At 42.0% G+C, this 288,358-nt stretch overlaps 2 protein-coding genes across 2 annotated transcripts; both read left to right on the top strand.

Annotated features, from left to right (window-relative positions):
• Positions 1-228,716: 228,716 nt before the first annotated feature.
• Positions 228,717-231,868, top strand: LOC148014968 (protochlorophyllide-dependent translocon component 52, chloroplastic-like). Its single transcript, XM_087665586.1, has 7 exons — positions 228,717-229,345; positions 229,720-229,907; positions 230,074-230,140; positions 230,218-230,361; positions 230,452-230,652; positions 230,728-230,915; positions 231,374-231,868. The coding sequence occupies exons 1-7, from the start codon at positions 228,917-228,919 to the stop codon at positions 231,636-231,638; spliced, it is 1,482 nt and encodes a 493-aa protein (XP_087521712.1). The 5' UTR covers positions 228,717-228,916; the 3' UTR covers positions 231,639-231,868.
• Positions 231,869-240,479: 8,611 nt separating this feature from the next.
• Positions 240,480-244,666, top strand: LOC148014967 (protein STRICTOSIDINE SYNTHASE-LIKE 13-like). The gene is made up of 5 exons (XM_087665592.1): positions 240,480-241,128; positions 242,181-242,459; positions 242,831-242,998; positions 243,305-243,475; positions 244,213-244,666. Exons 1-5 carry the CDS (start codon positions 240,695-240,697, stop codon positions 244,442-244,444), a joined length of 1,284 nt encoding a protein of 427 aa, XP_087521718.1. The 5' UTR covers positions 240,480-240,694; the 3' UTR covers positions 244,445-244,666.
• The last annotated feature ends 43,692 nt before the right edge of the window (positions 244,667-288,358 follow it).

Raw genomic sequence — 288,358 nt, 5'->3', positions numbered from 1 at the left:
TTAAAAGCTTAGAAAAAGAATTGTGGGCATGATCCTTGAATGTAAGACCTAGTAGGTTCAATGGAAGCTATGCCGCAATTTAACATGTGTTTTGGTCTTAACAAGAAAAGTTATGGTTATTGCGAATCTAGTCATACGTAGAAGCAATGAATCGCATGCTTATGTGAATTGTGACATGTTGCAACTAGTTTTCTCCTTTAGATCAAGTTAACATCTCTAGGAATGGTTCATCCTTGTCGCAAGACAAGTAGATCAAATTATCTAAATCACCTAACCCGCAAGGGATTCACATAGGAGGGTTCAAACGAGACGATAAATACCCCAAGTGCTAACTAGGGTCTAGCACGTTAAGGACTCGGCCTAGTTTCACACTTGTTGCCAAGGCGAAACCCTTGAACCAAAGGTCCTACCCACATTCGCGGAGTGTTGGTCAATTGGACGCTCATGCTAATAACGATCTAGGGTTTCCACCCTAAGGATCATTCGACCTGATGTTAAAACTCAGTTTGAGTTGGAGTCCCTAGGATCGAACGATGTCGGCCTAGTGCAATTAGGAGTGGGTTTGATAAGAAGGCACCCTAAACCCTGCTTCTTGTCTAATCATAAATCCGTGACCGAAAAATGATGTTCAATGGGTGTGAAATCGATGGGACACTTGTGCAACAAGTTGCAACGTCGCATGATCTTGTGGTTTGATCACAAGAGAGTTACCATTCCTTGGAATGAGGTTGGCAAGTTATTGCGCAAGTTTAACTTGCAAGAGGATGAGTAGTCATCTTGCTACATCACCTTTCTTGGGGAAAAATTGCCAAGATAAGGGAAATTAGGTATTCGCTTGGAAGCAAAGGATCAATCGATAAATTGGAGCGACATGGTCGCGAGGATTTACTGTTAATGAAACCTAAGGTATTGGTTAAGTTGGCTTAATAGGGTATGGCCCTAATCCAAGGACAACAAGGTGAGCAAAAAAACCCTTGGGGATCTTGCTAAGTCGCAATTGATCTCGAATCGAATGTTGGATGCATTCGGAGAGAAGGATTCACTCCTTAGCGATTGACCAAATAAACGACCATTGGAATTGATTGTGCTTGTAACACTTTAGGAGCACTGCTTGCATTGTTTGCTCAAGGAACTAAAGTATGGAAAGATATTTAATGTTTCAGGTTGAAGGCTTGAAGGGAGAGACAGCCTCAGTTACCCCCGACTGTCTGCTTGACCCTAACCAAGGGGGTTGTTAGCTGCACCGAGAACGTGGATCGAACTTGCTGCATGAGGTCTCTCCATTGAGCGCTACTTGGAGCAGGAGAACGCTTCGGTACCAGGGGGCTCTGGCCGTAAATCCCTTGCCTTCTGAGCCATGCACAAGAGGCCAACGTGACGCAGGATTGGATCTCGAGGTCCACATATTAGTCTATGGACGGAATCTTGGATTAGTAATCCTTGTGGATTGCTAGATAGCATTCGAGTGGATTATGGATTGCCTTCGGGTGGATTATGGATTAGCCTGCTGGCTGGATTTTATGGATGTATTCCAAAGATAAATAAGATAACCTGTTGAAAAGGAACTTGTTTGAGATTTTTTTTTCTATGTCAAGTGCTAAGATTACATGAAGGAACCAGTGCTTAACTGGCTAATCAAGGAAGTTGTTTTATGCACGTCCAACTAAATGTGGTAGGTAATTAGACAACTAAAGCAACCTTGAGGAAAGTGCGGTGGATGTGGCCATGGGTCAAACCTACGGATGGGTGGTCTCAGTTGGCCGGGAACTTTTCTCAATCGAAATGGATGGCAAGGAACTCTTCTCAAAGAAAATGAACAGCAAGGGTGCTGACCTACGTTTAGGTTATTAGAATCCTGATTTATGCTATTTTAGGGGAACGGAATGGGACTATGCCTTTTGGGCAGAGAGGTCGAGCCTTGCATCCCTCTCGTTTTCCATTCTCCTTGAGCAAAGTGCAGCATGAATCTGCTTCGTCCCTGGTGTTTCTGTGTAAAATAGTTTGCTTGGGGTTCGACACTAGCTGCCGTTTAGGAAAGTGACCATTAGGGGACTCTCATTCAGGTCGGTCCTAAGTAGGAATGGCCAAAATACTTCCGCTACGTGGTAGACTTTGGAAGTTCTAGATTGCAAAACCCGTGATATTCCATGGGAGTGCCGGCGGAGCCTTCTAGACTCTCTTTCCGATGGACTGCTTAGACGTGTCCTGAAAGGGAACAGGTGGACACGTTACAGTTGGTATCACAACGAACCAATGATGGATCTGTCTTTATAATAAATCTGAATAAGAAGAAGTAAAGCAAATCTTACTGTTAAGAACATTTCCTTACTTTCGATGCTGTCTTGCAGAATTATGAAGCATAGAACAGATTCTTAGTGTTCCAAGTCATGTTTATGGCTGTGATGCATTTCTCAAATTATCGATGAAGGATCGATGTGATGACCATCCTAGACCGTATTTATAATCCATTGCCTTTGTACGTTGAACGGAGATGGACGGGTGACTCAGGAATCTACTATATAGCTACCTACCGGTCTGCGTACCTTCGAACCAACCTAAAGAGGATCAAGTGGTTGGAGGACCGGAAGATCGTGAAGCTATTCATTTTTTTTGAGGCTCACGTAAACAAAACTTTACATGTCGAAGGTCGGAGGGTTGAGCTGAACTCATGTGTATACGAGGAAGTGACCCGCATAATCCCCGCCGACAGGATCAAGGTGTTGGGATGCTACAAGAAGAATGGGTACCAAAGGAAAGGATACCCTAATCTTCCGATAACTTATCGATTCTTGAAGATCCAAGATCCAAAAACATACTATTATCCAGTTTCCGTGGCTAAATGTAACACATCATTATTCTCCCCAAACTAATGTACCAGTTGCTCTATCATCCCAAGAAGTATTGTACTCCGAAAGGGCTATGCCCATATAAATGAAAAAAGACTTTTTTTATCAATGTTTGTATTGTCTATGAGAATTGATAAAAAGTTAAGTGGCTAGGTTCTTGGCTGAAAGCTGAATTGGATATGAAATATAATCATAATGATTAGCGAGTTATTAACGTTAAGAATCCTCTACCCAGACACAACCCCAGGTACAGATTCCCAGTCCATCCCCTACATCAAGTACGGCCGTGATCCAGGAGAAGAAGTTTCTTCTCAAGCAGATCAAGCCACCAAAATTTGACGGAAGAGGAAGGACGGTCCAAGCTGATGCTGAGATTTGGATAGAGTCCATGGAAGATTACTTGGAAGCAGTTGATACTGCACTCGCCAACAAGGCTATGCTCGCCAAGCTGAAGCTCACCGGCGAAGCTAGGCTTTGGTGGAAGCAATGGTGCAGAGATCAAGGGATCTCCGAAGGATCCGTTACCTGGGAAAAACTGAAGAAAGTTGTGCAAGGAAGATACTTACCACCTGCATATCGCACGCAGAAAATGAATGAGTCTACGAGCTGAAACAATTGGATCTGACTCTTGACGCATACTACTCAAAGTTTGTCTCACTTCTAAAGTATGCATCACAAATGGATATGACACAGTAGGTGTCGAAGTTTTGTGCCGGTTTAAACCCACCAATAAATACCCGCCTCGAATCTATGTGCCAAACAGATCTACAGGACGCACTCATTCGAGTTGCGCCCATAATTCAGGAGGTGCAGGCTAGGCCAAGAAGTAACAAGACTTGGTCTTGCAATGACCAGAATAGAGAAGCATATAGGCCCCAAGCAAAGAGAGTTCAAGGTCAAAACCGGGGACAAAGAAAGAAAGCAAGAACCAAAAATGTCAATAACTTTGTCCCTACCCAAAGTAATGGCCGCAATCTCCATTGTTTCCATTGCAACGAGCTTGGTCATTTCAATAGGCAATGTCCCAAGCTTGGCGGAGGACAACGTCAAGCTCCTTTCTAAGGAACTTCCCGTGGCCAAGGAGCCGCCACCTGAGGCAGAGGAAGAACCACCTGTGGGAGCTTTCGCTCAACTGCCAAGACCCATAGACCACTTATTGTTTCAAGCATTCCAAGGGAGCTCTAATGGCTATCTCTCACCTAGTCGAGACGCTGCCGCGATCCTACGAGTGTAGTGAGATTACCTTAGTGCCGATATGAGTTGCCTCCTCTCTCGCACCTCTTAAGATGATCTTGGGCTTCCTTCACCCATTCCTTCACCTTTTCTATGGCCTCTAACTTGCTTCAGATATGGGTATTCCCCTACCTTAGCGCTTCCCTTTTCGACTGTCTTAGGGGTTGACATCTCTGCCTCTGCGTGTCAGAGACCCTCTTTCTAGCAGACAGAGTTGTAGCACTCAGTTTTTAGTGTGATTTTAGCTTTCGACCTCTTCCTCCTCTGTCTACGGCTCTTTTTTCCTATCGAGGCTACATCGAGATTGCTAGGTCATGGCAGAGAGATGCCGGCTTGCTTCGTTTGGGCACGGGTCATGACCCGCAATGAGATAGGCGTAGCCTCCCCATTGTGGTTTTCGACACCAAACAGCCCCAATGGAACAGATGGCTCGTTGGCTGAGCTAGACGCTTTCACCTTGGGCAATCGACGAAGAGATGGGTGATTCCGCACTCAGCACACCTTCATCAGCCTTGTCTTTGTTTTGTTGCTCCCTTTCAGGACAGTGTGATGAGACATGACCTGGGTGACCACAAGTCCAACACGTGATTGGATCCTGCATCTACCATCCTAGGCCTTTACCTCGTCCTCTTCCTAATGCCATCACCGGTACGGGGCGATAATCCATGAGGACAGCGTTGCCCTCATCGTCATGTGAGACATAAGGGCATATGTAATCTTCTTCCTCGTTTGGTTCTTCCACATAGTGGACAGGATCCTCACTTGGTGGATGGGTTACGTAAGGACCAGGCGGTTTAGGAATGCCTGTAGGATTTATTTCCATCCTAGGAACAGTCAGCTTAATGTTATTAGGCGCAGGGAGGGTCAATGGGTCTCCCCTTTCGAAAAATGGCTATGGCCTGTTTGCTAGGTAAGGCTGGCCATATGGTTGTGAGTATGGAAGTCTTCTTGGCAATCTATAATGCACGACGTCATGAGCGAACCTATCACAGTTAGCGCAAGGTCTTGACCTAGGGTCTTTATACTCGGCTGGCAAGTTGTTTCCACCACAGTACATGCATTGGATGTCAAGATTGTGGGAGAGAAGGAAGGAGTCTCACTTGTAGCTTTCTTGCTTGCACAATGGGGGAATACACACACAAGTGGAGGCTGAAAGCAGTTTTCCTCTTCTTAGTTGTGTAAGCCAAAACGAACTCAAGTACAAAGAAATAGAAGAACCCTATATATGGGTCTCAAACCAAACTCAACTAACTAAGGTGGCATACTAACTAAGCCACGAACTAGAGTAGATAAGGATAGTTGTCATGTAGCTATTATTCATGGGTTGTGTACCAACCGCATCTGCAACTGACAAGTCGGTGACATAAATGCACAACGGTCACCCTGGCATATCAGGAGTGGAGCTCGATATCTCAACACTCCCCCTCGAGCTCAATCCCAATTCCTGCACACCAAGCAGGTCTCTGAACTTGCGCAGCTTCTCTGTGCCCAATGCCTTCGTGAATATGTCAGCTACCTGATCCTCTGTGTTGACATAAACTAGATTAATAAGACCTAGTAAAACCCTCTCCCGCACATAGTGATAATGCACCTCAATGTGCTTTGTTCTAGCATGATAGACTGGGTTATTTGCCAAGTGTATACTACTCATGTTGTCACAATAAATGACAACTGGCCCATCTGTAGGCTGATGCATATTATAAAGTAGCTTATGCAACCAAGCTACCTCACATGCAGCCATTGCTACACCCCTGTACTCAGCCTCTGTGCTCGACAAGGCAACTGTAGGTTGTTTCTTGCTGCTCCAAGTGACTGCAGCACTCCCGAAAGAGAACACATATCCACTGGTAGATCGTCTATCAGAAATGCTACCAGCCCAATTAGCATCAGTGTATCCATGCAACTGTATCTGAACCCCAGTCACATAAAATAGTCCGTACTGCAATGTGTACTTCACATACCTGAGTATGCGTCTAGCCGCATCCAAATGCGGTTTTCGTGGAGCCTGCATTAACTGACTTACCAATCCAACAGTATAGCTCAAATCTGGCCTGGTGATAGTCATATAAATCAAGCTTCCTACTATGTGTCTGTACATAGTAGGATCTTCCAGAAGCTCACCTGCATCTGCGCTTAGCTTCACATTCTGCTCCAAAGGAACTGAAATAGGCTTACAGCCTGTCATCCCATATTTGGACAGCATGTCCAATCCATACTACCTCTGCAAGAGTTGTATCCCACTTGGTGATCTAATCACCTCAATGCCCAAGAAATAACGCAGCTCTCCCAAATCCTTCATCTCAAACTTTTGCTTCAATAGCATTTTCACATGAAGGATATCTTCATCACTGTCACCTGTCATAATCAAATCATCAACATAAATGGCAAGTAGCATAATACCTTTCTCTGTTTTTCTCACATAAAGTGAGAAATCTGCCTTGGAAATCTGAAAGCCAATAGTGACAAGATGCTGTCCTATCTTGTCAGACCATGCTCTAGGTGCTTGCTTCAAGCCATACAAGGCTTTCTTCAACCTGCAAACAAACTCAGGATGAACAGCATGCACATAACCTGGTGGCTACTCCATATAGACCTCTTCTTGTAAATCACCATGCAAGAAGGCATTCTTTACATCCATCTGATGTAAAGACCATCCCTTTGATGCAGCCATAGCAATGACTGCTCTTACCATTGCCATCCTTGCAACCGGACTGAATGTTTGTTCATAGTCAATGCCATATGTTTGTGCATACCCCTTGACTACTAATCTTGCCTTGTATCTGTTCACAGAACCATCTACATTGTGCTTCACCTTATAAACCCACTTACAGCCAATTGCATTCTTACCTTTAGGCAAAGGTACCAACTCCCATGTAGCATTTGCTTCCAAGGCATCCATTTCTTCATCCATGGCTTTCTCCCATTTTTCTTTTTCCATGGCTTGCTCAAAAGAAGTGGGTTCTGGTTCCTGTATCACTTTGACCATATATGCATAGTGAATGGCTGTAAATCCATCATATTTCAGCCTATCCACAGGATACCTAGCTTTGGTAGACCTGCGCAAAGTAGGTTCACTCCCAGGTGCTCTCAAAACATCCCTGGTCTTCCTTACTCTAGGTGTAACAATAGAAGGAATACCCAACTCATCATCAATGCTCTGTTCTGAGCCACTAGATTCACCATCCACATAAGAGTGACCTGCATTCACATCAAACATGGACTGATCTACCTTCTCTTTTCCTTTTCGTGATACCTGCATACCACTATCTACATTGCTTTGAGAAGATTCTCCTGATCTCAATCTGCATGTCCATGGCGAAGAATGTGAACCACTGCTAGAGGACGCTCCAGGTCCACTAATATCTTGTGACTGCTGCTGTGAATTCTGTGCAGCATTACCATTTTGTGCATCTACATTATCAATCACATTTAGTGGTTTATACTAGCTACTCATCTCATCAAAAACAACATCTCTGCTCACTATAAACTTACGAGTAGAGGGGTTATAGCATCTATACCCTTTCTGCTCTACTGCAGAGAGTAACCAATAAAGATGCACTTCTCAGCTTTTGGATCCAACTTGGATCTCGACTCATCTGGCACATGAACATAGGCAATGCAACCAAAAATCTTCAAATGAGAAATATCTGGTTTCCTACCAGTATACCTCTCCTCTGGAGTCATCCCATGTATTGCTGCAGTGGGAGTCCTGTTCATTATGTAGACTGCTGTAGCAACTGCTTCAGCCCAGTAAAAATCTGGCAAGTCTTTTTCGTTGAGCATGGCACGAGATACCTCTCCAATATGCCTGTTTTTCCTTTTTGCAATTCCATTTTGTTGTGGGGTATGACTGCATGAATATTGTTGCTTTATGCCATGCTCATGCAGGAACCTTGCAAACTCATTTGAGAGGTACTCTCCCCCTCCATCTGACCTTAGGCATTTTATTTGCAAGCCTGTTTCTTTTTCAACCATAGCTTTAAGAGTTTTGAAATGCCCAAAAACTTTACTTTTCTTTTTCATAAAATACACCCAAATTTTTCTACTATAGTCATCAATAAAAGTGACAAAATAATGACAGCCTCCAAGAGATGCAGCTTTAGTAGTCCACACATCAGAGTTGATTAATTCCAATGGCTTCTTACTCTCTTGAATATGTCTAGGAAATGGTTTCCTTGCCTGTTTTCCAAATTGGCAGGCTTCACATATCTTATGCATTTCTGCAACCTTGAATATAGGCAATCCTGCAACAATATTTTGGGCCTGCATTGACTTCAGTCGTTGTACATTAACATGACCAATGCGTTTATGCCAGATATCAATATCTGCAACTACACCGGTCCCATGTGCTAACATTGCTGCACTCAATTTAGACATGTCTGCATCCAACGTAAACATTCTGCCCTTCTTCTTTCCTTTTGCTATCAAGCGACCTTTATTTTTCATATCCTCAACAAAGCATCCATAAGGATTAAATCTGACCTGCAAGCCCTGCTCAACCATTTGACCAACAGAAACCAGATTCTTGGTGATATTCGGGACATGAAATACATCGGACAGGTATTTCTTTTTCCCATCCTACATAGACAAAGGAATTTTTCCAATCTGCACAATAGGATATGCAGTATCATCACCAGTCTCCACAAATCCTAGTTTTTCCATTTTCCTTGCATCCTCCATCCATTCTGCATGACCTGTCATGTGGTTTGATGCACCTGAGTCAACATACCATACATCATTGCTTTCTTCTGCACTTGTCACAGAATTGTTCATGTGCTGCACCATAAACAAATGCTCATTTCTGTCATCACCCTGTCTACTAGAAGATACATAATTCCCTTGTTGCAATTTTCCATTCATGATGTCATTCTACTTTTTATAGTAGTCTTTAGCCATATGACCCATTTTACCACAGTAGTAGCATTTAACATTGCTGTTTGCATTTTGGCCTCTTTGCCATCCACCACGACCTCTTTGGCTCCCCCTGCCTCTAGAGTTACCATGTCCTCCTCCATAGGACTGGTTTTCTTGAGTTTGCTGCATATTTTGATTTCTACCACGGCCTCCAGATCGGCCTCCTCTACCTCTGCCTCTACCTCTTCCAGCATTTGAGTAGAAGACAGCTTCCTTTGAAGTTCCTCCTGAAGACGATGCACCACCATTTCTCTGCTCCTCAGAAATTAGAAGAGCAATCAACTCCTCAAAATCAGGAAATCTTTCACGGATGGAAATGGATGTTCGGAACTGTGCATAATCCTTTCCTAGACCATTCAAGGTCACAGAAACTAAATCAACATCTTCCACTGGCGACCCAATGGAAGCAAGTGCATCTGCAATCTTCTTCACCTTCATGTGGTAGTCATTGATGCTCATATTTTCTCTTTGCACATTATGCAACTCTTGCTTGAGCTGCATTTTCCTAGCTTGCGTATTTGTGCTATACATTTTTGACAAAGTATCCCATGCCTCCTTTGGCGTACTTGCATCCTGAATATGCACAATCATAGAGTCTGAAATGCTGATAGACAGCCAATACATAACTTTCCTGGCTCTCTCATGCCATGCTTTAAATGCCTGCATTTGCTGTTGATTGGGAACATCAGGAAGAACTGGTTCTTCTTCATTTCCTGCAACAAATTCCCAATATCCTTTTCCCATAAGGAAATTCGTCATTCTAAACTTCCATGCTTGGAAGTTGTTCTTGTCAAGCTTTTCAGTTACAATCTGTGGAAGAGAGTCAGACGCCATTACAGAACACTGCAAAAAATTCTGTCACTGCAAAGAACACAGCTTCAGCCTCACAAGGGCAAATCTGCAAAATTGACGAAAGTGGTATTTGACCACACAATCACTTCCTAGTGACGATTTTGCATCAACAGGCAACAAGGATGATTCTGTAACTCCCAATGTCTCTGCGCACAGGCATGCGATGTAATTTCTACAGTAATTTCTCACCGAACTGTAGAACAGTGGTCGCACAGCATAAAACAGGGCTTTTTCCTGAGTGCGTGCAGAAAACTTCCGCCTCCAAAACAGGCCCCGAAATGGCCTCAAATAAAAAAAACAGGGTCACCGAGAGCTAAAGCCTATTCCCGCAGTATATACTACCCTCTTACCTCACTGTGAATGGCGTCTCAACCTGAGACAATGCACTCTTGCAATTTCTGGATGTGCTACCTGCAGAGATCTGCTCCCAAAACAGAAAATGAAAGCAACACTGCTCCTCTTACTAGAACACCGCGAGCTTGGCTTGCTTTCTTGAGTTCCTTACCACGAAAAAGGCTCTAATACCATGTCAAAATTGTGGGAGAGAAGGAAGGAGTCTCACTTGTAGCTTTCTTGCTTGCACAATGGGGAATACACATATAGGTGGAGGCTGAAAATAGTTTTCCTCTTCTTAGTTGTGTAAGCCAAAAAGAACTCAAGTATAAAGAAATAGAAGAACCCTATATATGGGTCTCAAACCAAACTCAACTAACTAAGGTGGCATACTAACTAAGCCACGAACTAGAGTAGATAAGGATAGCTGTCATGTAGCTATTATTCATTCGGTGTACCAACCGCATCTGCAAGTGACAAGTCGGTGACATAAATGCACAACGGTCACCCAGGCATATCAGGAGTGGAGCTCGATATCTCAACATTGGATGTGTGGGCGCGTTGGTTGTCTCAACATGTCTTGTAACTTAGCTAGTTCCATCTTAATGTCAGCCAAGTCGTGGTTTGTCTCGGTGGTTTTCCCCTTATCCTGGGATGATGGGGCTGATTGCTCACTCGAGGCTGACGCTCTCTCTAAATTTCACAAGTTGGTTTGCTCAGAGTTCGAGCTCCTAGAGGTTCGTTCCTTCAGCTGATCGTCAACTCAGATGGCTTCCTCAAATACTCTAGCTAGCGCATCTCACTACAAGCTCGAGTTGCCTGCCAAAGCCTTATATAGTTCCTCGTTCTGAATCCCGCTGATGAATACAGTTGATACTGCTCTTTTAGTCCGCCGCTCTTGAGAGTAGAATTTTGGTGCCGAGAAGTGCTTAAAAATAGCTAAAATTTATGAATATCAAGGGAAAAATATTCAACGTCAAAGGCGGCAGCTCGATCTAGGACGATTTCAAGCACCAAAGTGCTTTAAAGGCGCCCGACCGACACTCGTTGATTTTTCATAATTTTTCAGAAAATCGTGCAGGTTGACACAAGTTACCGATCAATGCGAGATGCCAAGCCGGACGCCCAGGACTTTTCAAAGCTCAATTCCGAGTCCGGACGGGGAAAAGGCCAAGAAATGGTCAAGATTTGAAAGGGTGGCCACAACATGGACCAAAGGGGGAGTGCCCTTTGGGGGAATTTTAACCCCCCAACCAAAAGGCATGCAACTTGGAAGAAAGAAATCGTGGGGTGAGGAAGAAGAGGGTGCCATCAACAGCGCCGAAAATCACGCCATGGGAGGATGAGAGGCAACATGCCTGCTACACACAACCACTATAATTGATCATTGGCCTTGTCTTCCTTCTCCCTGCTGATCATATCGCCACCTCTCACCCGAGAAATGGTGGTCTCTAAGAATAATTCTAATTTCAGTATTTCTCTCTCCTCCCTCTCTCTCTCCTAAAGGCAAATTCATGTGGTGAAGAGGAGGAAGAAGAATGGATGATGGATGCTTGTCCAATGAAGACCGGATTGCTCCGTGGTGCAAGAGGAAGGAAGATTGCTGATTGTGGACTATCATGAGCATTAATGGTGGCTGGAAATCAGTCCCAAGATATGGCAAATAAAAACCCGCAACCCGCAAAGAACGGTAATCTCATTTTTACAAAGGAAATTGATGTTTTATGCAATTTGCTTCATGAATACTTGTTCCCATGAGATGATTATGCATTATGATGCTTTTTGCAATGTCTTTCAACTGTTTATGCTTAGAAAATCTGAAAATCATAAGTGTTGTGGATGAAATTAAGAGTGTAAAACCCGTAAAACACGTAAAATATGGGGAAATTGGGTGTTTTTGAGATATAAATGGAAAATACAATAAGACACACCAACTAAACTTGTGTTTTTGCTACAAATGAACCTAAAGGCCACAGCCCACAACTCATTTTGAATTTTTAGTCATTGAATATTGCAAAAAATACAAGAAAAATAGGAAAAATAAGGGAAAAATAGGGAAAAATGGATTTTGAGTGCCGAAAATTAAGGAAAAATAAGATTCATGTTTGTGGATGTATGGGGGGTCTGAGGTATGAGGTTTAGCCTCAGTTCAGCCCTACCTTTATGTTTTAGTGGGTTTTTATGGATTTTATACAATAAAAATATGAAAATGAACCCTAAACCGATCAACGATGCACAACCTAAACGGGTGAGGGGGTAGAGTATATGAAAGGTGTTTAAATGCTGAATGAAACGATGAAAAGCTTGCTGGTTTTTTATGCATGCCATTTAGGTTGGTTGATAATTAAAAATTAAGAACCTAGTAGCACAAGGGTTTCTCGGTGCTAGGTTCATGCAACGCGGCATACGAGCAATAGTCAAATTCATTGAAAGAATGCTTTTGCACTACGCACAAACCTTGATTTTTTTCTTTGCTTGAGCACATGGACATTCATAATTTGCATGAAGCATGAATGATAAAAGGTATCAGACAATACCTCCTGGATGCATAGCACCTGTATTCTCTAGATCGTGACCAACGTTGAGTGAGTAAGGTTGTCCCAAGCTCTAGGCTAGGCATTGGGCCTAAGGGGAAAGAAAGTGAGGTATGGTACATTCCTGGATATGATCAATTGGTACCTTGAGTGGAAATCTGTGTGATATTGTGTTATATATGTTTAGCGACGCATCGAGGGGCCAATCCCCAAGGTGTAGGAGAGTTGTAGTGAGGTAGTGGCAGTCAGCCGTGGGAGGACCTCCTATGTTTGTACTTCATGCTATTTGGCAATGTGCTAGGGGCTCCCTCTGAGGAGTGTTAATTGGGTTAGAGTTGGACTACGAGACGTGATGCAAACGCAAGATGTTTAGAAAGATGATGTATGTGTTATCCACGCTCCTAGCCATGAGGCCGTGGGGTTGTTGAGCGCATGATAGAGGTCCCGCTAGTGCATGAGCCAGTGCTGGCCCGTTTTAGGTCCCATCAATGGTGCATCTGTTGGGAGCTGCTTAGAAGTGGTAGTCCTCGAATCCTAGTTGTCTAGGGACCAGTTAGTAGTTTATGCCAAAGGATACTTAGATTGACCCGTTATTCATCGATAAGCATCGTCTAGCCGAAATCCAAAAGCAAGAGAGAGACGAAAGAGCTAGGCGACGTGCTGAAATTCTTAGGAGGTATTCCCCTAAGCGTAGCGGTGCTAAACCCTTACGAGGGAGTAGAGCTAGTGGTCTTGGTGCCACAAGCAGTAAGTTAGGAGAAGGTGGAAGCTCTAGTGCTCCCCTTTCTTCCATAAGCCAGTCTACATCAAGTGCGGGAGGTGTAACCCCACCGTCCCCTATTTCTAGTGCAAATCCAATTTCCGTCATGGCGCAGCCTATTGCAATTCCTGCAGGAACGACGGATTTTCTGGCTCTAGGTTACCCGCTACCCATTTTTAATGGGCTAGTTGAGGAAGATGCAGAACTCCACATCAGGGAGTTTCAAAAGCTGATGCTTAACTGTCGCATCCAAGAAGAAGGGCATTTAATGATGTTCTTCAACATGACTCTCAAAGGAAGAGCTGCCATATGGTATCATGGCTTAGAAGCCGGAACCATATTGAATATTGATTCATTTTATGGAGCTTTTCGAAGGGAGTTTGCCCCTGAAAGGGGTGGGCAATATTGGTTGCGTGTACTTAACGTGACCCGCCAAGAACCACACGAGGATATTCGTGCTTATGCGAAGAAACTAAAAGAGGTTTTCCGTAAGTTGGACACCTCTATTCCTATCCCCGCAACTGCCCAATTACAATATTTTCTGCATGGTTTGGACTTTAATATCCAGTTGCAGTTGAGTAGTGTCCCTTTGGGGGATATAAATACTGCCATTACACAAGCACAAGAAGTGGAATCCTGACTACAAGCAGCCTATGCCTCTCGAGGCAATTCGAATAAGGGTCTAGCATTGGGAAATAATATGGCGATAGCCAATGGCAATGGTAGCCAAGGGATAGCGATGGCTAATCCTAATGGGAGAGGGAACATGATGCAGAATGTGCCTTTATTACCAGCTCCCCCTAGCATGTCGATGCCTACGGGCAGTCAAATGGCTCCAAATGGTGGAGGCCAGGCAGTTAATCCTAATACCATGCTTGTGGTTCAACAACCAATCCCTAATCGAATTGTTAGGCCGATGGAACGACAGGGTAATGATCAAGGCTACAAGTCGAGCGCTTCCAATGTTCTTGGCGAGGTTAAGGACACGATGAAGCATTATACCGACATGATTACAGAGCAGTATCGACAAATAGCCGTTGATGTCAACTTTCTTAAAAAACAACAAAATTTGATAGGAAGTAGATACCCTGATGAGGGTGCACCTTCGAGGTTTAGCTCCAAATGGTGTGGTGGGAAACATTATCCACGAAATTGCCCAAATGTCAAGTGTGACATCTATGGAAAATCCGGCCATTTAGCAGCCACTTACTGGAGTAAGATTAGTGCCCTCCAGCGAGGTAGTCGGCAAACCAGGGCCTGTTAATCATCGTGCACAAGGAAATGATTCCCAGCGAGAAGACAGGCCTAAACAAATACTCCAACGACCAAAGACTATAGTAGAGGAGCTACCTAGTGGTAGTGGGGTTAGTTTGATTGAGGCTGTGGGCATTAATGATGCTGAAACCTCTAATCTGTGAGCTGTCCTTACAAGAGGTCAAAAGGATAGAGAGGCCGACAAGGATAAGCATGTCGACGGAAACCCTAAATAGGGCGACAAAGGAACACAAGTTCTCGATCCTGCCATGGAAGGGGGACCTCTGAAGCCCGTGGAGAGTAAAACCGATGCTAAGAAGGATAAGGAACCACCAAGAAAGAAGGTGAAAGTTAAAAAAGAGGCAATAAGGCCAGTCCAGTGACCTAAAGAGCGGATGGTTTGGCGTGAAAAGTGAACTCTGCCGAACTATCATGAATTCTATTTGGCGAGCTCTCTTTGCGAAGTCAAGCCAGATGTGAATCTTTTACAGCTTATTAAGCTTTCTACAGGAGTACCCAAGGAATTCAGAATGATCCTGCATACCGAGTATATCGTAGAACCTTTGGGTATTGAGCGGGTTGGTGATGACTAGTTCAAGCATGCTGAGAAGCATTGCCCAAGGGTTGCAGCCTATGTCGATGGGATATTAGTAGATTGTGCCATTGTCAACATGGGATCATCGGTTAACATTATGAGTTCTGAGCTGATGGAAAGGTTGGGTCTTGCGATCCAGAAGGATACCTCCACAATTCTCAGAATGGCGGATGATAGTTTGAGACAGCTGGAAGATTGCATTACTAAGGTCCATGTCACTGTTGCAAATGTAGAATGCCTGTTGGACTTTAGGGTGATTCGTTTTGCAGGGCGTCCAAGTTACCAAGTATTACTTGGACGACCTTGGATCTTGCAAGCGGACTATCAAGTGGATATACCCGCCGGTCGGCTGATATTCGACAGAGGTGCTCAACGCGTGGTGATTGATGCCTATCCTGAGTCCCCGCAGAGTGAGAGAGCTCCTCTATCTTCTATAGAATTGGAGACATTAGAGGATTTATCCGCCAGTGAGACATCATCGAGTGATGAGTCCAAAGAGGGATCCACCACGGAAGACATCTATCAAATCACTTTGAACGAGCCGATAGAGGCCCAAGATCGTATAAGAGATGCAGATGTTATCGAGCTAGACCTTGATACGCCGAATGATTCGCGGCCAATCAAATTAGGTTCTATACTCAGCTCAGCAGAAAGGGAGGACTATGTGTCCTTGATTCAAGAGTTCCGCGATATCTTTGCCTAGAGTTATGATGAGCTGAGAGGCATTCCTCCCAGCCTGGCTGTTCATACTATTCCTATAAAAGAGGGCAGTCATCCTATGCGTCAGAAAGTAAGGCGTATGCCTTTCGAACTGAGGGATGGGCTGTTTGAAGAGTTACAGAAGCTTTGGAGAGCGGGTTTGATTTTTCCTATGCAACACATGAAATGGTGTTTACCAGTTGTTATCAGGAAGAAGAAAAATAATCAAATCCGATTATGTGTAGATTTTAGAGAGCTGAATAAGCAGACGGTTAAAGATTACTACCCGTTGCCGTTTATTGACCAGATTTTGGATCAATAAGCAGGTAGGGAGATATATTTGTTTATGGATTGCTTTGCAGGATATAACCCAGATGGCAATTGCAGAAGAGGACAAGTTGAAAACAACTTTTATTACTGTCTTTGGTACTTTTGTGTACCATGTGATGGCCTTTGGTTTATGCAATGCACCTGGTTCGTGGCAACGAACAGTAGATAAGACATTCGATGACATATCCACTGAAGAGTTGAAGGTGTTTATTGATGACTTAGGGGCCGCCACCGTGAGGGAAAGGCAGTTGATCATTTTAAGAAAATGTTTTGAGCGGTATACTAAACCCACGGAAGTGTGTTTTTGGTGTACCTTATGGGCTCTTGCTGGGCCATGTGGTCAGTTCGGTAGGAATTGCGACAGATCCTGAGAAGGTCAAAGTCATAGTTGCCATGGGTCCACCATGCACTCCGAAAGAGGTTCATAGCTTTTTGTCTTCAGTTGGTTATTACCGTAGATTCATAAACACCTTGGCAAAAAGAACATTGCCGCTTACGAATCTATTGTCCTTTAGCTATTTGTTTGTATGGGGTGACCCCTGTAAGGTAGCTTTCGAGGATGTGAAGCAAGAGCTAGTAAAAGCTCCTATTTTAAAAGCACCTAAAAGAGGTGAGGTGTTCTATATATTTTCAGTAGAAGCCACCATGCATAGTATCAGCTGCTGTTTAGCCCAAATTTGGGAAGAGAAGTGGTATCATCCGATAGCCTTTGCTAGTCCGAAATTGGGCATTTCGGAGATCAATTATACCTACATGGAGAAGTTGTGTCTGGCGATGGTCTTTGGGACCAAGAAATTCAGGCATTATATTCTCTATGAGAAAGTTGTGCTTTATACGAAGGCGGAGGGGCTTTGATTATTGATGAATAAGCTGCACCCGCCTGATCGTCTAGCGAAGTGGTTAATCACTTTGCAGGAGTTTGATTATGAGATCAGGAGTAAGCCACCAAGGCTACAGGGTATTGTGGAATGTCTTGTGGACTTTGGGGAGCCGAAAGAATCTGTGGCTGAAGGTAGTGACATGGAGTTGTTATTTAAGATAGATACGGCATCTATTCCCTCCTGGTACGCTACAATAACGCATTATTTATCGACAGGAGAGGCTTGATCCGAACTATCTAAAGCTGAGAGAAGGAAAAATAAGCAGCAGGCGTTAAAGTTTGCCTTGATCGCAAGTACATTATATCGGCAAGGGGTTGATGACATCTATCGTCGATGTGTGATGCCTGACGAGGTGCCATTCATTTTGGAAGAGTGCCATGATTCGCTTGCGGAGGTCATTTTGCTGGACGACTTACAGCACAAAAGGCTTTAAGAGCAGGTTACTGGTGGCCTGCCATTTTCCAGGATGCGTTCGCGTATGTTAAGAGATGTGATATTTTCCAATGACATGATAGTCGAGATAATAGGAAAAGACCACTCACTCCTATTATGGCAATACTTCCATTTGAGAAGTGGAGAATAGACTTTGTGGGTCCTATTACTTTGTTGTCGACTGCGCAAAAGAGGTATATTATTGTAGCAATGGACTACTTCACAAAGTGGTTAGAAGCACGTGCAACAAGGAAAGATGATGCTAAAGAAACTGCTAGTTTCCTTTTAGAGCAGATAATATGCTGTTTTGGTCCACCTAAAGAATTAGTGTCGGACCATGGAACCCATTTCCTGAATAAGGTGATCAAAAGCTTGACAGAGGCTTGGCAAATCAAGCACAACAAAACGACTCCTTATAATCCGCAGGAAAATGGGCACGTTGAAAGTACCAACAAGCAGCTTGTGGGTATCCTATCGAAAGTCGTATCTGAAAAGAAATGCGACTGGGATAAGAAGCTATATGTGGCAGTATGGGCATATAATACCACGTTCAAGCGAGCCACTGGCCACACGTCATTCAAAACTAGTTTATGGTGAAGAGTGTACTTTACCCTTAGAAATTGAGTTACCGACCATTAAATTCGCAATAAACCATTCTTTGGGTAATGAGGACACCCTATTAGAGCAATTTACAACTTTAGCATACCTAGATGAAATTAAGTTACAAAGTCTATTACATCAAGAGGTGGCTAAACATCGCATGAAACAGTTGCATGACCTGAAAATGAAGAAATATAGCTTTAAAAAAGGCCAATTAGTCCTCTATTATGATGCGTGTAGGGAGCTTTTCCCAGGAAAATTGGAGCCTAAATGGGACAGGCCCTACAAGATTGTTAGGTTAGGGAAGAATAGGTCTACAGCCCTATTAGCTGATTTACAGGGAGTAGAGTTTAAGAATAAGGTTAATCTTAATAAGATTAAATCTTATTACTTCTAAGTATGCTAATACAAGGAAAATGCATTGTAGGTCCATGCTAGGAATGCTTTGAGACCTGCGGAAAAGAGCTTAAAAGACGGTTGATGGGTCGGTTAATCCCTTTTTTGGAGCACCCATATCTGGAGCAAAGATACCATCAGGGGAGACTCATCTGGTGGAGCAAAGGATATAAAGTGATTGAGCAAGAGGACGAAACCTTTGTATGGGAAATTAAAGTCTTCTGCCATCTCTGTTTACAAATGTTGATGAGTATCCCTGTTGAGTTCAATGAAGAAGGTGGGATGGAGCCGTCAGTTCATCCTCTCAACATGCTAAACTTTGATCACCATAATTACGAATAGAGGAGTTCGCGATGGCTGGCTGTGTAAACCCATTGTGGACGTATACACTATATTTTGACAGAGCGTCCACGGGCCCTAATAAAAAAGGAAGTGTTGGAGTAGTAATCCGAGACCCCCGACGTAGAATTACGATGAATTTAGCTGCTTATCTCGGGGTAGGATTCACTAACAATATGGCGGAGTATAAAGCCTTGATTATGGGACTGCATATTGCCAAACAAGGTCGTATTCGTCGATTGTTAGTAAAAGGGGATTCCCAGTTGATCCTGAATAAGCTAGATGGGACATACACAGTGCAGAATCCCATTCTTTGTATGTATCATCGGACTGCAATGACCCTACTTGAGGAGTTTGAGAGAGTGTCTTTTAAGCTGATTCCATGTTACTGGAATCGGTTTGCGGATTCATTAGCAAATCTTGCTTATGAAGAAGACCTTTTCTTTAATTGTGGTCCTAGTTTGGATCTTGTGATCAATGATGAAACAGGACCCGGTCCCTTGTGGGGTATGTTATTAGAACATGCAATATATGGCAGACAATGGTTGATATGGGTGATGTAAAGAGTGGCCGAGACCAATCTACTGTTATTATCTGGGACCCATAGGTTGATTAGACAACATATTATGCATACACCTCTTTCTATTTATGCAAGAGGGATGGGTCATAACCTCATGCATTTAGTTTAGGGCTACAAGCCTATTAATCCTCCTTGAGAGGGAGCCTATTATTGTATATCTGGATTCTTCCAGGGAAGGACGTGTAGGTGTTATTTTGTTTGATTTCGTTAAGCCAAGAGGGCCAGTGTTGCGAGGTTTTGAATGCTTTATTTCGTTAGGCCAAGAGGGCCGATTCAGTTTTGTAGTGAAGTGTTTTATTTCATTAGGCCAAGAGGGCCAGTTGTCTGTTTAGTGCAGGTGCAGTTAATGGTTTCTTGTTTGAGTCCTGTGCTTGACAGATTCCTGGAGCTGGAGGGAGCCTTTGTCGCGGCATCGACGTTTCTTGTGACTCTATCCAGGTGATATTTTTCCTTTATGAGTACTGTGGTTGTTATGTTATATGTGTTTGTGTACATGTTAAAGGGGGTTTTTTTTCCGTTGGGGACCGACGTCCAAAGCATGAAGTCCAGAGGTTTCAGTTTAGTATGTTTGAGGGAGGTCAGAGTAGTTGTTGCCTCCTGCGAAGACATTGTCAGGCATTGGAAGACCTGTTTTAGAAGGGAGTCCTAGTGACCCTATGCTGCTAGCCTGCTAGGCAGCCGTTCTCGGTGCTCTTGTTAGTTGTGAGGCCATTAGAGAAGCCTGTCAGAAGAAAAATGATAATGATAAAGAGAAAAGAAACCTTGAATATCTTAAAGGAAATCCATATATACGAAGCTGTGTAAAAAGGGGTTCTAACCCCTGCCAAAGAAGAAAAGAAATAAAAATCTTAGAAGCAATTGATCATTGCCTTGCGAAGGCATGGTAGGTTCTTGGGGACGAGTCAGACTCGGGGCCGATGCCTTGTCTTCCTAGGGGTGGTCTCATGCTGGAAAAAGGGAAAAAAAAAAAGGAAGGTTGGAGAGAAAATAAAAGTGAGCGTTAGAAAAGGATTAAGTGTCGCCTTGCGAGGCCTTGGTAGGTTCTTGGGTACCGAGACAGGACCTGAGGCCGATGCCTTGTTCTCCTTGGGTCACTATGCTCAGCTCCCTTCTTTTTACATACCCAAGTATGAACCATAAAAATCTTAAAAGAAGAAATGTGCCGAAAGAAAATACTTCTTGATCAGGCTATAGGAGTCCTCGCCTAGTAGGAACTCCTAGTTGTGTTGTCCTTCGTTAGGTAGGTAGTTCAGACCATCACTTAGGGCAACCTCTTTGACATTTCTTTTTAGTTTGGCTGAGTTGGAGCAGTTGGTTAGTGACTAGCTTCGGATTTTCTATCAGATTATGCTAGGTCTACTCCTTGTGTGGATGTCATGCCTTGGTTCTGTCAGGGGGTAGGAAAAGCATTGTCCTGTGTTGAAGATGTATCTATTTTGTATCAGCTTGATGCTTCCTTTTGCTGTTTTGTGCAGATCTATTGTGGGATTCGACGAGCTCAGTCGCCCTATCCCGTGGTTGCCAATAAGAGCAGAATTTTGGTGCCGATAAGTGCTTAAAAATAGCTAAAAATTATGAATATCAAGGGAAAAATATTCAACGTCGAAGGCGGCGGCTCGATCTAGGACGATTTTAAGCGCCAAAGTGCTTTAAAGGCACCGGAGTGACACTTGTTGATTTTTATAATTTTTCAGACATCGTGCGGGTTGACACGAGTTACCAGTCAATGTGGGATGCCAAGCCAGACGCCCAGGATTTTTCAGAGCTCAATTCCGAGTCCAGATGGGGAAAAGGCCAGGAAATGGTCAAGATTTGAAAGGGTGGCCACAACATGGACCAAAGGGGGGGTGCCCTTTGGGGGAATTTTAAGCCCCAAACCAAAAGGCATGCAACTTGGAAGAAAGAAATCGTTGGATGAGGAAGAAGAGGGCGCCATCAACAGCGCCGAAAATCACGCCATGGGAGGATGAGAGGCAACATGCCTACCACTATAACTGATCATTGGCCTTGTCTTCCTTCTCCCTGCTGATCATATTGCCGCCTCTCGCCCGAGAAATGGTGGTCTCTATGAAGAATTCTGATTTCAGTCTTTCTTTCTCCTCCCTCTCTCTCCCCTAAAGGCAGATTCATGTGGTGAAGAGGAGGAAGAAGAATGGATGATGGATGCTTGTCCAATGAAGACCGGATTGCTCCGTGGTGTAAGAGGAAGGAAGATTGCTGATTGTGGACTGCCATGAGCATTAATGGTGGCTGGAAATCAGTCCCAAGATATGGCAAATAAAAACCCGCAACCCGCAAAGAACGGTAATCTCATTTTTACAAAGGAAATTGATGTTTTATGCAATTTGCTTCATGAATACTTGTTCCCATGAGATGATTATGCATTATGATGCTTTTTGCAATGTCTTTCAACTGTTTATACTCAGAAAATCAGAAAATCATAAGTGTTGTGGATGATATTAAGAGTGTAAAACCTGTAAAACACGTAAAATATGGGAAAATTGGGTGTTTTTGAGATATAAATGGAAAATACAATAAGACACACCAACTAAACTTGTGTTTTTGCTACAAATGAACCTAAGGGCCATAGCCCACAACTCATTTTGAATTTTTAATCATTGAATATTGTGAAAAATATAAGAAAACTAAGGAAAATAAGATAAAAATAGGGGAAAAATGGATTTTGAGTGCCGAAAATTAAGAAAAATTAAGATTCATGTTTGTGGATGTATGGGGGGTCTGAAGTATGAGGTTTAGCCTCAGTTAAGCCCTACCTTTATGTTTTAGTGGGTTTTTATGGTTTTTTATACAATAAAAACATGAAAATGAACCCTAAACCAATCAACGATGCACAACCTAAACGGGTGAGGGGGTAGAGTGTATGAAAGGTGTTTAAATGCTGAACAAAATAATGAAAAGCTTGCTGGTCTTTTATGCATACCATTTAGGTTGGTTGATAATTTAAAAATAAGAACCTAGTAGCACGAGGGTTTCTCGGTGCTAGGTTCATGCAACGCGGCATACGAGCAATAGTCAAATTCATTGAAAGAATGCTTTTGCACTAAGCACAAATGCTGATTTTTTTTCTTTGCTTGAGCACATTGACATTCACAATTTGCATGAAGCATGAATGATAAAAGATATCAGACAATACCTCCTGGATGCATAGCACCTATATTCTCTAGATCATGACCAACGTTGAGTGAGTAAGGTTGTCCCAAGCTGTAGGCTAGCCGTTGGGCCTAAGGGGAAAGAAAGTGAGGTATGGTACATTCCTGGATACGATCAATTGGTACCTTGAGTGGAAATGTGTGCGATATTGTGTTATATATGTTTAGCGATGCATTGAGGGGCCAATCCCCAAGGTGTAGGAGAGTCGCAGTGAGGTAGCGGCAGTCAGCCGTGGGAGGACCTCCTATGTTTGTACTTTGTGCTATTTGGCAATGTGCTAGGGACCCCCTTTGAGGAGTGTTAATTGGGTTAGAGTTGGACTACGAGATGTGATGCAAATGCAAGATGTTTAGGAAGATGATGTATGTGTCATCCACGCTCTTGGCCGCGAGGCCGTGGGGTTGTTGAGCGCATGATAGAGGTCCGGCTAGTGCATGAGCCAGTGCCGGCCCGTTTTAGGTTCCATCACCTCTCCAGTAGGGATTATCTTGAAGAGACTCCGCACATGGGTCACCTAATCGCGAATGTCCTCCTTCTCTTTCTACTTGACGTTCATCAAGATTACTAGTAGATTATTGGAGTATCCGGGCTCGGAAAATCTCTTAATGAAGAGATCCTTGAGGCCATCGAGGTTGGCTCGCTCTGCATTATCTAAGCTCGTATACCACATCCTACCCTTGTCGCCCAAGCAAAGCCTGAACGCTTGAGAGCATTGAGTCAGGTCATTGAGGCCGTTGGCTTCGTAGACTTGCTCGAACTGCTCAACAAAGCTGTATGGATCACCATGGGGTTGGTACTTATTGAGTTGCTTGGCAACAATAGGGATTTTAGATTGGCTCTTTGAGCCCTGGTTTGCTCCTAATCCTGCGAGCAGCGATGTCACTAGAGCTGTGGCACTTTGCTTTGCAGCCGTGTTATCGAGCAGCCGCTTTATGAGAAGCTTACTCAGCATTAAGTCTCCTTCTAGTGCTCTCTCATGGTCCGTTCGATTTCTGCCAGCCACGTTCAGCACCCACTGCACCTCTCGCAACTCCATGCTTTGCCTTTGGGTCCTAGCCTGCTGATCCCTATTGTATTCAGCCATGCTTTGCAGGCTAACTTTCTCTCCTCTTCTAGATCTGCGATGATGGCGTCTGCTATCCTGCCGCGGTGCTCATACCGGGCATGAGTGTCGTAAGTGTTGACCAGTCTGCTGAATAGCATCTGGAAAGACTCCTAAGTCGAATTCCTCGTTAGATCTGTGGTCTGAACTTTCTTCTGCCATTGTCGAGTTATCATGCTCCACCAAGCTATCGATCAGGTTCAGTAGACTTGTCAAATCCACTTCGTCAGCGCCCCTTGCTTGGTCCTACCTTTGCACGTTAATGGTTTGTCCATGTCTTGTGTCCTCTCCTACTAGTGGGTTCCTTGAGTGGTTTATCTGGGTGAGTTTCTTCAGTTATTGAATACAGTCCTCAATTTATGGCCACTCAATGTATGTGTCTTTCCCTATGCACTTGTGCTCAATCAAGCTTTCAGTGTCCTTAAGTGTACTTCAAGTGCGGAAAATTCAGGGTGAGTACATCAACCAATTTCTAGGCGTCTTACGCCCTCTCGCATTGTTTCGAGCCTAATAGGCTTGTTGGTCAATTTTCTGGCCATCATGGTAGAGTTTAGGATTTCTATAATATGTTGCCTTATTCGTTTTTTCTCCAATCAGGCTTTACAACTCAGCGGTTTTTATCTAGGTCTGTGGGTCTAGCAACTGCCTACTTCTAGCTGCTGGATGTGCACTATGATTTTGCCTATTACGTGTGCCAAAATCAAGTTCTGAGCATCCCAAGATCTTTCGATAGTTTGCACTACTTAGTTCTAGCCGGGTCAGGTCAAATTTCTAAAAATTTGGTAAAAATCTACACTTGGCCCAATTGGTCCGAATTGCAGGGTCCGAGTGGGTCACTCGGATGGGCCGAGGCACATGGGCTGAGGGCCAAAATTGGGACTTGGATAGGGTGGACTCGGACGGGCCGAGGAGGGGACTCGGATGAAGTCACTCAGACAAATTGGCTTGGATGGGCTGAGTGGTCAATTCGAACGAGGTCGCTCGGACGGGCCGAGGCAACTAGGCCGAGGGAAGTGGGCCGAGGGTCGAGGTTGACACGTGGCAGAGGGCCGAATTGGTCCACGGTCCGAATGGTTAACTTGGACAGCCGATTAGGGTTTGGACTGAGTGGGTTGATTAGGGTTTGGGCCGAGTGGGCCGAATGGGCCGAATGGTAAGGGGCCGAGGGCCGATTCTGGGACTCGGCCCAAAAGTGACTGTTTGAATGGGCCGAGCATGGCGCACCTCAATAGCACGAGTTTGATTTCGATCATTCCTCATGATTTACTCAATCGTATCAGGCACAGATCTCCAGATCCTACCTAAGGGGTAAGGGAAGGGATTCATATACCTGGATAGAGTGGTGGGCTCGTCGTTGGTGCGATCGAATCGAATCGGGTAATAGCTCTCTCTCTCTCTCTCTTTCTCTCACACTGAAATGGTTGCAAATGAGCTCTCCCTTGGCCTCTTAGCCCTTATACCCCTTCCCGGGTATGGTGTTGGTGCCCCCAATCACTCACTTGCCGATCTTAGGCATCACAAGCGAGCTTTTTGCCATTTTTGCACGATTTTTGCCCTGTTTTGCCCTGTTTTGTAACATTAAATCCTACCCTTCTCCGATGCGATTTCCTAATCCTAACCTACTCTAAGTGTAACAAGAATCGAAAACAAAACACTGAAATGATTTCTGCATACTTCCTAATCATCAAACAAACAAAATAACCCAAAATACTTACTTGTTTTGAAGATAAAAAACACCCAAACTTCCTACCTATCTCAAGCCCCATTTCGGGGATATATCCCTTACTTCGATGCTTGATATGAGGCGCGCAAGTGCTCAAGCATGAATCTGTTGGTCCCGGCAACGGAACCAAAATGTGGGAGCTTTCGCTTAATCGCCAAGACCCACGGATTGCTTATTGTTTCAAGCATTCCAAGCAAGCTCTAATGGCTATATCTCACCTAGCCGAGGCACCGCCGGATCCTACAAGTGTAGTGAGCTTACCTTAGTGCCGATATGAGTTGCCTCCTCTCTCTTGCACTCCGGTAGCTCCACGATCCTAGATGCAAGCTCAAGCATCCTCAAGCCTCCTCCACCTCCAAGCTCCATCCTCCATAGCCGTGCGCACGAGAAGAGAGAAGAGAAGAGAGGAAGAGAAGAGGAGATGGTGAAGAGCTTCACCCTCTTGATCCCTCACTCTCACACACTCACTCCCTCACTCTCTCACACTGCCTCTCTCAAGAGTACACACAAGCAAGAAGATGAGAAGGAGAGAAGAAGAAGAAGACTCTTGTTGCCACACACCAAAGAATGATCTCTTATTCACTTTTTGAACTTTATATATCCAAACCCTAAAATCCCATGGACACCCATCCCTTTTTTACATGACCAGCCATTGTGGCAAGGTCCTTTTTCCATTTCCCTCTTCTAGCCTTATGCCTCTAGCCTACACCCATCTAATATTTTACAATTGGCAGAGGAGGGAGCCTGGCACTCTTTTACAAGAGTTTTTCGAGTTTTTTGAGGCGCCTTTTCATTTAAGGTTGCGCTTTTTGCCCCGGTTCATCTTTAGAGGCCGCCTGCGTGTCTTTGCTCTTTTTCCATCTTCCTTTTGATTTTTCCTCCATTTTTTGCCATCTCGACTTAGGGTTAACACCACCTATGTTGCCAACAGGGAATTGTGCGAAGATGAAGACCAGACCATGGAAGCAGACTTTGAAAGGGCAATAGTCCATGCCGCCCTTCACAAGAAAGGGCCGAATCGCCAATTTTCGGTGATTCGGACACCATTGGACTATCGAGGTAAAGGTTTCAAAACCTTGATTGATTGTGTCAGTACGCATTCCTTTATCTCACCAGCTTGTGCAAGAAGATTAGGAATAGCCACAGTAGAAGCACCTACCTTTCTTGTGGAACTAGCAAATGTTCGTGAGGTCACTTGTACCAGGTAAACTGCTAAGGCGGAATTCTTTCTGGGGGGAAGTGGACTTCGGTCAGATTCAGGGTCATGAACCTAGGTATCCATGAGTGTTTTCTCAAAATGGATTGGCTTAAACCTAATGACGCCCACATTCATTGTGAAAAGGGCCAAGTTTCCTTTTGAAACTCTGAAGGGGAATTTGTCACAACTCAAGGAGAGGTTGGAAAGCCGAAAATTCAATTGGCCAAAGCATCTCAGATTATAAAGGGAGTTAGAAAGGGACTAAATGTCTACTTGATTAATCTCAATAAGCTAGATCAGAAGTAGGAGTCTAGTGAAGAACCTTCATGGCTAAAGGAGTATGCAGACATATTTCCTAAAGAACTGATAGAACTTCCGCCTCAAAGGGAAGTGGATCATGAGATCAAGCTAGTGGCGGGGGCTGCGCCAATTGCAAAGAGGCCTTATAGAATGTCCATCCCAAAAGCAATTGAGCTGAAGGAACAAGTCAAGCAACTGTTAGATCAAGGTTACATCCGTCCTAGCAGTTCACCATAGGGAGCTCTAGTGTTGTTCCAGAGGAGAAAGATGAAACGATTTGACTGTGTATTGATTACAGAGGGTTGAATCAATCAACTATTAAAAACAAGTACCCTATTCCTAGAATAAATGAGCTTCTTGACCGTCTTCAGGGTGCAAAGATCTTCTCCAAGATTGATCTCACGTCTGGTTACTATCAGATAAGGATCAAGAAAGAAGATATTCCAAATACAGCCTTCAACACAAGATATGGACACTTTGAGTTCCTAGTCATGTCATTCGGGCTTACGAATACACCTGCCACCTTCAACAGGTTAATGCAGGATATCTTTAGGCCATATCCTGATGACTTCGTACTTGTCTTCTTCGACGACACCTTAGTCTATTCCAAACAGGAAGAAGATCATGAACCCCAGCTTTGCATTGTCCTTGAGACAATGAGGGCACACAAGCTTTATGCTAAGATGAAGAAGTGTGCATTCTTCAAACATCAGATTGAATATCTGGGATTCATCGTATCAGTGGAAGGAATCTCAATGGATCCGACCAGAGATGTTCTAGAATGGAAAATACCAACAACTGTCAAAGAAATACGCAATTTTCTTGGATTGACAAGATGGTATAGGGTCTTCATAAAATATTATGCTTTGATTGCAGCACCTCTGATGGATTTACTGAAGAAGCAAACATTGATTTCATGGTCAACTGTCGAACAATCTAGCTTTGATAGATTAAAGCAAAGTTTGGTATCAGCACCTATCCTGAAACTTCCAGACCTCAGTAAGGAGTTTGAAGTAGTAACTGATGCTAGCACGCTTGCCTTAGGATGTGTGCTTATACAAGAAGATCATCCTGTAGCATACTTTTCAAGAAAACTGAAGAGCCATGACCGACGGTCAAACGGAGCGAGTCAACCAAGTCATCGAGGATATGCTAAGGGCACACTGCTACCGTGAACCAAAAAGGTGGATTCAATACTTGCATTTTGTTGAGTTTGCCTACAATGCTTCTTACCAACAAAGAATTTAGATGACCCCTTTCCAAGCATTGTATGGGCATGATTGTCGAAGTCCTTTAAACTTCGCAGGTCCAACCTTGAGGATTGAAGCGTCAAGGCAAATGTTGGAAGAGATGGATAACCAAATGAAGTCAATAAGATAGGACATCCAAGCTGCCAAGGATAGACAGAAGGCCAAAGTAGATTTGAAACGTCAAGATAGAACCTTCGAGGAAGGTGACATGGACTTCATTTGCGTACGCCCAAACAAGAGTTCCCTATCCTTAGGAGATTGCAAGAAGCTAAGTCCAAGATATTGTGGACCATACAAGATCCTCAAGTGCCCAGGACCCAATGCTTATAGACTACAACTCCCTGAGAACCTAAAGGTTCATAATGTATTCCACATCAGCTTATTGAAGAAGTATGTACCCAATCCTAGCCATGTACTTGATGACCAACAAGTTGTAATGCCTAGCCAAGGAGTCCTTGAGCTACTGCCTGATAGGATCTTCGATATTAGGGAGAGACAACTGAGATCCAGAACCTTGAGAGAATGCCTCATCCAGTGGAAAGATTATCCCCAGGAGGATGCCACTTAGATGGAAGAAAGTACTCTCAAACAACAATACCCCCAGTTCTTCTCGAGATGAGGGCATCTCGATTCCTCCAAGGGGGAGAGAATGTAATATTTCCACTTAAAAATATTACTAAACCTGACTTCCGACACACCATGTAAAACTCGAGAAAAGGTTATCTTCCGTATTGAAATTGCCGACAGTTTAATCTGTAACCCGCACGCGAGAAATGAAGACCTCCACATTGGCAAAGTAAGCCCGGGGATTCAAATCCGCAAACCGCGGGTAAACACCCTCTTGGGAGGGGAAAAATGGATATTATTAAAGTTTTTTTTTTTTTAATCCCTTTCCCCCAGCCGATGCACGGGTGGAGGAGAGGGAGTGTGGGGGGATGGGCTTAGTGGAGATGTGGACTGCATGAGGAGGGGGGGGGGATGCCATGCAGTGGCCACGTGGAGGAGCCCTCTCCTCCGCTTTGACTATATAAACCCCCCCTTAGCCTTGTGGGGGGGTAAGAAGGAGAAAGCAGAGAGTTGTCGTGTTGCGTGGAGTGAGGAAGGAAGCTGTAGTCGTCGCCATGGGAGAAGGAGGCCACCGCGTCGTGGAAGGCCGCCACTGGGATTGCTGCCAGGCCACCGCCTATCGCCGCCACTCCTCTTCAAAGTTGCACCAACCGATCAGTCACACTCCTCCCCTTTCATCATATACATCACGTTATGTGACATCAAAAGCTTCTTCTAAGAAGCTTCTAAGGGGGGCTTCTATAAGGCCCTTTCACACAAGCCACCTATAAAGTGCATTCCCACTAGCCAACCCGGGGTTTTGAGGGAACCCATTTTGGTGGAAGATTTCCTATGCAGGGGGAGGGAAAAGTCCCAGCGTCTTTAAGTCTTGTTTCCGGTGGTCACCCAGTTTTAAAAGAGGCACGTAAAACACCATTTCTGCGAGCCTTCTTGTGAAGCTCCATTTCTGCAAGCTTCCTTGTAAAAGTCCCATTTCCCAAAGCAAAGCTCCAAATCCCATACACCCAAATTCCATAAGCCCAAGTCTCACAAGCCCGGCCTTTTAAAGATCTAAAGCTCCGTGAAGATATCTCCTGCGTACGAGAGAGAAGGGCAAGATCTTCAGGCTACGTATCAATGCGAGAAAATTCACCGATCGCGTAAGGGAAAAGGCAACCCGGAAGTCCGTAATTATGCCCGCGATGTCCTCCAAGAAGTCACAAGTCACGCCTACGAGAGGTTCTTCTCCTAATATCCATGTGGATATCTCCCCGAGTCCACAAGTCCAGGTTTTTACTAATTTTGATTCCACGCAAAAGTATTGCATTAATCACGATAACTTCATGGATTAGGAAGCACCTATGCATGCTCAAATTCACCTAGTCAAGTTAAATGCAACTGGAAATAAATCGACTATTTGATCAATGATTAGAATTAGTTCATGACATGAAATTGGGTCATTGGTATTTTCCATATAAAGGAATTGTCTATCCATTTAACGTCCTTAACAGTATGCTGCCTTGTTGTGCATGTCAAAGTGATGGCCTAGAACACCTATTGTCTATCATTATAAGGTTGAAATTATTAAAGTGCACCTTTGACGAGGCATGAAAAGATTAATTACATGTCGCATTTCTAGACAAATCTTCATTGTAATGATTCATTAGGGAAAGTCATTAACCTCATAGGAAATAGAAGAGCGCGGAAATGATTCTATGAATTTGCGTGTGGCATGTGATTCTAAATTGAAATAGGTTAACTCTAGCCTTAATTGGCATGAATTTCATTTAACTACGTGGTATTTAGGAAAAGATTGCATATTGCACATTCATCATACGAAAAATTTCATTCATCAAGAGTTGTATTTAGGGAAAGGCTGCATGGTTCATTAAAGCATGAAATCTTAAAAGCTTAGAAAAAGAAAATTGGGCATGATCCTTGAATGTAAGACCTACTAGGTTCAATGGAAGTTATGCCACAATTTAACATGCGTTTTGGTCTTAACAAGAAAAGTTAGGGTTATTGTGAATCTAGTCGTACGTAGAAGCAATGAATCATGTGCTTACGTGAATTGTGACATGTTGCAACTAGTTTTCTCCTTTAGATCAAGTTAACATCTCTAGGAATGGTTCGTCCTTGTCGCAAGACAAGTATATCAAATTATCTAAATCACCTAACCTGCAAGGGATTCACATAGGATGGTTCAAACGAGATGATAAATACCCCAAATGCTAACTAGGGTTTAGTACGTTAAGGACTCAGCCTAGTTTTGCACTTGTTGCCAAGATGAAACCCTTGAACCAAAGGTCGTATCCACATTCGCGGAGTGTTGGTCAATTGGATGCTCATGCTAATAATGATCTAGGGTTTCCACCCTAAGGATCATTCGACCTGATGTTAAAACTCAGTTTGAGTTGGAATCCCTAGGATTGAATGCTGTCGGCCTAGTGCAATTAGGAGTGGGTTGGGTAAGAAGACACCCTAAACCCAGCTTCTTGTCTAATCATAATTCTGTGCCTGGAAAACGCCGTTCAATGGGTGAAATGATCCCATGAAATAGATGTGACACTAGTGCAACAAGTTGCAACGTCACATCGTCTTGTGGTTTGATCACAAGAGAGTTGCCATTCCTTGGAATGAGGATGGCAGGTTATTGCGCAAGTTTAACTTGCAATAGGATGAGTAGTCATCCTGCTACATCACCTTTCTTGGGGAAAAATTGCCAAGATAAGGGAAATTAGGTATTTGCTTGGAAGCAAAGGATCAATCAATAAATTGGAGTGACATGGTTGCAAGGATTTACTGTTAATAAAACCTAAGGTATTGGTTAAGTTGGGTTAATAGGGTATGGCCCTAATCCAAGGAAAAAAGGGTGAACAAACAAACCCTTGGGAATCTTGCCAAGTCGCAATTGATCCCGGATCGAATGTTGGACGCATTCCGAGAGAAGGGTTCACTCCTTAGCTATTGGCCAAATAAACGACCACTAGAATTGATTGTGTTTGTAACAATTTAGGAGCACTGTTTGCATTGTTTGCTCAAGGAACTAAAGGATGGAAATATATTTAATGCTTTAGGTTGAAGGCCTAAAGGGAGAGGCAGCTTCAGTTACCCCCGATTGTGTGCCTGATGCTAACCAAGAAGGTTGTTAGTCGCGCCAGGAACGTGGACTGAACCCGCCGTGTGAGGTCTCTCCATTGAGCACTACTTGGAGAAGGAGGATGCTTGGTGCCAGGGGGGGCTTTGGCCGTAAATCCCTTGCCTTCCGGGCCCTGTACAACAGGCCAACGTGACTCGGGATTGGGTCTCAAGGCCCGCATACTAGTCTAGGAGCGGAATCTTGGATTAGTAATCCCTGTGGATTGCTAGGTAGCCTTCGGGTGGATTATGGATTGGCCTACTGGCTGGAATTTATGGATGTATTCCAAAGATAAATAAGATAACCTCTTGAAAAGGAACTTGTTTGTGATTGTTTTTTTCTATATTAAGTGCTAAGATTACTTGAAGGAACCAGTGCTTAACTCTGGCTAATCAAGGAAAGTGTTTTATGCATGTCCAACTAAATGTGGTAGATAATTAGACAACTAAAGCAACCTTGAGGAAAGTGCGGTGGATGTGGCCATGGGTCCGTCCTACGGATGGGTAGTCCTGGTTGGCTGGGAACTTTTCCTCCGACCCCAAATATGTAAAGTTGAACTTACGTGAGCTTCCACAAAAACGAACAGCTTCACGACTTTTAGGTCTTCCAAGCACTTGATCCTCTTTAGGTTCGTCTGTAGAGATAAGGAAACCGGTGGGCGGCTATATAGTAGATTCCTGAAGCACCTATCCACCTTCGTTCCAAGTACAAAGGTGATGGATTATAGATCTGCTCCAGGATGTTCATCATCCCAATCCTTTGTCTATAAAGCGGAGAATGCATTGCAGTCATAAACATGACTCGAAATACCAAGAACTTGTTCCACGCTTTGTAATTCTGCAAGACAGCATTGAAGGTAAGGAAATGTTTGGATAGCAACATTTTCTTTACTTCATCTTATTATAATTTCATAAAAACAATTCTGTTGTTGGTCGGCTCTGATACCAATTGTAACGTGTCCACTAGTATCATCCAGGACACGTCTTAGCAGTCCATCAGAAAGGAAGTCTAGAAAGCTCCGCCCGGCACTCCCATGGAATGTTACGAGATTTGCAATCTAGGTCTTTCCACGTCTGCCATGTAGCAGAAGTATTCCGGCCATTCCCACTTAGGATCGACCTGAATTAGGGCTTTCCTGATTGGTCATTTCCTAACCGCAACTAGCGTTGGACCCAAGCAAACTACTTTACGTAGAAATGCCAGGCCCGAAGCGGATTCACGCTGCAGTTGGTTCAAGGAGAATGGGAAACGAGAGGGATGCAAAGCTCAACCTCTCTGCCATAAGGTATACTCCCATTTCGTTCCCCTAAAACAGCGTAAATCGGGTTAATACATAACTCTAGGTCAACGCTTTTGTTGTTCGTGTCCTTTGACGATCATCCTGCTATTCTTCGTGATTTGAGAAAAGTTCCCGGCCAACCGGGACCACCCAACCATAGGACGGACCCATGGCCCATCCTCCGCACTTTCCTCAGGTTGTTTTAGTTATGTAATTATCTAACACATTAGTTGGACATGTAACAACCAGCTTCTTTAATTAACCCGTTAAGCACTAGTTCCTTCACATAATCTTATCACTTGACATAGAAAAACAATATCAGACAAGTTCTTTATTAAGAGGTCATCATACTTAACTTTGAAATACAAGAGTTCTGTCCGTAGGCTTATCCACAATCCGCCCAAAGGCTATCCAGCAATCCACAGGGATCACTATTCCAAGATTTTGCCTGTAGACTAGTATGCGGTCCTCGAGATCCAATCCCGAGTCACGTTAGCCTCCTGTGTAGGACCCGGAAGGCGAGGGATTTACGGCCAGAGCCCCCCTGGCACCCAAGCGTCCTCCTGCTCTCCAAGTAGTACTCAACAGAGAGACCTCTCGCGGCGGGTTCGGTCCACGTTCCTGGCTGCACCTGTTTCTCTCCAATCTTTACCATCGTCTCTGTAGTTGCCCTAGCCCAATGGCTCCGCGAAAAGTGACTACGCGGTATCAAAACAGGCTCATCAATTTCAGCATAATGCATAGGCTGAACCCTCTTCTCTAGCTGCGGAAAAACAGAAGCATTATCAACCATAACCTCATCATCATCCTCATCCAAATCCCCAATGAAAACTCCCTGTGTATTAGTGGTAGACAATGCATGTCTTTTCCTCTTCAAGACCTCCTGAAACTGATCCTGAAACTCTCTTTTTGAGATGCCCAAAATCTCAGAAATAGTGAAAGTCACCTCACTGCCAAGTATCTTATCATTAAAGATTTTCTTCATGTCTGTAGATGTCTCAATATCGGACATCAATCTGAATCCTGGCTGCTTTCTCTCTCTAGGCTCTTGCCTCTTTTCTCTCTTTTGAGCATCCTCCATCTATCGATCTGGCCCTGGTCTTGAAGACGGTCCTGCAGTAGGTGGAGTAACAAACTCACCCCCTCTAGTCTTCTTAGCTGCACTTGGATTTTCTTCATCCCTCTTATGCTTCTCCTCAACAAATACATCTGCACCATGAGATTTAGCCAAATAAGCATAAATAGAGTACCTGTCAACAGGTGAGTCCCAACCTGTCTCTGATCTGATGCTAGAGCCTGCACTAGTCAAAACAGTTTGCTGAATTTTCCCCTTGTTTGTAGTCTCCATAGCATAAGTCCATAACGCTGACTGAGTCTCTGATCCCTTCTCAATCTGTACTCCATATGCAGAAGCATCACCTCTAGCTGTCACATAAGAAGTACGCGCAGCCATGTCCTCCATTAACTTCTTCATTCCACCTTTACCAAAGTTGGTAGCAAGTGGAGCTCTTGTCTCAGTCAACCAAATCTTACCATCTTGCCCCGAATATACCAAATTCTGCCTCCTTGCATCTTGGAAAGAGTCACAATCCCTCCAATGCTGATGCTCCGTACTATCACACCAAATACATCTCCGATCTCTTCTAGGTGCACTAGGAACACTCCTAGGTGCAGTAGGAGCACTAGAAGAAGTAGTAGGCACAGTTGAAGTAAATTGCTCCTTTAACTTTCCCACTAGCTCCGCTTTGACTGACTCAAGTGTCAAATCTGTGATGCCTTTGATTATGTCATCAAGAGAGGTAGGCACCAATGGAGCGGATGGTTTTGGAGCAGAAGGTGTAGGCATCGGTCGTGGAACAGGAGGAATAGGTGGAGTAGAAACAGTAGGCACTGGTATAGGCCAAGAAACTGGCTGAGGAGGAGAAGAAATAACAGGGATAGAAGTAGGCATAGGAGCAGATGATGGTGTAGGTGTCATGGAACCATTCTGCAGGCGAGTCTTCCATATCCTCCTCTTGGTCAAAGTCGAGACTGCATCTTGAGCATCTTGCCAATCAGTTTTAAGACCCATAGGCTTCGTGCGATCTTCAAGAAGCTCACCCAATTCTTCTTGAAGAGCAGGATCTCCAGCTTGCAAGAAAAACTCAACTTTTTCAACATCCAATGCTCTTTGTTCAATGGCATCAAGCTGAATATACCTCTCTTCGAATTCTCGAATCAACTCCGAAGCAGCGAGACCTTTGTTTGGCATGTAGACCCACTCTCGGAATGACCGTCGAGTAGCCATACCAAAGTCCTCAAGGAAGTATTCTTCTTTCAAGGCCTTCTTAAAATCTTGCCAATGTGTATTTTGAATAAAAAGATCAGTCACTTTTGTCCTCAATGCAGGTGTGACAAGACGAAGGAAGTACTTACTCATAAGTCTAGCAGGAACTCCAAAAAACCCCATCTTGATCTCATATGTCTTCAAATATGCTGAAACATTACGCTCGTCAAATAGCTTCTTCTCACTCTCAACTGCTTCAATAGCCTTAGTCGCGCTGTTTGCATTCTCCTGCTCCGAATAGAGTTGCCTTTGCTGAGACAACTGCTGTTGATGCAATTGTTGTTGCTGCTGCATATACAATTGTGTTTGCTGATTTTGGAGCTGCATATACATGGACATATTCTGCAAAATCTGTTTTAGATCCTCCGTTGAAGTACTTGACGCAGCAGTCATTGATGGAGCTGAAGTAGATGCAGCTGGAGTTGTAGAGGAAGCTAAAATAGAGGCTGAAGTATCTCCCATCCTGAAATTTCTGCGACGCTTTCACGTCGGGTTCACCAAAGATGTGGAAGGGTTTCGAAAGCAATGTCGCAACTTCAGAAGTCTTTGTTAAATTTCAGGATAGAAGATCAATCAAGTGTGACATTTACAACCTTAATCAACATCCAATGCTTCAGTTTCACAAAGGAATCAATTCTGATTTAATAACGAACTGGTTATTCAAAAATTGAAGTTCTTCACATCCCTTCTTGTCATTTTGAAAAGAAATCTACTGGTTGATACTGTATAAGAAACACCAAGATAACTTGTATGCAGAAGACTGGACTCTTGATATTTTAGAGAGAAATAACATTCGTAATCAGATAGGGTAGCATGCCAAGTCTGTAAACAAATTGTCTTCAAGTTTTCTATATGAACTCCAGAATGTTACAAAAGATTCATGGTTCATATTTCAGCATCAATCCAGACAGGTATTGAGTTATCGATCTTTAGTCGATGGAGAAGTTTACAAAGAAGAGTTCAATGGATTTCTGAAAGCACAACTTTCTCTGTTTAATTTGAAAGCTCATATTTTTAATTGTGCACAGTCTGAATTCTGTACACCAAGGTCTCTGTTCAATCCTTTGTCATCATCAGCAAACACATATCCAAAGTTGACCTGAACTCTAAAGCCTCGGTTAATATGTGGCTCTCCTTTGTCATCAACCCAGGGTACTCTCTTGAACAGTTCATGGAATCCCTTCACATAACTCTTTCAACAACTAATTCTGCACTTTTGGATAAAAGTGCTGTTCAAAACCTAGACACTTCACCACGCCCAGCTGGATTATCCAAAAGAAGAATTCGGTCTTGTATCCTAGATTCCAGTATAGCCAGGAAAAAGCTTCAATGTGTCAGACCATCAATGCAGTATTCAATAAGCTCCACGACATTCTCATGCTTTATCCATGAGACCCTGACTTGCCATTTGTTGCAGGATGATTTGGTAAAATTGAAGGCTTTTCCTCCACTAACATCAATGATCTGTCTACTGGAGGATGTCGCGGATCTCAGTACCAAACGAGTGAGCCTTTTCGATGATGATCAGCTAGCTGGCTCTTTCAGAATTTCCCCAATCGGCGTCTCACTCTGTCTTCCTCCAGAGTATCATATGTTTTCTCCTCTTATTCCCCATTTCCTCCAGCGTAATACTCCCCTATCCAGTCGCAGAGTACCATCTCCCCCCCCTTCTGTAGAGCTCGCCAAGTTTCGTTTCTTCAGAGAGGTGGTCCTGTCAATACTTCATCGTTGCAGCCTCACGTTACTCGTCAGATTTATGTAGGAAAATTGAAAGCAGAGATGTTGACATCATCACTCCCTTCTGTTTTACTCTGACCCCTCATCCGTCGACAGGGCTTCTTCTTCTATGTATCCTGTTCATCTCGTGGAGGTGGCAGAAATTGGGTAGCTGTGATCAAGGAGTTAGCAGGGCATGGCGCTGGTGGGGAAGCCGTGGAGATGGCGGCTTGATGCTGCAGGCTCTGGTGGTGATGGTCAATAGGCGGGCCGCCTGTGGAAAAGGTAGGCTTAGCTCCATGTAGGTTCAATTCTCTATCTCTCTCACTCCCTCTGCTGGTCTCTCCCTCCGCCTCGTAGATTCCCCTCGAATCCTCTGTTTTCCAGTAATTCCCTCCTCCTCAATAATGTCATAAACAATCATTCCCCAATTTCGTATGCTTTTGCCATCTTTCTGATGATCAACGAGCCGGTTCTTACCAAATCCCCCCCCCCAAATCGGCGTCTCTCCTTGTCCTCCTCCCGTCGATCCTCAATGCTCTGTTCCTCCTTCATCTTCATTAATTCATATTCTCATAGTCTGCGTCGACTTGCTGTATAGCTTCGGCTTCTCCTTCGCCTCCTTTGTTCTCCGTCCCTGTCCTCCAGCAGAGTACCTTCGATCTTTTTCCCCCTTCCTCCTGTTCGTCCCGCACTCTCCTGTTTCCTTCTCGTTTTCTATATTTTCCAGTAATTCCCTCCTTTTTTAGCTTTTGAAAAATCCCTTATTAGTCTCCTCCTTCCATGTTTTCTGCACCTCCCTTTCCCCCAATTCCTCTCCAAAAGCGGCCCTTTCTTTTCTCCCCTTTCAAATCTGCCTTTTCCCCCCCTTACTCGTACAAACTGGAAGCTGCAGCTTAGCAAGATCTGTTTTCACAGCAAGCACACGGGCACCAGTAGACATAGAACCGATATTTAATATCAACACTTCTCCTTTAGCTAGCTTTGAAACCTTTCCTTGCAAAGCCTACACGTGTTTTTCCATAACCGAAAACAGTGTGATAAGCCCCATGAAAACATCTCCAAGAATCCATAGAGGCCTTGAAGAAACATCCAAACCCATAAACCCACTAACACATTACATTTAATTACACTCCACAAAATGTTTTTGTGAGCATGGAAGAAACTTGATCACACTCCACAACACTCTCTCCATTCAGATTCGGAAGACATTCGCACATCTTTCTAGGATACGCTTTGATAAGCTCTCTAGACTCATCATGATCAATTGGTTCTGTGCCCATACTACTGCCATTCACACATAGAACATCCAGTTGTAGATGTTAGAAACATCCTCATGAAACCCATAATCAACATATCTTGAAATAAGTATAGCCATGCGATTGCATCTCAAGCCCAAAACTCCTTGTTCTTCTTCGTCTTCAGCATAAAATAAAAGAGCAAACATAACATCTAAATATGTACAAAGTATCAAATCACACACACAACTTTTGGGTGGTTTTCACACCTCGAATGCGCAGCAATACGACAGCAGTGCAGGCGTCGTTGGGGCGGCGCAGAGGGCGACGTCAGAGGTGCTGGGCGCCTAGGTGGCAGGTGGCCCACGAGACGGGAGGCAGCAGGGAGGACGGGAGAGGAGGGAGGGAGGAGAAGAGGAGAAGCAGAGCAGGCAGGAGAAGGGAAAGGAGAGGAGGATGAGAGGGAGAAGAAGGAGGGGAGGAGGAGGGCAAGCGGGAAAAGGAGGGGAGAAGAGAATGAAGATGGAGGGGGGAGGATATGGAGGGGGGGAACACGCAGGGAACGGGAAGAGAGAGAGAGGGAGGCAGTTGGGGTGGGGAGGGGTCGGGGAGAGAGAAGGGTGGGGGGGATAGGGAAGGGTGTGGGGGGGTGGAAAGGGTGGGAGGGTATGGGCAGGGGCCCATGGGATGGGGTGCCCATGGGCTGGGTGGCTAGAGGGGAATGGTAGGGGGGGCCCATAAGGGTGCCCAAGGGAGGAAATCGGCGGGGGGCCCATGAGAGAAAGGCGTACCCTCGTCCCGCGCGCATGCGCGGGGTGAGGTGATAAACTTTGCTGTGACGAGATGGAAATAGAGTCGGAACGTCGGGACGAGGCACGCGGACACGACCGAGACGCATGGAGACACGTGAAATTGAAAACGGGCGTGTTCACGCGCGGGACGAGTCACACAAAAACACGTAAAAATAAAGAAAAACTAATATCTCCCAATCCGGACGTCAAAACGAAATGTCGTAAAAACAAAAAGTGGGCAGGACGACAGGGGGAAGACAGGGAAAATGTGCAACGGGAGTTCTAGGGGGGTAAAGGGCATTCATGTGCAAAAAATATAAAAAACGGATCCAAAAACGCAAATGAAAATTAATATCGAAAGATCCGAGCATCGGAACGAGGTGTAGGAAAAAGGAAAAATGTGCAGAAAGACGTGCCCGACAATCCTATCACATCAAAACACATGTAAAAATTAATAATAAAAAATCCAGAAGTCGAAATAGGGTGGAGGAAAAAGGAAAAAGGTGGGGGAAGGCACGTGGACACGGCTGTCAAATCAAACTGGAAGTCCGATGCAAACAGGGCAGGTTCACATGGAAAAATGTCAAAAAGACGTACGAGAAAGTCGTGAAAAACCGTAAAATTAATATTGGACAAACCGTGCATCAGAATGACACGGAGTAAAAAGAAAAAATGTCAGCGAGAAAGTGAATGGCAGGGCTATGATGTCAGATCATGGTTCCGAAGCAAGCAAAGTGCATTCACATGGAAAACCGACTAATTTATGCAAAATGCTTCAAAAATTAATAACTCGAAAACCGTGCACCAAAACAGGGGTAGGTAAAAAGGAAAAATGGTCACTTCAAAGGGAGGAACAGGGCGATAAGGTTAGATGTGGATTTTGGGAAACGTAGGATACGTTCACATGGCAGGACAACAAAATCAGGGAATGAAGGAAAACCGCAAGGAAACAGCCCCAAGGGTGGATGGAACATAAACGGGTGGGTGGGAAGGGACCCCATTAGAGGTACCAAGGCATCTTCACAGCACTCATCCTTCATGGCAGGGACCACGCGACAGCACCCAGGGAGGTAGCTGGTTGAAGGAATCGCATCGAGTCGATGTCGAAGGATATTACACTCAACTCACAGTCACTCATATGGAATGAAAGAACTGTCACTCACCCCATGACTAATATCACTCGAGGAAGAATGATTGAAACCCATATCTCATACCCGGTTTAGAAATCGACAAGGGGAATGATGCAGAGGGAGTATGCGAGGGTGCACAATTGATGGTGCATTAGTGCGTCGAACCCGTCTGGCATAAGTGCAAGGAGGAAGGCAAGGGAGCCTTAAAATGCAGTGTACAGAATAGGGTGGCGTGTCCTGTGTTGACGGTAAAGACCCATCCCATGGGTGCATAGGGAAACGGGAACATACCTGACTCCAAGTGTCAGAACGTCCCTCAATCTCACCTCTCGGTAATTGATTGAAGAAACTCCAGTCACACTCAGCCCACCCTCTGTCTCACGCTCTACTGATAGATACAGGAGGGCAGCCCTTTCCTGAAACCCATTGATGTAATCCTCACGGTTACTTGTGCAAAGGTTGTATACCTTGTGCGCATTTGATGGTGCAACCGTGCATCCCGCCCTATGCCGGCATACGGTGCGAGAAGGAAGGCCAGGGAGCCTTATGGTACAGTGCACAGAAACAAATTGTGCTTTGTGCATTGAGAGGCCCGTCCCGTGCGTGCAACACTTCATTCACACTTCTCACCTCTCATTTGATTTGAAGGGAAAAGACTGGTCACTCTCCCCATCCTCTGTCTCACTCTCTGATAGATAGTTACAGAGGGCAACCATACTCACTTCCCCATCCGGTTAGGATGAAAGCTCACATCACTCGATTGTTTGTCGATGAAGATCGCGTCGTCAGTTGTTGAAGAGGCGTACCCAAGGAGTTAGCCATCAAATCGAACGTTGTGTATGATAGGACATGTCGTCTGCTAGAGGACAGTTAGACGCTCTGTAGAAAGACACAGGACACAGTGTACCAAGGGAGGCAGCTTCGGAACTAGATCCTGGAAATTTCAATTGATGAATCCACTTTCTGAACAGCTGGGTGTTGCCACCTTTTCCAGCTAGCTTCTCGCCCAAGGGTGTCTGCCACCTTTTCTTGGAGCGAGGCCTGCTATGACAGGGAATTTCTTCCTTTTCTCTCATAACAGTTTTTTTTTTCTCTTTTCTTTTTCTCCTACTCCCGAGGGTGTTTCCACCTTTTCTCGAAGAATAGGTCGGCATGACAGGGACCTAAGTCCTTTTCTCCCATGACCGATATGTATATTTTTTCTCTTTTTGTTTTCGTTTTTTTTTTTTGTCGATTTAAGCAAGGGAATGGTGGAAATACCATTTGTCAGAACCAACCTCGCCACCGTCGCTGGTAGAAAATAGAGGATAAGAGATCAAGGCTGGAAGGTGGGGTTGAGGGGACAGAGGGTTGCGTCCACCTCATCAAAAGTGGGTGAAGAACGGCTATCAGAAGTAGCATCATAAGAGTGACAATGCCACGCCAACGGGGGTAAGGATTGTCAAGATCCCCAAGGAGGGAAGTACTTCTTCAGGCGATATCCATTGATCAGGAAGGGATCATCAGAGGCATCAACGGTCTGCACTTGGACAGAGCCATTAGGGTTGACAGCAAGTACCTTATATGGGCCCATCCACCGTTGTTGGAGCTTGCCAGGAAACTTGCCAAATCGTGAGTCGTAGGCTAGGACCAAATCACCTTCTTTGAACTCCTTGTGCTTGATGAAGCTATCATGGTAAGCCTTACGTCGAGCTTGCGTGGCTTCCATGCACTATAGAGCCATCCTACGAGTTTCGTCCAAACATTCCAGGTGCAGGAGATGGTGTTGCAGTGAATCATCGTCTCCCAAATGCTCTTTGATAGCCACTCGCAAAGAGGGTAATTCCAACTCAACAGGGAAAACATCTTCTCTACCATACACCAACTGGAAGGGTGTTTGTCCTGTTGCTGCTTTACGGGAGGTTATGTACGTCCAGAGGGCCTCTGTAAGTCGATCATCCCAATCACGACAATGTGCGGCAATCGTTCTTGTCAGAATCGAGCAGAGGATGCGATTGGTGACTTTGACTTGGCCGTTGGCTCTAGGGTAATAAGGAGTGGACTTGTGATGGCGGATCTTATATAGATCTGTCAATTCTTCCATGACTTTATTAATGAAATGAGTGCCTCTGTCGCTTACTAGCTCTAGGGGACTACCAAAACGGGCGATGATATTCTCGTACATGAACAGGGCCACGTTGTTACCATCGTCCCGCTTTAGGGCTTTAGCTTCACACCACTTTTTGACATAATCCGTACATACAAGGATGTATCGGTTCTGCTTCCTTCTGGTGGGAGGATCAATCGGGCCTACGAAGTCGATGCCCCACTTCTCAAACGGCTACAAGGGAATGATAGGTTGCAGTGGCATGGCACTTGTTTTCGTGGGTTCCCCCATTCTCTGACAAGCATCACATCTTTTACAGTAATCATAGGCATCCTTGTGGATGGTAGGCCACCGGTATCCTGCTCTAGCAGAGCCTTCCTGGCTGTGGCTTCTCCTGCAAAGTGGCCTCCACATGGCTCATCATGGCAAGCCTTCAGAACAATCCCAATCTCATCTCCTGCAACACATCTTCTGAGCACTTCATCTTTGCCTTTCTTGTACAGTGCACCGCCTAACAGGGTGTAGGGGGTTGATTCTAACATAAGCTTCTTCCTTTCCCGACTAGAAATACCAGAAGGGTACTGTTGGGTTGCTAGTAGATTGGCAATGTCTGCATACCAGGGAGTTACAGTTTCTACCAAGAATAGGGAAGCATCAGGAAGGTCTGGATCATCCTGCTCCTCGTCTGCAATTTGTGGGATACGCGACAGATGATCAGCCAGAACATGGGAAGGAGAATGGTCCCACAACTTCTAGATGTGTGCTAAGAGGAGGACCCTAGGGGATCAGCCTACCAAACCCAAACTTTTCTCCCTGCGCTTGATTACCATTGCTTGTGTGTGTTGGTATTATCTATATACAGTTATCAAATTCATTGTTTATTTATGTATATATTTATGGACCCATGTCACTTCATGAGGATATGAACCAATTGTAGAGCTCGAGATTGTACTAGAGTGTGGCACACTCATCCAGTACTCATGGAAGCTTACTCAATAACAACATATATTTTGCAACATTGAGTAGCATGGTACCATGTCTGAGTCTACTCGCAACATGTAGCTCCTTCTCAGTGAGTCTGAGTCTACTCACAACATGGTACCTTGTCTGAGTCTACTCCCAACATGTAGCTCCTCCTCAGTGAGAATCTTATCAACCAGAGAGTTTTCTTGGCTAGTTCTCGGCTAAGTTTATACCTTGAATGCAGTCCCTACTCGAAGGGAAGTTGGCGACACATAGGTTGGGTCTCTTTGAGACTGCCATTTGGCCAATCGCTCTTCTGAGAGTGTCATAATCTAGGCTCCTAGTTCGGCCATTGTAATGCGGTTTTCAAACCAATGTTTTTCAAATCGACTTCCACCCTCTCATTGTTGCTTTAGTTGCTCTATCTCTAAGAGATTTGGTTGGCACAATGCTTTGTTGAATGTTATAGTTAGGCATAGTTCATCAGGCTCCTTATTAGAGATGAGTTGCATGTGCTTATGTAGGAGTGTGTTGTAGTGGTCCTTAAGATATTCTTTCTCTTCCCGGGATAGGGGACATGGAAAGTATTCCTCAAGCTGCTCCTTAGGAAATGTGCCCATGTCTGGGATGGAGACACATACGAATAATTTGAGTTTAGTATCCAACTCAGTTAAGCACTCTATGACACTTCTATGTTTTATGAAGCTTGCTTGGTTGCCATCTCATGCAAGGTTCTAGGAGTTTCACTAGGCTTTAGCATTACTAGGGGGTCGGGCCTAGATGAGAAAGATTGTTCAATGCTAGGATTGCCTACATCCTTGGGGTTTTCATGTTTCTCCTGAGGCCTTGTTGCTTTTGTGTCATGGTTCTACTTGGATATGACTGGTATAGTTTTTTCACCCTATTGTGATAGTGTTGCATCCACTCTTGATTGGTCAATGCAAGTTCTGTTGTTGGTGGATTGAGTATTGTAAGCAACCACTGATGGTAATGGTTGCTTTAATTTTTCAAAACAGACAGATGTGTGTCTGAGGTTTCACCACTATTGGGAGAGATGGCAATGGATTCATTGGTGGATGGACTCAATGCTTTATTCCTCAGCTCTTCAGCGATCTTGGTCTCAATCTTCTTGGTGTCCAAAGCCACTGGCAACTGCTGTTGTTTTTTTTGTTTTCTCTTCTTTTTCTTGGCCAATTGCAGTGTATCCTTCAAGGATTCAAGACCCTGAACTAGCTAGGTCAAATGTTGATGTGCTTAATTGGGCCTCAACATTCTCTTCCTCTAGTGTGTCCTCATGGGACATAGCCATGGCTTGTTGTTGAATAGCCTTGTGGGGTTGTGAGGATACAACTGCCTCTCTTTTTGGAGAGTCTAGCTCTTTGTTGGTCAACTCTTCTTTTTTTATCTCCTCATCTGATTTTTGATTGGAAAAAATAGGCGCTAGTTCATTGGACTGGATATTGTTGGTAGATTGCAATGTCAAGTCCTTAAGTAGATTAGAAGTGGTCGTGTCTTTTTTTTCCCTTTGTGCATTCACTTGTGTAGATCAAGCATCAGTTGAGCTAGTCACAATGGATTGCATAGGCATATCCTTAGGCTGAGAGCTTGGGGTGATGCCATGTCCCACCTCTTGGACATTTGGAAGCTTAGATGGAGATGGAGATTTAGATTCAGAAGCTGCACTTGACAACTATTGTTGTGCTTCCTATCTGCATTTAGGAAAAGAGGGTGTAGGAGATTTGGGACTCCTAGGTGGGCTTGGCACTGGCTCTGAAAGTTTTGCTTATGGCTATTGGATGATTTTTCCATTTTCTATGTTGAGCAATCAACCCTACCATGAGAAATGTTGCGCCTATGATGCTCATTTTCCTCTTGGGAAATGAAAGGCTCCTTGAAAACACTAGTGGCTTTTGTGCACACTTGATGGTTACATCCGCTATCTACTTGTTAAGCACATTAGGCTAAGGATCTAACTTTCGAGCTGTCATGTTTGGTTTCTTTATTTCAATCATGACGGGCTCAATCACTCCAATGTTGTTGACTCAAGGCTTGGATTTTTGTTTAGATTTCCTTCTGCGCTTCTTTGCTTTTGATGCGATGTGTGTTGAGATATTGAGCTCCACTGGTGATATGCTAGGGTGACTGTTGTGCATTTATGTCACCAACTTGTTAGTTGCAAATGCGGTTGGTACACCGCCCATGAATAATAGCTAGATGACAGCTATCCTTATCTACTTAGTTTGTGGTTCAGTTAGTATGCCACCTTAGCTAGTTGAGTTTGGTTTGAGACCCATATATAGGGTTCTTCTATTTCTTTGTACGGGTGTTGTTTTTGGCTTACACAACTAAGAAGAGGAAAAGTGTTTCAGCCTCCACCTTTGTGTGTATTCCCCCATTGTGCAAGCAAGAAAGCTACAAGTGAGACTCCTTCCTTCTCTCCCACAATCTTGATATAGTATCAGAGCCTTGTTCGTGGTAAGGAGCTCAAGAAAGCAAATCAAGTTCGCGGTGTTCTGGTAAGAGGACCAGTGTTGCTTTCATTTTTCTGTTTTGGGAGCAAGTCTCTGCACAGGTAGCACAGCCGGAAAGTGCAAGAGTGCATTGTCTCAGATTGAGACGCCCTTCGCAGTGTAGCAAGAGGGCAGTATATGCTACCGGAAAGAGATTTAGCCCTGCGTTGCTCTATTTTTTTGATTTGAGGCCATTTCGGGGCCTGTTTTGGAGGCGGAATTTTTCTGCACGCACTCAGAAAAAGGCCCTATTCTATGCTGTGCGACCACTGTTGTATAGGTCCGTGAAAAGTTACTGTAGAAATTGCATCGTATGCTTGTGCGCAGAGACATTGGGAGTTACAGAATCATCCTTGTTGCCTGTTGATGCAAAATCGTCACTAGGAAGTGACTGTGTGGTCAAATACCACATTCATCAGTTTTGCAGATTTGCCCTTGTGAGGCTGAAGCTGTGTTTTTTGCAGTGATAGAATTCTTTACAGTGTTCTATAATGGCATCTGATTCTCTTTCACAAATTGTCACTGAAAAGCTTGACAAGAACAACTTCCAAGCATGGAAGTTTAGAATGATGAATTTCCTTATGGGAAAAGGATATTGGGAATTCGTTGCAGGAAATGAAGAAGAACTAGTTCTTCCTGATGTTCCCAATCAACAGCAAATGCAGGCATTTAAAGGATGGTATGAGAGAGCCAGAACAGTTATGTACTGGTTGTCTATCAGTATTTCAGACTCTATGATTGTGCATATTCAGGATGCAAGTACGCCAAAGGAGGCATGGGATGCTTTGTCAAAAATGTATAGCACAAATACACAAGCCAGGAAAATGCAGCTCAAGCAAGAGTTGCACAATGTGCAAAGAGAAAGTATGAGCATCAATGACTACCACATGAAGGTGAAGAAGATTGCAGATGCACTTGCTTCCATTGGGTCGCCAGTGGAAGATGATGATTTAGTTTCTGTGACCTTGAATGGTCTAGGAAAGGATTATGCACAGTTTCGAACATCCATTTCCATCCGTGAAAGATTTCCTAATTTTGAGGATTTGATTGCTCTTCTAATTTCTGAGGAGCAGAGAAATGGTGGTGCATCTTCTTTAGGAAGAACTTCAAAAGAAACTGTCTTCTACTCAAATGCTAGAAGAGGCAGAGGCAGAGGTAGAGGAGGCTGATCTGGAGGCCGTGGTAGAAATCAGAATATGCAGCAAACTCAAGAAAACCAGTCCTATGGAGGAGGACGTGGTAACTCTAGAGGCAGGGGGAGCCAAAGAGGTCGTGGTGGATGGCAAAGAGGCCAAAATGCAAACAGCAATGTTGAATGCTACTACTGTGGTAAAATGGGTCATATGGCTAAAGATTGCTATAAAAAGCAAAATGACATCATGAATGGAAAATTGCAACAAGGGAATGATGCATCTTCTAGTAGGCAGGGTGATGACAGAAATGAGCATTTGTTTATGGTGCAACACATGAACAATTCTGTGACAAGTGCAGAAGAAAGCAACGAAGTGTGGTATGTTGACTCGGTGCGTCAAACCACATGACAGGTCATGCAGAATGGATGCAGGATGCAAGGAAAATGGAAAAACCAAGATTTGTGGAGACTACTGATGATACTGCACATCCTATTATGCAGATTGGAAAAATTCCTTTGTCTATGCAGGATGGGAAAAAGAAATACCTGTCGGATGTAATTCATGTCCCGAATATCACCAAGAACATGGTTTCTATTGGTCAAATGGTTGAGCAGGGCTTGCAGGTCAGATTTAATCCTCATGGATACTTTGTTGAGGATATGAAAAATAAAGGTCACTTGATAGAAAAAGGAAAGAAGAAGGGCAGAATGTTTACATTGGATGCAGACATACCTGAATTGAGTGCAACAATGTTTGCACATGGGGCTGGTGTAGTTGCAGATATTGATATATGGCATAAACGCATTGGTCATGTTAATGTACATCGACTTAAATCAATGCAAGCCCAAAATATTGTTGCAGGATTGCCTAAATTCAAGGTTGCAGAAATGCATAAGGTATGTGAAGCCTGTCAGTTTGGAAAACATGCAAGGAAACCATTTCCTAGACATGTTCAAGAGAGTAAGAAGCTATTGGAATTAATCCACTCTGATGTGTGGACTACTAAAGCTGCATCTCTTAGAGGCTGTCATTATTTTGTCACTTTTATTGATGACTATAGCAAAAAAGTTTGGGTGTATTTTATGAAAAAGAAAAGTGAAGTTTCTGGGCATTTCAAAACTCTTAAAGCTATGGTTGAAAAAGAAACAGGCTTGCAAATAAAATGCCTAAGGTCAGATGGAGAGGGAGAGTACCTTTCAAATGAGTTTGCAAGGTTCCTGCAGGAGCATGGCATAAAGCACCAATATTCATGTAGTTATACCCCACAAAAAAATGGAATTGCAGAAAGGAAAAACAGGCAAACCAAACTCAACTAGCTAAGGTGGCATACTAACTGAACCACGAACTAGAGTAGATAAGGATAGCTGTCATCTAGCTATTATTCATGGGCGGTGTACCAACCGCATCTGCAACTAACAAGTCGGTGACATAAATGCACAACGGTCACCCTGGCATATCATGAGTGGAGCTCAATATCTCAACACTCTCCCTCAAGCTCAATCCCAATTCCTGCACACCAAGCAGGTCCTTGAACTTGCGCAGCTTCTCTACGCCCAATGCCTTTATGAATACCTTTATGAATATGTCAGATACCTGATCCTCTGTGCTGACATAAACTAGATCAATAAGACCTAGTAAAACCCTCTCCCGCAAATAGTGATAATGCACCTCAATGTGCTTTGTTCTAGCATGATATACTGTTATTTACCAACTGTGTACTACTCATGTTGTCACAATAAATAACAACTGGCCCATCTGTAGGCTGATGCATATCATAAAGTAGCTTATGCAACCAAGCTACCTCACATGCAGCCATTGCTGCACCCCTGTACTCAGTCTTTGTGCTAGACAAGGCAACTGTAGGTTGTTTCTTGTTGCTCCAAGTGACTGCAGCACTCCCAAAAGAGAACACATATCCACTGGTAGATCGTCTATCAGAAATACTACCAGCCCAATCAGCATCAGTGTATCCATGCAACTGTATCTGAACCCCAGTCTCATAAAATAGTCCATACTGCAATGTGGACTTCACATACCTGAGTATGCGTCTATCCGCATCCAAATGTGGTTTCCTTGGAGCCTACATAAACTGACTTACCAATCCAACAACATAGCTCAAATCTGGCCTAGTAATAGTCATATAAATCAAACTTCCTACTATGCATCTGTACATAGTAGGGTCTTCGAGAAGCTCACCTGCATCTGCACTCAACTTCACATTCTGCTCCAAAGGAACTGAAATAGGCTTACAGCCTGTCATCCCATATTTGGACAGCATGTCCAATCCATACTACCTTTGCAAGAGCCATATCCCACTTGGTGATCTAATCACCTCAATGCCCAAGAAATAATGCAGCTCTCTCAAATCCTTCATCTCAAACTTCTGCTTCAATAGCATTTTCACATGAAGGATATCTTCATCACTATCACTTGTGATAATCAAATCATCAACATAAATGACAAGTAGCATAATACCTTTCTCTGTTTTTCTCACATAAAGTGAGAAATCTACCTTGAAAATCTGAAAGCCAATAGTGACAAGATATTGTCCTATCTTGTCTGACCATTCTCTAGGTGCTTGCTTCAAGCCATACACGGCTTTCTTCAACCTACAAACAAACTCAGGATGAACAGCATGCACATAACCTGGTGGCTGCTCCATATAGACCTCTTCTTGCAAAATCACCATGCAAGAAGGCATTCTTTACATCCATTTGATGTAAAGACCATCCCTTTGATGCAGCCATAGCAATGACTGCTCTTACGGTTGCCATCCTTGCAACCGGACTGAATGTTTCTTCATAATCAATGCCATATGTTTGTGCATACCCCTTGATTACTAATCTTGCCTTGTATTTGTTCACAGAACCATCTGCATTGTGCTTCACCTTATAAACCCACTTACAACCAATTGCATTCTTATCTTTAGGCAAAGGTACCAATTCCCATGTAGCATTTTCTTCCAAAGCATCAATTTCTTCATCCATGGCTTTCTCCCATTTTTCTTTTCCCATGGCTTGCTCAAAAGAAGTGGGTTCTGGTTCCTGTATCACTTTGACTATATAGGCATAGTGAATGGCTATAAATCCATCATATTTCAGCCTATCCACAGGATACCTAGCTCTGGTAGACCTGCGCAAAGTAGGCTCACTTCCAGATGCTCTCAAAACATCCCTGGTCTTCCTTACTCTAGGTGTAACAACAGAAGGAATACCCAACTCATCATCAATGCTCTGTTCTGAGCCACTGGATTCACCATCCACATAAGAGTGACCTGCATTCACATCAAACATGGGCTGATCTAGCTTCTCTTTTCCTTTTCGTGATACCTACATACCACTATCTGCATTTCTTTGAGAAGATTCTCCTAATCTCAATCTACCTATCCATGGCGAAGAATGTGAACCACTGCTAGAGGACACTCCAGGTCCACTAATATCTTGTGACTGCTGCTGTGAATTCTGTGTAGCGTTACCATTTTGTGCATCTACATTATCAATCACATTTACTGGTTTATACCTGCTACTCATGTCATCAAAAAATAACATCTCTGCTCACTGTAAACTTACGAATAGAAGGGTTATAGCATCTATACTCTTTCTGCTACAGAGAGTAACCAATAAAGATGCACTTCTGAGCTTTTGGATCCAAATTGGATCTTAACTCATCTGGCACATGAACATAGGCAATGCAACCAAAAATTTTCAAATGAGAAATATCTGGTTTCCTACCAGTATACCTCTCCTCTGGAGTCATGCCATGTATTGCTACAATGGGAGTCCTGTTCATTATGTAGACTGTTGTAGCAACTGCTTCAGCCCAATAAAAATCTAGCAGGTCTTTTTCGTTGAGCATGGCGCGAGACACCTCTCCAATATATAGGGTTCTTCTATTTCTTTGTACAAATATTCTTTTTGGCTTACACGACTAAGAAGAGGAAAACTGTTTTCAACCTCCACCTTTGTGTGTATTCCCCCATTGTGCAAGCAAGAAAGCTACAAGTGAGACTCCTTCCTTCTCTCCCACAATCTTGACAATGTGGCATTCAACCTTGATAGAGGTGGTTTAGCAGGGGCCTTTGGTATCCAAATTCATCAGTTACCTGCGTAATACCCTTGAGCAACATGGAGCAACACTTTGGATATCCATTGCGGTGTTATGCTGGCTCTCCATTGATACCTTCATCTATAAGGCTTGGGATTCTTTTGTCGTCTTCTATGATATTTTTAAGTCCAAATCCTGTTCTTGGCATTGTCTCCTAACCTTCTTATTTCAAGCATGGCCTCACTCATTGGTTCTCTCTGTTCAACATGCGCTTGTACTAACTCTTTCAACAAGTCCTTGCTCTCATCACTAGGCTTGCCTGGCATGTCAAAATGTTCCTTGTCTTTCCCTCAAGGTTTAACGAGGTCACCTTAATAAAGGTTGTGATTATCCTCACACCCGATAGTGTCAAGTGTATCCTATGTGCTAAATAGTCAGTCTCACACTTTGCCTCCCTTTTGAAAGGTATTTCTAGGAGGGTCTCATTTCCATAATTAACACTATTTGGTGTAACATGGTATAGGATAGGCAAGCTTGTAGTTTCAATAGTTACAAGGATTTTGCACTTCCCTATAACTGCTTGGGGTGCTCCCCCTAAGGATTAAGAGTTGCATTAGTTGGTGTGAGCTCCTAGTCAAGTCCATGCTTCATAGGTCAAGATATTGAAATCTACTTCTTCATCAATGAGAGCATCAATACTATGCTCTATTTTTGCATTGAGTTTGACCCTAAGATAAGCATGCAATACTATGTCTTCATCTTTCGAGTCTTGGTTTATAAACTCAAGCCTTTGATATATGCATTTGAGTCCCCAACTGCACGACCAGATGTCAATTCTCCACTGATGTCTTGGTTCATCAATGCATCTATCATCAAGGTTGTCATGTCTATCATTTGCACAATTGTAGCTTGATTTTTTTTCATTTCGCTTTTACTTGATGCAAATGCAACACATACGTGCTTTTGGGGTGTGGCCTTTTTGCCCTTGTTGGCTAGATTGGCCCTTTGAGGTTCTAGGGTCTCTGTTTGTCTTTGTTCCAATATGGGCTTTTGGTTGTTATTTTGCAAGTGAGACTCCATGCTTGTGTAGAGCCATTACTACACTAGGGTCTAATTTGGAGGACTTGTCATGGCGTGCGTTTTCTCTCCAACCTACTTGGGGGAGGTGCGGAAGGGGTAGAGCCCCCTCCTCTGCGGGTTTGCAGGGGAACACTCCCCCCGGGCCCGCAAGGTCGTTACGCTAAATACCATGCGGGATTTGAAGGACCATTCAAAGCCAAGTTTTGAACTATTTGCTCTACATTTCAATCTAGTGATAAAAATTTTATGTGCTTTTAGCTCTATATGGTATTTGGGTTACTTTCAAGGTCTACAAGTTTAAATTTTGAAGAAATCCAAATTTGGCACCATAGATCCGAATTGCAAGGGTAGAATGTCCAATTCGGCCCATTCGAGTGGCCATGGGCCAAATGCAACTAGTCTAAATGTCGAATTTGGCTTGTCTAAATGTGCTTGTCTGAGGGCCAAATGGCCGAACACTAGTGGGCCAAGTTGATCGGGTCGAGGGCCGAGTTAGGTGAGCTGAATGCCAAGTTGGTCTGAATGGTGAATTCGACCAGGAGGAATGTCAGATTGTCTAAGCGAGGTTGGGCCACAAGTCAACCGAGGGCCAAATATCAAGTTTTTCTGAATGATCAATTCGAACGGGCTAAGTGGTAGTGGGTCAAATCCATCGAGACGAATGGAAAAATACAAGACAGTCGAGGTTTGATTCTAGGACTCGGCCCAAAATCGTCATCACTCGGATGAGAACGTGATGCGACTTTGGCTAACTCAACAATAAATCGCTTGAATCACAGGATTTAGATCACAATGTATCACATACACCTCCAGATCAAGGGTATGCATAAAGGAGAAGAGTTGTATATACCTGGAATAGCAAATAAACTCCAAAATGCAAATCGGAAAACAAATCAAACGCTCTTGCCCTGTTATGATAGTAGAAACCCTAATGCTTGTTTTTCTTCATTTTTCTTTCTTTTTACCTATCCTAATGCATCCAAATCACAAAGCAAACACCTACACTACTCTATCTTACCTTTCCAAATCCAAAAACCAAAAACCTACTTGCTAAGGGAGATCAAATATCTCCTCAAACTCCCTTGCTTCCTACTTATCTACCTCAAGTACTGGTTTAGGAAAAACCCTATTTTCATGCTCGATTCGAAGTGCACAAGCACTCGAGGCTTAAATTCGTTGGTCCCGGCAATGGAACCAAAATATAGAGATGATCAACTGCCAAGACCCATGGACCGCTTAATGCTTCAAGCATTCCATGCCGAGCACTAATGACCCTCACATAACCGACATGCTATCCATCTCTACAGGTGTAGTGAGATTACCTCCATGCCTGATCAAGTTACCTCCTCTCCTGAGCACTCTAGTACCTCCACGATCCAAGTGCAAGCTTCAGGCAAGCTCCATCCTCAAGCTCCACTCTCCAAGCTCCATTTTCGGAGCAAGACAAGACAAGACAAGACAAGACAAGACAAGACAAGACAAGAGAAGAAGAGAGGAGACCATGACGAGCTTCTCCTCCACGGTCCCTCACTCTCACACACTCACTCCCTCACACTCTCACACTCTCTCTCAAGAACAAGCTTAAGCAAGCAAGAACAAGAAGAAGACGAAGAAGAAGAGAGCTACTTTTGGCCATACACAAGAATGAGCTTCTCATTAACTTTTCAACTTTATATACAAAACCCTAAATCAATTTTGGGCGGTCATCTCCTTATTCCATTTTTTACATGGCCGACCGTATCCTAGGCCATTTTCCCATTGTCCTCCTATCTTCCTAGCTTCCTTTCTATTGCCCATCTACCTTTACAAATTGCATGGGTGAGAGCCTGCCCGACGCTCTTAAATTAAATCATGATGCACCTTACACTCTTTTACAAAAGTATTGGCTTGCACTTTTTCTTGTGCGCCTTTTTCCTTTATTCAGAAATTTTCTATACTTCTTGTGTTTCCATATTTTTCCTGGCATGCCTTAATCTTCCATTCCACTTTTACCTTGGCCTTGTCCTTCACTTTAGATTTTCTAGATTTTCTAGCTTGTTCATCTTGAGGGTTAACAATGGGGAAAGAGAAACAATAGGGGCAACCAACACATATCTCTATTGCAACATAGAATAAAAGGACAATGATGATGGGCACAATATTCAAGATCATGAGGTGTATCTTGATCAACCTGTCTTCTACTATTGCACTCATTGTAAGCACTAGAAATTCAGGTATGCTCAGGATACAAACTCACCTCCTAGTATATTTCATGGATGAAGTGGAGATTACACAATGTTCTTCTTCGAGCACTTAATAAAACCATGAAGGGCCTTGTGCGAAAATGAGCTCGTCTAGAGGGTAGCATAGCTAAAGACTAGATAGTTTGAAGGCATAGATACATATTTTAGAATGGCTAATGATGATGGATTTAGATAAGAGTATACTATGGATGCCAAAGAATGATCATGGATTGACAAGAGAGGTGGTTGGAAATGGGATAGAAAAGAGGATGGATGGTGCCATGGAGGAGGAAGTGAATAATTTTCATATATTACACCATGCATCCATGGAGAAGTAGCTTTCTAGATACGAGTAAGTCAGAAGAGAACAAGAGGGATCAAGATTATAATTTTGATGTAGCACACACTATCAATCAATTCAATATGACAAGGGCATGGAGGAGATACTGAAGCTCATGCCTATGAGGTGGTTGCATGATGCCTTGACCACAAATTTATACAAAAGGGATAGAAGTCTCTAGGGAGAAGTGAAAATTCTCGAGGGGATGTAGGGCAAATGTGACTACATGCTTTCTTTATTGTTGTATCTAGATTTCTTAATGTGACAACCAACCTAGCCAATTCGATGTATAGTATAAAATTTACACCATGTCCTAGTCACACGGGCCCCATTTTCCTCGAGTTGAACGCATTGATAAAAGGTGCTCCATGAGGGACTATGGTGTCATGGCAAAGTTGGAGCAAGAGAGTCAATGGTGGGCCACGGATCCAAATACTATAGTAGATGAGATATAGTATTTTAGCAACTTGCAAAGTGTTATCTAAGTGGATTACTACAACTTCTCTACAATTAGGGGAAGAACCTCACTATTTGCCCACAGATCCCTATTGATGATGGTGACTCTCCTTGCATGCACATCTACATAGACTGAGTCTCCGAACAAGTCGATGAGGTAAGCTTCAGCAGCTTCCTGTAGTGCAAGGAGGGCTGGAGCAGTCCAACTAGTGATCTAGTTGTTGCAATTGTGATCTATCTAGGAACTGCCTCCTAGTATTCTTAATCAGTATGTCATCCATAATCTCCTACACTAGCTTTTGAAACGGAGTCGTTGCTATCAGGAGGTGCATGCTCTTCTGGTAATGACGGATCTCACAAAGAGCCAATGTGCATGGCCTCCAGTGATGCTTGTGATGCTAGCATAATGGTGGTGGAGCTAGGGGAGGTGGATTGTACATGGGATTTCTAGGGGCTGTCTCCCAGGCTGCTTGCTTGATGTGTATCGTGTCTTTTAGGAGAGAAAACTCAAAACTCAAAAGTGAAATGTGTAAAATGAGGTGAAACTTTAAACTTATAGCCAAAATTTTAAAAAAATCTTAAACTTGAATTAGTGTATCAAGGCTTTGAAAAATATGATCACTGATCTAATTGACATGAAATTTTACTTGCGAACTTCTCTAAGACATATCAACTATCCAAAAAAAGATTGCCCTATCAGAAGCCTTTGGGAAACCTGTCCAGAGGCTCATGTCTAGGGCCCTCAACTTGGGGGCTCATGTCTTGGGTCCTAAATCCCGTGATTCAAGGCCCCAAACGTGAGCCTCCAAACAAGTATCCTAGAGGCTTTTGATGGGGCCAATTTTTTAATATCCATGAGTTTTTATGATGCTTGATATGTGGGTGAAGTTTTTACCAGATTTTCATTTATAAAATTGACGGTTCAATAGTTTTTTGAAAATACATTAACTAGATTATACTTCACTAATAACATAAAAACTCACCCATCGAGTGTGCACAACTACATATTAAATGTGTTGTCAATCAAACTATTTAAAACTTAAAAATTCACAAAAAGTAAGTCATGGGTCAAATGGAATATCGCATATTGGATATAGTGTTTCCAAATCGCTAAATAAAGTTAAGATATAGTGTATCGGTCCATGTACAACTGATATTTGATATGTACGCGATTGCGCATTCAATTTATCCCCAACTAAACTAATTTCAAAATTGGAAGCTTGAAAATACGCATAATGCAAATCATGGTCAAAATAGAATATCACATATCATATTTGGCATTACAAAACCATGAAATTCACGGTAGATAGTCATCGCACCAAGTACAACTAGAGCTAGGAAAAATTTAGCTCCATTTTGGAGGCCACTACTATCAAATACAAGGTCTACTCAAAAGATAATCCGAAACTAAGATCCTTACAATCTACAACCAAACCTGAGCTAAAAACATAGATCCAATTATAAGATAGCTTCTCAAAGTATATTATTGACATTAAGATTAAATGCATCCTTGTTGTTGCAGGTCCTACGAATAACAAGAACCATATCTATGAGCTTAATAGTGATACTTTGGGCATGCATAGCTAAATTTTAACAATCACTTATTAGATCAATCAAGTAACTTTCAGTTGCTTCTTGGAGAGCAAGCAAGGCTTGGCTTGTGACCATCTCCCCATATTTCTTGCCTAGTTCCTTGAAAAAAACTTGTGATGATGCTCTAACTGCAGATCTTGTAGTATTTCTTGAACCAACCTAGAGAATGGTGCCTAAGGAATAATCAAGTTGGAACTCTTCTGGAATTTTGTTATCTCACGTAGCGTAGCTAGTCTCCATCTTTGCGTTTAGATGAGTAGTGGGAGATGCGGAGCAATCGGAGCATGTGGATTACCATTTTTGGACAATGGCGAACCATCATTATTGACCACACTAGGTCAACCATTATTGGCCATAGTAGCACCACCATTATTAGCTGCAATAGGGCCACTGTTGTTGGCATGGAAAAAGTTGCAACTTGCTATTCCGAATTGGAGCAATGGGAGATAAACAAGGATTGCAGAGATAGAAGTGTGGATACACCTAGATAGATTAGCAACTCTCTTACAAAAGTTGAGGTTTAGGAATGGTGATGCCAATATAGACAATTGCTAAATTTCATAAGTCCATGGTGGAGGCATGGACTACAAACAACATAGCACACTACATGGTTAGTATTACCATCTCTCCTAACAATAGTGAAACCTTAGGCACATCCGTGTGTTCTGATAAGTCAAAGCAACCATTACCATCAACAGTTGCTTGTAATACTCAATCCACCAACAATAGAACTTGCATTGACCAATCAATAGTGAATACAACATTGTCACAATAGGTTGACAAAAGTATACCAGTCAAATCTGAGGAGATCTGAGGAGAATCATGACACGATAGTTGCAAAGCCTCAAGAGAAACATGAAAACCTCAAGGACATAAGCAATCCTAGCATGGACCAATCTTGCTCATCTAGGTTTGAGCCCCCAGCTATGTTAAAGCCTAGGGAAACTTTGAGAACCTTGCATGAGATAGCTACCAATAGAGCCTTCATAGAACATAGAAGTGTCAAAGAGTGCTTGACCGAGTTGGAGGCTAAACTCAAATTATTCGCATGTGTCTACATCCTTGCAGACATGGGCATAGTCCCTAGGGAGCAACTTGAGGAATACTTGCCATATCCGCTATCCTGGGAAGAGCAAGAATATCTTAACGACCACTATGACAAGCTCCTACACGAATGCATGCAATTCATCTCTGACGAGGAGGCCGACAAATTACGCTTAACTGTGACATTCAACGATGCACTTTGCCAACCAAATCTCTTAGAGATAGAGCAACTAAAGAGACAATCATAGCGCCAAAGTCAAGTTGAAAATGTTGGTTTGAAAACTTTGCTACAATGGCCAAACTTGGAGCCCAGATTGTGACAGTCTCAAAGGAGCGATTGGCCAAATGGTGGTCTCAAAGAGACCCAACCTGTGTGGTGCCAACTTCCTTTCGAGGTATTGACTATCATTCAGGGTACGGACTTAGCCGAAACTAGCCAAGAGAACTCATTGGTTGATAAAATTCTCACTAAGGAGGAGCTACATGTTTCCAATAGAATTGGCCAAGGTACCATGCTACTCAATGTTGTAAAATATCTGTTGTTATTGAATATGCTACCACAAGTACTAGATATGCGTGCCACACTCCAGTACAATCCTGAGTTCTACAATTGGTTTTATCCTCATGAAGTGATATGGATTTATAAAACTATATATAAATAAACAACGAGTTTTGTGACTGTGTATAGATAATATCAAAAAGTAAAGCCAGCACACACACAAGCAATGATAATCAAGTGCAGGTGATATGCATCGAAGTCAACACTATCGGATTCAAGTAAGTGATGTATTTTTGAGTTGCACCTTCTCATTATGATTGAAGCATATGACTTGATGTACTCTCATGAGTTCTCAAGTGGATGCAAGATGACACAGGTCTTTATACAAAAGCGTTCAATTTCCAAGTCACCACAAGACCACCAACCCCACAAAGAGCCATTATAGAAAAAGCAATAGAAATACCAAGAACAAAGAGCCATGACGGAAGCCCCGTTTTTGAAAGAGAAAATCACTCTTGTGGATAAAGCACACATTGCATTTGAGCATGGCCCAAATCATAGTCATCGGCTACTCTCTCTTTCTTGGCCAAACTCTACATCTAGTTCATTGCACTTGCTACCTCAATTGTACCGATGTCTCACATGTTACAAAGAGGTTTGCAAAATCTCAAGTGTATCTCTCCATATCATCAACTGTTTCTCTAGCATCGAGGGGCTAGTCACACAATCATCCTTGTAATATTCATTTTTCACAGCCCTTGGATCTTGACATTTCTCAATCCAAACGAAAGGCTGATAGCCTCAATGTATTGCATTGGTTGTATTCATTTTAGCAAAAAAAACAAAAAAAGGGAGAATAAAAAAAGGAAGAGAGGAAAAAAAGAGAAGGAAAGGAAAAGGGGGAGAAAAAACAAAGAGAAAATTAAAAAAATATAAGTAAAAAAAAAACACACTTACGATCACAGCACAACACATAGGCGTCCTCAAATTAGGTACGTCCAGTGACCTTGGTCAATTGGCTCCATCTCCAGTCCCCTAGCCCTTTACCCATCCCCCACAATTGTTTAGGGCACATCAAGGGCAGGACATACCTAGGGGGCCTGTGCTGCCTATGGTTAGACTTGTCACCCTGAACCATTCGCACAATTCTTTTTCGCACCATTGCAATCAATAGTGGTAAGCAAGGCATGAAAGACCATGAAAGTTCTGTGTACTCTTCAAACAATACAAGTAGCCACTAGCTACCAAAAACTAAGGCATTAATGAGCTCAATTATCCTACATCGTTTTGACAAAACCACCAATGATGTCTCCAGAAGCCTTCAAGTGTACTTCTCCTCAACATTTATAAAATTTTCCACCCCATTGAAACGTTGCTTCATCCACACATTGCTACAAGGAACCAGACCGGCACTCTTCTAACTAGGTAATATCTAAGTATGCACGTGTACACTCACATAATATTTCCACCAGAATCTATACATAGTTTGGGTCCTCAAGTGCATGACATTACTCTTGGCTTGACCTGTCTCCCAAACTAATCAAACTATGTCTTGTGCATGATAAGAAGACTAGCACTACCCCTCGGAGAGACCACATATGAGAGGTTTTTAATTGTAGATATTGAAGAATCCAACAAAGCATCGTTAGCTCTTCAGCAACACTCAAATCTAAATTCTTATCCTTTATCATCAAGCAAGCCCTCCAAAGAATCGTCATGGGCAGAATCTCTAGAACACCAACACATGTGCCAAAAAAGAGTGCAACTCCTAACAAAGAATGCTGTATGCTAAGATGAAGAAATGTGCATTCTTTAAACGTCAGATTGAATATCTGGGATTCATCGTATTAGTGGAAGGAATCTCAGTGGACTCAACCAAGGTCAGAGATGTGCTAGAACGGCCAATACCAACAACTGTCAAAGAAATACACAGTTTTGTTGGATTGACAGGATGGTATAGGGTCTTCATAAAAAACTATGCTTTGATTGCAGCACCTCTAACGGACTTACTAAAGAAGAAAACTTCCATTGCACGGTCAGCTCCCGAACAAAGTAGATTTGATAGATTGAAGCAAAGTTTGGTATCAGCACCTATCCTAAAAATTCCAGACCTCAGTAAGGAGTTCGAGGTAGTAACCGATGCTAGCACACTTGCCTTAGGATGTGTGCTCATGCAGGAAGGTCATCCTGTAGCATACTCTTCAAGGAAACTGAAGAGTCATGAGAAGAATTATGCTACCCATGATATAGAATTGTTAGCTGTCAACCATGCTCTAAAGCTTTGGAGACACTACCTGTTGGGTAACAAGTTACTCTAGTGACTAATTATAAGAGTCTCAAGTGTATCTTTACCCAGAACGAGCTCAACATGAGGCAGCATCAGTGGATTGAAGTGCTGGAGGAGTATGACTTTGAAATCAAGTACCAACCTGGAAAGGAGAATGTAATTGCTGATGCACTCAGTCGCAAGGCATTCCCTAACTCATTAATCCTGCAAAATCCATCAACAACTAAATCCCTAGCCACAAAGGTGTCCATGCCAAACAACCCAATACTTGAGCTAGCTAAAGAGGAAGCATGCCATGATTCAGTCTATCAAAATATGCTAAGGGAAATCTCTATCAAGGACCAGGACCAAAAGCTACAGGCTAAGTATCATGAACTCTCTATCAATAGTGGACTTGTCTACTATAGAACGAGGCTATGTATACCGGTAATCTAGTCACTTAAGTAGAAGATATTGTGGGAAGCTCATGATTCTCCTTTCTCAGGACATCCTGGCTATGCCAAGACTCTCAATGCAGTTAGAAAGAGCTACTATTGGGAGAGGCTTAAAGGTGACGTTCTCAAATATGTCACTGAGTATTTGTCTTGTCAGCGTATGAAAGCGGAACATGTCAAAATGCCAAGAAAGTTACAACCGCTCGACATTCCCCAAATGAAATGGGAATTCATCAGTATGGACTTTGTTGTTGGCCTACCCCAAGTTCAGAGAGGATACAACTCCATCATGGTTGTGGTTGACATGCTAACCAAGGTTGCACACCTTATTCTGGTAAAGACAAACTATAAAGCCTCAGACATTGCAAGGTTGTTTATCAAGGAGATATTCAAGCTACATGGATTACCCAGAAGAATCATTAGTGATCGTGATTCTCTCTTCACATCACACTTCTGGAGAGCTATCATTGAAGCTATTGGGACTCAACTCTGTTTTAGCACAGCTTATCATCCCCAAACTGATGGTCAAACAGAGCGAGTCAATGAAGTTATCAAGGATATGCTTAGGGCACACTGCTGTCATGAGCCAAAAAGGTGGATTCAATACTTGCCTTTGGTTGAATTTTCCTACAATGCTTCTTACCAACAAAGCATTCAGATGACTCCTTTTCAAGCATTATATGGTCATGACTGTCAAAGTCCCCTAAACTTCTCAGATCCAACCTTGAGGGTTGAAGCTTCAAGGCAGATGTTGGAAGAGATGGATGACCAAATAAAGTCAATAAGACAGGACATCCAAGCTGCCAAGGATAGACAGAAGGCATACGCGGATTTGAAGCATCAAGATAGAATCTTCGAGGAAGGAGACATGGTCTTCATTCGCGTACGTCCAAAGAAGAGTTCTCTATCCTTAGGAGATTGCAAGAAGCTAAGTCCAAGGTATTGTGGACCATACAAGATCCTCAAGCACCTAGGACCTAATGCTTATAGACTGCAACTCCCGGAGAACCTAAAGGTTCATAATGTATTCCATATCAGCCTATTGAAGAAGTATGTACCTAATTCTAACCATGTACTTGATGATCAACAAGTTGTAATGCCTAGTCAAGGAGTCCTTGAACTAAGGCCTGATAGGATCTTAGATGTTAGGGAGAGACAACTGAGATCCAGAAACTTGAGAGAATGCCTCGTCCAATGGAAAGATTATCCCGAGGAGGATGCCACTTGGATAGATGAAAGCACTCTCAACCATCAATTTTCCTAGTTTATCTCGAGATGAGGATATCTCGATTCCTCCAAGGGGGAGAGAATGTAACATTCCCAATTTCTAAAACACACATTCTTCATATGAACCTCCTCTTAGGAGGCGAAAAGGATAATTTATGGGGGAATAATGGCAAATTTTTTTAATTATCCCTCTCTTCTCCAGCCGACTGTCGTGCTAGAGGAGAGGGGAATAGCAAGGCTGATTAAGCCCCTTGCTAGAGCTTGCAGGGGCGTGAAGGCCATGCAGGAAGCCGCATGGGGGAGGGAAGTTTCCCTCCCCTCACCTATAAAACCTTTGTGGGGGGGAGTGAAGGGAAAGAAAGGCCATCACGCCGCTGAGTGGAGCTGACTGTACCGCTGCGTAAAGGAGAGTGGGTGGAGATCTGCTGTGCCGTGAGAGAGGAGCCACGCTGTTCTACTACACCGTGAGGAAGGAGCACCGCCATCATCTTGGCCCTGCCTGCTAGCAAGCCGCTACCAAAACACCCTCCTTCTCCTCCACATGTTTTAAGCTGCTTACAGAAGCTTCTTGGAAGCTTCTAAGGGGAGGAGCTAAGCCCCCCCTTCTTGAGGCTTTATTAAGCCTTCTTCTTGAAGGTTTTTATAACCTCTTTACCACCTCCCTGGGATTTAATCCCCTCACAGGAGATTCTTACACTTTTTTCCCCCCTTTTGTCCACTGTGTGCATTTTAAAACCTTCCCCTCCTCGGGATTTAAAACCCTTCTCGTGGTTTTTTTTCCCCCACAAAATGCTTTAGGGTCCTTTAAGCCCCCTTTTATATTGCAAGTCCCTCAAAGGTTCATCTTAACCTCGGGGTCCCTTAGAACCCCTTTCTATTGGCCTTCACAAACAACCTTTTTCCTCCTTTTTCATTTCAACCAAGGCTCTTTAAAAACTCATCTAACCCCGGAGTTAAGCCCTTCTTCCCCCCTTGGGTTCCCCACAAAGCTTCGCCTAGTCCGAGCTCTAAAACTCTTCCCGTGGCACTTCCCTATTGCCCTCTCAAACGGATTCTTGATATTCCAGGATCTTTTAAAATCTCCTTTTAATTGCCTTCCCAAAGCAATCTTCTACATCCCTTTTTCCTTGAAGTTTAAGGAGGAATTCGATAAAGCCTTCTAAAGTCGGTTCCAAAAGACGGAGCAATTAATCAAGCAAGCCGAATCACAAAGGGAGTTTCGCGTTCGAAGAAGATCGGCCAAGATCATAAATCTGCATCCAAGACGAAAAGATCGAATTCGCGATGGCTCCTAAGAAGGCACAAGGTGCAACCGCAAGAGGATCATCTCCTAGCATCCATGTGGATATTTCACCACAAGTCCAGCTTTTCTTCCTAGTTTTGATTCATGATGTAAAAATTCAATTGTGCATGATTCATTTGTGAAATTTAGAATGCACTTTTTTTAAAATTGAAATACTTTGGATAAATTAAAAGGAAATAGCTTATGCTCAAGGAATTGGTCATTTGTATTTTTCCAATGGAACAAATGAAAGGACAGATGACGTCTATGCATCCTTAGAAATTTCTACAGTAACGAATTTAGATTAATTAAATATCATCTTTATAAAGTCGAAATTATTATCATGCACTTCAATTAGGCATGGGAGTATAAATCGCATGTCGCATTATTAGACATCTCTTCTTCGCAATGATTCGTTATAGAAAGTTGCTAATAATCCATAGGAAATTGCAAGGCATGAAATGGTTCTTGAGCTACATAACTCTAGTCAATTGGTATAAATATAGTTTCAATTGCATAATTGTTAGAAAAGGTTGCATGGTTCAAACATAAAACCCTAAAGCTTAGTAGCATGAAACTTGATTGCATGTTATAGAAGTATCACTAGGAATTATGCCATAACTTAACTTACGCTTTGATCTTAGTCGGAAAAGTTAGGGATTGTAAGACGTGGGTGACAAGGACGCCTGTGGTTGCCATGGAGGAGTGTTGGTGGTGATGTGGAGGAAGGTTGTTGGGGGCACGTTGGTGGTAGGGTTGTTCTTTGTTGGGGATTTCACTGATGGCCAGCACAAGTGTTAGTTTGTTGGGAATTCTACACATGGCGATTCTTGGCGAGCTTGGAGGATGATAAAGGATAAGAATTCAGAGGTGAGTGTCGATGAAAAGTAAACTACACATTCGTTGGAGTCTTCAATACCTGCAATTGAAAACCTCTCATATGTGGTCTCTCCCTAGGGGTAGTGATAGTCTTCTTTATCGCACACAAGACGTAGTTAAATTAGTTTGGGAGACATGTCGAACTCTGAGTAAGCTAAGAGTATTGTCCTGCAATTGAGGACCCAAACTATGTATATATTTTGGTGCAGATATTATGTGAGTGCTCGTGCATACTTAGATATTACGTAGTTAGAAGACTGTGGGCTGGTTTCTTGTAACAACGTGTGGGTGAAGCAAAGTTGTCCATGTTGATGAGAAGAAGTACACGTGAAGGTGTATGAGACATTCTTTGTATTGTGACTGCACAACGTAGCATAATTGAACATAGGGACACTGCACTTTCTGTAGCTCATAGCTATTGGACCTGCATGATGAGAATAGTGTACTTTTCATGGCCATTCATGCAGTACTTACCACGATTGATTGCAATGATATTAAGGCAAAGTGCAAGTGGGAATCGTGCGAATGGGTCAGGGTGACAGGTCTAACCATAGGCGAGACAAGCTCTCTAGGTATATCTTGCCCTTGATGTGCCCTGAACAATTGTGGGTGATGTTAAAGGGCTAGGGATTAGGGATGGAGCCAGCCGACCAAGGTCACTGGACATACTTAATTTGAGGACCCCTAGGTGTTGTGCTGTATCATGGGTGCCTCTTATTTTTTTGTTCTTTTCTTTTCTTTTTTCTTTTTTTTTCTTTCTTTCTTTCTTTCTTTCTTTCCTCTTTTTTATTTTTTTGCCTTGCCTGAGTACAACCATTGCAATATGTTGAGGCTATTAGCATTTTAATGGGTTATAAAATGTCAAGCTTCGAAGGCTCAGGAAATGGATATTACAACGATGATTGTGTCTTAGCCTCATTGTTGAAGAAGCAGTTGTTGAGATTGGGAGATACAAGAGAGATTTTGCAACCCTCTTTGGAACGTGCGATGTTGGTACAATTGAGGTAAGAGTTGCCGTGAGTGCCTAGTGTAGAGTATAACCCAAAAAGAGAAAGTGATTATGATCATGCTTTGGGCCATGCGATGTGGCTGATCGGCTAGGGTGATTTTCACTTTTGGCAGCGTGGTTTTGTTGTAGCTCTTCATGGGGTTGGCAGTCTTGTGGTGTCTTGGTGGGTATTGAACACTTTTGCACAAAGACATGTGTCATCCTGCATCCACTTGTCACTTCATGAGAGTACATGCAGAGCACATGCCGCAACTATAATAAACCAGTACAACACAAGGAGACATCACTTATCTGAATTCCATGGTGTTGACTTAGATACTTATCACCTGCACTTGATTATCTTTTTCTTTTGCTAAAGACGTGAAATATAGTAAACATAGATATGAAAATTTTATACAATTGGGGAACATGTCAACACATAACCATTTAGAGACAAAAAGTCATGGCCAAGTAGCATTTGATAAGCCTTTTACACAATGTGGGGCTACTCTATTTGTACGAGGCGGGGCGAGTCCGAGTGGTCAGGCGACTGAGGCTCTGCTATTGAGGGGCTCCTTGTGAGGTTAGGTAGGGAAGATGTCGGCTGGGTCCCAAATGGTGTAGTCCCTGGTCGCAACTATTTCCAAAATGCTTTTAAACAATGCATCAAATTCTTGCTTGTCTCGAGCTACTCTCTCCACTTTCGAGCACCTAGTGCTCGAGTGTCTGGTGGGAGCTTGCATGACTGGTGTTGCCACACCCCATGTGCTCCCTTGAGTCCTTGTACTCTTGGCTTGGAGGGTTTTTGGCCTGCACCCTAGGCGATGTCGTTTGGGACCTCTTTTCGACGCGTACCTCTTTAGAGTAGGCACCTAGAGTTCTAATGGGGGTGCTAGTGCCTTATGCTCTTTCCAACGATGGAGAGCTTCCTTGCATGCCAGCTGCACTATGTGGTCCATGGCTGAAAGCATTAGTACAAGCGCATGTTGAACAGAGAGAACTAGTGAGCGAGGCCATGCTTGAAATAAGAAGGTCATGAGACAATGCCAAGGACAAGCTTTGGACTTACAAATATCATAGAAGACTACAAAAGAAGCCCAAGCCTTATAGACGAAGGTATCAATGGAGAGCCAGCGCAACACCACAATGGATATCCAAAGTGTTGCTTTGTGCTCAAGGGTATTACGCAGGTAACTGATGAATTTGGATACCAAAGGCCCTTGCTAAACCACCTCTATCGAGGCTGAAGGCCACATCGCATCAAAAGCAAAGAAGCATAGGAGGAAATCTAAACAAAAATCCAAGCCTTGAGTCAACAACATTGGAGTGACTGATCCCGTCATGATTGAGATCAAGAAACCAAATATGACTACTCAAAAGGTAGATCCTTAGCCTAGTGTGCTTAGCAAGCAGATAGCAGATGTAACCATCAAGTGTGCACAAAATCCACTAGTGTTTTCAAGGAGCCTTTCATTTCCTAAGAGGATAAAGAGCATCATAGGTGCAACATTTCGCATGGTAGGGTTGATTTCTCAAACAGAGAAAATGGAAAAATCATCCAATAGCCATAAGTAAATCTTTTAGAGCCACTACCAAGCCCACCTAGGAGTCCCAAATCTCCTACACCCTCTTTCCCTAAATGTAGACAAGAAGCACAACAATAGTCCTCAAGTGCAGCTACTCAACCTAAATCTCCATCTCCATCTAAGCTTCCAAATGTCCAAGAGGTGGGACATGGAATCACCCTGAGCTCTCAGCCTAAGGATATTCTTGTGCAATCCATTGTGACTAGCTCAATTGATGCTCTATCTGCACAAGTGAATGCGCAAAGGGCAACAAAAGACATGACCACTTCTAATCTGCTTAAGGACTTAACATTGCAATCTACCAACAATAGCCAGTCCAATGAAGTAGTGCCTATTGTTTCCAATGAGAAAACGGATGAGAAGATAAACAAAGGAGAGTTGACCAACACAGAGATGGACTCTCCAAAAAGAGAGGCAGTTGTATCCTCACAACCGCACAAGGCTGTTCAACAACAAGTTGTGGCTATATCCCATGAGGACACACTAGAGAAAGAGAATGCTGAGGACCAATTAAGAACATCAACATCTGACCTAGTTCAAGGTCTTAAATCCTTAAAGGATACACTGTAATTGGCCAAGAAAAAGAAGAGAAAACAACAAAAACAATAGCAGTTTCTAGTGGCTCTGGACACCAAGAAGATTGAGACCAAGATCACTGCAGAGCTGAGGAATAAAGCATCGAGTCCATCCACTAATGAATCCATTGCCATCTCTCCTAATAGCGGTGAAACCTCAGACACACATCCATCTGTTTTGAAAATTTAAAGCAACCATTACCATCAATGGTTGTTTACAACACTCAATCCATCAACAACAGAACTTGCATTGACCAATCAAGAGTGAAGGCAACACTATCACAATAGGGTGACAAAACTATACCAGTCACATCCAAGTAGAACCATGACACAAAAGCAGTAAGGCCTCAGGAGAAATATGAAAACCCCAAGGATGTAGGCAATTCTAGCATTGACCAATCTTTCTCATCTAGGCCCGACCCCTAGCTATGCTAAAGCCTAGAGAAACTCCTAGAACCTTGCATGAGATGGCAACCAAGGAAGCCTTCATAAAACATAGAAGTGTCACAGAGTGCTTAACTGAGTTGGATACTAAACTCAAATTATTTGTATGTGTCTATGTCCTTGCAAACATGGGCACATTTCCTAAGGAGCAGCTTGAGGAATACTTTCCATGTCCCATATCCTGGGAAGAGCAAGAATATTTTAATTGTTAGAAATGCGGGATCTAGAGCATGACATAACCGGAAGCTATGGAGGATGGAAGGAGAAGTGTAGACTCATGATGGAATGGACACTGTTTGTTACACAAGTGAATTAGGTTCCAAGATTGAGACTTGGACTCATAAACACAATCTTGTGTATGTGGACAATGACATTGACACTTTACTGAAATGAAAAGAGTACTATCATTGCATTAAGAAAGGAAGCAAGTACAATGCTTTATAGGAAAGTAGGAAACTGCAGTAAGCACCATTGTGCATATGGGATAAGTTAGCCTGCATGTCCTTGACCCTGAGACTCCATACAAAGAGGCTGTTTGAGTGTGATTGCTGATTCTCAACACCCCTCCTTAATCACAACTAGTAAAGGCACAAAGTGTGTAGAGGCTGTAATGAGAACCACCTGCAAAGTGTGGGCATACCACAGACATGGCAAAACACCAGAGGCTGTTGCAGAAAAAACTAAGTGTGGGTACCATAAACATGGTGGACATCCAGAGGCTGTAACAGGGGCCTCACAAAGTGTACAGGGACTGTAATGCCAAGTTACATAAGGAGTTTACAAAGCTTATGGCAGGAAGCATTAGGGCAAGGAAAATACAAGGCTATTAAAACAGTCTATCAGAATTATGAGAGTACAAGGACTGATGAGTCTTGTCCTTCCGATCCTGGTGGTCTTCATCTTCTTCTTCTTCTTCCTTTGCTCCATTTTCTTCTTCTTCTTTGACTGCGACTAGATAGGCCTTTTGGGATCTCTTTCTTGCGTGGCAGAACTTCTCGGTGTGTCCGGTCCTTTTGCAGAAGTCACAAAAGAGCTGATCTTTCTTGCCTTTGTACCTGTTGCCAACATATAATGCATGCTCATCTCTAGAGGTACTTGGTTCTTCTTTAGTTTTTAGCTTCTTTTCTTCTTCTAACAGTGATGCCTGGATATCAACAAGTTCAGGATTTGGCATGTTGATTAAAGTTGTTGATACGTTATTATATTCAGGAGGCAAGCTCTTAAGTAGAACACCGATGCAAACATCTTCATCCATTTTAATGTTGATTCCTGCAAGTTGGGTTAGGAGTCCTTCCATGTAATTAAGATGTGTGGCAAGCGATGTACTGGACTTCATTTCAAGCCTCAAGAATTCAATTAGGAGACCATACTTTGATGATTTAGATTGTGCACCGAACAGGGTGTCAAGTCTTTTCCATGTATCCTGTGAGGTCTCACAGTTATCCACGTGATGGATATAACTGTCATCTAGCTCCAATTTGATAATGGCCTGGGCTCTGTCATCATTCTTTTGCCAAGTAGTTGCAAGGTCCGCGTCCCGCGGTTTCTTCTCTTTGCCATTTGTGATGGCCCAGAGACCCTTCTTCATCAGGATGAGCTTGATGCGGGTTTGCCAAGTGTGGAATCCGACTCCTTTGAATCGAGCATTTGGCGAGTCTTTGCCCATGTTAGATTTACGGGAACAGTAGCAAATCAACTTCAGACTTTATTAGATTTGAGCAACAGAAGAATTGATTGAGAGACACAAGTGCTAAAAAGCACTAACTGAGTGTCAATGAATACCAAATCTGCAAAAGTCTTTTACTCCAAGTGATCTTCCCCTTCTTGATTTGATGCTGATGCCTTCAGATCTGAGTGACAGTACTTAAATGAACTTCAGAGAGTGTTGCTCAGTGATTAAAATCACTGTTGATAACTTCAGTGAGAGAAGCAGTGAAAAATGTCAGATTTTGAAGCTTTTGGCTATGGTGGAATTAGGGTTTCTGAGACACGGGCCTGGTTTTTTGCTGATTGCAGGAGCTACAGTGGATCATTTTCAAAACTTTTTACATGTCTAGGAAGCTTATGTCATGGGCTATCAAAGCCCCATGGAGATTGTCAACATCGTGGTCAATATGCAGTGCGCAGGTGCCGCGAACAGAATCGGCGCAGATCTGGACAGCGAGGTCGAATTTGAGCAATGCTAGAGCTGTAGATTACCAATGTTGGTGTTTAAAGTGACAGGAAGCTGCGCCCTGAGCCAAGGAACATTTCTCTAGAAGAAATCGTGTTGAAATTCTGCCTAGTTGAAGAGTTATGGAAGCTCCAAGCAAGGTAGGTCCTGTCTGGCTATGGCAGACACAGAACAGAGATTGGGGATTTTCACAATGCTAAGCTCCAGATGGTCCAATGTCCTGGATTGATGTGATACAGGGAAGCTTTATGAGTTGGAGAATACTTTTCCAGAAGGAAGCTCCAAGAGATTTGACCTGTGGAGTGAGATATAAGCAGTTCAATCTGACAGGGTGCTGCTGGCTATGGCTGCCATGGAAGCTTCAGTGAGAGTAGAGTTGAGAAACGAAGTCATACACTGACACTGAGCTGGATGGAGGTTCAGAAGAATCAAGAGAGGCTGGAGAAGCAATGCCATGCCCAAGTGGGCTCTGATACCATGTTAGAAATGCGGGATCTAGAGCATGACATAACCGGAAGCTATGGAGGATGGAAGGAGAAGTGTAGACTCATGATGGAATGGACACTGTTTGTTACACAAGTGAATTAGGTTCCAAGATTGAGACTTGGACTCATAAACACAATCTTGTGTATGTGGACAATGACATTGACACTTTACTGAAATGAAAAGAGTACTATCATTGCATTAAGAAAGGAAGCAAGTACAATGCTTTATAGGAAAGTAGGAAACTGCAGTAAGCACCATTGTGCATATGGGATAAGTTAGCCTACATGTCCTTGACCCTGAGACTCCATACAAAGAGGCTGTTTGAGTGTGATTGCTGATTCTCAACATTAATGACCACTACAACACACTCCTACATAACCGCATGCAACTCATCTCTAACGAGCTATGCCTAACTATGACATTCAACAAAGCTCTGTGCCAACCAAATCTCTTGGAGATAGAGCAACTAAAGCAACAATCAGAGGGTGGAAGTCAATTTGAAAAACATTGGTTTGAAAATTGCATTACAATGGCCGAACTAGGAGCCTAGATTATGATAGTCTTAGAGGAGCGATTGGCCAAATGGCAGTTTCAAAGAGACCCAACCTATGTGTCACCCAACTTCCCTTCAAGTAGTGACTACATTCATAGTATAGACTTAGCCAAGAACTAGCCAAGAAAACTATTTGGTCTATAAGATTCTCACTGAGGAGGAGCTACATGTTGCGAGTAGACTCAGACAAGGTACCATGCTACTCGATATTGCAAAATATCTGTTGTTATTGAGTAAGTAGCCACGACTATTGGATGAGTGTGCCAAACTCTAGTACAATCCCGAGTTCTACAATTGGTTCATATCCTCACGAAGTGACATGGGTCCATAAATATGTACATAAATAAACAATGAACTTGGTAACTGTGTAGAGATAATACCAACACACACAAGCAATGGTAATCAAGCACAAGGAGAGAAGTTTGGGTTTGATAGGTTGATCCCCTAGGGTCCTCCTCTTACCACACATCTAGAAGTTGTGGGACCATTCTCGCCTCCAGGTAGAGGGCATCTAGTCCTCATGGCCATCTTGCCATAAATTTTTGTCCTTTAAAGGTTGAAGGGGTATGCCCCCCGACTGTATAAATTTTCTTTACCTTCCCACTAATACATGTCACATGTTTAATAAGCACCGATGATGTTCATCGCAGTCAATACCATAGGATTTAGATATACTAATATCTTTTTGTGTTGCATCTGTTCATTAAAGTTGACGCATGTGACTTACATATACTCTCAGGAAGTGTTAAATGGATGCAGGACGACACAGGTCTTTGTACGAAAGTATTCAATGTCCAAGTTACCTCCAGACCACCAACCTCACAAAGAGCCATGACAGAAGTCTCATTTCCAAAAGAGAAAATCACCCTTGTAGAATGCCCATATTGCATTTGAGCACGGCCCAAAGCATAGTCATTGGCCACTCATCTCTTTCTGGGTTAGACTCTACATTTGGCTCACTGCAGTTGCTACATCAATTGTACCAACATCGCATGTCACAAAGAGGTTTTGCAAAATCTCAAGTGTATCTCCCCATTCTCACAACTGTTCCCCCAGCAATGAGACTAGTAACACAATCATCATTGTAATATACATTTTCATAGCCTTTGACTCTCTACATTTTCCAGTCCAAATGAAAGTCTGATGGCCTCAATGTATTGCAATGGTTTATCTCCAAAAAAAAACAGAGAGAAGAAAAAGCGAAAATAAAATGAAAGGACAATAAAAGAAAAGAAAGGAAGAACCAATGAAAGAAAAAGGAAAAATCACTCACAATCATACCACAACACCTAGGGGTCCTCAAATTAGGTGCGTCCAACAGTGACCTTGGTTGGCTGGCTCCATCCCTAGTCCCCTAGTCTTTTTCATGTTCCCCCAAAATTGTTCAAGGCACATCAAGGGTAGGACACACCTAGGAATCCTGTCTCACCTATGGTTAGACCTGTCACCCTAACCCACTTGTACGATTCCTTTTTTGCACTCCACTTCAGTATCATTGCAATCGATCGTGGTAAGTAATGCACAAACAACCATGGGAAGTGCACCATACTTGTCGAGCAAGACAAGTAGCTACCAACTACGAGAAATCAAGATGTCAATGAGTTCAATTATGTTGCATTGTGTTGTCACGACGCGAAGGATGTATGGTGCACCTTCATGTGTATTTCTCCTCACAATTGATAACTTTGCTTCATCGACATGTTGCTACGCGGCACTAAACCAACAGTCTTCTACCTACGTAATATCTAAGTATCCACATGCACTCAAATAATATCTACACCACAATACAGGATAATTCTCTTAGCTTTCTTAGAGTTCAACCTGTCTCCCAAACTAATCAAACTATGTCTTGTGCATGATAAGAAGACTAGGACTACCCCAGGGAGAGATTACATGTGAGAGGTTTTCAATTGTTCATCAACAATCAACTCGGAATTCTTATCCTTCATTCTCTGCAAGCTCAGCAAGGAATGGTTGCCCACAAAATCCCCAACACATCCACACCTGTGCTAACCCATGAGTGCAACTCGCAACAACAACCAACCCTATCAACTACTTCAACAACACTATCACCGACCAATCAGGCCTACAAAGTGCCACCAACCACCTTCATCCGCACCACCACTAAAACTCCTGCAAGGCCAACCACATTAGTCCCTTCCACCCACTTCTTCTGTGCATGTGAAAGCCTGCTACCTACGACAGTGACTACCATGGGACCAGCAATCCTCTAGGAGGGGTTAATGTTAACCCTCAGACGAACAAGATGAACAAGCTAGAAAATCCACAAAATCTAAAGTGGAGGACAAGGCCAAGAAAAAAGTGGAATGGAAGACGAAGGCACGGTAAGAAAAATATGGAAACACAAGAACTGCAGAAAAGTCCTAGATAAACAAAAAAGGCACAATAAAAAAGTGCAAGCCAATACTTTTGTAAAAGAGGGCAAGGCGCGTCATGATTTAATTTAAGAGTGTTGAGATCTCACTCGTGCAATTTGAAAAGGTAGATAGGTGGTAGGAAGGAAGCTACGAAGATAGGAGGACAATGGGAAAAAGGGCCTAGTTACGGTCGGCCATGTAAAAAATGGGATAAGGGGATGACCGCCCAAAAGGGATTTAGGGTTTTGTATATAAGTTGAAAAGTGAATGAGAAGCTCATTCTTTTGTGTGGCTAAACGTAGCTCTATTCTTCTTCTTATTCTTCTTCTTCTTGCTTGCTTGATCTTGTGCTTGAGAGAGTGTGTGTGAGGGAGTGAGTGTGTGAGGGTGAGGGACCGTAGAGGAGAAGCTATCCATCTTCTCCTCTCTTCTTCTCTTCTCTTCTCTTCTCTTCTCTTGCTCTCCACAATGGAGCTTGGAGCATGGAGCCTCAGGATGGAGCTTGCTTGAAGCTTGCACTTGAATCATGGAGCTACCGAAGTGCTTGGGAGAGGAGCTAACTCGATCAGGTATGGAGGTAAGCTCACTACACTCGTACAAATGGATAGTGTGTCGGCTATGTGAGGGTCATTAGTGCTCGGCTTTGAACACTTGAAGCAATAAGCGGTCCATCGGTCTTAGGGGTTGATCGCCTCTACATTTTGGTTCCATTGTCTAGACCAACGGATTTGAGTCTTGAGCACTTGTGCGCTTCGAATCGAGCATTGAAGTAGGGTTTTCCTCCAACTGGTGCTTGAGGTAGACAGATAGGAAGTGGGGGAGTTTGAAGAGATATTTGATCTCCTTAGCAAGTAGGTTTTTGGTTTTTGGATTTGAAAAGGTAAGTTGGAGTAGTGTAGGTGTTTTCTTTGTGTTTTGAATGCATTAGGATAGGAAAAAAGAAAGAAAAAACAAAAAAACAAACATGAAGATTTCTACTATCATAACATAGCAAGAGGGTTTGATTTGTTTGTTCATTTGCATTTTGAAGTTTATTTGCTATTCCATGTATATACAAATCTTCTCCTTTATCCATTGCCTTGATTTGGAGGTGTGTGCAATACGTCGTGACCTCGATCATGTGATCCGAGCAATTTATCATTGTGTGGCCAAAATCGCATTGTGTTTCACTTGTTTGAGTGACAACGATTCTGGGCCTAGTCCCAAAATTGGCCCTCAGCCCTCCTATATTCTGCTATTCAACCCAGTCTCGATACGGCGCACTACCACGTGGACACCCACCGCTCAGCCTGTTCGAATCAATCATTTGGACCATCTTGATATTCGGCCCTCGGTCCTACGGACTCAGCCCAACACCACTTCCCGACAACGCCGCCTGACCAAATTCACCATTCAGACCAACTTGGCATTTGGCCTACCTGACTCGGCCCTGGGCGGGCTCGGTCAATTCGACTCACTACCATTCGGCCATTCAGCCCTCGGAAAACCACATTCAGACAGGTCGAATTTGAGATTCGGACTAGTTGCATTCGGCCCTCGATCACTTGAATGGGCTGAATCAGACATTCGGCCCTTGCAATTCAAACTTATGGGACCGAATTTGGATTTCTTAAAAATTTAAACTTGTAGACCCTAAAACCACAGAGACCATATAGAGCCAAAAGCACATCATAGATCCATAACTAGATTGAAATCTAGAGCAAGTAGTTCAAAACTTGGCTAAGAACGGTCCTTCAAATCCTGCATGGTGTTTACCGTAACGGCCCTGCAAGAGGCTGAGGGGAGATGTTCCCCCCTGGACCCCCGTAGAGGGGGCTCTTCCCCCTCCGCACCTCCCCCAGGTAAGTTGGAGAGAAAACGTGCGCAATGAGAAGTCCTCCAAATTATCCACTAGTGTAGTAATGGCTCTACACAAGCATGGAGTCTTACTTGCAAAATAGCAACCAAAATCCCATATCCGATCAAAGACAAAGAGAGACCCTAGAACCTCAAAGGGCCAATCTAGCCAACAAGGGCAAAAAGGCCACACTGCAAAAGCATGTATGTTTTGCATTCAAACCACATCTAGTCAAAGTGGAATGTAACAATATCAAGCTACAACTGCGCGAATAACTAGATGTGACAGCCTTGAGGATCGATGCACCTTGAACATCACTACCCCGGTGACCCAAGACATAAGTGGAGAATCCACATCTAGTCATGCAGTTGGGCAGTCAAATACATGTATCAAAAGGCTGGAATTTATAAGCCAAGACCTAAAAGATGAAGACATAATACCGCTTGCTTATCTTAGGGTCAAACTCACTGCAAAAACAGAGCATAGTATCAATGCTCTCATCGATGGAGGAGATTTCAATATCTTGACCTATGAACCATGGTCTCAACTACGCCAACGAGAGCTCACACCAACTATAGCAACTCTTAATCCTTATGGGGGGCACCCCCAAGCACTTATAGGGAAGTGCAAAATCCTTGTAACTATTGAAACACAAAGCTTTCCTATCCTATTCCATGTTTTGCCAAAATAGTGTTGACTATTGAAAGAAAACCCTCCTAGGAAGACCTTTCAAAAGGGCGACAAAGTGTGAGGCAGACTATGTAGCATGGAGGATACACTTGACACTACAGGGTGTGAGGATAATCACAACCTTTAGTAAGGGTGACCTCATTAAACCTCAAGGGAAAGACAACGAACATTCTGACATGCCAGGCAAGCCTAGTGATAAGAGCAAGGACTTGTTGAAAGAGTTAATACAAGTGCATGTTGACATGCCAGGCAAGCCAAGGACATGTTTTGGACTTAAAAATATCGTAGAAGACCACAAAAGAAGCCCAAGACTTATAGAAGAAGGTATCAATGGAGAGCCAGCACAACGCTGTAATGGATATCCAAAGTGTTGCTCCGTGCTCAAGGATATTACGCGTGTAATCGATGAATTTGGATACTGAAGGCCCTTACTAAACCACCTTTATCAGCTAAAGGCCAGATTGCATCAAAAGCACAAAAGCACAAGAGATAATCTAAATGAAAATCCATGCCTCGAGTTAACAACATTGGATTGACTGAGCCCCTCACAGTTGAAATCAAGAAACCAAGCATGACTGCTTGAAAGGTAGATCCTCAGTCTAGCGTGCTTAACAAGTGGATAGCCAATGTAACCTTGAGTGTGCACAAAAGCCACTATTTCCCAAAGAGCCTTTCATTTCCCAAAAGAATAACTAGCATCATAGGCACAAAATTTCTCATGGTAGGGTTTATTGCACAATAGAGAAAATGGCAGAATCATCCAACAGCCGTAAGTAAATCTTCCACCCAGTGCTAAGTCCACCTAAGAGTCCCAAATCTCCTACACCCTCTTTCCCTAAAGGGACACAGGAAGAAACACAACAATAGTCGTCAAGTGTAGTGGCTCAATCCAAATATCCATCTCCATCTCCATCTAAGCTTTCAAATGTCCAACAGCTGGGACGTGACACCACCACCTTGAGCTTTCAGCCTAAGGATATGCATGTGCAATTCATCATGACTAGCACAACCGATGCTTGATCTTCATAAGGGAATGTGCAAAGGGTAAAAAAAGACACATGCACTTCTAATATGCTTAAGGACTTAACAGTGCAATCTACCAACATTAGCTAGTCCACTAAACTAGCAGCTATTGTTCCTAATCAGGAATCGAATGAGGAGCTAAACAAAGGGAGGTTGACCAAAGAGCTAGACTCTCCAAAAAGAGAGGCAATTGTACCCTCACAACCCCACAAGGTTGTTCAACAAGCCGCGGCTATGTCCCATGAGGACACACTAGAGGAAGAGAATGTTGAGGCCCAATTAAGCACATCAATATCTTAGCTAGTTCAGGGTCCTGAATCCTTAAAGGATATACCGCAATTGGCCAATAAAAAAAGAGAAAACAATGAAAACAACAATAGTTGCCAGTGCCTTTGGACAATAAGAAGATTGAGACCAAGAGTGCTGAAGAGCCGAGGAATAAAGCATCTGTTGAGAATAGCAAATGATGTATGCCCATAGAGGCTGAATGTGTGCCCAAAAGAGGCTTGTCCATAAGTGGCTTTGTATGAGAGATATGACAAAGATGTATGCTCTAGAAGCTCTAAGAAGAGATGTCCGAAATCCCATATGCATAGTGAGGTACAGTGGTACTATCCAAAAAGCTATAAAGGCATGTACTTGACACTCATTTCAATGCAATGACACTATCAGTTTGAGTCACTCAAAACTGTCTTTATGAGTCCAAGCTAATCTATCTTGGAACCTAATTCATTTGAGTTACAATCTCTCATATTGGATCCACAGTGGTCTCCCACTAGGAAGAGCAAAAATCTACTTCAGAGGAGTTTCTAGTGGCATAACCTTCGCCATCACACCCATCTTTGCAAGTCGAGGAAAAGAAGAAGTCGAATGCCTGCACATTAGAGGGTACAAATAATATCTATTCCTTCTCTGGCAGCCCATGCAACTGTGGCGAAAAGCCTCAGAGCTGAGTCTGTCAAGCACAAAAATATCCTAAGCAGCTTGCGCTTAGTGTAAGCATCTCTAGCTTACAGCGAAAAGATCACAGTTTTGGCCTGGGTCACGAGTTCCCTGCTCACACGAGAATCTGACAGACAATCAACGCCATCAAGTGCACAATCATAGGTGCAAGTTGAGAGGTATAGATAAGGATATTTAAATTAATGCCTTATAATCCTACTACTAAGGCTTAAAGAAGAATTTATATTCAACCCTTGTTCACACTATCCTTTGCCTTGAACTGATTTATGTAATCACCTTAAGAAGATGTGTGGTTTTGAAAGAAGATCCAATGTCAATGTAATGACAACCTATAAGCCAAAAATCAATCCTATGTATCCCAAGACCAATGTAATGAATCATCAAGTCATGTATGTCAGAGAGAATATGTTAAGTCAAAACAATGTATTCATGTGTATCCATCTCAAGTTCATTAAGCAAAAAAAATGTGCCAAGAAGATTGAAGCAAAAAGGAACAGTATCATGTACCACACATCGACAAAAGGGATAAGGAGCATGAAGATAAAGAAGTCCAAAAAGATGAAGAAGATCAAAGGTTGCCAAAGAAGCAACAAAACAAAAAGAATGAAGAAAAGATTTTCTACTGCTACAAACAAACAAAATGCTTTACAAAAATTTTCCATAGAGGATCTCGAATTCCCTGAGTGGATCTGCTTCCCATAGTGGATGTAAAAACCCAACCAAGATGTAAAGTTTCAAGCCTTAACTTGACTAGGCTGCCAAAGAGCTAGTCTCCTGGTCCATGTCTACATGTAGGGGGGGCAAAAGCCAGCAAGGGTAGAGACTCATCATTTGAGGGGGGTGTTGAGAATAGCAAATGATGTATGCCCATAGAGGCTGAATGTGTGCCCAAAAGAGGCTTGTCCATAAGTGGCTTTGTATGAGAGATATGACAAAGATGTATGCTCTAGAAGCTCTAAGAAGAGATGTCCAAAATCCCATATGCACAGTGAGGTACAGTGGTACTATCCAAAAAGCTATAAAGGCATGTACTTGACACTCATTTCAATGCAATGACACTATCAGTTTGAGTCACTCAAAACTGTCTTTATGAGTCCAAGCTAATCTATCTTGGAACCTAATTCATTTGAGTTACAATCTCTCATATTGATAATGTATCGTGTGTTTGACCTGCGTCCACCATAGCCAACTAGCTCTAGATCCGTGTTTCTCAACTGCATCGAGTCCATCCACCAATGAATCTATTCCCATCTCTCCTAATAGCAGTGAAACCTTAGACACATGTGTGTGCTCTGAAAAATTAAAGTAAGCATTACCCAAACATATGTAAGTACTTAAAATAAAATGCCATGAAAGGTCATCAATAGCCTAAACATGCACATGTATCTTGTAATCCCTAAAAAATGACTTTCTTATTATTTTTGGAATAATACTTTCTACATTCTCCTTTTCTCACACAAAGATGACTGATTCTATTCTTTTCACTTTAGTCTTTTAAAAAAAGAGGCTAACAACACATATTGTAATACCTTCTACTAAGAATTCTCTATCATTATAAGCTCTATTTTTTGTTTTCATCTTTATTTGTATTGTTTGCTAATAGCATATAGTGCTAAATGACATGCACTATCGAAATTCACTTGGGAAGAATTGTAACAAAGGGTTTCTTATATTTGTTAGCAAAATGGAATACTCCCTAAGTAGAGGTTCCAAGAGAGAAAATAGAGTTACCAATTATGTTCACATTGTTTTATTTATATAGGTTTCAAATTATGATTAAAAACTTATAATGTATTTGCTATTCACTTAGGTATACAAGAGGATGACACATAAACCTGTTTAAAGTATTCTTAAGCTCATGATTATCTAAGCATGAAACTTTTTGCAAGCCTTCTTTATTGTATTGTCTATTTTAAAACTGTTCTTAATGGATACTTTGACCCACACCATATGCTAAGGTCCTTAAAGAACTTGTATTCTAGCTATTCAATGTCACATTCCAAGTGCTATCAAATGACTCTCATTCTTTGCAAAATATCATTTCTAAGATTTTTTGTATTGTCAACAAGTCAATCTTTAACTTATATTCAACTTAATTTAGTCAAGTAACATGTTTAATTGGATACATAGCAAAATAGATTAACTTCATATAAACTTGAGTGAACTATTTGATCATACCAAGGACCAAAGTTGATTAGATATATTTAATGTTTCAATTTATGTATGTTTGAGAGGTGCACAAATCTTTAACACATACTTGGCTTTTTTATTCTAGTAGTCTTTTCTTAGTGTATTCAAATTTCTTACAATTGTTTTATTTGTGTTTTCCTTAGGTCCAATAGTCTTGTTCATTGTATTTGGATTTCCCTCATGCCATATAAACAATCTTTAAAGGCCCTTCGCACAATAGAGTGCAAATACTATGGGACACACTGCAATGTATTTGGCCTTCTCTTTGATTTTTCTTTCTTGCTCATAAAGCGTGACTTTCACTAAGTTTAGAGCCCGTTGTCAGAGGGGTTTTAGTCAAAAGATCGTATCCACCAGGGATTAGAGATAGAAGGAAGTGGAAGATAGCAGATGGAAGAGAAAAAAACGAATAGACAAGAAGTAAACACAATAAAACACAAAGCACAATGAATAAAATCACTATGTATTGACAGAACCTGCAGATCCTTGTTTGGCACTACTCAAAAACAATCTCCAAGCATTAGATCTCCTGGATTTCCCTCGTAGATCAAAAACGTGTATCAAACAATAGCTTCCTCTCTGCTACTCGGAACCCAAATCTGATGGCTCCATTGTCTTAGAAAGGGGAGGTAAAACACTAGGATACCTAATCAAGAATCTCCCAGTTCACTCCTTCTTCTTCTTCCTATTCAAAGTATTGTTTTCTACCTATCAACTACGATCACAAAGGGGGCGATTTTGCCCCTCTTTCTTTGTCATGAAAAATCCAAAAACTAAGTGAAAAAGCAACTTACTTTTTGCATATAAACCCAATCTAGAAGTTTTAATGGCTGTTTAGAATGTTTACAATAAAAAATATCTAAAATATAGAAAATATGCTAAAATTGTTCAAAAATCTAGTATTTTTAAACCATCCATATTATGGATACTAGCACTGATGACTATGATGACATTGATCCGCTAGATCAATAAGAAAGTCGGATGAGGATGCACTCCATTTTTTTTCACACTATGTCCGCGTAGTGGCACGACATCTATACCCTCTGAATCTACACACCCTCTGACATATGCCAAAATCCTATTTGTCACCAAATTTTGATTCCTCCTCATCCTCTACAACCATATCCTTTGCTTCTTCATCTTCCATATCTTCCTGGCTAGCCCCTATATCATGGCCATCATTTTCTTCCAATTCTGGAAACTCTAGGTAGTAAATTCCCGCCTCTTGAATCATTTGATTCTTTTCCTTACTACCAGAAGTTTTATAGCTATCCCATCTAGCTCATTTCATGTAACGTGTCCACCTGTTATCTTCAGGACACGTCTTAGCAGTCCATCGAAAAGTATATCTAGAAGGCTCTGCCCGGCACTCCCATGGAATGTTATGGGGTTTGCGATCTAGGACTCTCCGCGTCTGCCACGTAGTGGAAGTATTCTGGCCATTCCCACTTAGGACCAACAAGAATTAGGCTTTTCCCTATTGGTCATTTCCTAACGGCAACTAACGTCGAACTCGAGCGAACTACGTTACACAGAAACGCCAGGTTCGACGCAGAATCATGCTGCACTTGGTTCAAGGAGAATGGGAAACGAGAGGGATGCGAAGCTCAACCTCTCTACCATAAGGCATAGTCCCATTTCGTTCCCCTAAAATAGCATAAATCGGGATCAATTATAACTCTAGGTCAACGCTCTTATTGTTCATGTTTGTTGATGATCTTCTTGCTGTCCATCATGATTTGAGAAAAGTTCCCAGCCAACAGGGACCACCCATCCATAGGACGGACCTATGGCCCATCCACTGCACTTTCCTCAGGTCATTTTAGTTATTTAATTACCTAACACATTTAGTTGGACATGTATCAATCAGCTTCCTTAATTAGCCCGTTAGGCATTGGCTCCTTCACGTAATCATATCACTTGACATAGAAAAGCCATGTCAAACAAGTTCCTTGTTAACACATTATCATATTTATCTTGGAAATACATAAAGTCCAGCCCGTAGGCTTATCCACAATCCGCCGCCCGAAGGCTATCCACCAATCCACAGGGATCACTAATCCAAGATTCCGCCCGTAGACTAGTATGCGGGCCTTGAGATCCAATCCCGAGTCACGTTAGCCTCTTGTGCAGGGCCCGAAAGGCGAGGGATTTTGTAACGTGTCCACTAGTATCATCTCGGACACGTCTTAGCAGTCCATCGGAAAGGATGTCTAGAAAGCTCTGCCCGGCACTCCCATGGAATGTTACGGGATTTGCGATCTAGGGCTTTCTGTGTCTGCCATGTAGCGGAAGTATTCTGGCCGTTCCCACTTAGGATCGACCGGAATTAGGGTTTTCCTGAATTGGTCATTTTCTAATAGCAACTAGCGTCGGACCCAAGCGAACTACTTTACGCAGAAACGCCAAGTCCGAAGCGGATTCACACTGCACTTAGTTCAAGGAGAATGGTAAACGAGAGGGATGCAAAGCCCAACCTCTCTGCCATAAGGCATAGTCCCATTCCGTTCCCCTAAAACAACATAAATCGTTTAAGACATAATTCTGGGTCAATGCTTTCGTTGTTTGTGTCCTTTGACAATCATCCTGCTGTTCTTCGAGATTTGAGAAAAGTTCCCGGCCAACCGGGACCACCCAACCGTAGGACAGACCCATGGCCCATCCTCCGCACTTTCCTCGGTTTGTTTTAGTTATGTAATTATCTAACACATTAATTGGACATGTAACAATCAGCTTCTTTAATTAATCCGTTAAGCACTGATTCCTTCACATAATCTTATCACGTGACATAGAAAAACAATATCTGACAAGTTCTTTATTAACATATCATCATATTTATCTTTGAAATACAAAAGTTCTGCCCGTAGGCTTATCCACAATCCGCCCGAAGGCTATCCAGCAATCCACAGGGATCACTATTCCAAGTTTTCACTCGTAGACTAGTATGCAAGCCTCGAGATCCAATACCGAGTCACGTTAGCCTCTTGTGCAGGACCCGGAAGGCAAGGGATTTATGGCCAGAGCCCCCCCTGGCACCCAAGTGTCCTCCTGCTCCAAGTAGTGCCCAACGGAGAGACCTCTCGTGACGGGTTTGGTCCACGCACAGTTAGTCCTTCAAATGTGGAAGCAGCTTTACACTCCTTTTCAGAATTCCACCATCGCTCCCTTGCATGTCAATACTCTTCTTCACTTTTTCGAGCAAGGGAGAAACACCCATGAGATGAGGGCCTTAAAACACGGGGGTTGTGTGTGTGTTTCCAGAGGCATATGAAGGGGGCCTTGGGAGATCTTTGGACAGGGAGTGAAAGGTATAGGAAGGGGGTCTTGGAGGGGTTTTAGGACACGGGGGAAAAAGCCTTAGGGGTTCTAAAACCCGGGGGGAAAATACGAAAACCAACACAAGGGGTGAAGGGAACATAAGGGGGATGAAAAGGGCTTAGGGGAATTTAAAAAAACCCGGGGGAAAAGTGTTACAAGGGAATACAAGGGGGTGAAAGGGGCTTAAGGGGATTTAGAAACCGGGGGGGGGGGAGGAGTGTAAAAAGGGAATACAAGGGGGGTGAAAGGGGGCTTAATTATCCCCCTTTAAGAAGCTTCTCTGCTTCATGTGGCAGGGGTGTTTCGATGCCTCGTTGTGATGGCTAGCAGCACTGCGATGGCTGTAGATGGCGGCTCCCTCATCGAAGTTCTTCTTCGTCCACCTCTTCCTCCTCACCTCAGCTCCTCCTCGTCGAGACTGGCAGCGTCGTCCTCCTTTCTACCCTCTCCCCTCCCCCTTGGTTGGACGGGGTTTTTATAGGGAGAGGGAAGGAATTCCTCCCTGCCCTCGTGTCGCCCTGCACGGCACTTCCTCCAGCAAGCTCCCACCGAGGAGCTTTCAACTCCTTTCTATTCCCCTCCCCTTCCAGCACAACAGTCGGCTGGGGAGGGGAATAATAAAAAATTTTGCATTATCCTCAAAAAAAAAAACTACCTCATTATCCCTATTACTTATAAGGAAGTTAGTGTGTGAATTTCAACTTTTGATATATTCGAGATGTCCTCATCTCGAGATAAACTGGGGGTATTGATGGTTGAGAGTGCCTTCATCTACCCAAGTGGCATCCTCTTCGGGATAATCTTTCCACCGGACGAGACATTCTCTCAAGGTTCTGGATCTTAATTGTCTCTCCCTAACATCTAAGATCCTATCAGGCCTTAGTTTAAGGACTCCTTGACTAGGCATTACAATTTGTTGGTCATCAAGTACATGGTTAGGATTAGGTACATACTTCTTCAATAGGCTGATATGGAATACATTGTGAACCTTTAGGTTCTTAGGAAGTTGCAATTTATAAGCATTAGGTCCTAGGCTTTTGAGGATTTTGTATGGTCCATAATACCTTGGACTTAGCTTCTTGCAATCTCCTAAGGATAGAGAACTCTTTTTAGGGCGTACGCGAATGAAGACCATGTCTCCTTCTTCGAAGACCCTTTCTTGACGCTTCAAATCCGCGTATGCCTTCTGTCTATCCTTGGCTGCTTGTATGTCCTGTCTTATTGACTTTACTTGGTCATCCATCTCTTCTAACATTAGCCTTGAAGCTTCAACCCTTAGGGTTGGATCACAAAATTTTAGGGGACTTCTGCAATCATGACCATTAATGCTTGGAAAGGAGTCATCTGAATGCTGTGCTGGTAAGAAGCATTGTATGCAAATTCTACCAAAGGCAAGTATTGAATCCACCTCTTCAGCTCTCGACAGCAGTATGCCCTAAGCATATCCTCGATGACTTGATTTACTCACTTTGTTTGGCCATCCGTTTGGGGATGGTAGGCGGTGCTAAAACAAAGTTGAGTCCCAATAGCTTCAAAGATAGCTCTCTAGAAGTGTGATGTGAAAAGAGAATCACGATCACTAATGATTCTTCTGGGTAAACCATGTAGCTTGAATACCTCCTTGATAAACAATCTTGCAATGTCTGAGGCTTTATAATTTGTCTTTACTGGAATAAGGTGTGCGACCTTAGTAAGCATGTCAACCAGAACCATGATGGAGTTGTATCGTCCCTGGACTTGGGGTAGGCCTACAACAAAATCCATACTGATGAATTCCCATTTCATTTGGGGAATGTCAAGCGGTTGCAGTTTCCCTAGCATCATGACATGTTCGGCTTTGATACGTTGGCAAGACAAGCACTTAGTGACATATTTGAGAACGTCACCTTTGAGCCTCTCCCAATGGTAGCTCTTCCTAACTGCATTAAGAGTTTTAGCATAGCCAGGATGTCCTGCGAAAGGAGAATCGTGAGCTTCCCACAATATCTTCTGCTTAAGTGACTGGATTGCAGGTATACACAGCCTTGTTCTGTAGTAGACAAGTCCACTATTAATGGAAAATTCTTGATACTTAGCCTGCAACTTTTGATTCTGCTCCTTGATAGAGATCTCCTTTAGCATTGATTGGTAGGCCAAATCATGGCATGCTTCCTCTCTAGCTAACTCAAGTATAGGGTTGTTTGGCATAGATACTTTTGTAGCTAGAGATCTGGCTGTTGATGGATTCTGCAAGATTAGGGAATTTAGGAATACCTTGCGACTAAGTGCGTCGGCAACTACATTCTCTTTCCCTGGTCGGTACTTGATTTCAAATTCATATTCCTCCAACACTTCAATCCACCGACGTTGCCTCATGTTGAGCTCGTTCTGGGTAAAGATCCATTTGAGACTCTTCTGGTCGGTTACTAGAGTAAACTTGTTACCCAACAGGTAGTGTCTCCAAAGCTTTAGAGCATGGATAACAGCTAGTAATTCCAGATCATGCGTAGCATAATTCTTTTCATGACTCTTCGATTTCCTTGAAGAGTATGCTACTGGATGACCTTCCTACATAAGTACACATCCCAAGGCAAGAATGCTAGCATCAGTTACTACCTCGAACAAGAGGTCTGGAAGTTTTAGAATAGGTGCTGATACCAAACTTTGCTTCAATTTGTCGAAGCTATTCTGTTCGGGAGTTGACCATGTAATGGAAGTTTGCTTCTTCAGTAAGTCCGTAAGAGGTGTTGCAATCAAAGCATAGTTTTTTATGAAGACCCTATACCATCCTGTCAATCTAAGAAAGCTACATATCACTTTGACGAATACTGGTATTGGCCACTCAAGCACGTCTCTGAACTTGGCTGGGTCCACTAATATTCCTTCTGATGATACTATGAATCCCAGATATGCAATCTGACGCTTGAAGAATGCACACTTCTTCATTTTAGCATACAGCTTATGTGACCTCATTGTCTCAAGGACAATTCGAAGTTGAGGTTCATGATCTTCTTCACGTTTAGAATAGACTAAAGTTTCATCGAAGAAGACAAGCACGAAATCATCCAGATATGGCCTAAAAATATCCTGCATTAACCTATTGAAGGTGGCAGGTGCATTCGTAAGCCCAAATGACATAACCAGGAACTCAAAGTGCCCATATCTTGTATTGAAGGCCGTCTTTGGGATATCTTCTTCCTTGATCCTTATCTAATAGTAACCTGACGTGAGATCAATCTTGGAGAAGATCTTCGCACCCTGAAGACTATCAAGAAGCTCATCTATTCTAGGAATAGGATACTTGTTCTTGACTGTTGATTGATTCAACCCTCGGTAATCAATACATAGTCGAAGTGTCCCATCTTTCTTTTTCTGGAATAGTATTGGAGCTCCCCACGGTGAATTGCTAGGCCGGATGTAGCCCTGATCTAACAGTTGCTTGAGTTGTTCCTTCAGCTCAATTGCTTCTGGTATGGACATTCTATAAGGTCTCTTTGCAATTGGCGCAGCTCCAGGTACTAACCTAATCTCATGATTCACTTCTCTTTGAGGTAGAAGTTCCGTCAGCTCCTCAGGGAATACGTCCGCGTATTCCTTTAGCCAAGAAGGTCCTTCATGAGACTCTTGCTTTTGATCTAATTTGTTGAGTTTGATCAAGTAAACAGGTAATCCTTTTTTAACTCCTTTTATGATCTAAGATACTTTGGTCAATTGGATTCTTGGCACTCCTGCCTCACCTTGATTTGTGACTAATTCCCTTTCAGAGTTTCGAAAGGAAACTTGACCCTTTCCATAGTGAATGTGGGCGTCGTTAGGCTTAAGCCAATCCATTCCGAGTAGACACTCATGGATACCTAAATTCATGATTCTGAATTTAACCAAAGTCTTCTTTCCTCCCAGAAAGAATTCCACCTTAGCAGTTTGTCTAGTATAAGTAACCTCACGAGACCATTTGCCAATTCCACAAGCAGGGTAGGTGCTTCTACTCTGGTTATTTCTAATCTTTTTGCACATGCTAGTGAGATAAAGGAATGTAACCCGCCATAATCAATCAAGATATTGAAACCTTTACCTTGATAGTCCGACGGTGTCTGAATCACCGAGAACTCGTGATTCGGCCCCTTTTTGTGTAAAGCGGCATGGACTGTCGCTCTTTCGAATTCCGCTTCCATGGTCGGATCTTCTTCTTCTCCTTCTTCGCACATTTTCCTATTGGCAATGCAGGAGGTTCTTCCTCTTCCTCAGGTAGTGGCTCCTTGACCACGGCCTCTTCCTTGGAAAGGCACTTGGCGATGTCCTCCAACAAGCTTGGGACATTTCCTTTTGAAGTGACCAAGTTCGTTGCAGTGAAAACCTCCGGAGGTTTTGGCCATTACTTTGAGTAGGAACAAAGTTGTTGACGTTATTCGTCCTTGCTTTCTTTTTTTGTCCCTGATTATGACCTTGAACTCTCTTAATTTTAGGTCTGAATGCTCCTCTGTTTGGGTCAATCTAAGACCAAGCTTTGTTACCCCTTGGTCTAGACTGCACCTCCTGAATTATAGGCACTGCTCGAATGAGTGCATCCTAAAGATCTGATGGACGCATAGATTCGAGACGGGTATTTACTGGTGGATTTAAACCCACACAAAATTTGGACACCTACTATGCCATGTCCATCTGTGGCGCATACTTTAAAAGTGAGACGAATTTAGAGTAGTATGCATCAAGAGTGAGTCCTAGCTATTTTAGCTCGTAGAACTCATTCATTTTCTGCGTGCGATATGCAGGTGGTAAGTATCTTCCTTGCACGGCTTTCTTCAGCTTATCCCAGGTAACGGATCCCTCTGCGATCCCTTGATCCCTGCACCATTGCTTCCACCAAAGTCTGGCTTCGTTGGTGAGTTTTAACTTGGCGAGCATAGCCTGATTGGCGGGTGCAGTACCGGCTGCTTCGAAGTAATCCTCCATGGATTCAATCTAAATTTCAGCATCAGCTTGGACGGATATGCCTCTCCCGTCAAACTCGGGTGGCTTAATCTGCTTAAGAAGGAACTTCTTCTCCTCGATTACAACAGTACTTGATGTAGGAGGCGAATTAGGAACCTGTACCTAGGGTTGTGCCTGAATAAAGGTTTTCTTAACATTATTATACGATATTCGATATTAGCTTACATTACATCTTTAATTCAGCTATCTCGTAAATAATGTAGCTACTTAACTTTTTATCAACTCTTATGCACAGCCAGACATTGATAAAAGAAGTCTTTATTTGTATTTATATGGGCATAGCCCTTTTGAATACAACGTTTCATGCGATGATAAGCCAATTTTTACATTTTAGTTTGGGGAGAACAACGTTGTATTGCATTTATCTATAGGAACTATGTAATAGTAAGGTTTTGGGTCATGGGTCTTCAGGAATCGATAAGTCATTGGAAGTTTAGGATATCCTTTCCGTTGGAATCCATACTTCTCATGGCGGCCCAACACTTTAATCCTGTCGGCGGGGATTACACGAGTTACTTCCTCATATACATATGAGTTCATCTCAACCCTCCAACCTCGAATATGTAAAGTCGAATTTACGTGAGCTTCCACAAAAACGAACAGCTTCACGACTTTTAAGTCTTTCCAACCACTTGATCCTCTTTAGGTTGGTCTGTAGATAAGCAAACCGGTGGGCAGCTATATAGTAGATTCCTGAAGCACCCGTCCATCTTCGTTCCATGTACAAAGGTGATGGATTATAGATCTACTCCAGGATGGTCATCATCCAAATCCTTTGTCTATAAAGCGGAGAATGCATTGCAGTCATAAACATGACTCGAAAAACCAAAAACTTATTCCACGCTTCGTAATTTTGCAAGACAGCATTGAAGGTAAGGAAATGTTTGGACAGCAACAATTGCTTTACTTCATTTCATTGAGATTTCATAAAAACAATTCCGTTTGTTGATCGGCTCTGATACCAACTATAACGTATCCACTAGTATCATCCCGGACACGTCTTAGTAGTCCATCGGAAAGGATGTCTAGAAAGCTCCGCCCGGCACTCCCATGGAATGTTACAGGATTTGCGATCTAGGGCTTTCCGCTCTGCCATGTAGGGGAAGTATTCTAGCCGTTCCCACTTAAGATCGACCGGAATTAGGGTTTTCGTGATTTGGTCATTTCCTAACAGCACAACTAGTGTCGGACCCAAGTGAACTACTTTACCCAGAAACGCCAGGTCCGAGGCGGATTCACGCTGCACTTGGTTCAAGGAGAATGGGCAACGAGAGGGATGCAAAGCTCAACCTCTCTGCCATAAGGCATAGTCCCATTCCGTTCCCCTAAAATGGCGTAAATCGGTTAAGACATAACTCTAGGTCAATGCTTTCGTTGTTCGTGTCCTTTGACAATCATCCCGCTGTCGTATTACTCCGCATTCGAGGTGTGTAAACCACCCAAAAGTTGTGCATGGGATTTGGTACTTTGTACATATTTAGTTGTTGTGATTACATTTATTTTCTGCGTATGAGTATAGTGGCGAGCATGAAGGGTTGCTTTCAGGCAGGGTCAAGGAGAGAAGACATTACAACTATATAAACAGATGTAAGAGGAGGGCATTTTCTCAAATCTATACACGATCAATCTTATTGCTGTGAATAGCAAATACTGCAATGTTTCCACTGATAATAAGCGTGTAATTAATATCGTCAACAGCAAGGAATTTGGAAAGGTTTCGGTTTATGTAAGGATCTTCTCACAGAAAGAAAGTTGATTGTTTAAGATGGCTTTTGCGGCATTTGGTACAACAATGGTGGGAAGCATTACTTTTATTAGAAATGAATGGGATTGCATTATTAGATGTACAAAGAGTAGAAAATCTGAAATCTGCTGCTAAACCCACTAGTGCTGAACACCTTTTCGGTTCCATGTGATGATTGAAGGGTCTAAGAAGGTTCTAAGGCACTTGTTGGGACTTTTTTTTTTTGGGTTCTAGTGTTTCATATTTAGTGGAGGCATATTCGAGCTCATGAAAGGAGCCGTGCTTTGAGGGGAAAAAGGAGAAGCTTTTGGGATATTTTTAAAAGGAGGCTTTTTGGGGGGAAAAAACAAAGAATTATGGAATGAAAATGAACAGAATTCGAGAAGGGGAGAAAGAGTCGACACGCAGGGATTGGAGCGCGGACTGACACGGAATCTGGGAGAAAGGAGGACGAAGGGAGATGCCTCACGGAGCACACTAGACCAGGGATTCAAAAAGCAGCAGCAGATTTATGGGATGTTTGGAAGAAAACTGTGGCTCAGAGGATGGGAAGTGAAAAAACGAAGATTAAGGAAGTTATTTCATTGTTGTGACGCAGATCATTTCAGGATTTCCTTCTGAACAGTTCTCAGGGTGGAATTACGCCGTTTAATCTGCTTATTTGATGTTAAGAGGGATTGGATTGAGCGAGTGATAGGCCGTGCTTGACACTGATCTATGTTTGTGAGGAAGTCGGCTACTGTGGCAGACAGGAACTTGAATACGATTGGGCTTTTACTCGAGAAGAAGAAGAGAAAGATGACGCAGTAGACATGGCTGCAATGACAATGAAGGACAGACCCAACGATGTTTGACGGATCTATAGACGGCAGGATCGCTGGAACCCAGACCCAGAACCAGAAAGTTGAACTCCGTGCCTGCTGTAGATGATCGAATTTCAAACAGGCCCCTTCGGATGCTGAGAGAGAGGAAGGGGAGTGTTCGGCAATCTGGAGAAGAAGGGGGAGTAATGAAGAAGACAGGAATCCAATAGTACCCGAAGACAAAGAACATGATGGCCCGGACGCCGATGCGGACAGGCCAGAGCAGCGACCTGTGCAATGGGGGGAAAGGGCCTGTAGAAAGGAGTCGACACGCAGGGAAAAAGCTCAGCAATTGATGGGAGCTCGAGACATACACGCACTTCTATTGCGCTGGAGGGACAACCTTAGAGCAATAAGGCCATCGGCTCGCACCCAGCTTGTTGCACCGTCGGAGCAAAGTGATGAATGCCAGTCCAAACAGCTGATTGTGCAACCAAGGTTCGGTTCTGCCAGTTCAGGTCCTGTTTAAAAAAAAAAACTGAAGACGTAAAGGCCCCAAGCGAAATTGTGGCCAAAGTTGAACCAAGTTTTTCTATCTTGGCACAGTCTGCCATCAGTGAGGAGGATTTGAGGGACCTTCAACGAAGGCTTCTTTACAAAGATGGAGGACTGCATTGGGACTTGTTGATGGAAAGGGCAGCTTCTGGAATAAGCTATCAAGCATAGCGCAGAGATCCTGAGAGAGGGCTTACTAAGTACAGAAGCCATACGGTGTTTGAGGATGCTTCCCCAGAAATAGTAGACTTGACATTAGCACTTCAATAGTATGGTGTCAATATTAAGCAGCAGGATTATTACGCAGAAAATACTGTGGAAGGGCAAACAGACTGTAAGCAATCTGAATCTTTGAATATAGACCTGCTGAAACTATTGTTGTACCCAGCAGACTTTACTTTCAGTTTGAAAGCACCTTCTTTATTCTAAGCATTGGGATGCATATCTGAAGATCATACAGCTTGATAAGTTTAAAGGTCTGTAGACAAACTCCTCAGAGACATGAGCTAATGCTGTAAAAACTCTTCCAGCAGGGTCTTGATTGTCACAGTCAACACTTGTAGCTAAACTGTCAATGCCTAGTTTTATTGGGAAGCTATTCCATCATGCTTTTAAGGATCCAGATTTCAAATCAACTCTAATACATTCTTTGACTATATGTATATCGTTACTGGATCCAAAGAAGTATGTGCTGGTTGGAAAAGGACAACATATTCTTGATTCCTTACCATCACCCATAAGTCCCGATCTTTTCGAGGGAAAGTTGTAGAGGCTAGAACAATGATGAAAGATGAAGAGTTAATGGATTTGCTATTTTCCTTCCTGGATTCGAAGAGGTCGCTCGAGTTTCTTCTTCTTGAACCTTGTATTTGCTATTGGCAGAAATAAAACAGAGTCTTGACATTATTTTCTCATCTTGATTATTCACCTGTTCGATCTTTTATCCTGATTATTTTCTCATCTTGATTATTCACCTGTTCGATCTTTTATCCTGAAATTTATCAAGATCTTCTGAAGACGCGACTTTGTTTTCACAAATCCTTCGACATCTTTGGTGAACCCGACGTGAAAGCGTCGCAGAAATTTCAGGATGGGAGACACTTCAGCCTCTATTTCAGCTTCTTCTACAATTCCAGCTGCCTCTACTTCAGCTCCATCTATGACTGCTGCGTCAAGTACTTCAACGGAGGATCTAAAACAGATTTTGCAGAATATGTCCATGTATATGCAGCTCCAAAATCAGCAAACACAAATGTATATGCAGCAGCAACAACAATTGCATCAACAACAGTTGTCTCAACAAAGGCAACTCTATTCGGAGCAGGAGAATGCAAACAGTGCGACTAAGGCTATTGAAGCAGTTAAGAGTGAGAAGAAGCTATTTGACGGGCGTAATGTTTCAGCATATTTGAAGACATATGAGATCAAGATGGGGTTTTTTGGAGTTCCTGCTGGACTTATGAGTAAGTACTTCCTTCGTCTTGTCACACCTGCTTTGAGGACAAAGGTGACTAATCTTTTTATTCAAAATACACATTGGCAAGATTTTAACAAGGCTCTAAAAGAAGAATACTTCCTTGAGGACTTTGGTATGGCTACTCGGCGATCATTCCGAGAGTGGGTCTACATGCCAAACAAGGGTCTTGCTGCTTCGGAGTTGATTCGAGAATTCGAAGAGAGGTATAGTCAGCTTGATGCTATTGAACAAAGAGCATTGGATGTTGAAAAAGTTGAACTTTTCTTGCAAGCTGCAGATCCTGCTCTTCAAGAAGAATTGGGTGAGCTTCTTGAAGATCGCACGAAGCCTATGGGTCTTAAAACTGATTGGCAGGATGCTCAGGATGCAGTCTCGACATTGACCAAGAGAAGGATATGGAAGACTCGCCTACAGAATGGTTCCATGACACCTACACCATCATCTGCTCCTATGCCTACTTCTATCCCTGTTATTTCTTCTCCTCCTCAGCCAGTTTCTTGGCCTATGCCAGTGCCTACTATTTCCACTCCACCTATTCCTCTTGTTCCACGACCGATGCCTACACCTTCTACTCCAAAACCATCCGCTCCATCGGTGCCTACCTCTATTGATGACATAATCAAAGGTATCACAGATTTGACACTTGAGTCAGTCAAAGCGGAATTGGTGGGTAAGTTGAAGGAGCAGTTTGCTTCGACTGTGCCTACTACTTCTTCTAGTGCTCCTATTGCACCTAGGAGTGCTCCTAGTGCTCCTAGGAGAGATCGGAGATGTATTTGGTGTGATAGTACGGAGCATCAGCATTGCAGGGATTGTGACTCTTTCCAGGATGCAAGGAGGCAGAATTTGGTATATTGGGGGCAAGATGGTAAGATTTGGTTGACTGAGATAGGAGCTCCACTTGCTACCAACTTTGGTAAAGGTGGAATGAAGAAGTTAGTGGAGGACATGGCTGCGCGTACTTCTTATGTGACAGCTAGAGGTGATGCTTCTGCATATGGAGTACAGATTGAGAAGGGATTGGAGACTCAGTCCGTACTATGGACTTATGCTATGGAGATTGCAAACAAGGGGAAAATTCAGCAAACTGTTTTGACTAGTGCAGGCTCTAGCATCAGATCAGAGACAGGTTGGGACTCGCCGGTTGACAGGTATTCTATTTATGCTTATTTGGCTAAATCTCATGGTGCAGATGTATTTGTTGAGGAGAAGCGTAAGAGGGATGAAGAAAATCCAAGTGCAGCTAAGAAGACTAGAGGGGGTGAGTTTGTTACTCCACCTACTGCAGGACCGTCTTCACGATCAGGGCCAGATCGACAGGTGGAGGATGCTCAAAAGAGGGAAAAGAGGCAAGAGCCTAGAGAGAGAAAGCAGCCAGGATTCAGATTGATGTCCGACATTGAGACATCTACAGATATGAAGAAAATCTTTAATGATAAGATACTTGGCAGTGAGGTGACTTTCACTATTTCCGAGATTTTGGGCATCTCAAAAAGAGAGTTTCAGGAGGTCCTGAAGAGGAAAAGACATGCATTGTCTACCACTGATACACAGGGAGTTTTGATTGGAGAGTTGGATGATGATGATGATGAGGTTATGGTTGATAATGCTTCTGTTTTGCCGCAGGTAGAGAAGAGGGTTCAGCCTATGCATTATGCTGAAATTGATGAGCCTGTTTTGATACCGCGTAGTCACTTTTCGCGGAGCCATTGGGCTAGGGCAACTACAGAGACGATGGTAAAGGTTGGAGAAAAACAGGTGCCTTATGTTGCATTGGTTGATCATGGTTCAGAGATTAATCTCATAGTTCGTGGAGTTTATGAGAGTAACAGATGGCCTATGGATGTAGAGCATGGGTGGCATATGAGAGCCGCCAATAACACTACAGGTGATTTATATGCTGCTTGCCCTAGTGTCAGGGTTTCTATTGGTGATGTAGAGGAGGATTTTCATTTCTTTGTGCAGGATTCATGCTCTTATCCCATAATTCTTGGACAGCCATTCATTACAGAGATGCGCATGGAGACAAAGGTCATGGATGATGGATCTGCTTATGCACGGATTCGCAGTAAAGATGGTATGAGAGCAGTTCAGTTTATGACTGTATGTGTGAACCATGTTAGAAACAGGGATACTCTCAGAGATGCACCCTTGCCCACTGTGAGGGATTCGGGTTTTCATTAGGTACCGCCATTTCGCGAGACGACGGTGGTACAGAGGAGAGGAGATTGGAGTTCTCGCCTCCTGGTAGCAGTGTTTTCTCCTCCGGTTATGTTGGGATTTTAGCAAATAGTTTAATGAGTTATCAGAAGACTTCTAGGTTGCCTAGAGCTGCCAGGCAGTATATATGCAGGAAGGAGAAAAATTTGAAAAATGCAGGAATTTTGGAGGATGATGAGCACATAGATGGTATGTATGACAGTGTGATTTGTGCAGATACGATGACAGAGATGGAAGATATGCTGAAAACTGATATGCTGAATTGTCATGGTAATGTATTAGTGCAGTCCCTGGACATGTTTCATGAAATTGCAGATTTTATGTCACAGAATGAGTCAGAGGTAACTCAGCAAAGAGTGTTGAGTGCTGAAGAAATTCAGCAAACAGAGTTTCCAGCTGGTTATGATCAGCTTTTAGAGAGACAGAGGGCTGAAAATTTTCAGCCAACAGAGTTTACTGCTGAAATATTTCAGCATTCAGAGTTTGGGGCTGTTTCTATGCAGTCCATAGAGCAGAGGGCTGAGAATATTCAGCCATTGGAGTGTAGAATTACTGATTTACAGCAAGGTTTATGTAATGCAGAAGAGGATAATGAAGCCAGGGTTGACACGAAATACAAAACTGTGGATAAGAAGGTGAAGCCGGTTGCTGTACCGCTTCCATTTGACAGTGATCAGCAAATAGAGAGGGCTGCAAAACAGCAATTTTGAGGAATCCGGAGCATATTGGTCATAAATTTTCAGCAGAGACACTTGCTGAATTGAAAATTGGAAATGGTGATTTCTTGTTACCCATGGAGAAGCAATGCTTTCAGGAGATGCTTGAGCATCATGGAAGGGGATTTGCTTTTGTCCCACATGAGATTGGATGTGTGAATCCTGATATTGTTGCTCCTATGGTTATTTTTACTATTCCTCATATTCCATGGAATCTCCGACCTATTCCAGTGCCTAAAGCACACTTGCCAAAGCTGATTGATTTATTGAATGAGAAAATCAGGATGGGAATCCTTGAGCCTTCATCTGCACCATACTCAAACAGGTGGTTTACAGTTCCAAAGAAGAATGGTACTCTTCGATTTATTCAGGACATGCAGCCAGTGAACAGAGTTACTATCAGGAATGTTGGTATAGGTCCAGTTGTGGATGAGTTTGCAGAGGCATTTGCTAGACGTGCCATCTATTCTTTGGGTGATTTATATTCAGGATATGATCAGTTTCAGCTGGCTTTGGAAAGCAGGGACATAACCACCATGAGAACTCCTATTGGGCTTGTCAGGATGTGTACCTTGCCTCAAGGTGCCACTAATTATGTTGCGCATATGATGAATGCCATGCATAAGGTCCTTCGTGATTACATACCTCAGTTTACTATGCCTTTCTTGGATGATGTGCCCATTAAGGGGTGTGCAGAAGAAGAGAAGAATGAGAGCCTAAATGAGCAGGGATGCAGATACTTTGTGGCTGATCATATTTCAGCATGTGAGAAGATTTTGGCCAGGTTAGAAGAAGTGAACTTGACACTTTCAGGGAAAAAATCTGTTTTTGGAGTGAATGAGGTTGTTATTGTTGGGCATATGTGTGGATATTATGGCAGGAAACCCTCACCTGATAAGGTGAATGCTATAGGCAAGATTGCAGAGTATTGTTCTACCACTTCAGAGGTTCGGAGATTCATTGGTGCTTGTGTGTTTTATATGATTTGGATACCTCATTTTGCACACATTGCAGATTGTTTGTATCAGCTGCTTCGAAAGGGGCAGAAATTCTATTGGGATGAGAGCCATACTAAAGCCATGCGGAAATTGAAGAAGTTATTGCAGAATGCTCCTACTCTCAGGAAAGCGGATTATAATTGTGATAGGCCTATTGTATTGACAGTTGACACTAGTCCAATTGGCATAGGTTGGGCTGTGGGTCAAGATGATGCAGATGGAAATAGGTATGCTATTCGGTTTGGGGCGAAAGTCCTAAACGAGAGACAGAGGAGATATCCGCAAATCAAGAGGGAGTTATTGGGGATTGTCACGGCTCTCAAATGTGACAAGGAGTACTTTATTGGAGCTTCAATTGTGGTAGAGACAGATTGCTTGCCATTGATTGGTATGATCACGAGTTGCTCTACTCCGGATATAGCTATGTTGAGATGGATTGCATACATCAAGTCATTAAATCCGGAATTTAAACACATAGCAGGGAAGGATAATCCAGTGGCAGATATGTTGTCTAGAGCCAGATATGATGATGAGGAGACTCTACTTGCAGAAGAGGATGATGCAGAAATTTCAGCCACTATGGTTGATCATGTTTGTCATGTTTATGATATTGTGGCTTTCACAGAAGAGCTCTATGTTGGAGATTGGTTGCAGATTGGTAGGTACCTTAGTACACTAAGCAAAAGAGATGAATGGACAGATGAAGAGTTCAAGAAGATCAGAAGGAAAGCCTATGGTTATTTTCTCAAGGACGGATTTCTTTGGAAGCATCCGAAGAAAAGAGGCGGATTACCTTTGCGGGTTGTCTGCGATAGAGAGACACAGTTACAGGTGATGAGGGAGTTTCATGAGAGTCCTTGGGCTGGTCATAGAGGAGTATGGGCTACTTATGAGAAAATCAAGGAGAAATATTGGTGGAAAGGTATGTCCAGAGATGTTTCTCACTTTGTTGAGACTTGCAGAGACTGCCAGATGTATTCAGTAGTGCGTCATAGAGATGAGCTTCATCCGACCTATCCGCTATGCATTCATTATAAGTGGGTAGTTGATTTGGTTACCATGCCTATGGGTCTATGGCAGATGAGATACATTGTTTTGGCTAGAGAGGATCTTACCAATCATGTTGAGGGCAGATCTTTGAGAACGAAGACCACTAGTGCAGTGTGTAAGTTCTTATTGGAGGAAATTTTCTGCAGGTATGGTTGTGTGGGTAAGATCACTGCGGATCGTGGTGAATTGGATGCAGATGAAGCTAGGGAGTTTTTCTCTCAGCTAGGAATCAAATTGGCTCTAACCACAGCATACAATCCAGAGGGAAATGGGAAAAGTGAAAGAGGGCATCCGCCAATAGTGAAAGCATTAGCCAAAGCATGCAGAGGACGGATTGGAGAATGGCCGAGACTTCTACCATTTTCTTTATGGGCTGATCGTACGACTCATAGTGTTACTACAGGATATATGCCTGCAGAGTTGATGTATGGTCAGAAACCTGTTATGCCGATTGAGACTTGTGCTTTGACTTGGTCAGTTTTACCTTGGCAGGAGGATTTGACGAGAGAGGAGCTCTTAGCTCTTCGGATTCGACAGTTGGAGAGGAGACCTGAGGATATTCAGCTAGCTATTGACAGGTTGAAGGTTGCTAGACTAAGAAATAAGGACAGGTTTGACAGCAGGCATCGCTTGCGGCCTAGAGCAGTAGAAGAGGGAGATTGGGTATTGGTGTTTGATAGCAGCCTTGAAAATCAGCATACTGCACTTCGGAAGATGGTGAAAAGATGGTTTGGGCCATACATAGTCAGACATGTCTTTGATAATGCAACATATGAGCTGACAGAATTGGATGGAACAGTGCTTAGAGTGCCTATTGCTGGAAAAAGAATCAAGATTTTCAAGAAAAGAGATGATGAGGATTATGCATTGGAAGAATTTTCAAGAGAAGAGCAATGACAAGAAACTCCAATGGAAGAGACAGATGATATGGCTGATAATCTTGTTGATCTACCGGAAATGCATAACGAAGAGATTGATTTGTTTGTGGATCTTGATGATAATGATCATGGGTAGTTGGCCCATCCGGAGGATGCGCAGGATTAGAGGGGGTGGATGTCGTATTGCTGCGCATTCGAGGTGTGTAAACCACCCAAAAGTTGTGCATGGGATTTGGTACTTTGTACATATTTAGTTGTTGTGATTACATTTATTTTCTGCGTATGAGTATAGTGGCGAGCATGAAGGGTTTCTTTCAGGCAGGGTCAAGGAGAGAAGACATTACAACTATACAAACAGATGTAAGAGGAGGGCATTTTCTCAAATCTGTACACGATCAATCTTATTGCTGTGAATAGCAAATACTGCAATGTTTCCACTGATAATAAGCGTGTAATTAATATCGTCAACAGCAAGGAATTTGGAAAGGTTTCGGTTTATGTAAGGATCTTCTCACAGAAAGAAAGTTGATTGTTTAAGATGGCTTTTGCGGAATTTGGTACAACAATGGTGGGAAGCATTACTTTTATTAGAAATGAATGGGATTGCATTATCAGATGTACAAAGAGTAGAAAAGCTGAAATCTGCTGCTAAACCCACTAGTGCTGAACACCTTTTCGGTTCCATGTGATGATTGAAGGGTCTAAGAAGGTTCTAAGGCACTTGTTGGGACTTTTTTTTTTTGGGTTCTAGTGTTTCATATTTAGTGGAGGCATATTCGAGCTCATGAAAGGAGCCGTGCTTTGAGGGGAAAAAGGAGAAGCTTTTGGGCTATTTTTAAAAGGAGGCTTTTTGGGGGGAAAAAACAGAGAATTATGGAATGAAAATGAACAGAATTCGAGAAGGGGAGAAAGAGTCGACACGCAGGGATTGGAGCGCGGACTGACGCGGAATCTGGGAGAAAGGAGGACGAAGGGAGATGCCTCACGGAGCACACTAGACCAGGGATTCAAAAAGCAGCAACAGATTTATGGGATGTTTGGAAGAAAATTGTGGCTCAGAGGATGGGAAGTGAAAAAACGAAGATTAAGGAAGTTATTTCATTGTTGTGACGCAGATCATTTCAGGATTTCCTTCTGAACAGTTCTCAGGGTGGAATTACGCCGTTTAATCTGCTTATTTGATGTTAAGAGGGATTGGATTGAGCGAGTGATAGGCCGTGCTTGACACTGATCTATGTTTGTGAGGAAGTCGGCTACTATGGCAGACAGGAACTTGAATACGATTGGGCTTTTACTCGAGAAGAAGAAGAGAAAGATGACGCAGTAGACATGGCTGCAATGACAATGAAGGATAGACCCAACGATGTTTGACGGATCTATAGACGGCAGGATCGCTGGAACCGAGACCCAGAACCAGAAAGTTGAACTCCGTGCCTGCTGTAGATGATCGAATTTCAAACAGGCCCCCTCGGATGCTGAGAGAGAGGAAGGGGAGTGTTCGGCAATCTGGAGAAGAAGGGGGAGTAATGAAGAAGACAGGAATCCAATAGTACCCGAAGACAAAGAACATGATGGCCCGGACGCCGATGCAGACAGGCCAGAGCAGCGACCTGTGCAATGGGGGGAAAGGGCCTGTAGAAAGGAGTCGACACGCAGGGAAAAAGCTCAGCAATTGATGGGAGCTCGAGACATACACGCACTTCTATTGCGCTGGAGGGACAACCTTAGAGCAATAAGGCCATCGGCTCGCACCCATCTTGTTGCACCGTCGGAGCAAAGTGATGAATGCCAGTCCAAACAGCTGATTGTGCAACCAAGGTTCGGTTCTGCCAGTTCAGGTCCTGTTTAAAAAAAAAAACTGAAGACGTAAAGGCCCCAAGCGAAATTGTGGCCAAAGTTGAACCAAGTTTTTCTATCTTGGCACAGTCTGCCATCAGTGAGGAGGATTTGAGGGACCTTCAACGAAGGCTTCTTTACAAAGATGGAGGACTGCATTGGGACTTGTTGATGGAAAGGGCAGCTTCTGGAATAAGCTATCAAGCATAGCGCAGAGATCCTGAGAGAGGGCTTACTAAGTACAGAAGCCGTACGGTGTTTGAGGATGCTTCCCCAGAAATAGTAGACTTGACATTAGCACTTCAATAGTATGGTGTCAATATTAAGCAGCAGGATTATTACGCAGAAAATACTGTGGAAGGGCAAACAGACTGTAAGCAATCTGAATCTTTGAATATAGACCTGCTGAAACTATTGTTGTACCCAGCAGACTTTACTTTCAGTTTGAAAGCACCTTCTTTATTCTAAGCATTGGGATGCATATCTGAAGATCATACAGCTTGATAAGTTTAAAGGTTTGTAGACAAACTCCTCAGAGACATGAGCTAATGCTGTAAAAACTCTTCCAGCAGGGTCTTGATTGTCACAGTCAACACTTGTAGCTAAACTGTCAATGCCTAGTTTTATTGGGAAGCTATTCCATCATGCTTTTAAGGATCCAGATTTCAAATCAACTCTAATACATTCTTTGACTATATGTATATCGTTACTGGATCCAAAGAAGTATGTACTGGTTGGAAAAGGACAACATATTCTTGATTCCTTACCATCACCCATAAGTCCCGATCTTTTCGAGGGAAAGTTGTAGAGGCTAGAACAATGATGAAAGATGAAGAGTTAATGGATTTGCTATTTTCCTTCCTGGATTCGAAGAGGTCGCTCGAGTTTCTTCTTCTTGAACCTTGTATTTGCTATTGGCAGAAATAAAACAGAGTCTTGACATTATTTTCTCATCTTGATTATTCATCTATTCGATCTTTTATCCTGATTATTTTCTCATCTTGATTATTCACCTGTTCGATCTTTTATCCTAAAATTTATCAAGATCTTCTGAAGACGCGACTTTGTTTTCACAAATCCTTCGACACCGCTGTTCTTCGAGATTTGAGAAAAGTTCCCAGCCAACCAGGACCACCCAACCGTAGGACGGACCCATAGCCCATCCTCCGTACTTTCCTCGGTTTGTTTTAGTTATGTAATTATCTAACACATTAATTGGACATGTAACAATCAGCTTCTTTAATTAATCTGTTACGCACTGGTTCCTTCACATAATCTTATCACGTGACATAGAAAAACAATATCTGACAAGTTCTTTATTAACATATCATCATATTTATCTTTGAAATACAAAAGTTCTGCCTGTAGGCTTATCCACAATCCGCCCGAAGGCTATCCAGCAATCCACAGGGATCACTATTCCAAGTTTTCGCCCGTAGACTAGTATGCGGGCCTTGAGATCCAATCCCAGGTCACATTAGCCTCTTGTGCAGGACCCAGAAGGCAAGGGATTTACGGCCAGAGCCCCCCCTGGCACCCAAGTGTCCTCCTGCTCTAAGTAGTGCCCAACGGAGAGAGCTCTCGTGGCAGGTTCGGTCCACGTTCCCGGCACGGTCAACAACCCCCTTGGTTAGGGTAAGGCAGGCAGTCGGGGGTAACTGAAGCTGCCACTCCCTTCAGGCCTTCAACCTGAAGTATAGATAATTATTTATTTTGTAATTCATTGGTCAAACAAGTCAAACAGTGCTCAAAAATCTCTAGCAAGCACAAACATTTCCATTGATCGATTTTGTTGTTGGCAAACTGCTAAGGAATGAATCTTTCCTTTCGAATGCATCGAGCACTCGATCCAGGGTGTCTTGCAATTTGGAAAGATCTCTTATATTCTGGGTTAGGGCATACCCTATTAACCTAACTTCGTCAACCCTAAAGTTCATTGGATACTTCAGTTTCCGGTTTTTAACCTTCCTTACTTAGAAGGATATCAAAGTATACATCCTCTTGCAAGATAACTTGCGTAAGGATCCGCCATCCTTGTTGCAGGAATTTAGCATTTCTTCTTGTGAATCAATCACAAGACCATATGACTTTGTACTTGCCGCGCAAGTCCTGCATTGTACTATGCGATTATGGAGTTACGAAACAATCCGTTTCAGTTTCTTTAAGCTGACGTTTGTCAGATCTAGGGTTTCCTAGCTTTATTATTTTCTTTTTAAGAACTCAGGGACAAACCCTAGTTCTTTTACGTTTACAATCTACAATCAGGGATCGTGGGCAAGTATTTAAGGTATAAACGTTTCTTGGATTTTTAATTCATTCCCAATGAATATTTCGCAGCATAGGTATTTCTAAGTTTATATTAATTTGGTTAACTTTTAGAAGGTAATATCGAGATCACCTCCGCACGATTTGTTATCTATGTGTCAATTGATTTTTCAATCCTAAATTTTATTGATTTGAGGTTAGGTAAATTCAATTAATCTTCCTTTTTCCTTGTGAACAAAACTCATGCCAAATAAGCAAACTTACCTTTGCTAAGTTATGCAGTTAGCAATGATAACTTCCTAGAGTTTAAGCATCGTAAGAAACCTTTCATGATTCGCACCTTCCATGATGTTTCGTTGTAAAAAGAATAGGGGATTAATAGTGCAAGATGTAGTTTTATACCTTCTAGACTTAACCGAAGTATACTACTTTACTGGGTAAATAATCTTGCTCATAATTCGTTTCAATGCATAATGCTTTTTGAAGGAAAACTATGTTTATACTTTATTTATTTTACATGTTTAATTAAACTAAATTCCTTCGTCATAAATAACTAGGACAAAATATATCTTATCCCTAACAATTCATCTTACACGATTGAATTAAAACCAATATAAAATTAAGAAAGAAAAAAAACCTGGGTTTGTGGTGAGATATCCACATGGATACCGAGAGATGACCCTCCCGTAGCTACTCCTTGGACTTTCTTAGGAGGCATCGCAGTTGTAGTCCTTCGAATGTGGAAGCAACTTTACACTCCTTTTCAGAATTCCACCGTCGCTCCCTTGCACGTCAATACTCTTCTTCACTTTTCCGAGCAGGGGAGAAACCAAGTCCCAAGGGTATTTTGGAAAGGCAAGTAACCGTTAAGGTTTTAATCACAAGGAGGGGGTAATAAGACCTTTAAGGCCTTAATTCTTTTGGGAGGGAAAGGCTTACAAGGCCCAAGGAAAAGGCCCTATAGGGTTTACACACGGGGGGGGGGGGGGGGGGGGGGGGGGGGGAAGTGACAAGCCCAAAGGAAAGGGGCTTAATGGTTAAATATGGGGGAAGTAAGGTTTAAATTATGGGGTTCCAACACCCATGGGATGAGGGTCTTAAAACATGGGGGTTGTGTGTGTGTTTCCAGAGGCATATGAAGGGGGCCTTGGGAGATCTTTGGACAGGGAGTGAAAGGTATAGGAATGGGGTCTTGGAGGGGTTTTAGGACATGGGGGAAAAAGCCTTAGGGGTTTTAAAACCCAAGGGGGAAAAGACGAAGGCCAACACAAGGGGTGAAGGGAACATAAGGGGGATGAAAAGGGCTTAGGGGAATTTAAAAAAACCTGGGGGGGAAAGTGTTACAAGGGAATGCAAGGGGCTGAAAGGGGCTTAAGGAGATTTAAAAACCGGGGGGGTGTAAAAAGGGAATACAAGGGGGGTGAAAGGGGGCTTAATTAGCCCCCTTTAAGAAGCTTCTTCTAAGAAGCTTCTCTGCTTCACGTGGCAAGGGGGTTTTGACGCCTCGTTTGCGATGGCCAGCAGCGCTGTGACGGCTGTAGACGGTGGCTCCCTCAGCGAAGTTCTTCTTCATCTGCCTCTTCCTCCTCACCTCAGCTCCTCCTCGTCGAGACTGGTAGCGTCGTCCTCCTTTCTTCCCTCTCCCCTCCCCCTTGGTTGGAGGGGGTTTTTATAGGGAGAGGGAAGGAATTCCTCCCTGCCCTCGTGTCGCCGTACATGGCACTTCTTCCAGCAAGCTCCCATCGAGGAGCTTTCGACTCCTTTCTATTCCCCTCCCCTTCCAGCACAACAGTCGGCTAGGGAGGGGAATAATTAAAAAAAATGCATTATCATTTTTAAAAAAAGCTACCTCATTATCCCTATTACTTATAAGGGGATTCGTGTGTGAATTTCAACTTTTGATATATTACAAATTTACAGCCGGCGGAGCCCCCCTGGCACCCAAGCGTCCTCCTGCTCCAAGTAGCACTTAACGGAGAGACCTCTTGTGGCGGGTTTGGTCCACCTACCCAGCATGGTTAACAACCCCCTTGGTTAGAGTTAGACAGGCAGTTGGGGGTAACTGAAGTTGCCTCTCCCTTCAAGCCTTCAACCTGAAGCATTAGATATCCATCTATCCTTTAATTCATTGATCAAACAAAGCAAAACAGTGCTCTTAAATCTGTAACAAGCACAAACATTTCCATCGGTCATTTATTGTTGGCCAACTGCTAAGGAATGAATCCTTCTTTTCGAATGCATCAAGCATTTGATCTGGGATGACTTGCGACTTGGCAAGATCCCCTATATCTTGGGTTAGGGCCGTACCCTATTAACCCAACTTGGTCAATACCTTAATTTCATATGTTATTCTAATTTATTGGTTTGTCCTTTGCTCCAAGCAATTATCTTTACCCCAGAAAGATACTATATTAGGACGATTATTCATCCTCTTGCAAGATAACTTGCGTAAGAATCTGCCCACCTTATTCTGAGAATTGGCCATTCCTTTGTGATCCAATCACAAGATCATACGACTCTACACTTGTTGCACGAGTGTCGCATCGAACTATGGAACTATTCTCCCCATCAAATGGAGTCACGAAACAATCTATCCCTGATTACATTATGCTGACATTGTGAGTCCTAGGGTTCCAAGTTCCATGTTTTTAGCGAAAGATTCTTAGGGGCAAACCCTAGATCACTTCTCAAGTATGTTCCACTATCCCTACATTTGGTGAATGTGGGCAAGTATTTAGGGTATAGGAGTTTCAGTTTTGGCAATATGTGCGACTAGGTCACGTATTAAATCCTAGTGAGTTCTTTGGAATTGAAATAACTTTTTCTAAAACGAGTACTCCGCGGGTTTAGGTGTTTAGTTTTATGCTAATTTGTTTAATTCTTGAAGATAATTACGCTATCATTTCCATAATACATGACTCACTGTCTACGCGTAAATTAATTTTCAGCCCTAACTTATCGATTTAAGATCAAGCATAGGTTAGGTTATATCCTAATTCCAATTAATCATCCTATAACTTGCGAACAAGATTCATGCTAAACAAGCCACCTTTTACTAATAATTATGCAGTTGAAAAATGATAATTGACCAATTTATGCAACTTAGGAATCATTTCATGCTTTGCACTTTCCTATGGATTATTAACACTTTCCATAATGACTCATTGTGAAGATGATATGGTCCTAATAATGCGACATGCAATTTATACTTCCATGCGTACACGGAGTGCACTATTTTAATTCAGTTTTTGTAAATATGGATATTAATCTAAGTTCAGTTCATTGAAATGCACAAAAACTAAATGCATATCAATTTTCTGCTCACTTTATTTTTGTTCATTTTATTGAAAATACTAATGACTAAAGTCCTCCGACGTGAGCTAATTTTTCTAAAGCATTTAAGACGAAAAATACATCCTATTTCCAACAATTATCCTCGCACGATTAAATTATAACAATACCAAATAAAAATTAGGAAGGAAAACCTGGACTTGGGGTGAGATGTCCACGTGGATATTAGGAGACGATCCTCCTACGGTTGCGCCTTGGGCTTTCTTAGGAGCCATTGCAAATGCAGCCTTTCCATCGTGGATGCAACTTTGCGAACTCCCTTTTGAAATTCCACGGTCCTTTATGAGTTTTCTTTTCCTTCCTTACGTAGAAGCTCTTTGAAGGGATACTTGTGGAGGAGGGGAGGAACCACGGAAAGGGTTTAAAAACCCGAAAAGGGGGTATTTTAAAATCCTCTGCGAGTAAGGCTCGTTAAAGCCATGGAAAAGGGCTTACTGGACTTTTTAAAGATTTACAAGAAAATGGGAAAATAGAAAGTGTAAAAGACCCTTACGAGGACTTTTGGTATGGAGAAAGAAGTGTCACAAAAAAACTCTTAACACCCTCTTTTCTTTTATGTGTGGGGGGGAAAAAAAACAAGGTATGAAAGGGCTAAAAAGTGTATTTGTGCATGGGGAAAAAGGGGCTAAGGGGGCCCTTAGGGGGATTTAAGATTCGGGGAGAAAAATGGCTTTTAAGGTAAAACCTTTTGGGGGGGGAAACGAGGCTTATAGAGCCCATATGAGGGGGGCTTTTGGAGGCCCAAGGGAAAAAAAAAGATAAAATCCAAGGAGAAAGGGGGTGATAAATAAGTCGCTTGGGAAGGGGGCTTATGAAAGCCCCCTTAGAAGCTTCTAAGAGAAGCTTCCAAGGAGCTTCATTACGTGGCAACAGATTAGATTGAAGGCGGCTAGATGACATAGACGGCGGCGATCAGTGCCTCCACTCCTCTTCTCCCTCTCAGCAGTGGCATTGAGCACTACTTAGCGGTGTGTGCAACTGCTTCTCGGCAGCACCAGCGTGACGGTATCTTCAATCTCTTTCTCTCTCACGATTCTTGCATACAGAGCCTCCCTCTCTCCCTCCCTTCAGCCTTCTAGCAGTCGCGATTTAAATAGGGGAGGGGATAAGATCCTCCCCCATGCGTCGAGGCACATGCTCCATAGTCTTAGCAAGCTCCGGCAAGGAGCTTGCTTACACATGCTATTTCCCTCTTCCTCCAGCTCGACAGTCGGCTAGAGGAGAGGGGAATAATTTAAAAAGTCTTGCCTTTATCAAAATAAAGAAATTATCCTTACGACTATAAAGAGGGTTCACGCGTGCTATTGGAAGTTCGGTATGTTACATTCTCTCTGCCTTGGAGGAATCGAGATGTCCTCATCTCAAGATAAACTGGGGATATTGATGGTTGAGAGTGCTTTCATCTATCCAAGTGGCATCCTCTTCAGGATAATCTTTCCACTGGACGAGGTATTCTCTCAGGGTTTTGGATCTCAGTTGTCTCTCCCTAACATCTAAGATCCTGTGAGGCCTTAGTTCAAGGACTCCTTGACTAGGCATTACAACTTGTTGGTCATCAAGTACATGGTTAGGATTAGATACATACTTCTTCAATAGGCTGATATGGAATACATTATGAACTTTTAGGTTCTATGGGAGTTGGAGTTTATAAGCATTAGGTCCTAGGCACTTGAGGATCTTGTATGGTCCACAATACCTTGGACTTAGCTTCTTGCAATCTCCTAAGGATAGGGAACTCTTCTTAGGGCGTACGCGAATGAAGACCATATCTCCTTCCTCGAAGATTCTATCTTCACGCTTCAAATCTGCGTATGCCTTTTGTCTGTCCTTGGTGGCTTGGATGTCCTGTCTTATTGACTTTAATTGGTCATCCATCTCTTCCAACATCTGCCTTGAAGCTTCAACCCTCAAGGTTGGATCTGAGAAGTTTAGGGGGCTTCGACAGTCATGACCATACAATGCTTGGAAATGGGTCATCTGAATGCTTTGTTGGTAAGAAGCATTGTAGGCAAATTCAACCAAAGGCAAGTATTGAATCCACCTTTTCGGCTCACGACAACAGTATGACCTAAGCATGTCCTCAATGATTTAATTAACTCGCTCTGTTTGGCCATCCGTTTGGGGATGGTAAGCTGTTGTAAAGCAAAGTTGATTCCCAATGGCTTTAAAGATAGCTCTCCAGAAGTGTGACATGAAGAGAGAATCACGATCACTAATGATTCTTCTAGGTAGCCCATGTATCTTGAATATCTCATTGATAAACAATCTTGCAATGTCCGAGGCTTTATAGTTTGTCTTTACTAGAATAAGGTGTGCAACCTTAGATAGCATGTCTACCACAACCATGATGGAGTTGTATCCTCCCTGAACTTGGGGTAGGCCAACAACAAAGTCCATACTGATGAATTCCCATTTCATTTGGGGAATGTCAAGCGGTTGCAGCTTCCCTGGCATCATGACATGTTCGGCTTTGATACATTGACAAGAAAAACACTCGGTGACCTATTTGAGAACATCACCTTTAAGTCTCTCCCAATGGTAGCTCTTCCTAATAACTGATTGAGAGTCTTGGCATAGCCAAGATGTCCTGAGAAAGGAGAATCATGAGCTTCCCACAATATCTTCTGCTTAAGTGACTGGCTTGTCGATATGCATAGCATTGTTCTATGGTAGACAAGTCCACTATGGATAGAGAATTCATGATACTTAGCCTGTAGCTTTTGATCCTGATCCTTGATAGAGATCTCCCTTAGCATCTTTTGATAGGCTGGATCATGGCATGCTTCCTCTCCAGCTAACTCAAGTATTGGATTGTTTGGCATAGATACCTTTGTAGCTAGAGATCTAGCTGTTGATGGATTTTGCAAGATTAAAGAATTTAGGAATGCCTTGCGACTGAGTGTATTGGCAACTACATTCTCTTTCCCTAGTCGGTACTTGATTTTAAAGTCGTACTCTTCCAGTACTTCAATCTATCGGCGTTGCCTCATGTTGAGCTCATTCTGGGTAAAGATCCACTTGAGACTCTTATGGTTAGTTACTAGTGTAAACTTGTTACCCAATAGGTAGTGTCTCCAAAGCTTTAGAGCATGGATGACAATATGGCCTAAAGATATCCTGCATTAACCTGTTGAAGGTGGCAGCTGCATTTGTAAGCCCAAATGACATAACTAGGAACACAAAGTGTCCATATCTTGTATTGAAGGCTGTCTTTGGGATATCTTCTTTCTTGATCCTTATCTGATAGTAAGCTGACCTGAGATCAATCTTGGAGAAGATCTTTGTACCCTGAAGACAATCAAGAAGCTCATCTATTCTAGGAATAGGATACTTGTTCTTGACCGTTGATTGATTCAATCCTCTGTAATCAATACATAGTCGAAGTGTTCCATCTTTCTTTTTCTGGAACAGTACTGGAGCTCCTGCTAGGATGGATGTAGCCCTGATCTAGCAGTTGCTTGAGTTGTTCCTTCAGCTCAATTGCTTCCAGTATAGACATTCTATAAGGTCTCTTTGCAATTGGCACAGCTCCTGGTACTAGCTTGATCTCATGATCCACCTCTCTTTGAGGCGAGAGTTCTATCAACTCTTCAGGAAATACATCCGTGTATTCCTTTAGCCAAGAAGGTCCTTCACTAGACTCTTGCTTTTGATCTAACTTGTTGAGCTTAATCAAGTAGACAGGTAATCCTTTTCTAACTCCTTTTATGATCCGAGATGCTTTGGCCAATTGGATTTTTGGCACTCCAGCCTCACCTTGACTTGTGACCAAATCCCCTTCAGAGTTTCAAAAGGAAATTTCACCCTTCCCACAATGAATGTGGGCGTCATTAGGCTTACGCCAATCCATTCCAAGTAGACACTCATGGATACCTAAAGTCATGACTCTGAATTTGATCGAAGTCGTTTTTCCTCCCAGAAAGAATTCCACCTTAGCAGTTTGCCTGGTACAAGTAACCTCGCGACCATTTGCTAATTCCACAAGCAAGATAGGTGCTTCTACTGTGGCTATTCCTAGTCTTTTTGCACAAGCTGGTGAGATAAAGGAATGTGTACTGCCACAATCAATCAAGGTCTTGAAACCTTTACCTTGATAGTCCGACGGTGTCTGAATCACCGAGAACTGGCGATTCGAGCCTTTCTTGTGTAGAGCGGCATGGACTGTTGCCCTTTCAAATTCTGCTTCCATGGTCGGATCTTCTTCTTCTTCGCACATTTGCCTATTGGCAATGCAGACGGTTCTTCCCCTGCCTCGGGTAGCAGCTCCTTGACCACAGCCCAATTCCTTGGAAAGGCGCTTGGCGATGTCCTCCTCCAAGTTTGGGACATTGCCTCTTGAAGTGACCGGGATCGTTGCAGTGGAAACAACGGAGGTTTCGGCCATTGCTTTGAGTAGGAACAAAGTTATTGACGTTATTAGTCCTTGCTTTCTTTCTTTGTCCCTGATTATGACCTTGAACTCTCTTCATTTGAGGCCTGAATGCCCGAACAGGGAAAGGGTTTAAAAACCCGAAAAGGGGGTATTTTAAAATCCTCTGCGCGAGTAAGGCTCATTAAAGCCATGGGAAAGGGCTTAATGCCCTTTTTAAAGATTTACAAGAAAATGGGAAAACAGAAAGTGTAAAAGACCCTTACGAGGGCTTTTGGTATGGGGAAAGAATGTGTCACAAAAAAACCCTTAACACCCTCTTTTCTTTTACATGTGGGGGAGAAAAAAAAACAAGGTATGAAAGGGCTAAAAAGGGTATTTTTGCATGGGGAAAAAGGGGCTAAGGGGGCCCTTAGGGGGATTTAAGATACGGGGAGAAAAAGGGCTTTTAAGGTAAAACCTTTTGGGGGGGGGAAAGGGGCCTTATAGAGCCCATATGAGGGGGGCTTTTGGAGGCCCAAGGGGGAAAGAAAAGCTAAAATCCAAGGAGAAAGGGGGTGATAAATAAGTCGCTTGGGAAGGGGGCTTATGAAAGCCCCCTTAGAATCTTCTAAGAGAAGCTTCCAAGGAGCTTCATTATGTGGCAATAGATTAGACTGAAGGCGGCTAGATGACACAGACGGCAGCGATTAGCGCCTTCACTCCTCCTCTCCCTCTCAACAGCGGCATCAAGCAGTACTTAGCAGTGTGTGCAACTGCTTCTCGGCAGTACCAGTGTGACGGCATCTTCAATCTCTTTCTCCCTCACGATTCTTGCATACAGAGCCTCCCTCTCTCCCTCCCTTCAGCCTTCTAGCAGAGCTGTGATTTAAATAGGGGAGGGGATAAGATCCTCCCTCCCCCACGCATCGAGGCTCATGCTCCATAGTCTTAGCAAGCTTCAGCAAGGAGCTTGCTTACACATGCTATTCCCCTCTTCCTCCAGCTCGACAGTCGGCTGGAGGAGAGGGGAATAATTTTTAAAAAATTACCTTTATAAAAATAAAGAAATTATCATTACGACTATAAAAAGGATTCACGCATGCTATTGGAAGTTCGGTATGTTACATTTAATGCATAAGTAGCATTATCAAACACGTCTTACCACATAGGGTTCAAACCATCTTTTGGAAACTTTTCGCATAGCACTATGCTAGTTGTCTAAACTACTATCATAAACCAATACCAAATCCCCATCTTTATGGTTCTTGGCCTCAATATATGCCTTTTGTTAAACCATTTCTTGTTCTATATCCTTACTACCCTTAATTTTGCAACAAATGCCTCTATGTCTTCTAACTTTCTTTCCAGCTGTCTAATTTGCAAGGCCAAGAACTCCTCTCGATTCAACTCCTCTTCCCAAGGTAGCACACTCCATGCGAGTGTCATCTCTTCTATCAACATGATAGGTTTTTGACCATAAATCAATTCAGTAGACATATATCCTATAACAGCACTATTGAGTTGTTCTGTCAACCCACAAAGGATAAGGGAGCAATTGTGGTCACTCTTTTACCTTCTCTCCACATGCTTTTGCCAATGCCTTCACAATATGTGGATGACCTCTTTCACTTTTTCCGTTTCCTTCACGGTTATAAGTTGAATTTAAAGCAAGCTTTATCCCCAATTGTGCAAACAAATCATGAGCTTCATTTACATCCAATTCACCCCTATCTGCTGTAATTTTTTCCACATAGCCATACCGACAAAAGATCTCTTCTAAGAGAAAAGTACACATTGCATTTGTTGTCTTAGTATGTATAGATCTCCCTTCTACTTGATTAGTCAAGTCTTCATGAGAAAGTACAAGATATATCATTGGCCAAAGACCTATAGACATCATGACTAAATCCACCACCCACTAAAAATGAAGAGACAATGGACATGTGGGCTGCAATCCATCTTGAGGTCTTACAAATGAATACATTTGACATGTCATACATATTTCCATAAAGTGAGAGACATCCTTATACATACCCTGCCATCAATATCTTTCTTTGATCTTTGCAAAAGTACCCCAAATAGCTCTATGACTAGTCCACAAGCTTTCATGAAATTCTTCCATAACATTTACTTGTGAAGCTCTGTCACCCAAAACTCGCAATGGCATACCTTGTTTCTTTTTAGCATATTTCCATAAGTATACATCTTTTAAGAAAAACCCATTGGCTTTCCTCTTGATCTTCTTAAACTCCTCATCCAATATTTGTCTCTCTTTGTTAATGTACTTAGGTATTGACCAATTCTCAACCACACTCCTACATATTTGTCTTCCAGAAACACTTCTACACAAGATACAAAACATCTAAAGTGACTTCTCTTTGCTGTCCAAGCTTCTAATGTTGTAGAACTCTGACAACATCATTTTTAGCTGCAAGAAAGACATCTTTTTCCTCCTCATCCATCATCTCATCTTCATTCTCATAGTGTGCTTGAGATAACATGTCTCCCACACTGGGTTATATCTTCCTACAATATGCTGAAATTCAGGGTTCAAATATTTGATGTATGCAATCCACCAGAGCAAAGTAATGTTTGGGGTAGCACAACTAGAAATCATACCCAATATCGGCAAACATGTACAATTGGTCTCAATGACTACATGAGCACCCATAAAATACTCCTTATCACACTTAAGGACTGTCATAATTTCCCATAATTATCTTTTTACCCGTGGATACCTTCTCTGTCATTCATTTAATACTTTAGCACCAAAGAAAATTGCATATATTTTCCCTTCCTCATCATCTTGCCTAATTGCCCATCCGATCCCAATTGGGCTTGTATCAATAGTAATAATGATAAGATTTCCATGTGAATCATCAGCCTTTCTCAATGTAGGAGGAAATTTCAAGAGTTGTTTCAATTTTTTCATTGCTTTCTGATGTTTCCTTTCCCAGTGAAACCTTTGACATTTCCCCAAGAACTGATATATAACATTAGATACATGTTCAAAGTGAGAAATCCATATCAAATAGAACACACATGCTCCCAAGAATCTACTCATCTCTAGTGCATTGGTGCAAACATCTTCCATTCTATCAATCCCATCTTTTTTTGTTGGTGATGGTCTTTGCCCATAGGTCCCACACATATGCCCAATAATCAAAACCTCTTCAACTTCAAAGATAGACTTTTTTCCAAAAAGAGTTAAATGCACCTCTTCTATACTTAAGCAAGATCCGACACTGCAAGAAAACAGCTTGCCTCCCCTCTTTTTTGATCCTAATGCTATTGATAGTTGCGCTATGACTCGCTTAATGATGAGAGATAGCCTACTATCTTCCTTTTGCCTAGCTCTCCTAGAGGATATGAGCGACAACCAATTCACTAGGTGTAATCACCCCTTCCTATCCACCACCTCTCTCCACGTCTGCATGAACCTGAGAGGGTACATGCAAAGCCACCAATTTTTACGCAAATCCATCCACCCTCCCTCCCCTCCTCATTCCAAAGATGAGAATTAGACTTGGCTGTCATACTCCTGATGTAATACTATCCCTAAACGTATCAAAAAAAAAAAGCACGGTCACTGCACCTAGGGGTCCTTAAGTTAGGTGTGTCCGGTGGCTTCGGCTGGCCGGCTCTGCTCCTAACCCCCTAACCCTTTTTGATCTCCCACGTCACGCTTAGGGCACATCAAGAGCAGGACATACCAAGGGAGGTAACACTCACCTATGGTTAGACCTGTCACCCTAAGCCACTGGCACCGCACCCCCTTGGCACAAATGCACCGCACCTTCTTCTTCAGGCACACCAAAAGCGCCCAACCACCAACTTCAGAGGCCCTCGTCCACCCATGCAATCCAGTGAGTTGCTCCAACGAACATCATTCTTGAGCTTCCACAAGCACCTAAGTCTACATGTGGCCCTCACCGTTACACCAATGCCGAAGTGCCATGGGACTGGCACCCGTCTAGGAGGGGGTAATGTTAACCCCAAGTCGAGATGGAGGAAAAATGAAGGAAAAAGAAAAAGGAAGATGGATAAAGATCAAAGACTTGTAGGCGGCCTCTAAAGATGAACCGGGGAAAAAAGCGCAACCTTAAATGAAAAGACGCCTCAAAAAACTCGAAAAACTCTTGTAAAAGAGTGACAGGCTCCCTCCTGTGTCAATTGTAAAATATTAGATGGGTGTAGGCTAGAGGCACAAGGCTAGAGGAGGGAAATGGAAAAAGGACCTTGCCATAATGGCCGGTCATGTAAAAAATGGATGGGTGCCCATGGGAATTTAGGGTTTGTATATATAAAGTTCAAAAAGTGAATAAGAGATCATTCTTTGGTGTGCGGCACTCCTTCTCACCTTCTTGCTTGTGTGTGCTCTTGAGAGAGGGAGTGTGAGAGTGTGAGGGAGCGAGTGTGTGAGAGTGAGGGATCAAGAGGGTGAAGCTCTCCATCTTCTCCTCTTCTCTCATTCTCTTCCCTTCCCCTTCTTGCGTGCACGGCTATGGAGGATGGAGCTTGGAGGTGGAGGAGGCTTGAGGATGCTTGAGCTAGCATCTAGGATCGTGGAGCTACCGGTGTGTGTGAGAGAGGAGGCAACTCATGTCGGCACTAAGGTAAGCTCACTACACTTGTAGGATTGACGTCGCGTCAGCTAGGTGAGAGATAGCCATTAGAGCTCGCTTGGAACGCTTGAAACAATAAGTGGTCCATGGGTCTTGGCGATTGAGCGAAAGCTCCCACAGTACCATCTTCAATATTGAAGTATAAATGCAGATACTACAAGATGCTCATAGATCCTATTCAATCTCCTATGGGGTTTGGTAGCCATTTGGGACCACCATTTTACTCTTGCAGGTGGAAACAGGGCACTTACAGGTTGAAACAAGGTGCATGTCTGGATAGCTCAGACTCAAAGATTGAATTGTAGAATTTTTTGTCCTAAACTTGTCATAATAGGCTATAGCTCATCTTCAAGAGGGCATCATTAGATTTGATTTGAATCAGAAAAATAATAATCCTAGTTTCCTAGCTCAAGTTATAGCCAATTTTTTGACAGGGGGTACTGCAAAACTGCACTACTATGGTAGGTCATAAAGGTGAGAATAAGGCCCAGGACAAGTATGCACAACAAATCAAAGGTTCCATTCTCAATTATACACCTCAAGAGGACCCTAAGAGCCTCAAGTGCATGGAAAAATCAATGTACTCAATAATACCATGTGTGAATATGAGAATAGGCATGCCCAAAAACATATGGAGGTGCTATCTAGAGTGGAGTAGATGGTATTGTCTACCAGTCAAACAAAGTCTTCCATTGAGAAGTTGATGGATTCCACTACCCAAAAAAAGGCTTCTATTGACAAGTTAGTAGAATCTAATGCTCAAATATTGGTTTCATTCTCCCAATGTATACAAATGCAAATGGGAACCAAAGAAGCTAAGGAGAAATCTCATTCAAACAATGAACCTTCAATCCCACTTTAGCCACCTAACCCAAATGGTCAAGGTCATGATATCATTCGACGAAAGGATATTCCAAATATCCAATGTGAAGTATGTTAGACTTCACAAAGGCATGATGACTATTTGGGAAATTTAAATGGTGCTAATTCCCAAGCTTTTGGGTTGAATACCCAACTTCTTAGAGGTTCTTTACTAACAAGAAGGTTTCATACTAGTTCTCAACCACTTATTGGGAGAGTCCCGTCTTATTTTGGGGGTTCCATGCCTAATACCCATGAGCAGTCTATTTTGGGGTAGCAATCTTTCATGAAAGAGAGATGAAGGATAATATCACTTTGGAAAAGTACAATTGTCAATCATCTTCACCATCTGATCTAGAGGAATGGATATCAAAATTGAAGTCTTACTTTGATATATTCCCTAGAATTGATGATATGAATATTTATTTTTCATCCTTGCATTTGGAGGGATTTGCGCATATTTGGTGGAGATACATTAAGAAGGAGAACATACTTGTATAGAATTGGGATGCATTCAAGGCACTTATGGCTAAGGTCATTGTCTTTCCTCTTGAAAAATAGAAATTGGCATGAAGATGGTATGTATTAGAGCAAAGAGACCTAGGATTATGGGAGTATATAAACCAATTTCTTGATCTTCCATGTATGTAGAGAGCATTAGTGATGAATCCAAAGATTATACTTATGAACCTCTACAAAGAAAGGAATGAAAAAAGGCTTATGCTTCAAATATGGGTAAAACTACACAACTAATCATGTCACAAAGTGTGTATGCAAAAATTCAAAAGCCAAGGTTCATAATATGTTAGTCTTTGAGGATTCTAAAGATGACATTGATGAGGTCAATGCATTTGTACCTACTGCTAAAAATGAAGATCTTGAGAAAGAAGTTGGACAAGAATATTTTTATGATTGTGTGCTGACTCTTTTCCTTTTGATCCAAGTTGGAGTGTTCCTTTAGACCTGGGAGGGATTCATGATGAACCACATTTACTGCCACTAGTTGTTCCATTTTCATCAATGCTTGGACAGGTTCTAAGAGCCCTATTACACTTTGTATGAAGGGTAATATTCATGGGAAGGACATATTCATCCTGATAGATAGTAGTAGTACACACAATTTTGTGAATAAGTCCATTATGGACAAGCTCAATTGTCTTTCCATTGTAGTAGCCCATAAGAGTTCAAGTGGCCAATGGTGAAGAAGAAATCAACACTCAAATATGCCCACAAGATTCTTTACAACTAGCTAAAAATTATGAAACAAAAGTAAAATTGATAACCTTAGAAATGGGGCTTGTAGATATTGTACTCGATTGTGATTGGTTGATGATATTGGGCAAAACTACTGTGGATTTCTCACAATTGTATATGGAGTTTATCTTTGATGGACAACTTATCCATTTACAAGGAATTCCTAGTAAATTAGATTTTCAGCTTATCACCATTCAACAACTTAAAAATGAGTACAACAGATGCTCACAAATCTTTGTTTTGCACATAAATAAAGAGGTTAAAGATCAATCCATAAATTTACCCAGCTTTGAAATCTCTTCTTGAGGAGTACAAGGGTTTGTTTGAAGTGCCTACTTCATTACCTCTCAAGAGAGCAATAGATCACCCAATTGATTTGGAGCCCAACTCAAAGCCAATAAGTCACCTTACTGATTGTCTAAGTATGAGCATGAAAAATTAGCCAATCAAATCAAGGAGCTTCTTGAAATGGGATTTATTAAACCTAGTTCTTCACTATATGCATCTCCCGTCTTGTTAGTCAAAAAGAAAGATGGATCTTTCAACATGTGTATTGATTATAGGGATCTTAATAAGATCATAGTGAAGAATAGGTACCCAGTAACTGGAATTGATAATTTTATTTGATGAGCTCAATGGGGCTAGTTTATTTATGAAGATTTACTTGAGGTCAAGGTATCATTAGATCCATATGTGAGAGGGTGATGAAATCAAGACTGCTGTTAGGACTCATTGAGGGCTCCACCATTTCCTAGTGATGCCATTTGGGCTCACAAATGCTCCAGGTACTTTCCAGAGTATAAAGGACCATTTATCACACATGAGGAAGGTTTTTGATGTATTGAGGCACCACAGAATCTTTGCTAAGGAGAAGAAATACTCTTTCATGAAGACTGAATGAAATAATTGGGACATTTTGTTAATGAAAAAGGGATCCATGCTGACCCCAAGAAGGTGCAATGTCTTAAAGATTGACCAACACCAACTACCACTACTTTTACTTAGAGGATTTCTTGTGCTTTGATAACAGAAAGGATGTTAAACTTGTGTTCAAGTGGAAAGGTCCATTCATGGTCATAAGGAGATATTCAAATGGCAGATATAAGCTAGGTGACATGGATGGGAGGGTTCACAAGACAAGGGTAAATGGATGGTGACTCAAGCCTTATTTTCAAAGAATTAGGGATGCTTTGGAGTAGTCATTCGATGAAGAGCCACCAATGAGGGGATGCAATCCTCCCTCCTCTATTGGACTATCATTAGTAAGATAGAGGCATCATCCGGGTTTTTTACAAACTGGATTTCTACCACAAAATTTGGCCAAAACCCCTATCAAGAGCCTTAAACATTAATTGTCACCCCCACTATAGTTCCACATTTCTTTACTAGTTTACAATTGGACCCAAATAAACATGAAGGTATATTATCTCTGTACTTAAGATCAATTGTGTTTTCATCTTCCCCCCACGCATGCACCCTAGAATCAAGAGGAAAGTACTATTTTTTCTTCCTACACATGAACCCACTCTATAGGCCATTTAACATTTTATGTTAAGGTGGGGATAAAATTTTTTATATTAATAAGTTCAAATTTTTTTAAAGAATGCAATTTTTTTTATCTATTTCCCCCTGTCGATGCCAAACAAGTGGCCAGAGGAGGGGAGAGAAGAGAAGATAATGAAGATGATGATGATGAGGAGGGGAGGCATGTGACCTACCACCCCCTGGTTATCTCATCCAGACCATAGGCCACCTGGGGGGAGGAGGACTCCCCTACCGCCATGCATACACTGACGGGTGGTGGGTGGGGTGAGACACCACCACCACTATTACTAAATTGATTGCTTATTACGAATTCTCTTTTTAGTAAATTTATGTCAATAAATTAATGACTCACTTTTCTTTTAGTATTGATGGTGATCCAACATGGTCATGAGACCATTTAGAGACCAATATTCCTAGTGCATTACTTAATGGGATGATCAGAGCACTGTGATGGGGATACTTGGTGCAAACAATACAAGTTATGAAGGGGGAAGGAAGTGTCTGCCAAGTGTAAGAGTGTACACAAGAACGAAGGAGTTACACATAAATGAAGATGGATTGAGTTCTAAGAAGAAAGTGCATTAGCATTGTGTATATGTACTTATGTGTGCATCTGGGGACACCTGGGAACGTTTATTTTTGTGTAATGAGCATTGCATTCATTTGGGGTCATCCTCTCCCTTACAAGTCAAGGTTTAAGGTCTTGTCTCTCTTAATGAATTAAGGAGAGAAGTAATTCTCTCACTAAGAAAGACGAGAGAGGTAATTCTCTCACTAAGAAAGATGAGAGACGTGATCCTCTAGAAGTGAGGAGACAAGTGACTTTCTCTTTCTAAGGTATAAGATGACACAAGCTTTTGTATGGAAGTCATGACGCCTAAGGCAATCTAATGAACTCTCCTTATCTATGGCTCAAGGTGGTTGCATGGACTATACGTTAAGAATAGAGTTTAAAATTTTGTTTTTCTTAGATTTAAACATGGTGAATCCATTGTTAAAATATCTCATGATAGAAAGCCAATCTCAAAAAACAACCTACATTGGTTATCATAAACGACAAGATCTACAATTTTGTGCTGGATGTTTTTCCATCCGAGCAACGCACAGAGAGATATTCCAAAATTGGTGAGTAATTCCTAGAACAACCACATCTTGCATGAAGATTAACCTTTCCAATCTTAGCACTCAAGTCTCTCTCTAAGAAGAGAAGCTCTTGGAGCCTGTAAAAGGAAGGCCCTTCTTGGGTGTGGAGGAGGTGAAGGAAGCATGTAGGTACATGTAGTACATCATGCAGGCTCTTTTTCTTGCCATTACGCATCAACAACGAAACAATTCCTATGTACTGAATGTCATGTTGGGTGACATTCCCAGAACACACATAACCATGTGAACTTGCAACCATCTCATCAAACCATTTTCCATGGGGTGTCATATGATTTGAAGCCCCTGAATCAATGTACCATCTCTCATCTCTGTTCTGCCTAGATGCATTCTTAGACACATGCTGCATGGCAAACAATCTGTCAACCTGCTCATCATGAGCACCACTAAAAGATGCATAGTACCCATGTTGTTTTCCCTTTTCCTTTATATCTCTCTGCTTATTGTAGCAATCCTTTGCAATGTGTCCATATCTATTGTAGTAAATGACAGTCCTTATCTTTGTTTGACTGATCATTTGACTGCCATGAACGAGATCCACTACCTCTACCATGGGGTGATCTTCCACTGCCTCTAAAGCCGCTAGATCCACACTGATCATGTGTATTTGTGCCATGACAAGCATTCTTCTAATGGTATCCATAAGTGTTTTGAATGTCTCCTTGACCTCAAAAAGAGCCACGGCCTTTTCTGCCTCTACCACGCTAGCTAGAGTAAAGAACAATGTCCATGCTTTGAGACATACTAGAACTTGTATTCAACCCAAGCTTAACTTCCTTATGCAGCAGCAAAGCAATTAGCTCATCCCAATTAAATACAATATTAGTGAGTTTGGGAATCTCCTAATTCCCATTTTTTGAATACTAAAAAGGTGGCACTCGGATAACATGCCCATAAGTTTCTCAAAACCATATGATGCAACCTATCATTGGAAAGCGCTTGAAAATTGGAATCTATTGAGCTATAGAGCACTTGATTTGGAGTTATAGTATTCAAGTTATGAAAAATCTAAAGATTTAACCACGTGTCCCAAAATTATGGAAAATTCCTATATTTCCCAATATGGTGTTATTAGGGAATTCAGCTCTCACAAAAATAGACGTATCAAATTCTTTATACACTTTGCCAAGCCCATTCAATGTCATTGCAATCATATCATCCTCAAACACTGAAGATAAAATGGTGGCAAGCTGATCCGCTATGTTCTTGATCTCTATAGTGTAGGCCTAAATGCTTTTGTCATTCCTAGACATGTTATTGAATTGTTGCTTTAGCTGAATCTTTCTTGCATGTGTTATATTTCCATAATTCTTCATGAGTATGCCCCATGCATCCTTTGGGAAACTGCATCTAGTAATTTGTATAACCATAGCATCTTATGTACATAAGGAAAACTAATATAACACATTGCATGCTCTCTCAGTCCATAGCTTATGAGCCCTTTTCTGATCATTTGTTGGATTCCTTTCATGCATTTCAGGCTCAATCTCATCACCTGTACATAAGTCCCAATAACCTTTGCCAACCTGAGAGCGGAATTTTGGTGCCGGAAAGTGCTTAAAAATAGCTAAAAATTATGAATATCAAGGAAAAAATATTCACCGTCAAAGGCGGCGGCTCGATCTAGGACGATTTTAAGCACCAAAGTGCTTTAAAGGTGCCCGAGTGACACTTGTTGATTTTTCATAATTTTTCAGACAGTCATGGGGGTTGACATGAGCTACTGGCCAATGCGGAATGCTAAGCCGGACGCCCAGGATTTTTCAGAACTCAATTCCGAGTCCGGACGGCGAAATGGCCAAGGAAACGGTCAAGATGCGAAGAGGTGGACATTAGAGTGGCCAAAGTGGGCATGACCCTTGGGAGCCCAAACTTAAAATGTAGCATGAAACTTTGGAGGAGAGAGATGAGAAAAAACGTGGAGGAGGGATGGCGCCATCTGCGCCCGATTTTTGTGCCAACATGCTTGATGATCATCTTCCTGGCTGCACACAACCCCCCCATCAGACATTGGCCCTTGCTTCCCTCCTGAATGCTGACTCTATCACCGTCCTTCGCTCCTCAATTGATGGCCTGAATGCTGAGATGGAAATCTAGTCTTTCTCTCTCCTCCCTCTCTCTCTTCTAAGGGGGAATTCATGTGGGAAGAGAAAGGAAGAAGAAAGAATGGTGGAGGCTTGTTCGGCATCGATCGGATTGCTCCACGGGCTGGAAATGGTGATTTGTGATCGTGCTGAGCATGAAGTGCTGCTGATTTTCAGATTTGCAGACATGGACATGAAACCCGAAACACGCAAATAAGCGGTAATTCAATTTTTTCAAAGGAAATTTGAGATTTCATGGCTTTTGATTGATAAAATGTTGTTCATGTGGGCTAAAAATTGTTTATGTTGCTATTTTCCATGAGTACTTGTTGATCATAATCAGAAAATCAGAAAAACATGCATCTTGTGGCTCAAAATAATACACTAAAACACGAAAAATATGGAAAATCAAGGGAAAATGATGTTTTTGGGCATAAAAATGGAAGAATGGATAGGAACACCAACTAAATTTTCATTTTTGCTGCAAGAAGAAACTAAGGGCCACAACCCATAACCTATTTTGAATTTTCAGTAATTAAATAATGCAAAAAAGGAAAAATACAAGGAAAATAGAGAAAAATCACTAAAAATAGGAAAAAAATGCATTTTGGGTGCGGAAAATTAATGAAAATTAAGAGCAATGTTCGTGAATGTTTGGGGGGATTGAAGCATGAGGATTTGCCTCAGTTAAACCCCAACTTCTTGTTCTAGTGCGTTTTTTTCCATTTTTTACACATAAAATGATGGCAAAATGCCCTATAAATCCATACCACAATGCAACATTTGATCGATGGGAGGGTAGAGTGGTTAAAATGTGTCCAAATGTGGAGTAAAATGATGAAAAGATTGCTGTTTTTTTTGCATGCCATATAGGTCGGTGAATAATTATAAAATAAGAGCCTAGTAGCACGAGGGTTTCCTTGGTGCTAGGTTCGTGCAACACCGCATAAGAACGGTAGTTGAAAATCATTGAAATGATGTTTTCCGCATGTGCACAATATTGATTTTATAATTGTTTGAGCACTTAGCATCCACAATATGCATCAATCATGGAAATATTTAAAGGTATTAGAAATCCTAGATGCACAATAATTGCTTTCATTAGGACCTTGACCTACGTTGAGTGAGAGACAGGACACTCTAAGCCATAGGCTAGTCGTGGGGTCTAGGGGAAAGAGAAGTAAGGACAATGGTACATTCCTGTATACGATTAAATGGTACCTTGAGTGGATTTTGTGTGAAATGTTTATATGTTGAGCGACGCATCGAGGGGCCAATCCCCAAGGTGTAGGAGAGTCACAGAGGGGTGGCGGCACTCAGTCGTTGGAGGACCCCCTATGTCTGTGCTTCGTGCCATTAGGCAATGTGTAAGGGACTCCCTCTGAGGAGTAGTGGGTGAGAGAAAAGTGGACTACAAACGACGTAATACAAATGCAAGATGTCTAGGAAGGCAATGTATGTGTCATCAACGCTCCTGGCCGCGAGGCCATGGGGTTGTTGAGCGCGTGAGATAGAGGTCCGCCGGCTAGTGCACGAGCCAGTGCCGGCCCGTTCTAAGTTCCATCAGTGGTGCATCTGCCGGGAGCCGCTTAAAAGTGGCGGTCCTCAAATCCTGGTTTTCTAGGGACCAACTAGCAGTTTATGCCAAAGGATACTGAGATTGAGCCGTTATTTATCGATAAGTATCGTCTAGCAGAAATCCAAAAGCAAGAGAGAGACGAAAGAGCTAGGCGACGTACTGAAATTTTTAGGAGATATTCCCCTAAGCGTAGCGGTGCTGAAACCCTTACGAGGGAGTGGATCTAGTGGTCTTGGAGCCACAAGCAATAAGTCAGGAGAAGGAGGAAGCTCTAGTGCTCCCCTTTCTTCCATAAGCTAGTCTACATCAAGTGCGGGAGGTGTAACCCCACCTTCCCTTATTCCTAGTGCAAATCCAATCCTCGTCATGGCGCAGCCTATTGCAATTCCAGCAGGAACGACGGATTTGCCAACTCTAGGTTACCCGCTACCCATTTTTAATGGGCTAGTTGAGGAAGATGCGGAACTCCACATTAGGGAGTTTCAAAAGCTGATGTTTAACTGTCGCATTCAAGAAGAAGGACATTTAATGATGTTCTTCAACATTACTCTCAAAGGAAGAGCCGCTATATGGTATCATGGTTTAGAAGCCAAAACCATATTGAATATTGATTCATTTTATGGAACTTTTCGAAGGGAGTTTGCCCCTGAAAGGGGTGGGCAATATTGGTTGCGTGTACTCAACGTGACCCGCCAAGAACCACACGAGGATATTCGTACGTATGCGAAGAAAATAAAAGAGGTTTTCTGTAAGTTGGACACCTCTATTCCTATCCCCGTAGCTGCCCAATTACAATATTTCCTACATGGTTTGGACTTTAATATCCAATTGCAGTTGAGTAGTGTCCCCTTGGGGGATATAGATACTGCCATTACACGAGCACAAGAGGTGGAATCCCGGCTACAAGCAGCCTATGCTTCTGGAGGTAATTCGAGTATGGGTTTAGTATTGGGAAACAATATGACGATGGCCAATGGCAATAGTGGCCAAGGGATAGCGATGGCTAACCCTAATGGGAGAGGGAACATGATGCAGAATGTCCCTTTATTACCAGCTCCCCCTAGCATGTCGATGTCTACGGGCAGTCAAATGGCTCCAAATGGTGGAGGCCAGGCGGTCAATTCTAATACCATGCATGTGGCTCAACAACCAGTGCCTAATCGAATTGTTAGGCCGATGGAACGACATGGTAATGACCAAGGCTATGAGTCGAGCGCTTCCAATGTTCTTGGCGAGGTTAAGGACATGATGAAGCATTATACCAACATGATTACGGAGCAGTATCGACAAATAGCCGTTGATGTCAACTTCCTTAAAAAACAACAAAATTTGATAGGAAGTAGATACCCAGATGAGGGTGCACCTTTGAGGTTTAGCTGAAAATGGTGTGGTGGGCAACACTATCCAAGAAATTGCCCAAATGTTAAGTGCGACATCAGTGGAAAATCCGGCCATTTAGCAGCTACTTGCTGGAGTAAGATCAGTTCCCTCCAGCGAGGTAGTCGGCAACCAGGGCCTGTTAATCATCGTGCGCAAGGAAATGATTCCCAACGAGAAGATGGGCCTAAACAAATACTTCAACGACCAAAGACTACAGTGGAGGAGCTACCTAGTGGTAGTGGGGTTAGTTTGATTGAGGTTGTACGTGTTAACGATGTTGAAACCTCTAATCTGCGAGCTGTTCTTACAAGAGGTCAAAAGGGTAGGGAAGCCGACAAGGATAAGCCTGTCGACGGAAACCCTAAACAAGGCGACAAAGGAACGCAAGTTTTGGATCCTGCCATGGAAGGGGGACCTTTGAAGCCCGTGGAAAGTAAAGCCGATAAGGAATCACCAAAGAAGAAGGTGAAAGTTAAAAAAGAGGCAATAAAGCCGGTTCAACGACCTAAAGAGCGGATGGTTTGGCGTGAAAAGCGAGCTCTATCGAACTATCATGAATTCGATTTAGCAAGCTCTCCCTGCGAAGTCAAGCCGGATGTGAACCTCTTGCAGCTTATTAAGCTTTCCCCAGGAGTACATAAGGAATTTAGAAAGATCCTACGTACCGGGTATATCCTAGAACCTTTGGGTATTGCGCGAGTTGGTGATGACTGGTTCGAGCATGCTGAGAAGCATTGCCCAAGGGTTGCAGCCTATGTCGATGGGATATTAGTAGATTATGCCATTGTCGACACGGGATCATCTGTTAACATTATGAGTTCTAAACTGATGGAAAGGTTGGGTCTTGCGATCCAGAAAGATACCTCCACAATTCTCAGAATGGCAGATGATAGTTTGAGACAGCCGGAAGGCTACATTACTAAGGTCCATGTCATTGTTGCAAATGTAGAATGCATATTGGACTTTAGGGTGATTCGTTTAGCAGGGCGTCCAAGTTACCAAGTATTACTCGGATGACCTTGGATCTTGCAAGCGGACTGCCAAGTAGATATACCCGCTGGTCGGCTGATATTCGGCAGAGGTTCCCAGCGTGTGGTGGTTGATGCTTATCCTGAGTCTCCGCAGAGTGAGAGAGCTCCCCTATCTTCTACAGAATTGGAGACATTAGAAGATTTATCTGCCAATGAGACATCATCGAGTGATGAGTCCAAAGAGGGATCCACCACGGAAGACATCTATCATATTACTTTGAACGAGCCGATAGAGGGCCAAGATCGTATAAGAGATGCAAATGTTATCGAGCTAGACCTTGGTATGCCTGATGATTCGCGGCCAATCAAATTAGGTTCTATGCTCAGCACAACAGAAAGGGAGGACTATGTGGCCCTGATCCAGGAATTCCGTGATATCTTTGCCTAGAGTTATGATGAGTTGAGAGGCATTCCTCCTAGTCTTGCTATTCATACAATTCCGTTGAAAGAGGGCAGTCGTCTTGTACGGCATAAAGTAAGGCGTATGCCTTTTGAACTGAGGGACGGTATGTTTGAAGAGTTACAGAAGCTTCGGAAAGCGGGTTTGATTTTTCCTATGCAACACACGGAATGGTGTTCGCCAGTTGTGATCAGAAAGAAGAAGAATAATCAAATTCGATTATGTGTAGACTTTAGGGAGCTGAATAAGCAGATAGTTAAGGGCTACTACCCATTGCCATTTATTGACCAGATTTTGGATCAATTAGCGGGTAGGGAGATATATTCGTTCATGGATTGCTTTGCAGGATATAATCAGATGGCAATTGCAGAAGAGGACAAGTTGAAAACAACTTTTATTACTGTATTTGGTACTTTTGCGTACCATGTGATGGCCTTTGGTTTATGCAATGCGCCTCGTTCGTGGCAACGAACAGGAGATAAGACATTCGGTGACATATCCCCTGAAGAGTTGAAGGTGTTTATTGATGACTTAGGGGCCGCCACCGTGAGAGGAAGGCAGTTGATCATTTTAAGAAAATGTTTTGAGTGCTATAGACAATTCTGCATCGCTCTAAACCCACGGAAGTGTGTTTTTGGAGTACCTTATGGGCTATTGCTGGGTCATGTGGTCAGTTCGATAGGAATTGCGACAGACCCCGAGAAGGTCAAAGTTATAGTTGCCATGGGTTCACCACTCACTCCGAAGGAAGTTCATAGCTTTCTGTCTTCGATTGGTTATTACCGTAGATTCATAAACGCCTTGGCAGAACGAACGTTGCCGCTTACAAATTTATTGTCCTTTAGCTGTTCGTTTGTATGGGGTGACCCTTGTAAGGTAGCATTCAAGGATGTGAAACAAGAGCTAGCAAGAGCGCCCGTTTTAAAAGCACCTAAAAGAGGTGAGGTGTTCTATATATTCTCAGCAGCCACCATGTATAGTATCAGCTGCTGTTTAGCCCAAATTTGGGAAGAGAAGTGGTATCACCCAATTGCTTTTGCTAGCCAGAAGCTGGGGGTATCCGAAATCAATTATACCTACATGGAGAAGTTGTGTTTAGCGATGGTCTTTGGGACCAAGAAATTTAGGCATTATATTCTCTATGAGAAAGTCGTGCTTTATACGAAGGCGGAGGGACTTCGATTATTGATGAATAAGCTACAGCCGCCTGATCGTCTAGCGAAGTGGTTAATCACTTTGCAGGAATTTGATTATGAAATCAGGAGTAAGCCACCAAGGTTGCAAGGCATCGTGGAATGTCTAGTGGACTTTGGGGAGCCGAAGGAATCTGTGGCTGAAGGTAGTGACATGGAGTTGTTATTTAAAATAGATACGACATCTATTCCCTCCTGGTATGCTGCAATAACGCATTATTTATCAATGGGAGAGGCGGGATCCGAATTATCTAAAGCTGAGAGAAGGAAAATTAAGCAGCAAGCGTTGAAGTTTGCTTTGATCGCAGGTACATTATATCGGCAAGGGGTTGATGACATCTATCGCCGATGTGTGATGCCTGATGAGGTGCCATTCATTTTGGAAGAGTGCCATGATTCTGCTTGCGGTGGCCATTTTGCTGGACGTCTTACGGCACAAAAGGCTTTAAGAGCAAGTTATTGGTGGCCTGCCATCTTCCAGGATGCATTTGCGTATGTTAAGCGATGCGACATTTGTCAACGACATGATAGTCGAGAGAATAGGAAACGACCACTCACCCCTATTATGGCGATACTTCCATTTGAGAAGTGGGGAATAGACTTTGTGGGTCCTGTTACTCCGTCGTCGACTACACAAAAGCGGTACATCATTGTAGCAACTGACTACTTCACAAAGTGGTCAGAAGCACGTGCAACAAGGAAAGATGATGCTAAAGAAACTGCTAGTTTCCTTCTAGAGCAGATAATATGCCGGTTTGGTCCGCCAAAAGAATTAGTATCGGACCGCGGAACCCATTTCCTGAATAAGGTGATCAAAGGTTTGACAGAGCTGTGGCAAATCAAGCATAACAAGACAACCCCATATAATCCGCAAGCCAATGGGCAAGTTGAAAGCACCAACAAGCAGCTCGTGGGCATCCTGTCCAAAATTGTGTCGGAAAAGAAACGAGATTGGGATAAAAAGTTATACGTGGCAGTGTGGGCCTACAATACGACTTTCAAACGAGCCACTGGCCATACCCCGTTCAAGTTAGTATATGGGGAGGAGTGTGTCTTGCCTTTAGAAATTGAGCTGCCGACTATTCGGTTTGCCATTAATCATTCTTTGAGTGATGAAGATGCACTTTTTGAGCGCTTGACGACACTGGCACATTTAGATGAGCTTAAGCTGCAGAGCTTATTGCACCAAGAAGTGGCAAAGCATCGAATGAAGCAGCTACACGATCTCAAAGCCAAGAAATACACCTTCAAGAAAGGACAGCTTGTTCTGTATTATGATGCACGACGTGAATTATTTCCAGGCAAGCTAGAGCCCAAATGGGATGGGCCCTATAGGATCGTTAGAATAGGAAAGAATAAATCCACAGTTTTGATAGCTGACCTTGAGGGGATAGAATTTAAAAATAAGGTTAATCTTAATAAGATTAAACCTTATTACTTCTGATTGCACTAATGCTATGACTGCCTTGCAGGTCTAGGAGAGATTGATCAAACATCTGCAAGGAAATTGTGATAGGGGTTGATGGGTCGTCTGATCCCTTATTTAGAACACCCATATTTGGAACAAAGGTATCACCAGGGAAAGCTCATTTGGTGGAGCAAAGGATATAAGGTGACTGAGCAAGAAGGCGGGACATTTATTTGGGAGATCAAGGTCTTCTGCCATCACTGTCTACAAATTTTGACGAGCATCCCTGTTGAATTCAATGATGATGGAGGGATGGAGCCTACAGTCCACCCGTTGAATATGCTGAATTTCGATTACCATAATTACGAGTAAAGTTTCGGATGGCGGGATATGTAAACCCTTTATGGACGTACACCCTGTACTTTGATGGGGCGTCCAGGGGTCCATGCAAAAAAGGAAGTGTAGGAGTTGTCATCCGAGACCCCCGACGACGCATTGTCATGAAGTTAGCTGCTTATCTCGGGGCGAATTTTACCAATAATATGGCAGAATACAAAGCCCTGATTATGGGTTTGAATATTGCAAAGAAGGGTGGTATCCACCAGTTGTTGGTGAAAGGGGACTCTCAGTTGGTTTTAAATCAACTCAATGGGACGTACATGGTACGAAACCCCATCCTTTGTATGTACCATCATACTGCCATAGCCCTGCTATACGAATTTGATAGAGTGTCTTTTCAGCTGATTCCACGGAATTGGAATCAGTTTGCCGATTCATTGGCTAATTTCGCGTATGAAGAAGACCTCTTCTTTAATTGTGGCCCTTGTCCCGATATATCTATTGACGATGAGACAGGACCTGGTCGTTTGTGGGGTATGCTTTCCGAACATGCCCTCTTTGGCAGACGATGGTTGATCTGGGTGATGCAGAGGGTAAGTGAGACTCATCTGCCCTTATTATCTTGGACCCATAGACTGATTCGATGACATGTGATGCGAACACCTCTTACGATATACGCAGGAGGGATAGGTCATAATCTAATGCACCTAGTTTAGGGCTACGAGCCTTTGTTCCCCTGGGAATGGTATGCTTTGCTGTCTATCATAGTTGTTTCCAGGAGGATGTTCTGCATAGTCATGTTTGATTTCATTAGGCCAAGAGGGTCGATGCAGTTTTGTAGTGAAGTGTTCGATTTCATTAGGCCAAGAGGGCCATTTCCCTGTCTAGTGCAGGTGCGTTTAATTGGGTTTTTGTTTTAGTGTTGTGCTGGATAGATTTCGTGGTTCATGGACTTTGGTGGAGCCTGGCGGAGCCTTTGCTACGATGGAAGTTTCTTGTGGCCAATCCAGGTGATATTTCTCCTTTATGAGTACCTTTCTTTCCTGTTATATGTGTATTTGTGCTTGTCGAGGGGATATATTTTTGGTGGGGACCGGAAACCAAGACATGAAGTCCCAGGTTTAGGCTAAGTATGTTTGAGGGAGGTCGGAGTAGTCATTGCCTCCTGTAAAGACATTGTCAGGCATCGAAAGACCTGTTTTAGAAGGACGTCCTAGTGGCCCTGTTCTGCTAACCTGCTAGGCAACTGTTCTAGGAGTTCTTGTTAGTAGTGAGGCAGTTAGAGAAGCCTGCCAGAAGATAATCATAATGATGCCAAGAAATCCTGAATATCCTAAAAGATGAATATCGATACGAAGGTGTGTAAAAAGGGGTTCTAACCCCTATCAAAGAAAAGAAAAGAAATGGAAATGTATAGGCAGTTGCTCATTGCCTTGCGAAGGCCTGGTAGGTTCCTGGGGATGAGTCAGACCCGGGGCCGATACCTTGTCTTCCTAGGGGTGGCTTCTTGCTGGAAAAAAAAATTGACAAAACAAGGAAGGTTGGAGCGAAAATAAAAGTGAGCGTTAGAAAAGGATTAAGTGTCACCTTGCGAGGGCTTGGTAGGTTCTTGGGTGCCAAGACAGGTCCTGAGGCCGATGCCCTGTTCTCCGTGGGTCACTACGCTCAGCTCCCTCCTTTTTACATGCCCAAGTATGTTCATCCAATAAAAATCCTCAAAGAAGAACTGTACTGAAAGAAAATACTCCTTGATCAGGCTATAGGAGTCCTCGCCTTGCAGGAGCACCTAGTAGTATTGTCTTTAGTTGGTAAGTAGTTCAGACTACCACTTAGGGCAACCTCTTTGATAGGTTTTTCAGTTTGGCTGTGTTGGAGCAGTTGGTTAGTGACTCACTTCGGATCTTCTATTAGATGATGCTAGGCCTACTCCTTGTGGATGTCATGCCTTGGTTCTATCCAGCGGTTAGGGGGAGCATTGTGCTGAGTTTTATTATATAATTGTTTTGTATCAGTTTGATGCTTCTTTGGTTGTTTATGTGCAGATATGTTCATGGATTCGACGGGCTGAGTCGCCCTATCCCGTGGTCGCCACTTAGAATGTAATATTCCGAAGGCACAAGCACGCGTGAACTACCTCAATAGAGGATAAATGAATTGGAAAATTCTTTTGTTTAAGAAATTTTTTTTAAATTATTTCCCCTCTCCTCCAGCCGACTGTCGAGCTGGAGGAAGAGGAGAATAGCAAGTGAGGCAAGCTCCTTGCTGGAGCTTGCCTAGGCAATGGGGCATGCCCATCGACGCGTGGGGAGGGAGGATCTTATCCCCTCCCCTATATATATTGAAGGGGGATGACGTTGTACAGGGAGATACTGCGAGTGGGAGAGAGAAGTCTCTGTGGAGAGAGGCGCTGCCATTATCGCATACGGGGTGTGTTGCCGCCTGCTATTGCAAGAGGGGAGAGGCTAAGAAGGAGTGACAGTGTTGAAGTCATCGTATGCCAGGCCATCATCGCCCTCTGACCGTCGCAGTCCGCGCCCCCAGCTGTCAAATGCCACCGAATCGGCCTTTGTATTTCCACCTCTCCTCCCCCCCCCCCCATGTGGCTGAGAAGCTTCTTGGGGGGAAGCTTCTAAGGGGCTTCATAAGCCCCCTTTCCCTCCCCAAAAGAAGTTGACCCTAAAGGTCCTATCCCCCCCCCCCCCCCCCCCCCCCGTGTTTTAAATCTCCCTTAGGCCCCCTTTCCCTTAGCCTTTAGGGCTACCCCTTTTTCCCGCTGGAATTTCCCCCCTAAGGGCCCCTTAGCCCTTTTTCCTTTCCCCCCTCAAATTTCCCCTTGAAGCTCTATAAGCCCTTTTTCCATCGAAAGATGTTACCTTAAAGACTCTTCCTTCCCGGATCTTAAATCCCTTTAAGGGCCCCCTTAGGCCATGCAATAATAACCCATCTAGCTCTCGCATACCTTGTTTTTTTTCCCCCCACACGTAAAAGAAAAGAGAATGTTGAGGGTCCTTTGACACCTTCCGTTCCCACTCAAAAGCCCTCGTAAGGGATTCTACACCTTTTATTCCCCATTCGTGCGAGTCTTTATAAGGCCATTAAGCCTTTCCCATGTCTTTAATGGGTCTTATTTGCGAAAGATTTTGAAACACCCCCTTTTGAAATCCCTACTTCAAGGAGGAAGCCTTCTAAAACTGATATCGACAGACGGTGCAAGTTATTGCAAAAGGGAGCCACTGTGGAATTTCAAAAAGGAGTTGTAAAGCTACATCCACGATGGAAAGATGGCATTCGCAATGCCTCCTAAGAAAGCCCAAGGCGCAGCAGGAGGGTCATCTCCTAGCATCCATGTGGACATCTCGCCCCAAGCCCAGGTTTTCCTTCCTAAATTTTATTTGGTATTATTGTAATTCAATCATGCAAGGATAATTGTTGGAAATAGGCATTTTGTCCTAAATGCTCACGACGGAGGAATTTAGTCATTAATACTTTCAATAAAACAAGCAAAATAAAGGAAGCATAAATGCATTTCTAGCAAATAGCTTTATGCATTGCAATGAATTAAAATTAGATTAATGTCCATTAAAATAGTATACTTCGTCTAAGCATGGAAGTATAAAATGCATATCGCACTATTAACCCATATCCTCTTCGCAATGAATCATCATGGAAAGTGCTAGGAATCCTTAGGAAAGTGCAAGGCATGAAATTTTTCTTAGGATGCATAACTCTAGCAAATTATTGTTTGTCAACTGCATAAATTATCAAGTAAAAGGTTTCTTGTTTAGCATGAATTTTGTTCACAAAGTTATAGGAAGATTAGTTGGAATTAACCTAACCTATGGCTGACCTTAAATCGATAAGTTAGGGTTGAAAAATCAATTTACGTGTAGACAACGAGTCATGTGGAAATGATAAAGTAATTATCTTCTAGAGTTAAACAAATTGGCATAAACCTAAAACACCTAAACCACCGAGTACTCATTTAGAATGAGTTAAATTCTAAGAAATTCACTAGAAAATTAATACGTGACCTAATCGTACATATTGCTAAAACTGAAACTCCTATACCCTAAATACTTGCCCACATTCACTGAATGTAGGGACAGTGAAACATATTTGGGAAATGATCTAGGGTTTGTCCTTAAGAATCTTACAAGATGGAACTTGGAACCCTAGGACCGACAACGTTAGCCCAATGTAATCCGAAACAGATTGTTTGTAACTCCACTCGATGAGTAGAATAGTCTTATAGTTCGATGCGACACTTGCGCAGCAAGTGCAGAGTCATATGATCTTGTGATTGGATCACAAGGGAATGGCCAATTCTCACAATGAGGTTGGTAGGTCCTTACGCAAAAGAATGCAAACTAGCTTAGAAGATCGAACAAGGATCCATACATATATCTATCAAGAACAAGGGAGCAAAGTAGTAATGCTTTATTATCCACATTGCAATGTCTTAAGCTCTTCAAAATTTTGATTGATTTGAGAAGTTCTTATTCCTTTCTTGCACCTACAACAATTAAAAGATTGCATATAGAAACCCAAGAGAAAGAAAGACAATGAAAATAGACTTGGCTAGTGTCAAAGGAAATTATTTCTACTAAAACTATAGGGAAAGTTGGAATTGAATTAGATAACCAGAAACTAAAGCCAAATTACAAAATCTACCATTGGGATGTTACGAGTTGCATCTTGGGTATGGACGAGTTGAAGGAGAATAAAGCTTGAAAACTATGGTACTGAAAAGGACGTTATATTCTAGGATCTAGAAGGAAATACCATAAAGATATAAGGGAAGCTTGGGAAAACCAAAGCCCATCTAGCAAAAATTGCAAGAGGATGAATAATCACCCTAATATAGTATCTTTCTTGAGTAAAGACAATTGTTTGGAAGCAAAAAACCTGCCGATAAACTGAAATAATCTATGAACTTAAGGTTTGACGAAGTCGGGTTAATAGGGTATGCCCTAACCCAAGATATAGGGGATCTTGCCAAGTTGCAAGTCATCCCGGGTCGAGTGTTGAACGCATTCAAGAGGAAGAATTCATTCCTTAGCAGTTTGCCAACAAAAACGACCAACGGATATATTTGTGTTTGTTACAGATTTAAGAGCATTTTTTGGCTTTGTTTGATCAATGAACTAAAAGATAAATGGATATCTAATACTTCAGGTTGAAGGCCTAAAGGGAGAGGCAGCTTCAGTTACCCCCGACTGCCTGCCTGACCCTAACCAAGGGGGTTGTTAACCACGCCGGGAAAGTGGACCGAACCTGCAGCGAGAGGTCTCTCCGTTGAATGCTACTTAGAGCAGGAGGATGCTTGGGTGCCAGGGGGGCTCTGGCCATAAATCCCTCGCCTTCCGGGCCCTGCACAAGAGGCTAACGTGACTCGGGATTGGATCTCGATGCCCACATACTAGTCTACGGGCAGAAACTTGGATTAGTGATCCCTGTGGATTGCTGGATAGCCTTTGGGCGGATTATGGATGAGCCTACGAGTTGGACTTTTTGTACTTTAAAGATAAGTATGATACCCTGTTAATAAGAAACTTTTTTGACATTGTTCTTCTATGTCAAGTGATATGATTACGTAAAAGAACCAATGCCTAACGGGCTAATTAAAGAAGCTGGTTGATACATGTCTAACTAATGTGTTAGGTAATTAAATAACTAAAACAACCTGAGGAAAGTGCAAAGGATGGGCCATAGGTCCCGTCCTAGGGATGGGTGGTCCCGGTTGGCCAAGAACTTTTCTCAAATCATGATGGACAGCCAGAAGATCGTCAAGAACACGCACAACAAAAGCGTTGACCTAGAGTTACAATTGATCCCAATTTACATTGTTTTAGGGGAATGGAATGGGACTATGCCTTATGGCAGAGAGGTTGAGCTTCGCATCCCTCTCGTTTTCCATTCTCCTCGAACCAAGTGCAACGTGAATCCGCTTCGGACCTGGCATTTCTGCGTAAAGTAGTTCGCTTGGGTCCGACACTAGTTGCCGTTAGGAAATGACCAATAAGGAAAACCCTAATTCAGGTCTGTCCTAAGTGGGAATGGCCGGAATACTTCCATTACGTGGCAGACGAGGAAAGCCCTAGATTGCAAAACCCATAACATTCCACGAGAGTGCCGAGCGGAGCTTTCTAGGCATCCTTTTCGATAGACTGCTAAGACGTGTCCTGAAGATACAAGTGGACACGTTACAGTTGGTATCAAAGCCAATCAACAATGAAATTATTTTTATAAAATCATAATAAGATAAAGTAAAGCAAATGTGGCTGTCCAAATATTTCCTTCTAATGCTGTCTTGTAGAATTACGAAGCATGGAACAAGTTCTTGGTATTCCGTGTCATGTTTATGACTGCAATGCATTCTCTGCATTATCGACAAAGGGTTGAGATGATGAACATCCTAGAGCAAATCTATGATCCATTGCCTTTGTACATGAAATGAAGATTGACGGGTGCCTCAGGAATCTACTATATAGCCGCCCACCCGTTTGCTTATCTACAAACCAACCTAAAGAGGATCAAGTGGTTGGAAGACCTGCAAGTCATGAAACTGTTCATTTTTGTGGAAGCTCATGTAAACTCAACTTTACATATTCGAGGTCGAAGGGTTGAGATGAACTCATATGTACATGAGGAAGTAACCCGTGTAATCCCCACCGACAGGATTAAACTGTTGGGGCGCCACGAGAAGAATGGGTTCCAAAGGAAAGGATACCCTGAACTTCCTATGACTTACCGATTCCTGAAGATCTATGACCCGAAACCATACTATTATATAGTTCCTGTAGATAAATGTAATACAACGTTGTTCTCCCCAAACTAAATGTAATAGTTGGCTTATCATCGCAAGAAATTTTTTATTCCGAAAGGGCTATGCCCATATAAATACAAATAAAACTTTTTTTTATCAATGTCTGATTGTGTATGAGAATTGATAAAAAGTTAAGTAGTTACATTGCTTGTGTGATAGCAGAAATGGAGATGTAATATAAATCAATAATGATTATCGTGTAATAACATTAAGAAACCTTTATCCAAGCACAACCCTAGGTACAGGTTCCTAGTTTGCCTCCTACATCCAGTACTGCTGTAATCCATGAGAAGAAGTTTCTTCTCAAGCAGATTAAGCCGCCTGAATTTGACAAAAGAGGCAGGTCCGTCCAATCAGATGCTGAAATTTGGATTGAATCCATGGAGGATTACTTCGAAGCAGCTGGTACTGCACCTGCAAATCAAGCTATGCTCGCCAAGTTGAAGCTCACTGGAGAAGCCAGGCTTTGGTGGAAGCAATGGTGCAGGGATCAAGGGATCGCAGAGGGATCCGTTACCTAGGAGAAGCTGAAGAAAGCCATGCAGGGAAGATACTTACGACCTGCATATCGCACATAGAAAATGAATGAGTTCTACAAGCTAAAACAGTTGTGACTCACTCTTGACACCTACTATTCTAAATTCATCTCACTTCTTAAGTATGAGCCACAGATGGACATGACACAGCAGGTGTCCAAATTTTGTGCGAGTTTAAACCCACCAGTAAATACCCATCTCGAATCCATGCGTCCCTCAGATCTTCAGGACGTAGTCATTCGAGCTACGCCTATAATTCAGGAGGTGTAGTCTAGACCAAGGGGTAACAAAACTTGGTCTTATAATGACCCGAACAGAGGAGCATTCAGACCTCAAATGAAGAGAGTTCAGGGTCATAATCAGGGACAAAGAAAGAAAGCAAGGACTAATAACGTCAACAACTTTGTTCCTACTCAAAGCAATGGATGAAACCTCCGTTGTTTCCACTGCAACGAGCTCGGTCACTTCAAGAGGAAATGTCCCAAAGTTGGAGGAGGACATCGCCAAGCACCTTTCCAAGGAATGGGGCCATGGTCAAGGAGCCGCTACCCGAGGCAGAGGAAGAACCGCCTGCGTTGCCAATAGGAAAATGTTCAAATAAGAAGAAGAAGAAGATCCAACCATGGAAGCAGAGTTTGAAAGGGCGACAGTCCATGCCGCTCTTCACAAGAAAGGCCCAAATCGCCAGTTCTCGGTGATTCAGACACCGTCGGACTATCAAGGTAAAAGTTTCAAGACCTTGATTGATTGTGGCAGTACACATTCCTTTATCTCACCAACTTGTGCAAAAAGATTAGGAATAGACACAGCAAAAGCACCTACCTTGTTTGTGGAATTAGCAAATGGTCATGAGATTACTTGTACCCGACAAACTGCTAAAGTGGAATTCTTTCTGGGAGAAAAGAAGACTTCAGTCAAATTCAGAGTCATGAATTTAGGTATCCACGAGTGTCTACTCGTAATGGATTGGCTTAAGCCTAATGACGCCCACATTCATTGTGGAAAGGGTCAAGTTTCCTTTCGAAACTTTGAAAGGGAAATTGTCACAACTCAAGGTGAAGCTGGAGTGCCAAAAATCCAATTGGCCAAAGCATCTTGAATCATAAAAGGAGTCAGAAAAGGATTACCTGTCTACTTGATTAAGCTCAACAAGTTAGATCAGAAGCAAGAGTCTAGTGAAGGACCTTCTTGGCTAAAGGAATACGTGGATGTATTCCCTAGAGAGTTGACAGAACTCCTGCCTCAAAGAGAAGTGGATCATGAGATTAAGTTAGTACCAGGAGCTGCGCCAATTGCAAAGAGACTTTATAGGATGTCCATACCAGAGGCAATTGAGCCGAAGAAACAACTCAAGAAACTGCTAGATCAGGGCATCCGACCTAGCAGTTCACCATGGGGAGCTCCAGTACTATTCCAGAAAAAGAAAGATGGAACACTTCGACTATGTGAAAGGTAAGAAGAATCGAAGCTTGCACGTGAGCTATGGCGGGAGAGCAAGAGCAAGAAAGAGAGAGACAAGAAATGGGAACTCCAATAGTCACAATGTGTGACCGGGCCTTCCTTTATTCAAACTGTCACTAAAAGAATAAAGAATAAAGTGACGTGACGGGCGCCCGCCACCTGCAGTGTGTAGTGGTGGGTACTGTCAGTGTAGTAATATACGGGGCGGTACGGCGGAGGCGCCTTTACCCCCAACAACCTCCCACTTAAAGGAAAATCTACCCTAGTGAGAGAGAAAAGAAAAAAGAAAAGACAGTACAAATGTACATAGGTACAAGGGATGAGGAAAGGTGACATCTCATCCAACGCCCATCAACCTCCTGAGGAAGGCAAAGCGCTCAGTAGTGAGGCTCTTCGTGAGCAGATCTGCAGGATTCTCGTCAGTGGAGATCTTGACAAGGTCAACAGACCTGTCCTCCACGACACCACGTATGAAGTGATACCTCACCTCAATGTGTTTCGTCTTCGCATGGAAGACCGGATTCTTAGCCAACTGAATGGCACTCATAGAATCCAAATGCAGTGTAGGTGTAGCATCAATCCCAAGGTCAGCAACTAGACGGCCTAACCATATGGCCTCCTTGCAAGCCTCAGTGGCTGCAACATACTCGGCCTCAGTGGTAGACAAAGCCGTACACTTCTGAACCCTGGACATCCAAGAGACAGCCCCTCCAGCATAGGTGAATACATAGCTAGAAGTGGACTTCCTACTATTTGCATGTCCTGCATAATCGGAGTCAGTGTACCCCACGACCCCTGTATCCTGACTGCCATAGCAAATACACATATCTGCTGTGCCCTTCAGGTACCTCATGATACCCTTCATGGCATCCCAATGTCTGCTGCCAGGTGTAGCCATATAGCGTGCCACAACACCAACTGCATGCGCAATATCTGGACGAGTGGCTATCATGGCATACATCAAACTGCCCACGGCTGAAGCATAAGGGATCTTGGCCATCTCGGCCCTCTGCTCATCTGCCTGCGGACAATCGACCTGTGATACCTTTACATAAGAAGGTAATGGACAGCCAATAGGCTTTACGTCCTGCATGCGGAAGCGCTCAAGGACTTTGTGAATGTACTCCCGCTGTGAGAAATACAAAAGCCCCTGATGCCTATCGCGCTTAATGCGCATCCCAAGTATATGTGAGGCCTATCCCAAATCCTTCATCTCAAAGCTCTTCTTCAGCTAAGATTTAAGAGCATCTAGCTCATCATGAGCTTTCCCTGCTATCAGCATATCATCAACATAGAGTACCAAGATAAGCAAACTGCCATCACGGGCTTTCTTCGTGTAAAGACACGGATCCATAGCACTCCTGCTGTAGCCTTGTGACTGCATAAAGGCATCAAACTTATGATACCATTCCCTAGGTGCCTGCTTCAAGCCATACAAGCTCTTCTTCAACTTGCACACTAGGTGCTCCCTGCCAGGTTCTGCAAAGCCCTTAGGCTGATCCATATAGATCTCATCATGCAATTCCCCATGTAGAAAAGCCGTCTTGACATCCATCTGATATAGATCTAAGTCAAGCTGTGCAACCAAAGCCAAGACTAAGCGCAGGGTGGTCATCTTAACCACAGGACAGAAGACCTCATCAAAATCCACACCATGTTCCTGCTTAAAACCCTTTGCTACCAATCTAGCCTTGTATGCCGGCTTGGGGTGTCGAGGGGTACTTTTCAGCTTGTACACCCACTTTCATGGCAAAGCCTTCTTGCCCTTAGGCAAGGCAACCAAATCCCAAGTCTCATTCTTATGCAGGGAGTCTATCTCAGACTGCATAGCCCTCTCCTAGGAGTGACAGTCACCCCTGCGCATAGCCTCATCATAAGTGAAAGGCTCTCTTGCATATGTAACCAAAACATAATGCATAGAGGGCTGAAATCTGTCAGGTGGACGTCTGTCTCTAGCAGACCGTCTCACCGCAGGCTCTGCTGCCTGTCGAACTGCCTGTCCAACACCTTGGCCCTGTGGAGGAACTGCTGCAGGCTGTACTACTGGCTGTGCTGGAGCTCTAGGCTCCTCCTAAAAGATCACTCTGCGGATCTCAACCACCTTCTCAGGCTGCCTGTGCATCTTGTCTTCATGGAAGACGACATCATGGCTGCATACTATTTTTCGCACCTGCGGATCCCATAGGCGATAGCCCATCTCTCCTGACTCACCATAGCCAAGGAATATGCATTTAATTCTCTTTGGATCCAATTTACTCCTCTTGTCCTTGGGCACATGGCAGAATTCCTCACATCCAAAGACACGGAGATGTGCATAAGAGGGTGGCTTACCAGCCCAAACTTCCTCTGCAACCTGGAACGATCGGTTTATGACATGCACTGCTATACTAACTGCCTCAGCCCAAAAACTCTGGGGTAGGCCTGCATGGCTAAGCATAGAGCGCACATGCTCCTGAATAGTCTTGTTCATGCGCTCAGCCAAACCATTCTGGGGTGGGGTGTAAGGGGCGGTCAACTGACGGTTAATACCCCTGTCATCACAAAACTGCTCAAAAGCACCTGAGACATATTCTCCCCCATTGTCAGTCCTAAGGCATTTCAGCCTATACCCAGTCTGGTTCTCAACAAGAGCAAGCCAATGCTGAAAGACTGCCAAGACATCGGACTTTTGCTTTATGGGATAAGCCCACACTTTCCTAGAAAAATCATCAATGAAGGTAACAAAGTACTTCGCGCCACCCATAGACATGCAAGGCATAGGCCCACAAACATCGGAATGCACCAATGCCAAGGGCTCACTCATGCGTGGCCTACCCAATTTCTTATGCGTAGACCTATTCTGCTTACCATAAACACAATGATCACACGAGTCAAAACGTGCATAGTCCAAAGGCGGAAGATACTGCAAACCAGATAACATTTTCATTCCCTTCAAAGACATATGCCCCAAACGGGCATGCCAAAGTGATACATGTGGGATAGAGCTTATTGCCAAAACATGGTCTACAGAGGACCCAGATACAACAAGAGGATAGAGGCTGCCAGCCTTGGTGCCTCTAGCAAGCACAAGTATGCCTTTGGTAATTTTCCAGGCAAAATCCCCAAAACAGACATGAAACCCTGCATCATCCAATTGTCCTGCAGACATAAGACTGCACGTAAGCGTAGGTACATGACGTACATCCCTGAGCAAAAAGGAACTGCCAGTGGAAAACTGCAACTGAATATCTCCACAGCCCACAATATCAAGAGACCTGTCATCTCCAAGTCTGACTGATCCAGATATAGTACGGTAAGAGTGAAACCACTCACGGTAAGGCGTCACATGGAAGGATGTACCTGAATCCAATAACCAGCACTGTGCATACGTACTAGATGTCTCAGTCAAGTGTGAAGCATCAGAAGAACTAGCTGCAAGTATAAACTCATCACCACCATCGGACTCCTCAGTCTGCGTGACATTAATTTCCTCAATCTTGACGCTGGACTTCGCAGGTACTATGCTGCGATCAGAGGACTTCTCCTGCACTTTATCTTTGCCCTTATCCTTGCGCTTCTCATTGCACAACTCATGACACTGTGGTCTGATATGGCCCTTTTTCCCACAATGATGACAAGTGACATTAGCGTTGCGCCCACGCGACTTACTACGCGACTTTCCACGAGATTTAGACCGACCCTTCTGCGAGTCACGACCACGGTTATTACCACGATCATTCCTGTCATTGTTGCCTCTAACTGTCAAAGCATGTGAAACATGAGAGGCATCCAAGTTTTTGCGATTAACCTCTTCCTGCAGAAGAGCACTCTCAACATCATTCAGTTTCAGAGTAGCACTAGAGGCACATAGGGCAGTGCGGAATACATCCCATGACTCATTCAGAGTCCCAAGCAAGAAAAGAGGAGTTACTTCCTCTCCAAAGGTGATATCCTGTGAAGTCAGGTTCTTCAGTATAGCATGGAACTGGCTCAAGTGAGCAGACATAGTCGCATTATCCTTCATGCGCGGATCCATAAGCTGCTTCAACCAGTACATCTGACTCGCCGGACTTTTCTTATCATAAAGATTCTTGATCTTATTCCATAGATCCCATGCACTCTGTGCTTCCTCAAATACATTATAATGTACCTGTTCAGTGAGAGACAATACAATCGTGGACTTGCATAGCTCATCAAATTCAAGCCAGTCGTCATTGTCCATAGTTTCAGGCTGCTCCCCACTCAACCGAAGTGGCTTAATCTGAGATTTCTGCACCAAGACCTGCCAAATTTGACTCTTCCAATAAGAGTAGTTGGTACCATCCAACTTTGTAATGTTAAAGATGGCACTATCATGCGAAGATGACGCCATTATGCAGGCTGGAAATGCCCAAACAGTCCAAAACTGCTTGCTGTTTTACTGTAGAAACTGCCCAAAAATGACCAAAACAGGGTCCAAAGGGCGAGCAAAGTGTACCAAAAGTTGCTGCCCACTTAGTACTAGGTGCGGTATACCAAATTAGGATATCTCAATATGAAAAGTACACCTCAATCCACCAATAACTGCTTGCTGTAATAAATTGTAGGTATGCAATCTAGAGAGCAAACTGTCCCAAAATAGGATCCAATGTCAAGCAAACAATGCTAGGTCCAAAGCCGGCATGAAACAGACATAAGCAAGGCCAATGACAGTGAAAAGAACATGAGCTCAACACCGAAGCATGTCAAAATAACATCTGCCAGTGAAAGGCACACCCCCAGACACTCTAGGCAAAGTGTTCCTGTAACTGCCAAAACCTGACACAAATAGGTGTCTGCTCAAAGAGAAAGATCCAAATATGAGACTCAGCTCATAAGCATCCTGTGAACCAAGAGTACATCAATGCATATCCATAAAGATCGGAGTATGATCCCAAAGTCTCAATGCGTATGTAGCTGCTCAAGACATAAACTGCTCCAAATACATGTAAGTGCTCCAATAGCATGCAACTGTCAAAGGTCAAGCAAGCATGTAAAATGCTCCCACTGGCACAAAAGGCATACAAAGCGATCTCAGAAGCTCAAACAACCCAAGAGAAAGCACCAGTGATAAGTGACCCTGTCAATGCATCAAGCGCATTCAAGAGAGCATGACATACATGAAGCACCGGTCATATTAACCATGAAGCAATACATAAGCCCAAATAAGCTCTCGGTCAACTCAATGACATCCAAATAGCAACCAAGATCAGTGATCAAGCAAGCCGGGAATGCTCAAATACATCCAAATCCAAGCTCCAAATGTCGGTATGGCATACACGAACCAAATAGCATATGTCACGAACCAAAGCATATAATGCAAAAGCCTAACTGTCAACAAGCAAAGACATGAGGCATAGGTGGTCCACGAGCATGCCAAGTTGGTCCAAATGCCAGTGAAGACGGAGCTAATGCGAAGCTCAAAAGCATCCCATAATCTCATACATATGCTCCAAGCCGTCCCCAAATGTCAGAGACATCATGCCAAAGCTCAAAGCATACATCCAGTATCGGTAGGTAAGTGCCAAAGCATGTAAAGTACCTTCAGCCCACTGTTATTCCAGCATGTATTTACTATTCTAAACAGTAGATTTCAGCCCTGAATTCAAGCCAAAATCATGGTCAAACCAAATGCATACATCCCCAATACATCCGGGTAGGAAGTAGACCGCATACGGGCATCAAATAAGGTAACCGGAGTAGAGTATAAGCAACAAATGCTAATGCCAATGGTGCTGCCCTGTTTTCAGCCTGTTATGACAGTTTATGACAGTCCCAAATCTGAAGAGATCAGCCCCGAATGATCAAGACCAATGCCCAAAGCTTGAATGACATCAAACATGAAGTCTATAGTCCTCTTGATCAAGGTAGAGAGCAAGAAGCAATGGCCAAGTGTGGAGCTGAAGTAGATGAGTGCTCACAGCCTGGAAAAAAATGATGCAATTTTCCCTGTTGGTGCTGAACTTGTTTCTGCTCCACATGGGCTGAAAAGGGGGTAATGGGGGGCTCAAGAAGGGCCTATCAAAGGCCTATGACAAGCCTCTTTGAGCCTTGATAGGTGTAAGGCATAATATGAGGGGAATAAGCTTCAAGGGTTTGAAGCCATGGCTGCCCTTGCTGTTCGCAACCTGTAGACTGAAATAAAACCGTGAAAGAATGATCAAATACCTCAGTATCAATGCCTTGAAGGTGCCTCAATAGGCTGGAAAGGTGCTCGGGAAGCCGGGGAGTGAAGGGAGCTCGAGGAGATCGGATATGGCTGCCGGGATGGAGATCCAATGTGTGAAGGGAGTTGATGCAAAGGTAGAGAAGCACCGAGTCGAGCTCGAGCAAGAGAATGCCAAGCTCTGATACCAGTTGAAAGGTGAGAAGGATCGAAGCTTGTACGCGAGCTATGGCGGGAGAGCAAGAGCAAGAAAGAGAGAGACAAGAAATGGGAACTCCAACAGTCACAATGTGTGACCGGGCCTTCCTTTATTCAAACTGTCACTAAAAGAATAAAGAATAAAGTGATGTGACGGGCGCCCGCCACATGCAGTGTGCAATGGCGGGTACTGTCAGTGTAGTAATACACGGGGCGGCATGGCGGAGGCGCCTTTACCCCCAACACTATGTACACCCGAGGATTGAATCAATCAACGGTCAAGAACAAGTACCCTATTCCTAGAATAGATGAGTTTCTTGATCGTCTTCAAGGTGCAAAGATCTTCTCCAAGATTGATCTCAAGTTTGGTTACTATCAGATAAGGATCAAGGAAGAAGATATCCCCAAGATGGCCTTCAACACAAGATATGGGCACTTTGAGTTCCTAGTTATGTCATTCGAACTTACGAATGCACCTACCACCTTCAATAGGTTAATGCAGGATATCTTTAGGCCATATCTTGATAATTTCGTGCTTGTCTTCTTCGATGACACTTTAGTCTATTCCAAACAGGAAGAAGATCATGAATCCCAACTTTGGATTCTCCTTGAGACAATGAGGGCGAGTTAGCTAGAGAGGATGCATGCCATGATCCAGCCTATCAAAAGATGATAAGGGAAATCTCTATCAAAGATCGGGATCAAAAGCTGCAGGCTAAGTATCATTCCTTTATCCATTCCTTTACCTTATACACAACCTCTCCAACCCTATTGCTTCCCTTCTCTCTCGTCCTTAGAGTAGATATTTTTGCTTCAGCATCAGTGACCTATTTTCCTTTCGTTAATGTGGTCTCACTCTTTGACTTGAGTGTTATTTTTGCCTCAGTCCTCTTTTTTCTCCTTCACAGACTCTTATTTCGTACAGAGGATGTATCCAAGTTGTTAGGTCTAGGTAATGAGATATTGGCCTACTTTATTTAAGCTCATGTCATGACATTTATGGAAATAGGCATGGCATCACTGTCCCATGACTCGACATAAAAGAGTTTGAGTGACAAAGATGGTACAATTGCTGAGCTAGTGGAGGGTTTCTACCTAGGGCAATTAGCAACACTACCTACTTGGTATTTATTGAGTTGATTTTTGCAACTATGGGTATTTTTGTTTATCTCCTAGTGTTTGGGGTAACTCCCATCCCAGCTACTAGCAATGATGCTATCAATGTTGCCCCACTTTGTTTAGTACTGGTATTGTTTAGCAATATTTTCATGAGTAGCTCCCTTATTGTAAGGTCAATCTCTAGGGCTCTATCCCTATTGAAATTGCCTCTTGTCCTATTCCTACTTGAGATGGCTAGGATCTTGTGAATCTTGTTGAGCTCTCTCTCCTAACACAACCTTTAAGCCCTTTGCTCTTGGCTATAACTCATAATACACTGCAATGCTATACTTGCCAATCTCCTCTCCTCCTCAAGGTTGGCTATGATATAGGCTATTGGTCTTCCATGGTGTGCTATCATTATTTGCTGGTCATATTATATGTAACAAGTTGCTAGATGTCATCCAAGTTCTTTGCCATGTGAAGGCTAAGGTCAAGCTCAAGATTGTTCTCGTTCGAGAGATGATGCATGCCATAATGGTTGCCTCCTAACCCACTAGTGCTTGTATGAGGTCAACTAGGCTGGGTAAATTTGTATCCCTAATCTTGGCTAGTCTTTTCTTCTCCAAGCAGTCTGATGGTTCTGTCTTCTCTATGTCTTTGTTCCTAATGTCTTAGATCACTTGTCTAAATCTTGGGGTTTTACTCCTATTGATGATGGATACATTTTTAGCTCAATCCCCCTTAATGTGTTCCTTGTTAATCCAATAGTTTGCAATGACACTCATATACTAGCAATGAAACTCGATGTGTGTGGTGCAAAATCAAGCTTTCTAGCTTTTGTGCTGTGCAAAATCAAGCTTTCACATGTACTTAAATGTATGCAATGTTAAGTATAATCTTTGATGAAGTCAATTGCATCCAATCAGTTTCTTGTCATTGTTTTTTTTTTTGAGGGGGTTTTGATTACTCCTAAAAACAGTTGAAATCAAGTCCTACACTAGTAGTGTTCGGTGGTCTAATAACCAATGAGTCAACTAAGGTCTCTATCCAAGGTAGTGGCCAATGATCAATTATTGTGCCCCCTTGAATGCTAGGTCAAGGTTTTTTAGTGATTCAACTTAGGTCCCAACAATGCAACCAAAATGTCATCACTCTTACAAGCAAACCACCAAGGATTTCTTATTGCTTCAAGTGTTTCAAGCCAAGTGCTATGGCTACCTCTCATATACCTGTGCACACTCTTCCGCGTGCTAATGTAGTGAGATTACCTTTGAATATGAGATGCACTCTCAAGAAAGCTCCATCCTCAAGATCCGAGCTTTGATCTCCATAGCCATGCATGAAAGAAGGGGAAATAGGAAAAGAAAATGATGATGTAGAGAAGAGAAAAAGAGTTTCTCCATAGCCCCTCACTCCCTCACACATACACTCTCCCTCTCTCACACTCCCTCTCTCACGCACAAGAAGGAAGCAAGAGAAAAAGGAAATAAGAGAGTAAGTTCTACTACACACAAGAAAGAGATTCTTTATTCATTTCTTGACTTTTATACATGCCCTTATCCTGTCCTTGGGCCGCCATCCCCCCTTTTTAGTCTAGAATTTGTCCATTCCTCTACTCTCATTTTTTCTCCTTCCTATTAGCATAGGCCTCAACCCGCGCCTTTCATTCTTTACAATTTGCACGGGAGAGAGCTCCTCACTCTTTTACAAAATGAATTGCAATGCACTCAGTGCTTCTCTTCCTAGCATATCACAATGCGCTTATTATTGTGTGCTTCCTTTTATATTTGAAACTTTTCTTGCACTTCATATCTTCAAATTTTTTCTGAGTATGCCTCCTTCATTTTCCTCTCTCCTTGGGAGTGTCTTCCATTTTCAAATTTTCATCTTTTCTATCTTGGTCTTCCTAGGATGTAACGAAATGTGCACAGGCTAAAAGTAATGTAGTCCAAAGGATTTCCTACTTTTAGAGTTGCAAAATTTCATAAAGTGTGTGAAGCATGCCAGTTTGGTAAGCAAGCAAGACAATCCTTTTTACATAACACACATGTGAGCAAAAATATACTTGATGTTGTGTACACAAATGTTTGGGGACCTATGCAAAATGTATCTCTCGGTGGCAGCAAATATTTTATCATATTCATTGAAGATTCTTCAAGGAAGCTATGGATATATTGAGCACTTCAAATATTTCAAGGTAGCAATTGAAACAAAAATAAGCTTAAAAGTTAAGTGCTTGAGATAAAATGGAGGGAACGAATGCATCTCTAATGAGTTTAGTAGCTTCTTGAGGCCTCATGGGATAAAAGAGACGGTTTATTTGTAGGTATACCCCACCAACAAAATGGGGTTGTAGAAAGGAAAAATATGCATATTGTAGAAGTTGCACTGGCATTGATAGCTAAAAAGAATATGCAAAAACGTTTTTGGTTTAAAGTTGTTCATACTACTATCTATATTATGAATAGAAGTCCCACAGCTATAGTTCATGAGATGACCCTCAAAGAATACTTTACAAGCAAGAAGCCTAATGTGTCACACTTAAAAGTTTTTAGTTGTATTGCATATATTCATGAGTTTGAAAGAAGCTCGATCCAAAGGTTCAAAAATGTTTTTTTACTAAATACTCTTTAGAGAAAAAAGAGTATCATTGTTATAGCCCTATCACAAGTGAGTTCAAAGTGAGCATGGACATTACTTTTTATGAGATGAGCAGTTGGTATGTATCTCTTAGTGATATATTAGGTAATGATCATGATCATGATAGCTATGTGCAAAAAGAAAATCAAGAATCATGGAGCCTTAGTGGACCAAAAACATCATCTGGTAAGTGCTACACCTAAAGTTTGGTCTGGGAGAAAAGGAGTAGCCCCATATCTTCAGGTGGAACTACAAGTATTACATGTAAAGACAAAGGAAAGAAGAAAGTGTTGGATGGTAATGATGCATCTACTAGTCATTTGATATCTGATGGAGATTCTAGTAATTTAGAGAGTCTGGATGATGAGCTTGGTATTCCTTCAATTAGGATACTAGGTGTATAGAGATCACATAGTAATGTAAAGGCTCCACAGAGGGATCCAATGGTACATAGGTTTAGCAAGGTTTGATACCCTATTAAAAGATTTGGTTTTGAATGTTATGAAGCTCACCATTATGCTTATTGGTGAAGGTAGTTGAGGATGTTGAGTCCACTTATTTTAAGAATGTTGTTGGTCATGCTCATTGGGATGCATCAATGGATGAGAAAATGGCTGCATTAGAAGCCAATAAGACTTGGGATTTGGCACCCTTGCCTAAGGGAAAGAAATCTATTGGTTTTAGGTGGATTTACAAAATAAAGCATAATGTAGATAGTTTGGTTAGCAGATATAAGGCTAGGATGGTTACAAGAGTCTATGCTTAAGCATATGGCATAGATTATGAAGAGATATTTAGTCCACTTGCTAGGATGGCAACTGTTAGATGCATGATTTCTTTGACAAGAGCAGCCAAAGATTGGAGTTTGCAGCAAATGGATATCAAGAATTCCTTCTTGTATGGTGAATTGTAAGAAGAGGTCTATATGGAGCAGCCAATAGGTTATGAGGATTTAGAGCATCCCATATATATGTGCAGGTTCAAGGAGGTGCTGTATGGGATGAAGCAAGCACCTAGAGCATGGTCTGACAAGATCAGAGAGTATCTTGTCAATATTTACTTTTATATTTCTAATGCTGATCACTCACTTTATGTGAGAAAGAGAGTTGTAGGTTTGGTCATCATAGTCATCTATGTGGATCACTTGATTATTACAGGTGATAGTGACAATGGGATTGCTGAATTTTTTTTGAAGAAAATGTCAAAGATCAAGGATTTGGGTGTGCTGAGATACTTTCTTGGTATTAAGATGATCAGATGTGATAATGATATATGGCTATCTCAAAGAAAGTATGGCTTGGATATGTTATCCATGTTAAAATATTGAGGATGCATGCTAGGGTGAATCATTGATGAGCAAGTAGACAATCATAATGAGACATAAGTAATGACAAAGAAGAACAACTGATATTATTCAAGCATAATGTAGGTACAATTGAATGAGAATGATGGATAGAATGAGTGTGTATATGAGTGCCTTTTATAGACTTACAGTAGGTGGTAATGGTATAGGTGGAAAAAGGTGGAAAGGGACCATGGTATTCACCAACTGTGGTTTTAATAAACCATGCATACATGACCTAGTCTAAGGCTTTGTTTGCAATGTGATCCTTTGCCTTCTTGTTCATTACAAGAAGGGGCTATAGGGTGGGTGTGATTTCACATTTCTCAACAATCCAAGTATGGTATAACAACATGTAAGCCTGTTTTAGTACAATTGGAGCAAAATGTAAAGTTGAGTTGTAATTCTGGGGATGAGATAGAAGACCCTACCATGTTCAAGATGATAGTAGGGAGTTTGATTTACATGACTATCACAAGGACAGACTTGAGCTATGTTGTTGGCCTTGCCATCAATTTATGCAGATGCCTAGAAAGCCTCATCTGGATGTAGTTAGATGCAAATTGAGGTATGTGAATCCCACTTTATATTATAAAATCTTTTATAAGATAAGGATATACAAGTGTTTGGATACACAGATGTAGATTGGGCTGGTATCATGTCAAATAGAAGATCTATTAGTGGATTCATGTTTTTCCTTTGTAGTGTAGTATTTACATGGAGCAACAAGAAGTGACCTATACTTTCTTTATTGAGTACAAAAGTTGAGTATAGAGGTATTGGTGACAATCTAAGCAACATACAACTAGCTAGGAATCAAGTGTTCCATGCTAGGATAAAACACATTGAGATGCACTACCACTTTGTGAGAGAAGTGAGATTCAGACATTTGGAGCAAAGCTTACATGAGAGATTGACTTGGTATATTTCAGCACACAGGATCTGATAGTTGATATTTTCACAAAGGCATTGGGTGTAGAGAAGCTTCGAAAGTTTCGAAGCTTACTTGGAGTTGTAGAGATATACTTGAGCTTGAGGGCGACTGTAGATGGCAAGCTGAACACATGTGGACATTGATAATGGATCCCCTGTCTAGATGGGTCTGCACATCTATACTTAGCACAGCAGTGGTTATTATGATCCTCACATGGCCACTAACTTATCACTTATTATATTTAGTTTGTTGCACATATCTACAACTGGCATAGTTATAGCACGAGTCGATTAGTATAGTCAGTTATACATTGTTTGACTTAGCAGGCCACTTTCCTTTATGTTGTATCTTATCTATACTTTGTGTACTTTATATTGTGTGTGGAAGAAGAAGAAGAAACTAGCAAAAAAACGTTTTGGTCTCCATCTCTGTTCTTGGGTTCTTGAGTGAGCTTCCTCTTATGTGTATATTGTGTGTTTAGCGTTGCAACTCAAGCAAGTCTCCCCACGATGTAATTCTTGACAATCATAAGGGCTTAATCTTCTAGGGCAAGTTAAATTTGTGTCAAAAGCTAGGAAGAATAATGGTTTAGTGTGAAAATAATAGTAATACCATGTCACATTGACATAGATATAAAAGAAAGGGACATGTAAATTTTATTATCTTTTTAAACATTAATACATTATTATCTCTCTCCTCATTACCTTGCTCTCAACTTCAATGGATTCTTACCTCTTTATCTCTTTCTCTCTCCCATTCTAGTCTTTCTCTCTCCTCATCATTCTCACTCCTCTCACTTTTGTAGTCTTATCTCTCCTCTTTGTGTCTCTGCAGTTCACTTCTTAACAAGTGGTATTAGAGCATTGGTCTGTTATCCATTTTTCTTCTATTTTAGTCCAATTTTTTACCATAAAAATCAATTTTAGACAAGTACAAGTGTACAAGACATGGACGGTGACTAGGAGTGGCTTGTAAGACATCTATAGTTAGATGAAGTCTATATTTGGAGATCTTTGAGGACAGATATGGTGATGGAAGGCTAAAATAGCAGATATGGCGATGGAAGGCTAAAACTTGGTAAAATGGGAGTTAATCAGGCTTTAAAGGAAAATAAATTGTGGTTATTTTTAAAGAGAGGCTTTCCTTTTCTCTTTCTTCAAGCTTTGGTCAAGCTTTAATGGAGTTTTTAACAGAGATCTTCTTTTAGGCTTCAAATCATGAAGTTTCACTGGCATTTCATGCTTGAATCTTTCTCTACACTTCATTCTCAGCAAAGTGGAGTACTAAATTACACCAGGATTGACTAGTGTGATGTAGCAAATAGCCTAAAAAATTGTGACTCAATTTTTAGGTTGATTCTTAGCTCAATTCTCCTCATGTTGATCATCATTGTGGTTGGGGCTTTGTCTTCAACAATTGACCTTTGGCATGCTAAAACTTCCACAAATTCATGAAAAAGTTGGCATTCTCCTCTTCTCCCATTTCTAAGAAACCCTAGCGATAGACAACCACGAAAGCTTAAGCTCAAGTTCTCATTTCTCTTCAATTTCTTGAATATTGTCCATTATTCCAGCGCATGGAATCATTTCAATAAGGATTCTTGAAGACATTGTAAGGATTGAGCAAGAATGGCAAAAGATTGAAGCTCAAGAGCTTTTATGGTGAGAAAATTTGGGAGAAAGGGGTTTAATGCTTCAATCTTAAGCATCTAAAGTTCAAGATTACTTCTAAGCATTAAATACACAAGCTTTAAAGATAATTTCAGCAACATTGGGTAACCGAAGGCTTCAACGAGCATTTGGAGATCAATCAAATCTTCATCAACCATACCAAAGGTATTCCTCTTCAATTCTTAATCTCTCTCATTCGTCCATTTGTTGAGCCTTATCCAATTGATTGAGTGATTAAAGAATATTTCCATCAAATCTCAACCATCCATTGCTTAAATCAGTCCATTCATGTAATGCAATGTTTGCCGGATCTAATCAGTGAGTTATAAACTTCAAACTGAAAATTCCAACATTGCATTTAATCCGATTGATTAAGCCCATTGATTGATAAGATTGCTTACTCTAATCCATTGATTGTTAATGATTGTTAATTCATGGAAAAATATATCATAACCCCATTGTAAAAGGGTAAGTTAACAGTGAGTCACTACTTGGTAAGACCCTCCTCCCCATCCATTTCGCTAAAATTTCAATTCTCTTGCATTTCATGAAAAGAGATGAATGGATATTTTAGTAATACATCTCATGCTGATTGATTAGAGTAGCATGCCACTGCCATGTTGATATTCCCACCAAGGAAAAAGGTGGATGCTAGGGGAAATAGTGAGACAAAAGATAGGTGACCCTCCGTCACTATTAAAGATCTTGAAGGGGTGCAACCAACTGACCTAAAGGAAAATTTTCCCACCTCTTGGTGATTCGGAGCCCGTGTAGGGAGCCTGTCCTATTTTTTTTATCCCTCACACAGGTACAACAAGTGGAATATTGAAGATTGAAGTATTTTCAAAGACTCAAGTACAATTTAAGAGCAAAACAAGGGATTTACATGGCACTACATGGTATACAAAAGTCATTATAGATACATGTTAACCCCAAGTCGAGATGGCAGAAAAATGGAGGAAAAAGCAAAAGGAAGATGGAGAAAGAGCAAAGACTCGTGAACTGGGGAAAAAAGCGCAACCTTAAATGAAAAGGCGCCTCAAAAAACTTGGAAAACTCTTGTAAAAGAGCGACAGGCTCCCTTGTGTGCCAATTGTAAAATATTAGATGGGTGTCGGCTAGAGGCACAAGGCTAGTAGAGGGAAATGGAAAAAGGACCTTGCCACAATGGCCAGTCATGTAAAAAAGGGATGGGTGCCCATGGGAATTTTTGGTTTGTATAAACCCTATTCGGCTTACTCGGCCCAAACCTACTCGGCCCGTCCGAGTAACCTTGTCCGAATCAACCACTCGGCCCATCCGAGCCAATCTGTCCGAGTGAGCTCGTCCAAGTCGGCTCCTTGGCCCGTCCGAGTCCACCCTGCCCAAGTCCCAAATTCGGCCCTCGACCCATGTGCCTCTGCCCGTCCGAGTGACCCACTCAGACCCTGCAATTCGGACCAATTGGGCCGAGTGTACATTTTCAACAAATTTTCAAAAAATTTGGCATGATTGGGCTAGAGCTTAGCAGTGCAAACTGTGAAAGCCCTTAGGACGCTCAGAACTTGATTCTGGCATACGGAATAGGAAAAATCGTAGGGTGCTGCCACTTAGCAGCTAGAAGTGGGCAGTTGCGAGACCCAGGGGCTTAGACGCAAACCGCTGAGGTGTAAAGCCTGATTGGACCAAAACGAACGAGGCAACATATTAGAGAAACCGTAAACTTTGCCAAGACGGCCAACAAGCCTATTCGGCCCAAAACAACGCAAGAGTGCGTAAGACGTCTAGAAATTGGTTGTTGCACTCACCTTGAATTTCCGCACTTGAAGTACACTTAAGGAAACTAAAAGCCTGATTGAGCATAAGTGCACATGGAAAGACAAATTGAGTGGCCATAAATTCAGGACTGTATTAAATAACTGAAGGAACTCACCCAAATAAACCACTCAAGGAACCCACCAGTAGGAGAGAACTCAGTACATAGACAAACTATCAACGCGCAAAAGTAGGACCAAGCGAGGGACGCCGACGAAGTGGATTTTACAAGTATACTGAACCAGATCGATAGCTTGGTGGAGTGTGATAACTCGACAATGGCAACATACCATAGATCTAACGAGGAATTCGACTTAGAAGCCTTTCTAGACGCTATTCAGCAGCTAGTCAGTAGTTACGACTCTCATCTCGGTATGAGCACCGCGGTAGGACATCAGATGCTATCATTGCAGATCTAGAAGAGGAGAGAAAGCTGCCCCGCAAAGCATGGCTGAGTATAATAGGGATCAGTAGGCTAGGAGCCAAAGCCAAGGCATGGAGTTGCGAGAGGTGTAGCGGGTGCTGAACTTGGCTAGCAGAAATTGAATGGACCATGAGAGAGCACTAGAAGGAGACTTAATGCTGAGTGAGCTTCTCATGAAGCGGCTGCTCGATAACACAGCTATAGAGCAAAGTGCCACGGCTCTAGCGACATTGTTGCTCACAGGATTAGGAGCAAACCAGGGCTCAAAGAGCCAGGCTAAAATCCCTATTATTGCCAAGAAACTTGATAAGTAGCAACCCCATGACAATCCATACAGCTTTGTTGAGCAGTTCGAGCAAGTCTACGAAGCCAACTTCGATGGCCTCAAGGATCTCTTCATTAAGAGATTTGCCGAGCCCAGATACTCCGATAATCTACTAGTACGCTTGATGAACATCAAGAAGAAAGAGAAGGAGGACATTCGTGATTACGTGACCCATGTGCGGAGTCTCTTCAAGAGAACCCCTACTGGAGAGCGATCGATTGAAAGAGTAGTATCAACTGTATTCATCGAAGGAATTCAGAACAAGGAACTATACAAGGCTTTGGCAGGAAATTCGAGCTTGCAGCTAGACGTGCTAGCCAAGGTCTTTGAGGAAGCCATCCGAGTTGAAGATCAGCTGAAGGAACAGAGCTCCAGAAGCACGAACCTAGAAGAGACCAACTCACGAAGCTCAGAGAGAGCGTCAGCCTCGAGTGAGCGATCAGCCCCACCATCCCAAGATAAGGGGAAAACCACCGAAACAAACCAAGACTTGGCTGACGTTAGGATGGAACTAGCCAAGTTGCAAGATATGTTGAGACAACCAACATGCCCACACATCCAATGCGTGTACTGTGGCAAAAACCACTTTCCAGTCGAGTGTCAAGAGCTTGCGCTAACTACGGTAGATTCGGTCATGACGTCGCGCATTGTAGACTGCCAAGGAGACTTCCATACTCACAACCATACAACGAGCCTTACCTAGCAAATAGGCCGCATCCATTTTTTTGAAGGGGAGCCCCATTGGCCCTCCATGCGCCTAACGACATTAAGCCGGCCATTCCTAGGATGGAAATAAACCCTACAGGCATTCCTAGACCGCCTGGTCCTTACGTAACCCATCCACCAAGTGACGCTCCTGTCCACTATGTGGAAGAACCAAACGAGGAAGAAGCTTACATATGCTCTTACGTCTTGCATGACGATGAGGGAAACATTGTCCCCATAGATTATTATTCTGTACCGGTGATGGCATTAGGAAGAGGACGAGGTAAAGGCCTAGGAGGGCAGACGTATGATCCAATCACCTGTTGGACATGTGGCCATGGACCTGTGGCCACCCAGGTCATGTCTCATTACGCTGCCCTGAAAGGGAGCAGCAAAGCAAAGACAAGGCTGACCAAAGGTGTGCAGAGTGCGGAATCACCCATCTCTTCGTCGATTTTCCAAGGCGAAAGTTATCATCTAGCTCAGCCAACAAGCCGTCTATCCCATTGGGGCTGTTTGGTGTCGAGAACCACGATGGGGAGGCCACGCCTATCCCATTGCAAGTCATGACCCGTGCCCAAAAAAAGCAGACCGTCATCTCTCTGCCAGGACTAGTAATCTTGATGCAGCCTCGATAGGGAAGAAGAGCCGTAGACGGCAGAGCAGGAAGTCGAAAGCTAAAATTGCACTAAAAACGGAGAGTGCTACAACTCTGCCCACTGGAAAGGAGGTCTCTGACGCAAAAGTAGAGACGTCAGCCCCTAAGATGGCCGAAAAGGAAAGCGCTAAGGTAGGGGAGTACCCACATCCGAAGTGACAATTAGAGGCCATAGAAAAGGTGAAGGAATGGGTGAAGGAAGCCCAAGAGCATCTAAAAGACGCTAAGCCCATCATAGAGGACGGGATCGATGATCTCTCCAGCATAAGTATGCCAACCTTGCCTCCACAACCAAAGTCAAGAGAAGCAACTGCACCACAAACGGTGCCGTTCAGGCCAAGCCTCCACGCTGCTACAGGGCCGCGGTTCAGTCCTGGCCATTGGTCAGGACAATCTAGGTTAGGGAAGAGACAAACACCCAACGACCTCCTAACCACGTTGGTGACTACCCCTATAACACTTAGCCTGAGAGATCTTCTTAGGCAGCATCCCACCCTATGGCAAGATCTTAAGCAGTGGGTTGAAGGGTCACAAGAGCAGGTCACGGCAGACCTTCATGACCACGATGCAGAGATGAAAATACCGAGTTTGACGCTGCACTCTATGCCTAAATCCTTGCAGGTCAATGCCTTCTAGGAAGGTTCCAAGATGCATGCGGTCTTACCAGTTTTAGCCCTAGGTGATACAACGAGGAAGGGAATTGTGGATACGGGGGCTGGGGTTAGTGTGCTTAGCCATGCAGTGCTTCAGACTTGGGGAAACCCACCTGTTGAGACTGCTACGTTTAATGTCACACTAGCAAACACTATGAGAGTCAAGCCATTCCGGATGCTTAAGAATTGGCTAGTGAAGATTGTAGGTTTCCAATTCTCCGTTGACTTTATAGTCATGAAGGGAGTGGACTATGACATCCTATTAGGCCGCCCCTGGATGTGCAATGCTAGAGTCATCGAAGATTGGGGTAACGGCTTGATCTTCCTTGGTAACAGGACAGACGCCATGAGAGTAGAGATGGACACCTGGAAGACCTCACCAGTCGACTTAGATGCCATCTCTACTATGCTCAAGGGTAATGCTCAGGTCAAGAAGTCCTATGGGCCCTTGACGAAGTATATCCCATGCCGAGAGGACGAGCGGGATTGGATGCATGTCTTTGCTACAATCGACCTACCGTTCTTTGATCACGAGGCGTATGAGCAAGCCATCAGAACGATTGGCAAGGCTAATGACACACCCTCCGTACCAGTCTGCATGATGACATGAAATCTTTGGGGGAAACCAAAGCCCGTCAGCTCCCAAGTCCCAACCAACAAAAGGGAACTCCAGGAGATACTGGAATACCTAATGGACAAGCTAGCTGGCAATCCAGCTACAAATTTCAAACCACTCCAGGATCTCTTAGATGAATCCAAATGGAAATGGACCAAAGTGCATGACTTGAACCTCATGTATAACTGAGCCTTGGTTCCTGACCAACGACCAGAGAGATACCAAGCCCTAGGAGATGACGAGCAGTCTGATGATGAGAATTCCAACAATGAATATGAAGACTCCCAATCCTTCAGTGATGAAAGTGAGGGTGAGGTAGATACCATGGAATACGACACTGAAGGACAAGAAATAGAGCAAATATGAGCAGACTCCAAGCCGCAGAAAAGGAGTATCTTCAGGATGGAGCGAGGAGTCATGCGTGTGGAATGTGATCGCGCTGGTTGGAACATGTAGGAGCCATAGACCTTGAGCAAGCAGGACTAGCCCAGTCAGGAAGGACATCAGTATTTAGGACTGAATCACCATCTGAACTGCACCCAACAGGGGAGACCACCTCTTCTAGAAAAGACGGAGGGTTCGACTCTGAATCGGAGGTTATTTTGGATAGTGATCTAGAGATCCCTAGGCCACCCACAACCAAACGCACCAAGGGGGACCTGCCTATCCACTTGAGGTGCAGACAATTAAGACAGGAAAAGGCAAAACAACCCAAGGATACTCAAACGGAAGAACAGCGAAAAACGTAGGACCTCCCTAAATGATTTACAAAATTCAAAAAAGGGGATAGGGTGGTAGTTCTGTTAGGTGCCAAACATCAAGCACAGACAACGAACCAATCGAGGGACTGGCCAGGGTCAAGGAAGTGGACCTAGCCCAGGAAGGGAAAACACCTCGACCAGTCTTCATTGCCGATGACTTGACTAATGAAGAAGAAACGAGTCTTGTCGCTCTCTTGCGAGAGTACATAGACGTGCTCGCCTGGTTCTTAGAAGAGCTTAAGGGGGTAGATCCGAGTGTCGTGACTCACAACATACCTATGACGCCAGATGCAACGCCGGTCAAGCAGCGACTGTACCCTATGAATCCAAAACATGCTCATGTAGTCAAGGAAGAGATTCACGGCAGCATTGCCGGAGGGCACTTTAGTAGAGACACGACAGCATGAAAAGTATTGCAGTCTCAACTGTGGTGGCCCACGACAGTGTCAAGCTTGTGGGAGAGAAGGAAGGAGTCTCACTTGTAGCTTTCTCACTTACACAATGGGGGAATACACCCAAAGGTGGAGGCTGAAAACAGATTTCCTCTTCTTAGTTGTGTAAGCCAAAAAGAACTCAAGTACAGAGAAATAGAAGAACCCTATATATGGGTCTCAAACCAAACTCAACTAACTAAGGTGGCATACTAACTAAGCCACGAACTAGAGTAGATAAGGATAGTTGTCATCTAGCTATTATTCATGGGCGGTGTACCAACCGCATCTGCAACTACCAAGTCGATGACATAAATGCACAACGGTCACCCTGGCATGTCACGAGTGGAGCTCGATATCTCAACAGTCCCCGTCGAGCTCAATCCCAATTCCTGCACACCAAGCAGGTCTCTAAACTTGCGCAGCTTCTCTGCGCCCAATGCCTTCGTAAATATGCCAGCTACCTGATCCTCTGTCCTAACATAAACTAGATCAATAAGACCTAGTAAAACCCTCTCCCGCACATAGTGATAATGCACCTCAATGTGCTTTGTTCTAGCATGATAGACTGGGTTATTTGCCAAGTGTATACTACTCATGTTGTCACAATAAATGACAACTGGCCCATCTGTAGGCTGATGCATATCATAAAGTAGCTTATGCAACCAAGCTACCTCACATGTAGCCATTGCTGCACCCTTGTACTCAGCCTCTGTGCTCGACAAGGAAACTGTAGGCTGTTTCTTGCTGCTCCTAGTGACAGCAGCACTCCGAAAAGAGAACACATATCCACTGGTAGATCATCTATCAGAAATACTACCAGCCCAATCAGCATCAGTGTATCCATGCAACTATATCTGAACCCCAGTCTCATAAAATAGTCCATACTGCAATGTGGACTTCACATACCTAGGTATGTGTCTAGCCGCATCCAAATGCGGTTTCCTTGGAGCCTGTATAAACTAACTTACCAATCCAACAACATAGCTCAAATCTGGCTTGGTAATAGTCATATAAATCAAACTTCCTACTATACATCTGTACATAGTAGGGTCTTCGAGAAGCTAACTTGCATCTGCGCTCAACTTCACATTCTGCTCCAAAGGAATTGAAATAGGCTTACAGCCTGTCATCCCATATTTGGACAGCATGTCCAATCCATACTGCCTCTGCAAGAGCCATATCCCACTTGGTGATCTAATCACCTCAATGCCCAAGAAATAACGTAGCTCTCCCAAATCCTTCATCTCAAACTTTTGCTTCAATAGCATTTTCACATGAAGGATATCTTCATCACTATCACCTGTGATAATCAAATCATCAACATAAATGACCATGCTCTAGGTGCTTGCTTCAAGCCATACAAGGCTTTCTTCAACCTGCAAACAAACTCAGGATGAATAGCATGCATATAACCTGGTGGCTGCTCCATATAGATCTCTTCTTGCAAATCACCATGCAAGAAGGTATTCTTTACATCCATCTGATGTAAAGACCATCCATTTGATGCAGCCATAACAATGACTGCTCTTACGGTTGCCATCCTTGCAACCGGACTGAATGTTTCTTCATAATCAATGCCATATGTTTGTGCATACTCCTTGACTACTAATCTTGCCTTGTATCTATTCACAGAACCATCTGCATTGTGCTTCACCTTATAAACCCACTTACAACCAATTGCATTCTTATCTTTAGGCAAAGGTACCAATTTCCATGTAGCATTTGCTTCCAAAGCATCCATTCCTTCATCCGTGGCTTTCTCCCATTTTTCTTTTCCCATGGCTTGCTCAAAAGAAGTGGGTTCTGGTTCCTGTATCACTTTGACTATATAGGCATAGTGAATGGCTGTAAATCCATCATATTTCAGCCTATCCACAGGATACCTAGCTGTGATAGACCTGCGCAAAGTAGGCTCACTTCTAGGTGCTCTCAAAACATCCCTGGTCTTCCTTACTCCAGGTGTAACAACAGAAGGAATACCCAACTCATCATCAATGCTTTGTTCTGAGCCATTGGATTCACCATCCACATAAGAGTGACCTGCATTCACATAAAACATGGGCTGATCTATCTTCTCTTTTCCTTTTCATGATACGTGCATACCACTATTTGCATTGCTTTGAGAAGATTCTCTTGATCTCAATCTGCATGTCCATGGCAAAGAATGTGAACCACTGCTAGAGGACACTCTAGGTCCACTAATATCTTGTGATTGCTACTGTGCATTCTGTGCAACATTACCATTTTGTGTATCTACATTATCAATCACATTTAGTGGTTTATACCAACTACTCATCTAATCAAAAACAACATCTCTGCTCACTGTAAACTTACGAGTAGAAGGGTTATAGCATCTATACCCTTTCTGCTCTGCAGAGAGTAACCAATAAAGATGCACTTCTCAGCTTTTGGATCCAACTTGGATCTCAACTCATCTAGCACATGAACGTAGGCAATGTAACAAAAAATGTTCAAATGAGAAATATCACGTTTCCTACCAGTATACCTCTCCTCTGGAGTCATGCCATGTATTACTACAGTGGGAATCCTGTTCATTATGTAGACTGCTGTAGCAACTGCTCAGCCTAGTAAAAATCTCGCAGGTCTTTTTCATTGAGCATGGCACAAGATACCTCTCCAATATGCCTATTTTTTCTTTTTGCAATTCCATTTTGCTGTGGGATATGACTACATGAATATTGCTACTTTATGCCATGCTCCTGCAAGAACCTTGAAAACTCATTTGAGAGGTACTCTTCCCCTCCATCGGACCTTAGGCATTTTATTTGCAGGCCTGTTTCTTTTTCAACCATAGCTTTAAGAGTTTTGAAATGCCCAAAAACTTCACTTTTCTTTTTCATAAAATACACCCAAACTTTTTTGCTATAGTCATCAATAAAAGTGACAAAATAATGACAACCTCCAATAGATGCAGCTTTAGTAGTCCACACATTAGAGTCGATTAATTCCAATGGCTTCTTACTCTCTTGAACATGTCTAGGAAATGGTTTCCTTGCCTGCTTTCCAAATTGACAGGCTTCACATACCTTATGCATTTCTGCAACCTTGAATTTAGGCAATCCTGCAACAATATTTTGGGCTTGCATTGATTTAAGTCGTTGTACATTAACATGACCAATGCGTTTATGCCAGATATCAATATCTGTAACTACACCGGTCCCATGTGCAAACATTGTTGCACTCAATTCAGGCATGTCTGCATCCAACGTAAACATTCTGCCCTTCTTCTTTCCTTTTGCTATCAAGTGACCTTTATTTTTCATATCCTCAACAAAGCATCCATGAGGATTAAATCTGACCTGCAAGTCCTGCTCAACCATTTGACCAATAGAAACCAGGTTCTTGGTGATTTTTGGGACATGAAATACATCCGATAGGTATTTCTTTTTCCCATCCTGCATAGACAAAGGAAATTTTCCAATCTGCACAATAGGATGTGCAATATCATCACCAGTCTCCACAAATCCTGGTTTTTCCATTTTCCTTGCATCCTGCATCCATTTTGCATGACCTGTCATGTGGTTTGATGCACCTAAGTCAACATACTACACATCGTTGCTTTCTTCTGCACTTGTCACAGAATTGGTCATGTGCTGGACCATAAACAAATGCTCATTTCTGTCATCACCTTGTCTACTAAAAGATGCATAATTCCCTTGTTGCAATTTTCCATTCATGATGTCATTCTTCTTTTTATAGCAGTCTTTAGCCATATGACCCATTTTACCACAGTAGTGGAATTCAACATTGCTATTTGCATTTTGCCCTCTTTGCCATCCACCACAACCTCTTTGACTCCCCCTGCCTCTAGAGTTACCACGTCCTCCTCCATAGGACTGTTTTTCTTGAGTTTGCTGCATATTCTGATTTCTACCACGGCCTCCAGATTGGCCTCCTCTGCCTCTGCCTCTACCTCTTCCAGCATTTGAGTAGAAGACAGCTTCTTTTGAAGTTCCTCCTGAAGAAGATGCACCACCATTTCTCTGCTCCTCAGAAATTAGAAGAGCAATCAACTCCTCAAAATCAAGAAATCTTTCACAGACAGAAATGGATGTTCCGAACTGTGCATAATCATTTCCTAGACCATTCAAGGTCACAGAAACTAAATCATCATCTTCCACTTGGCGACCCAATGGAAGCAAGTGCATCTACAATCTTCTTCACCTTCATGTGGTAGTCATTGATGCTCATACTTTCTCTTTGCACATTGTGCAACTCTTGCTTGAGCTGCATTTTCCTGGCTTGCATATTTGTGCTATACATTTTTGACAAATTATTCCATGCCTCCTTTGGTGTACTTGCATCCTGAATATGCATAATCATAGAGTCTGAAATACTGATAGACAGCTAGTACATAACTTTTCTGGCTCTCTCATGCCATCCTTTAAATGCCTGCATTTGCTATTGATTGGGAACATCAGGAAGAACTGGTTCTTCTTCATTTCCTACCACAAATTCCCAATGTCATTTTCCCATAAGGAAATTCGTCATTCTAAACTTCCATGCTTGGAAGTTGTTCTTGTCAAGCTTTTCAGTGACGATCTGTGAAAGAGAATCAGACGCCATTACAGAACACTGCAAAAAATTATGTTATTGTAAAAAACACAGCTTCAGCCTCGCAAGGGCAAATCTGCAAAACTGACAAAAGTGGTATTTGACCACACAGCCACTTCCTAGTGACAATTTTTCATCAATAGGCAACAAGGATGATTCTGTAACTCCCAATGTCTCTGCGCACAGGCATAGGATGCAATTTCTACAGTAACTGCCCTCTTGCTACACCGCGAAGGGCGTCTCAATCTGAGACAATGCACTCTTGCACTTTCTGGCTGTGACACTTGCAGAGACTTGCTCCCAAACAAAAAAATGAAAGTAACACTGGTCCTCTTACCAGAACACCGTGAACTTGGTTTGCTTTCTTGAGCTCCTTACCACGAACCAAGCTTTGATACCATGTCAAGCTTGTGGGAGAGAAGGAAGGAGTCTCACTTGTAGCTTTCTCACTTACACAATGGGGGAAAACACACAAAGGTGGAGGCTGAAAACAATTTTCCTCTTCTTAGTTGTGTAAGCCAAAAAGAACTCAAGTACAGAGAAATAGAAGAACCCTATATATGGGTCTCAAACCAAACTCAACTAACTAAGGTGGCATACTAACTGAGCCATGAACTAGAGTAGATAAGGATAGCTGTCATCTAGCTATTATTCATGGGTGGTGTACCAAGCGCATCTGCAGCTACCAAGTCGGTGACATAAATGCACAATGGTCACCCTGGCATGTCACGAGTGGTAGGCCACCACAAGTATTGCAGTCTCAACTGTGGTGGCCTACGCTTTTTTGAGACGCAGCACGATTCGTCAAGCACTGTGACGAATGCCAGCAGCGGACGAAGGTCCCAATTCGCAAGGATCAAATGGAATTAGCCCTTATTATTGCTCGACAACCCTTTGAAAAGTGGAGAATTGATTTCATTGGACCCATCAGCCCTGCGGCACAGTATTCGCAGACCAAGTACATCATTGTGGCCACGGATTACCTCACTAAATGGGCAGAAGCGCGAGCGACACGAAAAACGGACGCTAGAATGACGGCTAAGTTCTTATGGGAGCAAGTGATTTCACGATTCGGCTGCCCCATCGAACTGGTCAGTGACCAAGGCACGCACTTCATCAATGAAGTGATCACGCATCTCCTCTCCACCTTCCTTATCATCCACCATCGCAAATCCTTGCCATACTACCCTCAGGAAAATGGCCAGGCCGAATCAACGAATAAGATTCTTGTCAATGTCCTAACCAAGGTTGTCTCTGCTTCACGCAATGACTGGGACAACAAGTTGATGGCAGCTCTGTGGGCTTACCGAACAGCTTATAAAACAGAAGCGATTCTACCATTAGAGTTCTGAGAATAGCACTTCAAGAACGATGGGAAGGGAATGAGGCATGGACGCAACGACTAGTTGAGCTCGAACGCCTCTCGGAGACTCGTCTTCTCATCACCCATGCACTGATCTGTGAGAAAGCTCGACGCAAGAGCTGGTTTGACCAGCACGTCAAGTAGCATGAGTTCGAGCAGGGTGACTTAGTGCTCCTCTACTCAGTTAAGGGGCATAAGCAAAAAATGAAATTTAGAGGTCTTGGACCCTTCAAAGTTTGTGCGATCAGCCAAACTGCAAATATCGAACTTGAGACCCTAAACAGTGAAGGAATAGGCTTCTTCAATGGCAGTCGCGTCAAGAAGTACTACCCCCCTACGTATCCTTTTCATGAGCCACCGATGTTAGAACCGCATGTCAAAGTACAAGTAGCCACAGTCACTGAAATAGACAACAAGGATGAGGAGGCCGTAGAACCCGCATATCTCCGTATCATGGTCATGCCAAAACAAACATGTGCTTTCAACACCTTGATCGATGAAGAAGCAAACTCTAATGTCTTAAACCACGATCATTGGACTCAACTTGGCAAACCACAACTTCAACCCACCATTGCCAAATTAAGCCCATATGGGGCCCATTCCTACGCACTACTCGGCAAGTGCAAAGCAGCCATTTCTATCGAGTCTGAGACTGTTCTAATGATTTTTTACATGTTGCCAAATTCTAAAAACGCAGGCATAGAGTCACTACTAGGGTGCACCTTCAAAAAGTAGACCCACTGCAATGTTGACTACGCATCGCAGCACATCCATCTCGCAATAGGCAATGTTCGCATTGTTATAACTTTCAGCAAGGGTTGTGCAACCTCATCACGGGCCACAAAACCACCGATAGAAACATCTGTATGCAAGTCTAAGAAGGGGGGTAGTGCGCGGCTGCCACTCCCCGAGCTTCATAGACCGCAACCCACAGCCAAAGGTAAGGCCCTACAGCCTTGCCTTCAATGGATGCCTAAACAATTGCAACAACCGCCTAGGAAGATATGCTGCTACCCTCATAAGACCAAAAACTCTAAACCTAGGAGACCCAAACGTAGTTACAGGAATAAACGTGTAATCAGTCAAAGATGGGTCCCCAAGGCCCTCTTGCATGCACAAGGCTACTATGAGGGCAATGCTTGGCTATGGATACCTAAAGCCCACATAGCTAGAGGCACCACTCATACACCAGTTGATCATTCCAAAAACCATAGAACCTCGAAACCACAAGCCGCAGAGCTTCCCCGACCCACAACCATCAAGATCATCCACGCACGAACCTACGCGAGTCGCCCAAGCCTGTCGACCCAAGCGACAACCTCCATCTCAAGAGTCACCACCCGCCAGAGTTAATCTGACTTTCCAAATCCATCTTGAAAGCAACAAGTCGTCACTTGAGGCTGCTGCTAACACAGCCTTCATCCCAATGACCCAATCGCAAGCTCAAGAACACTCATCACCGCAACTTTCCATCGGCCAAAGGCTCAAGTCCTACCAAACCCCAACCACTCACCACAGGCTTTAGGCCCTCCTACGAGAGGAAATCATTTCTCTCACTAGCAGCTGATTTAGCTGAAGAAATAGGCGATGGTGTGGTAGATTGCATTAAGCGACTGGACGCCACTTTTGTGTCGCTAGCTTTGAGCTACAATCGCCTCGACTTAGGCCTATTGGACGAATCCTTCGCAACCGAAGTTCAAACGATGCCTTGTTCTTGGGAAACGTTTGAATTTGCATTTGCAAAAGCCACTATCTCCATTGCTAAGTTACTCAGCAGTGAGATCTCAAAAGAGCAAGCAATCAAACAAGGCCTCATCACGTCGTATGATCAGCAAACCACTTCTCTCATCACTGACCAAGAAATGACAGAGCTGTTAAGACTTGCTGAGACAAAATCCCAGCTCCTAAGGCATTGGTACGCTCTTCGGTTGCAATGGGAAGTTGGAGGATACCGAATAATGACCAACGCTGAGCAGTGCCGCGCTATCAAAACAGCAGAGTAAGACCCCACATACATCGTACTAACCTCATATCGAGTGTTAACCACTCTGTGGGGCCATCCTATAGAAGAACACATCAAGGGATACCCCTACCTCGACCACTTGTTGACCAAGGAGGAGTTACACATTGCTAGCCGAGTCAACTCGGGTGAATTCCTAATTGATGTTCTCACATACATCACCCAAGTGGGGATTAAGCCTTCCAACCTAGACCCCGAAGCCCATTTGGAATACAACCCCAATTTCTATACTTGGCTCCTTCGCAAGTAGCCCCTACACCTCCATGCCAAAAGCCCTTCACCTTCTAACCCTCAATCCTAGGAAAGATTCTTCTCAAACTGGAAGGGGAGGGGGTAAGGTGAATCAGATCAGAATCAGTAAATCAAATCAAAGTCAGTGAAGCACGTAGACATACATTGTGAAAAACAGATGGGGTAGGAAAAGGGCATGAAAACTTTGAATTAAAGGGCAAAAAGTCAAAGTCTGAAAAAGGGAATCTGCATTAGATCTTAATGAATTCATTCAAAAGCATAGAGTTTTTTCTTTTTCAGTAATTATTATGTCGCAAGCACTAATGAAAATTACGATTTATGATAGGAACAAAAAATGTCGTAGCAGGACCGAGCCCACTGACTCCCCTTCACGGAGGAGGAGAGAACGCGGTACATCATCAACCTGGAGAGCCATGCCTACAATCAATTGAAATTTTGAACTATTCACAATTTAGAAAAATTAGTGGCCAAGGAAGAGGCGGCCAAGAGCGTTGTGGAAAGCTGCAACCTCAAGAAGTACCTGGAAAGTTTCGCACAAGAACCCGACCACATGAGCTGTGTGGAATTCCTCAGGTCCTACAACCTCGACAACGAATGCGGCACTGTCACAGTGAGAAGAGGACAGAATGCTAAGCAAGTATTGGTTCGCCGATCTTGGTGGAGAAGGCACTGGGATTGGAACCAAAGGTGGAAAAGAAGTAGAAGAGGGACGTATACGCCATGCTAGGGACGAGAAAGGAGGACGTGCTGACAAACGACGGTATCAGTATCCAGGACATCCCCAATGCAGAGACCAGGCTACAGGCGAAACTCATACATGCGCTCTTTTCCAGCCAGCGCTACAACGCGTTGATGCACCGGATCAGTGTACCAATATTGGAAAATGTAGTGCCCATACCTTGCACGAAGTCGATTGGAACGGCTACGTGCGCAAGACCATCGACCAGGCAGCTCGAGCGCTAGCCTTAGAAAGAGAATCCCCAATGTCGAAGGCCGTAGAAAGAAAGAGGGCCTTCTCCAAAGCCTCGTTCATCACATACGGTGGCATCTTAACGGTGCTTATCCAGGAGGCCGTGAAGGAAGCAGAAGAGGGGGAGGGGAAACACCCAACAGATCACCTCCTCATCAACACCAGGAGAGGTCTAGTGATAGGACGGAGACCGAGGAAGAAGGGGAAGAATAGAAAAGCAAAAAGCAGGTCAAGGAGACCAAGAAAAAAGCAGCGCAAAAGAAAAAGAAACAGGATGAAGGCCATAGAAAGGAGAAAGAAGACTTGGAGAAAGCAAAAAGACAATCCCTCAGGGAGGCAGAGGAGAGAGAAAGGAAGAGGAAGCAGGAAGAAGAAGAAACAAGAGAGCAAGTCAGGCATGCTAAAAAGGCGTCAAAGTAAGAGGCTGAAAGGAGAAGAAGAGAAGAGCAGGAGGAAAAAGAAAAACTAGAGAAAGAATACAAAAAGGCCGAAGAGGAAAGGAAAAGAAGAGTCGCGGAGGAGGAAGAGGAGTTAAGAAGAAAGGAGGAGGAGGACCTGGTCGAGGCTACACGCCGGTCCATCTAGTAGTAATGCAGGGTGGATGACCCAAAAGCTTGGAATCAGCCAAGGGAAGAAGGGCCTAGCTCCAGCATGCAGACACCAGAACCCGCACCCCCCGCAGTTCCAGAAGGAAAAGGCAAAGCACCCCTCCATCCTATCCCCACCCTCATGGCACCCCCCGCTAAACCCACTACGCTCACCCCTAGCATCCCCACCATCTTGGAAGTGTCCAACCTGGTGGCCTGGATGTAATACTTCATCAGTAAGGAAATGGCCCAAGGGAAGAGCACGAAAATCATGACCACGGGACCAAAAAGGCCAATTGCAGATGCATAATCGAGGCAAGACCAAAAGCGTTCGCGCATGGAGGCCTCAACCACCCCCACCCACACAACAATGATGCCACCAACTAGTTACGACGAATACATCGCTGAGCTCCTCTCCTAACTAGAGAGAGAGGAGGAAAAAAGAATGGCCGTGGGCTGAGTTGGTGACAGAGAAAGAGTCAGTGGGGCAACTTTCCAACTGGAGAAAACCCGCATCATCGCCATGCAGCAACGCCAAATATTCAAACTCAAGCAAGAATTGAAAGCAAAAGAGGACAGGGAAGAAAGCTACAAGTAGCGGGCCGGAGGACTAGAATCAAGAGTGCGTGCATATGCAGCAGGAATACAAGCTCCTCCTGATGCAATATAAGGAACTGGAGTCAAAGACTGCCACCATTGAGCAGACGATGGAGGAACTGAGCACCAGAGAAGAGGAGAGAAGACAAGAGAGGGAGCAACAACGAAAAGCGATCGAGTCCATGACTGATCAGCTACGCCTCGGGAAGAAAGAGCAAGACAACATGAGCAAAGAGCTCAGGGCCAAGGAGCAGAAGCTCGTAACCCTAGCTCAAAAGCAAGGGGAGAGTATGGAAGGAATGAGCAAAAGGGCCGAGGAATGGGCCACGCAGAATGAGAAAAGGGTGAAGGCACTAGCACAGCACCTCGCCTTGGTGGAGAAAGAAAAAATCTTGGTAGAAAGCAAAGCGGACGCCTCCCAGACAGCCTTCACTGCCAGTTTCTCATGAATTACAACGAGTTGTATGGACCTATCCGTCCACTTGCTATGCAAACTGTGCATATTGTAGCCAGCACAAAGCTTAGATTCCAAGGCATTATTAGAAGTATACTGGAGCCTAGACGTCTTGTTGAAATCAATGCATCTGTGAACCCATTCATCCTTCCCCTCATAAAATACAACTTAAGTGTAGACGTGTTTATCTTTGTACTTTACTAAGGCAACATGGCATTTCCAAGCTTCTTTGGGCGCAATGGGAAAAATGCAGTGGATTTTTTGGACAACCTTGAGATGGCCTTCCTTGTCTCTAGGAGGGATGATGAAGCATTAAAGTTGAGGGCTTTTCCTTTGGTGCTCAAGGAAGAAGCTATAATGTGGTTCCAAACTCTAAATCCGGCCCAAAGAGCTAAATGGGAAGGACTGAAGGCAGCTTTCTTGTAGAGATTTCAACAAACTAACTCAGCTGAAGAGTTATGGCAATGGCTTTTGGCCCTCCATCAAAGTGATCCTTATGGTTATGCAACTTATGAGATAGGGTTTTTGAAGCTTTCGGGGTAATGGTCAAACTCACTAAACCCTAGAGAGAGAACTCCAAACTACCTTCAAAAGGATCGATTTATTTCAGGTTTGTATCCCTTGCTCAGGAGAAGGTAAAGGTGAAATTTCCAAACAGTTTTGAAGATGCTTTGAGAATCACTAGGGAAAAGAATCGAAAGATTCTCTACCAAGCCCGAGTTAGCCAAGCAGTTTTTGGAAACAACATCACAACTATGGAGGCCTCTCAAGTTCCCCCAAATGCATCTAATGCACCAGGCCTTGTTAGAGGTCAAGAAGACATGATCCAACAAATAAACAATCTTACTAATCAACTAGAGGGTTTGAGAGTGAATCTTGTGCAAGGTGCAAGAAGACCTATCGAGGGGAATGGTGGGAATCGACCACAAATGTGGCGACAAGCAAGGGAGATGTTGTGTTACAACTGTGGAGAAAATGGACATGGCATATACAATTGTCCTCACCCTAGAAGATATGATCACCCTACCAAAGGTCCTCGACAACAAGTAAGCCCTCCTCATGCTAGGACTCAAGAGCAAGAGCAGTCACAACTTGCAATTTTACAACCACCTTATGTTCAAGCTGAAACCCCTGTTGTTCAACCAAATGTTAATGTCATAAAAATAGAGGAGGTGGTCAGGGATAGAAGGCTCCAAAAAGAAATAGCGAGAGGTAAGATAAAGGTAGATGTATTAGAGACCATGCCTATCAAGCGGGTACGTTCCAAACTGAGGCAAGCAAGGAAGCAATCAATGAGGCAAGTACATCACGGGCACCTATAGATGAAGGGAAGAAGAGAAAGACTCAAGCTAGGTCTAAAATTGATATCTTCGACTTCTCTTTGGGTTCTCGAACACAAGCTTATGATTTGGTAGCATACATGAGCTCTCAAGGGCCAAAAATTACTTTGCCACAACTACTTCATGCCTCTCCAAAGCTACGATGACAATGGTAAAAAATGGTAAGCACAAGGGCAAGGCAAGGTAAAATGGTTAGTGCAATCAAGGCATATGGCCTCAAAGATATAGTGCCTTTAGCGGAGGCTCAAATCAAAGGTCAACGGATTTGAAAAACATACATCAATAGTGGAGCAGAGGTTTGTGTCATGACAGAAAAGCTTATGCATCAATTAGGTTTAGAAGTAATGGAATCCTCAACCTTTAGGGAAAAGATGGCCAACAATGATGCGGTCACATGTGTGGGTGTAGTGAAAGCTTTGAGAGTTTCTATTTTGGAATCACTGCAGCAGTGGATGTTTATGTGATGCCAGTAAAGGGAGAAGGATATCCCCTCATCCTAGGGAGACCTTGGCTTATGGGCATCGGAGCTAGGCAAGATTGGGCAGCAGGAGATCTGGAGTTGAGGCCACATAAGGTGGGTGGCCACAATAAAAAGGTGGTTTACAACTTGAAGAGTGGGCCTCAAGAGAACCTTGAACTAGAAACGTCTGCTGATGAGTGGAGCTCACGTGGATGTTCCTCATCGATAGAAGAGGAAGAGAGTTCAAGTGGAGAGAGTGATAGCACTCTCGAAGTTATGGGCGTCACCTTAAAGGAACCTATCTCATTAGAAGACAAGCCAAGAATCCAAGGAGAAGATGTGTGGGATGCTAGCCTAGAGAAGATGATATCCAAGGATATAAAGGATGAAGAAAGGGAGGGTTATGTGAATGCTCTCAAGAAGCATGCATCATTGTTTATTTTTTATTATACTCACATTATATGTGTCACTAAAGTGAAGCATCACATACAACTCAAAGAAGAAAACAAACCTGCAGTACAAAGATTGAGAAGACTAGGAGTTATGCAACAGGATGCACTGTTGACGGAGGTGAAGAGACTCTTGAATGCAGGATTCATATACCCAGTGGAAGATTCAGAATTGGTCTCCCCAGTAGTAGTGAGGCCAAAGAAAAATGGTAAGTGGTGAGTATGCATAGATTACAAGCCACTAAATGCTGCAACAAAGAGGGACCACTTCCCTCTCCCATTTCAGGATTAAATCTTGAATGAAGTAGTTGGACATGAGCGGTATATGGTGTGTGATGGCTACTCTGGCTACTTCCAAATTCACATTGCAGAGGAGGATCAAAAGAAGACCACTTTCATCACACCATGGGGCTATTTTGCCTTTCGGGTCATGCCCTTTGGTCTCACAAATGCCCCAGCAACCTTTCAACGATTCATGAATATCGTTTTCCAACCTTACTTTGGTAAGTCCATAAGGGTTTTCATAGATGACTTTTGTATTTACAGCTCAAGGAACATACATCTACGCAAGGTTGATAAAGGATTTACTCGCTTAGCTAGGTTGGGTGGATAACTAAATAAGGATAAATGTCACATTGGGGAAAGCAAGGTTACACTACTAGGGCATGTAGTGTCAATTGAAGGAATTGAGGTAGATCCAAATAAGGTAGAAACATTGCTAGCTCTACCTTCCCCAAACTCCATCAAACAATTAGTCTCCTTCTTACAAAAGCTAAGATATTTGGGTAGATTTATACACTTACTCTCTTAGGCCATATATTCCCTGCAGCAACTAATACGCCAAGAAACACTTGTATGGAGTGAACAAAGTGAAGAACATTTTAAGGAGATAAAGAAAATGTTGGGGTCACTTCCTATAATCCTCCAGCCTTGTTGGGAAGAAACATTCTTTGTAAACCCTAGTGTGGGAGAAGAGGCCATTGGTGCTGCTCTCCTACAAAAAGATCCAAAAACATCCTTCATGAGGCCTGTGTATTTTGCCAGCCGCCTCATGAAAGCCTCAGAGAAGGCTTACACCTCCATGGAACAACTAGTGTTGGCCCTCATGTTTGTAGTAACCAAATTTCAGCCATATTTACTTCCAAAGAGGTTTGTGATCATCTTGTGGAGGATATGTTTCCCTATGCACTACAACATATGGAAATCTTTGACAAAATAGCAAAGTGGGTGGTCCAACTTCAAGAGTTTGATTATACAGTGCAGGTTGAAAAAACAACTCGAGCATGCTTGGCTGATATTTTGACAAACAAGTGCTATGAGAAAAATCTCAAGGTGAAAAGAAAGAACCTTCCACCACCCCCATCCATAAAAACTCTTGTAGATGCTTATAGCCTCTACTTTGATGGTGCATACAAGAGAACTAAGGATAAGGCAGCCGCAGGCATCGTTGTTTTCTCTCCTTTAGGAGAGAAAATCTATGGTGAAGGAATCATCTTGGAAGGTATCCACTCTAACAATGAGGCAGAATATCAAGCTTTAATTCATGGTCTTTGTTGGTGTCTTAGTAATTCAATCGAGAGGTTGAATGCTTTTAGAGACTCCATGCTATTGGTAAGGCAGATGCAAGGTACATGGGCATGCAAAAATACAAAATTGACCCTTTGCTTGTAGATTATATGGGGTAGTTCTATTGTGTTTAGTCTTCAAAGCCTCTATCAAGGCTACTACAAACTTATTTAGAAAGTGTGTCCCTCAATCACACAATAACTCCTTAGGTGGATAAAAATGGCAAATAGTCTCCTCCATAATAAAATTGGCCATCTTCTTAGCGTTATTCTTCATCTTTGTTTGAGCTTTAGATCACTTTGTAAAGTAGTCTGTTGCTACGATAATATAATACTTTGAGTAGTTGATGAAGTGTATATTGGTCCAACAAAAAATTGATGCATCATTTTTTGAAGGGTAACGTAGCTAAAATAGGGTTTAGTGGCCCCACTGATGATTCTCCCTGACATCATGTCTTTGGCAAACATCACAAACCTTAACATAATTGAAAGCATCCTAGAAAATAGATGGCCACCAATATCTAGCCGGAAGAACTTTATGGGCGGCAAGCCCTCCGACAAAATCTCCCCCAGATATATTGAATCATGACATTCCTCAAGAATGAATGGTACCTCATCGGGATACACATCGCTGATAAATCTCTCCATGATTTTCCAATATAAGACACCCATTATAATTGAAAAGTGTAGTGCTTGCTACTTAACCTTTCTATTCTCAGTCTTTGATAGAGCAGCCCTAACCTCTCCTATATAGTAGATAGATAATGCATTACAACTGCGCGGTTGGTACACCACCCATGAATAATAGCTAGATGACAGCTATCCTTATCTACTCTAGTTCCTGGCTCAGTTAGTATGCCACCTTAGTTAGTTGAGTTTGGTTTGAGACCCATATATAGGGTTCTTCTATTTCTATGTACTAGAGTTCTTTTGGCTTACACAACTAAGAAGAGGAAAACTGTTTTCAGCCTCCATCTTTGTGTGTATTCCCCCATTGTGCAAGAAAGAAAGCTACAAGTGAGACTCCTTCATTCTCTCCCACAATCTTGACATGGTATCAGAGCCTTGTTCGTGGTAAGGAGCTCAAGAAATCAAACCAAGTTTGCGGTGTTCCGGTAAGAGGACCAGTGTTGCTTTCATTTTTCTGTTTTGGGAGCAAGTCTCTGCAGCAGGTAGCACATCTGGAAAGTGCAAGAGTGCATTGTCTCAGATTGAGACGCCCTTCGCGGTGTAGCAAGAGGGCAGTATATGCTACGGAGCAGGCTTTAGCCCTCTATTGCTCTGTTTTTTTTATTTGAGGCCATTTCGGAGCCTGTTTTGGAGGCGGAAGTTTTCTGCACGCACTCAAGAAAAGGCCCTGTTTTATGCTGTGCGACCACTGTTCTACAGGTCGGTGAAAAGTTAATGTAGAAATTGCATCGTATGCCTGTGCGCAGAGACATTGCGAGTTACAAAATCATCCTTGTTGCCTGTTGATGCAAAATTGTCTCTAGGAAGTGACTGTGTGGTCAAATACCACTTTCGTCAGTTTTGTAGATTTGCCCTTGTGAGCCTGAAGCTATGTTCTTTGCAGTGACAAAATTTTTTACAGTGTTCTGTAATGGCGTCTGATTCTCTTTCACAGATTGTCACTGAAAAGATTGACAAGAACAACTTCCAAGCATGGAAGTTTAGAATGACGAATTTCCTTATGGGAAAAGGATATTGGGAATTCGTTGCAGGAAATGAAGAAGAACCAGTTCTTCCTGATGTTCCCAATCAACAGCAAATGCAGACATTTAAAGCATGGCATGAGAGAGCCAGGAAAGTTATGTACTGGCTGTCTATCAGCATTTTAGACTCTATGATTGTGCATATTCAAGATGCAAGTACGCCAAAGGAGGCATGGGATACTTTGTCAAAAATGTATAGCACAAATATGCAAGCCAGGAAAATGCAGCTCAAGCAAGAGTTGCACAATGTGCAAAGAGAAAGTATGAGCATCAATGACTACCACATGAAGGTGAAGAAGATTGCAGATGCACTTGCTTCCATTGGGTCGCCAGTGGAAGATGATGATTTAGTTTCTGTGACCTTGAATGGTCTAGGAAAGGATTATGCACAGTTCCGAACATCCATTTCTGTCCGTGAAAGATTTTCTGATTTTGAGGAGTTGATTGCTCTTCTAATTTCTGAGGAGCAGAGAAATGGTAGTGCATCTTCTTCAGGAGGAACTTCAAAAGAAGCTGTCTTCTACTCAAATGATGGAAGAGGTAGAGGTAGAGGTAGAGGTAGAGGTAGAGGTAGAGGTAGAGGAGGCCGATCTGGAGACTGTGGTAGAAATCAGAATATGCAGCAAACTCAAGAAAACCAGTACTATGGAGAAGGACATGGTAACTCTAGAGGTAGGGGGAGCCAAAGAGGTCATGGTGGATGGCAAAGAGGCCAAAATGCAAAACAACAATGTTGAATGCTACTACTATGGTAAAATGGGTCATATGGCTAAAGACTGCTATAAAAAGAAGAATGACATCATGAATGGAAAATTGCAACAAGGGAATTATGCATCTTCTAGTAGACAGGGTGATGACAGAAATGAGCATTTGTTTATGGTGCAGCACATTACCAATTTTGTGACAAGTGCAGAAGAAAGAAACGATGTGTGGTATGTTGACTCAGGTGCATCAAACCACATGACAGGTCATGCAGAATGGATGTAGGATGCAAGGAAAATGGAAAAACCAAGATTTCTGGAGACTGATGATGATACTGCACATCCTATTGTGCAGATTGGAAAAATTCATTTGTCTATGCAGGATGGGAAAAAGAAATACATGTCGGATGTATTGCATGTCCCGAATATCACCAAGAACCTCGTTTCTGTTGGTCAAATGGTTGAGCAGGGCTTGCAAGTCAGATTTAATTCTTATGGATGCTTTGTTGAGGATATGAAAAATAAAGGTCGCTTGATAGCAAAAGGAAAGAAGAAGGGTAGAATATTTATGTTGGAAGTAGACATGCCTGAATTGAGTGCAGCAATGTTTGCACATGGGACCGATGTAGTTGCAGATATTGATATCTGGCATAAACACATTGGTCATGTTAATGTACAGTGACTAAAATCAATGCAAGCCCAAAATATTGTTGCAAGATTGCCTAAATTCAAGGTTGCAGAAATGCATAAGGTATGTGAAGCCTGTCAGTTTGGAAAACAGGCAAGGAAACCATTTCCTAGACATGTTCAAGAGAGTAAGAAGCCATTGGAATTAATCCACTCTGATGTGTGGACTACTAAAGCTGCATCTCTTAGAGGCTATCATTATTTTGTCACTTTTATTGATGACTATAATAGAAAAGTTTGGGTGTATTTTATGAAAAAGAAAAGCGAAGTTTTTGGACATTTCAAAACTCTTAAAGCTATGGTTGAAAAAGAAACAGACCTACAAATAAAATGCCTAAGGTCAGATGGAGGGGGAGAGTACCTCTCAAATGAGTTTGCAAGGTTCCTGTAGGAGCATGGCATAAAGCAGCAATATTCATGCAGTCATACCCCACAACAAAATGGAATTGCAGAAAGGAAAAACATGCATATTAGAGAGGTATCTCGTGCCATGCTCAACGAAAAAAACTTGCCAGATTTTTACTAGGCTGAGGTAGTTGCTACAGCAGTCTACATAATGAACAAGACTCCCACTGTAGCAATACATGGCATGACTCCAGAGGAGAGGTATACTAGTAGGAAACCAGATATTTCTCACTTAAAAATTTTTGGTTGCATTGCCTATGTTCATGTGCCAGATGAGTTGAGATCCAAGTTGGATCCAAAAGCTGAGAAGTAGGGTATAGATGCTATAACCCTTCTACTCGTAAGTTTACAGTGAGAAGAGATGTTGTTTTTGATGAGATGAGTAGCTGGTATAAACCAATAAATGTGATTGATAACGTAGATGCACAAAATGGTAATGCTGCACAGAATGCACAACAGCAGTCACAAGATATTAGTGGACCTGGAGTGTCCTCTAGCAGTGGTTCACATTCTTCACCATGGACAGGCAGATTGAGATTAAGAGAATCTTCTCAAAGCAATGCAGATAGTGGTATGCAGGTATCATGAAAAGGAAAAGAGAAGGTAGATTAGCCCATGTTTTATGTGAATGCAGGTCACTCTTATGTGGATGGTGAATCCAGTGGCTCAGAACAAAGCATTGATGATGAGTTGGGTATTCCTTCTATTGTTACACCGGGAGTAAGGAAGACCAGGGATGTTTTGAGAGCACCTGGGAGTGAACCTACTTTGTGCAGGTCTACCAAAGCTAGGTATCCTATGAATAGGCTGAAATATGATGGATTTACAGCTATTCACTATGCATATATGGTCAAAGTGATACAGGAACCAGAACCCACTTCTTTTGAACAAGCCATGGGAAAATAAAAATGGGAGAAAGCCATGGATGAAGAAATGGATGCCTTGGAAGCAAATGCTACATGGGAATTGGTACCTTTGCCTAAAGATAAGAATGCAATTGGTTGTAAGTGGGTTTATAAGGTGAAGCACAATGCAGGTGGTTCTGTGAATAGATACAAGGCAAGATTAGTAGTCAAGGGGTATGCACAAACATATGGCATTGATTATGAAGAAACATTTAGTCCGGTTGCAAGGATGGCAACCCTAAGAGCAGTCATTGCTATGGCTGCATCAAATGGATGGTCTTTACATCAGATGGATGTAAAGAATGCCTTCTTGCATGGTGATTTGCAAGAAGAGGTCTATTTGGAGCAGCCACCAGGTTATGTGCATGCTGTTCATCCTGAGTTTGTTTACAGGTTGAAGAAAGCCTTGTATGGCTTGAAGCAAGCACCTAGAGCATGGTCTGACAAGATAGGATAGTATCTTGTCACTATTGGCTTTCGGATTTCCAAGGTAGATTTCTCACTTTATGTGAGAAAAACAGAGAAAGGTATTATATTGCTTGTCATTTATGTTGATGACTTGATTATCACAGGTGATAGTGATGAAGATATCCTTCATGTGAAAATGCTATTGAAGCAAAAGTTTGAGATGAAGGATTTGGGAGAGCTGCGTTATTTCTTGGGCATTGAGGTGATTAGATCACCAAGTGGGATATGGCTCTTGTAGAGGCAGTATGGATTGGACATGCTGTCTAAATATGGGATGACAGGCTGTAAGCCTATTTCAGTTCCTTTGGAGCAGAGTGTGAAGTTGAGCGCAGATGCAAGTGAGCTTCTCGAAGACCCTCCTATGTATAGACGTATAGTAGGAAGTTTGTTTTATGTGACTATTACCAAGCCCTATTTGAGCTATGTTGTTCGATTGGTAAGTCAGTTTATGCAGGCTCCAAGGAAACCACATTTGGATGCAGCTAGACACATACTCAGGTATGTGAAGTCCACATTGCAGTATGGACTATTTTATGAGACTAGGGTTCAGATACAGTTGCATGGATACACTGATGCTGATTGGGCAGGTAGTATTTCTGATATTCGATCTACCAGTGGATATGTGTTCTCTTTTGAGAGTGCTGCAGTCACTTGGAGCAGCAAGAAACAGCCTACAGTTGCCTTGTCAAGCACAGAGGCTGAGTACAGGGGCGCAGCAATGGCTGCATGTGAGATAGCTTGGTTGCATAAGATACTTTATGATATGCATCAGTCTACAGATGGGTCAGTTGTCATTTATTGTGACAACATGAGTAGTATACACTTGTCAAATAACCCAGTCTATCATGCTAGAACAAAGCACATTGAGGTGCATTATCACTATGTGTGGGAGAGGGTTTTACTAGGTTTTATTGATCTAGTTTATGTCAACACAGAGGATCAGGTAGCTGACATATTTACGAAGGCATTGGGCACAGAGAAGTTGCGCAAGTTCAGAGACCTGCTTGGTGTGCAGGAATTGGGATTGAGCTTGAGGGGGAGTGTTGAGATATCGAGCTCCACTCGTGATATGCCAGGGTAACCGTTGTGCATTTATCTCACCAACTTCTTAGCTGCAGATGCGGTTGGTACACCGCCCATGAATAATAGCTAGATGACAGCTATCCTTATCTACTCTAGTTCGTGGCTCAGTTAGTATGCCACCTTAGTTAGTTGAGTTTGGTTTGAGACCCATATATAGGGTTCTTCTATTTCTATGTATCAGAGTTCTTTTGGCTTACACAACTAAGAAGAGGAAAACTGTTTTCAGCCTCCACCTTTGTGTGTATTCTCCCATTGTGCAAGCAAGAAAGCTACAAGTGAGACTCCTTCCTTCTCTCCCACAATCTTGACATTAGGTACATACTTTTTCAATAGGTTGATATGGAATACATTATGAACCTTTAGGTTCTCACGGAGTTGCAGTTTATAAGCATTAGGTCCTAGGCACTTGAAGATCTTGTACGGTCCACAATACCTTAGACTTAGCTTCTTGCAATCTCCTAAGGATAGGGAACTCTTCTTAGGGCGTACGCAAATGAAGACCATGTCTCCTTCTTTGAAGACTCTATCTTGACGTTTCAAATCCGCGTATGCCTTTTGTCTATCCTTGGTAGCTTAGATGTCCTGTCTTATTGACTTTATTTGGTCATCCATCTCTTTCAACATCTTCCTTGAAGCTTCAACCCTTAAGTTGGATCTGAGAAGTTATGGGGACTTCGGCAATCATGACCATACAATGCTTGGAAAGGGGTCATCTGAATTCTTTGTTGGTAAGAAGCATTGTAGGCAAATTCAACTAAAGGCAAGTATTGAATCCACCTCTTTGGCTCACGACAGTAGTATGCCCTAAGCATATCCTCGATGACTTGATTTACTCACTCTGTTTGGCCATCCGTTTGGGGATGGTAAGCGGTGCTAAAGTAGAGTTGAGTTCCAATGGCTTCAAAGATAGCTCTCCAGAAGTGTGATGTGAAGAGAGAATCACGATCGCTAATGATTCTTCTGGGTAGCCCATGTATCTTGAATATCTCCTTGATAAACAATCGTGTAATGTCTGAGGCCTTATAGTTTGTCTTTACTAGTGTAAGGTGTTCAACCTTAGTAAGCATGTCAACTGTAACCATGATGGAGTTGTATCCTCCCTAGACTTGGAGTAGGCCTAGAACAAAATCCATACTGATGAATTCCCATTTCATTTGGTGAATGTCAAGCAGTTGCAGCTTCCCTGGCATCTTGACATATTCGGCTTTGATACGTTGGCAGGACAAACACTCGGGGACATACTTGAGAATGTCACCTTTGAGCTCTCCCAATGATAGCTCTTCCTAACTGCATTGAGAGTCTTGGCATAGCCAGGATGTCCTGAGAAAGGGGAATCATGAGCTTCCCACAATATCTTCTGCTTGAGTGACTGACTTGCCGATATACATAGCCTTGTTCTATAGTAGACAAGTCCACTATTAATAGGATTTTAAAATGAGCACGAAGTGGCAATGGACTAATGTGCATGACTTAAACCTATCATATAACTAGACTCTCATGACAAGTGAGACAGAGCTCGAGAATAGGAACCCTACAAGTGACACACAATCCCAATATGAGGATTCTAATGATGTGTACAAAGATTGCTATTCCATCAATGAAGAGAGCAAAGAGGAAGTAAAGACCATAGAATATGACATAGATGGAAGAGTGATTGAGCAAATTAGAGTAGAAACTAATCCCAAGAGGACAATACATGTTGAGTGAGCAAAGGAGTCACCAAGGTAGATTGTGATTAAGCTTGGCAAAAGAAGTCTTAGAGGTGGTAGATTAAGACCAAATTGTTTCAGCCTTACACCACACCATTATTTGGAGTGGAGTTAGCTTCAGTGTTGCAACCACCAGTGTTGAGAAATAAGGCATAACCTAAGCCTTATCCTATGGTTGTATTAAGTAGGTGTGTGAGAGGCTATGTAAAGGGTCCTAAAGGTCAAATTCTCTATCTCTTTGTGAGAGACTTGGAAAAGTAGATGGTAGAGAAGATAGATTGAGAAGAATGAAAAAGAAGAGAATGAAGAAAGCATGAGCCTCCATATCCTTGTCTCAACCACCTTTCGGTTGTGCATCCCCATCAAATCTCTCATCTATTATCAGTTGGTATTAGATCATAAGCATGGGAGCAAAAGATTGGAGCAAGGAGCTTGCCAAATCAAGGTCTACATCAGCTTGAAGGCTTGTTGTCCACCATTAAAATTACATACAAATCCATTGTTGAGATATCGAGCTCCACTCGTGATACGCCAAGGTGACCGTGGTGTATTTATGTCACCGACTTGTCAGTTGCAGACGCGGTTGGTACACCGCCCATGAATAATAGCTACATGATAGCTATCCTTATCTACTCTAGTTCTTGGCTCAGTTAGTATGCCACCTTAGTTAGTTGAGTTTGCTTTGAGACCCATATATAGGGTTCTTCTATTTCTTTGTATGAGAGTTCTTTTGGCTTACACAACTAAGAAGAGGAAAACTGTTTTCAGCCTCCACCCTTGTGTGTATTCCCCCATTGTGCAAGCAAGAAAGCTACAAGTGAGACTCCTTCCTTCTCTCCCACAATCTTGACATGGTATCAGAGCCTTGTTCGTGGTAAGGAGCTCAAGAAAGCAAGCCAAGCTCGCGGTGGTCTGGTAAGAGGAGCAATGTTGCTTTCATTTTCTGTTTTGGGAGCAGATCTCTACAGGTAGCACAGCCGAAAATTGCAGGAGTGCATTGTCTCAGGTTGAGACGCCCTTCGCGGTGAAGCAAGAGGGCAGTATATGCTGCGGGTGAGGGCTTTAGCCTATGGCGACCCTGTTTTTTTTATTTGAGGCCATTTCGGGGCCTGTTTTGGAGGCGGAAGTTTTCTACATGCACTCAGGAAAAGGCCCTGTTTTATGCTGTGCGACCACTGTTCTACAAGTCGGTGAAAAGTTATTGTAGAAATTGCATCGTATGCTTGTGCGCTGAGACATTGGGAGTTTCAGAATCATCCTTGGTTCCTGTTTATGCAAAATCGTCACTAGGAAGTGACTGTGTGGTCAAATACCACTTTCGCCAGTTTTGCAGATTTGCCCTTGTGAGGGTGAAGCTGAGTTTTTGCAGTGACAGAATTTTTCGCAGTGTTCTGTAATGGCGTCTAATTCTCTTTCATAGATTGTAACTGAAAAGCTTGACAAGAACAACTTCCAGGCATGGAAGTTTAGAATGACGAATTTCCTTATGGGAAAAGGATATTGGGAATTTGTTGCAGGAAATGAAGAAGAACCAGTTCTTCCTGATATTCCCAATCAACAGCAAATGCAAGCATTCAAAGCATGGCATGAGAAAGCCAGGAAAGTTATGTACTGGCTGTCTATCAGCATTTCAGACTCTATGATTGTGCATATTCAGGATGCAAGTACGCTAAAGGAGGCATGGGATACTCTGTCAAAGATGTATAGCACAAATACGCAAGCCAGGAAAATGCAGCTCAAGCAAGAGTTGCACAATGTGCAAAGAGAAAATATGAGCATCAATGACTACCACATGAAGGTGAAGAAGATTGCAGATGCACTTGCTTCCATTGGGTCGCCAGTGGAAGATGATGATTTAGTTTCTGTGACCTTGAATGGTCTAGGAAAGGATTATGCACAGTTTCGGACATCCATTTCAGTTCGTGAAAGATTTCTTGATTTTGAGGAGTTGATTGCTCTTCTAATTTCTGAGGAGCAGAGAAATGGTGGTGCATCTTCTTCAGGAGGAACTTCAAAATAAACTGTCTTCTACTCAAATGCTGGAAGAGGTAGAGGCAGAGGTAGAGGAGGCCAATTTGGAGGCCGTGGTAGAAATCAGAATATGCAGCAAACTCAAGAAAACCAGTCCTATGGAGGAGGACGTGGTAACTCTAGAGGCAGGGGGAGCCAAAGAGGTCGTGGTGGATGGCAAAGAGGCCAAAATGCAAACACTAATGTTAAATGCTACTATTGCGGTAAAATGGGTCATATGGCTAAAGACTTCTATAAAAAGCAGAATGACATCATGAATGGAAAACTGCAACAAGGAAATTATGCATCTTCTAGTAGACAGGGTGATGACAGAAATGAGCATTTGTTTATGGTGCAGCATATGAACAATTCTGTGACAAGTGCAGAAGAAAGCAACGATGTGTGGTATGTTGACTCAGGTGCATCAAACCACATGACAGGTCATGCAGAATGGATGGAGGATGCAAGGAAAATGAAAAAACCAGGATTTGTGGAGACTGGTGATTATACTGCACATCCGATTGTAAAGATTGGAAAAATTCCTTTGTCTATGCAGGATGGGAAAAAGAAATACATGTCCGATATATTTCATGTCCCGAATATCACCAAGAATCTAGTTTTTGTTGGTCAAATGGTTGAACAGGGCTTGCAGGTCAGATTTAATCCTCATGGATGCTTTGTTGAGGATATGAAAAATAAAGGTCGCTTGATAGAAAAAGGAAAGAAGAAGGGCAGAATGTTTACGTTGGATGCAGACATGTCTGAATTGAGTGCAGCAATGTTTGCACATGGGACCGGTGTAGTTGTAGATATTAATATCTGGCATAAACGCATTGGTCATGTTAATGTACAGCGACTTAAATCAATGCAGGCCCAAAATATTGTTGCAGGATTGCCCAAATTCAAGGTTGCAGAAATGCATAAGGTATGTGAAGCCTGTCAATTTGGAAAACAGGCAAGGAAACCATTTCCTAGACATGTTCAAGAGAGTAAGAAGCCATTGGAATTAATCCACTCTGATGTGTGGACTACTAAAGCTGCATCTCTTGGAGGCTGTCATTATTTTGTTACTTTTATTGATGACTATAGCAGAAAAGTTTGGGTGTATTTTATGAAAAAGAAAAGTGAAGTTTTTGGGCATTTCAAAACTCTTAAAGCTATGGTTGAAAAAGAAACAGGCCTGCAAATAAAATGCCTAAGGTCAGATGGAGGGGGAGAGTACCTCTCAAATGAGTTTGCAAGGTTCTTGCAGGAGCATGGCATAAAGCAGCAATATTCATGCAGTCATACCCCACAGCAAAATAGAATTGCAGAAAGAAAAACCAGACATATTGGAGAGGTGTCTCGTGCTATGCTCAATGAAAAAGACCTGCCAGATTTTTATTGGGCTGAAGCAGTTGCTACAGCAGTCTACATAATGAACAGGACTCCCACTGCAGCAATACATGGAATGACTCCAGAGGAGAGGTATACTGGTAGGAAACCACATATTTCTCATTTGAAAATTTTTGGTTGCATTGCCTATGTACATATGCCAGATGAGTTGAGATCCAAGTTGGATCCAGAAGCTGAGAAGTGCATCTTTATTGGTTACTCTCTGCAGCAAAAAGGGTATAGATGCTATAACCCTTCTACTCGTAAGTTTACAGTGAGCAGAGATGTTGTTTTTGATGAGATGAGTAGCTGGTATAAATCAGTAAATGTGATTGATGATGTAGATGCACAAAATGGTAATGCTGCACAGAATTCACAGCAGCAGTCACAAAATATTAGTGGACCTGGAGCGTCCTCTAGCAGTGGTTCACATTCTTCGCCATGGACAGGCAGATTGAGATCAGGAGAATCTTCTCAAAGTAATGCAGATAGTGGTATGCAGGTATCACGAAAAGGAAAAGAGAAGGTTGATCAGCCCATGTTTGATGTGAATCCAGGTCACTCTTATGTGGATGGTGAATCCAGTGGCTCAGAACAGAGCATTGATGATGAGTTGGGTATTCCTTCTATTGTTACACCTGGAATAAGGAAGACCAGGGATGTTTTGAGAGCTTCTGGGAGTGAACCCACTTTGCGCAGGTCTACCAGAGTTAGGTATCCTGTGGATAGGCTAAAATATGATGGATTTACAGCCATTCACTATGCATATATGGTCAAGGTGATACAGGAACCAGAACCCACTTCTTTTGAGCAAGCCATGGGAAAAGAAAAATGGGAGAAAGCCATGGATGAAGAAATGGATGCCTTGGAAGCAAATGCTACATGGGAATTAGTACCTTTGCCTAAAGGTAAGAATGCGATTGGCTGTAAGTGGGTTTATAAGGTGAAGCACAATGCAGATGGTTCTGTGAACAGATACAAGGCAAGATTAGTAGTCAAGGGGTATGCACAAACATATGGCATTGACTATGAAGAAACATTCAGTCCGGTTGCAAGGATGGCAACCGTAAGAGCAGTCATTGCTATGGCTGCATCAAAGGGATGGTCTTTACATCAGATGGATGTAAAGAATGCCTTCTTGCATGGTGATTTGCAAGAAGAGGTCTATATGGAGCAGCCACCAGGTTATGTGCATGCTGTTCATCCTGAGTTTGTTTGCAGGTTGAAGAAAGCCTTGTATGGCTTGAAGCAAGCACCTAGAGCATGGTCTGACAAGATAGGACAGTATCTTGTCACTATTGGCTTTCAGATTTCCAAGGCAGATTTCTCACTTTATGTGAGAAAAACAGAGAAAGGTATTATGCTACTTGTCATTTATGTTGATGATTTGATTATGACAGGTGACACTGATGAAGATATCCTTCATGTGAAAATGCTATTGAAGCAGAAGTTTGAGATGAAGGATTTGGGAGAGCTGCGTTATTTCTTGGGCATTGAGGTGATTAGATCACCAAGTGGGATACAGCTCTTGCAGAGGAAGTATGGATTGGACATACTGTCCAAATATGGGATGACAGGCTGTAAGCCTATTTCAGTTCCTTTGGAGCAGAATGTGAAGCTGAGCGCAGATGCAGGTGAGCTTCTGGAAGACCCTACTATGTACAGACGCATAGTAGGAAGCTTGATTTATATGACTATTACCAGGCCAGATTTGAGCTATGCTGTTGGATTGGTAAGTCAGTTTATGCAAGCTCCAAGGAAATCGCATTTGGATGCGGCTAGACGCATACTCAGGTATGTGAAGTCCACATTGCAGTATGGACTATTTTATGAGACTGGGGTTCAGATACAGCTGCATGGATACACTGATGCTGATTGGGCTGGTAGTATTTCTAATAGACGATCTACCAGTGGATATGTGTTCTCTTTTGGGAGTGCTGCAGTCACTTGGAGCAGCAAGAAACAGCCTACAGTTGCCTTGTCGAGCACAGAGGCTGAGTACAGGGGTGCAGCAATGGCTGCATGTGAGGTAGCTTGGTTGCATAAGCTACTTTATGATATGCATCAGTCTACAGATGGGCCAGTTGTCATTTATTGTGACAACATGAGTAGTATACACTTGGCAAATAACCCAGTCTATCATGCTAGAACAAAGCACATTGAGGTGCATTATCACTATGTGCGGGAGAGGGTTTTACTAGGTCTTATTGATCTAGTTTATGTCAGCATAGAGGATCAGGTAGCTGACATATTTACGAAGGCATTGGGCACAGAGAAGCTGCGCAAGTTCAGAGACCTGCTTGGTGTGCAGGAATTGGGATTGAGCTCGAGGGGGAGTGTTGAGATATCGAGCTCCACTCGTGATACGCCAGGGTGACCGTTGTGTATTTATGTCAGCGACTTGTCAGTTGCAGACGCGGTTGGTACACCGCCCATGAATAATAGCTACATGATAGCTATCCTTATCTACTCTAGTTCGTGGCTCAGTTAGTATGCCACCTTAGTTAGTTGAGTTTGGTTTGAGACCCATATATAGGGTTCTTCTATTTCTTTGTATGAGAGTTCTTTTGGCTTACACAACTAAGAAGAGGAAAACTGTTTTCAGCCTCCACCCTTGTGTGTATTCCCCCATTGTGCAAGCAAGAAAGCTACAAGTGAGACTCCTTCCTTCTCTCCCACAATCTTGACATCCATATCTAAATCACCCACAGTAGGTCCATGGATTGGATGAGCTACTAAAGCTCACACTTGGGGGCAAGTGAAGCCACATCGGATGCATTTGGTAAGCCAAAAGAGGCTAGAAATGATGTATGACACAAGAAATTGGGTGTGTTTGGATTCGAATTGGTTCATGAATGGATGTCTAGAAGATAGGGGGTTGCTGAAGCATAACCCCAACTTAAGCAAGGGGACTTGATTAAGGCCACAAGCATAGGGGTAGCTTGTCAAAAGCACAGGGCCTACTTATTAGGAAGTAGGGGGTTTATGTCTTGGAGATAGAGAAGAGAAAGAGGAAACCATTTGCTCATTTGAGAGAGCTTGAAGCTCCAAGACCTGTCTTTTGAGGACAAAGAATGTGTTTGATCAAGGTGACTACTTTGGAGGATATTCCATTGAGTGATTTGGAAAAACGTTTCCATTTTCGGCCACCTGTAGAAATTTTTTTTTTGGTTTTCATACGGCTAATAGCCTTATCACTAACACTTAAAATCTCTTCTGCTAAGCTGTGTTCATATTGTACATTGAGAAATTAGTTATCTTAAGGATCTTTCTTCACACTAGAGAGTCCATGAACTGGTTATTCTCTAAACTGGTTCACAGTTAGAGATTTCACATTATTGCAAAGTTGAACTAGTTGTTTTTTGGAGACCTAGAAGGCCGGTTTTATGCCATTTTTGGGTGCTATTTTTAAGGGAAAAATTTGCAAAAAAATTCTATAAATTTTTTTATAGCTTTAGTTTAACTGGGACTTCATTCCTAACACAAAAAATGTAGAAAAAAAACAAGAAAATTGGTTGATTTTAAGCTGGTATTTTGATGCTTTTTGGGTCATATGAGCACTATTTGAGCTCTAATTTGGATGTTTCTTGCTGGAAAATCATTGTATGATGCATGGACATTGTGTATGAATGTATATGACAACATTTGAGCTTATGTGTAGCAGTCATTCTCTTGGAAGGAAATTTACATGAATTTTTTGGGTTATTTATGGTGCGTTTTTTGACTCAGGTTGACCATTTGAGGCAATGGATTGGTTCATGTTGCTGAATGCTTGATTGGGACAACATATATTGCTGGTTTTTCTGAAATTAGAGTCATCAAAATGTTAGACACATCTCAAATTACCCAAATTGTTGGAGATAAATTGACCAAGGACAACTATAGTGTTTGGTCATACAAGATGGAGAACTTTCTAATGGGGAGAGGTCTTTCGCACCTCATTATAGGTGATGATGCATGCCCAGATCTTCTTAAGGAGCCCACAGAAGAGGAAAATAAGGCATACAAGTATTGGACTAGAAAGAACATGAAGGTTTTGCATTGGATCTCTGTATCCATATTAGAGACTCTGATTCCTCATATCAAGAAGGCAAATACTTGTAAATGGGAGATCATTGTTGAGAAAATGTATGGGACATATACACAGGCAAGGAAGATACAACTTAAGTAAAGATTGCATGGAGAATGGAGAGGAAATCACTTTATTAGTGACTATGTTGCAGAAATCAAATAGGTTGCAGAAGATCTTGCATCTATAAATGCACCAGTGGATGATGATGAATTGGTTTCAGTCACACTTAATGGGCTTGGCCCAGCATATAAATATTTTGATATATCTATTTCAGTTACAAGAGGCTCTATGCTAGACTTTGAAGAATTGATTGCCTTGCTACTCATAGAAGAAATAAACTTAGGTTTGAATGCATCTAGTAGTAGCAAGAATGCAAGTGGAGATATTGTCTTTTATCATCAAAGAGGGCGTGGTAGCTAATCTAGAGCTAGAGGCTCATCTTATGGCCATGGTGGTGGTGATAGCTTTGCACGTGGTCGAGGTACCTTTGGTCATGGTGATTTCATGCCTAGAGGTAAGGGGAGAGCTTACTCCAGAGGTAGAGGAAAGTCTACTCCTCCACATAGAGATGGTGCAAGTAATTATTGTGGGCAGTATGGACATTTTGAAAGAGAATATTATCACAATAAAAATGTTATGTCTAAGGGTTGAGGAAGGACTCAATATAACCACTATGCAAGTGGTTATGGAGGTGCAAGTTATGGATCTAGAGGTGGCTTTGCAAGAGGCCATTTATTTTCCATGGAACATGTACGAGGAAGCACGACACACCCTCTCAATGAAGATGATTGATTTTTGGACTCATGGGATACAAATCACATGACTCATCATATTGAGTGGTTTGACACAAAGTAGCAAATGCAGAATGGAGAATATGTGTCTACTGGGGATGATAGTTTACATAAAATTACTCATATTGGTAGTCTACCACTTGTCACTAGAGATGGAGTTGAAAATAAGCTTGGGGATGTACTTTATGTACCTACAATCACTAAGAACTTAGCATCAATTGGTCAAATGGAAAACCGAGGAATGCATGTAAGATTCAATAGATATGGATGTTTCATTGAGGAATTTCAAAATGGAAGACCTGGTAGATTGATTGCAAAAGGAAAGAAGAAAGACATGTTATTTGCCTTGGATACAAGCACTCCCATCATTTAGAATTCTACGTATGTTGAAAGTGGGCATGGCCAAGATAAGGATGTTGAATTATGGCATAGGATAATTGGTCATGTAAACCTGCAAAGACTAAAACAAATGCAAACTAAATAGGTGGTTCACGGTTTGCCTCATTTTGGTTATGTTAATTATGATTATGTATTTGAGGCTTGTCAATTTGGCAAGCAAGCTAGATTACTATTTCCAAAGAGGAGAATTAGCAGTTATCCTTTGGAAATGGTGCATTTGGATATTTGGGGTCCATGTCAAAATGTCTCATTGAGTGGGAGATGCAACTTTTACATCACTTTTATTGATGATTTAAGTAGAATGACTTGGATGTATCTCATGCAGCATAAAAGTAAAGCCTTTGAAAGATTTTTGGAGTTTAAAGCTATGGTTGAAAAACAGTTTGGTTATTACATAAAATGCCTAAGGTTTGATAATGGAGGAGAGTATATGAATTTTTAGATTTTTTGAGAGATTATGGGATCAAAAGACAAGTGACATGAATGTATACACCTCGGCAGAATTGTGTGGCAGAAAGGAAGAACTGTATCATTGCAAATATTGCTAGGTCAATGGTGAACCAAATGAATATGCTATTGACATATTGGGTAGAGGCAGTGCATACTGCAGTACATATCATGAACAGGACACCTATAGCATTGACTCATCATGTATCACTGTATGAGAAGATGTATGGTAGGACACCCATTGTTGCCTATTTCAGGGTTTTTGGATGTGTTTGTTAAATTCATGTTCCTGATGATTTGAGGAAGAAGATGGAGCCAAAGGCTATAAAATGCATCTTTCTTGGATATCCTGATGAGAAGAAGGGTTAAAAATGCTATGATCCAGTGACTAAGGAAGTTTACATTAGCGGGGTTGTTAGATTCAGCTAGTATGAATCATGGTTCAAGCCCAAGATTGCAGTGGACTTGAATTCTTTTGATAGTAGTGATGATGATGCTCATGGGAAGAAAATTTCAGCAAATGGTAAGCATGGAAATTAGTACTTAGAAGATATGTCTGGACCTCAGGAGAATGTAGAAAGCAGTGGCAACTATAGTCCATGGAGTGGTAGGTTGAGGAGTTCACAAAAGAGTGTTGAAATTGCAAAAGGCAAGAGGCCTATGGTGGCTGAAAGTTCAGAGGATGAATTTATCAATGATGAATATGGCATTCCTCATGTAAAAACTCTAGGTACTAGAAGTGCACGAAAATATGTTTGAGACACCAAGTAGTGCACCTCAGCTGAGGAGATTAGAAATGGTTAGATATCTTGTTGATAGATTGACATATAATGGGTTCATGAAGATGCATTATGCTTATATGGTTTCTTATGTACACCATGTGGAACCTAGTTGCTTTGAGGAAGTAGTGGAAAACAAAGAATGGAGACAAGTTATGGATGAGGAGATGAATGCATTGAAGAAAAACAAGACTTGGGATCTAGTGTAGCTACCTCATGGAAAGAAATCAATTTATTGCAAAAGGGTGTACAAAGTCAAGTGAAAATTGTATGGTTCTCTAGAAAGGTATAAAGCAAGGCTGATTGCAAAGAGTTATGCACAAACATATGGATTGGATTATGATGAGACATTCAGTCCAGTGGGCAAAGATGACTACAGTGAGATCAATGATTGCTTTGGCTTCTATATATGGCTGGAAATTGTATCAAATGGATGTGGAAAATGCACTTGAATGGGAATTTAGAAGAGGAAGTGTACATGAATCAAACTGAAGGGTATGTGAATCCTAAATACTCACATTATGTACGCAAGTTGAACAAGGCATTGTATGGATTGAAGCAAGCACCAGGAGCTTGATGTGGGATGATTAGTAGATAAGCTTGTACAGCATGGGATTTCAGCAAAGTATTGCTAATTACTCACTCTATGTGAGACATACAAAGGATGGCATGGTTGTGGTTGTCATCTACGTTGATGACCTCATTATTACAGGTACACTTGAGAGGAATATTGCTTAAGTTTTAGCATGGTCTTCATAAAGAATTTGACATAAAGGAACTTGGTCTATTGAGATATTTTCTGGGCATTGAGGTCACTGGTACACCTCATGGTATTTGATTGGTCCACCTCTACCCCTTTGATTAGATTAGAAGACACTATCCCTACTGTTTTTAGACCCACTGGAACTTGTATTAAGTCCAAGTTTCACTTCTTCATACAATAGAAGTGCCTCAAGTTCATCAAAGTCAGGCTACTCCTGACGTAGTGAAATGGAAGTATCAAACTGCTTATACTCCTATCCAAGTCCATGGAGGGTAGTAGCCACCAAATCATTATCGTCAACTTCAGCTTCAATTGAGCCTAGTTGTTCTGCAATGGATCTTATCTCATTGACATAGTCTTCAATAGACCTTCCATTCCTAGATATACGGCTAAATTTTTGCTTCAATTGTGTCTTCCTTGCATGAGTGACATGCCCATAATTCTTCATCAATAAGTCCCAAGCAGCTTTTGGGGAAGTACAGTTTGCAATTTGCATAGCCTTTTTGTCTAACACACATAATGACAACCAATGCAAGGCCTTGCTAGCCTTTTCCAACCATGTCCTATGTGCCTTTCACTGATCCTATATTGGAGGTCTATCCTCCAGTAGCTTGGGCTCATCTTCAAGACCTGTAACTTGGTCCCAATAGCCTCTTCCAATTAAGAAATTAGACATCCTAAATTTCCATAGAACAAAATTATTGTAGTCCAGCTTCTCACCAACTATCTGAGTGATAGTGTCCTTCTCTTCTATTTTGCCATTTTAAAGCCTTGTGCTTTGCAAAACCAGTCAATTTTTCAAAATGCCACCAAGGCAATATACTTCAATGACCTATAGTGCAACCAATTTTTACTATAAAACTGCAGCGATAACCACTATTGCATTTTCATACAATACATGTCTTTTATTCCCATTTAACTGCAGTTACACTACATCAACAACTTTGCACTCCAATCTGATATGATGACTGCATAAGATCCAATACATGTCAAAAATAAATACTCAGTATTCCTTCAACTAACTGCTCAGATACATTCATATTTGTCATAGCATTTCTGACTTATCCATGAGAGCTTTACTCAATCATTACACTCTCCACAAATATGCCATTCATCAACAATGGGCTGCCATTAGTCACTGCTAGTGCATAAGAGAACATCAAGTACATTTCTTCAAGTCTCACTTATGCATTCATTGCTGCTGCAGAAATTGTCTCCAACAAAGCTATGACATGCATCAACAATGGTTTTGTATCCAATGTACCTTCAGATATTATCTACTATCGCAAATTTGAACCATCTCCACTAACAAGCTTGGGACATCTGTTTGTTAGCAATAATGTGCTACTTTTGCTATCACAAAGACTGCTGAAATGGAGATCTAATCTTCAGAACGCATTCTGAATGAAAATACAGAAGATGCACAAAATCCATCTCGAGCATTCATGCATCCCAACTCTTAAAGCTTGGTAAAAATTGTTCTGATGATGTCCAATTACAACTGAAGACAAAGACACCCTGGACAGTGGACCAAGAAACACCTTCTAACCATCTGTGAAGCCAGCCTTACCTTCTGTTAGACCAGTTCATGTTTATCTCCTTACTAGCGGAACTTGTAAACAAGTTGCCATGCTGAGTTTATGTTTATCTCCTTAATGGTAGAACTTATATACAAGTGCTTTGGCACCTCCAACACTTGCACAATTAAGCATTAGAGAAAACAGAGGCAGTATAGTGAATTTTAAACATCATACTACCATTCCATATCTTTTGTGTTGCCCAGGGTGCTATCACTCGTTCCCTGCACCACCCAGTTGAATTGGTGAATGTGAAGCAACTTGTCCACTAAACCACCTAGTTGAATCGATCTACTAGATGCACCAATTGAAATGTTTCATGGTGCAAGGATGGTTACTTACTGCTGTAAGATTTTGATGCAAAGAAAGTGCTCTCGGAGGGACCTGTCTCATAATAACCTTTTGCATCTGTACACTAAAAAACCTCATTTCCCCGTGCTCTTGTAATAACAGATTCTAAACCATATTGAAACACAGATTAGGATCTTCTTACTTTCCCACATGTACAAGCATCAAGTGGCCTATAGTCCTCCTCTTCCACTTTCTTCCAAACTGCCACATCTAACAACCACCAACCATGAGGGTCATCTTCCTGCGGCATGCAACATCCATCAATTGATGACACCGACCCTCAAAGAGAATCCACAGCTGCAGCGTCGCCACATCCAAATCCCATCTCGAGCACCAAATCCGCAGCCACAATCCTGTTCTAATAGTGAAAAAAAACTGAGTCATCCTCATGAGTGCATTTTTTTAATTTCTTTTTGTCGGCTCTGATACTATATTGAAGTTTAGAGAGAAAGAGAAGGAGACAAATGCACAAGCACTAGGGTAGCAGACATGCTCCCTGTCAGTTCATTCCATTCCATCAACAAACAGTTTCCCAAGTCAACTGTATGTACTATACACATACAAAAACAAAGTGACCTGGTACTAACTATAGTTAAGTTAGTATGACTTAACTTTATTCAACTAGGGTAGGCCTATGAGCTTGAATCTCAACACAATGGACCAAAGTCCCTAATCGTAAGGAGAAAATGGAGGTAACCCACAATGATTGTGCACTAGCCATTCAAGAAGTGGAGAACTAACTTTATTGGTCCAATCTCATGTAGCATAATATTCTCAAGCCAAGTACATCATTGTTGCCATAGACTACCTCACCAAGAGGGAAAAATCTCAAGCAACTCATAAAAATGATGTTAGGGCTATGGCAAAGTTCCTTTGGGACACTGTTTGATTGCCCCATAGAGTTGCTTAGTGACCATGGCACACACTTCATCAATGAAGTGACCACTCACTTGTTATCCACCTTCTTAATAATCCACAAAAAGTCCTCACCATATTATCCTCAAGCCAATGGTCAAGCCAAATCTAGGAACAAGAACTTGGTAAGAGTTCTAACAAAAGTAGTATTTGCTTCATGCAAATACTTGGATAACAAGCTCATGAGAGCTTTATGGGCATGTAGGACAACCTACAAAACAGTCATGGGACAAACTCCATTCATATTAACCTATGGAACTGAAGCTATTCTACTAGTAGAGTTCTTTGTTCCAAGCTTAAGAATCATAGCCCAAGAGCAAGAGGAAGGCCAAGAAGTATGGACAAATTGGTTGGTAGAGCAGGAACGCCTATATGAGACACATCTAATTGCAACTCATGCTCTAATCTAAGAAAAGTCACGATGTAAGATTTGGTTTAACAAATCCATCAAACAACGAGACTTTGGAAAAAAGGGGACCTAGTCTTTTTGTACTTTGTCAAGGGACATAAGCAAAAAATGAAATTTAGGGGATTGGGACCTTTCAAGGTTCGTAATATCAGTAGAAATGTGGAACTTGAAACCCTAGAAAGAGAGGGTATATGTTTTTTCAATAAAAGTTACATTAAAATTTATTACCGTCTATCACATCCACTTCATGAACCTCCGATGATCGACAATGGACAAATGTGAGGGTTGCTACCATCACTGAACTACAGGAGGAGGATAAGGAAGCAGTAGCATGAGCCTACATGAGAATAACTATAATCGCCCAAAAGGCATACACTCTTGATGCACTAATTGATGAGGGAGTGGACTCAAATTGCAACCAACCAATGCAAAACTTAGCCCATTTAGGTGCAGGAGTCCTACCCACTCTTGAAAAAATGCAAATTAATGGTTTCTATCAAGAGTGAGAACCTACCCATCATCTTTTACTTGCTGCCTAACAAGAAAACTATTGGCAAGAAATCATTGATGGGGTGCATGTTCAAAAAAGAAGCTCCAACTAATGTTGACCACGACTCGTAGTGCATCCACCTTGCTATCAGAGATGTTAGAATAGTAACGGCTTTCAGCAATGGCACAACAGCCATCCAAATCCTATAGAGCCACTGATAGCAAAACCTAGTGTCAATCCTAAGAATGGGATAGTATACCACAAAGTACATCCATAGCATAGTGCGACCACCCTCTAGAACCCATACCCAAAGTTATGACCAAACACTCAAGTGGCTCCCCAAGCATAGGCCACAATCTCACAAATGTCAATCATCAAGAAGGCATATTTTTTGTGCCTCAAACTCTAGACCAAAATGGTAGAGTTGGCACTCCTATAGTTAATACTTAACCAAGTGTAGAGGAAAGCTCAATCGACAAGACCCATGGACTGCTTATTGTTTCAAGCATCCCAAGCCGAGCACTAATGGCTACCTTTCACATAGCCGATGCGCTATCTATATCTATGAGTGTAGTGAGCTTACCTCCAAGCCTAATCGAGTTGCCTCCTCTCTCGAGCACTCCAGTAGCTCCACGTTCCAAGTGCAAGCTTCAGGCAAGCTCCATCCTCAAGCGCCATGCTCCAAGCTCCATTTCCACGAGAAGAGAAGAGAAGAGAAGAGAAGAGAAGAGAAGAGAAGAGAAGAGAAGAGAGGAGAAGAGGAGAGGAGAAGATGGAGAGCTTCTCCACCATGGTCCCTCAGCCTCACACACTCACTCCCTTACACTCGCTCTCTCAAGCACAAGCTAATGGCTACCTTTCACATAGCTGATGCGCTATCTATATCTACGAGTTTAGTGAGCTTACCTCCAAGCCTAATCGAGTTGCCTCCTCTCCCGAGCACTCTTGTAGCTCCACAATCCAACTGCAAGCTTCAAGCAAGCTCCATCCTCAAGCTCCACGCTCCAAGCTCCATTGCCACGAGCAAGAGAAGAGAAGAGAAGAGAAGAGAAGAGAAGAGAAGAGAAGAGAGGAGAGGAGAAGAGGAGAGGAGAAGATGGAGAGCTTCTCCACCATGGTCCCTCAGCCTCACACACTCACTCCCTCACATTCTCACACTTGCTCTCTCAAGCACAAGCTCAAGAAAGCAAGAAGAAGAAGAAGAAGAAGAAGAAGAAGAAAGCTACTTTTGGCCACACACAAGAATGAGCTTCTCATTCACTTTTCAATGTTATATACAAAACCCTAAATCCCTTTTGGATGGTCATTCCCTTATCCCCTTTTTTACATGGCCGTTGGATGTAGCGTAGGCCCTTTTTCCTATTGTCCTTCTATATTTCTAGCTGCCATGTCAAGATTGTGGGAGAGAAGGAAGGAGTCTCACTTGTAGCTTTCTTGCTTGCACAATGGGGGAATACACACAAGGGTGGAGGCTGAAAACTGTTTTCCTCTTCTTAGTTGTGTAAGCCAAAAGAAGTCTAGTACAAAGAAATAGAAGAACCCTATATATGGGTCTCAAACCAAACTCAACTAACTAAGGTGGCATACTAACTGAGCCACGAACTAGAGTAGATAAGGATAGCTATCATGTAGCTATTATTCATGGGCGGTGTACCAACCGCGTCTGCAACTGACAAGTCGGTGACATAAATACACAACGGTCACCCTGGCGTATCACGAGTGGAGCTCGATATCTCAACATGCCTTTCTACTACCCATCTACCTTTACCATTTTCATGGGTGAGAGCACGGCACTCTTAAAATAAATCATGATGCGCCTTGTGCTTTTTGACAAAAGTATTGACTTGCACTTTTTCTTGTGTGCCTTTCTCCTTGATTTAGGACTTTTCTACACTTCTTGTATTTCCAAATTCTTATTGGTGCGCCTTTGTCTTTTGTTTCACTCTTGTCTTGGCCTTGTCTTCTGCTTTAGATTTTCCAAAATTTCCACCTTGTTCCTCTGAGGGTTAAAATTCAAAATGTAGAGGCGAGCACAAGCTCTACCGCCAAGACCCGTGGATCGCTTATTGTTTAAGTGTTTCAAGCGAGCACTAATGGCTACCTCTAACATAGCCAATGTGTTGTATCTCTCTCTCTACAAATTTAGTGAGCTTACTTTGATGCCTAATTGAGTTGCTTTCTCTCTCAAACACTCCAATAGCTCCATGGTTATTGATGCAAGTTCAAACATCCTCAAACCTCCACCTCCAAGCTCCATGCTCCATAGTTGCATGCGAGACAAGAGACGAGAAGAGAAGAGAAGAAGAGAGAAGATGGTAGAGAGCTTCACCTCCTTGATCCCTCATCCTCACATACTCACTCCCTCACACTCTCACACTCCCTCCCTCAAGCACACACAACAAGCAAAGAGAAGAGAAGGAGAGGAGAATATGAGTTTACTTTGCCACACACCAAAGAATGAGCTTCTCATTTACTTTTCAACTTTATATACAAAATCCTAAATCCCTTTTGGGCAGTCATCTACTTATCCCCTTTTTTACATGGCCGGCCATGGCCTAGGAGGCCCTTTTTCCCTCTTGCCGCCCATCTACCTTTACAATTTGCATGGGTGAGAGCCCGACGCTCTTAAAATAAATCATGGTGCGCCTTGCATTTTTTTAGAAAGGTATTGACTTGCACTTTTTTTGTGCGCCTTTGTTCTTGATCTAGGAGTTTTATGCACTTCTTGTGTTTTCAGATTCTTCTTGGCACACCTTCATCTTCCGTTTCACTCTTGCCTTGGCCTTGTCATCTGCTTTAGATTTTCCAGATTTTCCATCTTGTTTGTCTGAGGGTTAACATCGAGCAACACTAGGTTCTAAGAGCCCTGATGTGAGCCCAAGGCTACTATGAAGGTAATACCTTCATGTTGTTGCCTAAACTCTTAACAACCATGTATAATCCTCAATCTCATACCCCAAAAACTCCCCAAAAGCCAAGGCCCAAAAATGCCAACTGAAACAAGGGAAGAACTATCCAAAGGAAGGGTGCTCAATCCTTGGATGCTAAAATGGTCTATTGACCCAAAGCTCAACCACAAGTCCATAAGCAAGTACTCTTGTCTAATGACTCTAAGGTAACCACCACTACAAAACACAACAACACATCATCAATCAAACTTCAAACCTCTCAAACCAAGCTTACCACACCCACTAACAATCTCCAAGTGGAAGTACCACACATCAACTTGTCCAATTCAACTAGTAGATCTTAGGCCATCATGGCCACGGCAATCCATTCGTAAAGTATCTTCCAACCTAGCAATGGACACAAGGGATGACTTAGTAACATGCATCTGATGGGTTGGACTCCACTTTCATGTTGTTTTCTTGAAGTTATGAATGTTTGGACTCAGGCCTACTTGACAAACCCGTAACAAACAAGATATGTTCCTTGTTGTGTTCTTGGGAAGAATACTAATTCATTTTTACTAAGGATTCTACTATTGTAGATGAAATGATTGGCAATGAGATTTCAAGAGAAGAGTACTTAAGCCAACACTTAATCACCTCATATAAGAAAAGTAAAATTTCCATGCCACCACATGAACTTTCTGAAATCCAACAATTAGTTGAGTCTGAGCCCAATTTCTTGTGCAAGTGGTATACTTCGTGCATTTTATGGGCTTAAGACAGTTACCAAATCATGACCAATGTGAAGCAATGACCAATGTGAAGCAATGACGTGCCATCAAGACTTTGAGTATAACCAGACCTATGTAGCCCTAACCTCATTTAGAATATTAGCGCCATAAGAAGGAATTGGCCATTGGAACACAACACATGCTCCACCCATACTTGTGTTGAGACCTAAAATGGGCCCAACATTGGCTCTATGTTGGTACCCGGGCCTCTACTATGCACCTAAACCACTCCTCCGCCTGACAACCAAGAGTGTCTAAGGGGTAGTATACCCTAACCTCTAATGCAGAACTTCGCATTGTGGATTGTAATCCAATAGATAATCCTTCCCACACTCCTCATAGGGGGTCCTTGCACATATCAATGTAATACACCACTACTAGGGCGCACTTTCAAAAAGAAGACAAGTTGCAATGTGGACTACAACCTAGACCGCATTCACCTGACCATGGGTAGTGTGCGTATAGTAACTACTTTCAGTAAGGGCCATCTTGCGCCTTCTACAATTGCAGAGCCACCGATGGAGACCCCCACAACCCAGCCTAAGAAAAAGGGTAGGAATGCCTTACCCCATACCCTAACAGCCTGAGGCAAACCCACCCAAGCCGTCCACATGGCCAGGGAACCCACGCACATATGGGGGCCAAAACGGTGAGCACCACCTTCTACTAGACCACAGAAACACACTCCTAAATCCAAAAATTACCAATCGCAGCCTAAGAGGCAGCCCAGGCGCCATCGACATGGGTGCACCACCATGCCACGATGGATGCCGAAAGATCTCCTGTGAGCGCACGGATACTACGAGGGAAACCCCTGGATATGGGTGCCTAAGGTCAGATACCCGAAAGAGTTAACTTTGGGCAGCCCCACCCCAGTTGGACAGACCGGCACAGGCAAAGCACAAGTTGCACATAACCTCAATCCAACAACGGTGATAGTTAAGGCCACCCAGCACCTTCAGTGCCCCAAATCGGATGCTCTAGCACCATCCAGGTCAGACAAGGTGCACACCCCCATGCCCGCTCGAATGAATTGCAGCACACTCCCTAGGGCACGGGAGCTCGCCGCAGCGTTTCCAAATGATCCAAAGTACACAATTCCATTAACGACCCTGCAAGGCAGTCACCACTGTCCAGCCCAACTACTCCATCACCACCAACGGGTCTGAAACCTTCGTACGAAAGACGATCCTTCCTGTTAGCGGCCAAGGATCTCGCTGAGACCTCCATGAATGACGTAGTGATGTGCATCAAGGAGTTGGACGACACCTTCACTACATTTGCTAGAAGCTACGAGAGACTTGACCTAGGACTTCTTGACAAACCCCTCGCTTCTAATGTTCGATCGTTGCCATGCACTTGGGAGGACTACGAGTTCATGACCATCAAGTTTCCCAAAATTGCGACCGAGCTAATCGCTAATGGAGAGATCTCGAAGGAATAGGCTGTTCTTAGACGACTAGTCACCTCATACCGCAAGCTTGCTCGCTCTATGCTGGAACGTGAACTGGAGGAGCTTGTGCAGCTTGCCAGCTCTACTTCTCCATTCCTGCAACTGTGGTACGCCTTACGACTCCAATGAAAAAATGACTAATGCTAAGCAAAGGAGGGCAATCAAAGCAATTGAACGCGATCCTACATACGTGGCACCTCTTTCATTTAGAGTTCTGACCATTACATGAAACTTACACTTAGATGATCAGCTATTGTCAGCTATTGGCCAACCCGTACATCGACCAATTCCTCACAGAGGAGGAGTTACACATTGCTAGTCGCCTCAACTCAGGAGACATATTCCATGACGTCTTAACCTACATTACTCAAGCTTCCCTGCAACCAGGCAAACTTGATCGCCATGCCTAGTTTGAATACAACCCTAACCTGTATACCTGGCTTATGGCCAAGTAGCCCACCCCACACAACCCATGCAAGCCTTCCCTCCCCCGTGCCACTTAGAAAAGAGGGAAGAAGAGCCAGCGATGATCAAGGGACTGACTGAGTGAGGTAACAAAAGGGTGAAGGCTAACAACGCTCTACTAAATTCAAAAGAGGAAAGGAAGCAAAGAGGAAAAGATGTTGGTTGTTAATTAGTTCTAAAAAGTTTCATCTTCTTATATCTGCCCAGAAAACTGGCGCACATGTTTTTTATTGGTATATGCTAGGAATGAAGCAAATCGTAATTCTAACGGTGACTAGGGTAATGACATGCACATACAATGGCAGGACAAGGCAAACTTCCATTTACGGAAGCAAAAATGATGAAATATGGAATCAGCATCGAAACACGGGGCTTCAGCCAATTTACTTTCAAGCATACCATGAACTTGAATGAGGCTATCTCGGAGGAGCCGGCCATAAGAGAGCTGGTGAACAAATGTAGCCTCCAAAAGTACATAGAGAAAATTGGGCAAGCTGTCGACTACAGCATGTGCACAGAGTTCTTGAGAAATTTCAATGAAGAAAAAAGCTAGAGCACAATCACGGTGAGTGAAGGTAATCAAGAAAGACGAGTAAAGGTGCCCCTTGATGCCGCCACTGTCGAAAGAGCCCTAGGACTCATGCCCAAAAAAGAAAGACGCCCAAAAAGGGACGTATACACCATGCTAGGAGTCAAAAAAGAAGATGTACACACAGTCAATGGAATTAGTCTATCTGACATTCCAGACCCGACGACAAGGATGCAGGCTAAAATGATCCATTCTCTCTTCTCCAGCCACATGTACAATGCCCTCATGAACAGGATCAACGTACCATTGCTGGAAAGCATTGCGGTAGGGGTCCCAGAGGAGGAATGGTTTCGTCCAAAAGACTATAAAGAGTTCCGCCGCCCTTCTAGCTACAGCCACAATGCTAGCCGGTAGGGACTCCCCAGCCTCCACCGCGCGATTCACGAGGAAAAAACCTACCATCAAGGCCTCCACGATCAGGTACGGAGGCATACTTACAGCTATCATTGATGAGGCCATCAAGGGTGGTGGCATGGAAGGAGAGCAGATTGAGCACCAAAACGCACCACATCGAGAGGAGGAAGTCTCAAGTGAAAGGACAGCTAACGATGTAGGGGACCCTGAAGTACCACCCCAGCAAAAGGCCAAGCCTCAAATGCAAATGAAGGACAACAAGGGCCAAAAGAGGGCGAAGACACTGAGAAAAAGAGAGCGAGCCAAGGTGAAGGGGGCTCGAAAAGAGTCATGTGGGTTGGAAGAACAACTGCAGAAGGAGGAGGAGGAAGAACTTGCAAGAGTTAAAGAGGAGTCAAAAAGGGCAGAAGAGGAACGACAGAGAAGGGCGGAAGAGGAAGCCTACGAACTGAGCATGAAGGAACTAGCCGAGTTGGCTGAGGCCACTCGCAGGTCTATTAAAGAAGCTCACAGACCAGAAGAAATCTACCCCTATGGCCCTCACCATGAAGCCGAAGTGAGTGGCAGGGCGAGGGCAGCCCCATGACCGCAGGCAAGGAAAATTCACTGCTACATCCCCTCCCTCCCTCCTTCGTGCCAACGCCAACAGACACCCCAAATGCCCCACAGCCCGCACCTTCTTCGGACACGGCCCAACTGATGAGCATGATGCAGATGCTTGTCAGTAAGGTGGCAGAGATTGTCCCAGAACCCGGCACGAAAAGACCTGGTCCCAGAACCCGGCACGAAAAGACCTGGTCCCAGAACCCGGCACGAAAAGACCTGCCACCGCTGATGCTGAATCCAGGAAAGACCCTAAACAGCAAAAACTCGAAGCATCTACCACCACAACCCCCATCCCCCTGTCACCAGGAGCAGACTACGATGCCTACATGGCCAAGCTCTTAGCGCAGCTGGAAGCTGCAAAAAAGGAAAAGAAGGTGGCCCTACTGGAGCTAGAGAAAGAAAGGCAAACCTTGGCGGCCCTAAAGCTCGAAGTTTCAAAGCAAGAGGCTAACCGGCAAAGGGAGGTCAAGGCGTTACAAGACCAGCTGGAGGCAAAGAAGAAGGAGGCCCAGGACAATGAGAACCACCTACGACAGAGGCTGGAGGATGAAGAACAGAACCGGGTGTCCGAGCAACGGAGTTTAAAGTTGTTGGTGCAGCAGTATGTCGACCTAGAGCAAAGAATGGCCAGACTAGAGGGGTATGGCCTATTGGCAACTCAAGAAGGTAAACCGAGCAAGGGGCAGGGGGACACCATGGCAAAGCTTTAGTATGCGCTCGAGGAGCAAAATAGGCTAGAAAGAGAGATAGAATTTCTAGCACAAGGCTGGTCCACAACCCTCGCAATGGAAGTGCAAGAACAACAACAGGAGATACAACAGCTGCAGGGGCATTGGAAGTTTCCAATGAAGATACTGAGGCCCTCATGGCCATGGCTTTCATGCAACGGAGAATGCACCTTGCAGAAATCCAGAGTCATGAGCAGCTGTGGCACAGGAGAGGTCAGAACGAATTAATGAGGCATAGCATAAATTCAGTATTGCAACTCAAGCAAAAGGAATCATCAAAGCATAGCTGGCTCAAAAGTCCAGGGAGTGGCATCAACTCTGGGCTTTAACGAACGAACAACAGATGATGACCACACTGGCGAGTGCGATGAAAGAGGAAAAATAAAAGATGGATGAAAGGGCCAACGCTTGGGAAGCAAACAACTTTGACAAAATCAAGCAATTAACAGAACGCTTGGCGGTGGCAGAGTGCGAAAGAGTGCTTGCCCAATCTAGAGCTATAGAGCTAAAGCAGCCAATGTATGCACCCACGCACAAAGGCAAGCCTTCCTCAGCACCATGCTACACATCACCCAAGCACAGGGCATTGATTCAGTGGAAAGGGTGAGAAGAAAACTAGAATTGACTACCCGAGCGCTAAGGTACGGTCTTCAGGAATGGGAGCACCATTGGTGTAATATACCGTGTAAGCATAGACAAAGGGAGCACCCCTCGGTTGATTGTTGTGGCCCCACTATGGCTCTCCTACACCTCGGGGATTGGCCCCAAGATGTTCCACTCATACATAGGATACATAAAATACATGCTCCACTCTTTTAATGAATTGTTCCAGGAGATGTAATATATTTCTCACTGCACACTAAAACCAACCACTAACCCTAGGATTGCATGCAATGCAATTGTGTATAAATCATAGTGCTCAAACATTTCTTTCATCAACAACTGGCATTGTGAAGGTGTAAAAACATTTATTTTCATGCCTTTACTCTAAACATGATGGATATATTGCATAGGGCTAGCACCACTGAGCATGCTCGTGCTACTAGACCCTCTTAACTTTTAAAAAACCACATGCTCTATATGCCATGCATTGTTTAAAAAAAGAATTCAGCATATTATCAGCCCTTAACACCCCCTTCTCCTATAACTTAAGGTTGTGCATTTGATGGTAGGTTTAGAATGCATTTTTTATGAATTTGGAGGAGTGACCATACCTTAGCACATTGGTGTAATATACCATGTAAGAACAGACAAAGGTTGTGCATTCGATGGTAGATACGGTCTGTGCTAAGGTATGGTCACTCCTCCAAATCTCGATCTATGCTCCTTCATGCACCAACATCATCCCACGATCCATATCTCTCACCATGATCCATCCCCCTCTCTCATAGAATATGCATAGGAAACGGGTTGCACAAAGGAGAGAGAAATAGGAAAGAGAAAGACTAGAAATCAACAATTTCATTCACTACACTATATCTCACGGGAATACAATCAAAACAAAGGTCTCTCTGCATAGATCATAGCCATGGCATCAATCTTCCATCATCCCCTGGACGGGAAGAGACACGAAATTCAAGGCGTGAGGGCTTGCCCCTGCCCTCCCCCTCCTATCGATTGAAATTTCAAGTTTTTTTATATTTTACATTTCATTTCAATGTCATTTAACAAATATCTAGTTCACAATTTGAGTGTTCACAACAAATGAAGTGGTTTTTTGCATTTTAGGGAGGCAACTGAGCTCATGGATTCGAGATCTGACTTGCTAAGTGGCTCCGTGGCATCAAAATCTATGAAGCTAACCTCCATCGTGCTCTTTCTTGCTTGTGGATCACATAGCTACTTTAGAAAACCAAACCTTGTGGGGATTAAATGGGGGTTCAAACGACCTTCGATTGACAAACAAAGACTTGCATTGCATTCCTGGCATATCGAACTCTACGTAGGAAGACTCTAGCCCATACTAGTTCCATTTTCATGAAAAATTGGTCCTTGGCGCCTCCTGGCACTTTTGCACTCTAAAAACTGGCTCTAAAATGCAGCTCTCAACTTGGATAGAATCTTAACAAAGGAATCAAAATGGAAGGTCAACAGGATAAAGCCAACAAGCTTCCCTTCTTGGAGAAGGAGCACAGAAGATATGGGTTAGCGGTGGAGGTACGAGCATTTAACCAATTAAAATACGAGAGCATCCGCAATTTGGAAGGAGTGGTAACATTTGAAGAGGTAGTTGGGCAGATGATAGAACGATGTAATTTTGCCAAGTGCTTGGAGAAGGTAGGATAGGACATCGACCATAGCAAATGTATAGAATTCTTGAGAACTTTTTGATGGCCAAAGGAACATCGGCACAATAACCATTAGGTAAGGAGAGACCTCTAGAAGGGTGCAAGTTGCCCTTAATTGAGAAATTGTGCATAATGCCCTAGGATTAGTAGATATTCTAAAGAAGAGGCCAAAGAGGGATGTCTATAGGATGCTGGGAATGGTCAAAAAGAAGGTTTGCACAAACCATGAGATCAGCTTGGTTGACATTCCTCACTCCACTATCCAACTTCAAGCAAAAATGGTCCATACCCTCTTCTCAAGCCAGAGATATGATGATCTTATGAACAAAGTAGGAGCACCATTCCTGAAGAGCCTTGCATCAAATGCCCTGGATGAGGTAAATTAGAACGCCTACATCCAGAAGATAACATAGGCATCGACAAAAGTACTAGCCATAGCACCAAGGATAGTAAGTGGGGAGTCTTTGACCACCACATTAGGGTTAGAGAGGAAAAAACATGTATCCAAGACTTCAACCATAGGATTTGGAGGAGTGCTAATGGCCATAATCCAGGAGTACTTGGGGGAGGCAAAAAGGAAGTAGCAAAGGAAACCTCAAATCCATTGCCTATCCAAGAGGAGCATTTCTCCCCCACTATAGTGAGCCCACCTATTTCACTCTCAATAGAAGAATAAGGGAGGATGAATTCCACAAGGATCAACAGGGCAAAATAGAAAGAGTTGCTAATGAAAGGGAGGCTAGTTGACCCACTTTGCAGCAAGGAACTTCTAGTGAGATGATAGTCAACAAGTAACAAGGCTCAGAGCTATTGAGCTAGGGTGGGAGAAGAAAGATCACTCTTAAAATCCCCATAAGAAGAACTCAGTCCATCTCTAAAGAGAATAGAGAACCATAGAGCATTGAAGAGGAGTTGAAAGGCTTGAATAAAAGCACAAGAAGAAAGAAGAAGAGGAGAAAGAGGGACTCAGGCAACATGAGGAGAGAGAGAGAGAGAGACATTGTGTAGACTTGCTTCAATCACATTGTCCCAAAATCAGCCCTCTACCCATTCAATTCTCAGTCCACTCAACTCTCGGACACTCAGAAACGCGACCCTTGGTCCACTCGACTCGGAGACTAGGAAACTCGACCCTCGACCCGGCCTGTCCAAATCAAACACTCAGACCAACTTGTACTTGCCCCCATCTGGATCAACCACTCAGCTCGTCCAAATCAGACACTCCGCCACTGCAATTGGAACCTGTTGTGCCGAGTCTGATTTTTCTAGAATTTTTTGGAAAATTGGACCAGACTACCTAGATATCGGTTATCCAAACATCTGAAGACCATACAGACACTCGAGGAGCGTTTTTGGCACAAGAAACAAAGGGATCAGTGAGACTCGAACATAGAAGCGATGCTAGTCGACCATCTAGGGATCCAGTCTGAAAGAAACATCGAGTGGAGTCTTAGAACACTAACAAATCGTGACTGAGCAGAGGGAATAGCAGAGAACCCTATAAACCAATGGGGACGGCCAAAAATGTAGGCCAAAAACCAAGCGTACAAGCCTATCATGCCAAACCCACGACGAGCGTGCTAGAATTATCTAGGCACTTTTTTTCTCACTCACTCTGATTTCTAGTTCATAAAGCACAATTGAGAAGAGCTAAAAGTCTAATTTCACACACATTGCACTAAAAAGAGCACACACATGCACAGAGTGAGGGTAAGTCAAGGACTGTTTGTAATTAATAAGGAGCACACCCGAACTTAAGAACTTAAAGGAACCCACCAATAAGAGAAGACCCATATACATAGAAGGGTGAGCGAATCCCAAAAAGTTGGACCTATTGAAGAATACAACCAAAATCCCAAATGCAATAGGATAGACAATATCGTGAAAGTGGATCTATCCGGACATATCAACTTGATCAACAACTTGGTAGAACAGGAAGTCCTAGACATGGAAGAGGGCAGCTCAGATTGTAGAAGCAATGAGGAGCTTAAGCTAGGAGACTTTCCTTACAATGTCTAGCAATTCGTGAATAAATACGACACTCAAACCCGACTAGAACACCATGGTAGACTGGCAGAGGACATCATAGTAGACCTCGAGGAAGAAAGGAAGCTAGTTCACAGGGCTCTGCAAGGCCTAGCGGCATATAACCAAGATCAACAAACTAGGAACTTATGCCAGAGCTTAGAAATGTGAGAGATCCAGAGAGTGCTAGCCCTAATCGGTCAGAGAGTGAGAGAGTGCTAGAAGAAGACCTCATGTAGAGCGAGGTCTTGATGAAGCGGTTGCTAGGTAGTACGACTGCAAAACAAAGCACTACAGCATTGGCAACATCACTACTAACAAGGTTGGGAGTAAATCAAGGCTCTAAGATCCAATCAAAAATCCGCATGGTAGCAAAGCTAGTGGACAAATACTAAGCAACCGATGACCCATATAGCTTTGTGGAGCAATTTGAGTAGGTCTGCGAGGCAACCAACCTCACTGATCCTACTCAATGTTCCCAAACCTTTTAGGCGACAAGGGTCCTTCAGACCTGGTACACAAGTCTAGATGCTACGGAGCGTGCCAATTTCAATGGCTTGAAAAATCTCTTCATTAAGAGATTTTTCGAACCTTGATACTCCAATAACCTGATAGTGTGACTCATGAATGTCAAGCAGAAAGAGAAAGAGGATATTCGAGATTATGAGACCCATGTGAGGAGCCTCTTCAAGAGAATTCCCATGGGCAAGAGACCAACCAAAAGGGCAGTATCTACAATATTCATCCATGGAATACGAAGCAAAGAGCTTTACAAAGCCTTGGCTGGCAACTCAAGCTTGGAGCGAGATGCACTTCCAAGGGTCTTTGAAGAAGCTATTAGAGTGGATGAGCACCTCAAGGAAAGAGGCTCCAAAGGCTCGAATCAAGAAGAGCCCACTGCCAGGAGTTCCAAGAGAGCCTCAACGCCGAGTGAGAGAGTAGGCCCAAGCACTCAAGACAAAGGGAAGGTCACTCAGTCGGGATAGGAACTAGCTGAGATTAGGATGGACATAGCCGAACTACAGGAGATGATGAGATGACCAATGCACCCACACATCCAATGTGTGCATTGTGGCAAAAACCACTCACCATCTAAGTGCTAGGATCCTAGGTCATGACCGTGTGCTAATTGTGGTAGGTTCGACCATGACACCATGCATTGTCAATTACCTTGGAGGCTCCCATACCCGTAGCCTTACGGTCAAACCTACCTTGTGAACAAGCCACCAAACTTATTTGGAAGGGGAACCCCATTGGCCGGCACCTAATGATGTTAAACTGACCATCCCTAGGATGGAAATAAATCCTGCAGGTATCCCTAGATTGCCTGGACCCTACTGACCCATCCACCTAGTGATACTCCAGTCCACCATGTGGACGAGCAGAGCAATGACGAGCCTTATGTAAACCCATAAGTGTCATATGATGAGGAAGGCAACGCTATCCTTGTGGACTATTGACCAGTAATGGTGATGGCATTAGATAGAGGGAGAGGCAGAGGCCTAGGAGGGAAAACCCAAGAACCATGGACTTGCGGACACCCTAGATATATTTCTTCATGCTGTCCCAAGAGGGAGAAAGAAAATAGAGATAAGGCGGACTTGAGATGTGCTGAGTGTGGAATCACTCATCTCTATTTCCCTAGGTGGAGGCCATCCTCTAGCTTGACAAACAAGTCATCAATTCCATTGGGATTGTTTGGTGTCGAGACACTCGACGGGGAGGCCACGCCTATTCCATTGCATGTCCTGACCCGCACCTAGACAAAGTAGGTCGACATATCATTGCTAGGGTGTAGGAACCCTGATGCAACCTCAGTTTGGAAAGAAGAATCAAAGAGACGAAGGAACAAGAGACCAGACGCTAAGGTCACCCTCAAAACTGAAAGTTCCATGACACTGCCAATTGGAGGGAAAGTCAATGACGTAGAAGAAGAAATGTCTGCTCCTCAAATGGCTGAAAAGGCAAGTGCTAAGGTCGAGGAGTACCCCAACCCGGCTGAAGCACCAACTCGAAGCCATCAAGAAGGTGAAAAATTTGGTGAAGGAGGCCTATGAGTACTGAAGGACATTGAGCCCGTATTGGATGACGAGATCAATAATCTCTCAAGCATAAGCACACCAATCTCTCTCCCATGACCAAGATCAAGGGAGGCAAGGACATCACAAGCTGGGCTATCTAGGCAAAGTTTAAATGCTCTAGGCCACCGAACCAATCAAGGCCATTGGTCGATAACTGTAGACTTAGGAGAGAGGCAAGCGATTAGCAACCTCCTCAATACACTAGTGACCACCCCTTGTTGAGAGTGGAAAAAGACTGAATGCTACACTGATTTTTATTGTTTTTGAGATCTGAGTGATTGATTTCTGATGGATTTAGAGTGATGTATGATTGTTAAAGGAAGTGTTTGAGAGTGTTTTGGATGTTATTGATTATGTTTTGGAAGCTCATGATGATTTTTAGTAGAAATATGAAGCTCTGTGATGTTCTGATAGCATCTGTTGAGGTTCTAATTGGTTCTCATACCTTCTGTATAACTTCTGTATAGCTTCTATTTTGTTCTGATTTTCTTCTGTATGAAGCATGGATTGATAATTGATGAAGGTTGAAATATTTTGAAATATTATTGAATAGTTTTTGATAGTTTGGAATGGTTTTAGTATGAGTTATGAGGATTTGATGTTCTCTGATGACCTTCTATAACCCTCTATAAACCTTCTGTAGAGCCTTTGTAATTGTTCTGTATCTGCTCTGTTCCTGTTCTATACTGTTCTATAGATCTTTTGTAAGTGTTTTGTATAATGTATGTGTGACTTTGGAAAAGTTTTCTAACTTTTGGAAAGGATGAACCTAAGTTCAAAAGAGCTAAAACAAATGGAAGAAGCAGCCTGCTGAAGGACTGAAGAGAAGACTGAAGTGATAGTGACAGTAGTGAGCTATGAAGAGACACTGTTGTGGCTCTGGTGCCTCCTTGCATCAGACATCCTCTTGGGAGGTGTATCCACGATCTAAGAAGGATTATTGAGAGTCATTATTGAGTATTGTAGTGAGGAGATGATGTACTATTGTGTTGAGAGTGGAAAAAGACTGAATTTTTGACTGATTTTTGTGGTTTTTAAGGACTAAATGATTGATTTTTTATGGATTTAGAGTGATGTATGGTTGTTAATGGAAGTATTTGAGAGTGTTTTGGATGATATTGATTATTTTTTGGAAGATCATGATGATTCTCAGTGGAGATATGAGCTCTATGATGTTCTATTGAGGTTCTGATTGGTTCTGTATAGCTTTTGTTTTGTTTTGATTGACTTCTGTATGAAGCATGGATTGATGATTGATGAAGATTGAGATATTTTGGAAGCCTATTGAATAGTTTTTGATAGTTTGGAATGGTTTGAGTATGATTTATAAGGTTCTGATGACCTTCTGTAACCTTCTGTAGAGCCTCTGTCTCTGCTCTGTCTCTGTTCTGTAACTGTACTGTAGTTGCTCTGGTACTGTACTGTACTGTTCTGTAGACCTTCTGTAAAGTGTTCTGTAGAATTTATGTGTAACTTTGGAAAAGTTTTCTAACTTTTGAAAATGATGAATCTAAGTTCAAAAGAGCTAAAAATAAATGGAAAAAGCAACTGCTGAAGACTGAAGTGACAGTGATAGTAGTGAGCTATGAAGGGACACTGTAGTGGCTCTGGTGACTCTTCATATCAGACATACCTCTTGGGAGGTGCATCCACGACCTAAGAAGGATGATTGAGAGTTATTATGAGATTATTGTAGTGAGGAGATGATGTACTATTGAGGAAGTGAGAGAGGGAAAGCTAGAGATAGTCAATTCTATCAAAATAGTGTAACTGTATATGAGAGATTGAGAGAGAAAACTATGAAGACATTGAAGATGAATACTATGTGATTGATTTCCATTCAAAGATGGTGTATTATTTTTTGTTCATTGTTCTATTGATGGATTCTATGAAGATGTTGAAGACTATGGTTGATTATATCAAATCCGTGGGAGGTATCTACTATGATGCTGCATGAAGATTTGCTGTTTTCTTTGTTTTGATGATCAAAAGAATGAAATAAAAGCTTGTTGATGTTATAAGATAGATTTTCTTGTAGTAGAATCCATTTTTCCCTCGTGTTCCTCTTGGCGCTCCATGTTTTTGGTGCGCAGCCGGGAAAACTTGCCATCAACAAGCATCAAAAGAGGCTGAAAATGAAGAAAATGGCATTGCCAAGAAGAGGAGAATTCAATGGATGTTTGCAAAGTTCCTTCTTTCACTGAAGAGTTGGAAATTATTATTATCAAAGCCACTTTCCACAAGGAGCTCATCCCACAATGGCGGAAACATATCACCCTCATGATGCATGCTCTATGTGGTGGACTGTTTCCTCTTCCTATTGAAGCAGCAGAAACTTACATCTTGGTGGCAAACTGTTTGGGAACAATCTGAAGAGTAGAAACAGAGAGAATGACCATCCATGGAAGATTTGGCATTCATTCAGAAGTTTCCAGACATCATCAAGTGGGAGATTGTGAAGAAGCTTCAGGAGTCGTGGTTAGTGGAGGTTCACGAAAACAACGAAAAGAGTTGGAATTTTTTCATGGACAACAAGATACGTGGGATGCTTGGTGCACTGACAATCTTCTGTTTGTCCAATTAGCAACCCACTAGAAGTTGGTAGACAGAGTGTTTTTCACAACATACATTGTTGAAACCCTCAGAAGTTGGCATTATTATAATGACATATTGTTTTTTACAACATACATTGTTGAAACCCTCACAAGTTGGCATTATTATAATGACACAACAACGATCCTAAGAAGAATGAGTTTTGATACTTTCAGAATGTAATATCTCCCCCTCTGTAGTGGTTTGAAAGCCGAATTTAGAGATGTTGAAAAGAAGGAAGTAGAGGAGGTGTTGGCCAGAGAATCCCCCTAGAGATTGAAGCCCTCTTTGATACTATCCTGTTGAGTAAAGACCAACTAGTTGGAGTCAACCCCCTTATGAATGACGCAATCATGAGGCAAGCGTTAGAACGAGTCTAGAGGTACGTGAGAAGAGAGAAGGCAAAAATGAAAGCTGAAAAGCTGAGAACGAGCTCGCAGCAGAAGCCTCCTTTGATGCACTAAAAGCACTCTTTACAGAAGTCCCCATGGCAACTCAAGGTCCCGTTCCTAGTTAGATTCGTCCTAGAAATATTGATGAGACAGGCCAGCAAATGTAGTCCCATTGCCGGTTTTTAAGGGAGATTACAATGAAGACCCTGATCTTCATGTAGCACAATTTATGGTAGAATGTGTGGCTAACAATGCCAGAACCCCTAGGCATTGATTAGCAATATTCCCCACCATTTTCAAAGGTGCGGCATTTCAATGATATAAGAGACAAGCAGCAAAAACTTTTGGCACATGGGACGACCTGAAGTTGGCTTTTCTCACTAAATTCAAGCGTGAAGGTTTTGAAGAGCAAATGCGAGAGGAGTTCATTAACCTAAGTCAATCCTCTGGAGAAAGAGTAGAAGCTTATGTCTCAAGAATGAAATCCATCTTGAAGAGATGGACTAACCATCATTTGGATGAAGGTATCCAGAAAAGAGTGTTTCTCAGAGGCCTACAACCAAAAGTTTACAAGTTTGTGGGATTGAGAAGAGCAGTCAATCTGCAAGCTGCAATGGAAGGTGCAAGATTGTATGACAAAGTTGAAGCAAGGTTTTCAATGACTCAAAGAATAGGAGTCTTACCTCCTCCCATGCCAGGAATGGTATACCCACCAAATGCAGTCCTAGGGACAGTTTCCTACCCCTATCCCCAAATGCAAACAGTACCGCAATATAATGCACCTAACCCACTGTGGTCGCCGCAGATGATAGTGCCTCAAATGATGGTTCAACCACAACAAAAGTGGCCTCAAACAGTTCCTCTAATGGTGACTCAACAACAGTGGAACCCTACCAACTAGAATCAACAACCCCAAGTCTCAGCAGGAGCTCTGAATCAGAACTAGAACAGAGGACCTTCTGGATCGACCCAACTAGTGTATGTAGTAATTACAAAAGCTTTCCAAAATCCTACCACAAGTACTTCAAGAGGTGAAAATCTAAAGGACTACTTATCCAACTCAATTGCAAGTATTAAGAAAGAGCTTCTGGATGTAATCACAGAGCAGCTACAGATGTTGAAGGTGAATACCGCCAATATATTTACTCGTGTGGGAGCTGGAAGAGATATGATGTGCTCTAATACATGGTGTGGAAAGTATGATCAAGCAGGATATTTAGCCACTGAATGTACTCGAAAACCAACTATTCCTAGAGCCTTTTGTTCCTACTGTTTGCGGAAGAACCATACAAATGATATTTGCTCTTTGAAAGAGATGCATGAACAAAGACAGAAGGATGAAAATGAAAGATTCAACTTACTGGAATCCAAAATGACAACACAGGATATTGGACCAAAGCCTAGGGAATTTTGGTCCAAGGAAGATTCCCTCTCAAAGTTACAGAGGACAAGTGTGGAGAAAAGGGTCATATCTCCCCGAAATGTCCAAACCCTAGAAGATCTATGGATTACAAGCCCTTATGCAGTCGATGCAAAGGTGAAGGCCACACTACAAAGGACTGTCCAAGCCCATCCCCTGTAAAGGCCAATGGCACTGATAGCCAACAGAAGGTACAAGAGCCTACCTCCAATTTGGTAGAGTTGGAAGTTGCCGCTGTCACGCGCACCAAGAAGAAGGAACAAGTTGTTCAAAATGAAAATAACTCTCCTGCCAAGACTGTGAAGTTCAACCTGCCAACAAAGGGACAAAGCAGTACAGGACAAAACAATGTAGTACAGAGCACTGTAGTGCTACAGAGAGTCATAGAGACAGTCCCAGAAACAGGACCAGAGGCCTAGGAGATAAATGATACAAAAGCACTTCCAGAAACAGAGGAAGTGCCGATGCTGTAATTATTAGAAGAAAAAGGAGATATGAAAATGGGTGTAGCCCCATTCCCTAGCCGGCTGGAGAAGCCTGTGGATCCTATCAAAGATATTGCAACCCAATGTTATGCTAAGAAAGATGATATCCGCAGTGGTAAGTTGCAGCAAGGAAACTATGCATCGTCTTCATGACAGAATGAAGACAAAAATGAACGTCTGTTTGTTATGCAGAATATGTTGAATGCTGTTACAGGAAAGGGAACACATGATGATGTTTAGTATGTTGATTCAGGTGCATCCAATCATCCAGCCATGCAGAATGGTTTGAGAGATGCAGGATTTGCAAAATGCAGGTTATGTGCAGACGGGTGATGCTTCATGCCACCCAATTTCACACATTGGAAAAGTTCCCTTGTCCTTGCATGATGGTAAGACAAAGAGTCTTTCAGATGTATTACATGTGCCATCTATTACAAAGAACTTAGTGTCAGTCGGTCAAATGGTAGAGCAAGGGCTGCAAGTGAGATTTAATGCAAAGGGCTGCTTTGTAGAAGACTTCAATGACAAGTGCAGGTTAGTTGCAAAGGGAAGTAGAGTTGGACGTATGTTTACTCTGGATGCTGGAATTCCTACTATGAATGCTGCTATGTATGCTAAAGGAAAAGGTGTTGTTGCAGATATTGAAATTTGGCACAAATGCATTGGACATGCAAATGTACAAAGGCTGAAATTAATGCAGTCCAAAGGGTTGGTTATAGGTTTGCCTACATTTAGGGTTGGTTACAGGTTTGCCTACATGCAGTCCAAAGGGTTGGTTATAGGTTTGCCTACATTTAGAGTTGCAGAATTTCATAAGGTATGCGAAGCATGTCAGTTTGGTAAGCAGGAAAGACAACCCTTTTCACATGATAGAAATGTAAGCAGAAATATCCTTGATGTTGTGCATACAGACATTTGGGAGCCTACACAAAATGTATCTCTTGGAGGCAATTCATACTTTGTCACATTCATTGATGATTGTTCTAGAAAGCTGTGGGTATATTTTATGAAGGAAAAGAGTGAAGCGTTTGAGCACTTTAGAGCTTTCAAGGCTACAGTTGAAAGAGAAACAGGCTTAAAAGTAAAATGCTTGAGGTCAAATGGAGGGGGAGAGTACCTCTCAAATGAGTTCAGTGATTTTCTTAGGTCTCATGGGATAAAGAGACAGTTCACATGCAGGTATACCTCACAACAAAATGGGGTTGCAGAAAGGAAAAACAGGCATATTGCAGAAATTACACATGCCTTGATGGCTGAAAAGAATATGCCTAAGCATTTTTGGTCTAAGGATGTTCATACTGCTGTTTATATTATGAACAGAACTCCCACAGATGCAATTCATGGTATGACCCCCGAAGAATGTTTTACAGGTAATAAGCCTGATGTCTCGCACTTGAAAGTGTTTGGCTACATTGCGTATGTTCATGTGCCAGATGAGTTGCAGAAGAAACTGGATCCAAAGGCTGAAAAGTGTGTCTTTATTGGATACTCTTTAGAGCAGAAAGGGTATCGTTGTTATAACCCTATCACATGTAAGTTCAGAGTGATCAGGGATGTCATCTTTGATGAAATGAGCAGTTGGTATGCATCTAGTGGTGATGCATTGGATGATGATGATGATCATGATACTCATGTGCAGGCTGTAAAGCAAGAATTACGGACTCTTAGTGGACCAGAAATGTCATCTGGTAGTCCTTGGTCTGGGAGATTAAGAAGTAGCTCTACATCTTCAGGTGCATCTAGTAGCACTATAGGTAAAGACAAAGGAAAGAATAAAGTGTCAGATAGCATTGATGCAGTTCTTGATGGAGACTCCAGTGGCTCAGAGAGCTTGGATGATGAGCTTGGTATTCCTTCTGTCAGGACCCCAGGTGTACAGAGAGCTCATAGTAATGTAAAGGCTCCATTGAGTGATCCGATAGCACGCAGATCTAGCAGGGTCAGATACCCTGTTAAAAGATTTGGTTTTGAAGGTTATGCAGCTCACCATTATGCTTATATGGTGAAACTAGTTGAGGATTTGAGCCCACTTGTTTTGAGGATGCTGTTGGTCATGCTCATTAGGATGCAACAATGGATGAGGAGATGGCTGCATTAGAGGCCAATAAGACTTGGGATCTAGTATCATTGCCGAAGGGAAAGAAAGCTATTGGATGTAAGTGGGTTTCTAAGATTAAGCACAATGCAGATGGTTCTATTAGTAGGTACAAAGCTAGGCTGGTTGCAAAAGGCTATGCCTAGACATATGGCATAGATTATGATGAAACCTTCAGTCCAATTGCTAGGATGGCAACTGTCAGATGTGTGATTGCTTTGGCAGCAGCCAAAGGTTGGAGGTTGCAGCAAATGGATGTGAAGAATGCCTTCTTGCATGGTGATTTGCAAGAAGAAGTGTATATGGATCAGCCAGCAGGTTATGAAGATTTAGAGCATCCCACATATATGTGCAGGTTGAAGAAGGCATTCTATGGGCTCAAGCAAGCACCTAAAGCATGGTCTGACAAGATCAGAGAGTATCTTGTCAATATTGGCTTTTATGTTTCTGATGCTGATCACTCACTTTATGTGAGAAAGGGAGATGCAGGTTTGGTCATCATAGTCATCTATGTGGATGACTTGATTATTACAGGTCATAGTGATAATGGGATTGCTGAAGTCAAGGATTTTTTGAAGAAGAAGTTTTAGATGAAGGATTTAGGTGAGCTAAGGTACTTCCTTGGCATTGAGGTGATCAGATGTGATGATGGTATATGGCTGTTCCAAAGACAGTATGGCTTGGATATGTTGTCCAAGTATGGTATGACAACATGCAAACCACTTTCGGTCCCATTGGAGCAAAATGTAAAGTTGAGTGCTGATGTTGGGGATGAGATAGAAGACCCTACTATGTTCATGAGGATAGTGGGGAGTTTGATCTACATGACCATTACAAGGCCAGACTTGAGCTATGATATTGATCTTGTGAGTCAATTTATGCAAGTACCTAGAAAGCCACATTTGGATGCAGTCAGGCGCATATTGAGATATGTGAAGTCTACATTACATTATGGACTTTTCTATGAGGCAGGTATAGATGTATAGGTGTTTGGATACAGAGATGCAGATTGGGCTGGTAGTATGTCTGATAGAAGATCTACCAGCGAATACATGTTCTCTCTTGGTAGTGCAGTAGTTGCTTGGAGCAGCAAAAAGCAATCTACAGTTGCTTTGTCAAGTACAGAGGCTAAGTATAGAGGTGCTGCTGTTGCAGTATGTGAGGTAGTATGGCTACAAAAGTTAATGGCTGATTTGGATGTGCAGGTGGAAGGTCCATTTGTCATTTATTGTGATAACATGAGCAGTATACAGTTGGCTAGGAACCATGTGTTCCATTCCAGGACAAAACATATTGAGGTACACTACCACTTTGTGAGAGAGAAGGTACGAGCAGGTGAGATTGACTTGGTGTATGTCAGCACACAGGATCAGATAGCTGACATCTTCACGAAGGCATTGGGTATAGAGAAGCTTCAAAAGTTTCGAAGCTTACTTGGAGTTGCAGAGATGCAGTTGAGCTTGAGGGGGAGTGTTGAGATGACAAGCTCAACACATGCGGACATTGATGATAGACCGCCTGGTTAGATGGGTCCACACATCTACACTTAGCACGTCGGTGGTCATTGTGACTCACACATGGCCACTGACTCATTACTTATTATATTCAGGTGGTTACACCTATTTAGAGCTGGCATAGTTATAGCGCCAGTCGACTAGTGTAGTCAGTTATGCATTGTTTGACTTAGTAGGCCACTTTCCTTTATGTTGTATCTTATCTATACTTTGTATACATTGTAAAGTGTGTGGAAGAATAAGAAGAAATCAGCAAGCAAACGTTTTGGCCTCCATCTATCTTCTTGTCTCTTGAGTGAGCTTCTCCTTGTGCATTCTGTGTGTGTTCGGCGCAGCATCTTGAGCAAGTCCCCCCACCACGCGATTCTTGACAATGCGAGCTTTCATCCTAACAGGATGGGGACGTGAGTATGGGCTGTCCTCTGTATCTATCACAGAGTGACAGAGGATGGGGTGAGTGACCAGTCTTTCCCTTTAAATCAAATGAGAGGTGAGATGTGTGAATGGTGTGTTGCACGCACGGGATGGGCCTCTCAATGCACAATGCACGATTTGTTCGTGTGAACTGCACCATAAGGCTCCCTGGCCTTCCTTCTTGCACTGTATGCCGGCACAGGGCGGGATGCACAGTTGCACCATCAAATGTACACAAGGCATACAATCTCTACACAAGTGACAGTGAGGATTACATCAATGGGTTTCAGGAATGGGTTGCCCTTTGTGTCTTTCAACAGAGCGTGAGACAGAGGGTGGGCTGAGTGTGATTGGTGTTTCTTCAATCAATTATCGAGAGGTGAGGATTGAGGGACGTTATGACAATTGGAGTCAGGTACATTTCTGTTTTCCTATGTACCCACGGGTTGGGTCTCTGCCATCAGCACAGGACACGTCATTCTGTTCTGTACATTACACTGCAAGGCTCCCTAGCCTTCCTCCTTGCACCTATGCCAGACGGGTTGGACGCACTGATGCACCATTAATTGTGCACCTTGGCATACTCTTTCTACACTACCCCCTTGTCGATTCCTAAACCGGGTGTGAGCGATGGGTTTCATCATTATTTCCTCAAGTGATGTTAGTAATGGGGCGAGTGACTGTTCTTTCATTCCATTTGAGTGATTGTGAGTTGAGTGTAATATCCCTTATCATTGACGACTTTCCTGCGATTCCTTCAACCAGCTACCTCCATGGGTGCTTCCGCATGGTCCCTACCACGAAGGACAAAGGACGTGTGCTACGAAGACACCTTGTTACCTCCTGCAGTCGACAACGATACAAGATGCAACTTCGATTGTCGACATTCCTCCTCGGCAATATGGGCCAAGTTTTTCTAACCCTACACCTTCTCTTTCTCAGAACCGGTCACGTCTTAAGTGTGGGGACGTTCGTGGTTGGTCTGATGTGGGGTGCTAGGTTCTTGATGTTTGGTTTATCCTTCCTGCTAAGGTTCTAAGTGTGGGGACACGTCCCTACGCATCTATGTTGCATACCCCCATGTATATACCCTGCTCTGATCATATATCTATGCCGTGACTTCATTTTACCCTGCTAGGGTTCCTTCCCCACTCTTCCATTCTATTTCACCATGGCCCGGAAGCTATTCTTTGATCGTTTTTCTTTATCATTTATTTTGTGATTTTTCTGTACAAACGCATCCTACGTTCACATCGAAATCACATCCACCCTTATAGCCATTTTTGTCCCTTCAAACTACCTATTTTTCCTTTTACCAACCCATGTTTTGACAAACGGTTCTCAAGTTATTAATTTTTGAAGCAATTCCCGTAAAATGGACAGTTTTTCATGTAAACGTGTCTTTATTGCTTCGGAACCCTGGTCTGATGCACCAGCCCTATCCTACCCATTCCCCTTGGCATTTTCCCTTTTTACTCCTTGTCATTCTGATGCACGGTTCATCTGTTATTCATTTTTACAGGTTTTCGGATCCTTTTTCGTACTTATTTTTCACATTTTTCCATGTGAACCTGCTCTCTTTTCACCGGAATTCCAGTTTAATTTGACAGTCGTGTCTTACCAGCCTTTCCTCCACTTTTTCCTTTTTTCTTCTCCCTCTTCCGACTGTCGGATTTTTAGTTATTAATTTTTTCGAGTGTTTTCGGGCGTGATTTTTGTGCTTTTCCCATGTGAACCTCTCCGAATTTTCCCCAAACTGGGTTTTGATGCATCATTCCTATGAATCCCTTACCCCCAGACATTTTTTCTTTTTACTGTCCTCCATTCCAGCACACGGTTCTTTCCGTATTAATTTTCGAGTCCATTTTCTAGTCTGTTTTTGGGCTTTTCTCCATGTGAACGCATATTATCTTGCTCAAACAATGTTTTCGTCATTTTTTCCTTGTCTCTCGACACATTTTTTCTTCTTACCATTTTTCGTTCCGACGAACGGGTTGAATTTTATTAGTTTTTATTCATTTTTCCCGTGTGATCGTGTTTCTCGTATCGCACGTGAACGCGCCTGTTTCCTTGTTTATGCGCCTCGGGACGCCCCCATGGCGTCTATGATTCGACATCGCCATCCCTGCCCCGTTTGATCTCGTCACACTGCAAATTTTTTTACCCCTGCCTGCGTATATGCACGGGACGGGGGTGTGTTTTTTGCACACCCATCTTGCATTTATTTTTTATTTTTAAAGAAAAAAGCAAAAAAAAAAACGGAAACAAAATGAAAAGAAAAAGAAAAAATTAAAAAAAACAACAAACAACAAAAAAAAGACAAAAGAAAAGAAAGAAAAACAAAGAAAATAATTTTTTAAAAAAAACAAAAAACAAAACACAAAAAAAAAACCCTAACTACCTTACTTGTCGCCTGCCGACGCCGCTCCCTCCCTCCTCTTTCTCTTCCTCCCTTTCTCTTCCCCTCCTCCTCCTCCTCCTCCTCCTCCTTCTTCTTCTTCTTCTTCTTCTTCTTTTTCTCCTCCTCCTCCTCCTCGTGGCGGCCCCCCTCTACCCCCCCCCCCCCCCTTCCTTTCCCCCCCCCCCCCCCCCCCCCCTTAGGTCAGTTCCACTTAACCTTAGTTTATTACATTAACCTTAGTTACATTAACCTTAGTTAATCACATTGCCCTTAGTTAAATTAAATAACTTTAGTTAATTTAACTAGTTAACCTAATCTAACCCTAGTTCGATTACCTTTACCCTAGTTAACCTAAACTAATCCCTAGTTAACTAACTCACCCATAGTTAGCCTAACTTAACACTAGTTAGTCTAACCTAATCAGAGTTACCCTCCCTAACCCTAGTTAGATTAACTTTACCTTAGTTACTTAACTAACCCTAGTTAGACTTACTTAACCCATAGTTAACGTGACTAACCCTAGCATCATTAACTAATATTACTTACACTAACTAACATTACTTATCCTGCTTAACTTAGCCAGACTGGCTTAATTAACCAGACTGACCTAACTAACCTAACTTACCACACTACACTCACCTAACTAACCTCATTGATTTACCCAACTAAACTAACTTAATCAACTTTCTCAGACTAAGCTCACTTGATTAACTTACCTACTCAGTTAGCCCCCATTCCTGCCCTTTCTCCTCCCTTGTTTTCCCATTGTGTACTGGTGTGCTAGTGGGTATTCACACGCGAAGACGCGCTTCCGACTTGTCCGTGCGGTGGAGTATTGCAGTCAATCGTTCACACACAGTCATCCTTCGTTGTTCACATGCAGCCTGGGTACCGCCTTTTATTTTCAAACCCGCAAAATACATAACAATACATACAAATAAACATAAAACCCATAAAAATTTCAAAATTTCATTTAAAATTCAAAAAATTGCTCTTTTTTTTTTGAAAATTTACCAACATTGTTGAAATCATTTGGAATATTTTTAAGGTGAAATTTTTTTAAAATAAAATTAAAAAATAAAAATTTGAAAATTCCTTCAAAATTACATGTAAAATGAGTAAAATTCATTAAAAATTAGTAAAAATTTAGAAATAAATTCAAAAATTTTCCAAAAAATTCCACAAATCCCCTTGTCTCTTTTGCCACTAATTTATCAATTAAAAATATTTTCATAAAAGCCCAAAATATTATTTGAAGCCAAAAATCCTAATTTTAATACTTCACTTTATAAAAATTCATTTTAAATTCTTAAAATCAGTTGGAAAATCATGGATGAATTAACACACATTGTTGACACTTGCTACATGGCTGAAATTTCACTCTTACACTTCATAACATATTCATGTGTCCTATATCCCGATTTAATTATTAAAAAAAGAAAGAATAATAATAATAAAAAGAAACCCACACTCTAGATTTTTTTACACGGCGTGCGCATAGTGGCACGACATCGCGAAGGGGTAGAGGTCTCTACTGAGGAGTGGGAACGAGGGGATGTAGTCCGAAGGTGACGACATGTTGAGGAGTGGGAATTCATGAGGGGATGTAGTCTGAAGGTGACGACATGCTTTATTTACTGTCATAACTAGATTTCATGCACAATAACTAATCTAACCATTTCGGTGTATACTACAAAATCCACAATACGATGTCATTGCATGGATGACATTTCCATATTGAGCGCATTGACAAAATGCACTCCACAATGGATTGTGGTGTCATGGCAAAGTTCGAGCAAGAGAGCCGATGATGGACCACGAATCTAAATACTATAGTAGATGAAATGGAGTATTTTGGCAACTTGCAAAGTGCTATCTCAGTGGATTACCATAGCTTCTCCATGATCATATTCAATGTATATTGGTTTAAAGTGGTATTGAAAGGAGTTGGAGCAATTGTTCGATGAAATCTATCTAGATTTCTGGAGATAGATTCTGAGAAAAGATAGATGGACTTGTGCGACATGTTTGTCCTATTAGGTCATTGTGAATATATGCATAGCAATTTTTATTAATTTTTCCACGACATGAAACAATCACAAATGTTAATTCACTCTTATATGTGATATTGAATAGCTGGCAATCTTCTATATCCAGATTCCCAACAACCTCAATGGTGGTATGTTGTGCCATCAACACCTCGGAGTACACGTGTGTATGATGAAAGTAATGTCCCTAGTGTGGACGAGGGGAATATGCAAGTAGAGAGGGCAATGTTGCGAAGGGTGGAGGGCTTGGAGCATGCAAAGAGGAGACAAGTATGGGTAATGTAGATGAAGAGATAGGAGGATAGTAATTTTTTGAGAATGAAGTGGGCTCATCTCTCCGTGTGGTGACCTATCTATAGACCTTCTAGTGTAGCTGAGCTATACCAAGAGCTTGACATGGAGCCATAGGCTGCATCGTATTTGCATCCACTTGCTTAATTCGTTGATAATTCACTTTTAAATATACTTTAGAATATGTGTTTTAATTAGCATAATTTATTTCAAAGTTTTGTTGTCGTGCTTTATCTAAATCCTTATATTGATTGTGCTAACATCATTTTTTGTCTATGGAGGTTACTTTGATGATACCCGGAGAACAGGAGGATGAGTTAAGGGATGACTGATAAGGAGTTGCAAGAGATACTCACACATATGTCTTTGGACTAAATGGCCGGCTTTAGAGATATGGCAGATTAGAAGTTGTCACGGACATTGTCATGCCATTTTGTAAGGTCTACTTCAGCACACTCCAATGCTTCTATCTCCAGTAGTAGGGGAGGTCAATGCTCTAGACTGGCCTTGGATGGAGGGGGTGGTTTTGAGAGGTGTTTTGGAGATGTAGATATTGTGAGCTTGTGGCCAGTTCCATAGAGGGTTGCTACTCCTTACCGGTTTCAGAGAGAGTGGCTTGGGTGGATGTTCTGGAGGCACTGATACAATGTCTTCATCTCGTTAGTCTAGTGGATATCTATCACCTCCAAGATTTGTCACACCTATAGGGACATCTACTCCCATGACTCCGGGTTTTGCTCAGCCATCCGTAAGTGGCATCCCTATGGGTGCTACTTTGAGAGATACTACCCATGTTGCCTGTAGCTACACCAGATGTACATGGGTCTCTTGGTTATGCCCAGAAGCGTGGTTGCAGGTGGGAGGCCACACCTTAGACATGCCCTAGTAGGGTACAAATGTTAAAAGTCAGAGAGGGAGGTTGGAGCTAACACACAGTGAGAAGCCATCTACTCTCTCACGTAAATTCCATTATGTATTTTTCCCATAGCTCAAATGACTGTTTATAACCTAAGGTCACAAGGACCATTCACACCAAACAACTAAGTCCTAAGCACCGACTTATTTAATGTCCGCATCATGTAGTACAATTGGACAACTCAAGTGTTGGGTACAGTCATACCAAAGACAGAAAGATGAGCTTGAAGTCTAACAATAGATACGTTGTAGATGACAAGACATGTGCTATGATCATGAATGAGGGAAGGAGGGTGATGTCTCACATGAGAGAGTTGTGCTAATAAGTATTTATGCACAATGTTCTAGATCATTGGAATAATATACGGAGAGGAGCAAGGACTATGTAGTGGCATCTTTGCATGAGGAGTTTTTAGTACCTACGATGGGCAGAGAGGTTTTCCATTGGGTGGATGATGGAGTGTATACATGCATACATGTTAGATAGATGATTAGACACATGCAAGGCAATCAAGAGTGGCACCTCAAATCCCGAGTGGCTAGACACAGAGGATTAGAGGAGACTCAAGAAAGAGGCTACAAATTCTCCATGACAATGGCGGCAGCAAAACGGGAGGCAGCGAGGCCCCGATTGGAGGCAGGGGCCGCTGTGCATCATTTGAGGAGTGGCAGCCCCACGGGGCTTATTTGGAGAACTTTGCAAATTTTCTTTTGGTTCTTCTTGCTTTCTTATTTGGAATATCACTTGTACTAATAACCTTGTTTCCAACAATGCTATTTTGTTTTCTTATGTGGAATATCACTTGTACTAACAACCTTATTTCCAAAAATGCTATTTTGTTTTCTTTGCAACACTCCATCATAAAGCGCGATCCCACAAGTTTGAAGACTCGATATGTAGAGAGACACAGTCTCACTGCACTTTATCGATAGATTGTACGAGCACGATGGCCCAATAAGTCAATCCTCTTTCTTGTCTATAGTCATTAGTTTTTTTGTGATGCATTATGTATGGTGGACTAATGTTTGGTTGTTCATTTTGTAGAGTCCATTCGATACTCCTTTGCATCGAGATGAGCTTTTAGATGGCGAGGATCTATAGCACGTGCTTGGATTTGTGGAGTGCACATCATTTTCTTTTTTGGTCCTGTGATCCATCTAGACCTCTTCTATATAGCATTCCTTAGATATATTTATCATCATTTGTATAAAATTGCACTTTGCGATATTTATAGATAGATTTTCATGTTTGTTTTGGCTCTCCTTTCCATGGTTCCATGCAATTTTATGAGTTGTCATCACTAGTATTGTACTTATTTTACGAGTTTTCAGACTTGTGGTTTTAAGGAGTTTTAGTGTCTGTCTTGATGACAATTGCGTACCCAATATGTAATTTCTTTGCATAACATTATTCAGCACTAGTGCTGTAGATGGCATGGCAGCTTACTCCCTGACACCAAATTTTTTTCTCTGTAATCATCGCTATTTGTGTCACTAATTTATTGCACGTGTTGCTATCTCAGTCACATATTTGTGTTGCTATCTCAATTGCTATTTGCGTTGTTTTGATGAATGTCGGTATGTGGCCTGTATCTCCTATAGTGAGTGATATATAGAAGCGATACTTAATGTGAATAGTTGACAAAATAACTATCACTCAAAATCGAAAGTATATACTGAAAGTACATCGTGACACATAACACCAAGAGAAAACCGAATAGTTATCTTTCTAATGATCAAATATTGAAATACAGTTTCCATATACAAGATATGGCTTCATTATATTTTGTTCGCATAAATGTGTTAAATAATACATCTATTACTAAATTAAAATCATTTACTTTTAAAAATCAATGACAATTGACTAAAATATAATCATTATCATAAAATTTTTGTACTTTAAAATCATTGATCTTATGCGAAAACTATCCATGAGAAATAACAAAAACAACCTCAACATTATAGAAATACTTATACTTTTTAATCATTAATCTCACAAAAAATCTATGTATTCCAAATAATGATATTTAAAAAGCTTCCAACACAAATAATTAACTAAAACTATAAAAAAATAATAAACATTACAAAAGTAGCAAATAGATTCTAAAACCAACCTTATGTATTAATTCAAAGTTTAGGTAAAAGATAAACACTTTATAAAGAAAACCTACTTACTTGTAATCTCTTTCTCTCCTCTCACACACAAACACACAATCACTCACACACGCACATGTACATGCACGTGCACGTGCACATCACACACACACGCATGCACGCACGCACGCGCACACACACACACACACACACACACACACACACACACACACACACACAGTCTCTCTCTCTCTCTCTCTCTCTCTCTCTCTCAGATTACCTAACATAAGCAAAAGTATAACACATACTAATATAATACTATTAACAAATAAACCATGCAATAATACATTAACATACTTTATTTAAGCAAATATATACACACACCCCTTTAAAAAAACATCTTTGTCTAAAGACACACATATAAACACATATAGGCACAAAAATGGAAATACTTCAACAATCAATGTTATATTTATCTTTAAAATAATTATTATAAGAAACATCTAATAATGAATACCATTAATTCTAAAAAATGCCTACCATATAAAATGTTATTGATAAAAAATCAATATTCAACTAACATAATATCACACAAACACACAAATAACTAGGATTTTAAAAATTAACTAGTATTAATAACCATAAATCTTGAAAGTATAATGTATAAAATTCTAATTTGAAAACATATTATGCTTCATTCAACTAATAGGTGATGTAAAGACTTCAAATGAGAAAACATACGTGCTATTTAGAAAAAACATCTAACACAAAAATACCTAACATTTATTTAATATAAAATTTAATATTAAAAACAATCAACATAATATTCAAATAAAAGATACACCTTTTATACAACATAAGTAAGATTCTTATATAACAAAATATTTTGATTTAGTAAATATTCAAATAAAAGATACACCTTTTATACAACATAAGTAAGATTCTTATATAACAAAATATTTTAATTTAGTAAATAAATCTAATATTCTATATAAAAACCTAATACAATAAAAAAAGCAAACATAACATTACATCCAAATAATATTTATATTAAGAATATTAAAAAAATCTAAGTGCTTAAATAAAATAACACAATCTAAAGTAGCAAAAAAATCATTGAAACTTAATTAAGAAACTAATGTTATATTTTAATTTTTTTTGAAGCCAATAATGATGCATTGTACAATAATGATAATAATAAATAAAAGATTAGCACGCACACACACACACACACACACACACACACACACACACACACACATCGTTTAATGTGTTTATGTTTATAGACTTACTTTTTTTGATGACATGTATATCTAGTACAAAATTAAATAGATTTATTAAAAAAACCTTATCTTATCATAAAATATCTCTCCAAAGTATACAAAATAGGTGTATTAATATTATGAATAATATATATATTTTGAAAATAAATACATATAACTATGAAATATTCATATTATTATTCTATGGAGTAGAGTATAAGCAAACACAATATGCACCTATACAGATATAAAATCAGATCATCCATATTCAAAAACAATATTACACTTATAATAAGAATTGTACATATATAACAATTAATATGCCTTTATTTTATATACATCAAACTTTACGTATCACAAATGCTCCATCAAGCCCATCGTTATTTCCAACATACGAATGTTGCCTCCAGCGGCAGCTACCACCAATTGTCGTGGGCCTAGAGCTCTCTTTCTTTCCATCTCTCCCTCTCCCTTTGACTATCTCTATCATGTGTGTGACCCCCTCCTCCCTCAGAAAACACACACACACACACTCACTCTCTTTCTCACGAAGAATATACCTTTTTTTTTCTCAATAGATTAAAAAAATATTTTTATATGCAAGTCGTGTCTCCAAATTTAGTATCCCTATTTGACAGCCCACCGTAACATTTTAGATAGTCAAACTTAACTTTTCTTTATAATTTATGAACATTGAACCCAAGCCCTTCTCGTACGAGGGAGACCAAAAAAGCAAAGCCTTAATAATGCCCGCATGGTTTAACAATTTGTGTGCCTCAGAAAATGGATAGATAACACCAAGTCTGGGTGGGACTTCATTTGGAGTCGGATGTTCACAGTTCAATGGTCTGCGTTTTCTGCCACTTATATTTTTGAGAGAGAGAGGAGCCGTCGGTGTCCCTGTAATCGCAGGTGCTTCTTGAGAGACTGCGTTTCTGACTCGAGAGAGACATTTGAGTGATGGCAGAATTGGCTGATGGGGCGGCAGCGGCAGCAGCTGAAGCTGAGGCAGATGATCAGCAGCTGTTGGACGAGAATAGTTTCCCCCGTGATGGTGGGGGTGAGGACGATCTGGGGGAGAAGCCTGCACATGCAGGTGCTGCTTTCGATTGGAACGCACATTGGTACCCTGTCGCGATTGTGGCAGACCTCGACAAGAGGGTCCCGACCGCGGTGCGGATTCTGGCACGGGACCTTGTTGTTTGGTGGGACAGGAACGGGATGTCCTGGCAAGTCTGGGACGACAAGTGCCCTCATCGATTAGCCCCGCTCTCCGAAGGCCGGATAAACGAGAAGGGAGAGTTGCAGTGCTCTTATCACGGATGGTGTTTCGCGCCCTGCAGTGGAGATTGTACATGTATCCCTCAAGCCCCAGCTGATGGCAACCCGGTAGGTAGGATTAGGATTCTCCATCTGTTGGAACACACATAAGAAGTTTTTGACATCCTCCCATGTGGGAAAAGGGGCTGTTTTCCCTCGTTTTTCCTTATGGTCTTCAGCAGCATGCGCTTCTGCGGGGGAGGCAGCACATACCTAGCTCTGTGCGGTTGGGGGCAGGGGGCTGTGGGCCCACACTCTGGGCCCGGCATCCCCCTGCTCCCAACCACACCTAGCTAGGTACATGGTCCCTCCCTCAGAGAAGCCCCTGATGTTGTCGGAATTCACAATGTGGGCTTTTGTCCAAAGCTTCTTGTTTGCAGATTCTCCAGTGTGTTGTCCGAATATGAGTTTGTGTTTTTACAAGCTTCATTTGGGGCGTGAAGGTATGGAAGTCGAAACGTGCATCTGTTGCTGTGTACCCGAGTGTTGTACAATATGGGATTCTGTGGTTTTGGCCTGACACTGGACCGGAATATAAAGACATAGCTGACAGACAGCCACCTCCATGTATTCCAGTTCTTGCAGACCCCTCATTCAAAGATGAGCTCAGCTGCCGAGATATGCCTTACGGGTTATCTTCTTGATCCTTTGTGTGTACCGCAAGAAGCAGTGTATTTTCTTATGTGGCTTCTGGCTTCTTATGTTTAGTTTTGCAAACACCATTAATGACAATATCCTCAAATAGATTGTTTGGTGGCAGATTTGTACTGAATCATTCAGTGTAATGGCTTGGGCAGGTATGAACAACTGATTGAAAATCTAATGGATCCGGCGCATGTCCTCTTTGCTCACCATGGACTCCTTGTATGTATGCAAAGCTCCTTTGTATGCAATATTGGTGTGCTTATTAATTGATCAGTTCAAATTGCATCTATATGCAGGGTAATCGCAATATGGCTGCACCTATAAACCTCAAAGTTGAGACAATAGGGAAGGATGGTTTTGTTGGAAAGGGGACTTCAGGCCCTGCTACGTTTACAGCCCCTTGTGTTTACACCTCGGAGGCACATCTTCCTACTTCACAAGTGTGTTAGCTTCTTTGTGTGCATGTCTTTATTGTGCACTAGAAGCAAGCTTTGCATCATCATCTGTTTTGGTCTGTTTGATGTTTTCAGGGCAAAGGAGGAGATCAGACATCCAGCAAGATTATAGTCCTTGTATTCATTTGCATCCCTGTATCCCCAGGACGTAGTCGGCTAATATGGACATTCCCAAAGAACTTCTCCTCTTTGATACTGGATTCAATACCTCGATGGTTCATTCACATTCGGTCAATGCTCATCTTAGATTCAGACCTCTATCTCCTGCATGTGTTGGTAAGATATGCCATAAGAAAATGATGGCAATTCTAGTTTTTATCTAAATAGACTGAGAGCAACTGCTTATGTCAGGAGCGCAAATTGGATAACATTGGAAGCAGAAGTTGGGAGAAGGCTTGCTATGTCCCCACCAAATCGGATGCGTTTGTGATTGCATATAGAAGATGGTTAAGGGTTTATGGTGGAGGAGAACCTGATTGGGGTGGTAGATGTGAGAAGGGTCTTCCACCAATCCCCCACAGAGAGCAGCTTATGGACAGGTATGGAAATGTGACTTAAGGGCATTCTATAAAACTCTATACGCTAGAGTTAATGCATGTGCCATTGGCTGCCCTAGGTATCACAACAGGCTTGTCAGACAGCCGTAGCTTGGAAATGAATCCAGGACCTTGACCTCAGAGCTTCTAAATTAGTTAGAAGCTAGCCCCCAAGTATAGGTACATACATGCATGTGCACAAATGATGGTATGAGAGATGTGTCCTAAAATCTAGATTTTCCATGGGCAGTTCTACATGCTATTACAAGTTAGAACAGTGTGCCTGTGTGTGAGTGAGAGCTCCATCGTGCTCTTGTTGCCATATGTTCCATAGATCCTTTCTTTGGGTTGGGATTTGTGCACTTTTGTGATCATTTGCATGGCATGTCTGTCCTGATTTGAGAAGTCCGAAGCAAACATGCTGTGTTTCTAACCACTCTGCCAAATTTTTTGCTTTTCAGGTACTGGGGACATGTGAAAATATGTCGCCACTGCAGAGCTGCTGTGACCTTCTTTGAGAAAGCAGAGGCATTCTTGCAAGTTTTCTCTATTGGCACGGCTGCAGTTCTTGGAGCAGCTGCTCTCAAACCAATACCACAGCTCAAACGTTGGAGCATTCCCCTTGCAGGTGGTGCTGTGATCTCCACTGTAGCTTCAAGATGGCTATCATCCTTTGTGAAAAAAACATATCACTACCATGACTACAATCATGCACTGATAAAGTAATGGTTTGAGCATAACTTCTCCATGAAGTGTTGTTCCCTGCGTCATTATTTATGTAATAACACATCTATCGCCATTATACTTTACCATGACTTCAACCATGCACTTCTACAGTAATGACTGCAGGAAAAAGTACTACATGGAGAATTCCATCCTAAATTGATGATTGCTGTATCAATACATTTGTTGTATTATTTGTAAATCATAATGATGGATGAACTACATTTAATATAGCTCTGAATTCAAGAGCCTACAGCAGCTACATATAGACATGCCCAAAGCCTGCGAACCCCCTTTTGAACAATCTGTTGATGCAATATTTTGAGAGAATGATAAATTGATATGCTGGCTAGTCACTTGGAGTAAAGGTGGGAAAGGGGCTGGTTACTAGGGAGTCACCCAGTTGTTAACATCATGGTGCAATACTCAAGTGCAAAGTTATTTGATGGAAGCCATGCATTTGTTAGATTTCAATTGGTGAAAATGGGTAGCTTCCTACGCTTGTATAGTTAGAGATGTCAATGAGTTTTTCAGATATGTTGATGTAAACAAAGCTGCAAGTTACAGTTTATGATGTGAAATGCCAAGCCACAAAGTCAATGTGTATGAGATTATGAAAAATCTGCTTTGTTTTGGATATATTAGTAGCTAATGGTCCAATTTTAGCCTATCCATTTTCTTTTATATTTTGTGGAATCTTCGACATTTTTCAATTGTTCAATCTTGAAATGTGTTCCCAATTGTTTGTCATCATCAAATGCTGGAATGTTTTTGCTTGAAAACACATCATATCCATCTAGTCAAGATTTTGGGAAAATGGGTTAAAAGCTCAAGTTCAAACTTTGATGCTTGGAGATCAGTCCAAAGTTTTCAAGGAGCAAGGATTGAAGGTTACTTGAGCAACATTGGTCATTCGGGAGCATCTTTAGGACTTTGGAGTACTTAAGTTTTTTTCAAGCTAATGTAAGATGTATTTCCGATCAATTCTTGATCTCTCTCATTCATTCTCTTATGAGCTTAATCTAATTGTTTAAGAGTTTAAAGAATTGAAGATTAAATTTTAGTCCCATTCATTATTAGAATTACTTTACTCATTAAATGATAGAATTAGAGGTCTTTGTTTGGCATTGTGGCATTGTCTTTTAATTGAAATCTACTTAGGCAAGCATCAATCGGAGTGAATCTATATTTGCAAATATTTTTTAGCTACTCCTAGCCATGATTGGTTGATTAATAATGGAAAATTGTTAAAAGAGTAAGTATTGTAATGGGTAGTGAGTCATTGCTCAAAGAGATACTCATTACCTAATTTGTCTCGTTTGATTGTTTTATTTCAATTTTAATCGCATTTTCAATTCTTGATTGATTAGAGAGACATACCATTGCAATGTTGAGATACCCATAGAGAAAAAAATATGGATGTTGGGGAAGATAGTGCGACAAAAGAGAGATGACACCTTCATAATTAAAGATTTCGAAGGGATGCAACCAAATGATCTAGGGGAAACTTTGCTTACCTTATGGTTTTAGAGCTTGTGCAAGGAGTCAATTCTACTAATTTTGAAGGGAGTGAGCCTTGAAGTGGAAGCAAGAGCTATAGTGGAAGAAACAAGAGCAAGATAGAGAGACACAAGATGTGGGAACTCCAACAGTCACAATGTGTGATTGGTATTTTTTAAAATTTAAATATTATTAAAATAATAAAGAATGAAGTGATAGTGATGGATGTCTATCACTTGCAATGTATAGGTGTATAGGCATACATGTATTGTCTGTATATTAGTTACATAGACGAATAGGCATATGTGTCTTTATCCTAGCACTCTCACTTAAATGTGAATGTGTCTCTAGTGAGGAGAGAATAAGAAAAAAGTAGTGAAGTACAAATGTATATAAGTACAATAGGATGAGGAAAGACATCATCTCATCCAATGTCTAACTTTTTAAGAAAGACAAGACACTCCATTGAGGGACTTTTGGTGAGTAGATCTATATGATTTTGGTAAGTCAAGCTTAGTAGACTTATCCTCAGTGATCTCTTTGATGAAGTGGTAATGCACCTTAATGTGTTTTGTCTTCGTATGAAAGATAAGATTCTTGGCCAACCAAATGTCACTCGTAGAATTTGAATGCAGTGTAGGGATCACATCAGTAATGCCAAGGTCTGCCACCACACGGTCTAACCAAAGAGCCTCCTTGCAAGCCTTAGTGGTTGCAATATACCTTGCATTTGTAGTCTATAGGGCCGTGCATTTTTGTATCTTGGACATTCAAGAAATATCACCTCCAGCAAAGGTGAACATATATCCAGAGATGGACGTCCTATTGTTTGTATGTCTTGCGTAATCAGAGTTAGTGTATCCCACGATTCCTATAGCTTAGCCACCATAACAGATATTCACAGCTGATGTGCCCTTTAAGTACCTCATGATACCCTTAATGACATTCTAATGCCATCATCTAGGTGTAGTCATATAGCATGCCACAACTCCCATTGTAAGTGCTATGTTAGGATAAGTGGCTATAATGGCATATATCAAGTTACCCATTGCGGATGCATAAGGGATCTTGGTCATCTTGGCCTTTTGCTCATCAGACTGTGGACAATTAGCTTGATTAACCTTCACGTGAGAAGGTAAAGGATAACCAATAGGTTTAATATCCTATATATGAAACCAGTCGAGGACCTTTTAGATGTACTCTTGTGACAAGTAGAGGAGCCCCTTAGAGCAATTGCACGTAATCTGCATCCTAAGAATATGTGAGGTTTGTCCCATGTCCTTCATCTCAAAGCTCTTTTTGAGCTGACCTTTCAAGGCATCCAACTCATCACGAGCACTCCCAACAATCAATATATCATCCATATAGAGAGGATCAAAATCATAAGGCTGCCATCACGAGCCTTGTTCGTGTATAAACACGGATCCATATCACTATCATAATATCCCTATGAGTGTACAGAGGAATCAAACTTGTGATACCATTCCCTATGTGCTTGCTTGAGGCCATACATGCTCTTCCTCAATCTGCACACTAGGTATTCCTTGCCATGTTCTGCAAAGCCCTTAGGCTATTCCATGTAAATCTCATCATGCAAGCCTCGACGAAGAAAATCCGTCTTGACATCCATATGATAAAGATCCAAGTCAAGCTGGGCAATCAAAACCAGTACTAACCGTAGGCTAATCTTTACAACATGAGAAAAGTCCATACCATGTTCTTGCTTGAAGCCCTTGGAAACTAATCTGGCCTTGCATCCCGGCTTGGGTGTCCAAGGGTACTTTTTAGCTTGTACACCCACTTGCATGGTAGAGCATGCTTACCACGACAAAGGAACCAAATTCCACGTATGATTTTTCTGCAGTGAGTCATACTCTCACTACATGGCTCTCTTTCAAGAGAGTGACTATCACCTCTACGCATGGCCGCATCATAAGTTAGAGGCTCACCAATATCTATCACTATAAATTAATCCATAGAGAGCTAAAATCGTACAGGTTATTTGATTATGGGGCATGTACATCTTGTGGAGCATCAGGGACTTGGGTCACTAGGGCATTACTTGTTGCTGGAGGTTGTCTACCTAGTTATATAGTAGTAGGAGGCTCCTCTTGAAAGATTACCCTACGTATCTCAACAATATGCTCGTCGCTTATGCATTTTCTCCTCATGGAAAACAACATCATGGCTGTAGATAAATCTTTCGAGCTTGCGGATCCCACAGATGATACCTCATTTCACATGCATCCCCATAACCAAGAAAGATGCATTTCCCAAACTTAGGATTCGACTTATTGAGCATCAGGGACTTGGGCCACTCGGCATTAGGTGTTTCTGGAGATTGTCTAGTTGGTTGTATATTAGTAGGAGAATCCTGAAAGGTGAGAAGGATTGAAGCTTGCACAGGAGAGCTATGGTGGGAGAGCAAGAGTAAGAGAGAGAGAGACTCACAATGTGGGAACTCCAATAGTCACAATGTGTGACCGGCCTTCCCTTTACTCATTTTTCACTAAAAGAATAAAGAATAAAGTGACAGTGATGAGTGCTTGCTGCCTACAGTGTGCAAGCGTGGGTACTGTCAATGTAGTAATACATGGGGGGCTAGGCGGAGGTGCCTTTATCCCCAACAACCTCCCACTTAAATGCAGATCTTCCCCAATGAGGAGTGAAAAAGAAAAAGAAAAGACAGTACAACATGTACACATGTATAACAGGATGAGGAAAGATATCTCATTCCACGCCCATCAATCTCTTGAGGAAGGCAAAGCACTCCGTAGAGAGGCTTTTGATGAGCAGATCTGCAGGATTCTAGTAAGTCGAGATCTTGACAAGGTCACAGACTTGTCCTCAAAGACCCCACGTATGAAGTGATACCTCACCTCAATGTGTTTTGTCTTCGCATGGAAGACTAGATTCTTGGCTAATTGACCTCCTTGCAAGCCTCAGTGATGTGCAACATACTCGGTCTCAGTAGTGGAAAGAGCCGTACACTTTTGCACCTTGGATATCCAAGAGACAGCACCTCCGACATAGGTGAATACCTAGCCAGGAGTGGATTTTCTACTATCTGCATGTCCTGCATAATCAGAGTTAGTGTACCCCATGACTCTTGTACCCTAGTTGCCATAGCATATGCACATATTTGTAGTGCCATTCAGGTACCTCATGATACCCTTCACGACATCCCAATACTTCTTGCCAAGTGTAGTTATATAGCGTGCCACAACACCAACTGCAAAGGCAATATCTGAATAAGTGGCTATCATGGCATATATAAGATTGCCCATTGCAGATGCATAGGGAATCTCGGCCATCTCGGCCCTTTGCTCATCTGTTTGTGGAAAATCAGCTTGTGATACCCTGTTGAGATGTTTGCAAACACACCTACTTCAGTCTCTTTGGAAGGAGCAGTGAGGGCTTAGGACTAGAATCCCATAATCACAGTAAGAGAAGTGCTACCATCCAGTTTCCAATAAAGCATTGTACTTGCTCTCTTTTCTAATGCAATGTCATAGTACTTTTGTCTTTCCGTAAAGTCTCTGTATCATTGTCAGCCTATATACAAGATTGTGTTTATGCGTCCAAGCTTCCATCTTGGAACCTAATTCAATTGTGTAATAGTTAGTCATGTCAGTGTCTTCATGAAGTCACTCTTTCTCTTCCAACCTTCATAGCTTTCGCCTCAAGATATGTTCTGGATCCATATTTTTACATGGTATCAGAGCCATGGTGAGCATGGCATACATCAGCTCAGATCAGAAACCCCCCTTCTAGTCTCTCTCCAACTCAGCTCAGCTCAAATGAGTTCATTTCCTTACTTTATCTTCATCAACCTTCTAGGGCAGCCAAAGCCAGGCAGTACCAACCTTGCTTGGAGTCCTTATATCTCCACATCCAGTCCATATCAGCTCACGATTCCTTCTAGGGACTTGTTTTTTTGCTCAAGCCGTTGGTTCTTGGCACCTTTGAGTGCGATGTTGGCCATCATATGCTTCAGCATTGCTGAAATTTCGTCATGTTGTCTAGAACTGCACCCGTGCTGATCGTATGCCCTGATCTCTCTCCATGCAATGGGATGTTGACCGCCATCATACATCATTGATAGGCCATGAAGTAAGCTTCATTTCTATAAGAAAAGTTTTGGAAATGATGCAGTACAACTCCTGCAATTGATGAAAAACCAGGCTGCCCTGCAAACCCTAAATGTGATTGCCACAGCCAAGAACTCAAAGCTTCATATTTTCATTATTTTCTCTCTCTTGACACTCAAACCAAGCCTGTGGCACTCTGATCCATTGAATCTAAAGTTGTCCAGCACTTTGTTCAGCATCAAATCAAGGAGGGAAGATTTTGAAGGTCTCAAGCTTCGAGCCACAAGCATCAGTATCTTGATTGAATTTTTCAGGCTTGAAATGAAGTCCAGCACATCACTTGCCACACATCTAAATTACATGGAAGGACTTCAAACCCAGCTTGCAGGAATCAACATTAAAATGGAAGAAGATGTTTGCATTGGTGTTCTACTCAAAAGTTCGCCTCCTAAATATAATAATGTGTTAACAACTCTAATCAATGTGCCGAATCGTGAGCTTGTTGATATCTAGGCATCATTGTTAGAGGAGGAAAAGAAGCTAAAAACAAAGAAAGAACCAAGCACCTCTAGAGATGAACAAGCATTATATGTTGGCAACAAGTACAAAGGCAAGAAGGACCAATTTTTTTTGTGACTTTTGCAAAAGGACCAGACACACTGAGAAGTTCTGCTACGCTAGAAAGAGGTTCCAAAAGGCCTATCTAGTTATTGCTAAAGAAAAAGAAGAACATGGAGCAAAAGAAGAAGAAAACCACTAGGAGAAGGAGAGAACGACAAACCTCATCAGTCCTTCTATTCGGATAGAAGTTTTTAGCTTTGTATTACCTAGCCCTAATGCTTCGGACATAAACTTATAAACTCCTCATGTAGCCTTGTACTATAGCCTCTGGATGTCCACCATGTTCGTGGTACCCACACTTAGCCTTTTTTTGCGACAGCCTTTGGTGTTTTGCCATGTCTATGGTGTGCCCACACTTTATAGGTGTTTCTTTCACTAAAGCCTCTACACGCTTTGTACTTCTGATTGTGATTGAGGAGGGATATTGAGATCTTTGCAATCACACCTACTTCAGTCTTTTTGGAAGGAGCAGTGAGGGCTCATGACTAGAATCCCATAAGTACAGTAAGAGAAGTGCTACCATCCAACTTTCTATAAAGCATTGTACTTGCTCTATTTTCTAATGCAATGTCATAATACTTTTGTCTTTCAGTAAAGTCTATGCGTCATTGTTAGTCTATACACAAGATTGTGTTTATGAGTCCAAGCTTCCATCTTGGAACCTAATTCAATTGTGTAATAGTCAGTCATGTCAGTGTCTTCATGAGCTCACTCTTTCTCTTCCAACCTCCATAGGAAAGGGAAAATCAAAATATGGAATAAGAACTTATGTTTTCCTGTAATATAAGAGTGTGCAGAGAAGATTCCTTCTATATTACCTAGTTAGAAGTATTGATTCAAAGAAGAAAACCTAGAACATACTTGCTAGTGGGTAAAGGCACAGTCATAGGAAGATAGTGTGGAAGCACATAAGAAACACACAAGCTAAAGTTATTAAAGGCATTATCCTAATTGATGTGATTGCTAGGTCGTGGAGGACATTTCAATCTATTTTGTCAAAATAGAAAATTGGACAATAGCATCCCAAAGAAGTGTAATTAAGTATGAGGCATGGTGGGAAAATATGTATTGGGAGGGTAAAATAATGAGTTATTAACAATATTGATATGAGAACTACTTATTATGAGGATTATAAGGTGCCAAGGACAAGGTTTCTTTTGGCGAAGATATGGCTGTGATATCAACTTTTAGTTGATTTTGAAAGATTTGCTAGAAGATTCCTAGTACATGGATGTGGAATATCATATTGATAACCTTGTCTTTCTTAAATGATAAGCCTTTAGGTTAAATACTTTTGCAATAACTATCAAAATCTTTGAACATATTTTTGTTTTTCTAGTATTTTCTCAAAACATAAACTTGGACAATGGTATGCCTAACATATGAAATAAAAAGTGAGGCTTTGAATATATAAATTGGAAGAGTGGAATATAAGTAATTCATGTATTTTTCACTTATTGACATGATAGTTAATTATTTTGAGGACCATAAGGCTCGAGAAAGTTTCTTCATGTAAAACATCAATATTCCTTTTAGTTAGACTTTGGAAGATTTGGTTGTAGAAGTTCCATGATCCATGGATATGGGATTTACGACATCATATTGGATGGCCTATTCTTGTCTTTTTTTCTCTACAAATGGTGCCCTTTAGATTAATTTGTTTTAATAGAAGACTATAGATTAAGGAATTCATATGGAAGACATAGGCAGTTTAATAGACATATCAATCATTTAGTTGTTTTGTTCAAAAATATAGCATATGCTAGTCTATTATGTAAGCTAGTTTTTAAATGAAATTGGATGGGGTTGGTGCTTACTTATCACACTCTTGGTGATTACTTTCCTTTCTAATGTCTTGGAGAAATTCTTCTTTCTGAGGGAGGACAAGGTGGTAGGAAGAAAGGTAATGTTATGAGACTAAGATTACTAATGCATGTATGCTAACACAAGCTTCATATATGGGTGTTTCTTGATGAGCGTAACTATGAATGGTGACACATTTTTGCCTAGAGTGGTAACCCGATGTTGTCATTGTGGTCACATATTAGATAGAGACTAATGGGACATGTTTTGACTTTGGAAGTGAAGTGCTTAATTGCTTGTGTTTTTAAAGAATGCACACACTCATTGAGATAGCTTTGAGGGGGTATGATTGAGTCTTTAATATCATTGCTCATACATTGAGATACTTGTCATTTATGGGGTTATGGCTGTCGTACATATTTTGCCTTAATTGCTATTTGGGGGAAACGGGGGGTTTTAATGATAAAATTAGGCCTGTAGATAATAATAAGTGGAACAATACGACGATCATGCAAGAATGCTGTTAAAATTAGGCCTAAGAGATGACACTTGGGGGCGGGGGGGAGGTCACGAAGCTAGTGTGAAGGGGTTTTTAAAAAAGTAGCAATAAGGGCGGGCTGGCAAGCATGGGCTTTGTACTGAGGGGGTGGCGGAAGTAGTTCAGGGTCATAGTCATCACCATATTTGGCGTCATGGTCGAAGGTCAGCTGGGCTACTGACAAGCATGGGCTTTGTACTGAGGGGGTGGCGGAAGTAGTTCTGGGTCATAGTCATCACCATATTTGGCGTCATGGTCGAAGGTCAGCTGGGCTACTGATCATGGATAACTGAGAGGGAGAGGGGGTATAGTAATGCATAAGTGATTGCCGGGGGAGGGGGAGGAGGGATAGCGAGATTATGTACTGAGAGAGAGAGAGAGACACACACACGCACCCCCGATCATCGTCTTTATTCTTCTTCTTCCTCTTTCTCGGACAGCCGAGTGTTTGTTGGGATACTGTTCAATTCATACTATCCGTCATATCTACCAATCGCCGATCATATATGTGTGCAGTCATGTCCATGAACCGGCGCCGGGCCGGGAGATCATCAGCTGAAAGCAATATCAATTTAAGGTGGGCTATGGCGGCCCTGGCGGGTCTGTGGCTCGCGGCGTGGTACCCCTTAGGGTTGGGCCCCGTGGGGAACTTCCGCTACCGCCCCATGAAGCACACGCTCGCCCCCTACGACCAGGTTATGCGCGCCTGGCCCCGCGACCAACACAGTCGCCTCCGCCTTGCCACCGCCCGCTTTAAAGGCCAGGTCCATGGCCCCGAATCCCTCGAGTTCGACAGCCGCGGCCGCGGCCCCTACGCTGGCCTCGCCGATGGCAGGGTCGTCCGATGGATGCCTTCTTCGGCTGCTGCGGCCCCAGAAGGCCCCGCGCATGCAGAAGCTGCAGGAACATGGGAGCTCTTTGCCTTGCCTTCAAGGCTTTGGTAATGTTGTTACTTACATATGTAATTCTCATACGTTTTGGGCAAAATTGTTGGACAAGAAGCCGCGTTATGCAACCATACACACGAACTTATAATGCCCACGCATTTGAGCAAAATTGTTGCACAAGAAGCTGCAGTACGCACACATAGAGGCTGAGGGGGATCTTCTCCCTTGCTTCTCTGGATAGTGTTCAACATCATGAGCTTCTGCTCCAGATGCACCTCCTGCCCCCAACCTAGCTAGCTATGCTGTGCCTTCTGCGCAGAAGCTCGTGATGCTAGTCATAATTCACAATTTGGGAACCAGCGTGAATTTATCTAAAATCTCTATTGTGCATGCATTTGAGCCTGAGTGTTACACAAGTAGCTGCATTGTGCACGAACACAAAAACAAAACATATATACACATAATTTATTGTAGTTGTTGGATCACAAGCTAGCTAATGCTGTTGTGCATCAAGTGGGAGTTGCACCCAGCAATGCTGCAAAGCTCCATTTGTACTAATTTAGTAAGCCTGATATTTGAAGGCTGCAACACCCCTTGAAGGGGATCTAACCCTAAATTTAGAAAAGCGCTCAAAATATATTGTTGCCCTTCAAATGAATGGTAGAAAATTTCAAAAAATTAGTGACGTGCCCTTCAAATCCCTTTAAATAGAAAAGGGGAGCTCCTGTAAGGCCTTTCCGATAGGAACTTAGGGAACCCTAAAAATTTAAGACCTGGTAATAATAGCGCAGCTGAAAGATGCCACCAGTAATATTAGAAGTTGCATTGGCCTGTGCATGGTGTTACCCAGACACTGCTCAAAGGTGTCTTCCTAAAGCATCAACAAATTTATTTCCTAATTGGCCCAACATTCAAATTCAATTGCCTACACATGTTGTCAGTCAGTGCAGTGCACAATATCTGTCTTTCTTGAAGCCAATAATTTCTTTGCTTTTTAGCATCCAATCCAACATTCAGCTTTGCAGCGCGTTCACTGTGAATAGAAACTTATGTTGGAAAGGACTTCTTACTGGTTCTGTTTGTGAACCATGGTCTGCTGCTACAGGAATTCTAGTTGTTTGGATGAAAACACCGTTAAAGTAAAGAAGCTGCGGGATGAGAAATCATGTGGAAGGCCTTTAGGGCTAAGATTCCGTAAGGAAGACCAGGTCCTCTATTTTGCAGACTCCTACTATGGCTTGCTGAGTGTAGGCCCTGAAGGTGGCATTGCAAACATCTTAACTCAGGAGGTTGGTGGTCAGGAAATCAAGTTCGCCAATGACTTGGACATCCACAAGAATGGATCAATCTACTTCACTGACAGCAGCACACGTCACAATAGACTGTAAGTTTCACGATCTAGATTCTAGTATAAGCTTATTTTTCAGACAGCATTTTCCTCAACATCTGCCCTTTCTTAGACATATCCACCATTAATGAGATGAATCATGAAGAGAAAACTCTGAAGTGCAAGTAAATCATTCAGCTGGTGGATCATCAATTCTAGACTGCAGAGCATGAGATGCATTTTCCCTCAATTATGAGTTATGGGCTGAATCTAAGGTCCTTCAAGCCTATACTGCATAATGCTCTTGCATGTGACATTGATCAACTTCCTCTTTCTGCCAACAAATCATGTCAATGGCAAGAACTTTGGCTTCTAGTGATAGGATTTAAGAACTTCATTTAGCTTTTTGTATCATCATTACAATGCAGGCAGCATTTTAGAATTCTTTTGGAAGGAGAAGACTCAGGAAGGCTGCTAAGATATGATCTGGGAACTGGAGAAACATCAGTAGTCCTAGGAGGTTTATCTTTTCCAAATGGTGTGCAACTCTCGGAGGACCAATCATTTATCTTGATTGCTGAAACAACAAATTGCAGGTGAGTGCCCCTCTTTGTACCGGAATGCTATCCAGATTAGAAAAAGGCAACTTGCTAGCATGGTAGAAATTTAGTTATTAGGGTAGCTCTAATGCATGGAGATAGAAATACGAGGTTCATGAAAGTTTAACCGGAAAAAATTCTTGAATGTTTCATGCTATGGTTATGGTAGATTGCAAAAATGACATCATCAGCCGTTTTTCTGCACAACAGCAGAAATCAGCTCATGTCTGGCATATCAGAAAGTCCTGTCCACAACATACCGAAAAGGGGATTTGTTTTCTGATCTAATCGCCGGATTTGCAGGGTTTTGAGATACTGGCTAGAAGGACCGTCAAAAGGCAAGCTGGAGGTTTTTGCGGATCTTCCAGGCTTCCCTGACAATGTGAGGATGAATGACAAAGGTCAATTCTGGGTGGCCATTGACTGTTGTCGGACACGGGTCCAATATATTTTCAGCACCAGGCCATGGCTCAGGTCAGTGTTTTCTTGACCTGCCTCAAGTAAAAACATACTGGCCTATCTGTTTGGATCGAATAAGCAGGTGCCACTGATTTTTCTAACATTCCCATGATCTAAATTTCTAAAATCAGCCCATTGGCACCCATGTCCTGAAGCCAAGTCTGGAACATGTCGAGGACAAAGTGTGCCTTTTGGATTAGTGGGTAGATAGGTTGTGTGAACTTATCAAATAGGTAAACTGAGTTCATGCAAACCCTCAACCTGTTTGCCTTGAGTGGCTGAAAGCATACCTATGGTTTTCTATTTATTTGCTTACCAAGAATGCTTGGCACTTGGGCATTGACTAGACCACTTGCACACATATTACACAACTCAAGAAAAGGGATTATTAACATTCTCTTCCATACACAATAAGTTTTATGAGGGGTTATTAACTTTTTCTCTATTACCTTGTTTTTCTCTATGGTGGACAACATCATGAGCTTTTGCAAGGGAGGGACCACATACCTAGCTAGGTGTAGTTGGGGCAAGGGGCTGTTGAACAAGGGAGGGACCACATACCTAGATTGCATACCTCACTAGGTGTGGTAAGGGGCCAACCGCCCCCAGCGAGGTATGCGGTCCCTCTCTTGCAAAAGCTCATGGTTCACAATGGGGGAACTATAGCAGAATTTGTTTAAAATGTTTTATGATAGCAATACCAAATTTGTAGTTTGTGCCAAACTCTAATTCCATGTGAATGTTGTGTCTAGGTACATTTTCTTCAAGTTGCCTATCCCTGCTAGCCTCCTCTACAAAATTGTGGGCATGCGAATGTATAGTGTCGTTGCCCTTCTTGATTCTGATGGAAAGTTAGTGGACATCCTCGAGGATGCACAAGGTCAAGTTGTTAAGCTTGTTAGCGAAGTGCAACAAAGGGACAACATGCTTTGGATAGGGACAGTGCATCATGAGCAAATAACCACTTATACTTATGAGAAATGATGAGAAAAACCTCTCATTAACATTATATGTGTATAACGACACTAGAAGCACCACAAAGAAGCTAAGAATATCCTACAGTGTCATGTTTCCTAAATCTTGTCTACAATTGATATACTTTACATTACTCAGTTACAACCATTTTTTCCTCATCATTCATTGTCATTATATATTGACTATCAAATAATTATGCCCTAAATTTTGTCCATCTATATCTCTCGAATAAGTGTTTCTAAGATGCAAAATCTTACAAATCAACAAGACTGTTGTGCTAACAGTACATTCCATCGTTTTGGTTCCAAATAATTGGGGTTTCAACTAATTCTTGATGATGGTTGCATTTTGCATGTTTGACAATCCCAAGGCAACCACATTAATAGACAAGTGTTTCCATTTTGGGCATTCTTTAAGGGCAAAGTTTTCCATATGTCTGTGAAGTAGGACTACCCAATGGCCCTTTGCTTGTAAGATGCTTTTGGCAATTCCGTTGGTTGCTAACTTGTCAATAGGGTGCTCGATGTCTAGCAAATCAAGTCCTCCTTGGTCTTTTGAGAGAGTACATGTACTTCATGTAACCTTAGGCATTTTTTTTTCACTATTAAAGCCCTAGGGGAAGTCTCTATAGGTAGGCTTGCATTCTTTTACTATGGTTTGGGGAGATCTATGATAGTAGAAGGGAAATTAGATGGTGGAGGTGATCAATATGTGTTAAAGGACCACCACATAGCTAGCTAAATTTCCATGAAATCCCTTTCAAATTTATAGCTTTTTATTAAGTTTGGCTATTATCCATTGCCATAACTAGTTCTATTAGCTAATCTTTTGGGGGGGGGGGAGGGGTGGATTTAATGACTCTTTGATGCCTATGTTTTTTGGGTTGACTACCAACCACAAGGCCAATTTGAATTCCTTAATATAGAACCAAAAGAATCTAAGTGACTCCTCTTTTCTTATAATACTATTCTTGTTTTGGCAAACTTAGTCAACACCACCTTTTGATTGTGATTGCAAAGTGCCATTCCTTTTAAGTATAGCCCCTATCTCAGCCTAATAAGCAAGCCTAAGACATAGCAAAGATAAGGGAGGCTAATGGGCACCCCTACATTATTGATTTCTTGTAGAGATAGCAAAAGGGGGGACTAATGGGCATCCCTATGTTATTCATTTCCCAAGTGGAAAAGGGGGAGTGAGAATACCATTAGCCAAAACCCTAGAATAAATGTTTCCAAACAAAGTCATAATTAATTTGATAAACGTCTTTCTAAAACCCATGTCACTGAAAGATTGGAAGATGAAGTCCCATTCTAACCTATCATACAGTTTGTCTTGAAGGATACAAAAACTTGCTTTATTTGGGCACACTCTATATCTTTCCATAGAGAGAGAATTGCGTCAAAGATAGATCTTCCTTAGTAAGACATTTATATTCTTTCATAATTGATTAATCCATTTGACCAAAATTTCTCATTGGTAGAGCCTTGCCAAATATTTTATAGGCAAAAGTAAGGTAGGTAACTAGTCAAGGAGGGATTTGTCATCCCATGTTGTGTATGAGTTTAAAGACCCTAGCATTAAAGAAATAGGGAAGGGCCCAAAAATATGGAGATTTGTTTCATGCTTCTAAGAGTGGGTTGAGGAGGTCTTCCTTGAATTATCGGAAGAATCCATTTGGTTGCCCATCTAATTTGGATCTTTTTCTTTTTCTAAATTGCTGGTGGTATCCCATATTTCAATAGGGGAGAGGTCTTGATAAGGAAAGAAGCAATGATTACTTGATTGCTAGGGGAAATAACTTCGGGTCTCACTCTTGCTATTCTGGCTAAAGCACTATTTTTGTCTTCACTCTATGTGGGGTTGCACTAAATATATTAGCAAACTAATCATGGATAATGCTTAGGTGTTGTATTTAGTTAGGAGGTTTGTTTCCATTATCATTGCTAAGAAGAGGTAGTGATTCTCTCTCTTTTTTCTTTTTGATTAGTTGGAACATCTCTTTAGAGGGTTTGTCAATAGGTAATAATTCTCTTTCATTTTCCTTTTTTATTAGATGAAAAATCTCTTTAGATGGTTTATCAAATTTCCCTACCCACTATGCTTTTGTAAATAATGTAATTCTTTCTACTTCAAATTTCTCTCCTCATTTAAGTTTGTGTATTAGTTTTAATAATTCATATTGGGCCTATATTATCCTATGATTAGTCTTAATGTACAATTGTGTACAATTTCTAGGCTTTGACCTTACTTTTTTAGGATATAGAGTATTGTTTAAGTGCCCTTAGTAAGTCTTAAGTTTGTCCGGTGGCATATTTCCTTGCAAGGGACAAGAGAAAGGAAAGAGGAAAGCCCAAATTTTGATGTGATGAATATTTTTCTTAACACATTCTAACTTAAACAATGTGATGCTAGTGTATGAAACTAGCGTGGGCTATAATATTATCACTCTTAACTGCAAACGTCATAAATAGCAAAAGATGAATACCACAAAGTAAAAAGGAAAATAAAAGTGCGTCTAGAAAAGATAAAAGGTGTCGGGAATATTTTGAAGGATTAATCCATTTTGATTGCTCACAATGTGCATGCAATAATTTTTTGTTAATATACATAATTATATAAGTATTTGCAATATTATTTTGAGAGCTAGGCTCAATTGCCATACACGTTGTAATATTTTCCTAGTGGTGGAGAGGAAGACCCAGAGGTAGGTAAGGTCACTTTTCACTATTAAGAGATCAATTCCAATTAATTTAAAGTTATATGCATAGAATAAGAAGGACATGCCAAGATTCAAAAAGAAGGCTAAGGTGCCCAACTATGTTCATGTATAAAAATCAGAAAAACAAGGAACCAAAGTGTGTGGAAATAAGAGTGAGTTACTCATTCTAGCACGAGCAAGAGGTAATCCTTGATTGTTTGCTAGTCTTGGTTTTTTTTATAAAAGATATTGGAAAAATAAAAAAATGTTTTATATCTTGGATATTTGGTCCAATCATGAGCCGTAGGTATTTGATCCTCTTATGAACCATAAGCATTGTACATATGAAGCAAGTGGCTAGACAATAGCAATTAAACATGTGTGAACTTTCTTTAATGAGCTAATATCTTAGCTTGAGGCAATGCTAGGTTATGGTATGATTATTATTTGATGCATTTTAGACTATGTTATCCCTAATAGGGAAAAATTAGTTCATTAGCATTTGTTTGCCATTAGTTTAAACAAGTGCTTTAATGTTATGCCTATTGCTCATAAGTTGTGTACGAGAATTGCTCATTCATTAACTATGAATACAATATATACACATGTATAATTGATTGTTCATGTGGTATAAGTGCTATGAATGTTCAAAATATTATTGCATGTTTACTTTTTAAAAAACAATTACGTCATGTCAAGGCTCACACGGATTATATGTTTATTAAGAGTATATAAAATATTTATTACACCTTTTGACTTTATCACCAAAATAAATAGTGTTTATGAATTGTATATGGTTATTGAAACATATAGCAATAGCATTTATATGTAAGTGTATATTTCTCATTTTTAATTATACTTAATTTTTTGTTGATCATAAGAATTGAAATTATTGATTGTTCCACAACTTGTCACATAGTTCATTTGTTTATTTATTTGTTTGTTTGTTCTATGGATTGTTTCACATATTACTTGTTTATTTTTTTCTATTATGAAGATTTGTTGTAGCTTCTAGCTACTAACATTATGAAGCGGTTCATTAATCACTTGTTACCTCCATGTGCAATGAAATATTTAAGAATATAAGACACAAATTCCCTAGTTTTCAAAGATGGCGCTTCTTCCTTTGACTAGCCTAATGCAAAGTGAGGTCCTTGCTACAAAAAAAAGTTGCCAAGGATGGAGTGGCAATTTGCCAATAATCTTTTAGGTAGATATATGCATTGGGAGTGTGATTTTTTGTTATATCATGAAATATGGTGGTACACTTTGCATTAAGGACCATTTCCTTGGTAATGTGAAAAAGTCCATGTATGTGTGTCAACACCCAACCACCAAACAAGCAATCAAAGCCATTCAAGAGCACTATGAAAGCAAGAGGGCTTCCATTGCAAGAGTGGCATGTGCTAAAGTTGAGATGTTTGACTAACACCACGACATTGTCCCATCAATTGAAAGTCTCTTAATCTTAGATGCCCCATGCTTCTAATGCTAGAGAGTTTCAAGTATGACACTTGATGAGGGAACCTATCACTTCAAGATGAAAGAAAGTGTGTTAAACCTCTATACATGAGAGTTTTCATGTGACACAATCAAAAGAAGTATAGATGGCCTTAGCTAGGGCTATTTTTGTTCTAGCCATGCAATGACAATTTGGATAATGATTACTAAAAACATGCATGGAAGAATTTGTGGGAGTTTGGGTCCCTCATTTTTTCCACCATCTTATCACTCAATATGACATGATATTCTTGATAAGTGCCACTCAGAGGTGAAGGAGTGAGTTGAAAGGGTTGTGCAAAGAAGCAAGTTGAAAGAGTCTTTCTACATAACTTGGCCTTGATACAACACGACTAGTTACAATGTGATAAAAAGCGACACAATTTTTCATAGAGAGATGCAAATAGAAAGAGAGAGAGAGAAATTGGCACTATAGTTTGAAGAAAATCGAGTAGTAGTAGATAGCACAATTGGAACTTACACTCTGATGCAAAACTCAAACATCCCAACCACCTTCAAGCCTTGATATCATGTACATGAAAACAATCTCGATTTCAATCTCAATCTCACTCTCAATTTCACTCTCACTCACAATCTCAATTGCAATTGCAATCACATTTAAAGTCAAAGAGTTGTATTAGTTTTCATTTAATGCTTGTCATTCAATGTTTTTACATCAAAGTATTTACATGCACGTTTCAATCAAAGAGGTTGTGGACAACACTAGGAGTACTCTCTTAATCTCCCACTTGAGGTGTCATATAACACATTCTAAATACCTTACATAAAGCTTCAAGAAGAAGGGTACCACAAGAAGAACCTTGTTATTAAGAGTCATATGTCAAACTAGAAAAACAAGAGGCACATAATATCACCATGATAAAAAGTATGCGTCCATTTCACTATCAAATGACTTATACATATTGCTCGAGATAGTGTAAATATCTATATTTTTCTCTAATAGCATGGAGATGAAGTAAGGTACTCATGAAATGATCTCATAGTAACACCCCTTCAGAAGCACTCTCTACAATGTGGCACTCACATTCTTAATAGTTTTTATGAATGTCTTAATTTGCTCTTCAATATGTGCATGCACTCATGATGGCATTTGGGATTACAAGACTTGCTAAAATTCCTATTCCCTTTAGGATAGCTTTTTCTTCAAGGCCTCCTATCTTGCATGTAAGTATAATGTGAGGCCTTGTAGTGCCAATTATAAATCATCTTAGGTGATTGACACACTATGATATATCTCAATGCTATGGTAGGTCTCCTTTGATGAGAAGTTCACTGATTGGCTAATCACAAAGTGCATAAATAACATCTTTTCTAGGTACAAGGAGGAGTTTGTATTGTGAAGAGATTATCCAAACACCTCAAGAGTAATGCACTTAGCATTATTCCTAATGTCATCATGAAGGCATTTGCTCACTTTCCATCGCCTTTTCTTAATCTTTCTGCTTAACTCAGGGAGCTCACTCATGAATATATGTGTGCATCATGTGGGTTCAAAATAAGGTATTTTTAAAATATTAATTTTATACATATAGAAGAGTGTACTATAAAATGATTATTTACAGATTGAATAGAAAAGGGTTATATTTTATCTAGGAAAAATTTATAGCTAAGGATATTTATAAATAGACCTTGAATGCACATAATGTAGAAGATATACATATAGTGAACCCCGTGAGCTACTTAAGTATGGTATCAAGGGAGAAAAAGTATCAAGCCATAAGCCAGTGAGGTTCAAGAGACAAAAACGTTAGACGAAAAAATCAAAAGAATCCAAAACACAATGTGTATTACTCTTTGATAATTTCTATATTCTGTACCCACTCTCTCAGATTACAAACTCTATGTCTAAGGTGATGGCTTAGATGAAACTCTCTCAAGATGATTTCTTGACCACTCTATTTAATCCAAAAACTCTTGCAATAGCAGGATAATAAAAGACTATGCTTCACACATTGACCAAAATAACCCAAAATACACTATGGATAGCCCAAATGTACTTCAATCCACTTCTTTGTCAAAACCCTATCACAAACTCATGTTCACAGCAATAAATCTATTTTAAGATCTCATTTATAGCAGTAGGTAACTCCACATAGAAATCTACTTCAAATTGGATACTCCTGGGCAAGCCTTTTTAGGCAAAAGCCACTCATCAAGTGGTAGAATCACTTTAGTCCACTAGTCTTTGCATAAGATAGCTCTCTTGATTTTTGAGCCCTTCATACATCAATATTTGCATCCTATATAGAAGCTCATTTTCTTGATTTCCATGCTAAACACATAGGCTATTGCCTTTTATGCTATGATTTTTACTTTTTCTTGTTTTCATTTTTGTTTTTGTGTAGGTTCTAAGCCTTGCTACAACTTATTTCAGTCATAACTTTGTCATACAAATTCTAAATAGGATTACATAGCAGCATCCATTGCAGGAATTCCAGTATCTAAAATGAACATTCGACCAACTCTACTTCCTTTTGCATACATAGCAGCATCCATTGCAGGAATTCTAGCATCTAAAGTGAACATTCGGCCAACTCTACTTCCTTTTGCAACCAACCTGCACTTATCATTAAACTCTTCTACAAAACAACCTTTTGCATTGAATCGGACCTACAACCCCTACTCTAACATTTAGCCAATAGATACTAGATTCTTTGTAATTGATGGCACATGTAATACATCTGTAAGACTCTTTGTTTGGCCATTATACAAGGACAAGGGAACCTTTCTAATGTGTGAAATTGGGTGGCATGAATCATCACCCGTCTGCATATAACCTGGATTTTGTAAGTCATGCATCTCTCCAAACCATTCAACATGACTGGTCATATGATTAGATGCACCTGAATCGACATACCATACATCATCATGTGTCCCATTTCTTGTAACTGCATTTATCATATAACACAATATTAGTGAGTTTGGAAATCTCCCAATTTCCATTTTTTGAATACTAAAAAGGTGGCACCTGGATAACATGCCTATAAGTTTCTCAGAACCATATGATGTGGCCTATCATTGGAAAGCGCTTGAAAAATGGAATCTATTGAGCTATAGAGCGCTTGATTTGGAGTTATAGTGTTCAAGTTATAACAAATCCAAAGATTTGACCATGTGTCCCAAACTTATGGGAAATTTCCATATTCCCCAATATGGTGTTATATGCTGCATAACAAACAGATGCTCATTTTTGTCTTCATTCTTTCGTGAAGATGATGCATAGTTTCCTTGCTGCAATTTACCACTATGAATATCATCCTTCTTTGCATAGCAATGGACTGCAATATGGCCTGTTTTGCCACAATAATGGCAAACAATAGCAAAATTTCCAGAACCTCTATTCTGCTATCCACCTCTTCCTCTAGAGCTCCCCCTGCCTCTAAAGTTTCCTCTGCCTCCAGAAACCTGCATTTCACCAAACTGTTGATTGAACCTGTTTTGCTAGTTATCACCAGCACGTCCCATACCACGACCTCTCGAAGAGGATCTACCACGTCCCCTTCCTGAACTTGAGTAAAATGCTTGGTCTTGTTCACCATTTCTTTCATATGAATCACCCTGCATATTGATATCTTCAGTAATCATGAGAGAGATCAGCTCATCAAAATCTGGAAATGGCTTCCGTACATATATTGAAGTAACAAATGATTTCCATGCCTTCTCATTGTTAAGGCCACTCAGAGTGGATGAAACCAAATCATCATCATTCGGCATCGCATCAATCGCTGCTAAAGCATCTGCCATGCTCCTCACCTTCAACACATACTCATTGACAGACATTTTTCCTTTCTTCAAGGCATTCAACTCTTGCTTGAGTTGAATCTTTCATGCCTTTGTATTTATTGATAACATGCTCTAAAAAATTGTCCAAGCTGCATGTGAAGTTTTTGCATTCTTGATATGTTCTAGCATAGTATTATCAATGACTGCAGATAGCCAGTACATCACCTTTTTATCTTTCGCATTCCACTCTTTCTATGCTTTTAATTCATTTGCAGTCGGAGGGATACCCAGCTCCGGCTCCTCTTCTTCACCCAAAAAAAACTCATAAAGGCCCTTTTCAATGAGGAAGTTCGTCACATGGAACTTCCATGAAGGGTAGTTGTTCTTGTCAAGCTTTTCAATAATGGGATTTCCACTGTTCTTTGCCATTATCACAAACAAGGATACAGCACAACAAGCTAGTCTTCTGCAATCTTTCACAACACGTGCACAACACTACACCAAGCAACCTTTTTCACTGATTGCTCCATAGTACATGTAATCTGCAACCAGTTTGTAGATAAACCTTATGTTTACTTCTTGTAAACACCTAAAAAATTACAGATTTGCAATCTATAACCTACGCATCCACTTTCGGTCAATACAACCGAAATCATAGTGTACCTGAAATTGTTGTCCGCAACCTTGCGGCTCTAAAACGGGGCCTGAAACGGCCTCAGACGCCCAGAATAACTGTGAAAATCCCTGAAGGGCATTATCTGTAGAATATACAGTAATATGCTCGCACACCAAATCTCATAGCAATCTGAGATTTTTACTCGACCCTGCTTCCGGTGCTTTCATAGGCACTATCCAAGAGAGAGTGGAAGAATGGGAAAGCTTCTTACCCGTTGCTTGCTTGCTCGAACCTTGCTTCTTCTCCTTCACTTCAACCTTCGAAATTAGCCTCTCTCAGTGGCGTGGCTCTAATACCATGTCAAGAATTGTATGGTGGGGGGACTTGCTTGAGCTGCGGTGCCAAACACACAATGTATACACAAGAGGAAGCTAACTCAAGAACACAAGAAGAGAGATGGAGGCCAAAACGTTTTCTTGCTGGTTTTTTCTTCTTCTTCCACACACTATACAATGTACACAAAGTATAGATAAGATACAACATAAAGGAAAGTGGCATGCTAAGTCAAACAGTGTATAACCGACTACACTAATCTACTGGCGCTATGTCTTTGCCAGCTGTAGGTAGGTGTAACAAAATAAATATAATAAGTGATAAGTCAGTGGCCATGTGAGTATCATAATGACCACCAATGTGCTAAGTGTAGACATGCGGACCCATCTAGCTAGACTGTCCATCATCAATGTTCGCACGTGTTGAGCTTACCATCTCAACATCCACCACATGGTTCATCATGGCATGCTTTCAATACTATGCCGATTTCATCCCCTGCAACACATCTTCGCACGTCATCTTTGCCTCTCTTGTACACTGCACCGCCTAGCAAGGTGTAGGGGGCTGATTCTAACAGAAGCTTCTTCTTCTCACGGCTTGAGATGCCAGGAGGGTACTGTTGAGTTGCCAGGAGATTGGCTATGTTTGCATACCAGGGAGTAACTTTTTTAACTGCAAAAAAAGGAAGCATCAGGAAGGTCTGGATCATCCCGTTCCTCGTCTGCAGTTTGAGGGATCCGTGATAAATGATCCGCTAGGACATGGAAATGGCCAGGCTTAGTGACCACTTCGAAGTCGAACTCGTGGAATAGGAGCAACCATCTCATCAGCCATCCTTTAACATTTTCTTTTTTCATCAGGATGGACAAGGCTTCGTGATCCACGTAGAACTTAAAATGTGTTGACAATAGATAGTGTCGAAACTTCTCCAGTGCAAACACCATTGCCAAGCACTCAAGCTCTATCACTCTGTAGTTTCGTTCCCTATCAGTGACCTTTCGGCTTGCATAATATATTGATCGATCTAATTTAGAGGGGCCCTTTTGACATAGGACAATATCTAGCCCTTCAATCGATGCATCTGTGTGCACATGGAACTCCTTCGTCTAGTCAGGAGGTTGTAAAATAAGTGCTTAGATAAGACACTGTTTTAGGGTATTAAAGGCTTCTTCACAGTCATTAGTCCAAAGGAAATCCTCATCTTTCCTTAGGAGCTTGTGCAGAGGAGCTGCCTTGGTTGCAAAATGTGCAATAAATCTTCTGTAGTAGCCCACATGGCAGGCTTCTTACCTGTAAAACATTCTTCGGGGGTCATACCATGAACTGCAGCTGTGGGAGTTCTGTTCATAATATAAACAACAGTATGAACAGCCTCAGACCAAAAATGCTTAGGCATATTCTTTTCAGCCATCAAGGCGCATGCAACTTCTATAATATGCCTATTTTTCCTTTCTGCAACCCCATTTTGCTGTGGGGGTATACCTGCATGTGAACTGTCTCTTTATCCCATGAGACCTCAGAAAATCACTGAACTCATTTGAGAGGTACTCTCCCCCTCCATCTGACCTCAAGCACTTTACTTTCAAGCCTGTTTCTCTTTCAACTGCAGCCTTGAAAGTTCTAAAGTGCTCAAACACTTCACTCTTTTCCTTCATAAAATATACCCACAGCTTTCTAGAACAATCATCAATGAATGTGACAAAGTATGAACTGCCTCCAAGAGATACATTTTGTGTAGGCCCCCAAATGTCTGTATGCACAACATCAAGGATATTTCTGCTTACATCTCTGTCATGTGAAAAGGGTTGTCTTGCCTGCTTACAAACTGACATGCTTTGCATACCTTATGAAATTCTGCAACTCTAAATGTAGGCAAACCTGTAACCAACCCTTTGGACTGCATTAATTTCAGCCTTTGTACATTTGCATGTCCAATGCGTTTGTGCCAAATTTTAATATCTGCAACAACGCCTTTTCCTTTAGCATACATAGCAGCATTCATAGTAGGAATTCCAACATCCAGAGTAAACATATGTCCAACTCTACTTCCCTTTGCAACTAACCTGCACTTGTCATTGAAGTCTTCTACAAAGCAGCCCTTTGCATTAAATTTGACTTGCAGCCCTTGCTCTACCATCTGACCCACTGACACCCAGTTCTTTGTAATAGATTGCATATGTAATACATCTGAAAGACTCTTTGTCTTACCATCATGCAAGGACAAGGGAACTTTTCCAATGTGTGAAATTGGGTGGCATGAATCATCACCCGTTTGCACATAACCTGCATTTTGCAAATCCTGCATCTCTCCAAACCATTCTGCATGGCTCATATGATTGGATGCACCTGAATCAACATACCAAACATCGTCATGCGTTCCCTTTCCTGTAACAGCATTCAACATATGCTGCATAACAAACATGCATTCATATTTGTCTTCATTTTGTCGTGAAGACAATGCATAGTTTCCTTGCTGCAACTTACCACTGCGAATATCATCTTTCTTAGCATAACATTGGGCTGCGATATGACTTGTTTTGCCACATTAGTGACACACAATACCAGAGTTGTTAGAGCCTCTGTTCTGCCATCCACCTCTTTCTCTAAAGCTCCCCCTACCTCTAAAGTTACCACGACCTCCTGAAACCTGCATATTGCCAAATTGCTGATTCAATCTGTTTTGCTGGTTGTCACTATCACGTCCTGTACCACGGCCTCTTGAAGAGAACTTGCCACGTCCCCTTCCTGAACTGGAGTAGAAAGCTTGGACCTGTTCACCACTTTTTTCAGATGTCTCACTCTGCATGTTGATCTCTTCAGTGATCATAAGGGAGACCAACTCATCAAAATCTGGAAATGGCTTTCTGACATATACGGAAGTTACAAAAGACTTCCAAGCCTTTTCATTGTTAAGTCCACCTAAGGTTGACGACACCAAATCATCATCATCGGGCATTGCAACAATCGCTACCAAGGCATCTGCAATGCTCCTTACCTTCAGTGCATACTCATTGATAGACATCTTCCCTTTCTTCAATGTATTCAACTCTTGCTTGAGTTGAATCTTTCGTGCCTTTGTATTTACAGAAAACATACTTTCAAGTATGGTCCAAGCTGCATATGAATTCTTTGCATTTCTAATATGTCCCAACATATTATTGTCAATTACTGTAGACAGCCAATACATGACCTTCTTATCTTTTGCATTCCATTCCTTTCGTGCCTTTGTCTCTTCTGTAGTTGGAGGATCACTCACCTCCGGCTCCTTTTCTTCATCTGAAACAAACTCGTAGAGGTCTTTTCCAATAAGAAAGTTCGTGACACGGAACTTCCATGAAGGGTAGTTGTTCTTGTCAAGCTTCTCAATGATGGGGCTTCCACTGTTCTCTGCCATTATTAGAAAACTAATACCAAACAGCAAGCAAATCTTCTGCAATCCTCGACTTGTAGTGCACAGCAATACACCAAATAGCCTTTTTCACTGTCTGCTCAACAATACATGCAATCTGCAACTAGTTTGCAGATAAACCTTGTGTTTACTCACTGGTAAACCCCTTTGAACTTACAAATCTGAAATCTATAACTTGCGCACCCACTTTCGGTCAATACAGTCGAAGTCATAGTGTACCCTGAAACTGCTGTCCGAAACCTTGCAGCTCTAAAACGGGCCCTAAAACGGCCTTAGATGCCCAAAATAACTGCGGAATAGTCCTAAAGGCCTTATCTGCATAATACACAACCCTCTTTGTGCACACCAAATCTCATTGCAATCTGAGATTTTTGCTCTGCCCTGCTTTCGGTGCCTCCATAGGCACTATCCAAGAGAAAGAATGGAGGGATGGGAGAGCTTCTTACCCGTGGCTTGCTTACTCAAACCTTGCTTCTTCTCCTTCGCTTCAGCCTTCGAAATCAGCCTCTCTCAGTGGCGCGGCTCTGATACTATGTCAAGAATTGCATGGTGGGGGGACTTGCTCAAGATGTTACGCCGAACACACACCGAATGCACAAGAAGAAGCTCATTTAAGAGACAAGAAGAGAGATGGAGGCCAAAAACGTTTTCTTGCTTATTTCTTCTTCTTCTTCCACACACTTTACAATGTACACAAAGTTTAGATAAGATACAACATAAAGGAAAGTGGCCTACTAAGTCAAACAATGTATAACCGACTACACTAGTCTACTGGCGCTATAACTATGCCAGTTGTAAATAGGTGTAACAACTTGAATATAATAAGTAATGAGTCAGTGGCCATGTGAGAGTCATAATGACCACCGACGTGCTAAGTGTAGACGTGTGGACCCATCTAACCAGGCGGTCCATCATCAATGTCCGCATGTGTTGAGCTTGTCATCTCAATACATTTTGCAACTAAGGCAGCCCCTCTGCACAAGCTCCTAAGGAAAGAAGCTGATTTCCTCTGGATTGATGACTGCGAAGAGGCCTTTAACACCCTAAAACAGTGCCTGATCCAAGCATCTATTTTACAACCTCCTGATTGGACGAAGGAGTTCCATGTGCACACAGATGCATCAGTTGAAGGGCTAGGTACTGTCCTATGTCAAAAGGACCCATCTAAATTAGATCAACTGATATATTATGCAAGATGAAAGGTCACTGATAGGGAACGGAACTATACAATGTGACAGAGCTTGAGTGCTTGGCAATGGTGTTTGCACTGGAGAAGTTTTGACACTATCTATTGTCCACGCATTTCAAGTTCTATGTGGATCATGAAGCCCTATCCTTCTTGATGAACAAAGAAAATGTTAAAGGACGATTGATGAGATGGTTGCTCCTATTCCAGGAGTTCGACTTTGAAGTAGTCACTAAGCTTGGCCATTCCCATGTCCTTAGCCGATCATCTATCACGGATCCCTCAAACAGAAGAAGAGGAACAGGATGATTCAGACCTTCCTGATGCTTCCTTGTTTCTAGTTGAAACAGTTACTCCCTGGTATGCAGACATAGCCAATCTCTTGGCAACTCAATAGTATCCTCCTGGCATCTCAAGTCATGAGAGGAAGAAGCTTCTCTTAAAATCAACCCCCTACACTTTGCTAGGCGGTGCACTGTACAAAAGAGGCAAAGATGAAGTGTTGCGAAGATGTGTCATAGGAAATGAAATCGGCATAGTATTGAAAGCATGCCATGACAAACCATGTGGTGGACACTTTGCAGGAGAAGCGACATCCAGGAAGGCTCTGTTAGTAGGATACTGGTGGTGGCCGACCCTCCACAAGGATGCATATGATTACTGTAAGAGATGTGATGCTTGTTAGCGAATGGGAAAACCCACCAAAACAAGTGCCATGCCACTACAACCCATTCTTCCCCTAAAGCTGTTCGAGAAGTGGGGGATTGATTTTGTGGGTCCCATTGATCCACCTACTAGACGGAAGCAGAACAGATACATCTTAGTATGTATGGATTATGTCACAAAGTGGTGTGAAGCTAAAGCCCTAAAGCGGGACGATGGTAATAGTGTCGCACTGTTCATGTACGAGAATATTATCACCTGTTTTGGCAGTCTCCTTGAGCTGATAAGTGATAGAGGTACTCATTTCCTTAACAAAATTATGGAGGAGCTGACGGAACTATATAAGATCCGCCATCGTAAGTCCACTCCCTATTATCCTAGAGCCAATGGCCAAGTTGAAGTCACCAATCACATTCTTTGCTCGATTCTAACAAGAACGATTGCCGCACATCGTCGCGACTGGGAGGATCGACTTACAGAGGCCCTCTGGGCGTATAAAACCTCCCATAAGGCAGCTACAGGATAGACCCCTTTCCAACTAGTGTATGGTACAGAAGCCGTCTTCCCTGTTGAGATGAAATTGCCCTCTTTATGAGTGGCACTTAAAGAACGCTTGGGAGATAGTGAGTCACTGCAACGTCGTCTCCTACACTTGGAATGCTTGCCGGGGGATGGCCCTACAATGGATGGAAACCACTCAAGCGCGACGCAAGGCCTATCATGATAATTTCATCAAGCAAAAGGAGTTCAAAGAAGGTGATCTTGTTCTCGCCTATGATTCGAGATTTAGCAAGTTTCCTGGCAAGCTCCAACAACGATGGATGGGCCCGTACAAGGTACTGGCCGTCAATCCTAACGGCTCTATTCAGGTGCAGACCGTTGATGCCTCTGATGATCATTTCCTGATTAATGGATATCGCCTGAAGAAGTACTTCCCTCCCTGGGGATCTTGACAATCACAGTCGACCTATCCTTTCCCTTTTGGACGTCGCACTGTCCTTCTTGTTGTGCTTCTGATAGCCCTTATGATTCTCCTCATGAGGCGGTCTCATTTTGCTACCCCCTCGCAGAAACATCTCAACCCGACATTGTTCTCTTCTCGTCTGATCCAACAAACGGTGTCGAGGTTGGTCCTGATATATGGTATTTTTACCATTATCTTTATTAAGAAACTTTTTAAAAAAGGAAAAAAAAGTAAAAAAAGTAAAAAAGAAAAGAAAATAAAAAAAAGGAGAAAAGAAAAAGCAAAATAAAAAATAGAAAAACAAATGAAACTATTATGGGAGAAAATGAAGAAATTCCCTGTCATAACAGGCCTCGTTCCAAGAAAAGGTAGAAACACCCTTGGGCGAGAAGCTGACTATGGAAAAGGTGGTAACACCCTGCAATTGAGGATAGCTGACTCATCACCAGCAGAACCTCTTCAGAAAGTAATTTGAAGCCACCTCCCTTGGTGCGCTGTCTCTACAATATCAGTCCGTCTGCCCTTCTTAACAGACGACTCTTCTTACCAATCATTGAAGTACGGGATTTGTAGGCTACCTCCCTAGGTACGCCTCGGCTTCAAGATCCTAATGATAACAACAACCGACATGATCTTCATCACTAACCCCTTGAGTGATGTGAGCTTTCATCCTAACAGGATGGGAATGTGAGTATGGGCTACCCTCTGTATCTATCAGAGAGTGAGACAGAGGGTGGGGTGGGTGACCAGTCTTTCCTTTCAAATCAAATGAGAGGTGAGATATGTAAACGAAGTGTTGCACGCACGGGATGGGCTTCTCAATGCACAAAGCACGATCTGTTCCTGTGCACTGCACCATAAGGCTCCCTGGCCTTCCTTCTTGCACTGTATGCCGGCACTGGGCAGGATGCACAGTTGCACCATCAAATGCGCACAAGGCATACAACCTTTGCACAAGTGACCGTGAGGATTACATCAACGGGTTTCACGACATGGCTGCCCTCTGTATCTTTCAACAGAGCGTGAGACAGAGGGTGGGCTGAGTGTGACTGGAGTTTCTTCAATCAATTACTAAGAGGTGAGGATTGAGGGACGTTACGACCTTTGGAGTCAGGTACGTTTCTCATTTTCCTATGCATCCACGGGCTGGGTTTTTGCCATAAGCACAGGACACATCACTCTGTTCTATACACTACACTACAAGGCTCCCTGGCTTTTCTCCTTGCAGCTATGCCAGATGGGTTGAATGCACCGATGCACTATCAATTGTGCACCCTGGCATACTCCCTCTGCACCATTCCTTTGTCGATTCCTAAACCGGGTGTGAGCTCTAGGTTTCAGTTTGATTTCCTCGAGTGATATTAGTCATGGGGTGAGTGACTGTTCTTTCATTCCATTTGAGTGATCGTGAGTTGAGTGCCATATTCCTCGCCAGCGACGAATTTCCGGTGATTCCTTCAACCAGCTACCTCCTTGGATACTGCCGCATGATCCCTACCACGAAGGACGAAGGAGTGTGCTGTGAAGATAATTTGTTACCTCCTGCAACCGACACAACGACACCGGATGCAACCTTGATAGTCGACATTCCTCCTCGGCAATATGGGCCAAGTTTTTCTAACCCTACACCTTCTGTCTCTTAGTGATGGTTATGTTTTAAGTGTGGGGACGTTGTGGTTGGTCTGATGTGAGGTACCATGTCCTTGATGTTTGGGTTACCCTTCCTGCTAAGGTCTTAAGTGTGGGGACGCGTCCCTGTGCGTCCATGTTGCATACCCCCATGCATACACCCTGTTCTAATCATGCATCTATGCCGTGATTTCATGTTACCTTGATGGGGTCCCTTCCCCACCCTTCCGTTCTATTTCACCCTGTCCTAGGGGTTGTTCCGTGACCGTTTGTCCTTATTCTGGGTTTTGCGCTTATTTCATGTGAACGGACCTTACATTCACCGAAAACTCAATCCAACCTTACAGCCCTGACCGTCCCTTCCTACTGCCTATTTTTCCATTTTACGGACCCCTGTTCCGCCAGTCGGTTTTCAAGTTATTAATTTTTGAAGCATTTCCCATAAATTGGATAATTTTCCATGTAAACGCGTTTTTATTTCTTCGGAACCCTGATCTGATATATCAAGCCTGTCCTATCCCTTCCCCCTGATATTTTTCCTTTTTCTTCTGTGTCATTTCGATGTACGGTTCATTCGTTATTAATTTTGGTGGATTTTCGAGTCTTTTTTGTGCTTATTTTTCACATTTTTCCATGTGAACCTGCGCGATTTTCATCGGAATTCCAGTTTAATTTGACAGTCGTGTCCTCCCAGCCTTTCCTCCACTTTTTTCTTTTTTCTCCCCCTCTTTGGACTGCCGGATTTTTAGTTATTAATTTTTCCGAGTATTTTGTAATGTATTTTTTGTGTTTTTTTCCATGTGAACCCTTCCTAATTTCCCCCAAACAGAGCTTTGATGTTCCAATCCTATGAATTCCTTTTTCTTGAATATTTTTCCTTTTTACCGCCTGCTATTTTGACGCACGGTTTTTCCCGTATTACTTTCCGAGTCCATTTCGGGCTATTTTTGAGGTTTTTTCCATGTGAACGTGTTCTATCTCGATCGGAACTGTGTTTTGACATGATAGGGTTGTCAGACACATTATTCTGCACATTTTTCCTTTTTTTCGCACTTCATTCCGATGCGCAGATTTTTCGATATTGCTGCCCGTAGGTGTTTTCGAGTTTATTTTTTTGTGTTTTTTTTCATGTGAACGCCCTGATTTTGCCCCGGAACCCGTTTGCATATTTCCAACATTTTCCCCTCGTCCTCCTGTCCATTTTTCCTTTTTACGGATTTTTGATCCGACAAACGGTTTGGTTTTTATTAAATTTTCTTTATTTTTTTCATTAACTGTGTTTCTCGCCTCATGCGTGAACGCAGCTGTTTTTGGTTTTACGTGCCCTGGGACGCCCCCGTGGCGCCCATGGCTCATGCGTCCCCGTCCCTGTCCGTTTGAACCCGTCACTGCAATTTTTTTAAAAACCCCTGCCCGTGCATGCGCACAGGCCGGGGATGTGTTTTGTTTATTTTTATTGTTTTTCATTATTTAATATCACAAGGGAAAATTTTCAAAAAAACAACAATAAAAATAAAAAAATAAAAAAAATCATCATAATAATTCGAATACCCACATATTGAAAAAACAAGCACAAACATATAACAAAAAACGAAATTAATAATAATAATAATAATAATAAATTCACGTACCTGTTGCTGACCGTTCGCGCCTCCTGCTTCTTCTTCTTCTTCTCCTCTCGACCTCCTCGGCCCCCAGCGGCCCTCCCTTCTTCCTCTCCCCCCGGCTCCTCTGTCTCCCCCCCTCGGCTTGCTTTGGCCGTCCACCACTTCCACGCCGTTGACTGCCTCCAGGCGTCCCCCTTCAACGCACCACCGCTCCTCCTCCGCCCTGTCTCTCGTCAGCGCCATCACCCACGCCACGTGCCGCCGCTTGCGCTCTCCCCTCCTCCTCCGCTGACCGTGCCTCCTTCCACCCCTCCTACCGTGGCCCTTACCTCCTCCTCAACCTCCTCTTCCGCCTGCCGCCATGCCGTATCCTGCTGCTGCTGCCGCCACCCTCCTGCCTCTTGCATTGGGCCGCGCCGTCGCCCTCGCCATCTCCTCCCCCTCCTCCTCCTTCCCCTCCTCCTCCCTCCTCCTCCTCCTTCCCCTCCTCCTCCTCCTAACTGTCACTCAGGTTAGTTAACTAACCTTAATTAAGTTAATTAACTTTAATTCAGTTACACTAACCTTAGTTAGGTTATCTAACCTTAGTTAGATTCACTAACCTTCATTAGGTTAACTGACCTTAATTAGGTTAACCCTAGTTGAGTTAGTTAACCCTCGTTGAATTAGGTTAACCCTAGTTTAGTTAGTTACCCCCACTCTAGTTAACTAACCTTAATTTACCTAATCTACCTCAGGTTAGTCCCCATAGACTTGACTTAGTCTACCTAACTAACATAGACTAACCCAAACTAACCTAGTTCCCTTTGACTAACCTGACTTGACTTAGTGTGACTTACCTGATTTACCCAGACTAACAGGACTTAGCTGACTTGATTTGACCCTACTTACCAAACTAACCTGATTTCCATGAGTTACTTGATTTAGTTAATTTTTAAATTCATTTCAACTCAGAAAAATTTCAAAAAAAATTCTAAAAATTTCCTTAGATTTGTGCAAATTTTTGGAAATTTGTCAGGTGGAAATTTCCACCAGCACAATTACAGATAATTAAATATTTGATAATTTCTTCAAAATTTCCTAATAAAATGCAAAAAATTCATTTAAAATTAGTAAAAAAATACAAAAACATCAAAAAATTTCTAGAAAATTCCACCCACTCCCCCTGACCTTTTTCCATTCGTTTTTCACTTTAAAATATTTTCATATACGGCCCCATATTTAAAAAAACAAAAAAAACCAACAAACAAAAAAAAAACATAAAAATCCACATCTTATTTTCATAACCTAACTTGTGGATATTTTCTAATTGGCTGAAATTTTATTTTTCCTTCATCACATAACCATATTTAATTATTCTTTCTTTTAAAAAAATAAAAAAACCAACCACATATCATTTCTTAAAAAAAAAACCTGAACCGAAAAACACACAAAAACCCAACAAACACACATCATACAATAAATTAACCAAACCACATTATGAAACGCAAACAACCACACCTCAATTATAAGCCCCCCACAATCCAACCCCACCTAAAAAATTTTAAAAACAACATTATAAAAAACTTTACAAATCAAAATACACATATATTCCAAATTCTCAAACCCACTAAGGTGTTGTATTTGTTGTTTAGTCAGTGGTCTTTGATTTTGTTTAACTGGATTCATTGCTTTTGGGAGACTCTTCCGTGCGCCTTTCGGCCATTGCATACACACTCCTACCAGGTATTTATTTTGTCAGCTTTATTTATTTTCATTTTTTAAATCACAAATTAATTACTAAAATGAATTATTTATTCACCCACATTTTTCACGCACATTTGCACTAAACACACAATTTAATCATTTAAAATGAACCAGTCGTTCACTTTGCATGCGCTACGTGCGCTTAAGAGACACTTTAATTTGTAATAAAAATGAACCAGCCGTCACAAAAGCACACGCTGACAAAAAAACACTCCACATCTCTTAATTTTTAATTAAGGAATTTGCATTTAGAGACCCAGTCTGGGCATCGTACTCCGGGTTGCGTTAAAGCACCGTTTCACCTTAATAATTTGTAATTAAAATTTTAAGAAGGAACCGCCGTTTTCTTATTAAGGTTTATAACCTAATAAAATGTCACCCATTGTCAATAATTTATTAAAATAAACCTTTTATTAAAATAATTTTCCCTCACTGTACTTTTTCTCCCTTTTTAATGAATACACTTCGTGGGATGGACGCGTAAAAGTCTATTAGTTGATAATGATGGTCCAAGTTATGGTTCAGTCTTGGTGTACATTTTTTATGGTCGTCTAATTTGTCCTTGTGTTACGATTACGGGTACGGTGTGTAGTTTTTTCTTTATTGCTTGATACGGGGATTTGGGTGCTTGAATGTTGCATCGCATGAAGCTTTCGGTCGCATATGTGTCGAGGTCATGCCGAAATTTTTCTAGGCTGTGTATTGTCTGGGGTGGTACTTGGGTTAGTTACGTCTATGTTTGTATGAGTGTTTTTCTTTTTGGATTGATTCCTTTTTGATAGCCCTTTGGTTGTTTTGCAGGCATTCTTTGTGACTGTCTGTGTTGTGGTGTGTGTGTTTACCATCTGAATGGCGCCTCACGCTCCTCCCCCTATCCAGTATGTCCCACTGGTCAGTAGGGATTACTCTTCCCTACTCACTTTTGAGCCTCTCACGAAGGCGGGACTTGCGACTTTCATGGCTGCCTCCTTTCCCTTGATTCCAAAAGATCCATCCATGTGTGATGAGTTCCTGGCCTCATACAGCAAGAAGTCAGGACTGGTCCATGGTACTTCCATGACTTTGACACCTCGAGGGTTAGGGAAGGCTCTGTCTCTTCCCTACAAAGGTGAACCCTTTGTTACAGCTCGCCAGCTCTTCTCTAACGATGAGATTTTGAAGCTGTTACAAAAACAGACCAAGAAAATTCTGGATGTCAAGAAGGTGATCAACACTTTAGGAATCTCCTTTTCCATGATCACAAATCCTGTATGGAAGTTGGTTTGCCAGTTTCTCCAAGATCGGTTTATGTGAACCCTTTGTTACAGCTCGCTAGCTCTTCTCTAACGATGAGATTTTGAAGCTGTTACAAAAACAGACCAAGAAAATTCTGGATGTCAAGAAGGTGATCAACACTTTAGGAGTCTCCTTTTCCATGATCACAGATCCTGTATGGAAGTTGGTCTGCCAGTTTCTCCAAGATCGGTTTATGCCTGCAAAAACGCCATCCGATTACTTATCAAAAGAGCTCTTTACAGCTTCAAGGATGGTGCTAAAACGAGTAGCTATTGATTGGAGCACTTACCTACTCACTAAGATGGATCAACATTTCGTTAAAGTAACCATGGGCAATGTTACCAATGTCACCTATGGATCCTACCTGTCTGCCTTCTTGACCTACCCAGGTTTAAAGAAGAGTGTGCTCCTCCATCTGATCCAGTACCCCCTCCACCTTCAGACGAGTCCAAACCAATTGATATAGAGGATCTGGATTCTCCTCCTTCCCTGGTCATACGATGTAAATGCTTGAAGCGGGTGGTAGATAAAGCTCCTTCAGTTCTTCCTTCAGTTACAATTCTTGCTACATCTGGCAGTGATCTCCCTACTTATCTCACATGTAACTGTCAAGATTGTGGGAGAGAAGGAAGGAGTCTCACTTGTAGCTTTTTTGCTTGCACAATGGGGGAATACACACACAGGTGGAGGTTGAAAAACAAATTTTCTCTTCTTAGTTGTGTAAGCCAAAACGAACTCTAGTACATAGAAATAGAAGAACCCTATATATGGGTCTCAAACCAAACTCAACTAACTAAGGTGGCATACTAACTCAGCCATGAACTAGAGTAGATAAGGATAGCTATCATCTAGCTATTATTCATGGGCGGTGTACCAACCGCATCTACAGCTAACAAGTCGGTGACATAAATGCACAACGGTCACCTGGCATATCACGAGTGGAGCTCGATATCTCAACACCCCCCCTCGAGCTCAATCCCAATTCCTGCACACCAAGCATGTCTCTGAACTTGCGCAGCTTCTCTGTGCCCAAATGCCTTCATGAATATGTCAGCTATCTGATCCTCTGTGTTGACATAAACTAGATCAATAAGACCTAGTAAAACCCTCTCCTGCAATAGTGATAATGCACCTCAATGTGCTTTGTTCTAGCATGATAGACTGGGTTATTTGCCAAGTGTATACTGCTCATGTTGTCATAATGAATGACAACTGGCCCATCTGTAGACTGATGCATATCATAAAGTAGCTTATGCAACCAAGCTACTCACATGCAACCATTGCTGCACCCCTGTACTTAGCCTCTGTGGTCGACAAGACAACTGCAGGCTGTTTCTTGCTGCTCTAAGTGATTGCAGCACTCCCAAAAGAGAACACATATCCACTAGTAGATCGTCTATCAGAAATACTACCAGCCCAATCAGCATCAGTGTATCCATGTAACTGTATCTGAACCCCAGTCTCATAAAATAGTCCATACTGCAATGTGGACTTCACATACCTGAGTATGCGTCTAGCTGCATCTAAATGCGGTTTCCTTGGAGCCTGCATAAACTGACTTACCAATCCAACAACATAGCTCAAATCTAGCCTGGTAATAGTCATATAAATCAAACTTCCCACTATGCGTCTGTACATAGTAGGGTCTTCGAGAAGCTCACCTGCATCTGCGCTTAGCTTCACATTCTGCTCCAAAGGAACTGAAATAGGCTTACAGCCTGTCATCCCATATTTGGACAGCATGTCCAATCCATACTGCCTCTGCAAGAGCCATATCCCACTTGGTGATCTAATCATCTCAATGCCCAAGAAATAATGCAGCTCTCCCAAATCCTTCATCTCAAACTTCTACTTCAATAGCATTTTCACATGAAGGATATCTTCACCACTATCACCTGTGATAATCAAATCATCAACATAAATGACAAGTAGCATAATACCTTTCTCTATTTTTCTCACATAAAGTGAGAAATCTGCCTTGGAAATCTAAAAGCCAGTACTGACAAGATACTGTCCTATCTTGTCAGACCATGCTCTAGGTGCTTGCTTCAAGCCATACAATGCTTTCTTCAACTTGCAAACAAACTCAGGATGAACAACATGCACATAACCTGGTGGCTGCTCCATATATACCTCTTCTTGCAAATCACCATACAAGAAGGCATTCTTTACATCCATCTGATGTAAAGACCATTCCTTTGATGCAGCCATAGCAATGACTGCTCTTACGTTTGCCATCTTTGCAACCGGACTGAATGTTTCTTCATAATCAATGCCATACGTTTGTGCATATCCGTTGACTACTAATCTTGCCTTGTATTTGTTCACAGAACCATCTGCATTGTGCTTCACCTTATAAACCCACTTACAACCAATTGCATTCTTATCTTTAGACAAAGGTACCAATTCCCATGTAGCATTTGCTTCCAAGGTATCCATTTCTTCATCCATGGCTTTCTCCCATTTTTCTTTTCCCATGGTTTGCTCAAAAGAAGTGGGTTCTGGTTCCTGTATCACTTTGACCATATAGGCATAGTGAATGGCTGTAAATCCATCATATTTCAGCCTATCCATAGGATACCTAGCTCTGGTAGACCTGCGCAAAGTAGGTTCACTCCCAGGTGCTCTCAAAACATCCCTGGTATTCCTTACTCCAGGTGTAACAATAGAAGGAATACCCAACTCATCATCAATGCTTTGTTCTGAGCCACTGGATTCACCATCCACATAAGAGTGACCTGCATTCACATCAAACATGGGCTGATCTTCCTTCTCTTTTCCTTTTCGTTAAACCTACATAACACTATCTGCATTGTTTTGAGGAGATTCTCCTGATCTCAATCTGCCTGTCCATGGTGAAGAATGTGAACCACTGCTAGAGGACACTCTAGGTCCACTAATATTTTGTGACTGCTGTTGTGAATTCTGTGCAGCATTACTATTTTGTGCATCTACATCATCAATCACATTTACTGGTTTATACCAGCTACTCATCTCATAAAAAATAACATCTCTGCTCACTGTAAACTTATGAGTAGAAGGGTTACAGCATCTATACCCTTTCTGCTCTGCAAAGAGTCACCAATAAAGATGCACTTCTCAGCTTTTGGATCCAACTTGGATCTCAACTCATCTGGCACATGAACATAGGCAATGCAACCAAAAATCTTTAAATGAGAAATATATGGTTTCCTACAAGTATACCTCTCCTCTGGAGTCATCCCATGTATTGCTGCAATGGGAATCCTGTTCATTATGTAGACTGTTGTAGCAACTGCTTTAGCTCAGTAAAAATCTGGCAAGTCTTTTTCATTGAGCAAGGCACGAGATACCTCTCCAATATGCCCGTTTTTCCTTTCTACAATTCCATTTTGTTGTGGGGTATGACTGCATGAATATTGCTGCTTTATGCGATGCTCCTATAGGAATCTTGCAAACTCATTTGAGAGGTTCTTTCCCCCTCCATCTGACCTTAGGCATTTTATTTGCAGGCCTGTTTCTTTTTCAACCATAGCTTTAAGAGTTTTGAAATGCCCAAAAACTTCACTTTTCTTTTTCATAAAATACACCCAAACTTTTCTACTATAGTCATAAATAAAAATGATAAAATAATGACAGCCTCCAAGAGATGTAGCTTTAGTAGTCCACACATCAGAGTGGATTAATTCCAATGGCTTCTTACTCTCTTGAACATGTCTAGGAAATGGTTTCCTTGCTTGTTTTCCAAACTGATACGCTTCACATACCTTATGCATTTCTGCAACCTTGAATTTAGGCAACCCTGCAACAATATTTTGGGCTTGCATTGATTTAAGTCACTGTACATTAGCATGAACAATGCGTTTATGCCAGATATCAATATCTGCAACTACACCGGTCCCATGTGCAAACATTGCTGCACTCAATTCAGGCATGTCTGCATCCAACGTAAACATTCTACCCTTCTTATTTCCTTTTGCTATCAAGCGACCTTTATTTTTCATATCCTCAACAAAGCATCCATGAGCATGAAATCTGACCTGCAAGCCTTGCTCAACCATTTGACCGACAGAAACTAGGTTCTTGGTGATATTCGGGACATGAAATACATCCGACAGGTATTTCTTTTTCCCATCCTGCATAGACCAAGGAATTTTTCCAATCTGCACAATAGGATGTGCAGGATCATCACCAGTCTCCACAAATCCTGGTTTTTCCATTTTCCTTGTATCCTGCATCCATTCTGCATGACCTGTCATGTGGTTTGATGCACCTGAGTCAACATACCACACATCGTTGCTTTCTTCTGCACTTGTCACAGAATTGGTCATGTGCTGCACCATAAACAAATGCTCATTTCTGTCATCACCCTGTCTACTAGAAGATGCATAATTCCCTTGTTGCAATTTTCCATTCATGATGTCATTTTGTTTTTTATAGTAGTCTTTAGCCATATTACCCATTTTACCACAGTAGTAGCATTCAATATTGCTGTTTGCATTTTGGCCTCTTTGCCATCCACCACGGCCTCTTTGGCTCCCCCTGCCTCTAGAGTTACCAGGTCCTCCTCCATAGGACTGGTTTTCTTGAGTTTGCTGCATATTCTGATTTCTACCACGGCCTCTAGATCGGCCTCCTCTACCTCTGCCTCTACCTCTTCCAGTATTTGAGTAGAAGACAATTTCTTTTGAAGTTCCTCTTGAAGAAGATGCACCACCATTTGTCTGCTCTTCAGAAATTAGAAGAGCAATCAACTCCTCAAAATCAGGAAATCTTTCACGGACGGAAATGGATGTTTGAAACTGTGCATAATCCTTTCCTAGACTATTCAAGGTCACAGAAACCAAATCATCATCTTCTACTAGCAACCCAATGGAAGCAAGTGCATCTGCAATCTTCTTCACCTTCATGTGGTAGTCATTGATGCTCATACTTTCTCTTTGCACATTGTGCAACTCTTGCTTGAGCTACATTTTCTTGGCTTGCGTATTTGTGCTATACATTTTTGATAAAGTATCCCATGCCTCCTTTGGCGTACTTGCATCCTGAATATGCACAATCATAGAGTCTGAAATACTGATAGACAGCCAATATATAACTTTTCTGGCTCTCTCATTGCATCCTTTAAATTCCTACATTTGCTGTTGATTGGGAACATCAGGAAGAACTGGTTCTTCTTCATTTCCTGCAACAAATTCCCAATATCATTTTCCCATAAGGAAATTCGTCATTCTAAACTTCCATGCTTGGAAGTTGTTCTTGTCAAGCTTTTCAGTGACAATCTATGAAAGAGAATTAGACGCCATTACAGAACATTGCAAAAAATTCTGTCATTGTAAAAAAACACAGCTTCAGCCTCACAAGGGCAAATCTGCAAAACTGACGAAAGTGGTATTTGACCACACAGTCACTTCCTAGTGATGATTTTGCATCAACAAGCAATAGGGATGATTCTAAAACTCCCAATTTCTCTGCACACAGGCATACGATGCAATTTCTACGGTAACTTTTCACCGACCTGTAGAACGGTGGTCACACAACATAAAATAGAGCCTTTTCCTGAGTGTGTGCAGAAAACTTCCGCCTCCAAAAGAGGCCCCGAAATGGCCTCAAATAAAAAAAACAGAGCAACCAAGGGCTAAAGCCCTTACCCACAACATATACTGCCCTTTTGCTACACCGCGAAGGGCGTCTCAATGTGAGACAATGCACTTTTGCACTTTCTGGCTGTGCTACCTGCTGTAGAGACTTTCTCCCAAAACAGAAAAATGAAAGCAACACTGGTCCTCTTACCAGAACACCGCGAACTTGGCTTTCTTTCTTGAGCTCCTTACCACGAACAAGGTTCTGATACCATGTCAAGATTGTGGGAGAGAAGGAAGGAGTCTCACTTGTAGCTTTCTTGCTTGCACAATGGGGGAATACACACATAGGTGGAGGCTGAAAAATAATTTTTCTCTTCTTAGTTGTGTAAGCCAAAAAGAACTCTAGTACATAGAAATAGAAGAACCCTATATATGGGTCTCAAACCAAACTCAACTAACTAAGGTGGCATACTTCTCATTCTTTTGATAACCCAAAACAAAGAAAACAACAATTCTTCATGCAACATCATAGTAGATATCTCCCATGGATTTGATATAATCTATCATAATCTTCAATATCTTTATAGAATCCATCAATAGAACAAAGAATATAAAATAATAAACCATTTTTTAATGAAAATCAATCACATAGTATTCATCTTCATTCTCTTCATAGTTCTCTCTCTTGATCTCTCATATATAGTTACATTGTTTTGGTAGAATTGGCTATGTCTGGCTCTCTCTGTCTCTCTCTCTCAATATGGAGCCCCAAGAGGAACACTAAGGAAAAAGGGATTCTACTGAAAGAAAATCTATCTTGTAACATCAACAAGCTTTTATTTCATTCTTTTGATCATCAAAACAAAGAAAACAACAAATCTTCACACAGCATCATAGTAGATATCTCCCACGGATTTGATATAATCAACCATAGTCTTCAACATCTTCATAGAATCCATCAATAGAATAATGAACACAAAATAATACACCATCTTTGAATGGAAATCAATCACATAGTATTCATCTTCAATGTCTTCGTAGTTTTCTCTCTCAATCTCTCATATACAGTTACACTATTTTGATAGAATTGATTATCTCTGGCTTTCCCTCTCTCACTTCCTCAATAGTACATCATCTCCTCACTATAATACTCTCATAATAACTCTCAATAATCCTTCTTAGGTCGTGGATACACCTCCCAAGAGGTATGTCTGATATGAAGAGTCACCAGAGCCACTACAGTGTCCCTTCATAGCTCACTACTATCACTGTTAGTTCAGTCTTCTCTTCAGTCTTCAGTAGCTACTTTTTCCATTTGTTTTAGCTCTTTTGAACTTAGATTCATCCTCTCCAAAAGTTAGAAAAATTTTCCAAAATCACACATACATTCTAGAGAACACTTACAGAAGGTCTACAGAACAGTACAATACAGTACCAGAGCAGCTATAGTACAGTTACAGTGCAGAGACAGAGCAAAGACAGAGGCTCTACAGAAGGTTACAGAAGGTCATCAGAACCTTATAACTCATACTCAAACCATTCCAAACTATCAAAAACTATTTAATAGGCTTCCAAGAGATCTCAATCTTCATCAATCACATCAATCCATGATTCATATAGAAGATAATCTGAACAAAATAGAACCTATACAGAAGGTATACAGAACCAATCAGAACCTCAATAGAACATCATAGAGCTCATATCTCCACCACTGAGAATCATCATGATCTTCCAAAAGATAATCAATATCATCCAAAACACTCTCAAATACTTCCATTAACAACCATACATCACTCTAAATCCATCAAAAATCAATTATTCAGTCCTCAAAAACAACAAAAAGTAGTCAAAATTTCAGTCTTTTTCCACTCTCAATATATCTCCACGCTTAGAAAGGAAGCGTTCTCGTGACCTAAGGAAAAGAAGAATATAAGTTCACTAAAGAGCTTAATTTTATCTTCCATAGGATCTTCAATAGTCTTTCCAAACTGATAGAAAATACTACTAAAGGAAAACTTCATTATTCATTAACTCGTCTGATAATCATTTAAAAGTCATAACAAATTTGTAAAGGATATGAGAGGTTCTTCTTCAACTTTCCACCATAGGCGTCCATCCACCATCAATAGTTTGAAAAGAGCTCTCGAAAAAATTATTTTCAATCAACACGATCTCATCACATACAATTATTACAATACACACAAAGACAAACACAACCATCTGAATGACACCTCCACAAATAGAGATATATATATCATTAAGAATAATCCAAAATACATTGCAAAGGTATCAATGAAGGCGATCCCTTTTGAAGGCTTGGTGGTTTTGAAAATGATCCATGGAGAAGGATTTATCTACAAATGTCTTTGGAGGATTTTGAAAGAACTGCAGGCATCACATCCTTTCTAGCAAAACAAGGTATCTGTTAGGTAGACATAGGGCATGAAAATATAGGACATCCAACTGTTGGGAATCAATGTTCACATTGAAATTCATACCAAGCTTTGGAATGGCCTTTTGATCGTTATGGGAATGCCTATGCATGTATGCTAGATACCAAGCAAAATGAGCTGTCAATCTCACAGAAGGATCTAGAGATTGTGAATATTGGTGAGCAAAATGGAGGTAATTCTGGTATGCTTGACTAGCATTGTCCAATCCCCTGGAATTATTGGCCAGTTTATCTGGGGTCCTGCAAGAGAATCAGTCGAGTTCCATCCTCTTCTTCTGGGAATCTGTTGATCAAACCCTTTGTATTCACTAACCAACTGAGGGCGTTGAGAAATTGAAGTGGTAGAAGATGGAAGTGGAATAAGTAAAAGAGGATGAAGAGATGGGTAGGAAAAATCATAAAAGGAGGAATAAGTTAAAGAAGGAGTGGCTGAAAATTTAAGTGAATCAGGAAAGGTGTTAATTGATAAACAGGAAAAGTAGAAGGTATATGGGTAGATGGAGAAGGGGATGGTGGAGAAGGGAAAAATACTCGATCTTCGATAAAAGAACAATAGGTAAATATGGGAATTTGAGGAAAACATTGAGGTTGGAAAAGAAGAGGTAAGATTGCTACTGAATTGGTTTTATAAAGGGAAAGATATATATCATAGCGATGAGCCATTTGTTGATAGTACAATAGGCTAGGAATAGAGGGACCTAAGACAGATCTTCTTTGGTAGGCATAAAAAAAGATTGAACCAAATGGATGGTTTTTAGAAAGATAAGCTAGGAGATCCACCCTTAGTTGGTTAGTGCTCTGCACATAGGTAGAGGCCGTATTCTGACGTGATTCAGGACCACAGAATCAATCATTGAGTGCCATGAATTGTCAAGGCAAGTAGCCATTTTTGAGGAATAATACTGGAACATGTCATCTATACGCAACTACAAATAGTTGACATACAAAATAGCTTGCAAAACTACGTCCCCCACATACCAGGCCATATCTACTTCAGCTGGAATCAATAGATCACCTCGTAGATACATGTAAGATAGCAATATGGTATCCGTCGTCACAGAATCTTCAAACACCATATGGACCACTTCTGTCAGCAACTCAGGAGACCAAGCCCCACTCCAACCATCCTCTAAATCTGGAAGAGGAAGATCCATCGTTGAAAGCTTAATATAAAAGGCCAACTTCTGCAACTGATAGTGGACAAAGAAAGAATGGTCCGGAGGAACATACTCCTGAAAGTGCTCAAATGTAGACCATAACAAATCCATCCTGGACTACAATCTTTCCACTTTATCTTGGAACAATGGACATAATGTGGCCTGACTCTGGAGAACTGCTAAGTCCTGCTTAGAGATAGAATGAATCATAGGAACATTGGGGCTTGGAGGAACAGACCATGACTGTGCTAGTTGGTCTTGCAACTGCTTGATTTGGGAAGCTTGTGATTCCACTGTGTTATGAGAAGTCTGTAAGGCTGACAATTTTGCATCTAAAAGAGTCTGAAACTCTTGAGCTTCTTTGGACATTCTCTCTTTCTCCTCTGAGACTTTAGTGACCTATGATTGAGCTTTTGTTAATTGAATATTCAAAGAAGATATTTCTTCTCTCCGAGTCTCAATAATTTGCGTCTGCTGCTCCATCTGCTTAAACATATATGCAAGTGTGTCTTTAGCAGAGGCTAACTCTGAGGTTGCCTTATGCAACTGGTCTTTGGACTGCATCAGTTCCTCATAGAAAGAAGCACACAACTGTTGAGCACAAGCTCTCCACGAAAGTTCAATCGAAATCTGGATGTCTTTAGAGAGGAATGGAATGGCATCTCCCGACACTAAACTGTTCAGTGAAGGGACTGATATCCCCAAAGAACCCTCTCTATGTGCTATGAACAAATTGTTACATGTGAGGTAAGCAGGGAGGTCACTGCCAGATGTAGCAGGAATTGTGACTGAAGAACTGAAGGAGTTTTATCTGCCACACGCTTCAAGTGCTTTTGCTAAATGACCAATGGAGGAGGGGAATCAAGATCCTCTATGTCAATAGGTTTTGACTCTTCTGAAGGTGGAGGGGGAGGTACTGAATCGGATGGAGGAGGTGGAAGCACACCCTTCTTTAGGCCTGATTATGTCAAGAAAGCATACAGGTAGGAACCATAGGTAACATTTGTGACATTTCCTCTAGTTACTTTGACAAAATGTTGGTCTATCTTTGTAAGCAGGTAAGTATTGTCAAGATTGTGGGAGAGAAGGAAGGAGTCTCACTTGTAGCTTTCTTTCTTGCATAATGGGGGAATACACACAAAGGTGGAGGCTGAAAACAGTTTTCCTCTTCTTAGTTGTGTAAGCCAAAAAAAACTCAAGTACATAGAAATTGAAGAACCCTATATATGGGTCTCAAACCAAACTCAACTAACTAAGGTGGCATACTAACTGAGCCACGAACTAGAGTAGATAAGGATAGCTGTCATCTAGCTATTATTCATGGGCGGTGTACCAACCGCATCTGCAACTGACAAGTCGGTGACATAAATGCACAACGGTCACCCTGGCATATCATGAGTGGAGCTCGATATTTCAACACTCCCCATCGAGCTTAATCCCAATTCCTGCACACCAAGCATGTCTTTCAACTTGCGTAGCTTCTCTGCGCCCAATGCCTTCATGAATATGTCAGCTATCTGATCCTTTGTGTTGACATAAACTAGATCAATAAGACCTAGTAAAACCCTCTCCTGCACATAGTGATAATGCACCTCAATGTGCTTTGTTCTAGCATGATAGATTGGGTTATTTGCCAAGTGTATACTACTCATGTTGTCACAATAAATGACAACTGGCCCATCTGTAGAGGCTGATGCATATCATAAAGTAGCTTATGCAACCAAGCTGCCTCACATGCAGCCATTGCTGCGCCCCTGTACTCAGCCTCTGTGCTCGACAAGGCAACTGTAGGCTGTTTCTTGCTGCTCCAAGTGATTACAACACTCCCAAAAGAGAACACATATCCACTAGTAGATCGTCTATCAGAAATACTACCAGCCCAATCAGCATCAGTGTATCCATACAACTGTATCTGAACCCCAGTCTCATAAAGTAGTCTATACTGCAATGTGGACTTCACATACCTGAGTATGCGTCTAGCCGCATCCAAATGCGGTTTCCTTGGAGCCTGCATAAACCAACTTACCAATCCAACAACATAGCTCAAATCTGGCCTGGTAATAGTCATATAAATCAAACTTCCCACTATGCGTCTGTACATAGTAGGGTCTTCCAGAAGCTCACCTGCATCTGCGCTCAGCTTCACATTCTGCTCCAAAGGAACTGAAATAGGCTTACAGCCTGTCATCCCATATTTGGACAACATGTCCAATCCATACTGCCTCTGCAAGAGCCATATCCCACTTGGTGATCTAATCACCTCAATGCCCAAGAAATAATGCAGCTCTCCCAAATCCTTCATCTCAAACTTCTACTTCAATAGCATTTTCACATGAAGGATATCTTCACCACTATCACCTGTGATAATCAAATCATCAACATAAATGACAAGCAGCATAATACATTTCTCTATTTTTCTCATATAAAGTGAGAAATCTGCCTTGGAAATCTAAAAGCCAATACTGACAAGATACTGTCCTATCTTGTCAGACCATGCTCTAGGTGCTTGCTTCAAGCCATACAATGCTTTCTTCAACCTGCAAACAAACTCAGGATGAACAGCATGCACATAACCTGGTGGCTGCTCCATATATACCTCTTCTTGCAAATCACCATGCAAGAAGGCATTCTTTACATCCATCTGATGTAAAGACCATTCCTTTGATGCAGTCATAGCAATGACTGCTCTTACGTTTGCCATCCTTGCAACCGGACTGAATGTTTCTTCATAATCAATGCCATATGTTTGTGCATACCCCTTAACTACTAATCTTGCCTTATATCTGTTCACAGAACCATCTGCATTGTGCTTCACCTTATAAACCCACTTATAGCCAATTGCATTCTTACCTTTAGGCAAAGGTACCAATTCCCATGTAGCATTTGCTTCCAAGGTATCCATTTCTTCATCCATGGCTTTCTCCCATTTTTCTTTTCCCATGGCTTGCTCAAAAGAAGTGGGTTCTGGTTCTTGTATCACTTTGATCATATATGCATAGTGAATGGCTGTAAATCCATCATATTTCAGCCTATCCACAGGATACCTAGCTCTGGTAGACCTGCGCAAAGTAGGTTCACTCCCAGGTGCTCTCAAAACATCCCTGGTCTTCCTTACTCTAGGTGTAACAATAGAAGGAATACCCAACTCATCATCAATACTCTGTTCTGAGCCACTGGATTCACCATCCACATAAAAGTGACCTGAATTCACATCAGACATGGGCTGATCTACCTTCTCTTTTCCTTTTCGTGATACCTACATGCCACTATCTGCATTGCTTTGAGAGGATTCTCCTGATCTCAATCTGCCTGTCCATGGCGAGGAATGTGAACCACTACTAGAGGACGCTCCAAGTCCACTAATATTTTGTGACTGCTGTTGTGAATTCTGTGCAACATTACCATTTTGTGCATCTACATCATCAATCACATTTACTGGTTTATACCAGCTACTCATCTCATAAAAAACAACATCTCTGCTCACTGTAAACTTACAAGTAGAAGGGTTATAGCATCTATACCCTTTCTGCTGCTGCAGAGAGTAACCAATAAAGATGCACTTCTCAGCTTTTGGATCCAACTTGGATCTCAACTCATCTGGCACATGAACATAGGCAATGCAACCAAAAATCTTCAAATGAGAAGTATCTGGTTTCCTACCAGTATACCTCTCCTCTGGAGTCATCCCATGTATTGCTACAGTGGGAATCCTGTTCATTATGTAGACTGCTGTAGCAACTGCTTTAGCCCAGTAAAAATCTGGCTAGTTTTTTTCATTGAGTATGGCACGAGATACCTCTCCAATATGCCTATTTTTCCCTTCTGCAATTCCATTTTGTTGTGGGGTATGACTCGATGAATATTGCTGCTTTATGCCATGCTCCTGCAGGAACCTTGCAAACTCATTTGAGAGGTACTTTAGTAGTCCACACATCAGAGTGGATTAATTCAAATGGCTTCTTACTCTCTTGAACATGTCTAGGAAATGGTTTCCTTGCTTGTTTTCCAAATTGACAGGCTTCACATACCTTATGCATTTCTGCAACCTTGAATTTAGACAATCCTGCAACAATATTTTGGACTTGCATTGATTTAAGTCACTGTACATTAACATGACCAATGCGTTTATGCCAGATATCAATATCTGCAACTACACCGGTCCCGTGTGTAAACATTGCTGCGCTCAATTCAGGCATGTCTGCATCCAACGTAAACATTCTGCCCTTCTTCTTTCCTTTTGCTATCAAACGACCTTTATTTTTCATATCCTCAACAAAGCATCCATGAGGATTAAATCTGACTTGCAAGCCCTGCTCAACCATTTGACCAACAGAAACCAGATTCTTGGTGATATTCGGGACATGAAATACATCGGATAGGTATTTCTTTTTCCCATCCTGCATAGACAAATGAATTTTTCCAATCTGCACAATAGGATGTGCAGTATCATCATGAGTCTCCACAAATCCTGGTTTTTCCATTTTCCTTGCATCCTCCATCCATTCTGCATGACCTGTCATGTGGTTTGATGCACCTGAGTCAACATACCATACATCGTTGCTTTCTTCTGCACTTGTCACAGAATTGGTCATGTGCTGCACCATAAACAAATGCTCATTTCTGTCATCACCCTATCTACTAGAAGATGCATAATTTCCTTGTTGCAATTTTTCATTCATGATGTCATTCTACTTTTTATAGCAGTCTTTAGCCATATGACCCATTTTACCATAGTAGTAGCATTCAACATTGTGTTTGCATTTTGGCCTCTTTGCCATCCACCATGACCTCTTTGGCTCCCCCTGCCTCTAGAGTTACCACGTCCTCCTCCATAGGACTGGTTTTCTTGAGTTTGCTACATATTCTGATTTCTACCATGGCCTCCAGATCGGCCACCTCTACCTCTGCCTCTACCTCTTCCAGCATTTGAGTAGAAGACATCTTCTTTTGAAGTTCCTCCTGAAGAAGATGCACCACCATTTCTCTGCTCCTCAGAAATTAGAAGAGCAATCAACTCCTCAAAATCAGGAAATCTTTCATAGATGGAAATGGATGTTCGAAACTGTGCATAATCCTTTCATAGACCATTCAAGGTCACATAAACTAAATCATCATCTTCCACTGGCGACCCAATGGAAGCAAGTGCATCTGCAATCTTTTTCACCTTCATGTGGTAGTCATTGATGCTCATACTTTCTCTTTGCACATTGTGCAATTCTTGCTTGAGCTGCATTTTCCTGGCTTGCGTATTTGTGCTATACATTTTTGACAAAGTATCCCATGCCTCCTTTAGCGTACTTGCATCTTGAATATGCACAATCATAGAGTCTGAAATGCTGATAGACAGCTAGTACATAACTTTCCTGGCTCTCTCATGGCATGCTTTAAATGCCTGCATTTGCTATTGATTGGGAACATCAGGAAGAACTGGTTCTTCTTCATTTCCTGCAACGAATTCCCAATATCCTTTTCCCATAAGAAAATTCGTCATTCTAAACTTCCATGCTTGGAAGTTGTTCTTGTCAAGCTTTTCAGTGACAATCTGTGAAAGAGAATCAGATGCCATTACAGAACACTGCAAAAAATTCTGTCATTACAAAGAACACAGCTTCAACCTCACAAGGGCAAATCTGCAAAACTGACGAAAGTGGTAATTGACCACACAGTCACTTCCTAGTGACGATTTTGCATCAACATGCAACAAGGATGATTCTGTAACTCCCAATGTCTCTGTGCACAGGTACACGATGCAATTTCTACAGTAACTTTTTACCGACCTGTAGAACAGTGGTCGCACATCATAAAACATGGCCTTTTCCTGAGTGCGTGCAGAAAACTTCCGCCTCCAAAACAGGCCCCGAAATGGCCTCAAATAAAAAAAACAGAGCTACCAAGGCCTAAAGCCCTCGCCGCAGCATATACTGCTTTCTTGCTACACCGCGAAGGGCTTCTCAATTTGAGACAATGCACTCTTGCACTTTCTGGCTGTGCTACCTACAGAGATTTGCTCCCAAAATAGAAAAATGAAAGCAACACTGGTCCTCTTACCAGAACACCGCGAACTTGGTTTGCTTTCTTGAGCTCCTTACCATGAACAATGCTCTGATACCATGTCAAGATTGTGGGAGAGAAGGAAGGAGTCTCACTTGTAGCTTTCTCGCTTGCACAATGGGGGAATACACACAAATGTGGAGGTTGAAAACAATTTTCCTCTTCTTAGTTGTGTAAGCAAAAAAAAACTCAAGTACATAGAAATAGAAGACCCCTATGTATGGGTCTCAAACCAAACTCAACTAACTAAGGTGGCATACTAACTGAGCCACGAACTAGAGTAGATAAGGATAGCTATCATCTAGCTATTATTCATGGGCGGTGTACCAACCGCATCTGCAACTGACAAGTCGGTGACATAAATGCACAACGGTCACCCTGGCATATCATGAGTGGAGCTCGATATCTCAACAAGTACTCCAATCAATGGCCACCCCTTTTAACACCATCCTGGAAGCTGTGAAGAGCTCTTTGGACAAGTAATGGAATGGTGTTTTGGCAGGCATAAACCTGTCTTGGAGAAACTGGTAGACAACTTTCAAAGAGGATCAGTGAGATCATGGAAAAAGATACTCCTAAAGTGTTTATCATTTTCTTGAGATCCAGAATCTCCTTGGTATGCTTCTGTAATAGCTTGAAAATCTCATCATTGGAGAATAATTGTCTAGATGTAACAAAGGGCTCTTCTTTATAGGGAAGAGACAAATCCTTCCCTAACCCTCGGGTTGTCAATACTATGGAAGCACCATGAACTAGGCCCAACTTCTTGCTGTATAATGCAAGGAACTCATCACACAGGGATGCATCATCTAGAATCAATGGGAATGAAGCAGCCACGAAAGTCGCAAGTCCTGCTTTCGCTATAGGATCAAAAGCCAATAGGGAAGAATAATCCCTATTGATCAGCGGGACATACTGGATAGGGGGAGGAGTGTGAGGCACCATTCAGATGGAAAACACACACATCACAACACAGACAATCACAAAGAATTCCTGCAAAACAACCAAAATGGCTATAAAAAAGAAATCAATCAAAAGAGAGAGACACACACATATACGTAACTAACCAATTTACCACCCCAAACAACCAACATTCTAGAAAAATTCAGCATAACCTCTACACATATGCGACCGAAAACTTCATGCGATGCAATAAGCAGACATCCAAAACCTGGTATCAGGTACAAAAAAGAAAAATTACAAACCACACCCGTAATCATAGCACATAAGCAAACCATAATACTAGAAAAATCTACATTAGGACCTGACCATAATCTTGACCAACAGTTTCAGCTAAGAGGACTTTACATGCCCATCCCACAAAGCGTGTTTATTAAAAAGGAGGCAAAAAGTGCAGTGAGGGAAAATTGTTTTAATGAAGGGTTCACTTTAAGAAATTATTAACAATGGGTGACATTTTATTAAGTTATAAACCTTAATAAAAAAATGGTGATTCCTTCTTGAAATTTTAATTACAATTTATTAGGGTGAAACGGTGCTTTATCAAAACTCGGACTACGATTCCCAGACTGGGGTCTCTAAATGCGAATTCATTAATTAAAAATTAATGGTGATGTGGAGTGCTTTTTTGCCAACGCGTGCTTTTTGTGACGACTAGTTCATTTTTATTAAAAATTAAGGTGTCTCTTAAGCGCATGTAGCATGTGCAAAGTGAACAGTTGATTTAGAGAGCCAATGCCATTTTAGACATTAGTATTACTGTCCATGGTTCAAAATATTAGATTTTTGGACAAGTTTAGCTAATTTATTATATTTTAGATATTATCTCTTGTAAAAATCCATAAAACTATAGATAACTTCTAGATTAGGATGACATGTAAAAGAAAGCATGTATCTTTCAGCCAATTTGAGAGGATTTTATGTAAAAAGAGAGATTAACAAAATCGGTGACACGTGATCGCTGTTTTTAGGCAGAGAATAGCACTCCGAAGGGGGAGATGAAGGAGTGATCTGGCAGAATTTTGGCCAGGTATAATGGTATTTTACTCCCCTTTTTGAGCCAATGGAAGCATCATATTGGCAATTAAGCAACATAGAGGAAGGTATTATTTTATACATGTTTTTGTCTATTAGAGTTATATCTTCTCATAATGCTGAAAGAAACTGAGAGGCTTCATCTATGTTAGTATTCTTCTACATTTTCTAATTCTTTTTGGGAGTATTCTTCTACATCTTCAATTTCTTTGACCCCTTCTCTTCCATATACTCTTCTCCCTGAATCTACCTTCACCATGTTGTCTCTTATCCTTGTTGTAGACTTTCGATACCAAACGCACCAACACCGTGTTAGGGGAAGTTTATGCTATCATCAAAGAACATGCAGTTGGAAGCTCTCTTTTCCTTTCCCTCCCTTCTTCTCTCTATTTCTCTCTCTCTTTCCCTCCCAACTCTCACTCAAGACATCTCATTACAATTAAATCAAAGTTTTTTCCATCTTTCCATTCTCTCTAATTCTCTCATTATTTTCCTATTTCTCTCTCCCTCTCTCTTGCTCTCTATTTGTTGTTCTCTCTATCTCTCTTTTTCTCTCTCTTTCTGTCTCTTTTTCTCTCCCCTCTTTCTCTTTTCTTTTCATTTTCATTCCTCTCTTTACATCTTCCTTCTTTTCTACCTCTTCCTTCTCTCTGCCTCTCTCTTTCTCTCATTCTCTTTTTTTTTTGCCTCTCTTTGTTTCTATTACTCATTCTCCTCTCTCCCTTTCTTCGTATCTCGTTTCTCTCTTCATTTCTCTCTTTGTTACCTTTCCCCCTTTCTCTCTTCCTCTCCCTTCCCTCACACATATTGTTTCTCTCTTCCTCTCTCTCTTTGTTACCTTTCCCCCCTTTCTCTCTCCCTTCCTTCTTCTCCCTCCCTCTCTCTCTTTCAATGCATTTTATTATAAAGAAAAACAAAAAAAGAAAAGAAAAAAACACAAAAACAAAGTAAGAAGAGGCAATGTACCTACCTCAAAGACCTGAAGATGATTTCTTTTCTACCTCCTCTTTGTGGCACCCTTTCTTTCTCCCTTGCGCACTTCTCCCTCCTCTTCATGTATAGCGGCGACGACAACGATGGTAGTGAGTGGCTCTTCTTCTTCTCCTTCTCTCTCTCTCTCTCTCTCTCTCTCTCTCTCTCTCTCTCTCTCTCTCTCTCTCAAGGTGGCAATCTCGCTTGCGCTCTCTTGAAAATATTTGCAACAAATGCTGCGCTTGAGTTTTCGGCATTTTTTTCCCAAACTGGCGTCGCTATTTGCGTCACTAAGTATCACTCTTAATGTCGTTTAGCATTGCTATTAGCATTACAAATGCAAATTAGTGACACAGAAGATAGCGATGCAGATAGCGAGACCACTATTTTGCATCGCAAATTGCCATTGTTATTGCCCGACTCCCTTGTAGTGACTTCTACACTCATAATTGATTTAATATTTAACATAAGTAATGAAATAATTAAATGATAAAATATAAAAACTTGTGAAATTTTTATATTTAATATTTAAAAATAATATATTATGTTGGTCTATAAAAGTTTGTTATTTTTTTGTTTTGTGTTTTGATATTTAACATTTAACTTATTTGGTTTAGGTAATTCATTTTAATATTATATTGTTATTAGACTTAAATCATGTCTTAGATTTTTTATTTTATCATGTATAATTAGAATATTTTTAAATAGTGATATCGTAAATATCATAACATTTATAAACTTAATTGTATAATCATAATGTACTTTGTTATATTAGTGTTAAAAAGGATATGTAAGAAAATATAATGATATAAATATTTAAATATTTAAATCAAATTAAGGTTTCTAAATGGTATATATGTCTATTTTTAAGTTATTGAATGTATGAAAATTATTTTAAAATCAAAGTATTCATTTAAACCTCTAATAATGAATGATAAAAACCATGTCTCAAAATGGCTAAATATTAAAATAAAATTACAAATAAAATTAATTATTTTTTCATACTTTATATCTATATAAGTGCATATTGTGTTTGCTTATACTCAATTATATGGAACAATACGAATATTTCATAATTCTATATATGTATTTTAGATATGTATATTTTATTCATAATATACACATATCTATTTTTTATAGATTGGAGAGATATTTTATAATAAGATAAGGTTTTCTTTGTAATAATTGTATTTTATCTTATAATAGATATATATTTCTTATATAGTTTAGCGAGATATTTATATCTTGTGAGAGATATATATATTATCAAAAAAGTAAGTCTATAAACATAAATATGCTAGATTTTTTAAAAATATAAATATTTACATAGTATATAATGTATATAAGATTCATACACAATTCATGAATGAGAGAGAGAGAGAGAGAGAGAGAGAGAGAGAGAGAGAGAGAGAGAGGGATATATATATATATATATATATATATATATATATATATATATATATATATATATATATATATATATATATATATATATATATATATATTATAGATGATAAATTAGTAGGTTTTCTTTGTAAAGTGTTTATCTTTGACTTTAAATTGAATCAATAGGTAATGTTGGTTTTAACATCTTTTTGATATTTTGATATTATTTATTATTCTCATTATTTTTTAAATTAACTTTCTATATTTAAAACTTTAAAAAATCATTCTTTAGTATACACAAATCTTTTGTGAGATTAATGATTAAGATGTATAAATATTTTTGCAATGTTGAGGTGATTTTTATTATTTCTCATTGATAGTTTTTGTGTAAGACCAATGATCTGAAATACTAGACTTTATTAAATTTATTCTTTAACACATTTATGCAAACAAAATATAATGATGCCATATCTTTGTATATGGAGATTACATTTCAAGGTTGGATCATTAGAAAGACAACTATTTGATTTTCTCTTAGTGTTATGTGTTGTCATGTAATTTTGGTACATACTTTTGATATTGAATGATAGTTGTTTTGTCAACTATTCATGTTAAGTATCGATGGTATGTACCACTTCATAATTAAATTATTACTTAACATATGTAATTTTTAAGTTAATTATTATTTGTTACTCTTATATTTATATTTCAATTAATATTTAACATAGGTAATTAAATAATAAAATGATAAAAATATGAGATCTTATGAAGTTTTTATATTTAATATTAAAAATAATGTGTTATTTTAGTTTCTAAAAATTTGTTATAATATTTTTTTTTTTGTTTTGTGTTTAGATGTTTAACATTTACCATATTTGGTTTAGGTAATTTTGATGTTGGCTACATTATCCCTTGAATTTGTGATGCCTAAATTGAACTGATAATGCTTACTGCTATTGATGACTACCCTTTTCTTTTTCTCATAGACTGCTTGGATAAATTGCACCCCCCCACAAAGTCATGCTTGTTGCTAATTGAGAGTCACTTCCTTCCTCCTCTAGTGCCATGCATTTGGGATTGCAGCTATTTATCCTCTCAGAATTTGCACCAATCCAAAAGATAATGATAAGGATGCAAAGACCTAGTGACTTGTATTCAATCTCCCCTAGCCCAAAAATCATGATGATAGTTTGTTGGCTCATGAATTGATGTCTCTCCTTCTACTTCCCTTAGTCAGTTGTTGCCACTATTGGTGGACCTTCAACTCCTTATTCTCAACCTTTCAACACCCAAGCATCACCTCTTTTCTCTTTCCCTAAAATGCTCAAACTACAATTGTTAATGGCGAGAAGTACGCATCATACAAGGTGCAAGCAAGCATGAGAAGGAGCCTAAATTTTTTATTATTTAGATCCACAAGCTAGGCATGTTCCCATGCAAGGTGTAATGATAGCATAGGCTATCTGGAAAAACCGCAAAGGTTCTAGTTCATTCTCACAATAGGAAAAGCATGCAATAAGAGATGACTGGCCTTGAGGCCCTAAAATGGGCTACATACCTAAGAGAGATGGGGAGATCCTAACCCTAAAAATCATGTATAAAAAGGACGAGAATAAATAGAGCAAGCTATTCATGTGTGCAATTTTATGCACTTGCCTTCCTATTTTCATTGTGCGAGAGAGTGTGAGGGTGAGAATGAGAGATTGAGAGCAAGAGAGTGAGGGTGAGAGACCAAGAGGGTGAAGCTCTACTCATTTTCTCTCCAAGCACTCACTCTTGCCATGCTCATGCTTCTCTTTTGCATGTGGAGGCTGTAGAGGGTTGAGAATCGAAGGAGCACTCACTCAAATCGTGGAGTGTGTAAGGCGCATCTTTCATGGGATTAAAGGAAGGCCATGCCACTCAACACAAATGACTATGAGAGATAGTCGTTGATAATTTTGAAGCTCTTGAAGGAATAAGAGTGTGTCCAATATCTTACTATATTGAGCTCATGTAGCACAACATTTTGGTTCCATTGGGGAGACCAAGGATACGTTAACCAAGTGATTCCTTGTGCTTGCATCGCAATGTGGAATAGGGGGGGATAGGGGGACATCATGTTATTAACCTTGAAACATTTTTTGTGAATAATTAGGATTTGATGGTTTTTTTGTTGGATTCTTGAGAATAATGACTTATGATAACATTGAAAAAAAATCATTTTACACATTTTAGTTATATATAGGATCATATTTTTCAATTGTTCTTGTTTTTTAAACAATCATTTGCTTTTGTTGCTTAGGTTGTGGTGGCATTGCCTTGACAATCGTGGTTTTATGATTTCATTTTCCTTGAAATTTGTGAGATGTAAAAAAGAAAAAGAAAAATAAAAGAAAGAAGGAAGAAGAAGATGAAGAAGAAGAAGATGGAGAAGAAAGAGGAAGAAGAAAAGGAAAGAAGAAGAGGAAGAGATGATGAAGAGGGAGAGTAAGAAGAAAAGGAAGAAGAAGAGAATAAAGAGAAAGAAAAAGAAAAAAGAAAGAAAAGAGGAAGAGGAAGAAGAAAAGAAAAAAGAAAAAGAAGAAGAGGAGGGAGAACAAGAAGAAAAGGAAGAAGAAGAGAATAAAGAGAAAGAAAAAGAAAAAAGAAAGAAAAGAGGAAGAGGAAGAAGAAAAGAAAAAAGAAAAAGAAGAAGAGGAGGGAGAACAAGAAGAAAAGAAAGAAGAAGAGGATAAAGAGAAAGAAAAAGAAAGATGAAAGAAAAGAGAAAGAAGAAGAGGAGGAGAAGAAGAAGAAAAGGAGGAAGAGGAAAAAAGAGGAGAGAAGAAGGAAGGAGAAAAAGAAGTAGGACATGGCCTGCCTCTGCTGTGCCACTACTGCCTCAAGGGCCTACCATTGCCACGCTCAACCTCGTGCCTCCTTCTAGGCCACCACTGCTGTGCCCCTATGTTGCCCCATATGCCTGCCAAGGCCACCTAGGTGCATGCCGCCCTC

Source organism: Lygodium microphyllum, chromosome 24 (genome assembly GCF_053477565.2).
Source record: "Lygodium microphyllum isolate KBCC chromosome 24, Lygodium_microphyllum_v1.1.10, whole genome shotgun sequence".
Taxonomy (NCBI): Eukaryota; Viridiplantae; Streptophyta; class Polypodiopsida; order Schizaeales; family Lygodiaceae; genus Lygodium; species Lygodium microphyllum.
This window is presented reverse-complemented; position numbering and strand designations above follow the sequence as displayed.

Coding starts and splice junctions, on each gene's coding strand:
- LOC148014968 (XM_087665586.1), top strand. CDS start 228,917: ATGGCAGAATTGGCTGATGGGGCGGCAGCGGCAGCAGCTGAAGCTGAG. Junction 230,141..230,217: donor TTGCTCACCATGGACTCCTT/GTATGTATGCAA, acceptor ATCTATATGCAG/GGTAATCGCAATATGGCTGC. Junction 230,916..231,373: donor AGAGAGCAGCTTATGGACAG/GTATGGAAATGT, acceptor TTTGCTTTTCAG/GTACTGGGGACATGTGAAAA.
- LOC148014967 (XM_087665592.1), top strand. CDS start 240,695: ATGTGTGCAGTCATGTCCATGAACCGGCGCCGGGCCGGGAGATCATCA. Junction 242,460..242,830: donor AGCACACGTCACAATAGACT/GTAAGTTTCACG, acceptor ATTACAATGCAG/GCAGCATTTTAGAATTCTTT. Junction 243,476..244,212: donor AGCACCAGGCCATGGCTCAG/GTCAGTGTTTTC, acceptor TGTTGTGTCTAG/GTACATTTTCTTCAAGTTGC.